Source organism: Loxodonta africana, chromosome 13, assembly GCF_030014295.1.
Source record: "Loxodonta africana isolate mLoxAfr1 chromosome 13, mLoxAfr1.hap2, whole genome shotgun sequence".
Lineage (NCBI taxonomy): Eukaryota > Metazoa > Chordata > Mammalia > Proboscidea > Elephantidae > Loxodonta > Loxodonta africana.
The window spans coordinates 52,033,722-52,245,528 of record NC_087354.1 but is presented as its reverse complement, the minus strand read 5'-3'; the positions used below and the strand labels follow the sequence as shown (position 1 = coordinate 52,245,528).

General features: G+C 40.1%; 2 protein-coding genes across 14 annotated transcripts; one reads left to right on the top strand and one right to left on the bottom strand.

Annotated features, from left to right (window-relative positions):
* The first annotated feature begins 1,844 nt into the window (after nucleotides 1–1,844).
* Nucleotides 1,845–8,008, top strand: FBXL22 (F-box and leucine rich repeat protein 22). The gene is made up of 2 exons (XM_003418408.3): nucleotides 1,845–4,933; nucleotides 7,451–8,008. The coding sequence occupies exons 1-2, from the start codon at nucleotides 4,599–4,601 to the stop codon at nucleotides 7,794–7,796; spliced, it is 681 nt and encodes a 226-aa protein (XP_003418456.1). The 5' UTR covers nucleotides 1,845–4,598; the 3' UTR covers nucleotides 7,797–8,008.
* Nucleotides 8,009–14,522: 6,514 nt separating this feature from the next.
* On the bottom strand, nucleotides 14,523–211,547 carry HERC1 (HECT and RLD domain containing E3 ubiquitin protein ligase family member 1). Of its 13 annotated transcripts, XM_064267423.1 has the most exons (79): nucleotides 211,435–211,465; nucleotides 189,410–189,504; nucleotides 163,576–164,531; nucleotides 156,553–156,648; nucleotides 151,097–151,291; nucleotides 149,986–150,297; nucleotides 147,941–148,037; nucleotides 147,198–147,341; nucleotides 145,518–145,645; nucleotides 141,771–141,915; nucleotides 141,495–141,666; nucleotides 140,145–140,279; nucleotides 139,658–139,823; nucleotides 123,098–123,223; nucleotides 121,889–122,110; nucleotides 118,409–118,561; nucleotides 117,952–118,084; nucleotides 115,069–115,260; nucleotides 112,596–112,817; nucleotides 110,556–110,729; nucleotides 107,200–107,314; nucleotides 106,991–107,111; nucleotides 104,395–104,566; nucleotides 101,599–101,935; nucleotides 101,007–101,127; nucleotides 95,906–95,957; nucleotides 88,283–88,548; nucleotides 86,291–86,506; nucleotides 85,360–85,480; nucleotides 84,894–85,131; nucleotides 84,545–84,738; nucleotides 81,577–81,732; nucleotides 79,877–79,983; nucleotides 79,243–79,353; nucleotides 73,583–73,759; nucleotides 72,357–72,596; nucleotides 71,911–71,994; nucleotides 70,569–71,089; nucleotides 67,985–68,760; nucleotides 66,225–66,423; nucleotides 64,296–64,456; nucleotides 61,813–61,929; nucleotides 61,379–61,607; nucleotides 60,188–60,312; nucleotides 58,962–59,182; nucleotides 57,438–57,706; nucleotides 56,611–56,663; nucleotides 55,725–55,925; nucleotides 54,586–54,760; nucleotides 50,240–50,510; nucleotides 49,886–50,099; nucleotides 48,879–49,135; nucleotides 47,767–47,894; nucleotides 46,937–47,064; nucleotides 45,939–46,139; nucleotides 43,883–44,013; nucleotides 42,990–43,189; nucleotides 42,479–42,584; nucleotides 40,800–40,946; nucleotides 40,346–40,447; nucleotides 38,973–39,146; nucleotides 37,313–37,606; nucleotides 36,088–36,153; nucleotides 35,810–35,935; nucleotides 34,805–34,943; nucleotides 33,440–33,621; nucleotides 32,614–32,769; nucleotides 31,162–31,284; nucleotides 29,980–30,082; nucleotides 28,467–28,636; nucleotides 26,074–26,212; nucleotides 23,996–24,165; nucleotides 22,609–22,778; nucleotides 22,188–22,353; nucleotides 20,938–21,014; nucleotides 19,626–19,878; nucleotides 18,979–19,131; nucleotides 17,448–17,753; nucleotides 14,523–15,160 (listed from the first exon to the last, which is right to left on the bottom strand). In XM_064267423.1, the coding sequence occupies exons 3-79, from the start codon at nucleotides 164,503–164,505 to the stop codon at nucleotides 14,975–14,977; spliced, it is 14,655 nt and encodes a 4,884-aa protein (XP_064123493.1). In that variant the 5' UTR covers nucleotides 164,506–164,531; nucleotides 189,410–189,504; nucleotides 211,435–211,465; the 3' UTR covers nucleotides 14,523–14,974. The 13 variants fall into 13 exon arrangements, 11 of the variants coding, with proteins under 11 accessions (XP_064123493.1, XP_064123492.1, XP_064123499.1 ...); XM_064267422.1 differs by lacking the exon at nucleotides 189,410–189,504 and having other exon boundaries at nucleotides 211,435–211,547; XM_064267429.1 differs by lacking the exon at nucleotides 189,410–189,504 and having other exon boundaries at nucleotides 48,879–49,084; nucleotides 211,435–211,547.
* Nucleotides 211,548–211,807: the final 260 nt, after the last annotated feature.

The window sequence follows — 211,807 nt, the reverse complement described above, 5'->3', positions numbered from 1 at the left end:
TGCTAGATGAACGGTTAAGGTACCAAGGAGAAAATTGCAATTCAGCCTAAAACTGCACCGTCCCACACAGTAGCCGCTAGCCACGTGTGACTACTTCAACTAAAAAATTCCCGTTCCTCAGTCACAATAGCCGTATCCCAGGTGTTTAGTGGCACACGGGGCACTGAACAGTGTAGGTCGGGAATGTTCCCTTCATCACAGAGTGCTCCTGGACAGCACTTGTCTACACTGTCACTAGAGTTTCGGTCTAACAACTTGGAAACAAAGGGTCCTCGGAGATAATTAAGAGAGAAACATGTATTTAAAATAGTTGCTAAATATGAAATTATGATATTTGACTTTTTTACCTGCAAAAATGGCAGTTTGGCATGATATGATCTACCATATCAGTATATTAATACCATGTCTAAGTGAACCTGCAACATGAGTCTCCTCTGACCTTGCTAAATATCTCCTGTGACTCTGGGCTCATTTGTTTAGGAGGTGGACAGCTGTATCTCTCACTAATCTCTCCGGGTGGGCAGCTCTTAGGATGATAAGTACTTGGGCAGTGTTCATTCTGGTGAAGAAAATCTCTTTTTATACCAAGTGGAACTTGGCAACAGGCTGGGCTGCTCTGTTGGGAAAGGAGTCTGCCAGGCAGCACCACTGGCCTAAGAGATGAACACGTCTCCTCTTTGAATTTGTGTAGATTTTGATTGCTTGACTTGACTTCAGCAAAAATGTCTGGATGCTATAATGAAGGCTCTTTGGAAAAGTGACTGGATCCATTTGAGTTGTGCAATTGAACACCAGTGATGTAAACGTGCCTATTTGTATTTTAGAAATTTGACTGTGTAGCCTTACCACACCTACGTTAAAAGCAGATCTTTTTGTTCTCTTCAGGGATTTCCCCTGGTGCCATGTTGTCTCTAGCATGGATGTGGCTTCTCACTCAGAGAGCCGCTGTTGAGGCAGGGCCTCACGCCGAGTCACGTGGCTCCTTGGAACAAGAAAACTTTCTTAGAATTCCTCCCACACGGGTGGGTGATAGAAACAGTTTGTGGCAACACAAATCTCTCTCCATGGTGGAGAAACCTTCGCGTATCCACTGTATTCTGCTCAGTGCATAGTGATGATAAATGTAATAGAATTAAACCAGGGAAGTGTACTGGCCCCGGGGAAGTGTTCACTGGGTATCCCACCTGTGGAACCTACTCAGCAGCCTGGTTTCTGGGGCTCGGGGAGTATTTATTTCTTAAAGCCAAGCCTCTCCTTTCATTGGTTTAGTGTACATAGTCTCTTTAGGTATACTTACCCCACCCCAGCCTCCACCATGCCCTACATCCTCTCACGTGCCCCTGTTGCTGACGTGGCCCCAGAAAGGCTCAGGCGTGAAGTCCGTGCCAGCAGCCTGTCACGTACCCTGGTGACTGGGGTGCAGCCACGGAACACCTGCAGCACCGGCAGGAGAAGTGGGTGCGTGGCGGTGTCCTGCTGTGGTCCCAGGTTGTTGCATCTCGTCACTGGGCATGGCACCCTTCCCGAGTCTGAGCATGATGGGTTCCAGACTGCCCTCCAGGAGCGCTGGTGCGCTGTCATCATTTGCCATTAAAACCTAGTGTGTATGATGCTGAGGGGACTAATCGTGCAAGTGACCGATTTCATTTTAAGTTGTAATCACATCCTTTTTATGCTTCACCGACTTGAACTGTTTATGGAAAGTATCATTAAAGGTCTGGTCTCCTTTGACTGTTATTTCTCAACACCTTTCAGTGGATGGAGCCAAGTAAGTGATGCTGAACTTGCTCAAGCTGTGGCCTTAGAGTCCACCGCTGGGTAGCAGTTCTCACGGAGTCCCCACAATTTGGGGCTGCTGTGCCACCTGGGCCGGGACGGAGCAGCCAGGATGGGCAGGGTGACGGCTGGGAGGAGATCCTTGGGTGGCTGAGTCAGGAGCCGAATGAAATCATCCTGTCTCTCCTGTGACTATGGAGCTTATACAAAGGAGGTCCCCTTGCTTCAGAGCTGAATTCTGTCCTGAGGGACCAGTTTTGGGGCTCAGATCAAAGGATACTAGTTGGCTTTTAAAGTAAGACAGATAAGTAAATGCTATTGTTAGAAATAAACAGATAAGCTTTAAGGGAAAAAGCTCCAATATATCACCTCTCACTGGCATGACTCCCCTACAAAAAGAAACAGGACAGTGTCATTTCCACATCCCTTGTATCTCTCATTTGCCTATTCCTGTCTTCCAAAATCAAAGACAAAGGTGCCTGCAGCTCCAGTCATCCCCGTCCAGGTCCCCTGAGATGGCTGCGCTCATCAGCGGCTGTGGCTGCGGGCCAGACCCCACAGCTCAGATGGAACTGAAAAGGTCTGTGGGAACCGTTCACCTGGCTCCCCTCTCCGCCAGCATGCACTTCGCCTGGGGCCGCCCTCGTCCTCTGGGTTGCTTCCTACAGCCCACCTGGAGAAGCCAAGGGTCACGGAGGTCTCGGGGTTGGGGAGCCACGATGAAGCAATGACTCCTCAGCGGGGGGCCATGATGAACGACTGTCCTGGGGAGGGCATGGTTACACTGCTCTGCCTTTTAAGGAGCTGAACAGAGCCGCCTGTTCCCGGGGTCAGGCCTCTGTTGAAAGCCACGGCTTGGAAAGGACTTGGGAGGGAAGGTGGTGAGAATAAGGCTCTTGGCTAAGCCCACCTGTGGTGCCGCAGCTTCCCTTCTGGGTGAACTACAACCAGCCAGAGCCCAAGAGGGGCTTCAGATGGCAGCTGGGAATTTGAACAATTAAAATGATTAGCTTGCAGTATTACCAGTAGCTGGTTACCCTTTCTTTGAAAAATTCTTCCTTTTAGTTTCTTGTTTTTTTTTTGTAAAAAGGCTGCCGCTTCTGTCACACTGGTGGAGAGGGCTTCCTAGGGGCACAGGTGCGTCAGTGAGACCGGCTTCTCAGGAGGGAGCTCTGAGTAGGGCCCTCTCCTTAGCTGCATGGCACCTTTAAAGGCAGAGCTGCCCAGGCCTGGTCACGCAGGTGGTGTTCTGGAAGAGGGTGCAGTGTAGCCACTTCACGTGCACTCTCCCACACGACGGGAAACGCCATTACTGCTCCTTTCGGTTCCAATCAAGCGGGAGAACACACAGGTGCCCGCTGAGGTGGTGTCGGCAGGGCTGGCAGAGGAGATGCCGTCCTCATCTCATGATTGCGCTGGGGGTGCAGCCTTTGCTGTCAGAGACTCCCCACAACACCCCCTCCCCAGACCAACAATAAACAACGCTAGGAGTTCACAGTATTTAAGGGCAGAGGCATAGGATCGGGGGTGATGCAGTATTAGAAACTGGACCCACCATCTTGTGAGACCTCTGACACTTCAGAAAGGGAAAACCTGACGGGCCGCATCTCCAGGCAACTTGCCTGGAGGTAAGTCTGGGAGGGGGCACAGAGACCCACCAGTTTCTCTAAAAGGAACTGAAGGCAATCACAAAGAAAATAAAAAAACCAGACCCACTGCCTACGAGTCGATTTCAACTCATGGTGACCATGTGTGTGCAGAGTGCTCCATACAGCATTTGTGGCTGTGACCTTTCGGAAGCAGATTGCCAGGCCTTTCTTCCAACGTGCCTCCAGGTAAGTCAACCACCAACCTTTCCGTTAGCAGCCAAGCACTTAACCGTGAGTGCCACCCAAAGTCACAAAGAAGGAATGCTAAAGTGGCTGCTGCAAAGGGCAAGGATAGGTTAAAATAATTTCCAAGCAATTTGTATTAAGAAAAAGCTACCTCATCCATTCCTGTCATTTTGGGAAATACAGGCTGGAGACAGCAGAACAACGTAACTGGGAACATGTAAAGCCAAGTAAGCAAGTTTAAAATACACACATGCATGTACACACATGCACAGGACCTTAAAGATAAGCTACTTAAGCCAAATCTTTTATGAAACAAGATAACAACAGCAGGTTAGGAGGTCAAGGAAACCCCTTTGTCAAGTGCAGGGCGACAGGACTGGAAGGTGCTCGGCTCGCCTGGAAATCATCACTGGACTGAGCAAAGGTGTCACGAGAAAAGAGGTATTGCCCGTGGCTTCAACTGACAGCTCTGATGGCGGAACTGTCACTCTTGGCCCTTTGCAGACAACAGGCCTTTTCCTAGGAAGGGTGGAGTGATGTCCTAGGAAATGAAAACAGCTCGTGTTTACCATGAGAGGCCCTCCCAGTGAGCAGACTGCAAGCCTAGACAGAGTAGGTCTGGCCAGCCACCTTGAATGAAAATGCCCCAGGAAAAGCCAAGAGTTCTCTGCTAAACTCCATTGCCACTGTCAGTTAAAAGGGAAAGAAATCCCTTTTAAGGACATTCTGTAACTTCAATAGGCTGCTTGTCTGCCAGGATTTCAATCCCTCTGAACATAAGCTGAACCACAGACGGCTGCACGTCTGTCTGCAGGCTGGCTTGCTGTCTTCCCGCTCCTCAGAGCTTCAGCACCAGTTGTTAGCCAAAAATAAACACCATTCCTCAACCATATATGTCCACCAGCCCCGAGCTGGGAGGAGGAGCGCAAGGAGGCCAGGTCCCACGGGCCCAGCCCAGCACTTGTGGGCCGCCCCGCACGGCTCACCATGCACATAACCCAGCTCAACCACGAGTGCCTGCTGCACCTCTTCTCCTTCCTGGACAAGGACAGCAGGAAGAGCCTCGCCAGGACCTGCTCGCAGCTCCAAGAGGTGTTTGAGGACCCAGCGCTCTGGCCCCTGCTGCACTTCCGCTCCCTCACAGAACTCCAGAAGGACAACTTCCTGCTGGGCCCAGCACTCAGGAGCCTCTCCATCTGCTGGCACTCCAGCCGGGTGCAGGTGTGCAGCATCGAGGACTGGCTCAAGAGCGCCTTCCAAAGGAGCATCTGCAGCCGCCACGAGAGCCTGGTGAATGACTTCCTCCTCCAGGTGTGCGACAGGTAGGCTGCCTGCCTGCAGCTGGGCAGGCTCTTTGGCTTCCAGAGCTCTGGGAGACTCCTGAGGGCCAGGGAAGCGCAACCGAGCAGACCAAGATGGCTCCACCTGGGCACCTCAGATTAGGCCCAAGTCAGATGCCCCAGGCCCCATCCAGGGTGTAGTCCCCAGGAGGGGATAAGATCACAGGGAAACCATTGCTAATCCTCCAGCCTTGCAGGTCCTGGACCTGCTTCTGCTGCAGAAAGAACAGGCTTCAGCTCTTCCTGTCCTTGGACAGATGTCCTCCCTGGCAGCCACCTGGTGCAGGGCGGGTACAGCTGGACCTGGGTTCTCAAGGTCACGGCCTAGGAAGGCCAGACGCAGCAGTCACCCCTCCACTCTCCCCCTGGGAAGCTGACCTCAGGCCAGCAAAATCCTGCTGCCGAAGGGGAGCAAGGCTTACCAATCTTCACAGTAGTTCTAGGGGAGGGTGTCAGAGCCTAAATTTGAAATCTTAGCCTAATTTTCAAGTGAGCAGACAGAGGCTCCGAGAAGTGGTGCAGTTTGCCCCCAGTCTCAGGTTACCTGATGGTTTGCTACAGTAGGTGAAGGCCCTTCCCTCCCTGCCACCTCTCGGTAATACCTAGCACTCCCTACTCTGACTTCTGGGCCTTGCTGTCTTTAGCTGCCAAGGAGTCAGCCCTCAATTCCAGGCGACTGCAGAATGAAACGCTGCCCGGCCCTGCACCACTCCCATGACCGGTTGTAGATCAGACCGTTGTGATCCATAGGGTTTTCATTGGCTGATATTCAGAAGATCACCAGGCCTTTCTTCCTAGTCTTAGTCTGGAAGCTCCGCTGAAACCTGTCCATCATCATAGCAATACCAAGCCTTCACTGACAGACAGGTGGTGGCTGCACCTGAGGTATGCTGGCTGGGAATTCAGGTCTCCCATATGGAAGGCAAGAGTTCTGCTATCAAAATGGCTTGGTCGATTGCTCCCACTTTACAGAGAGGAAGTGGCCCAGCAAGGTCCAGACATTTGTTATGAGTCAGAGAGCCAAGATGTCACCACTGGCCCCATGCCATGGTCCTTGGTGGGCAAGGGTTTCTGATGACAAGCTGAGGGGACAGGAGAGCTAAGCGACAGCTGCACAGGCAAGTCATTTGCGCTCTCTGGACCAGCCTCCTCGTTTACAAAACTGGAGGTGCAGGGGGCTGATGTGACAGCAGAGGGGAAGGCAGGTGAACCTGGGGGTATGGAATGGAGCAGATGTGGGGAGTAGCTGCTGTGGCTGGAGCAGACACGCTGGAGAGCTTTCTGGGCAAGCCACCTGTGTGTCTGACACACACTTCAGGGCCTGGTCCTCGCTGCCTCTGGTTCCTTTTTCCAGGCTGGCATCCATGTGGGGGTGCAGTAACTGCCCCTGGTTAACTGAGCTGAAACCAGGGCTCTAGAACCCAGAGCCGCTACTCAGAGGCATGTCCTGCATCTCAAGGGTAAGGATGGGTCTGCCACTAAGCACCCACCCACCCCCACCCCAGGCCAAGGAAATCCCTTATCCCACCCAAGTCCTGCCAGGGATATTCAGGGATCTCAGCTTGAGGCTAGATTGGGGCAGTCACCACAAATGCCACCCTCCCCTAACCCCCAAAGGCAACAAGTCCAGAGAACCAAAGAAACAACAGTGGTCACTCCAGGAAACAGCATCCCCTCGGTCCACAGCAGCCTCTGGGCCTCTCTGGGTGGCCTCTCACTGGGGACTCTTGGGCCTAAGGGCCAAGAACCACACAAGGTCAGTCTCTGTGCTTGATGCAGATTAAGCTGTGGTGGGTGGCAGACGGCAGGGAAAACAGGCTAGAAAGCCCTGGTTCAAATCCTGGCTGCATCATTGCCAGCAAGTGCCTTAAACTTGCTCAGCCTGTTTGTGCAGGTATAAACGGGTCCAAGGCTGTTAGGTGGGTTTAATGCAGGGCTTGGAACTGGTTCTTTCCAGCAGCCATGGCCAAAGAAGCAGCACTGAAACAGACCCAGATTTTTAGAATTGGGGTGAACCTAAAGCATAATTGCAGTGGGAAAAACGACGGGTGGAAGCCCTGCTAGAAACTTAATCTCCCTCTTAGAAAACAAGGGCAGCGTATGCGCTGCATAGCAACCAAATCTCTTGCCCGTGGGACTGCCAGCGGAGCCCGAACTGTGGCGCCCACTTAAAGGTGGCAGTCCATCCTGCAGCACTGAACGTGTGTCGCTCTCTGCGGTCCTGCCAGTGTCACGCCTCAGGCTCCTGAAAGGGCTCGCCACGCCTCTTCCAAGTCTCCCATTCCAGGGCTTTGACCTGTAATTTTTTCCATCCCGCATCACTCGAATTATAAAAATTGGAGTCTGTTGTGGTTTCGCTTCGTCGACCATGACCGAACTGGTTCAAAGTCTGGTTTAATGAGCCGCTGAGTCCCAGGAAGGGGCCAGGAGCGGCGGGCCTTGGCGGAGCAGAGGACGCCCTCCTCGGCCTCTGCCCCGGTCACCTCGCTCTCCCCACAGGTGCCCCAACCTGGCGTCCGTCACGCTGTCGGGCTGCGGCCACGTCACCGACGACTGCCTGGCGCGCCTGCTGTGCTGCTGCCCGCGCCTGCGCGCGCTGCGCCTGGAGAACTGCGCGCGCGTCACCAACCGCACGCTGGCGGCCGTGGCGGCGCACGGGCGCGCGCTGCAGACTCTGCACGTGGACTTCTGCCGCAACGTGAGCGCGGCCGGCCTGCGCCGTCTCCGCGCCGCGTGCCCGCGCCTGGTGCTGCGCGCCGAGCACAGCGCCGCCATGATCCCGGACCAGCCCCCGCGCGGCGCGCTCGCGCCGGGCACGGCCTTCCGCAAGCTGCTGCCGCGCTAGGTCGCGGGGAGCACGGCCGCCGAGGCGCGGGCGGAGGGAGCCGTCAGGTCGTCCCGGCTTCGAGCCTCAGCCCCTCCACTTCACAGAGGAGTCGCTGCATCTTCGCAGCCTCAGTTTCCCCGGCTGCAAAATGGGGAAAATAATGTCTACCTCACATTAGGGTTTTATACATGGGATGTGTATGGGAGATTAAATGAACGGATGCACGGGAAGCAGTCTGTGGTTCTCCCTAAACGCCAGCTCCTTTCCGTCTGCCCGCCGGGGCCTCTCTCCCGCCGCACCACGGCAGCAGCAGGAGGCGCCTACACCGTCCTGGCGGATTCCGGCTGCCGTTGGAGGCTAAACTGAACCCGGGCGTGACTACTCGCTGGTCGCATGCGGCGCGGGACTTACTTACCCGGGGCGGGGTTGGGGGCTTCGGGACCCCGGCGGGGCTGCCGGGGCGCGGAGAGCCAGGCCCAGCCGCTCCCTGAGCTCCCCGGCTGCCCTCGCTGCCATGTGAACAGAGAGAGCCTTGGTTAAGTCCTTTGATTATGGGACCATTGTAGGCTGAGGCAGAGCTAGATTTTCATCTGCTGAACGTGGGCACGCGCGGACTTTAGCCACTGGTAACCCACATCTAGCCACCAAAGTCGAGGCTCCTAGTCAGTGCCGGGGCCACCCATTACAGCGGTCCTGGTCCGGGGAACCTGGGGCAAACCTCGGGTAAGTCAAGTCAGGGAAGCAGGAAGCGGTGGGCGAAGCTCACACCCTCAGCCCCAGCCATTGTCAGCTGCTGAGTCCCTTCCCTGTGGAAGGGGGATCTTGATCCCTACTCACGGCCTCCTTCGTTCGTCAGACAAATATTTGGGATACAACAGAAGAAATACAAGTTCTCTTCTCATGGAGCCTACGTTCTAGTGGGGAAGAGACGATAAAGAATTGGAATATAAGGTTATAAGTATGGGGGGCGTGCAGGGTAAGAAGGGATGGAGGGTTGGGGAAGGGGTTAACCGACGTAAGCCTCACTGAGAAGGTAAGGCTTGAGCAAAGGCTAGAAGAAACAGGGAGCCAAGAGCCATCTGGGAGGCGAATGCTCCAGTCTGGCAGGACAGCCTGGGCAAAGGCCCTGGAGTGGAAACATGGCTGGTGTGTTAGGGGTCAGTGTGGCTGGACCAGAGCAGGTGAGGGGAGACAGTAGGAAAGATCAGAGATGTAAGGGGTGAGGGTGGCCTTTGTGTGAATGAAAGCACCCCAGAGGTCCCCCACCCCAGCCCCAGCAGGTGCCAGGCCCCAAGCAGAGATGATAGCCGGGTGAAGTCTCAGGTGCTGAGAAGACCTGGGCAGGCAAGCAGCACCTGACCCCTCTGGGGACTGCTGAAGGGCTCAGTTGCTGCCCCATGGCCCCTGGCTGGGCCAGCATTTACCCAATAACAGGGTAGTGGCACTGAGCCCCAGCATAACCCCTGTGCAGGGGCCAGCATCCCTCCCACCACCAGCTGCAAAGGAGCAGGACACCCCACTCCTGGCCTGTGAGGCCCAGGCTTCCTCCCGGTGATTTTCCAGTTTACCCACCATCACTCTGGACTCTGGAGAGATGTCCCACAGGGACTTTATTTTTCTCCCACTGGTGCTAACAATGCTGAAAGAAAGCCCAGGCGTTCAGGGGGTTAAATGTTGAAAACAGAACCACTTAAACCCCAGGGCTTTGCTTTCATCATCTCCCACGAGCCCCAGCGCACAGCAGGCCCTGCTTGCCCAAGTGGGAGATTTAGCCTGGGGAACAAGAGGATCCTGGGCTTCCAGCCCTAATGCATCCCGGCTTCCATTCCCTTCCCCTCACCTTCTAGCCCCATGAGGTCAGGTCATTGCTCTCCAAACCTCAGCTTTACCTGCGTTGGGGATAGCGAGAAAACTTGACTTGCAGTGTTCTTGTGAAAATTATGAGATTGTAAAGCAGGGTCACTGTGGGTTCAGCTCCAGTGGGATGACCTGTATTCCCGACGGCCCCCTTTTCCACAGAAGCTCTTTTATAAATGAGGGTTAAGTTCTCTCAGATGCCTAGTAACCCCTCACATGCCAGAACTAGCAACTGCGGAATGAAAGCTGGGCTGAGGCTTCATCTAACGTTGTTTCTGGGGAAAATACATTCTGAGCTCTAATTCGGCTGTGGATGCATCTGGCCAGCCCCCTGCCCCATCCTGAGCTTTGTGTCCCTGAGCCAAGGGCCAGGGGAGGTGCTCCCAGGAGGCAGGCACTGTGCTGAGCACGCCACAGAACAAACCAGCCCTGACTCATGGCGACCCCGCATGTTATTAACTGAGCTCCATGTGGTTTTTTTGGCTGGAATCTTTACTGAAGCAGACTGCCAGGACTTTATTCCTAGGCACTGCTGGGTGGGTTAGCAGCTGAGCATAAACAGTGCCACCTAGGGACCTACTTGACAGAATACAGTGCCCTATTTGATCTTATAAACAACTTTCAAAGTCTTCTTCGAAAGTTTTGCATAAATCAGAGGGTACTGAGTGCTTGATTAATCCACTGACTTGTTCAGCATAGACATTTACTGGGTGTTGGCCATAGGCTGGGCCAGACCCTGCCTCAAGGGACCCCCACTCTAGTTCTAGAGAAGACACGCCACCGGGGTTGAGAGGTGTCCTTGACTTATCTCCCAGCTCTGCCATCCACAGCTTCTGACAAGTTCTGACCTCTGAGCCTGATTATCTGTCAAGTGTGACACCGTGGTGAGGAGATTATGTTCACATGTGCAGGGCTGGGAAGGTAGGGGCAGGGGAAGATAGCCTCAGCTCGATGGGGGGCCAGAAAAGCCAAGTGCCTGGCGGAGCCCACAAGGCTCAGGCATTGGGAAGCGACAATCTGGTCTGTCGTGTGTAATCCAGGATGACATGGATGACAGCTGTCAAGCTGAGCCTAGAAGACCGAACCAAGCTCCCCGAGGTATGGAGGGCATTCCTATCCAGGTAAGGTTCCAGCAAAGGCAAGCGTCAGGCAAGCCCAAGACGCAAGCAGAGAAGGGCGAGCCGGGGGAGATGGGAGCCTGACTGGGGCCCAGAGCTTGGGGGTTAGCTATGCCATCGCAGCCTCTATTAGAATAGATTACAAACTTTTGCACCTTCTAGAATGCTGTTTTCAATTTCAGTTTTGACTAGGGTGGCCAAAGGTTGCAATAAAGAAAACGAGGGATAAGCTGCACACCCTCTGCCCTGGGGCAGGGCAGCGCCCCCTGGCAGAAGCTGGCCCCAGCCACCACACTGGGCTGGCTGGCTGCACAGGAGCCTCCATGCTCGCAGAAGGACTGTGGCCACATGCTCTCAGATCGGGGGCTCCAGATGGGGGAGCTGGTGCTCTGAGGCCTGCCTCGTGGGCACACACAAGCCCATGTTTGCCCAGGCTGAAGGTCTAGAGGTGAGCTGACAGGAAGCTGCAGCCTGGCTGCCTGTGATCCAGTGTGTCCCCCATCCTGGCCTCGGACTCCTGGTCTGTAAAGGGAGAGGCCATCTAAGCCCTCAGAGGCTGGCTTCCAGCTCTAGGATTCAATGCCCAGGGCTTACGTTTTGCTAAAAACCAAGCTCATCAAGTGGGCTCCATCTGGCCTGAGCAGCAGGGCTGGGCACAAGCCCCTTGAAGGACCTTTGGGGAAATCTCACCTTAAAGGCTGGGAATCAGAGTTGTCTCCAGACTGCTTATGGATCCTAAAAACTGCAATTACTTGTTAGCTGAGTCAGCCAGCAAACAGTGCCCAAGCCTCTGTTGTTGTTTGCCGTAGACCCCTGTAAGACAGAGGAAAACTGCCCCATAGGGGTTCCTAGGCTGTCATCTTTATGCGAGTGGATCACCAGGTCATTCTCTGCACAGCGACTGGTGGGTTCGAACTGCTGGCCTTTTAGTTAGCAGCGGAGCACTTAACCATTGTACCACCACGGTGCTTAGCCTTAACAGAGGCTGAAAAGTGAACCAAGGAAAGCAAACACCTGCACCAGGCCCATTTCAGCTCCTCAGATCAGGGGCTTAAGCCTCCTCCCCTCCCCCAGAGCTTCCAACAGTCCAGAAGATGAACAGACAGATTTCCAGTAAAGAACTGGCATCTGTTACAAAACCGAGGTGTCTGTGCAGCTTCTGTGCCCAGGGTCAGACCTCCTGAGAAGCCGTCCGTTAGGCTTGACCCTCAAGGCCTGGAGCCCTAAGGGAGGGTCTGCTGGGGCTGCTCCGGCCCCCTCAGTCCACACAATCTGACGGCAAAGGTCAGAAGCTCACCTTATTGTGAATGAAACTGAGCTGGGACTGCAGTGTATCCTTCAGCTCTGCAGACCCTCAGCCTGGCCCAGCAGGAGGGGAGTCACTTTTCACCAGGAACCACCCAGAAGGCCCCAAGAGGCTTCTCCTGGCCTTGTCCAGGTTCTCAGCAGCACACCCATGCCCTCTCTTCTCAGAGGAATTCCCTCCTGCCTTCCCACCACAGAGCGAGGGCTGCAAGCCCAGCGTCCTTCAATGACTGAGCTCTAAGGTCAGGTAGTTAAGACTCGCCTCTGCCCAGAACCTCCAGAGGCTCCCCAGAAGCTGTGTCACCCTCTGAGGTCTAAATGCAATTGAAGCCTCTTTTCAATAGAACTACAACATCATCATTCCAAATAGAATGAGGTATTCTCACTGGGAAGGGTCCATTCGTCATGTTATCTTAGCCAGCAAAACCACGCTTTTCTTCCAGTTTCTCTTTTAAAACACCCTCCTTATATTTTCCTTGTGGGAAACATCTGCCTGCAAGCTCTCTGCCTGGCACTTCGTGTGCAAAGACCTGTGAATGGTTAATTTTGTGTGTCAACTTGGCTAGGCTACAGTACCCAGTTATTTCATCAAATACTAATCTGGGTGTGGCCATAAAGGTATTCTGTAAATGCAGTGAACACCTACAATCAGCTGACTTTAAGGAGATTACCTTGATAATATGAGTGGGACTTATCCCAATCAGTTGAAAGACATAAAAGCAAAAACTGAGGCTTCCTGGAGAAGAAATTCTGCCTCAAGACTGTCAACTTCACTTGCTGGCCTGCCCTATGAAATTTGGACTTGCTAGCCTCCACAATCCAGTGAGCCCTTTGCTAAAATTAAATCTCTCTCTATATACAGTGTGTGTGTGTGTATATATATATATATGGAAACCCTGGTGGCGTAGTGGTTAAGAGCTGTGCTTGCTAACCAAAAGGTCAGCAGTTCAAATCCACCAGGCATTCCTTGGAAACTCTATGGGGCACTTACTCTGTCCTATAGCGTCACTATGAGTAGGAATTGACTCCACAGCAATGGGTTTAGTTTTTTTTTTTTCTGGTTTATATATGTGTATATGTATATGTATGTATATACATGTATGTATGTATGTATATATACGTATGTATGTAGGAGCTCCGGTGGTGCAGTGGTTAAAGCACTCAGCTGCTCATGGAAAGGTCAGCGGTTCGAATCCACCAGCTGCTCCTTGGAAACCCTATGGGACAGCAGCCCTACTCTGGCCTATAGGGTCGGACTCAATGGTAACAGGTACGGTGTAGGTATAGCAAAGGGGGCTTAACCCATTTTCCCATATAGCCAAAGCCATCCCACAGAGGACAGAGAACTGCCTCATGGCCAAGTGGAATGAGCACCCGTTGCCATCGAGCTGGTTCTGACTTACAGCAGCCCTATAGGACAGAGTAGAACTGCCCACAGACTTTCCAAGACTGTAAATCTTTATGGAAGTAGGCTGCCACATCTTTCTCCCACTGAATGGCTGGTGGGTTCAAACCTCCAACCTGCTGGTTAGCAGCTGAGCACTTCAACCACTGCGGCATCAGGGCACATAAAAGCCTAGTCATTGGAATTGGACAGACTTGGATGGATTATAATCTCAATCTCTCCACTTACTAAATGAGCCTCAGTTTACTCATCTGTAAAGTGGGGATAATACCAAATTAAAACAAAAACAGACTAGTTGCCACCAAGTCAACTCTGACTCACGGAGACGCCATGTGTGTCAGAGTAAACTGTGCTCCATGGGGTTTTCAATGGCTGATTTTTTAGAAGCACATCACCAGGCCTTTCTTCTGAGGCATCTCTTGGTGGACCTAAACCTCCAAGCTTTCTGTTAGCAGCCAAGCATGTTAGCTGCTTGCACCAGCCAGGGACTCCTGATACCAAACTAGCTTTGGCTAATTCTCTTCACTGGTGGATCCCGAGGTCTGCCAGGATTAAGTTCTCCCTGAATGAAATAAAAACCAAACTTTCAGTTAATTGGGTCTTCTAATTAACAAGAGGGACCTCCAAAGGCAGATGCTTCCTGCTTGCTTTGCACTCAGGCCTTTGGGAGGGAAGGAGGCAGACCACTCACTGGGGGACACAGGTGCCACAGAGCCCTCTGAGTTGTGCACACAGTGCCCTGCACTGAGCCTGTCTGAGGAGAAGGGTGTATGGGCAGAGGGGCCAAAGCAAGGTCCTGGGGTGAGGAAACAAAGCGAGAAGAGACCCAGGATGACAGAAGAACAAATGAAAACAAGGGCTTCCCACCCCAGAGGCTTCTACACCTGCAAGGTCCTCAGAAACGTGATGGACAGCACCCTCAGGGTGAAGGAAAGTTCTTGAATGGGTGGAAAGTCTGTCCTCAGAGAGAGGACAGACAAAGCCCTGTGCTGGGCTGATGTCTGGCCCAATGGCAACCCTGTCAGAAGTTTCCTGGGAAGTAACAAAAGCAGCCCAGGCTCAGATTCCTGAATCTGCTTTATTTCTCTGCATAAGGAACCCTGCACAGGCAATTCAAATGAAAACAAAATAAATATATGAATATTCAGGTAAAACTGTCCTTTCTAATGAACAATTATACACAATGTACAATTTCATGTTCACTGGATGGGTTTACAAAAATGTACCATTCTCAACTAAAAATGCACCAAAATGGTTCCATGCAAACTTATCAAAAGTGACCAAAAATATGGAGGGAAAACCTGACTGAGAGCACTTTGTCTTTTTTTGGTACAATCACAGAAAAATAAAAACATCTAATTTCTCTGTTATATTTAGAGTAACTAAATGTGGCCACTGTTTATAATGTCAGTTTATGTTCCTAAAACATCTATGTAGTTACCATAAAAGTACACCCACATTACATTGGAAGTGAGCACTATTGAGAAAAGGGGCAATGGCCCCCGCGGCGGTCAGTAGTCAGTGTCAGAGCCCTCGGCGTTGTCCACGTTGCGCGACAGCATGTAGTTGTCCATGTCGATGGAGCGGCAGTTGTTGATGGCGTAGCGCAGGCGCTCGGCCATGACTGGCTGGCTGGAGTAGGGCGGCAGCCTCAGCTGGAAGAAGCAGGTCTGTGAGGTAGGCAGGCTGTCGTAAGGCTGTGGAGAGAGAGACTGAGGCTGTGACTGCAGGCAGCTGTGCCCACCACCGCGGCCAGGCAGGAAAGCCCCTCTCCCACCACGAAAGATGGGGCTCCGTGGGCACAACTGTGTGGCCAACTTGAGTGGAGAGCAGAGGCTGGGCCGTGGAAGACAGGGTTTCATGCTTTTGGTGAGAGTAAGCCCTTACTTGAGGGGACACGCTTAGTACATCCTGGCACAAGTGGGGTGTTGCAAGAGTTCATTCACCTCCACCGAGAGCACTCAATCTTGGGGCCCACTACAGGGACCCCTGTGAGCAGGTGACCTGGAAGGGGAGCAGTGAGGGCAGAGAAAGCCTCCACCTGCCTCCGCCTTCCTCACTGACCTCCTGGTCCACACTGTGTCCTTCGCCCTCCCTGGCTGCCAGCACACAGTGCAGACGAGGAAGGGGGCAGTCCATCCAATTAAGTGACTGGGATGCAGACCCTTAAAATTCTAACAGCTCCCAGCAAAACTGAAAACTGCTCAGCATAGACCACTGGGTGAAAAGCAGAACGCAGAATTCCAACTACATCTTGCAAAAACGTGTGCACTTGCGGCAAAGGCTGGGAGGAGACACGTAAAAGCAAAAACCGCTTGTATATGTTCCCTGCCCTCCCTGCAAATGCGGCCATTTTCCCAACTATCTGTAATGTTAACAATGATGCTGTTCTATAAATTAAAAAAATGAGTCTTAAAGAAGAACCTGTCCTGCTCTTTCTTGCTCAGGAAAGCAGGCCTTCTTGCCTTGGAGCCCAGGCCAGGTGAGACGGAGGGCCTGCAGCCTAACCACCAACAGGTGGCTCTGACTACTTCAGTTTGGATACTGGCAAAGTGGCCTAAGAGCCACAAAGAAGAGGCCCACGCTGGTCAGCGTTCTGAGGCTGAAACCCCCCAGGCAGGGATTAGTAATGGATTAACTCTGGGTGGTGGGGGGAGCCAAGGCAGATAGAGGGCAGCGGTTCTCTCCAGAGCAGAATAAAAGTAAGCCATTTTTTCCTCCCCCACCTCTCTCTGAAGCAACAAAACAGATTTACAACTTATGGTTTCTGGCAAGTCATGTAGAAAATCTGTGGAAAAGCTCTTTTCGTAGGCCTTGCTGTGTGTGGCCTCTCCAGTGAGCCTAGCCCTGGAGCGCAGGCCTACAGCCTCAGGAGGCAGCAGCAGGAGGAACGGCTTTGGTGACAGCCATCTCCAGGAGTTGTTGCTGGAAAAATACCAGGAAGGCAGACACTGAGGACTGCTGAAACAGGCAGGAAGGGCTTTGTGGGACAGGCCCCACTTCCCTCATTGTTTCCTGAATAAACACCACAGGCCCTGCCTGGAGGGCTGTCCAGCTTAGGAGGGTGGGGACAGGAGGCACCCAGAGCTTTTAACTTAATGCAGAAGGGGTTCAGAGGGCGGAGAGAAGGAGGTCTGACCAAGTCTGCCTTCTGAAGTGGGACAGGAGCACAGAAAAGCATCCAGGAAGGCTTCCGGGAGATGACACTGGTGTTGGGTTTAAGGGATAAGGGCTTGCCAGGCACAGATGGAAAGGGACGTGCAGGACAGCTTAGCAAAGCAGAAGGAACAGCCTACACAAAGGCACACCAAAGTAAAAAAAAAAAAAAAACAACAAAAAATCATGGTCTGCTGGGGAGCAAGGCAAGCAGCCCATTATGGCCAGAGCATAATACGTGTCAAGAGGTGACATCTGACAGTGGAATGGAGGCCACGCTATGGAGGTGTTTAAGTCCTGGCTAAGGGGGATCGCATTTATCCTAGAATCAATGCAGGGGGCCCCTGAGAGATCCGAACGACTGGTCAGATTGGTGTCTGAGAAAGATGACTCCAGCCAGAGTGTGCATTTAGGCCTCTAGGCCCTTTTATCCCTAAGCCATCTGTCAAAACGTCAGCTGGGCTGGGGCTGCAGCGGGGCCTCTCATTGGGCACAAGTTAAACAGCAGAATGGCATAGAGAATGAGCAGCAGCAGGGACCACACAGTCATCCCTCTGCCCAAGTTCAGCTTAACACAGGAAGCTGCTGGAAGATTTAGGGAAGGTTGCTGGTTATAGTATGTGGTTTGCATCCATTTAGGACTTTTTTTCACTGAAATTAAGTATGTTTTCTGAACAAGTTTTACTGCTTGATTTTTTTTCTAAATTTGGAAATTCTAAGCATTAAGCCTGAATTGGAATGCCTACTTGAAGGCCACAGTCTTGGTTTTCCTGACATGCAAGCAACAAGGGTGGACATTACCAAGGAGGAAAAAAGTAACTCACTCACCCTATCAACCTTCATGATTTGAAATCTCTGAGAAATGTCCGCAGTGTTGGCTGGTAGTCGGGACCTTCCAGACACAAACCTCATGAAAAGCACCCGCTCTTCGTTGGAGAACTCTTCCAGAGTGTGCCAGAACCACTGCACCAGCTGGTGCTGCTCATCCACCTCCCGGTACCGCACCACTTTCTTCAGGACTTCTACCGAGATCTCGGGCATCCCGCAAACCATCTGCTCCAGCTGCTTCGCCGTGAGGAGGGACAGCAGCGGCACAGGGACGATCCAGGACATTCCCTCTCGGACTGCAGCCACCTGCTCCCAGGAGAGGTTTTCATTCAACATGTGTGCACATACTGGGCGCCACCGTGGGTGAGATGCATGGGTGCCTCCTGCCTGCTTGTCTGCTCCCCGGACCCTCTGCTTGCCCCTCAGGACTCCAGGCCTGCTCTCCTTGCCTCTGAACCCTGCTAGAGCTTCTGCTTGTGGGACAACGGTACCTCTTCTGGTCCCTGTTCAAGTCCAACTTAGGAGCCCACCTTCCCTCCCCAACAAAATCCAGCGTCACTGACAGGACCTTCTCTCAGTGACCAGGGACTAAGGAATGTAATTTTCTGACTGGATTTGGTCTAAAAGCAGAGTCAAAAAAGGAACCAGGAGTGCAGGGACTGGCGAGACTGTAGAATACGCACCCTTCCAATGACTAAACTTCCACAGCCTCAGAGCCCAGGTCCGGCTCTCAAGAAGACCCCAACATACCAGCAAGTAAAGTATTACTTTACTGAAATGACTATTAATGACTGTATAACCAAAGGAACCATTTTTGGACACAACATTCATTTTTGTGATCACTCATTCATACTCCCATAATTTATTAAATGCTTACTATTTGTTGCCACAGAACAAGGATAACTCAAAAGAAACAGAAAACACATTCTTCATCCAATGTCTTACAATCTAATTGAGGAAACAAGATCTAAAATCTGGGACCTAATTCTTAGGCCTCAACACAGAAGTATGTGATATCTTGAGAAATGTCAAAGTAAAGAAAAAGACCTCCACAGGTTAGGAACCCAGGGGACAGCTGGTCTATAGAGGCAATCATTCTCAGCTGGGGCCTGAAGGACTGTGGCAGGGAAAAGAAAGGGACACTCGCTGGAATTATAAAGACCTGTATTTGGGGGACTTGTCTACAGGGCCCCTGACTGACCCAGCTGGGGTGGGAATGCTGGGGTGGGAAGCGGTGACATGAGGATGAATGGGGCTGAGGAGGAGGGAGAGGGTAGGTGTCTCAATGCCTGGGTGAGAGTTTGGCCTCGATCCAACCAATGACCAATTCAGAACTGAACTAAAGCCTTGAGTAAGGAGATAGGAGACCCAGAGATATGGCCTGGAAATTCTCTGTACAGGGTCTGAAATATAGACACAAATGAGCCAACACAGTAAATACATAAGCCAACATTTGGTAGTACCTACTTGGCTCTTGTTCAGACACAAACCCAAGCATTCACATGCACCTTCCTGAGATGTTTCATCTCACCTGTCGGTCCATCTCATGAAGCCGATACTCAATGGCCCTCTCCACATACTCCTTTCTATTGGAAAATGTGAGTGGGATACTGTTTCCACCAGGGATTATGGGAACCATTTTGCCATCAGCGCTCTGGCCAACAAAAGAATCAAGAGGAATCATCTAAGAATTGAAGAAAAAAGAATATTACATGGTAGAAATGACAACAAAAAGTATGTCACACACAAATACAGCAAACGGTAAAAAAGTCAGGATGGTAAGGGTAAAAAGAAGGCCAAGAAAACAAGTAGGACTGATCAGGCTGCTTGCGGGAACATGCTGACTCATCTGGCTGTAGTCAGACAAGAGGCTAGATCTCTCTTCCCGAAACCAGGTTTGATGAACTCTGGCCACCCGAGGCCTCCCTGTCCACCTTGGTTCTCCACGCTAACGGCCAGAGGATAGATTAAAGGGGAAAGGACTGAAGTTGGGGGCTGGAGTTGAGTTTATCCATTAGCAGCTACTTTAACCCCTGGGGTTGAGCTGCTAAGGGTAGCAATGGATATGGCCTGGGTCAGCCAGACAACAAGAAGACCACGTCTGAATTTCACACAGAAAAATTCTAGTCAATGCCTAGGGAAGCCAGCAGCAGCAGAGACAGAATGGCCAGGACTTACCTCATGGAAACTCTCCTCGGTAATGCCACTGTCTTCAATGTGAAGAATGCTGTTGAGGGTCTGCACGTAGAGCAGATCCACCTCCTCCAAGTCCTCCAGGGTGAGTGGGACGCAGCACAGCTGCTTCCAGACCAGAGGGGCCAGGTGGAGGTCCAGAGGCTTCTTTGTGCGGATGGCAACCCCCATTAAAATTCCCAAGAACTTAAACTGCATTAAGTGTTCATCTAGGCAGGCAGAGGGGTTAAAAAGGAACCTGCAGAGTGAAAGGAAATGTTTCACACAAAAATGTCCTCGTTTCTATTAAAGCCAAGTTACATGAAAGTCATGGCATTAGTCTACACCTCTGCTGCCCACTACAGCAGCCACCAGGCACGTGCTGCCCGATACGGCAGCCACCAGGCACGTGCTGCCCGATACGGCAGCCACCAGCCATGTGCTGCCCGATACGGCAGCCACCAGCCATGTGCTGCCCACTGCAGCAGCCACCAGCCATGTATGGCTATTTCAATTTAAATTAATTAAATAAAATTTAAAATTCTACTCTTCAGTCATACTGGCCACATTTCAAATGCTCAATTGCCACATGCAGCCTGTGGCATGGGGACCATATTTTGGATTATTTTTAGGATAAACACCAAAGGGCAGGCAAATGGTCTATTACTCCCTGAGCTGTCTGCTCAGAATACTCCGTTTCCTAAAACCATTTCATTTATCACTTAGGAGTCCATGAAGCAGGATCCAAAATGAAAAAATTCACAAATCTTAAGGATAACATATAATTGCAAATACTAAGTGCTATGACTTGATAGCATAACTTTTAATTTTGATACAGAAAATCCCTTGAGGAGAGGCCATGCAGGGCTTCAGAAACACAAAAAAAGTCAGGTTTCATGATCACGTCTGCGTTTCCTCTGCTCCTCTTCATTACTACTGAGGTGGTGCCATGATAAATGCCACTTCATAATGGAAGTACCTCGATTTCCTCATCTGTAAAAAGGGGATGACAACAGTGCCTACCCCATGGAGTTATAATGAGGATCCAGTGGGATAATACATGTGAAACACTTAGAGCAGTGCCTGGTGTACAGTCAGTGCTCAATAAACGGGAAGTATTTTTTATTGCTATTGTTATTGTAGCTTTCAATAACACTTGGTGACTGCCTTACCTGTCCCTATTGTTACTGTAGCATTCAGTAACACTTGCTGACTGCCTTACCTGTCCCTATTGTTATTGTAGCATTCAATAACACCTGCTGCCTTACCTGTCCCTATTGTTATTGTAGCATTTGATAACACTTGCTGACTGCCTTACCTGTCCCTATTGTAACCCACTTCTGCGGTGGCATTGGGAGAGGGTATAAGAAGGTCAACTATACCAGTTTCAAGTTCCTGTAGAAGAAAGAAAAACATTGTTTTAACAAATGATCATCAAATGAATCAAGAAAACAAACCAATCTGATTAAGGTCATACTGAAAAGAGAACATTTTGAGGAATTTATAATGCTACATGATAGCTAGCTATTTCTGTACTTTAATTATTTTTGTGGTTTCAATTTAAAATAGAATTAGGAAATCTCCCACATGGAAAATAGCCTGCAATATGAAGAGCCAAGATGAGAATGTCAATCCAGTGCAGGAGATGGGGAATCCAAGAGCAGGGCGGAGTAATATTTCAAACAGACTCAACAAGTAACAGCCAATGTTGTTTAAGGGTTATTTCAGTCACAGAATTTATCAGAAAAATCCTGATACTAGGCAGATACTAGAGTTGCTTTGGAAGCAAAGTTGCCACTATGGGTCTTAAAATTTGAACTGGTCCGAGCCCTTAGGAGTAGTGTTTCCCACCCTCTAGAGACAAACGCTGGTGGTGTAGTGGTTAAGAGCTATGGCTGCTAACCAAAAGGTCAGCAGTTCGAATCCACCAGGCACTCCTTGGAAGCCCTACGGGGCAGTTCTACTCTGTCCTACAGGGTCATCATGAATTGGAATCAACTTGACAGCAATAGGTTTGGTTTTGGAAACCCTGTTGGCGTAGTGGTAGTGGTTAAGTGCTACAGCTGCTAACCAAAAAGTTGGCAGTGTGAATCCACCAGGTGCTCCTTGGAAATTCTATGGGGCAGTTCTACTCTGTCCTATAGGGTTGCTGTGAGTCAGAATCGACTCAATGGCAATGGGTTTGCTTTGGTTTGGTTAGAGACTGGTAGTTCTACTCTGTTCCAACAACAGCAGGATAAACTCAAGCACACGGGTGAGCCTGGGTTTGTCTGTCACATACGTGTTGATGTGTGTCATCGTTGCTTCCTCTGCCAGGATCATAGCACAACAGATGATAAGTCACTGGTCGATGGCCACACACTGACATTACTCAGTAAGTTACTCTCACAAGCATCTCCCAAGCCCTTCTTATAATTCACCTATCTGTGCACTAATGGCAGGACTCTGTGAGGCTCACAAACACATCCTTGTTACATTTATAAAAACAGCTGGACAAGTCATCACTGGGAACAGCAAAACAGCCACCACCAGAGCAGACAACTCGGCAGGTGACGCTACATGAAGTACCTGGCACATCTCTGTGATTGTGTCATCGAATACACCTCCAGCGTCATCAGCCCCTTCTCCGACCAGCTTGACCTTCCACGCTCGGGAGGGCAGACGGAGGTCTGATGCATTCAGCTTAACGACCTGCCTTGCTATTTGGACAAAGATGGGCTTACACTTCCGTCCTCTTTAAAAGAAAGGGAGAAGGGAATGAAATACAACTCTTATCAATTTCCCTAAATCACCACAAAGATCGTTTGATGGCATCTCCCCATCAGTGAATGAGCAGGCCAGGTTCACAACAGCCAAATGCTGCGCTAGCCTCACTGTAACCACTCTGGATACAGATGTAAATCCTGTCACTACTCCACGTTGGAAAGGAGGAGCCCAAGTGTTCAGAGATTAGTTAGTAATAACGTTCATCTAAAAAGTTCCAGCTCACCTGGTTGATATCCTCTTTACAGTAATCTGAGGCCCATAGTTTTTGCCCTGGACCATGGTTTTTCCTATGGAGCGCACCATCGGGAGGGTGTAGACTCTCGGGGCTAACAAAGGCCGCAGTTGGCCCTGTACAATGCCCCACGTTCCAGCATTATAATGAGATGTACTGTTCTGTAACAGAAAGTAAGGTTGTCAGAAATGATGCCATCTAAGGCTTAGAAGAAATGACACGTCTCACTTTCAGAATATAAATTCTTTTTTAAATAGACTCTAAAAGAGTTCAAAACCTGGATAGTACTAACAGTAATAAAATAACACTTTGAAAAAATACATATTTAATATATTTTAATAAAATAACATAATCTGAAAATTAAGACAATTTAAAATTTCACACTAAGTAAAATTTTTAAATAAAACAAAAATAATATAATTTTATTTATTATTTAAAATTTATATTAAATTTTATATTAAAATTATATTAAAATTTAAAATAATTTTAAATTAAAAATAAAAGATAATACGATCATTACAAAAATAACTTGGAAAATGACACACACAAACAGATAAAATCATTCACAATCCTAGTACATAGAGATGGCCCTATTAGCCCTTTGATCTATTTCCTTCCCGTTGTCTTCTCTGTGTATATACATTTTTTACCTTGTTGACATCATCTTGTTTATGCGATTTTCAGCTGCTCTTACCCCAACTTTACATCCTAAACATCTCTCCAACTAATTAAACAGTTGATGACCACTCTGCCTAGGGCCACCTGGTATTCTGTGCCGAGCTGGTTATCTGTTTCTAACAGGGTTTGTCAGATCTCTCGTATGTCCCATGATTAGTTCCCCAAGGAATTGTGGCAAACAGTTTTACAACTGATACACGTTTTGGCAGGTATGCCTACACATTAAACAAATAAAATTATCATCTTGCTTTCTTCCTGAATTATCAGACTGTTCCATAAAGACAATCAAATCGGCCAGCTTAATTTTCCCCCACAGGACTCAGGATGTTCATTTATAACAAGACTGCTAAATGTCTCAGATTCATTTATATAGTGACAACCTGGACTGTGGGGCTAACAAGCGAGTGGGCTGGACTTTTAGAATCATGCACTAGGCTTTGCAGAAAATACATGCTTAGTCACTCATACGTCCTTGAACTTTGGACAAACCAAGACAGAGAAGGTGCATGAAGACCACTTTGTGTCCAGAAGTTCGATCACCAATATCTGGACTGACCCTAAACCAGCAATAAAATGGAAGAGAATCATTTGGGTACTGGGTACTGAGGGTAAAGGAGGTATTAGGCACGGGAGAATTTCCAAGGCAGAGAGAGAGCCCTGTGACCTGACAAGTGCTTCGATGGGCACTGCTGGCTGTTACCTGGTTGTTGGGGCTGAGGTTCAGCAGCCTCCAGGACGAGTACATGAGGTCAGAGAAGTGGTAAAGCAGCCGGAGCCTGGCCCTCACGGTGTGAATGCTCACCTCCCTCAGGGCCCCATACTGGGGGGGAACTGCATCGGGCAGGCCCAGCTGCAAAGGCACTGACACACCTGGCCCAGAAAGCAAACAGGCATTTGTAAAGGAAAATGCATTGCTATCATTTATAGTATTTTGAGAAATTTCAAACACACAGAGAAACTGAGAGAACTGTTCAATGACCAACCATTCCCACCACCTAGATGCAACGATGAACACTTTGCTGCCTGTCCTTTATCACATATCTATTCCTCTGTCACATCAACGCATCTTATTACTACCATTATTTGATGCATTTGCATTGGTTTTTTAAAACTCCTTGATGTACCATTATGGAGACCTGCTCTTTTCCCCTTTAATTTAATTTCCCATTTCAGTATGAGATTTGAACAATTCCTCCAACCCCCACCAAAAAAAAAAAAAAAAGGGCAAAATTCTTCCTTTCATTTTTGATAACTGCAATAACACCAGGTGTGGACCAGGTAGCCAAGAAAATGGAAGTGGACCGCTCAGCAGAGTCACCTCCACACGCACTAGGGTGACAGAAAGTGGCTGTGGCAGAGGGACAGGTATGGGTACATGATTCGTGAAGGCTTTTTATTGCAAGAATAAGAGCTTGTAGAAGCAAAGACTACAAGAACTGCATACACGGCTACCTTTTACAAAAATACTCAAAGGAGTAAAAACAAGATCCCTGAGTTTCCTGTAAATAAAGATTGGTATAACTCAATTCCTAGAGGTAACTATTAATAAAAGCTAACATTTCTCGAGCACTTTATATGCACTTGGCACTATTCTAAGAGCTTTACACACATTGGTTAATTTACTCCTACAACTCTTGGTCAAAATAGGTGTTTTGACTGTCTTCATTTTACAGAAAAGGAATCTGAGTCTCAAGGTCACAAATGGGAGAGCCAGGATTCAACCTGGGCAATGTGGCTCAGAGTTTAACCACCAGGCTGTAGAGCCTCTGTTCTGTGGTGGAAGCTGAAGTACTTGAAACTGTCAGGTGTAGGCAGCACCGCCCATTCCAGACTCGGTAAACTAGAAATCATCTCAAGCTTGTTTGGAGTCAACTCAGCAGTCCTGCTTCACATTAGGGTATCTGAGGAAAAAGAAATCTCTATGGGAGGGGAGTCTTCCCCAAGGACCTGTGGCTAAGAAGTAGAGAGGCTAGCAAAAAGGGAAGAGGAGACTGAGCTGTCAGGCACGAGTGGCTTCACAGAAAATTCCAGGGCCTTAGACACTGGAGGGTGGTAGAAAGAAAAGGGCTTGAGGACCTGGATGAGAACTAGCACAAATACGAAGACATGCCTAAGGATAAAAAATGTCACATTTAGGGTAATGATTACCTTTGCGGGAATGGAAGATGGAGCCAGGCAGGGAGGGAACACACTTGGCATTAAGTACACAGATATGCATTATATTTTTCTGTTTATCTTTTTGTAGATCTATAAGGATTTTATAATAAATTAAAAGGAAAACAAATAACAAAAATCTAGAAATGGCCCACTGACCCTGCTACGCCCTAGAGTAAGGTGGCAGCAATTGTATTTCCGTGTCAGTGTGTAGGGAAGGCCATGTTTTCGTGTGGTTACTGGGGTGTGGAATCTGACAGTCTCAGAGCTTTTACTCTTTATGGCTAACTGTTGACCTCAGAAAGCTACTGTTCATCACTTCTTTTATATGTAAAAAATACTCATGGCTGCTCTAAAATTATAAATGTTTGCTTGCTAAAGTGATATGTTTTCTTCTCAGGCAGGGCAGGCAGAGGGAACTGCTTTGGGATGAAGTCAGCGGGAGAATCGCCTGCCAGGGAAGTGTTTACTGGGCTGGCTGCACAGAGAATGTTTTGGTTGTGTGGGGGAAGGCGTGATGGTGCCAGAACGATGCCTGGCTGCAGTTTGAAGCTGGCAAGCAGATCGTGCAGCTGGGGGACTGCTGAAACCAGGCTATGGGAGCACAGGTACGGCATCCCTTACCTGGTGCTCTTGGTGGGACAGGCGGTGCTGTCCAGGCGGCACTGTGGCAGCGGCCAGCTGAGATCTGACGGACGTTTTTCCCTTGCAGGACTGTCACCAGGGTTGGTTCTCGGACATGGTTGGTGTGGCCCAGGCCAAGCTGCGAATTGATTACAAACAAATACACAGAGATTCAATCAGAAAGAGGAAGAGAAGAAGCCAAGATGATGAAATCTGTCTTAGATGGCAGCAGATATAAATACGTTAATGATGCTTCTATCAAAGCAACATCATCAAAATAATGAAATAAAGTCTGATTTTCTCTACTGGAATGGCCTCTACAGCTCAGCTGTCTGTTTCCTAAAAACCAAGCTGCCACAAGGCCAAATCTAGCCAATGAGTCTTAATGACTGAATATATCCTTGGATTCCACTTCTGGAGAAGGAATACATTTTTAGAAAGTTAAAAAGTAACAATGATCTGTAGAGCTTTTACTTAAAACACACTGATTTCTTGATTTTTAACACGGATTAAATTAACGTGTGATGGTCAACAAATACATCTTTAAACACACACATCTCCAAATTCTCCTAACTTCATGCTGTCATCCCTGCTGACATCACTGGCATCACCAGAGACCTAACACTGCACCTCCAACCGTCACTTTCTTGACTTCATCTGGACTGACCTCCCTGAAGCACTGATACAGTATGTCATTTTTATTTCTTTTTTAAGTATGGTGAAAATACACACAACAAAACACTCACTAATTAAAAACTTTCTACACATATAATTCAGTGACATTGACCACGTCCTTCAAGCTGTGCAGCTGTTCTCACTCTCCTTTTCCAAATCATTCCACCAGCACTGATGCAAACTCAGCGCCCCCTAAGCAAAGACTCTCCCTTCCACCCCTGGTAAGCACTAATAATCTTCCACTTCTATGTATCTGCTTATTTCATATAAGTGCAATCATACAGTATCTGTTCTTTGCAACTGACTTATTTCGCTCAGCTTAATGTTTTCAAGGTTCATCCATGTTGTGGCAGCATTAGGACGTGTGTTTGTGGCTAACTAATATTTCATTGTATGTATATACCACATTTTGTTCACTAATTCATCCGTTGATGGACATTTTGGTTGTTTCCACCTTTTGGCTCTCGTGAAAAGCACTGCAGTGAACACTGGTGTACAGGTTTCTGTTTGCATTCTTGTGTTTCACTTCTTCTGAGTACACACCCAGGACTGGGATGGCCAGGTCATATGGTGGTTCTATGCTCAGCTTTTTGAGGAACCACCAAACTGTTTTCCACGGCGGCTGTACCATTTGACATTCCCACAGCAATGGATGAGGGTTCCAGTTTCTCCACAATCTCACCAACAACTGTTGTTTTCCATTTTTGATCACTGCCATTCTAACTGCGGTGATGTGGTATCTCACTGTGGTTTTGATTTGCATCTCCCTAATGGCTAATGAGGGAGCCCTTACTGGTGCCGTGGTTAAACATCTGGCTGCTAATCAAAGGGTTGGTGATTCGAACCCACCAGTGGCTCTGAGGGAGAAAGATGTGGCAGCCTGCTTCTGTAAAGATTACAGCCTTGGAAACCCCATGGGGCAGTTTTACTCTGTCCCATAGGGTCGCTATGAGTTGGAATTGACCCGAGGACAGTGAGTTTCTGGTTTGGGAATGGCTAATGATGTTGAGCATCTCTTCATATGCTTGGTGGCCATTTCATTCCTCGGATGACCACCTTTTACAGGTTAGAGTGTCCCTAGGCCTAAGTCCTGGACCCTCTTCTCTAGGCATGCTCTCTGTCTAGGTGACCTCATCTGGTCCACAGCTTTAAACACCATGTATTTTTTTTGTTTGGTGAGGACTCCACATGGATCTCTCTCCCCGCACTAAGCTTACTCCTGACCTTGAGGCTCATTAAAACCAACCTCTTGACAGCTCCACCTATGTTTCCAAATGGCCCCTCAAATACAATTTGCCAAAATCAAAACCCCTGATTTTAAGCCACCCTTCACCAAAAAATAATTAATTAAATAAAACCCCATCTAGTTACTCTCCCAGTCTACCCCCATCACTGTAAACTACACTATCAATCACCCAGTTGCTCAAGTCAGAAACCTAATAATTATTCTTGCTCGCTGGAGTAGAAAAATAATGCTGTAGTAATAATGATGACAATGATGATAGCAGCAAATATTTATACAGTGCTGCTTACTATGTGTCTGGTACTTACTGATGCAGTAGACACACACAGATACTCAGTTAACCCTCTCAATCATCCTGCTGTAGGGCACTGTGGTAGATTCTATGAATTCCCTAGCTTATCCCTTTCCCAAATGAGGAAAGTTGTCAGCTTTCTGGAATATGAGAGAGCAGCAAGCATGTGGGATCCATGTTTACCTGCCCCTCTGAATTGCTCCCCCAGGCATACACATCTCCAGTTGATGCCAAAGCAAGTGTGTGCTCGGCACCAACAGCCACGTCTTCGATGACCACTCCAGCCAGGACAGGGATCTGCTGTGGTCGATTGTGATTGCGGGCACGCCCCTCTGGTAGGCCTATCAAGCGATCTGACAAAACAGCAATAGGAAACATTACGGACGGCACACCACAGTCCTTTCATGTCTCCTAATGGACATTTAACTTTTTATGGTGGAAGGGCAGTAACATATATATAACTCATTGGGCCAAAAGCTGCTATAGTTCTGGTAGAGTATCATGGATTTTGAGTGACTAAAAAGTTCAAAACCTTTTCTGTGAAGTTTTACAGCCTCTTCACTCATAAAAACAAAATTAAATCTAAAATCAGTAGCTTATTTCAAACCAACAGGCTCCTCCAATGCCTTCCTATTTGAAAAGACTGGCACATAGATCACCAAGGCTCTCATATTTCTTGCATCCTAAAAAGAGACATCCTTCAACTTACCTCACCCTGAATACCAGCCCCAGAGACACTGCACTATGCTGGCTCACTGGCTACCTCTCTCACCACCCCTTTCAAAGCCATCTCTCCCCAGTCCTCTTCCTGTGCTCAGCTGCCCTTGGCTCACATTCCCCAGAGTTCTAGCTTCTTCTACACTCTCTCCCTGGGTTTCTCAGATCCTACCAATACAGTTTTAATTTCTACCATTATGCAGTTGATGCCCTAAACCTCCATCTCTATAGCCAATCTCTCTGGAATTCCAGATCCAAATTCCCAACAGCCTGCTGGACATGGCCATACACATACCTAGAGCAGATGCCCTCAATGCAACATGACTAAAACTAAAGTCCTTATCTCTTCCCCTCAGACCAGCTCCCCGTACTCAGTCAGTGACATCAATGTTCTCCCAAGACTGGAAACTTCAGTTATGGTTTACTTTTTCCTCTTCCTTACACCCGTCTCACACGTCTGTCAGTCACTATGACTTGATAAGAAGTTCCACTTAAGGGGGAGAATACACTGCCAGGGAGTTCCCCCGTGGATGACTGGGTTATGAACTGATTCAAGATTTGAACCTCAATGCCCATAAATTCCTCCAATTTCTAAGACCTGCGCCCCCAAATCGTGGAAGGGCCGGCGAGTGAGGCAGGACATAGAGGTGCTCCAGTGGTGTCCACAGATACAGCAGTAGGCAGTATCTGTGGAAGCAGCAGCAGGAAAAAGGAGGGGAGGGTCCTTGGAAGGCACTCTTCTGGCAAGAGTGAAGGCTCTGGCATGAGGGGCCATGAATGAGGGAGGAGCAAGTGTGTCCTTATAACAAAGTCCATGAAGGAGGAGAAGTAGTTAGTGAATGTGGGTCATAGTGGCCACTCACCATTCAGCACAAAATATGATGACTAATTTAGAGCACTTTCTATAAAACTGGGAGGCAAATGTTTCTATCATACATGTATGTACAAAACAAGCAAGGTAAGTTGGAAAATGCCTTACCTTGACCAAAGGTATATACATGACCATCCTTGGTCAATGCAACAGAAAACTGAGTTCCACAAGCAACCTTTTTTATTCCAATTCCACAAAGGACATCAACTTTCTGCAAAATAAAAGTGTATGACACATATTTAAAAAAAGGAAGGAAAAACAAAACTCCTGAATTTGCCTACCTAAGCTAAACTGGCACGTATAAACTCAAAGACGACTTTGTAATAAAAATACTAATAGTTACCTACCTGTTTTCCCACCAAATCTATATTCCTCAATGTTTTCCCCTACTGCTCTGCAAACTACCTGAATCTGGGGAGGGGCATGTGGGGATTGGGTAGTCTGACTAAACTTCCCAGAAGGCGTGTGAAGTGAAGGCATTCCTCGGGGCACCAGAGACCACAGATAATCCCCAGGCCTTTTGAAGAACACTCAGGACCATGGAAAGCCATGGGCTGCTCCCTGTTAGTTTGACACTTTCACTTTTCAGAGGTGACACTAACTGCTTTATATGTTCCCCAGAGAGGGCTGGCCCGGCTCTCTGTACCCGTAGCTGAATATTCACCAGTTTAACCTACAGGATGTCACAGACTACGTATGATGGTGAACCTGACGTTGAATAGAAATTGAATATTTGTAAATCACATTGCATGGTGAATGTTAGGAAAACATAAAAGGACTGCATAGGAAGCCTTTTGCTGAGCCAAGAAACCTTCTATAATGTGAATAATAGCTTTTTAATTGGTTTTATGCACTCAAATTTCCTTTACATTGTCTTTTTTTTTTAAAGAAAAGCATACCTGTATAATTCAGTGTACTAAGAAGCTGAAATGGCAGCTGAAAGCAGAGGTTTACACAGGGCTGCTCAGGGCTCCCTCCAGAAGACACTCTGGAGATGCTCCTAACGACTACTTCTCCATGCGGGAGGTAGCCCCCAGTGCTCAGCCTGGCCACAAAGAAAGCAGCTTATCTTTACTTCATTTTTATATCTGGTTTGGCCGTTAATGGCTCATTTAAAATCAAGATCTAGCATGTTGATTTTAGGAACGAGTAATTCAAGAACACGCAACAGAAGCTTGTAAACTTCATTATGAATTACCAGAAATGTTTAAGGTAAACTACTTCCAAAAAGAGGTATGAACACAGATGAAAGTGATTTATGTTGTCTGAAGACATAAAGAGAATACTGACCTGAGGTGAAGATTTTGCGGTGGAATTTCCTAAGCCCAGTTTTCCATAGTCCCCATCCCCAAAAGCCCATACCATGGAGCCATCTGATGACACCGCCAAAGTGTGGTTTAACCCACAGGCCACCTGGAGGGACAATGGGATTTCAGTGAGGCAAATCACAAGGCCTAAAACACATCCCCCTGTTCCTGGGGCTGTTTTTCTCTACTTCAGTGAAAAATTTGGCCGTATTTTCAAAGATTTTTATTGGCTTCAGAGCCACCTACACATTGATAGGCAAATGTGTCAACAAGAAATAATTCCTAACTTCTACAAATGAAAAGATAATTGCTTTCTTCAAAGTAAAATCCTTCAGATACCTGTGGTTAACTCAGAATTGGAAGGCACAAAAGATAGGGGGGAAAAAAAATACATATAACTCAAAAATACACATTCACACCAGCAAACAGTCTAAGGAACCATACAGAAAAAGACAAAACATATCCTTGCTAAGAGATACTCTCAGTGTGTGCAGGACTGGGACAAGCAATGCTACCACGGATGCTGCAATTCAGCCACTCAACTCAAGGCTACCAGAGAGGAGTGACAAAATCTGTATTGTTTAAAGCTTTTATATCAAGGTGAAGAGCCGTGGTGGTACGGTGGTTAAGTGCTCAGCTGCTAAGCAAAAGGTCAGCAGTCTGAATCCACCAGCTAGCCCATGGTAGAAAGATTTGCCAGTCTGCTTCTATAAAGATTTACAGCTTTGCAAAACTTATGAGGCAGTTCTACTGTCCTATAGGGTTTCAATGAATTAGAATCGACCCGATGGCAATGGGGTTGTCTCTTTTTTTAAATATCATGATGTACTGGCACTTCATGGAGACAGTTTTAAAAATATTCACATTCTGAATTAAGTTTATTTTTCTTGTTTGCTTGTTTATATGACAGCTACTTAAAATATAAATTTTCATAATGAGAAAAAATCTTGAAAATTGTATCAATTAGGTTACATAAAATGTATATGAAGTTACAGACAAGTGGTGATTCTAAGTGGTTAAGGGCTCGGCTGTTAACCAAAAGGCTGGCGGTTCCTTGGAAACCCTATGGGGCAGTTCTTCTCTGTCCGATAGGGTCGCTATGAGTCGGAATTGACTCAACAGCAATGTTGTTGTTTTTTTTCTTTTTAATTAAATATATCAAGATATATTGGCACTTCATGGAGGGAGTTTTTAAAATATTCACATTTTGAATTAAGGTTTTTTCTTATTTCCTTGTTTATACGACAGTTGACTTAGAATATAAATTTTTATACTGGGAAAAAATCTTGAAAATTTTATCAGTTAGGTCACATAAAATGTATATGGTGTTAAGGACAGTTCGTGATCCCAGTCTTCCTGAAAGGAGTGTCTAAGCACACACAGAAGAAACAAGAAACAAAGATCTGATAGGGCATATTATTGACTAATTCCGTGCCTGTCCAATCTGGTATCCCTCCAACGCAGTCACCCTCTCTGGAAGTTTTTTGTTAGAAGTGTTTCCAAGACCCAGACGACCGTAGTCACCATTCCCAAAGGTGAACAGTTTGCCATCTGAAGTTACCACTGCTGAGTGCTTGAAGCCACAAGACATCTACAGACAAAACAAGGGAGATTTTTTTTTTTTTTTTTTTTTAAGAAGGGGAACACTAAGAAAGAAAGACATCAGTCACTTTTGGTTGTTAATATACAAATAAACTTAAACTTCACTGATCACAACTCAGTGCCCAAGTGGTCCTCTCTTAGGAAGGCCCAGCTAAACAGCACACCTTGAAGAAGTGTTGAACTCTTCAGCTGTGTATAGATGACCTGACTACATGATATAATGGATGGGGAAATTCTTTATAAGTGCTAAGGTGCTGTGCAGTTTTACAATGCTATTTTAGATCACTAATTTTCCAGAAAATGCACACGAGCTCAACCTTTGTATATAATAATGATGGACTGAAAGCAAAGCCTTCCATTTATCCATGTATCAAGAACTGTGGGGTAGGAGCTAATCCCCATACTGTTTTTTTCCAGGGCCTGCAGCACCCCAGCCTGGACCAACCAGCTGGTTCAGGAAAAAAAGTCTATTCTAACACCAAAGCCCACCCAAACTTCCAATCAGCTCAAGTAGGAACCTGAACAAAAAAAAACAGTAGATCTTTCTTAATGGTTGTGTAGTATATTTTAACTATTATTTCCCAACTCCTAAATTCAAGAACCCTGTTCAACAACTAGAGTATTCATGTTCAAAGGCAAACACCCATGTCCTGCCCGACCTGCACCACTTCTTCGCCTTGTAAGGCCTCGATCTGCCTGGGTCGCCGCTGCCTGTCACTGTTCCCGTGGCCGAGTTTGCCATAGTCACCGTCTCCCCAGCTGAAGACCTCCCCACTCTCAGTCAGGGCCATCGAGTGCCCATCAGAACCACAGGAAGTCACCAGCTGGGTCACCACAAAGCCTGGAACAGAACAGAAACCCTAGAGGAGTTACAGGATATTAAAGCTCCCCTCTTCATTTAGGGCTGCATTAACACGCCCTCAGAATCCAGACACGAAAATGGTACTGCAAAAACAAAACTGTCCTTATTTGAAGTCAAATTTGTAGCCATAACGTAGCAAATTAGAAGTCACGTAAAATAGTGATGATGACAAGGAAGAGGAGGAGGATGACAGCAGAAGTTACAGTCATCAGGGAACACGTTCTGTTGTTGTTAGGTGCCATTGAGTTGGTTTCGATTCATAGTGACCTGATGTACAACAGAATGAAACACTGCCTGGTCCTGCACCACCCTCACGATCCTTGTTATGCTTGCGCCCATCATTGCAGCACTATGTTCTAGGCACTCCTATGAATGCTTTACACGGATCATCTCATTTTCTATTTGTACACAGAGCCCATGAGGCAGACACTGCTATCATCCTCACTTTTACAATTATGGACTGAGTCGCTAAAGGGTTTAGTAGCTTGTATAAGAACCTGGGTGTAGTGGGACCAGACAGCAAGCCAACCATGCACCTGTCCTCACTACTGTGCTCTTCACGCCTAGATCTCAACGAAGAGAATTTGCTCTGAATTCACTGTTACTTGGATCCTTAACTTTAAAAACCCTCTCCGCTCCTTTTGTAGACTTCCAGAGTCAGTAAGAATCCACATAAAGAACAACCTGAGGCTCTGGCAGTGCTTTCTCTATGGATCTTCTTTCTCTCGGTCACCTAGAACTCTAACTGAGATGCCCTGGGAAGTGTCTGCCATATTTGCGTATTTCTACATGGCTATTTTAATTTTAATGAAATATGTGCATGATTGCTCCTGCTATTAATAGCTAATTAACAAAACCCAGTGCCAGTACTGCAATTTAAGGAATTTGTTTACAATCTTCAGTGAGCCTCAAAAATAGTTATTTATATTGCCGAATCTAGCATTGCTATGATAAATACCTTTCAGAAGAACATACCTAAAAATACAGAAATTAAGGCTCTACACATGTCTAAACTACATCACGCCTAACAGAAAACCCAAATACAAGTGAAAAGCCTGCACGACTTCATCTAGCAACGGTCTGAGATCAGTTCCCACATAAGCAAACACTCCTATGGTTAGGCCACAGTTTCTGATGAGCTTGTAACTGAGGACAATGTTACCTTGTAAGGCTGAAATAACTGTCAGCACATGAAGGTCATCTGAATTTCCTTGTCCTAATCGGCCATAACTTCCTTCCCCACAAGCCAACACTGTACCATTGGCCTGGATGACAAAGGTACAATTCTGACCACATATGACCTAGTATAAAAACACACAATTACATATGACATATTATCCTTTATTATATAGCTTTAACTCCCAAGCATTTAAAATGACTCTAGATATGTTAAGATTACCTTTATCAATTCTTTTATCCTTTCACTAAATGAGAAGGGCTGATACACCTGTGGGGTTCTGACAAGGCCTTGATTATTATAAAACTGCTTACTTAACCAAGAGATGTGTAAGGCTCACCTGATTCTTTAAGCTAGTTAGAACCATACTAAATACAGGGATTTCAGTCAATTGTGCAGAGTTTAAACAGTAACATAAGCAACAAAATAGATGAAAGAAAAAAGAGGAAAGGTGATGAGGAAACAGTAAAGACTGGGCTAGAAGTCAGTAAGAAGCGGCACCTGGAGGGGATGTCCTCAGGGAAGAATAGCGTGTTCTGGTGCTTAATGAGGTTTAGAAGAAAGATAAGAGAAAGGAGGCCTCAAGAGGGGTTGGAAATATAGTACCATGATTAATATAAGTGTGTATGTGTTGGGGAGGGGGTTGGTGTCAGCGAGATTTGGCTACAGATTCTACAAAGTTTATGGCTCCAAAGAGAGAAGTGCTAAAGGAGTATCTTAACTTCTTTGAATATGCACTGGGCAGGTCTAACACACCAGGAAGCAAGATCAATTTAGAAACTTGTCGATGAAACTTCTTAAGTCCTATAAAAACTTTCTAACACTTGTATCTGGAAGCTATACACCATGAGTCTTCTTTTTTTTTCTTTTTAGTGATTCCTCACAACAGACTATGAAATGGACAAGCTTTATCTCACAGTAAGTTACTGACAGTGAGGGAACTTGAATTTTCAGTTTCCAAGTTTCTCCTCCCATTCTTTACTCAGTTACCTGCTGAGCCTGTGAGAACGAGGGAGCTGCTGCAGGTACCATTACGTTTCTTCCAGCTTCTGCCAGCTGTCCGTGCCTGCCAGCACCCCACAGGTAGACATCACATTTACCTCCCAGGTGCCAGTCCTGGAAAACCAATCATCTCTCCATTAGATTCGTCCACTCATCAAATGAGCAAGCACCGAGTACCAGTGTGTGCCAGCACACACACACGGACACTCAGAAGCAAAAGATATACTGAGGGCCACCACCGTGTAATTATCTTCATCTTTACTGACCTCAGGTCTAGAAGTTGCCCAAGACATAATTTGTTCATCCATACCATTAATCCATTTGCCGTTATCCTGCAAGAGAGCACACGTCTGGGTCAATAATGCAGTCGAGATTTATCTATTCTTAACTGATAACTAAGGCTTCTTCCCAGAAAAGATCGTGGTAATATTATAAGAAATTAAGAACAGTTTTACAGTTATGACAAACTTGATTTTATGCATTGTTAATATTTCCCTTCATTATAAAGACTTTCACTATTACTATCACAAGCGTTGCAGTGGTTAAAAGCTACAGCTGCTAACCAAAAGGTCAGCAGTTCAAATCCACCAGGTGCTCCTTAGAAACCCTATGGGGCAGTTCCACTCTGTCGAATAGGATCACTATGAGTCAGAATTGACTCAATGGCAAGGAGCCTGGGCTTGATCACTGTCGCACCGGTGATTCACATCAGATCATTTATGTTTTCTAGGCACCCACAGGTTCAAGGTCACATGTGGTGAGCCACGGCCCCTGTGAATTTGCTGTGTAGCCATGGGCAGGTCACTTCAGCTTTATGGACTTCAGTTTCCTCATCTACAAAATGACAGAGTTGGACCAAATGGGCTCATTGACATATTAAAATATTTTATATTTAGGCAACTTTCCTCAATATCTTTTTGTTTCATATTGCATTTATAGTTACATATTCAATGTATATATTTATATATTCAAATGCCAAGTAAAGGGGTTACAGATCAAGGGCTGGCAAGCATTTTGTCTACATTACAGTTTCTACAGCCAGATACTCTCAAAATCAATCAGGAAGAATGACAACTGGGATGTTCTTCCATATGTGTTCTTGTTTGATGCTGATAAATGACATGATTGAAGCACCAAATAATTTAGAATCCATATGTGGCATAAACCTCACAAAGTGACCAGGAAAAGGTGTTAAAATACAGAGGAAAAAGCACTAACGAGGCACCCCTGGACAAAAGAAAGAGGAAGATACAGGGCTACGCTATAGAGAACCAGAAGGTTTACGAAAGCTCCACGGTTCTCAGATGATCAATCCCTGCCATCACAGAGGCTGCCTGTCAGCTTGAAAGTGATTATCTGAAACTAAAAGTATTTTCTAGTTTGTCCAAAGGTATGCTTCTAATGATTCAAGTTAGCAAATACTTATAGGGGGTCTGTTCTATGCTGAATGCCCATGTCAATGCAAACAGGAGCGGCTCATATTACATTTACCATTAGGAATACCAGTTCATCTTCTGGAACAGGCTCTAGATCAGGAACGGTAAAAGATTCTGGAAACTGTGCTCCATTGGTCAGGGCTTCAGCGGCTTTTATGGTGGTTGAGAAACATTCTAACCAGGCCCACTCGTTGGGATTCCAGGAAGTGGGGTCAGGGAGGCAGCTCCGGTGGTGTGGTGGGACTGGGGGGTTACACAAGAGCTGATCCAGGTGAAGCCCGACAGCGAGGGACGCCAGACACTGCATGTAGGGGCTGTGAACAAGCTGGTCGCCACAAACCACGTGAGGCTAAGAGAAAGTGCAGGGACACAGTGTTAAAGGGTCTGTGCCAAATACGCTAAGTTAACCCCCTGTATTCTGAAAGCCCACAATAGTAGCTTTTAAGTTCACTTCCTAAAATCATTTTATTTTGAAATAATTTTTGATTTACAGAGTTGTGGAGCTAGTACAGAGATTTCCTGTATACCCTCCACCCTCCTTTCTCTAATGTTGACATGTTACATAACCATGGCACATTCATCAAAACTAAGAACTTAACATTAGTACTATAATATTAACTAAACTACAGCCTTTATTCAGACTTTCCCACTTTTCCCACTAATGTCACCTCTTTCTAGGACCCAATCAGGATATCACATGCATTTAGTGTATTTTCATTACAGGTTCTTTTTTTCCCCATTAACAAAAAAAAAAAAAAAAAGAAAAGAGACAAATAGCAACTAAACCACATTTTCAGATTTCCTCCTTTCCCAAAACGAAAATTCTTCCTTCTTCCATGGCGCTCCCTAGTGGTTGGAAAGCAACTCAGAGAGACTGATTCAGGAAAGAAAAGCTGGGCAAATGGGTCCGTGAAAATTAACTGCTGATTATATTCATGTGGCTTGGCAAAAACCCAAACCAAAGTGCTCTGCTCAGGGACAGCACACTGTGAATACTGAGGGCTGGAAGACAGGCTGCTTTAGGATGACTGCCTGGCCAACAGGTACTCAGATGAGGTCCAAATTCCATAACTCCTCATTCCAGATTGGCTGCTAACCTAAAGGTCTGTGGGGTTCAAACCCACCCAGTGGTGCCACAGAAGAAAGACCTGGCAATCTACTTCTGTAAAGAAAACCCTATGGAGCAGTCCTACTCTGTAACACACGGGGTTGTCAGGAGTCAGAATTGACTTGAGCGCAATGGTTGACGATGACTGACCGGTTCACCCTGAGCTCTTCTACTAAAGTTCCAGAAGGATTCACCTGGAGAGTGGAGAGGATATTCACTCTGCTATGTACATCCACCCCACTCTCAATCTTGGAATGGCAAAGCCACACAGAAATAGATACATGGGTCAGAAAAAGGAAGATGACATTTGAGGCACAAGAATTTTAAGAAGTTTTGGAGTGAATAAATAACTCAAAAAGAATGAAATAAACATTATACAAAGTTGGGATTTATTTCTTATTTTTACTTTCATTAAAATAAAGTAAGAGTATGCTTAGAATTACTGAACAACTGTTTTAGGTATGACTTGTCTTCCTTTGAGTCTGCCCAAACAGCCCCACTATTTTTCCTCAAACCTTAGGCTTTTAAGGGATAAATTCAAAGCTAGGATTCAGATCCCAAAGCACCAGGCACCCGTGGATCTCCAGGTGTGAGTGTAATGAGTTACCTTCTCATAGGCATACTGCTCCTGAAGCATCATGGGTAGCCGCTCCAGAAATGCTCTCATGCAGGGAGCCATGTTTAATCCCAGAATACCCTGCTGTTTCAGTGCTGTCCTGCAGGTTGCTAAGACATGATTGGCAGCAGCCCATTCTGCCGTACAATTCACGACCAACACATCCTGGTTAAAAATAAGTCATGCCACATGATATACTTATTAAAATAAAGAGATAAATAATTCTTATTGTCACACATATCTGAGAAACTCCTTCCAGTAACTGCATTAAACACTTCCGCTTTTTTGACATCCTGTTATATTTTTTAGGACCCCTGGTGGTACAGTGGTTAAGAGCTTGGCTGCTAACCAAAGGTCAGCAGTTCGGATCCACCAGGTGCTCCTTGGAAACTGTATGGGGTAGTTCTACTCCGTCCTATAGGGTCATTATGAGTTGGAATTGACTCGACAGCAATGGGTTTGATTTAGTTTTACGCTATATTTTTAATGTCTATGGAACTTAAAAACATACTAAATTTTGTCTCAGTAAAAATGAAAGAATAAGAAATTGCCATAAAATTTGTGAACTACCTGGGCTAGCTGATTCTTTTTAAAGAGACAATGTCAATTATTTACTATTTCATAAAGCTTGCAGGACAAGGTACTAGGATATTTCAAAAAATTGAGACGACCACAGGGATAGGAGAGGAAGAGCACTCTGTCTCCTGGGGACTCATCTGCAAATGAGACAGCGTTCCGTGGTTTACCCTACACAGGCCACGACTAGCTAAGACCTGATGCTATTTTTTACTCCCAGTAGGACTATTCATGCAGGTTTACAGCTCTATTTAATATCATTTAAAAAAAAAATTTTTTTTTTTTTATCCACATAAATATCATTAAGCTGCATAAAATGTAAACCAAAGTAGCACGTTGGCTCTGATCTTGCAGGGCACAAAAAATACTGCAGGGGATAATGCAGAAACAGGGAATCACCTCACAGCAGAGGACTCATTTTTTACCAGAATATTACATTTGGAAGTCAAAATATATCTTTTATACTAGGGCTAGATATCTTTGGGATGGTCCTTCTTTTCAGGAAAAATTCTTTTGAGACAGTTAAGCGCTATCTCAAAAATCATGGTGAAAAGTCAAAATCCACTTTGTAACTTTCAATGGAGATGAAATCACTCAACAATTATGCATTTTCACAAAAGTCTTGGGTATAGTAGAAAAAAGTACTAGATTATAAATTGTAAGACCTGTATTTTGGGTGAGTAATAATTCCTCTGGATCTGTTTTCTCCTCTGTAAAGTGAGGAGAAAGTGATTTCTAAGGTTTCTTACAAGCTTATACCCTGTGATTTGATACAACTGCAATATTACCTTTGATCTATTTGAGCAAGCAGCTACCCCAACTTCTGGAATCCATACTGTGGTCTGAATAGCTCCAGAGCCTATCACAACAGTTTGCAAGACAGAGCCATCCTAAAATGAGATGTATTTATCAGTGCTTGTTACTTAACCTTAGTCATCATTTGCATTTTAAATTTATACTTTAAAAAAAATCTAAAATCTACATTTTAGCTAAATTGAGCAATGTCCAATTGTGTGCCTTCTACTCAATTTCCTAGGGCCAAGACAACTTTAAAAATATTTATCACCAATAAGAAAACTTACAAAGGGCAGAGGATTCTGAAAGGAGCTTCTTCAGTATTCAAGATATTATTACATAAAATATTCCTGGGATTGGTTGGGGTAATATTTATCATATACATTTAAGTTAATGTAAAAAAAAAAAAAAAATCGCTTAGCATGAAAATAAAATCTACACTCTTACCCTTAAAGACCAAATGTTCATGAGCCCACCGAGCCCACCGGACACCAGGGCGAGCCCATCAGAACTAAAGGCCACGGTCCGCACGGGGGTGATGTGTCCACGCAGCTGGTAAACACACTTGGCTCCTACAGATTTCCTGTAGCCATCCTGCAATTCATTTTCATTTTAAAACATATATTGAAATTAAAGCAAAATTCATAAAATAGGCTGGAGAGTTATAATTCATTCTTGGGAATTTTGTATTTCATTCTTTTGCATCTTGAAATTCTTTCCTATTTCACTGTCTAAGGATCTCAATCTTCAGAACTTTGCATTTCATTGATGGTAACATTGGGGGGAAAGGACAACTTCCCTCAGAAGGGTTAGCTTGACTGAACAAATAATAAAATACCAGTCTTGTTCTCCTTTGCTCAAGTTGAGTTTTCTCTTTTTTGATACGCTCCTAAGCTAGCTTCCTACCTTCAAATTGGCAGAAATGACCACATTTCTAAGTTTCAGTTATCTCTCTGAAACAGGTAAATTCTGACTTTCACTTTTTAACCAGTGTTTTAATAAATTTTAGCTTTGTGTAATTTTTGTTCTTAGCTCCTAATATTTGTGAATTGCATATGCTGACTCTACAAATGGGTTCCTCTTTTTGTTGGCCGATGATTCTGTTTGTCACATGGTATCTAATCTACACGTTTGCAGGTTTTAGAGTGGGATAGGTAAGGCCTGTCCAGAGGGCTACTTCCACTCACAAGTAAGAAGGAAACCAGACTTATCTCAGTGCCCCACCTCCACTTCAATGAGTAGTCCTCTCATTAGCATGCTGTCTACCCCTCCCTCCTCCCTTTGCCCTGCTCTTTGTCTCCCTCTTCCTTCTAGTTACAACAGAGCACCATACCAGACCTACTCATTTACCCAAAGACAACTTAGAGTGTTTTTCTGCCAGGGGGATCTGTATCATGGACAAAAGGCAGAGCAGCCCAGGTTGCAAACTGGTAGCTCCGAGATGTCATCTGATTTGTCACTCAGTGTTTTAAAGAATTTTAAGTCAGTTGCCAATGTTTACTATTGAGAGATTTTACTTAAAATAGTGGATTTCTGGCTTTTATAAACAATTAGATAATCTGGTAACAAGAGGCTGTCATATCTAGAGGGTGACACCCAACTCTGTGGCAGCTGTGCCCTTTGTATGAAGCATGTATGCTTCTGTTTTTGTTGACCCTCCCCACACCTTCCAGCTCCTGGCTTCATGCATTTACTTGCCTTGATGGCCCTGAAAGCATCTGAATTTGCAACCCTTGTTTAAGATAAATGAATCATTCATCATAGGTAGAATTTCTGGTATCAGTAAGAGATACTTTGGACAAGGAATGTTCCCACAGTGTTCCTGTTTCACTGTACCAAAGATGGAACTTAGGACTGACTGGTCTATTGTGCTGATTATATCCATTACCATCATAATAATCATCAATCACTATTTACTGAATATTTCACATTAACAAGCAATTATAGTGTCTCTGACTTATAAACAAAATCAAGTTCATTCAGAGAGCTCTCAAGTATGACAAATATTCACATTTCCCTAATGGATCTTTCAGGACACAGGAGTGATTATCTTAGTAATCAAGGTAGAATTACCATAACACACGCTTATGTGGTTTCAGGTCTTTCAAAAACACTGGAATACTTACCTGGCAATTTGACTCCTGGTCCCACCATCCTTCTGAACTAGTCACACTAGTTTGTGTAATATCTTGTGGAATACGCCAAACACACACTAAGCCGCTCTGACAGCCACTTAAAAAGAAGAAAAAAATTAATCACGCAAAGCCAAAACATGTTAATATATCGAAGCAAGCAAAAATATTTTCAAATAGCAAACAATTAATACCTGAGAGTAGTATGAAATGATTTTTAGAATGTATATGCTGTAGATACGCTATACTCTTCTACAGGAAATACAGCTGAGACCACCACTGTAACAACATCCCTCCTGGATAAAGAGGCTACTATCAAGTTTCGCACCAGAAAGTTGCTCTTTTTTTCTCCGAGTTGGTCTTAAGGTATTACACATTATAAGAACAGGAAATGGCAATAAACTGTTTAAGACCTCTGAAGAGTCACATTTAATGCAAGTTTAACAATTTGTTCTAATAGAAAAATCAAGACACACCCACACATACACACAAATTGACAACATACGTAGCCATCAGTAACTGCAACTTGGATCCCTTCCCTGGAAGGCTGCACCAAGCGATGCCATTTACAATGGCCGGATGGCTGAGTGAATGCAGACAGCGCCAGCATCCTGAAATAGGCCCCCAGAGTTTCACATTTTCTTCTTTGGCACATGTCAGAAGAATATGACCCGTCGGGTCCCACTTCATACTAACAAGAGTATCCTTCAAATAGTAGGGGGGAGAAAAAAATCAGAATAATGCTTTCTTCACAGTGCCTTTAACAAATAAATGTGTTAAATTTAATCATTTATGACCCACACTTCTATCACTCAATTATTTTGAAACCGACATTTCGAGCAAATCACAGATACTGTCATATCGCTCCTCATCAGAGACCAACTTGCCCTTTAACACAGTCTGCACTATATGCTGCATTATATATACATTTGCTGCAGGCAAAGCTGAATAAATATTAGCTGAATGACTAAATTATGAACTTCTGATTCAGATAGGTTATATTTACCTTTCATTAGCATTTATGTATTTTATTAAGTGTTATTTTTATTGACTGGCAATTGTTACAAAATAAAGAAGAAACTAAAAACCAAGTAAGCTAAAGCACCCCTCACGCTAGAACAGCAAACAGTTCCGAGGCCCTAGGGCCTGTTCTGTGTTCAGACAGCTGTCATGACTGTGCTCAGACAGCTGTCATGGCTGTGCTCCTCCACCTTTCAACACCAGGCTTCCTGCATTTATGTGACCCGTCCAGACGGCCCTGTAACCATCTAAATTGGCAACCGCCGTTTACGGCAAAATTTTTAAAAGAAACCAGTATTAAGTAATACTAGTTTTTCACTAGTTGCTAACACGATAGTAAAAAGAAGGAAAAACCGCCCTCTGGCGAAGTCGCTCTACCTTATGTGCGTCAATGAGAACAATGCCTCCTTTCTCAAGTGGCTCCTTGGTTCCCAGCAACAATTTTCCATCAAAATATCCCACTGCAAATGGTCTGTCTTCACTGAACCAAGCAATGCAAGTTACAGAGACTAACATGATTCAAGAAAAAGAAGAGAGACTATTTGTCACTGTAGAAATTAAAAGACAGAGGCTTTGAAAGAAATACATGCTACTGCAACCACTGAAACCAAGTTTCCAAACATCTCTTTAACACATTTAGACAAAATGTAGGCTCACAGCAGGGATCTGTGCAATCTTTTTTTTTTTTAATTGTGGTAAAAATATACATATAACAAAACATCGCCTTTCAGTGTTTTTTACACATGCAATTCAGTGACATTAATTCATCGTGTTGTGCAGCCATCACTACTGTTTCTAAATTTTTCCACCACCCTTAACAGAAACTCAGTGCCCCTAAGCAATGACTCCCCCTTTTCCCTACCCCCCGCCCCTGATAAACCAAAAACACTCTGTAGCCATGGAGTTGATTCTGACTCATTTGGTTTCTACACACTTGCCTAGTCTAGATCTTTTGCGTAAGTGGGATCACATAATATTCGTCCTTTTGTGACTGACTTATTTCATTCAGCATAAGGTTTCCAAGGTTTGTCTATGCTGTAGCATGTATCAGAACTTCGTTTCTCTTTATGGCCAAATAACATTCCATTGTATGTATGTACCGCATATTGTTCATCTTTCATCTGCTGATGGACACCGAGGATGTCTCCTCCTTTTGACTATTATGAATAATGCTGCAACGAACACTGCACTCCTGCTTACAATTTTCTGAGTATATACCTAGGAGTGGAATTGCTGCTCCTAAGAAAGGTCTGGCAATCTACTTCTGAAAAATCAGCCACTGAAAGCCCTATGGAGCACAGTTCTACTCTGACACACATGGGGTCGCCATGAGTCAGAGTCAACTCTAAGGCAACTGGAGAAGGAGGAGGAGGAGGATGGGAATTATGTGGTTAACTTTTTGAGGCACTGCTGAACTCATGTGACCTACTTTTAAAGTGTTTTTCATTAGTGTGAAGGACTGTCTCATTTTTATCTTTCATTCTTTTTGGGTGGTGATTGAAAATGAGAGATGAGATCTAATTCTCTTACTGATTTTAAGTCATTGTACCAGGTTGCTTCTTTTTGGATAAGAATCTTCCATGAAACTGAGAACTGAAATAATCACAAAAAGAAAATCAGCTGTCCCTCCTGCTTGTTTAATAGTCTCTACTTTTTACTCAATGTGTTCCCATGTTCTATCAAAAATGTTCTATTCTAAAGATCTATATTCACGTTTGCTTCTTTTAGTACATACAACACTGGAAAGCTACAAGAGAAACAACAGTATTTATCGTGGGGGTAGAGTAGGGTGGGAACTGAGTGAATACAGATAGACTTTTCACTGTATATCTTTAAACTTTTTTATTTTTGAACCATATGAAAGTATTACCTATCAAAAAAAAACTAAAAAAAAAACAACCTGTTTTATTCTATTAATAGAGTAAGTACCACGTAAGTAGGGACCTTCAAATTACCCCACTCCCGCCAAAAAATAAAAACTATGTAAGATGTTTACCCATCCAAAGGGAACAGTGAGAAAATGAATGAATGTAGGCTTACGACTTGCTATCTCTTGCCAGACCAGATATTCCACCTCCTCCCTGCCACTTCCCCAATTTTACACATTTGTTAATAATCTCATCTCTACCAATAATTATCATCGTCCTTCTCTTCAGCACTCCTAACTTTCGAGGGAGACTTGGAGCCTACTATAAATGCTGAATCACTTACATAAAGATGAATGACCAATGTGTTATAACACTATTAGATCTCATTTTAGCAGTGATGAGTGGTGGGGCTTTGGAGAGAAATATCTTTCAACTTAATAAGTAATTAAAATGAAATAACAATGGACCATCTAGAAAACAAAGCCAAAAGTAATATTCACTCAGGATTTTAAAAATCAAGTGCCAGGTGGGAACTTTCTCAACTAGACATAAGTCCAGTCACTTACCATCCTTTCGATAGCAATGCTCCAATTCTCGACGGTGCATGGTGGACACGTCAACAACTTCAATCAGTCCTAGAGATCCATCCATTCGTCCCACCAGCAGTAATTCTGGGGACTCTCCTGACCAGGCTGCAGCTGGACCCTCTTCTGGCCACGCCAAGGCAGACACCCAATGAGGCTGAATATCTACTAATCCTTTTCCTCCTAAAGAGAGGGAAAAGCTTAACTAGTTTTTACTTAATTCTTAAAAACAATAATATGAACAAAAATAAATATTACTTAATTCCAATAGACACTCAAAGCCATTCCCAATTTCATAATAGCCTACTGATAAGACTGAGCACTCTGGATCCTTCATTTATATATGTGACTGCCAAATTAATAGGCTTTTCTGTAACTATCAAGGCAAAAATGACAGCTTTATAGAGAAGAGAATAAAGGAAAAAACTCAGTGTACAAATGCCTAACATTTAAGTCCTTTCCTAATAATTACCGAAAGCCAAATTAACATAAGAAATTCACCTACAGTTAAGGCTAGCTATTACTTAAATATGTAAAAATGAGCAAAAGTACTAATAAGCCCAAGATAACAACAATGATTTTTTGCTTTCCAGAAAAGTTAATAAAAATTGACAAGGGTTTATACTTGTGAAAGAAACAAAATAAACAGAAATATTAAAGTAATTCAGAAGATTACATAGCTTAAAATTCAGTGACCACTACTTCTCCTCAGACTCTAATCGGAACACTTAGTAGTAAGTGAAAATAATTTTTAGCTTACAACTATCAGGTTAGTTTAAATTCCTGGACAGAAAAATTAGGATATGAGCACTTCCTCTCTAACCTAAACCATACTGTGCTTGGATTTTCACATTTGCTGAATAGCTTATGAATTTCAAGGTGAGAGAAGTCATTGTTTGTATGCAGAAGGGCAAAAGAAAGGCCCAGTAAACAGCAGTTTTAAAAGTACCTTTGACAGTTTGAGAGTATTTGACTCTTACCATTAACTTGCCAGATATTCACCATCTTTTCCAAAGCCCCAGCTAGATATTTGCCACTGATACTCCAAGAAACAGGTGAGAAACTTGGATCACTGGGTGACCCCAGGCTTTCCTCAGCATCCCCTTCCCTAGAATATAAAAGATATGTATGAAATTCTAATCCCCATCATCCAAAAGTAAACTAACCTCAAACCTTAAAATAGGAGTTTCAGATGGACTTAGAGTACATAATAGCAGTCTCTCACTTCAAAAGCTTGGCTAGCAGTATTTGACAATCACATTTATCATAATGTAAAAAAATGTGACAATCTGACTGTTTATCATTTAATGTAATATATACCTCGTCAACAAAGGCATTCTGATTTCATACAGGTTACACATGGTTATGTCTCAAGCCTATTGACTCCTGTTCACTTAATCTCTAGGAAGTCCTCAGAAAATTATTACCTACAGCTGACTATAAGACTATAAAGGATGCTACATTATGACACAAAACAATATAATTACTTTAATTCCTAAACAGTCCTTCAAGACCGAAGGAAAATTAGCCTGTTGTGCTATATGACTGAACGTTTATTTGCTAGTAAACCTTGACTTAATTCCGAATAATACACACTGAATAATCATAATACAATATTCTAAATAATACAATATACTGAATAATCATATCCTAAAAAATACACACTGGAGATACAGTAAGTCTCTTCTAAAAGAAAAACTTTTTAAAAAATGTTAGTGACAATTCAATTACATTAACACAACAAAGAAGAGGCATATTTAGGATTCTCTGATTTTAGATGTTACATGAGACAGCTAATGTTAGCACTCACAATCTGTTGAACACACAGGTCTGTTGCAGGGAATATTGCTTCTTGGTGACATTCCACACCCGGATGGTGCCATCATTGCCGCTGGTAGCTAAGAGACCTTTTTTATTACACCAAACACATGTCATTACCTAGAAAAGTTGAAAAGATGTGTCTAGCAATATTTAAACAAGTTTTGATCCAAATAATTAAATCAGACCCCAAAATTCTATCAAATTGGAAAAGAAAAATCTACTATGGAACTGTAAAAGAAAAGCATCCATGTTGTTGTTGTTAGGTGCCATCAAGTCTGTTGAACCTAGGTACAACAGAAACAAACACTGTCTGGTCCTATGCCATCCTCACAATCATTGCCATGGTTGAGCCCATTGTTGTGGCCACTGTGTCAGTCCATCTCATTGAGGGTCCTGCAGTACGCATGGCCTCATTCTTTTCTAAATGGCTGATCAATATATATCTATTTGAAGTACTGCTTTAAAGTACTAGGGCCAAGCACTTTTTTTAACTGAGACCTGTTAGAATCTTAACAGGCTAAGGTAAATATGTTAAAATACTTTAATATATTTATTTGTTCTATAAAGTAAACAACAGAGACTAAGAAGTGATTTTAATATCATTTAAGTAATAAAGGTTAGTCTTCATGTCCTAAACTGCCCCCGTCGCTGCTTATGGGCCCAGATTAAAATAATGAGTCTAGTTTCTTTTGCTCTAGAGTGTATAAGCCTTCATCTTTTGTGAGGCTACTCCTGTGGTCTTCTTACCTTCCCTCTCACTTTCCCATTTGTATACTATTATGTAGGAAACCCTAGCGGCGTAGTGGTTAAGTGCTACGGGTGCTAACCAAAGGGTCGGCAGTTCGAATCTGCCAGGCGCTCCTTGGAAACTCTATGGGGCAGTTCTACTCTGTCCTATAGGGTCACTATGAGTCAGAGTTGACTCAACGGCACTGGATTTGGTTTGGTTTTGGTATACTATTTTGTTAAGCCAGCATACAGAGAAAGGAGAATTGGTTGTTGCCAGCAAATCTTGGTAACTTACAGACAGACAGAAAGACAGAAAGTCACCATTTTATCTCACACAAGGTAGTGAACATACATCGGGGTCAGAATACATACTCTGTTCTGATGAGCCTCCAGCTTGATAAAGGAGCATTTTCTGAGATCTCCTCCCATATCAGCAAGCGTTTGTGGAGTAGTTTGGTTGTCGCGGTCCTGTGCGGCAAGAGTGCGCACGAGCTGTTGAGCAGCCCATTGCCTGTGCTGTGAGGACAGCCTTGAGGACAGGCAGCAGGCTGCCAGGGCATTAGCCAGCTCCAGAGGGCCTACAGCACAAGGATCATAGGAAGGATGGGCATACAATTGGGCAATTAAACCTGCTTAAACAAAACAATGAAATGATGCCCGGGTGAGAGCTGGTGGTAGTGAACAAACAAAAATGGGTTAACCCATCTTTTAAGAATTAGCACTTTTACAAGCAGTCATTCACTAATGCATGCATACAAGGTATAAAGCATTCATCTCACAACAAATGCTATAATAGATTCTATAATAAATCTGATCAATTACAAATGTACATCTTATACACAGCAATCAAGTCCCCGCTCTAAGGTCACAGTAAATCGGGAATGCAGCAGAACTCATTGTGAGGCCCAGACAGAGGCAGCGCGCCCTTAAGAAATGCCCTTAAGTTTGGCTTTTGCTGCTCAAAGGTGATCTTGGAAGCCAGTCAAGGCTGATGGATCCAAAAGCCCACCTCCCCATGCCAAATGGTCCTGACAAAGAGGAAAGCTGGCAGTAGTGATGAAGCAGCCCCTTCAAAGTGTTATTATCTTAAGACAATGAGAAAAATGACACTTAGTTTATCTAAAAGTTATTAAGGAAATCTGCCAAGATTATTATCTACGGTGACTCAAACCATAATCCATAACAAGACTAACTTAGTACATTTTCTAGTATTTGTTTCCAGGCACAAAGAAAATGTATCCGTGCACTTCTTTCACAATCTAAACTTAAGAAGTTTACATGTCATGCAATTCATCACATATAATAATGCAAAAACATCATTTTTTAAGCATGAATCAAGTTGATTAGAAAGCTGTGTATTTAAATAATATGAAACCTACCTTTCTTTTCAACTTCTGACTTATCATAGTTAGGTCTCAGTTTGGCCCCTTTATCAGCTAGTAATGCCACAAGGGCCTGAGTTACAACAAAGTTTGGGGAGGTTACAAGCTTGTTCTCTTCGGCAATTCCCCGGAGAAAGCTGGGAAGAAACTTCCGTTGAATTGGATCATCAACCGTGGTTAGATTTACACCTGTTGCAGCAGAAATCAAGTTCTGAAGAGGCAATCGGAACAAACAGGTTTAATTTTTACATACAATTTTGGAACAAAAGAAGAACATTTCACTTCAAAAGGCTCTTCAAGAATCAGCCGGAAATCAGCAATGCCCCAGAAAAAGCACCAAAACGAGCTTACCTGTGTACACAACTGCACCAGCAGTTTTGCAGCACTAGGGGTGTTGGATGCTAGACATCCCACGGCTGTGCTCAGGTAGGCCAGGCAAGAGATGGGCTTGTTGGCCTTGCTGTGCCCGCCTCGGGAGCGCTCTGAGGTGCTAGCCATGGCAGAGGGACTGGTAGAGAGGCCAGCTCTCCCTGCTGCAGCCAGGCACATTAATCGAACCAGCGTTCGGATATCTGTTAGCCCCAGAGACTCAAGACCAGCAGCCAGGCTGCAACTGGAGCCACTGTCAGGAAAGGAAGACATTTTATATAGATAAAGAAAACAGATTTCTGAAGAGAACATCTGGATTCTCACATATCATCCATAGCAAAAGCAACCAGGATAAAAGGCAAGCCACACACTATCACTAGCCACATGTGTCCTATAAAAAATGCCAAAAAAATTATGCAAGCTGGAAGCTGTGATACCTAAGCCTCTTTTTGGATTTTAATAATGATCTATACTTAAAGTGTAACTGAATTATCAAAGTATCATATACAGAAATGTTCATCAATTGTCAATTTTCCCCAACTGAAGAAATCTGTGTGACCACCCCCAGATCAAGAAACAGAACATTACCAGCTCCTAGAAGCCTACCTTGGCCCCCTCTCAGTCACTATGCCCCAAAAGTAACCATTATCCTGATCTCTAGCCATAAATGAGTTTTGCCTATTTTTGAATTTTATATAAATGGAGTAACGAAGTATGTACTCTTTTGTTTCTGGCTTCTTTCAATCAAACATGCCTGTAAGATTCATCCATGTGTTTGTATCATGTTCTTGTTAGTTGCTGTCAAGGTGGCTCTTGACTCATGGTGACCCCACACACAACAGAATGAAAGGCTGCCCAGTCCTGTGCCATCCCCGTGATCGGCTGTGGATCAGACTGTTGTGATCTATACGGTTTTCACTGGCTCATTTTTGGAAGCAGATTGCCAGGCCTTTCTTCTAGTCTGTCCTAGTCTGGAAGCTCTGCTGAAACCTGTTCAGCGTCGTAACAACAAGCAATCCACCGCTGAGACAAGGGTAGTGGCTATGTAGGAGGCGCACTGGCTGGGAATTGAACTAAGGTCTCCCGCGTGGAACGCGAGAATCCTACTGCTAACCACCAATGCCTCACTGTTGAATTATATCGGTAATTTATTCATTTCCACTGACATATAAATGAAACCTACCACAATTGATTTATCCATTCTACAGATGACAATCCAGTGGTTTCCAGTTTGGGGTTATTACAAACAGTATAGCCATCAACACCCTTGCATGTGTCTTTTCGTGTACATACGCAAGCATTTCTGTTGGATACACGCCTGGAGCAGACCGCTGGGTTATAGTATGTTCACGGCCAGCTGTAGGCGGTACACCTACTCCTCACATATTGACTGGAAGTCACTCTCTTTTGAATGCTTTCCTTGTCCTTCTCAAGCATGGTTAGACATTACACTTTTACATCTCTGCTGTATCAATTATGTAACTTCTATTCATCTTTCACTACAATACACATACTCCTCACTTATCGACTATCTCATCTGGCACTTCCCATTTACGACAACAATAAAAAATCTACTATGTGACTCTTTTGCACATTAACAAGGTGGCAGGCATGGCGGCAACAGCTGCAGTGCGTCCTCTCCCTCAAGGAGGGTCTCTGGGTGGCCTCTGGGAAGCTGGGTTGTGCTGGCTGCACTCTCCGCTCCCTCCTGCAGGCAGGGGTGCCACGTTCAGCTGTTGCTGGGGCTTGCCTCCTCCATGGCCACAGCCTCCTGGCAGACCTGCAGTCAGCACCAAGCCAGTGGGCACCTGTTCTGGGTTCCTAGCTCCTATTCAGCCTGAGGCTCTGCAGCTAAAAGTTGCTGTGAGGTGGTGAGAAAGGAAGAAAGAAAAGAGGCATGGCAAGGGTGTTTGGAAGAAATGTGTGTGAGTTTAATGACATCCCAAAGTGAGCTAAACTGGGCCTGAAGCCTCAATGACTTAGTGGGGCCGGGTGCATGACCAGGCTCCCAGCATCCTCGAGGGAAGGCTTAGAGCCTCAGTGGCTCGCCAGACCTAGAGGGCAGAGGCGGCTCTGGAATCATGAACACAGGGCTTGCAGGGGTGGGAATGGAGCCCTGGAGATGGCTCCTTGAGGAAGCTCTGACCCAGCATAGGAAAAAGGTGAAGCGGTTAAGCTGAGGCAATATCCAGCTTAGTCTCCTCCAAGCCTCCTATTCCGCAGAGAAATAATCCATAACCGAACTTAGAGTGATGAGCACATCAGCAAATCTTAGCTGTTACATTTCTACAATCATATTTTCTAAATAGAAAAAAATCAGACAACTGGATGGTCTGAAAACAGAAAAAAAAATTTAAAAACCCTCCCTTTTCACATAATGCTGATTTTGGCATTAACGACCCAGTCTTTGGCACCTGACCATGTGGGTAAGTGAGGAGTGGGCGAACGACCAAAGGGTTTTCCAAGCAGCTGTACCATCTTCTCACCAGCACTGCTCCAGCTGTTCCACCTCCTCATGCTCTCTTCTTCTTTTTTTTGGTCCAATCTTTTTAACTTTAGCCATTCTGGTGGATGGACACTAGTTTCTCATTGTGGTTTTGATATCCACTTCTCTGAAGACTAATGAGAGTGACCGTCTTTTCACGTTTATTGGCCATTTGAGGACCCACTTTTGTGGAGCACTTCTTAATGTATCCTGCCCACTCTTCTTTTGGGTTGTCTGTCTTTTTCTTACAGATTTATACGAAATGTTTACATATTCTGTTGGTTATATGCATTGCTAATATCCTCGTCCACTCTGCAGCTTGCCTTTTTTACTTTCTTAATGGTGACTTTTGCTGAACAAAAGTTGTTTAAGGTAGTCCAGTCTATCAATCTTTTTCTTTATGGTGGATGTCTTTTGTGACTTAAAAAATCTCTGCCTATCCCAAGGTCAAGAACCCACTTGGAATTATTTGTTTCATATAGTGTGAAGGTGGGACCAAGATTCTTTTTTTTCCTCCTATACGGATAATGGAGAAAAGATTTAAGTTGTCAAGGACTTCATTTTACTTGGATCCACAATCAACAGCCATGGAAGCAGCAGTCAAGAAATCAAAAGACGCATTGCATTGGGTAAATCTGCTGCAAAGGACCTCTTCAAAGTGTTGAAGAGCAAAGGTGTCACCTTGAAGACTAAGGTGCACCTGACCCAAGCCACGGTATTTCCAATCGCATCATATGCAAGTGAAAGCTGGACAATGAATAAGGAAGACCGAAGAAAAGCTGACGCCTTTGAATTGTGGTATTGGCGAAGAATATTGAATATAGCATGGACTGCCAAAAGAAGGAACAAATCTGTCTTAGAAGTACAACCAGAAGTACAACCTTAGAGGCAAGGATGGAGAGACTGCATCTTACGTACTTAGGACATGTTGTCAGGAGGGATCAGTCCCTGGAAAAGGACATCATGCTTGGTAAACTAGAGGGTCAGCGAAAAAGAGGAAGACCCTCAATGAGTTGACACAGTTGCTGCAACAATGGGCTCAAGCGTAACAACGATTGTGTGCATGGCGCAGGACTAGGCAGCGTTTTGTTCTGTTGTACATAGGGTCACTATGAGTCGGAACCACGTTGACAGCATCTAACAACAACAACATATGGATAACCATCTGACCCAGCCCCCATTACTGAAAAGATCATCCCTTCCCCATTGCTCTGCGTGTAAACTGCTGTCATAAATCAAGTGTCTGTATATATGTGGGTCAGTTTCTGGATTATTTGGTCTATTTGTCTCTCCTTGAACCAATACCACACAATCTTACGTAACTTTCATTCTGATTCTCTCCCTCAGGGTCCTCCTGTCTTTGCTGATTGGCTGTTAAACACCACTGCTTAACCACTTCTTAAATGGATGTCTTTTGGTCTGTCCTGGCTCCCTTTCCATTTTTACATTACATGCCACAGTGTGAACACAGCAAGAATCCCTGTGTTAGGATTTTCAGCTTGATTCAGCCAAACAGCTAGTTAACTCTACAGAAAAATACATTTTACCCTTTATGTTTGCCCTACATCAAACGGGTCAACAGCCTTCGTTTTCCATTTCACATCACAAAATAAAACATGTGCAGTTTACTCTATTACTTTAATGGCATTACTTTCTACCTAAAAAGAGCTGAGTACTAACTGAATAAATGAATGATGAATGATAATGATGACTATGTCTGCCTTCTTTCATGCAATAGGACATACTCAAGTTTCTAAAACTTCCACTCTGTCCTCCTAAGCAATCCCAGACTCTCGTAGAAGACACGCTAGACACTAGCTCAGCACTGCTTGCCGAGACTCACCTGACTGAGAGAAGAGACAGTGCTCTCATGACCATGGTTCTGGCCAGAAGAACCTGAGCAGCAGCGGTCACTCTCCTTAAAGCCACCACCCGGTCGTGAGGGTTCGCTAGGGCAGCTGCCTGCTCACCTAACGTTATTCTCCCAGAGGAACTTTTCTCTACAGAGCCATGGCAACCTGCAAAACATAAGATTTTGCGTAGTTGTTAACAAGGTAAGAAAAAACAAATATCCAGACTATTGAAAATTTCTCCCATTCTACCTAGGCTCAATGCTACAAAGAAATACAATGTATTTTGCTCATCTGGGACAGAAAATTCCTTGGGAGAAAGTTATTGCTAAGTCAACAACAATCTAAGCCAGGTAGTCCTCGATTTACGATGAGATTCCGTTCCATTGACTCCATCATAGGTTCATTCTGATGTAAATTAAATCTCTTTTTCTTTTTTTTTTTTAGTTTTCATTACTATTGCCTTTTATTATCAGTATCTTTATAAATCCAATTTTTACTTATCTTTGGGTGTTGGAAACATTATATATAAACTTACAGATATACTTTAACATTGTATGTAGTACATATTACTAACAATAAAATGCACCAAAAAAAAAAAAGATGGTTGTAAGCACAGTTTGTCATAACTTAAATATGTTGCAAGTCAGGGACCACGTGTAGAGGAGAAATTTTTTTCTAAATAATTTCTTTTTTCTTTGTTTTGCTCATGCATCACTTCTACTAAGAAATACAGAACAGATATACCCCTGAAAACATGCTTTTGAAGATGAAGATGCTTTGGTGGTTAAGCAACCAAATACCGCCCCAATCCTTTATTGTGCATCCCCAGTAACTAAAGTTACCATATCCTCTCATCCAAATAAAAAAGTGCAAAACAGTTTTAGGTCCGTTCCAGAATTCTCTTGGCACAAAGTTAAAAAAAAAAGAAAAATTTTACACACTTTTATCACTTCAATATTTTATTTTAAAAAATCAAAACAATATTACATACGCCTTCAAAATGTTAAAACAACTGCCGAAAGAGGCTTGCTGGAACAATGCTGAAACCTTATTATTAGATGTTTACCTGTCTAAGAAACATATTGAGAGAGGATCTATAAAATCAATGCAAATCAGCATTTTGGTTTACCTATTTGCATCAGAGTCTCTTCCATACTGTTTGTGGCTGTGACCATTGCTACGGACGCTCCCAGTGGATCACTATCCGGGAACTGAACTGGTTCTGGTACAATGCGCCGGTCATTTAAACCCAGTGGCCCAGCAAGCAATTCAAATTCTTCTTCACCTGTTAGCTTTTCATCTTCATCAACATCTAACATGTCCCAGTCTTCTGGAATTTAAATAAATAAATGTATGGTACACGAATATAACACAACTCTGCTGGTAACAGTTTTTGTGAGGTATGTCTAAGATACATACGGACTGTAAGTCCGGTATCCACAAAATGAACTAGAGCACCATCTCATGGTGATGCAACCAAACTGCACTCCTGAGGCTCAGTGAGACTAAGGGAAAAGGGGGTCAGTGGAGTCAAATCCATTAAAAGCCAACAGCCAATGTTACAACTGGTTATGGAGGTTTCAACTCATAAGAAATACTGGCATGGAACCAACAAAAGTTCTTACCATGCCCATAATCATTAGGAAATGATTTGCCTCAAGTAAACAAATGCTCCAGATAAACTGATGCTTACTAAATGTTTTATTTTTTACTTTGCTCACTTAGGATGAAAGTTCAAAATGTACTACATACTTTCCCTACTTTGAAAAAAAATTATGTCAAATAGAAATTAACATTCTGTAGTAAAGCTAGTGTTTCAACCCAGGTCCTTTTCCTTTGACTTCAAACTAGGGGTGCTGCTATCAAGCTACCTTGAGTTTTGGGGAGAAAGTTTAAGTTAACATGTACATAAACACAAACACACATACACAACGGTAAACTTTAATACAGATGGTAAGGAGATGAACATATAAAAATACGTGTAAAATAAAGAAGCTCTCAGGACAAACAACTACCTTCATACACACTGTCCTGCTTGCCAAGTAGATCTGGAGCTTGTCCCTTGTACCTGCACCAAACATGAAGAACATCGTGTTTTTATATAAAACGGTTAGTACCCGAAAATGCAAATTAAGTCATTAGAACATTTTAAAAGGTCATTCATAAAGCAACACAAAATAAAACAGTGTGTTTCATGTTATAGGCTAACGTAATAAAAATGGCTGGTATGCAGGAACAAACATGCTTGCCAAATCAACGGCTGTTTTCCCAAAATACTGGGGAGGTTTCTGGGTTACCTACAACTCTTTAAATAAAAACCTATTCCAGAAAGCTTGAAGGCTGTAATAGTTGGCAAGAGCAAAACAACCTGCTCACTAGAAACTGCTATTGAAGGATGTGAGGAGATAATATTTTCATGAAAGCTCTTTTCATCAAAAACAAAAACCATCTACATTTTCACGAAGAAAAAGATTTTAATTATGACGCCAGTAATCTGGTGAAGAAGGACCATGAAGAAATTGACCATAAGCCTCCTAAAGGTTAAGGCAAGGGTCCCGACTACAACTTGCCAACAAGTCAAAGTACAATACAATCAAACTCTAGTACAGGACCTGCATCCCTGGACTCTCAGAGATTCTGCAGGCTTCCAGCTCTAGTGGGAGCATGAATTCCTCAACCCCTTCCATCTTTCCTGTCCCCAGTCTGGTGATCATAGGACTTCTGGGAAAGTCAACAGTAACTTCTCACATAAAGCAAGCTAGGGTATCCATGCCTTAAGATATAAGAGATAGTTTACACTCCTCATTCAGAGGGTCTGGAAATCCATACAATTCCAAGGTACCTTTCAGAACTTGTTGTCTTGGATTTGGTCTTCAGGGCTAAGTACTTCTCCCTGCAGCTGCCACATAACAGGTAGTATGGATTGCCGCTCCCACATTCACCGCCGAACCAGCCATCCACATAGGAGCCGTTGCTGCGATAGCCCTGGCGGTTGGCACTGCGCCCGCAGCCTGGGTGGCTTCTCTTCATGTGCTGATTGAAGCTGACGACGCTGCATTCACACAGTTCACACACCACGACTTCTTCCCTGTCTTCAGACTCACAAACATGCTGCACAAAACGATTTCATACCAAATTATTACAGTCAACTTAACATAAAATTAAGAAGCGGTAAACAGAGTGTTTGTGATAGCAACCATTTTGTTTACCTATGATGGGATATTTGCAAAGCGTTCATAATAAATTTCTTTCAAGTCAGAATTCAAATCACACAATCTGAGTATGTTCTTTGCCCTCCCTCATTCCAATAAATTATAATATATGTGACTGGGTATCCTACTAAGGAAAGTGTTAATAAAAATGACAATCTGCTTTACTTCAAAAAGATTTTTTTAGACAACTCATCAGACATGGAAGGGACTGGACAATGGGTTGGAGAGAGATGCTGATGAAGAGTGAGCTACTTGTATCAGGTGGACACTTGAGACTGTGTTGGTATCTCCTGTCTGGAGGGGAGATAGGAGGGTGGAGAGGGTTAGAAACTGGCAAAATTGTCACGAAAGGAGAGACTGGAAGGAGGGAGCGGGCTGACTCATTAGGGGGAGAGTAAGTAGAAGTATGGAGTAAGGTGTATATAAGCTTATACGTGACAGACTGACTTGATTTGTAAATGTTCACTTAAAGCTCAATAAAAATTATTAAAAAAAAAAAAAAAGATTTTTTTAAACCCTCTAGTGAAAGTAACTATTTTTCATCCGGTCTTAACATTTAGATCTACATTTTTTTAATTCCTTAGAAAAGTCACTAAGAGTCCTTTATCTTATTAATATGGTAGGTCCTCTTTCCCAGAGGAGTGACGCAGTGAACTTTTCATTCTCCATGCTACCTAAGTGTAATGTACACATGCAGACACACCATGTACCCTGTCCCTGGATGGAGGTACTGACAAGGTCTATGTGGCACGGTTCCTGGAACGAGGCACCCTAGTGAATAAATGGAACCTATGAAGGAGTAGAGGAGTAGAGCATGCATTCAGATAGCAGTGTGAGCACAGCAGCCACGTTACACGCCCAGCAGAGTCCACCGGGATCTGATGCCTGTTCTGTACTCTATCTTTGACATCAGAATCAAATGTTACTACAATACAGCTCTAGTCATCCAAGTCAGGGGAGAGAAGCAATACATTGCAAAGAGAAAGCAACAACAGAGACTTTTTCTTATTAGTTTGTAGGTCTCAAAGGAACCTCAAGCATTAAATCCCCAAACCTCAGGATGAGATGTAAGACTTTGGCAAGGCTATTAGTAAGCTGCGTGAAGAGGAGGCAGGAAAGGAAGTCAGAGCAGCCCCCGCTGCAGTCGCACACACCCAGGTAGGCCAGTCCAGTACCTCTGGGATCCACATTCCCAGAATATCATTGTCACTGGTCAGATCTTGTCCAAACATGGCTTCCATTGCTTCATCATCAAGATCGATTTCCAATTCTTCATCTAAATTAAAGTCATACAACGCCCCTGGGTCTTGCTGCAAAGATATTCCTTCTCTCCGACTTTGGTTCCTGTGGGCCTGCACAGAGCGGTATAACCCCGCTCCGGACAAAACAAAAAAGGCACTTTATTTGCACGCATAAAATAATTCTGAATGTTTTGCCAGTTCTTAACTGTCATACATTTAGGTGACAGCCTATCTTAGCTGACTTACTGGATCCTAGATCATAAACATCAGATTGCACCTATCACAAGTGTTTCTTTATCTTTCTTTAAAAAGATACGGGCGCTCGTACCTCACTGGGGTATTGACAGGTTTAAATAAGATAAACCATGTAAAATGCTTCACAATGTTTGGTATGTAGAAAAACACTCAATAAATATTACCTATTATTATTCTTTTGGGTTTATTTTTAAAAAATCAGTTCCCTTTCATTATATAGTAAGTATATACCCTATATTTTCCAGGACAGTCCGAATTTATCTCTCAGTGTAACTTGTTAAATCATTATCCATGTTCTAATATTTTAATGATCAAAGTATTTTGACGAATCACATATCCCAGTTTTTGGTTTGAAAACTATATTCCCCATGACATATACTTTATATATCCAAAACCTAATCCTAGAAGTATTTACGAATGTGACAAGGGAATTTCTTTTTGCTGATCTAGAGCTTTACTAGTAGTGAAGCCTAAGGTGCACAAGCCCGTCAGAAAAGCCAGCACCTACTTCCTTGGCCCAGTGCCTTTTCCAGTGCCTTCTCACCACTTAAACACGCATCATCGCTTCTTAAATCACAAGTTGCTTGAGGGGCAGCGAGAGCTGTTAGGAAATTTCTCAAGACCCACAAGTGACCAGGATAGCCTTCTGCACCCAGAGGGAACTTAAAAATAAATCTATGACTGTCTACTGTGATTTCAATTTGTAAAACTATGTAAATGTGCATAAAGTAATATACAAGCGGTTGTTCTGTTGATGTCATGGGACTGAGTACTTAAGATTGTGAACAACATCTTCTTTAACGCTGCTTTTATGTTCACTTTAAAATAAAAGCAAAATATACGATACTTTCACACACAAAAAAAGACGTGAAACATATAACTACCTGCTCTTGCTAGCAACGTGCGAGCAGCTAAGTCAAACTTATGCCTTCTCGTTACTGCTGAGCGACCCCGAGCTGGTGGCCCACTTCCAGAAGCCGCACTCTCTGTATGATCCAGATTTTCGGCGCTACAAAGGCAAGTTCAGAAGAAATACGGTTAAAAAAAAATCATGAAAAGAAAGCATAGGTGCAAGCTGGCTTATGGCATTACTTTTTCCTCTAAATGTCTCTGAGAATAAAGTACATTTATGATAAACTTTGAAATATTTTCTATCCCTTGTAAAACTTCTAAGTTATAAATATATCATATCTTGTGCCCTGAGCAATAATTTTATCTCACTTTGAACTATGCCAGCAATAAAAATCATGCTTAATGCACGTTCAAATTAAAATGAGATCAAATACGGCCTTAACTAAATCCTAAATGATTAAATACTTAGAACTTTGAAACAACTGGAAATCCTTGCTTAAGAGGAACAGATACTTCAAAATAAATTCTGAAAATTTTCATTGAGGTTGTTAGAAAAAGTGTACATTATTACATAAGACACAAGTCTGGGTGGTGACGTTACCTCATGGTTAGAATGAAAAACAAAAGATTTAAAGTCCTAAGGAATGCTGAAGGGGGAAAAAACTTTAAGGGGGATCTAGAATATTTTACTACATCTCATTTTAGGCTAGGCATTATCACAGAATTCTTTTTACAACTTAAAAAAGGAGCTTATTGTACTGGATATTAAAAACTACAGAAAAAATGAAAATATAAATTTAATTATATTAAGACAGAAAACATTTTAAACCCATTTCTATCCAATGTATTAATTAAATAAACTTCAAATATTAAAGTGAATATTCTATTTTATATAATTTATATATGATAAATTTTCTTTTTCAGCATTTATTTTGTTTTGGAATAAACTTGCTTTAATTTTAGTTCGTTTTTTTCAGCTTGATTTTACATAAAAATTGTGAATTCCCTTCTTTCCATGAAAACCACCATTCAAGTCAAAATCCATCATGCCATTTTTATCCTTCACAGAAAAATACATTTGTAACTAAAACACCCACATGTCCATATGCCTGTGGTTATCAACTTCACATACTACGAGAAGAATTTACAAGGGGAAATAAATGGGACTTCTGTGGTCACCATTTGTAACAAATGAAAAAGAAATACAGAAATTAGAATTCCACCTTTCACTAAAGCCTTCCTCTATTTCTGCAGCATCAGCTGATGGTATGTCTCCTGGTGACTGTAAGTAACAGGGATCACTTGACTTCCCACTGCCCAGCACTGCTGCTCCGTGCCTCGAGTCGGCTGTGCTGCCTGACCGGGGTTCTTCCTCATCCTCGTGTCCAGGGTGCTCTATCATCCACATGGCAAGGACAGTGATGTTCTGGGCATCAGCCTCTCCTCGAGCACCTGAACAGGAAAAAAAAAGTCTGATCCTGACTTCAGGCAAAGTTACTCATGCTATCAATTTAAGAGTGCTTGCTACGATGCCCTTACAATCAACCCTGGTATCAAAAATCTTACCAAGCTTTATGGCTTCTTAAAAAACAGATTACCTCTAATAAGACAGGACTTTGCATATATTCATATACTGATATACAAAAACTTATCCTACCTGTGGCTTCCATGGCTTTGGCAATCTGCCGGAGAGAGAAGCCCATTTCCAGCAAGGGCACTGCAATCGCTGGAGGAGGAGGGGAAGTTGACAGTCTACTGCTTGGGTCTGACAAGGCTGAGACAGAAGAAATAGAAGTAAGGGCCTAAATACCACCACACACCATGAGTAAAAAGTATACTTACAGGAACCCTAAGTCCCCAGCTTCCTAGTAGTGTCCAAATGTAACAAAATTTTATTCTACTAAGAATTCACTAAATGAAATGAAATTTGTTATAGCTTATAAGGTTTTTCATGCAGTTAAAACTGCTAATAACACAAATTAAGCCTGCTAATAAAAATTTCTTTTAAAAAGTTTTCTTCTTATTTTGAAACAATTTCCCACTTATAAAAAATTTTAAACTTACAAATATTTGCAAGAATAGCACAAAGAACTCTTTTCTCCCTGAACCGTTTGAAAGTAGCAGACATGATGTTCCATCTCCCCTGAGTATGTCAGCTTGTAACTCCTACAAATAAGGACATTCTCCTGTTGTAACCACAGTACAATCGTCAAAGTCAGGAAGTAACATCTAATCCAGATCCTGTTCTAGTCCACCAAAGGTTCCAATACTGTTCTTCACAGCAAAGGATCCAATCTAGCATCATCATTGCATTTGGCTGGCATCTCTTTTCTATCACTTTGATACTCTGAAGATTACAGGATAGCTATTTTCTAGAACGCCCCTAACTTTGGGATTGTCTGATGTTTCCTCGTGATTAGATTCAGGTTATGATTTTGGGCAGGAATACTACAGAGTGATGCTGCGTTCCCAGCATTCTATCAGATAGTACATACTTTCAGTTTGTCTCGTTACTGTTACGTTAACTCTGATTGCTTGAGTTAGGTAATTTCTACCAAGTTTTCACCACTTTAAAGTTACTTCTTTTTCCCCTTTATAATTAATTATTATCTGTAGGGAGGCACTTTGAGAATATGTAAATATCCCACTTCTTATCACAGTTTCACTCACTAGTTTTAGCATCCGTTTGTTTATTGGGTGAATTAATTATTACTATGATAGTTATCAAATGATCATTTTCTAATTCCATTGTTTATTTTAGATTCACCAGCTGGCATTCCACACTGAGGCAACTCTTTCTCCTCATCAGTACGGACTTCTAGATTCTCATTGCATTTGTGGGTTATCATCTGTTACTATGATTACGATTATTTATTTTGATGCCCCAGTGGAAGCTCCTGCAATCTGGCTTCTACATCCTTTCGGCATGTACCCATCAATTCTCTGAGTACTTCATTATTTTCTGGCATAAGATACTCCAGACTCATCTCGTACTCAGTCCTGGAATCAGCCATTTCTCCAAGGAGGTCCTGGTTGCTTTTAGTCAAGAATGGTATTTAGAAGAAAAGATCTGCTGCTGAAGTAGCACTGCTCCCAGGCCCTCTCAGCGGACAGTGAGAGTGAATGCCCTCCTCACCTGATCGGCTCTGACACCTGGTGTTGGGCCATGTGAACATTTTATCACCCCACTCAGACTCCAATACCCCAGAGCTAGGCCACTGCCACACACACTGCTCCCACTCAAGGAGCCTTTCTCACTCTAATCTGATTCCAAGTATTACCAGCGATAATGTGGGTCATTTCACAATGGTAAAGGGGTCAACTCATTAAGCAGACATAAGAACTGTAGAGATCTATGGGCCTAAAAATATAGCTTTAAAATACATGAAACAAACAACAAAAAATGAAAGGAGAAATACACAAATATACAATTACAGGCAGAAATTTCAACACTGTTCTCGCAATAATTGACAGAACAAGTAAACAGAAAATCACTAAGGCTATACAAGACTTGAACAATACTACCAACCAACTTGATCTGCCTCACATTTATACAACACACCATTCCACAATTACAGATTAAGTGCTAGTCCATGTTCAAGTGTACATGGAATATTTATCATAACAGACCATATTGTGGGGTCATAAAACAAGTCTCAATAAATTTAAAAGAATTCAAATTATATAAGATATGTTCTCTGATGAAAGTGAAATTAAATTAGAAATCAATAACAAAGATATCTGGAAAACACTCAAATATTTGGAAACTAATATCACACATCTAAATAACCTATACATCCAAGAAGAAATCAAAGGTAAATCAGAAAGTACTTAAAACTGAATGAAAATTAAAACACAACATTTTAAAATTTGTGGGATGCAGCTAAAGCAGTGCTTAGAGGGAAATTTATAGCACTAGATTGCCCATATTGGGAAAGAAGGAAGGTCTGATATGACTGATGTACAGTACATTATTTCTTTTCCAAATAGCCATAATTCAATATATGTTTGATGGAGGCAGTTCACTCTTCATGAAAATCACTGTTTTACCTTCAGTGAAGATGAAATACCCACATAACAATGTCCCACACAACTGGCCTGCTTAGAGGTCTGGGGGTCAGTGCATGACAGCACACACACCTGTGCGGTTGGCTGGCCTTGCTGACTGGGAATCTGGAGAAGTTAAGCTTTGCCTCCTTCCTACTTCATCAGAAGGAGAGGTTGGTAACGATGATATTGGAGGAGTCTGTGCACGGCGTGTGGGAAGTACAGTGGTAGTTGGGTAACTAGAGAACATTTGCCTTTAAGAAAACAAGAGTGGTTAGCATAAAAATCCTGTAAGTAAATGATTGATATATATATCACAACCTTCTGATAGAATAATATGCAGCTTAAGAAATTACAAAGGTTAGCTATAGTTTAATGAGGGGAAAAAGATTCCTTAGTTTAAAAAATCATTAGCTCAAGGGTGCTTTTACTATAAAAGTAATAAAATCTTTTAATTTATTCAACAAAATGCCAGCAACACAGCAAGCAGGGAAATGCAGCACTGAGTAAGACAGACAAAAATCTGCCTAAAATACCAAGATAATAGGCACATGTGTTTTGGTAGTCATATAACAGTTAGAGAATAAAGAAGACTTTTAAAACTAGGTAACTCACAATTACTTCAAATGTAAATTCACTAGCTAGCAATGAAATTTTTCACGTAAATTCCAAGTAAAAGGTGATAGGTAAGTTATGAAAAAAAAAAGATAGCTGCCTCGTCACCAAGCACAACTAAAAATAATATATGAATAACAATATGCCAGCTGTACAGGAGGAAAGACGCGGGAGAGACAGCCCCTCTCAAGCTAAGAAGGTAAACATAACTAGGGAATGAAGTCCAGGAAGATCCTCGTTGACTGTCCTTTAGATCTGTCCAACAGAAATAAGAACTTTTTAAACATCAAAAATGCACTGTCCAACCAGTGTCAAATACCTGTGACATGACAGTGTTCACACAGGGGGCAGTAGTTTTCTAACTGACTTTTCTCCTGTTAAATGACTTTCAGCCAGGCTGACAACAGAAGCTCTAACATACGCCCCAACTAACAGCAGGGAAATGAAGACTGAGAAGAAAGGAAGAGTCAAAAGGCCTGGTCAGAATCCTACAACTATACTAACCACAGCCTGAAAGGCAACAAGAAATAATAGCGCTATTGATCCTTTGAAAAGATGTCTTGAATTCTGCCACTGCTACAGGGGTTAAAAACCTTATTAAAATATCCTATCATTCCTCCCTTCCTTATATCTTGAACAGAAGCATCCCCTGGAACTGCATTACTCAAGTGAGAAAGCTGAGGCAGGAGACGTGGCCAATGGCCTGTGGAGACTGGCATGGCCCACTGGAGACTAGGCAATGGTAACTACTTAATCAGTGCTCCTTCTACCCAAGCCCACAGCAGGAATGCAGTGGTTCTCAAAGTATGAACCGAAGGCCACTGCATCAGAATCACTGGGCAACTTAATTAAAATGCAAACCACAGGCCCCAGCCAGACCTGCTGAATCATACTTGCTGGACGATATAGCCCCAGAGCTTTAAAAATCTCCCCAGGTGGCTCTTGTACACACCAAAAATTGAGAATAACTACTCTCCTCTTCCACCTGCTCAGGTCTCTGACAACACACTAGGAATAATAACCACTAAGGGAAGGGGAAAACAAATAAGAAAACGGGAGGGTAGCCGTTCTGCTTCCCTTTACTTCACTTAAGCCTAAGTTAAGAGAACTCACAAAATGGTCTCTCTAAAGGTCCTCTCTCAAAGATTTTCCTTTTGTGAATACATTTGGCAAACTGGAGCAAAAAGAAATTAAAAAACAAAAAGCCAAAGCCATTGCCGTTGAGTCAATTCTGACTCATAGCAACCCTACAGGACAGGGGAGGCCTGCCCCATAGGGTTTCCAAGGAGTGGCTGGTGGATTCACACTGCCGGTTTTTTGGTTAGCAGCCAAGCTCTTAAGCACTGTGCCATCAAGACTCCTCAAACAGGCATTAGTATGGCAGATATGAAAGATCGACTTCTCTACCTGAGAAGACTAAGTGGCATCACTCCTGGGGACTCAGATGCAGGCACCGTTTCGGTGTCAGTAACTGGAGTGGTGGCAGTTGTGGTGTCTTCCAGTGAGCTGCTCATAAAGGAAGTCGTGCTTGAGGCTGATGGGCTAGTGGTCACCGGTGTCTGTGCCTGCTGGGCTTGGTCACTTTCTTCGGCTTGTTGATCAACCTCTATATAAAAACAAAGTAAAGGTTAAGAGCAGTACAAATTTGTTTTTTTCAAGAGTCACAATGGGAAACTTCTAACTTTTAATTTGAAAATTTTATAAATATCTTTCAAAAGTATCTTTTATGAAAGATTTACAGAAAAATAAATGCTCTCACATATATACATTTTTGCATTCACCACTGTACTCATTACTCTAGACTCTGCAGACAACAGTAACAAGCCTTTGTCCTTACTCATTTCTTTTTTTAAAGAAGAGGGCTCTCTTAAAAACAAAAAAGTAGTCTCACTTTTGGTTGTAAGATTTGATAAGAGATTCTCCAGGGATATCTAATCATTAAAACTCTATTTCCTTAGCACTCTGCCTATCTTTAGTGTATAAATGGGCCAAGATGAAGATACATAAATACAAAAAGAAAAAAAAAATCCTCAACAGAAACCCCATGCTCTGAAACAAACAACGCCTCAAAAAATAAACTACTGCTAAGACTCAAAAGAAAAAAAAGTAATTAGTTAAAATGTCGAAAAGTTCACAAAATAGTTACAGATATATATTTTACTGTCTGGTAAAGGAGTCTAGAAAGAAACGATAGAAATTGGAGTTGCTGCAAAGATGGTTAATTCTATTAGGTTTGCTAAATGTGACGTCCCTTCATAATCATCATGACCCTAACACTCCTACTTATACGCACCATGCACCTCTCTGTGCCTGTTCAGTGTCTAAGCAAAGAAAGGAAGGAAGGCAGGGAAGAACGGGAAACAAAAGGAAGGAAAAAGAAAAAGAATGTAAGCTTCATGAAGGCAAGGGACCTTGTTTTGTTCACTGCTGACTCCCCAGAACCTAGAAAAATACCTAGCACATAGTAGGTACTCAATAAACATTTGCTGAATAAATTCCAATTTTATTTCAGAACTCATATCCAAAAGTGAGGAAAAAAGATAAAACAAGGTTTTTACACTCACTATAAAAACCCAAAAACCAAAGCCACTGCCATCCAGTCAATTCCGGCTCACAGCTACTCACAGGACAGAGTAGAACTGCCCCACAGCGTTTCCAAGGCTGTAAATCTTTATGGAAGCAGACTGCTACATCTTTCTCCTGTGGAACAGCTGGGGGGTTCAGACCACCGACCTTTTAGTTAGCTGCCAAATCCTTTAACCACCGCACCACCAGGACTCCTTACACTAGATATATAACCTATGAAATTAGTAGATTTTAAAATGTCTCTGAGAATAGAATAATTTCTGCTTTGAGCCAGATCAATAAATACTTGAGTACCTTTTATGGCTGGCATGAGTTAAATTTCAGTTTTATAAAATGTAGCAATAATGATCAAGTTCTAATGCTTGTGTAGGTTTAAAATAGAAAATCTTAAGGCAGACAGATGATTATTAATATAAAAAAACAAAAAAGAACTGTTTGCCTTCTAAAGAAAAAAATAAGGTGAAAGTTGCTTCCTCCCAACAAAAAACTTTTACAAATATAAAGTATGTCATTTATGATGATTATAAATATAAATAATTTCAATGGGTCGAAACAAACAAACAAAAAATTGGATAACATACCTTGCTTAATTCTGCCCCCAAACTGGTCTTCCAAAAGCCCGTGGACCACTAATTTGTAGATCACAGCTTGTGCTCGTTCCAGATCAGCTAACCCCAGCGCTCTCTTTATGGGTGACCGCATGACCGCGCGCTTTACCATGTGCCGCATCAAGAACTGCAGGGCCGCCCGCATCTCCACATCCTCGTGGACAACTGGCGAGCTCGCGCAGTCTGAGTTGTGGCCGTTTTCGGCCAGAACTTTTGGTATCAGCAACAGCTCAGCATATTTACTACAGCCGAGAAGAGCACTAAGTGATTTCATAGCACCGAGGTAGAGATAGGATAGCTGGACTGCTCTGATTTCTGACTGGGCAACGTCATGGTTTTTGGACACGTGTTCATGATTTTTTCTTTTTCCTTCTGTTATTTGATGTTGGGGTTCCACACCTGGCAGTGTTGGATCTAAAGAAAAGGAAGAGCCTTCATTTTCTGATTTGGAGCTCGTGGTACCCTGACTTTTGACATCATCAGATGTTAGGCCTGTTCGCGCATCTAAAGCAGAGTCACTCTCGGTTTTCTGCTCGACTTCCCCTTTCTCCTCAGACTCATGTCGGTGTTTCTTTTCATGTCGCTTGGTGCTCTGTTTCCCCATGTCTTCGTGAATGCCAGTCAGATACGTTAGGTCCAGTAGCACAGAAGCTGTCAGGCCTCGGAATCGCGCCACATCAAACGGCAGAGGTTCACAGGGCTCCAGATTGTACAACGGAGTATCACTAGGCGACCAAAAAGTTGGGAAGCTTTAATAAAGATCAGAATGACACAGGAAGAAGTGAGGGATAGACAAGAGGAAGGTACAGGAAATAATGCAGACACGATAAGATGCATCATGTACACAGTACAGAAAACAATTTACACAAACCAGAAGTCATTACAAACGGAGGGAAAAATGAGTCTGTAATGAGAAACGGGAGATGGGATGCTAAACGCAAATGCAACGAGATGTGCACGTGCTTTCAGAGGAGAATATTCACTGTCACATAACCTAAGCCAAGAGCTGGCAAACTAAGTGTAAAAGACCAGCTGGTACGTATTTGAGACCTTGCATGCCATACAGTCTCTGTGGTAACTACTCAGCTCTGCATTGTGGTATGAAAGCAGCCACTAACGTACCAAAACGGATGGGTGTGGCTGAGTAGGCTGGCCTGTGGATAGTAGTTGGCTGATCACTGATCTAAGCTATTTGTAAAGTCTGCGTAATAAATCCAGTTTATTATGTTGGTAATGGCCACTTATAACCTTACAGAGAAGACTGTTTCATTAAGAATTTAACTTTATAGTCTCCCATTAATGCTTCTAATTTATAGTTTAAATAAAAACATAATCACATATTTCCTGACGTGGCAAGAATTTCCTTAAGTTTTAAAAATAGTACACTTAAACAAAATGAAACAAAAAATTTAGCAAGTGTACAAAGTTTTGCGACACACATTTGTTTTACTAATAAAATCCTGGTTCCATTTTACCTTCCTAATCTTATTTTCCCTTTGCCTCATCTTTCTTACTTGTTTTAATTTTAACTTCATTAATTAATTTACCGTATTACATGTATCTTGGTAAGGCATCATAAATCCTTTCCGAAAGAAGACTAAGAATAGATACTTTCAAGTAACTTTGTAAAATTTTCATCGGTTTCTTAGCTTGGTAGGGGTGAGGGTAGGTAGGGTCCATGGACCCCTGAAATTGTATGTAAACTTTTCATATGTACATTTTTCAGCTGAGGGGGCCCATAGCTTTCATTAGATTCTAAAATTGTACTGTCCCCAAATAAACACTAACAACCGCGGTTTTAGATAATGTTCCATATCATATTAACACTATAAAGAAACTGCATTAGGCAGTTAATGAATTGTTCCTGAATATCAATAAATCCATTTTTCCAAATGGTACAATTACACAGAATCATTAGATAAGTGAATTCCCTTTGCAATGGAGAGACTTAAGATATTTCCTTTTAAATGTATGAAGTTTCTGTTTCATACAAATCCTATTTCAGTGCAAACATATCTAAATGCTTTTAAGCAAAGAGTTTATGTCAGATACATTGAATTTTCATATCTACCCAAAATGTTACACGTTGAGAAAAATGTGTGTTAAAAGACAAAGCAATACTTAAAACCACAGTAATCCAAAACAACTTTAGTGGCTTAAATGTTGCATTCAAAGCCCTCTTACCACAAAACATAATTGGCAGATCTGCATTGTCTGGCTGGTTTTTTTTAACCCCAGTGTGTAATGGAGATGATAAAAATGCAAAAAGTTGAAAGGAAAATCCTAGTCAAACCCAAATTAGTGAACTTACCATTTCTTCACAAAACAAAACAGCAAAGACTGTCAATATTTTACAAACTACTAGTATTCCAAGGGACATAGGTTTGGGACATGCTCCTTTATGAAATCACAGTACCAATATCCAACTGTATGAAAAAAAAATTACTACAGAAAGTCAACTGGCAGCTCACTTACATGATGACTCACTCTTTATAGGTAATGGCCCATTTCACCATTAAATATTCATTTGCTAAAAGTGTAACTCCACAGGTCATACCTGATGGTGATTTCTGCTTCATCCCATTGGACCTTGGCAGACGTGCTGCCTTCTTTGACCACTCCCAGTAGCGTGGCATGGCGCCCAGTCTGCCTGTGAACACATCGACCTCCAACTCTAAGACCAGCATCAACTCCTCCTATCACTGCCAGCACGGGCCACACCTCTGTGCAAAGGGTCCTCAGCTGTGGCTCTGAGAGGTCAGCGAGGCCGTGCCTACTGTGTTTGCCCTTCTCTTCCTCTTTGCTCTCCTTCTCCTCTTTCACTTCACTTTCCTCTCGGCTCTGAACTGAGCGGCTTTTCTTTAGCTTCTGCCCTGACTCTTTAATACATATCTTAATTTTGTGCAGCCTTTCCATCATTTTTTTGTTGATGCAGTAAGTCCAACGGTCTGTTCGGTGAAGGATACGGATAAGCTGAATAGTGGCCTCAGCTAGGACTGCAGCTACTGGACTACAAATGGGATCTCCTGGAAGTAAGTCTCGTGGTGTGCCACGCATCTGCATATCACAAATTTTCACCTGCGGGAAAGAAGGGGGCAAATGTGTGATATTAATAGTTCTCCTAAAATACTGTTGTTGTTGTTAGGTGCCGGCAAGTAGGTTCCGACTCATAACGACCCCATGTGAGAGTAGAACTGCCCCATAGGGTTTCTTAGGTCGAAATCTTTACAGAAGCAGATCACCAGGTCTTTCTCCTGCAGAGCTTCTGGGTGGGTTAGAACTGCCAATCATTCGGTTAGCAGATGAACACTAAACTGTTATGCTACCAGGGCTCCTGCCTAAATTATTAGTCACTATAAATTCTAGCACATGCTGAACTCCTGTTCATACTCCTACTATATGTGTGTTGTATCAAACGGCTGCCAACAAGGTGTGAGCAAATGTTACAGATGTACCAGAAGTTAGAAGCCATATGGTCCTCTGGAATAGACTTCCATGATTCGGCTAATGGTATATGAACATTTAAGATAATTTTTAGATTCCTCTCTCATGTGCATAAATGCTAATGAACCAGATTACCTCTAAACTACTTCCTACAATACCTATAATAACACCCATGTTTGAAAGTTGACTCTCTATATTTGAAATGCCAGAATATCAAATAATGCCTTACTAAAGAGCAAAGGTAACTTCTAAAAATATCTAACCTTCTTCTAGAAGAGTAAATTACTGGAATCAGGTACTTCTAATGGTAGAAACAGTTTGTGATATTTACAAGTTCTAACATGCTAACCCACCCAGTGTCCTCGAGTCGATTCCGACTCATAGTCTAACATGCTAGCCAATACTAATAAAAATAACAAATATCCTTTAAGTATACAGACTTGAGGTTTCATTACCTTTTCCCCTGGGTTGCTACTATAGAACATCACACAAGGGTACAACTCGGCTGCATCCACATCTTCAAAAGCTAGCTTGGGTTCCTACAGTGTGGCAGAAGTGACAAAAAGTAAAAAGAAACAAAAATTTTTAAAAACTGATAATATTCAACAACAGTAAAATTCAAAGCTCTCATGAGACAGAGTAAAAGTTACTAAGTCTCAATTAATCTTGCTAAACAAGAAAATTCCGAAAATAAGAAACGACCCTCATTTTTTCATCCAAGTCAACAATCTTGCTGAAATTTTACTATCTTTCCTTTCTGTGGTTTGTTTGGTGCTGATATAAGAACCAAAACATATTAGAGAAAAAGCAGAGGAGAGTGAGTAATCTATAAATAACCAGAACTTGATTAACTATAAATAAAAACAGAAAATATGAGGTGCTTGTGAATGGGTTTCAGTACCTCTCCATTTTTCCCAAAGGAAATGGTCCTGGCTTCCATGTCTAACACACAGGTAATGAAATCTCCTTGAGTAAAGCTGGACAATGTCAGAGTCTGTTCTCCATTATGGTAGAGGTTACCACTGTAGGCCCTATACAGCCACATGTCCGAGGTAGTGCGGTGGTTAAAGTCATGGACCGGCCAGCGAGAAACTCCAACACATGTGCCTTCATTACCTCTGTTTTCTTTCACAATGTAAAACTAAAATAAAAGTGGTAATGTTCATTAATCTTCAAAAACCCTGCTTACATACTATTAACTAATAATAACCAATACTGCAGAATGTGTTTGTAATTAATACTTATGCATTTACGGGAACATGGTAAGTTTATTCTTAGCCTGAGTGAAAATAAAATAATTTCATCAATTTGTAATGATTTTAAGACAAAGTTATTCTTTACCTTGTACAACATTTAAAAAAAAACCTTTGAATAACTGTAACATATTAAAATAAGCAATTTTAGTTCACAACTTATGAAGCCGAGGAAGGGTGTCTAGTCCAGAAGGCTACTAATAAAAAGCTTCCATTCTTTATGTACAGATTTTTCTATATGTATACTTCCGGTGAGAAAAAAGTTAACACAGCAGGTCTGAGACTGCTATTCTGTGAAAGGTATGTTTGTAACGTTGGCCCCTGGCTATTACCTGGGAATTTAACTGGTAAACGGTTCCCTACATTGCCATAAACTTTCCCTAACTGATCAGGGTGGCTCATTGTGCCTAGACTGTTTGTACAAACAGTGTGGTTTATGGTGAATACCTGCTTTGCTCCTGGAATCTAAAATTTTGGTACATGCTAGCCAGAGGGGACTAACGTGACCAGCCCCCACTCAAAACCGTGGGGACTGAGTCTCGAATGGACTTCCCTAGGGAAAAGCGAGCTGCTGCATTTTCATTGTTGAGGGAAGAGCGTGCTCTGTGTGACCCCTCATGTGAGGGACATAACGTGATTTTTCAGCTGTTCATTTTTTGGTAACTTTAGCCTTACAGAAGAGTTACACAAATAGTACAGAGTTCCTGTATACCCTTCACTCAGTTTCCATATATGTTAACATCATACGTGATGGTAGAACACTGCAAATAATATATGTATGTTTTTTAGTATTTCCACACTTTTTTTAAAATAAAACCTGGGGAAAAAAGACTAAAAGGCAAATACTCAAAAAAGTACTTGGAATTCTACTCACCTTCCACTGATAACACCCAGAAGTTACTCCAGTTGATGCCAATCCATATCCTTTTCCTCCACTGCCATGAGTTAAAATCTGCCCATTCTCCACGATGCAACACTGAGCTTTCTCTGGGTCAAATGATACTTCTTGTATAGGAAGATTCTCATCTTCTTCCTCCAACTCTCCCTGCTTCTGCCAGAAAGGAAGATGGGTCAGTATTCTGGAGATACCCAGCTCTCCAGTGATACATATGTTCTCCGACTCCTAGGTTTTATTCCACAAATATTTATTAAGTACCCACTATGTACAAGTGCTCCAAACGGTTAACATGCTTGGCTGCTAAACAAAAGGTTGGAAGTTTGAGTCTATCCAGAGGCACCTCAGAAGAAAGACCTGGTAATCTACTTCCAAAAAAATCAATCATTGAAAACCCTATGGAGCACAGTTCTACTCTAACACACAAGAGGTCGCCACGAGTTGGAGTCAATACAAAGGCAACTGGTTTTTGGTTTTATGTACTAGTTACTGTACAAGGCAATGGGAACACATTGATAAACAGAGCATGGACCCTGCCTGCACAGGGCTTATAGTCCAATTAAGGGACACAGAAATAAGTAAATAAATGATAACAGTACACACACTCCTCACTTACTGACATGGTCAGGTTCTAGAGACCAGGTCGTTTCATGAAAATAGGTGTTACGTGAAAACGGAGGATTTTTTTTTTTTCCTGTTTTCAGACCATTCTATTTGTCCAATTTTTTTTTTTATTTAGAAAATACTATCATAGAAATAGTAACGGTTAAGATTTACTGATGTGCTCGACACTGTGATGAGTCTGGCTATAGAGTATTCCTCTGCAGAAAACAAAGCTGGATAAAGCTGGGTTGTGTGACTGGAGGGCCCACAGCTTAACCATTTCACCTTCCTCCTGTGCTGGGTCAGACCTTCCCTCACAGAGCCACCTATAGGGCTCCACTCCCACCCCTGCAAGCCCTGAATTCACAATCCAGGAGCCTGCTCTGCCCTCCAGGTCTGGTGACTCACGCAGGCTCAGGGCTTCCTGCAATTGCGCTGAGAGCCTGGCTGCACACACCAGGCATCACCGAGGTGGAGGCTTCAGGCTCAGTTGGCTTACTTTGGGATGTCATTAAACTCGCACACATTTCTTCTAAACACCCTCTCCGATGCCTTTCTCTTTCCTCCCTTCCCACCCCACAGCAAATTTGAGCTGCAAAGCCTCAGGCTGCACAGGAGCTGGGAACCAAGAACAGGTGCCTGCTGGCTTGGTGCTGCCTGCACCGCTACCCAGAGGCCCTGGCCACGGAGGAAGTCAGCCCCGGCAGCAGCTGGACACCAAGCCCACCAGGAGGAGGGGGCAGAAGGCATGGGCACTTCTCAGAGGCTGCCTGGAGACCCTCCTCAAGGGAAGGGATGTTCCACAGCCATTGCTACCATGCCCACCTTCCAAAAGAGTTTAACAGAAGATTTTTTACTGTTGTCATAAATGTGAAATGTTGGAATAACGAAACAGTAGATAAGGGAGGAGTAGGTGTATTGTAGTAAAAGAATAACAGAAGTTACATAATAGGTATAGCAGAATTATAAAAGTGTAGTGTCTAACCACACTTGGGAAGGACAGGGAAAGCATGACAAAGAGGGTGACTTCTGAGCTGAGTCCTGAATGATGAGGAGGCATTAAGCAGCTGGTAGAGAAAGGCATCTGGGGCAGTGTGTACAGGTACCAAGGCAAGAAGACAGAACACAGTTCAGGGATCTAGAGTTACAGCAAGCCATGCGGAAGGTCTGGAGCATGAAACTGACTGAAGTGAGCCTGGAAGGTGAAGACAGCACAAAATCCTGGAAAGCCTTTGGTACCATATTATGAAGTCTGAACTTTAATCTCTAGACAATAGGGAGTGCCTACACAGAATGATTTATGTAGGGAATCTGTAATCAGATCTATGTTTTATAAACATCGTTTTGTCAGGGGTGTACAGGATGAAGGCAGAGAGACCAATCAGGAGACTACTGCAAGAGTTCAGGAAAGAAATGGTAAGGGCCTGAATTCATTCCTTCAGTCTTTCAATGAGCATTTATTAAGCATCTACTATGTTCCAGTTCCTATATATTTGGCAGCATACAAGATAGAGATAGAAAAAGTCCCTGCTTTTGTAGAGCTTTTATTTTAAAAGAGGAAGAAATAAAATAAACAAGAAAACCTAAGTGCTATGTTGAAATTAAAGCAGGTGATGTAATAATGAAGCCCTGGTGGTGCGGTGGTTAAGAACTCAGCTGCTAACCAAAGTGACAGCAGTTTGAATCCACCAGCTGCTCCCTGGAAACCTTATGGGGCAGTTTGACTCTGTCCTACAGGGTTGCTATGAGTAGGGTTTGACTCAACGGCAATGGGTTTGGTTGGGTTAGGACATAATAAAGAGTGTGTAGCAGCTACTCTAGACTGAGTAATCAGGAAAGGACTCTCTGAAGAGGTGATAATTCAGTTGATACCTGAAAAGAAGAAGTTAACTTCTGAGAAGCATATCTGAGGGAAGTACACCAGATAAAGGGAACAATCAGTGCAAAACCCTAAGGAAGCAACAAGCTTAGTGTGTTCAACTACAGGGAGAAGGCTACTTGCTGAAAGCGTAGTAAACAAAGGGGAGAGAACAAAGAGTACTAGACTTTATCCCAAGAATGATGAGAGATCTTTGGAGAGTTTTAAGTAAGCAGGGAACCAACGTTCTCTGATTTACAGTTTTAAAAGATCATTATGGATCCTGCGTAGAGAATAAGCTACAGGGGGTAAGAATGGAACCCAAGAGACCAGTTAGGAGGATATTTCATGGTCCAGGCCAGACATAACAGTGGCTTGGCATAGAGTCCTGGCAGAGGAGGTGAAGAGATGGGCAAATTCAAGTTATGTTTTAGAAAGGAGCCAACAGAAGATGGTACAGTAAAGAAAATGGGGGGCGATACAAAAAAAGACACAAGGTTGACTCCTAGGTTTTTCACTTGAGTAACTAACTAGCACTGGCAGCAGTACATAGACAGAGAGCTGCCAGAAATTCAAGCCAGATTCCAAAGAGGACGTGAAACCAGGGATATCACTGCTGATGTCAGATGGATCCTGGCTGAAAGTGGGAGTACCAGAAAGATGTTTACCTGTATTTTATTGACTACGTAAAGGTATTCAACTGCTTGGATCATAACAAATTATGGATAACACTGCAACGAATGGAAATTCCAAAACACTTAATTGTGCTCATGAGGAACCTATACATAGATTAAGAGGCAGTTGTTTGTACAGAACAAGTGGATACTGTATGACTTAAAGTCAGGAAAGGTGTACGTCAGGTTTGTATCCTTTGACCATACCTTTCAATCTGTATGCTGAGCAAATGATCTGAGAAGCTGGGCTACATGAAAAAGAATGGAGCATCAGCATTGGAGGAAGACTCATTAACAACCTGCATTATGCAGATGACACAACCTTGCTTGCTTTCACTTACTGATGAAAATCAAAGACCATAGCCTTCGGTATGGATTACGACTCAACATAAAGAAAACAAAAATCCTCACAATTGGACCAATAAGCAGCATTATGATAAACGGAGAAAAGATTGAAGTTGTCAAGGATTTCATTTTACTTGGATCCACAGTCAACGCCTATGGAGGTAGCAGTCAAGAAATCAAAAGATGTATTGCACTGGGCAAATCTGCTGCAAAAGACCTCTAAAGTGTTGAAAAGCAAAGATGTCACCTTGAAGACTAAGGTATGTCTGATCCAAGCCATGGTGTTTTCAATAGCCTCATATGCATGCAAAAGCTGAACGACGAAATAAGGGAGATCAAAGAAGAACTGATGCCTTCGAATTGTGGTGTTGGTGAAGAATACTGAACATACCATGGACTGCCAGAAGAATGGAAACACTGGTGGCATAGTGGTTAAGTGCTACAGCTGCTAACCAAAAGGTCGGCAGTTCAAATCCCCCTGGCGGTCGTTGGAAACTCTATGGGGCAGTTCCACTCTGTCCTACAGGGTCGCTATGAGTTGGAATCAACTCGACAGCAGTGGGTTTGGTTTTTTTTTTTTTTTTTGGTTTGGCCAGAAGAATGACCAAATCTGTCTTGGAAGACATACAACCAGAATACTCCTTAAAAGCAAGGATGGCAAGACTACCTCTAACATACTCTGGACATGTTAACAGGAGGGATCAGTCCCTCCCTGGACAAGGACATCATGCTTGGTAAAGAAAAGGGTCAGCAAAAAAGAGGAAGACCCTCAACCAGATGGACTAACACAGTGGCTGCAACAATGGACGCAAGCATAACAATTATGAGGATGGTGCAGGCCCGGACAGTGTTTTGTTCTGTTGTACACAGGGTCGCTATGAGTCGGAACCGGCTTGATGGCACCTAATAACAACATCAACTAACTAAAAAAACTAACTAACTAGGAGGGTGAAAAAAGTCTGAGGAAAGAACAGGATATGATGAAACCAGGGATGCTATTTTTGACATACTAAGCATGAGATGCCTAGTAGACTATAATTCAAGTGCTGAGATAAGCAGAAGATGGGTACATAAGACTAGAACTCAGGAAAAAGGTCAGAACTGGAATTACAAATTTGATAGTCATGACATACAGGTGTGAATAAGGCTTCCTTAGTTGCAGGAGAAGGAATGGGGTGAGGGTTCTTAGGGCACAGCCTTGGGATGCTCCCAGCACTTAAGAGATTAGATCGAAGAAGCACCAATGAAAGGGAATGAGAAGAAAAGGGCATGTTACTGAGGTAGAAGGAAAACTAGAAAAAGTGTGGAATCATGAAGGCCAAGAAAATAATTAAGGTAGACAGATGGAAGGATTCAAGAGATATTTAGGACATAAAATCAATGGGACCTAGGGACTACATAAATGGGGAAGTTAGGAGAGTTTAGAATTCCCAGGAATTCAAATTTAGAAAAACAGGTGCCACCAACTAAGAATGAGATGGGAAGAAAAGGAGAAAGGTTTAAGGGAGTGAAACCTGGGTTGGCATGTAAGTTTGGAAGGCACCCACACGTAGGTGAAAATGGTTATTGATATGGATGACACTGCTAGAAAAGCTTATGAGAGAACGCTGAGGAACACCAATGATTTGGGATGGAGGAATGGAGAAGGTAGCACCAAACAAGCATTTACTCCAGAGGAAATCAAGGCTTGGGAGAGGACACATACAGAAATGTAGGCAAAGGTAGTGTTTTGAAAACCACAGTAGGCTAGAGTTCCTAGCAGTCAAGTAAGATACAGACAAAAAAGTGTACACAATATTTAGCAATTAACACTTATCTTTGTCATTTAATTTTGGTGCCTTGATGGAAGATAAACTGTTGGATTGGAAAGAGAATGAGAAGTAAGGAAGTAGCTGAAATGTGTAGATTACTGTTTTGAGATGCTTAGTAGTAAAAGACAAGAGAGAAAATAGAGAAGGCTTCAGAGATAAAAAAGGGATTTGGGAGAGCGGCGGTGAAAAACAGCATGTTTCTAAGCCGAGAGAAGGACAGGCGGACAGTGCAGAAAGACCAGATGGAATAACTGACAGAGGAAGGTCCCTCAGAGAGGGGATCCAGAAACAGGTGACAGGATATTCACTTGTACTGTTTAAAATTACCTCTTTGGAAGAATCAATTACCTGTAATTTTATATCTTGCTCTTTTTCCTTTATCTGAATAGCATGTTTGGCCTGAGCAATGGGTGTCTCCCACATACAATCTGATAGAAGGGAAAATAAACGTTCCACAACCTGTTTTATTGAAAGGAAAAAGGATGATGCAATTTGAAAAGAGTAGTTTTAAGTACTTTTAGAAAAGATAAATCATAAAACTGTAATATTAGGTCACATGTTAAGTTTGATTATATAACTGTTAGTTGCCGTTTGTGGTTAAAGTTAAACATCTTTAGAAAGAACACTGACCCACTAGGAAGCAGTTCCATTGCCCTCATGTTGCCTTACTATATGGACCTGTGATCAGGCCACACAGCCTCACATATCCCTCTAGAGACACCCAAGCCTAGTAAGAAACCCCATAGATGTTCCTTTTCTTCTGACCTTGTAAGTATCCCCTATGCCTCCACCCCTCACACCCCATAACTTAATTTTTCTTTCCCCTTGCCTGGGGGCAGGATAATAAAGCAATCTCAGAAACAGAAGTTATGCTACTGAATATGTGGCACATTTTACAACCGAAGACTCTGTAAGTTTAGATTTGGGGTGAATCATGTGATAGGTGTGAGAAACAGCTCTGAACAACTTTAAAAACAGAAACCTGGGCCATCTGATCGTCTTCTACGCCAGACTCACAAGCTGGCAGCACAGCTTCGAGGACATGAAGTGCAAGGAGTCTTGTTCTTAAGTTACCAACTAGAGGAATACCTGAGGGAAAAAGACATTTCTTATTACCAATGTGATTAAATTCAAAGTTAAAATAAACCTCTCAAAAAAAATCCCTGAGGCTGCTGACCATTTGTGGGTGGAATGGGCTTCATTTCAACCTATTACCACAAAAATTCTGAAATAATCCTGTATCCATTATTGTTTAGGAATATTTGTGTTTATGCCTCAGTTTTTTGGTATGTATAATAAAAAAGGAAACCCTGGTGGCGTAGTGGTTAAGTGCTACAGCTGCTAACCAAAGGGTCAGCAGTTCGAATCCACCAGGCGCTCCTTGGAAACTATAGGGCAGTTCTACTCTGTCCTATAGGGTCACTATGAGTTGGAATCAACTCAGCGGCACTGGGTTTGGTTTTGGCTCTTTTTTTATAATAAAAAAAGTACTATAATAACTACCTGTGCTGGTGGTTAAAAGCTCGGCTACTAACCAAAAGGTTGGCAGTTCGCATCTACCAGCTGCTCCCTGGAAACCCTATGGAGCAGTTCTACTCTGTCCTATAGGGTGCCTATGACTCGGAATCGACTCAAGGGTGATGGATTTTTGGTGCCAAGTACTGTGCTATTAATTTTATACGTGTTAATTCCACAAATCCAGAATGGTATCCCCATTTTACTGAAAAAGAAACTGAGGCTCAGAGAAGTAAGGTGACCAAGGCCACATTGCTCAGCAGACCTTTAAATACGTCTGTCCGTCTCTAAAGCTCAAGCTTATCACACTTACTGCCTCCCCTGACTGTGTCCTGACTGACTCAGAGATCCTCAGGGCTAATGGCCAGTAAGCCATGTGTCCTTTTCTAAAGGCAACAAAGCCAGAGATTGGGTATTGATGCATAAATTGCTCTTCTTTTAAATACTCATTAATAGAATAAAACCAGTTGAAAATAAATGACATCTGATTTTTCTTTATGCTCTAAAAACATAACCAATGTTAAATAAGCCTCATCTTATTAAAGGGGAATTAAAGTTATTGCAAGTTATACTAATTTTAAAAAACTGAAGTAAACTGAGAAAGTATACACATAAAATAACATGTACCAGGGAAGACTGTTACATTTTAGCAGATTTGAACAGACTAGGAAAGGACTGACAGCAATCTACACAAGCAGGCTAAGAACCAGGATATAGAACTATCACATTCCATACATCACCCCAATCAGAAGCCACGATCACGGCAATAGAAGTCACATCAGGAGAGGAGAGAATGGACAAATTCAGTCTGCATCCCGATAATCAAGGAAGCAAAGTCAAAACCTGTGGTAAATTCTCACATTTAAACAGATCTTCTCCAATGCAGTAAGTGTGCTAAGCCTGCGCTTTAGACACGGACAGACGTATTTAAAGGTCTGCTGAGCTATGTGGCCTTGGTCACCTTACTTCTCTGAGCCTCAGTTTCTTTTATTGATTCCTATCAATTTTTACTCCTGAAATTAGAATTTTCTTTTGATCAAATAAGTACTCAGAAAAAAATCAAGTCTTGAAATTAAGGCCAAGTGTTCAATGGGGCTAACATCTGGCATTATAACTAAAACAAGTGATGTGCAAAACCACTCTAAAATAAAAGGTAAGGATGATTACCTGAAGAACACTTCTGAGATGCTATATTTAAAAGCACCTCTGTCCACTTTGGGGAAGCCATTTTTGACTGAATTGCTTTTGAAGACACAACTCTGCGAAGAAAAACTAAAAAATCCCCCAGATGTAGTTCTGCTGCGTGTTGTTTCCTGAGAGCAGCTGAAGAGTGAAGAGACAAGTTTACGTGACAATCAAAAGCCAGCAGCAAACAGTCGTATATCAGATAATTTGCATCTACATTGCAGTAAGCACAAGCCTGATTCAACATCTAGGTTGTCACTAAGTTACTGAGTTTTGAAAAAGAAGAGAATGGGGGAAGGTTGGAAAATAAAGCCAAATTTAAAACATCTTTTATTTCTGTATACAGAAATAGTGAACATGCTAGTATAATGTGTGTGTACACAGCAAAACACACACCAATTCGACAGTTTCTGCATGTACAATTCAGTGACATTGATTTCAAGTTGTGCAATCATTCTCACCCCGTTTTCTGGGTTGTTCATCCCCTATTAACATAAACACACTGCCCCCTAAGGTTCCTATCTAATCATTCAAGTTGCTTTTGTCACTTTGATCTCATATAGTTTTTAAAATAGCATAATGCTTAAGGCAGACTTTTTTTTACTAGTTAAGCTAAACTATTGTTTGGTTTTAAGAAGACTTCTATTTGGTTTTATCCATTTTTTTTTTTTCCTTTACTGCTTCTATAAAGATTACAGCCGAGAAAACCCTATGCAGCAGTTCTATTCTGTCACATGCGATCACTATGAGTCAGAATTGACCCAACAACACCTAAAAACAACAATATTTATCTTTATAGGAGGGTGCATTTAGACTGGAGGGCTTTGTTTGCTGAAAGAGGTAGGCAAGTCTGTGACAGAATTAAATTGGTAGGACAATTAGAGAAAAAGCTAAGAACTTCTCCCCCTTTCCTCCCCACAGGACTCCACCTCTTCTTTACTTAAATGCTATGCAAATACTTTTACAATCATAATCTGAAGAATATCAAATTTCAGCCAGCCCTGTGTACCCACGTATCTCACTCCAACCTTGTTCCTATACGTTCCTTCAAGATCCAGTTCAAAAGCTGCCTCTTCTATGAAACCTTCTATCTTGGCAGCGCTACCTGGGAAAATCCCTTTTATGAGGGCCTGCATCTTCCCCCCAACCTTCAGCAAATATTTCTGTAACAAGATACTAAATTAATTAAAGACTGGAGGCCTCAACTACAAAGTTGATAGATACAACTTGAAATAGTTTGTGTTTCTGTATCAATACTACCTTTAAAATTAAGGGTATAACTTCCTTTTAATTAAGTATTTTAGGAAGGTTGGGGAGTTATTAATACCTGGGAAGTCTGCCTCTGAATGCCTGGCCACTGCTGATAAGAGTCAGTATCAGTCTCAGCTATGCCCATAAATAGAGAGGGTTCAGTGGTCCTCTCTCCAGGATAACCTGAGGGGAACAGATGCGGACTTGGTCTGCTGTCTGTTGTTCCTGCTGAGATTCATTCACAAGACTGTTTCTCCCTTTACTGGAAAGGAAGGATCCAGTTTTCTTGGGGACCTACGGGCTGACAAGTAACTCTACGACCGCCTTCCTGCTGTCCATATGAGCAGTACCTGGCACAGCGCGGTGAGAAACTGTCACCTCAACAACCCTTTGTTCCCCCAATGGGCCTACAGGGAAAACGGGAGGCAGCATTAAATGCTCACTTTTATGGATCATATCTTCTGGGTCTGCTCATGTCTTTTGTATAAAGATCATACTCTGTATACAAACAGAGAAAATGAATTTGCTACTGTTTCAATCTCTGAAACTGAAAAGCTAGCCCTCACACATCTGCCAGATTGGGACTAAGGAGATCTAGATATTTCTTCTTAGATGACACTGTAGTTATCTGTTTACATGTCTGCCTCCTTCATTGCCCTAGAAGGTCCCTGAGTTCAGGGAAAAGGCTTTACCAACTTTGTATCAACCAGGTATTTCCTTTTTTTTTTTTTTTTTTTAATTCATCCACCCACCTATCAACAAAAATATTAATATTATTTTAATGTATTTATTACATTATTTTGATATTAATATGAACACTCACTGAGCCCTCACTATGAGCTTTACGTGTATTATTTAATCCTCACAACAACCTTAGAAGGTTGGTCCTGCTATTACCCTTATTTTATAGACGAAGGGACTGGAGCATAGAGAGCTCAAATAACTTGCTTTCTTCCTCCATCTACCATCTACCTTGAATCTCCAGAAGAGATTCAAGGGCTCCCAGGGTTTACTATGATAATGGGACACTGTAGAGTCACAATATATTTTGAATAGGTGATAATTTTAAGACCTTTATTTCTTTAATGATGTGACAGACATATGTAGTAGTTCTGCTGTTCAAGTATTAAGTTCTACTGAAATAACGCTCACTGTAATTTTTTAAGCTGTGAGCAGATGATCATATTACAACAACCAAAAGTTATGACCGCAAAATATAATGAAGAATTAATTAGTGACTAGGGAACACAGCAGCACAGGAGCAAGTCCAGCCCCTCTAATTAAAACCCAGTTCCCCAAAATCAAAACCTCTGGTCCTGGGGGAACACGTGGGCCAGGGCTGTGGTTAGAGATGGCTTGTCAGGGTCCTATGCTAAGAGAACACCTGACCTCCCCCTAGGCATTCAGGCAATAACCTGGGGAATCAGTCACCTGGACTCTAGGTCCTAGAGCCAGGATGCCAAGAAGCTGAACCTAGAGTGAGCAGGACAGCCACAGCATCAGGGCTGGCACACTCTTTCTAAGGTGAGGAGGCAGGGTCAGAAGCTCATCTAAATCATACATATTTGGAGAAAAAAGGGGTTTGCAAACCAACGGCAAATACAAATCCTTACAATGGAAAGAAGTCTACATTCTAGTGATACATACACAATGTGGGTTCTATAATGCTCGTAAATAATGATAAAGAGTTTAATGATACCTCTGAAATCTCTCTTCTCAGTTTCTCCACTAGAGTCAACTTTTCTTTCTTCTTCTTCTCCCTCTTCTCCTTCCACTTCTCCAAAGGAGGCCATAAGTAGTACACCAGCTTGGGACAACAAATTCTTCAACTGACTACACAGCAGATCCAACAAGGACTGAACTACCTTGGGGCTCAGTTTATCAGCATAGGTCCTACATGAAACAAAAGGGAAAAAATAAGTGGCGAGGTTGCACAGGATAAATGTTACTTGAAACGCAGGAAGTAGGTAATAAAGGGAGACAGATATTACTAAAATGTAGAGAGAACAGGCCCCATAGAGTTCTACCAAAACAGCTACAATGCTCACCCTGTAGTGATGGCAAGAATCTGGAGCAGTCTTGTACTGGCCACTTTCAAAGCTGTGCTAAGCTGGGAAACACCCGTTTTCGGCAACAACTGCAGAGGCTGTCCTAGCATGGTGTCTGTGCCACATAACTGCGACAGTACGTTTAGCAGACCAGTGGAAATTGCCAGAGAAACATCGACTGGTTGATAATGGACACTCAGGGCAAAAACAGTAACCAAAAGTAGACGCTGCTGGGCTTCTAGAAAAAAAGAGAGAGAGAGCCAGCTGAGAATCTTCTTTGATGTAAACAAAACATTTACAAAAATAAATAATTTTCCAAAATATAAACAGTAATACAAAATGCTATCACATTTTCAAATATTTATTTCATCTATTAACATTAACACGAGGTAGAGAATGCAACTACCTAGCATAACTTCTGACCAAAACACAACATTCATCTTGGATTGGCAAGGAAGTTACTCACCAATATGATGTTTGTTTGCTTGTAGGGCTCTCTCCAGGGTAGCAGACAACTGCTGATAAATCTTATGCACAGCCACCTGGATTTCAATCTGAATATTTCTCTTAGCTGCTCTGATCCCATCCTGGATTATACATAAAGATTCACTTTTTCTATGAGCAACGATAAAACCTCCTTGCTCAAAAGACAGAATATCATTTTATCCCTAGTTTATGCTAGAGCCCTATGCTGGTTTTTAATTATCTAGTGCATTTCACAGCTGTGAAAGTTTTAAACAAGCTTGTTTTCAAATGCTTGGTAACTCTTAATTCTATATAATCTTTCTCCTTCCCTACAAAGTAATGTTTCCTTTCTAAATATGGGAGACATCGGATGATGAAAAGACAATGCTTTTTAAAAAAAAATTATGAAAGGAATCAGAGAAACTAGGCAAAATGATCAAATATAAACCCTTGAAACTCATCCTCCCAAACTCCAACCCCTATTCTAACTTAGATCTGCCTGTATCACATTGGGCTAAGGGTTACTAAAACCGAGCTAGCACAGAATCTAAAAGTACAACAGTACCAGGGCTCACCTAATCCCAGTCGTACTAATTAGGAAACTAAACCAATGAGATGTCCTAAAAAGATAATTTAAAAGTCTTTACATATTTAAGAAAACCTTGGTGGCGTAGTAGTTAAGAGCTATGGCTGCTAACCAAAAGGTTAGCAGTTCAGACCCACCAGGGACTCCTTAGAAACCATATGGGACAGTTCTACTCTGTCCTATAGGGTTGCTCTGAGTCGGGATTTGGGTTTTGGTTGGTTTACATATTTAAACCTCAATCTTAAACATCAAACAGCTTAGCATTATACACTGGTTTTGCCAAGCGTCAGCTAAAATCTGAATATACTGGAAGATATCATCCGCATAAGACAGGTCTGTCACCTACCTGATAATGATGCAATCGACCACTTTCTCCTTTGGCTCCTGCATGTCCAACAGTGCCTAACCCAAAGCACCCTGCTAGAAACTGTAGCCTCACAGACGTGAGCAGTGTGGTTGACTGGAAGTCTGAGCTTGACCTGCTTCCTGCCAGAGAGACACTACCTTTTTCCTCCATTCCAGACAACAGAACAAGGATCTGGTGAAGTGCCTCTAAGCGAAGCTTGAGAAAAAGTAAAAGAAACATCTTTTAGAGTTCTTCATTGAACTTAGACACAAAGAAACTCTGTCACAGACAATGTACTACTATTTAACAAGCAGGAAATTCTGACATTTCCTAGGAATCTACTTGGTTTTAAGATAAGCATTCATTTTACTACTTTTTTTTTTTTTTTAATCAAAATTTATCTACAAACTCTATAAGCAAAATACTTCAGTATATAAAAGAGGCTACACAGTACAAAGGGAAAAGATGGAGATTTGGATGTAGGAGACATGGTTTCAAGACCAGACTCTTCCATCTCCTGTGTGGCCCTGGGAAAGTCATTTAACTTTCCGAGTCTTGATTACACCACGTGTAAAATGAGGCTAACAGTACTTTATCTAACCTACACAGAGTTACTACTGTGAAGCTCATGAGGAGATGAATGTGAAGGTTTCAAAACTATAAGGTAGCATTGTTATCACTTCCTTTATTTACAGTAAAGTTATACAGCATGAGTAATCAAGGATTAGAGGGAGTGCTTCTCTGTGGTTCTCTTGAGCTTCTAGCCCATCTTCCCCAAGAAGACACTGCCTACCACTGCAGTCTATCAGCCTATCCCTGTTTTTTTTTTTTTAACTTTTTATTTTGAAATAATTTTAGATTTACAGAAGAGTTGTAAAGATGGTACAGAGAGCTCCTGTATACCTTTCCCCTAATGTCAACATCTCATGAAACCACGGTGAATTTATCAAACCTAAGGAATTAACATTGGTACGCACTACTAACTAAACCACAGACTTTAACTGGACTTTACCAGTTTTCCTGTAATGTCCCTTTTCTGTTCCAGGATCCAACCCAGGATACCACAATGTCTTTATTGTCGTGTCTCCTTAGCCTCCTTTAGTCTGTGATAATTTCTCAGTCTTTCCTTGTTTTTCACGACCTTGATACTTCTGAAGAGCTGTTCATGTATTTTGTAGAATATTCCTTAATTTGGGTTTGACTCATGTTGTCCCACGATTGGACTGGAGTTATGTATTTTGGGGAAGAATATCACAGAGATGAGTGTCCTTCTTATCACACTCTATCAGAGGGTACCTGATATCAACATGACTTATCACTGGTGATATTAATCTTGATTCTTTGTTTAAAGTGATGCCTACCAGGTTCCTGTAATGTAAAGTTATAATTTTTCCCTGTTCATACTCTAATTGTTAGAAGTAAGTCATTAAATCCAGCCCACCCTCAAGGGGAGGGGAATTAAGCTCCACCTCCCGGAAGGAGGAGTATCAAAGGTTTTGTGGGTATGTTAAAACCACAATAATTAAAAAATATCTTGGGAAAGATACTTTGAGGCTGTGCAAACATCCTGTTTCTCCTTAAAGTTTTACCCACTAATTTCAGCATTCATCAGTGGGTCTTGCCTGTAATGATTATTACTGTGGTGCTCTAATCTAGTCCTTTTAAACTGAGACAAATGGGTCAAAAGTGGGGACTCTGAGAAGCAGACCCCTGTGACCATCCAGCCACTGTCGCCCTAGTTTCTAGGAGATAAAATAAGACTTGTGACTAGAGTATCGTATTCTGAGAGAGGCAATAAAGAAAAATGCACTTCCGTCCAATTCAAACAAAATACTATGCTGTTTTAATTAACAAATCAACATCAGAAAGCTCAGGTGAAAGAAAGAGGCAGGCAAGGGAAAAAGAAAAGGAGAAGGTTTTCCCAGAATTGTATTCAGTGGTTCCACTTAAGTCTCCAGAGTCCCTCACAAGGAGTAAATATAAAAGACTTACTTCTGCCCTTAGCTGTTGCTGTTCCATTGCAATGATGGAGGCCTGGGGGCTTGTAGACATACTTTCCTCTGGCTCTTTAAAACCTGGGGCATTCCCCACATCTCCACTCACGAAGCTTACAACATTTTCAATCAGTGTGTGAACTCCCAAAGACTTGGTAAGATCAAAATCAGACTCAAAGGAATAAGAGTTGTATAACCAGTCTCTGCTATGTTTCAGGCGAGCCCAAGAGTCACTCAGGGATTCCAACTGACTGTGCATAGGACCTATATACAAAAAGAACACACACACATCAATGGCAACCAAGCAGAGCAAACATTCTAAAACTAGGTGAGGCTGAGCACTGCACCATACCAACTGGTGAGAAATGGATACTCATGTCTGAATACATGCATGCATTAAGTGAATCTCAGCAAAACGCTTCGGTTTAAAAAAAAAAACAAAAAACCAACAACAAACAAAAGCTAGAGCAATGTAAGAAAATAAAGGAGAAGCCCTGTTTGATGTACCAGTGTCTCTGTAAGCGCTTTAGCAACACGCTGCCACAAGAAAAAGAAAGGCAGAAGCTGCTCTCAAAATGCTTAGCTTAAAATGCTCTGCAGTATTAAACCAGACCATCATTTATGAACAAAAAGAAGGGACTAGGCACTTCAGACACTGACGGTAAGACCTACTGGTAATAGAAGGATTTCATCTGATTTAACATTATCATTGCAAAGGGTAAGTTAAGACTGCATGTGTCTACATATCTGCAATGAAATATTACCAAAAAATGAACACAGAAGGCCAAGTAAACTCACACAAAAAAGAGAAATATATATCACTCTCTGGGTTTCACTGATAGAACCACCCTCACTGACTGTGTCATGTGTGTATTTATTATAGATTGTGAAACTCCTGTGTAGAGGAAGCAAAGTTTCACAGACAAGAATATGTAAGATTTACTACAGTAAAACCTGCTAAAGCCAGAACCTGTATAAAGTGGAAACCTGTCAGAGAATGGAAACTCAAATATTTCCCACTAACAGAGATCAACAGAAAAGTGTAAGACTGTACCCTGACAAAGGTGGATAACTCGAGACCCAGAAAAACAAGGCAGTCCCGTCGAGTTCCAGTCTCACAGGTTTCACTGTGTAAAATGATACCTATAGTTATAAAATTACCAAATGGTGTCACAACAGTTGTTGAATACCATTAGTTTTGCCAGTGGGCATTTTCTAGGCTAAAATCTTTACACTAAATAACAAAAATGTTAACACGTTTGAACACAGAAGCAATTGTCCAAGTCATTTGCCAATATTAGCTTTAATAAACATTTGCCAATATTAGCCTTAATAAATATTTGCCAATATTAGCTTTAATAAATATATACATGTTTGCCAATATTAGCATTGCCAATACTAGCTTTAATAAATATGTACATGCTCAATTCTTGCACAGCATGTCTTTTTTAGTTTAACTCATCTCAGGTGCCTGAACTCAACTAATCATAATCCTTGGTTCATGATACATGCTCCTCACTGGTGCACGTGTGGTTTGTTATTGTATAGACATATTTGTTTATCATATGCACTTATAAACACAGGAACTAGAAAACCGACAGTAACTTGTATCTACCTACTCCTCCTTCAACCCTCTCTCCTTGTGTCTTCCTAGCTAAGGTTATCGCTATCCTAAATCCTCGGTTTATCAATCCCGTGCTTGTGCTATTGTTAAATATAGCTTTATCTTATGTTTCCTAAAAGGAAAAATACTTAATTTTTGTTGTTTTTAAATGTCTAAAAAAGACTATTATTTTATGTAATCTCTTTTTGGACATACTCTTTTCACTCAATATGATATTGCTAACACTCGTCTACATCACTCCGCATAATCACGGTTCATTTGTTTTGACTGTTGAATAACATTCTATCGTGTGAACTCACCAAATTTCTCCATTAGGAATGTATTTTAAGGTACCCAATAAAATATATGCATAGCAAAAATTGTATTTGTTAAATAATTAGATGGAAAATATTTGGGAAGACAACTACTTGGACACCAATTAATGCCCACAGAGAAAACGAACTCACACAATTTTAAATGTGTAATCTGATTTTCTAATTACTACATCGGTGTCTGTGAAACCCCAGGACTTTAAAACCCGCCATAGAAATTTATAATAGGCAGCTATTATTATAAAGCTACTATGAAATAACTTGTGTGCACTCAAGTAAAATAATTTAGAATGGCAAAAAATATATGGCTTATTGCCTTGCATGTTTTAAAATAAATTCTTCAAATGAAAAATGCTGAATTTTCTGTTTTACTGAACATGAAAAATATCAATATGAAAATTTCCCTCAATTGTATAGCTGAGTATTTTCCATGTAAAATAGAAACAAGAGTAAAAATCCAAAGAATAATGTCACAGATGTATAATGGATTAAACTAAAAATGATATTTAAAGAAGAAAGCAGCTGTTCATGTAAAAAAAAAAAAAAAGAAATACTCTTTTTTCATTTCTTTAAGCACCTCAAATTTAGAATTTGGATTTATCCTTAATTTACAAATAACAGCTTTTGGTCCCTTGCATTGAGCTTGTTTTTTCAATAATAAAATTTCAGAATAAAAAGTTCCTCTGTTTTACTTCTCAAAATGAAAATAAATTATGTAACTACGTTAGCGCTAAAACCACAGAAATGAGAGACAGCTTAAAGAAGATCTAATCCAGTTTCCTCAAATGAGGAAATGAAAGCTCAAAGAAATTGACCTGCCAAAGTAATAACATGAATTCCCTAATTTTATGGGCAGCAGTCTTACATATTCCTGTTATTAATCAACTCGCAAATTATCAATCCATGGAAATCTCAATTGCCTGCCTATACAAAGATCCAGTCATGAAGAACTTACATACATGTAGTGAATTATCTTCATATACACCCAAATGTTCTATGGAATGGCTGACCAAACCCAAAACTAAACTCTCTCTGCAATTTTAAGCAAGGGTCAGCAAATTTCTTCTGTAAAGTGCCAGAGAGTAAATATTTGAGGCTTTGCAGGCCACATGGTCTCTACTGCCACTACTCAGCTCTGCCGTTGTAGCGTGAAAGCAGCCACAGACTATACATAAACAAACAAGCATGGCTGTGTTCCAATCAAATATTCTTTACACCAACAGGTGGCAGGCCCAGATATGGCCCACTGGTCCACTAAGTTTGCTGACCTCTAATTTAAAGGATGCAATTTATTAGGTGCATGACCCTGATAAAACTCCATGAATAAAATATAAGAACAGGAAAAACACTATATAAAAGCATTAGGATGAATAAGCAAAATAATTTAAACCCAAAAGTTCAGTCTAACATCAAAAATACTTTGGAACAGAAAAACTTACAGCATGGAAATGGGAGATGAATGGACTCAAATAATAATAATGATAATAAATATATAACTGCTTTGCTCTGTGTTGTTTTATCTGAATATAGGAAATACTATGTTTGAAAAGCATTATCAAAGTTTCTACAGAGTAATTGAGACCAAGCCCAATTCTCACTTAATGCTTAATTCAGTTTCACCTACTATATAAAGAAAACATGATACAATGTCCAACAATAATTTTTTTAGAGTGTTTACTTGTCCTTACAACTTTAGTTCTTAAATGGCACTTTCAAAATGAACATGGCAGAGCTGCAATACATACTTTGTAAACCATAAAATATGTAGGCAAGCTAAAAGGGGAAAAAAAATTAAACATGCCATCATGTACTTGCTTGAAGCTCTTCTTTTTTCTGGGGCTCAACTGGCCAAAAAGGAGTAAATACACTACCACACAGAATCAGAAGACAAAAGGAGAAATTTGATACAAGAGACAACAGTGACATTGGCTCTTCTTTGTTTATATACTCCAGTTTGAAATGCATAAATAAAACAGCGCTTCATGCATACATTTTATACCACGAGATACATGCTGCTAAATGTTTCCAGCATGATTTTAGCAATAAAACCCTAGTAGTATATCTGGAAACCTAGAGAAAAAAAAAAAAGAACCATATAGTATTTTAACTAATAAGATTCCCGAAGCTGCTTCTAAGTTTTTGCTTTGATATCACCACCATTTTTCACTCCATCAGCTTCAGCCTAAACACGAACATGGAAACCAAGTACCTGCAAAAGAATTTTATTTCTATGAAGAATCAGCTCAGTTCTATACAACTACACCAAATCTTTTACCAAAGTACCAAAATTTCAACATATTTTGACAGGTTTTGTCAAAAATTTCAATGGGCTGTTATCAGAATTTAATGAGTTAATATTTTTGGAATGCTTAGAACAATGTTTGGCACACAATAAACAGTTTAAAAAAAAAAGAAGCATTCAATAAATGCAAATTTCATATTAACTCCTAGGAGATATGCAGAAGAAATATCTGTTTCATCTGTCTATTTTAAAGCAAATTATGATGTATTTTTGCTTTTAGAATTTAGCTTTGCTGCATTTAAAACGCTGATCAAGGAGGCTGAGCTAATCTGTTTTTCGTATTGCTCTGCCCCTTTCCATCATTCCTTGTCTTGGACCAACAGCTTGAGTCCTGTGAAACAGTAACAGAAGTGAGGGGGGAAGGGCAATCAGGGTGGAACTGCATGAGTCCTGGTGCCCTCAATGTAAACAACGAGATTATAGGAGTCTCTGGAGGCATGAGAAGGGCAGCTAAAAATGTATATATAACCTTTAACCGACACTTATACACCCATTTAATTTCAATTAAAAGGATATAATTAAACATTATCTTTTTTCTACTGCTCTTGCCAGGCTTTTGGAAACTCGGAACCACCGAGACTAACAAATACATTTGGCTATGGGAAAGCTTCGTGAGAGGAAAAAAGCTTACAGTCCTCTTCAAAATATTACAAGGGGGTAAACAGACCCACAGAAGAATTCTTACTTGGCTGGACATTTGCTTGTCCTTCATGGCCTAAGTCAGATTCAGAACACCTGGTGGTATGAATGGTCGCAAACAGCTCTCAGATTTGGTAGGTTCATCTGCCCGATTGAAGATACGCATATTATTGTTTATGGGATATGGTCCATATTGACAATAAATAAGGAAAATACATAGTGGTTTATTTTACCATCTTTTAAGAGTAAAACAAAAATGCAAAACAAAACAAACGAGCCAAAAAAGAAAAAAACCCACTGTGGTCAAAGGGTAGTAACTTCACAACATTAAAAAAAAAAAAAAAATTCCTTTAAAATATAGTATCTTAAATATATTTTCATTGGTAATTTCCTTTTAAAGGAGGAAATTCATTACAATAAAATGAAGGAAAGTATAGATTTTCATTGCTGAATTCACAAACTCTAGGGTTTATGAGATTGAAAAGTAATTTTTCATTTTTCTATCCTTCCTGAAATAAAAACTCCTCTACTCTCTTGTCACCAGTCCCCAGGAGCAAAACCATTAGCAGAACTTTTCCCTGGGAACATTAAAATGGGATGATAAAAAGATAGCTAGAACAAATTGATATCACATTAAATGGTATCATGAAAATGTATAGAACTAGTTTGCTTCCCTGTAATAACTTCCTAAGTGGGTAGTTTTTAAAAAAGCTTTACCTATTAGGTACTGTATATAGTTTTCTGTTTTCAACAAAATAGAGTTAAATTATGACAAGTTAACAGGTTTTGGTACCACCTTGAGCTTTTGAAGAAAACGGTTTATCCAAAAATAAAATGTGGGTTAATGGCTCAATTCATTTGGATCTATTTAGATTTAAAACTATAGGAAATCCATAGTTACTTGTAGGATAATTGTTTTTAAATTCTTCTCACGTAATTTGAAAGTGTTATATTAATTCCTCCTAAATAATTCCACTCTAATTCTAGGTTAGGTTGTTGATAAGTCAAAGATAAAAATACCATTTTCTGTTTTATCCCAAAGATATCACCTTGCTATATGCTTGGTTAACATGGGTTGAATCCCAAATTTATATTTCTGTATGCACGATAAAGAGCTTGGAGAAAAGAATAATTTTAGCCAATGGACTATCACTTATAAATATAATTACATTTATATAATTAGTAATAACTATACTATGTATAGTTATTTTATTATATTTTATACTATTTATAGTACAAAGCTCTTATAGGTTGGATTTCTCATGCAACTCAGTAAGTTTGGAGCCATCTTCTCTCCAGCACCAAATGACATGCATTCATTAATATAACATTGAAATTTTAGCAACAACCTGAGCTAAACAAATATTTAATTCCTAAGTCAAGTGGTTAAGGAAAAGGATACTCTGGCTGATTATGACACATGAATTATCAGTTTTGAAATAATTGAAACATAAAAAAAAACACATATTTCACATTATGCTAAACATCACTTAATTTCTTTGATATCACACATACCTTGTAATTTTTTTTAGAAACACAGCAGCTTTGATATGTTACATTCTCAAAAGTCTTTTCAATAAAGCAAGCACCAGCTCTGGTCCTTATCATTCCTAATATTTCAGAAAAATCACTCTCTATTGTAACTAAAGAATAAAACACTACCAAACTTTATAGATACGCCAATATTTCTTCTTCTCAGTTATAAACACAAAAATGAATAAAGTCATGTGTATGTTTCTTTCCCTCATTCCTAAATTTTTTTTTTTTCCCTATAGGAGGAATCCTAGCTTCCTGCTAAGGAAGTCAGCACAAGAGAAGGGTTTCATTTTGTAATACAAAAGGTTTAATATCATGGAAATATCTCTCCCTCCCCCACCCCTCCCCCCCTCATAGGGGCATTTAGAAAACTGTCACTACTAGCAATTTTTAACATTTCACATTTTCATAACCACAGCACAAATGAATTTAGTAGAAGTTTCAGTTAACAGAGAATAATACTCTATGAGACTTTTTAGTTATCCTTGGATTTGTATTATCTAAAACTGCTGTTCTTTCCCTCTATTTATACATATAACCAAGAGTTAACTCTATGATTCATTAAGCTCCTAACAAAAGGCCTTAACTCTTGATGATGTTGGAAAATTACTCCTAAAGGAAAAGTCCAAAAGAAGTAATCATAAATTCATCTCTCACGTGCTTTATCTTAAGAGGCCAAGAAAGAAAAAACCCAGGAACTTCCAGTTTGAAAATGTGTGTATCTGTGTGTGGGGGCTACCATGATTCAGAATCACCTGGAAGGCAACTGTGTGTGTGTGTGTGTGTGTGTGTGGTATGCGTGTGTGTGTCTGTGTGTGTGTTTATAGGGGGATTAGATAGGGTAAAGAGAAGTCTCCCTTGTAATATCATTTAAACTATAGCAACTATATCAGTGAGCTAAAATTTATGGCAAATTATGAATAAAACCCCCTGTAATGGAATGCACTGTTTCTGGTATTCCATAGAACTTTTAAAAAGTCAAAAAATATGACAAGCAAGAAACAGAACTGATTATTAAATCCTAAACATTCCCAGATTATAAAAGTATGTATAAAGAAAACAGTCTTCCTTTCACATCTTCTGATAAAATATTTTTATATTAACTTATTTTTTTGCAATAACATTTCAATGACAATCAGATCTAAACATATTGAATAGAAAAACAGCTGCTTACTTTTACCAGATATTTAATACGTTCTCAAGACTTACCTCTCTTCCTATGAGATGATGCTAGATCCAAATCAACATTTCGTCTTCCACTCTATTAAAAGTAAAAAAATAAAAATTTAGTTGTGAAAAATATTTTCAGATTAAGATTTTATAGAGTGCTAGAATTAAAAATAATTATATAATTACAACGATATCCAGCAGTCAGACCAACAACAAAAATCTCTAAAAACCCATCACAAAACAGCTGTAAGGAAGGTCAAGCATGTAACTCTGAGATACTAATGCAAACGCAAAGTCAATGCGAATGTTAGTTAACACAGTAAAGTAGCAGAAGTTTGCCTTTGTTGTTATTTTCTTCTTTGGAATCTTCGTCTCTTATCTTCAGACACAGTATGGCCTTATTAATACCCTATAGATGCCTAAAGCCTCTACAGCAAAGTCCCATTCTCAGAAATTACTTTTCCTTCTTCTACCCTCACGTTCCATTCTTTTCAAAGCTCCCAGTAGCCTTGGCTAAGTGTTTAGAGGACAAGTATCTGATTAATCCATGCCAGTAGAAGAATAACATAGTTCTAGGCTGGTAGTATTTCAAAAGGTTTTTAAAATGTTTTGAGGGATCTGACTGTTAAAGAGATTTCAAAGTGGTGAAATATCAGACAGTTGAATAAAACACAGTGAAGACCTTCAGGCAGAATGGAAGTATATTTCTCTGTGTGTGTGAGAGTGTGTGTGTGTATTTTCTGGAGACACCACATAGGCAACTATCTACTTTATCCATATGGTCAACCATATATGACTTAAGTTTATGTGTAAAAAACCTGTTGCCGTTGAGTCGATTTTGACTCATAGCGACCCTACAGAACAGAGCAGAACTGCCCCATAGGGTATCCAAGGAGTGCCTGATGGATTTGAACTGCCAACTTTTTGATTAGCAGCCATAGGTCTTAACCACTATGCCACCAGGGCTTCCAAGTTTATGTATAAACTTGATATTATGATGTCTTAGAAATCTCAATTGTACTCTACCACAGTCAGAAAAGGTGGTAGCAAAGAAAGGATGCAGAAGTGACAAAATAGATCATTAGGAACATGTCAGTGCAGAAAAGCTTCACCTGGTCACACATATAGGCACATACACCTACACTGGAGATAAATGCATTTTATTTTATACGCAACCCCAGACATATACACATATACATACACACACGTACATCAACAGATAGAAGTATATTCTCAGGCCATTTGGGGCCAGACAAAACAGCCCCGGCCATCAAAACAGCTCCTGAAGGCTCCTTTGTGTTATAAAATAAAACATCTTTATCACATAGTACTTTTGCCATGAGGGCTTGTGGAAGAAATTTATCTCAGGCCTTAGAATCAGAAATATCTGTGTTTCTCTTAAACAACTGGCTTGTTTTTTCTATCTTTTGGATGCTGTGAATCATATGACCCATTATGCTTTTCCCGTCTGCTTTGGCTTTTAAAAAACTTAGCACCAAACACATGGGCCACCTCTAGCAATTATAGAGGACACCATAAGGTATACGCTGAAGTGTGCACTATTTTCCTCTCTCAGCTTCTCCCCTAATTCATTCATACAATTTATCCTCTTGTAGCTATCTATTTTTGTGAGCTAAATCAAACCCTCTGAGAAAAGAGGGGAGTAGGGAATAGATTAGCAGAGTGTTGTAAGAAATGTTGACTGGCAGTTGACAACTGTCGCTCTAACGTTTAAACTTAGGTTTGGTATTCGCTGTTTACTAAAACACAGGAGTAGAAGATACATCTCATAATACTGCTTAATGTCAGTCACTTTTCAAAGGCATTTCACTCACTAACAATTCAGGGTAAACGAGCCACTACCAGATATTGAGAAGATGAACAGTGATGTTAAATAGCCGCATACAGGATAGAAGGGTAACATATTTTAGAGTAACCAAACTAGCCCACTGCTTACTCCTCATCATCTGCCCAGGCTCTCTGAAGCTCAAAGCACAACCCAGGTTTCCCTTCATCTCCAACAGAATCTCTCTACATCTTGTCTTTTCCACCTAATCGTGACACTGCCCAAAATATCCCATAATGAAAGATGATCGAGTCAATCTTTCTTGGAAAACACATTTATTAATCTTTTTAAAATTCTGTAAAAACTAAATGAACCATCTGGGCAATCAATTACAGACTAAACCTTCCTCCATTGATCTACCTTCCCCACTGATAATTTTTTAAATGTTTTGAAATCATATTACCGAACTTGCTTGTCACAACAACCCAGCTGGGGCAAGTATAACAGGTAGCAAACATCCATTACAGAGACAGAGAAGCTGGGGCTCAGGAAGCTTACATGTCTTGCCCCAGGTCAAAATCCATAGTGAGTCTTAAAGCTATTCTGACTCTACGTCATATTTCATTGTTTGTTTCCAAAAAGTATGCTACTTCACACTCATCCTTATCTTTTCATTTCAGTTCAAATATGTCTAAAACAGTATGTGAAACAATAAGGGCGTTATCACAGGCATTAAAAAATGAACGAACTAGACCTAGGAGGTCTACTGAACGGAAATATTAATGACACATAAATATGTCCAATATGAGACAAATTGTGGTTTATTAGAGGTACTAACAAACTGCCATGGGAATAACAAGGAGATTTGCTATGAGTAAGCAATCTGGGAAAGCTTTCTGGAAAAGGTGACATTTTAACCAGTCACTGAAGGAGAGACAGCACTTCAGCAAGAAAACCAGGGAGAGGGACGTTTAAGACAAAGGGTGCATAAGCAAAGGCTGAAGAGGTGTGTTTGGGGTCTGGCAGATGGAATAATATGGCAAACATGCAGATTCCTGCAGAGGAAAACTCCAAAAGCAGGCAGGTGACATTTTCCAGAAACCTTGATTTCTGGGTAGGCAATAAGAGAGTCACTGAGTTTTTCGAGTATGAAGGTGGCATGACCAGTAGGTGTGTTGTTGCTGTTGTGTACATGCGTTTTAAGAGCTCTAACTTTGGGAGCAGTGTCTAAGGAGTGAGACTGGAAAAAGTAGGTAGACCAGTTTGAAAACGACCAGTCGGCAAAGGTAATGAGTGCCTGAACTAAAGAGTGGAAAGAAAGGAATAAAAATTTTACTAAAATAGATTAGACAGTCAGTCATCTATTCTTTCAAAAAAATATTTACTGACTGCCTACTATGTACCAGGCACTATTACAGGTCCTTGGGATACAGCAGTAAATAAAACAGAAAAAAAAATTCCTGCCCTCAAAGGGCTTATATTCTAGGCTGGTAGAAACTTACCAATAAATATAATAAATAAGTACACTATATATTAGATGATAGGTGCTATGGAAAAAGCAGAGTAAAGCAAGGCGGGCAGGGAGTGAGGATGTGGAGGGCAGGAACACTGCAATTTTAAATAGGGTGGTGAGGGGAGGCCTGCTTTAAAAAGTAAGACCAGAATGAGGACCTGAAGAAGGTGAGGGAATTAGCCAAGCAGACAAGCATGTTCCAGGCAGAAGAAAGAGGCAGGTATAGGTCCTGAGGCGAACCTGCCTGGTATGTTCATGGAACAGTCAAGAGGCCAGTGTGGCAGCAGAAGAGCAACAATAAGGAGAAAACAGCAGAAGAGAGAGAGAGAGAGTGGGCAGATCATGTAGGGCAATATAGGCCTCTGTAAGGACTTGGGGTCTTTGCTGAGAAATGAGAAAAACTGAAGTCATTGGAGGATTTCGAGCCAAGAAATGACATTATCTATGCTTTTATTTTATTTAGTCTTTACTAATTGAACATTTAATAAGTACATATCCACTACTGCCAGAAACCGTTATACATCATCATTAATACAAGTTTTGCAGATTAGCCATTTGTAACTTCATTGATCTGTTTTACAATTATCACCAGGTTAGGGGACTGATAATGAGATCAATCAGGTGGAAAAATAAATGCACTGAGAGAGAAATCTCAGTAGACTGCAAGACCGGGAGCATAGAGACTAATGGAGAATGCAGTCACGGAGGAGAAAAAGAGGAAAAACAAAAGCCTCAGGATACAGTGAAATCTGCTTGAAGACACTGTTCAACTTTCCTTAGATGAGCAATCTTTTATTCTTGAAGTTTCTTGTAAATAGCTTTGTATTTATATAGCACTTTATACTTTTCAAAAACATTTTCGTATCTACTAGCTCAATTCATATAATAGAGGAATTTCAGCACTAAAAATGGAGCTTATGGATCAACCAGTTCAAAAAAATCAGTTTCTGTTTTAGCTGTCACATGACATGACCAAGGTCTCACAAGCCCTTCAGAGGTAGATTCAGGGCCAGGAGCCAAGTCTGACACATCAGCATATATACAACAGGCACTACTATCCTCATATCACACAGTGGGACACCAAGGTCTAGAGAGGTCCAGTGGCACACACATGTAAGGCAGAGGAACAACTGAAACAAAATGCCAGTTATCAACTCCATGTCCAAAGCACCTTGATAGAGGCAATTCTCATAGAAGGTTTTCACTCTGTAATACATTCTCCCTGTCACACTATGGCATACATTACTTCCTACTTCTTCCATAAATTAGCACCTCACCAATTTGAGTATTCTTCTAGTGAAAGGTGGAAGCTGGGAACAAGACAGGACAACCAGTTTGGAGGCTTCTGTACTATTTCAGGCAAAAGAAAGTTTGAAACAGTAGCAGCTGAATAGATAGAGAGAAGGAACGTTATAAAACATGTAATGGTAGAACGTTCAGGACTTGGTGACTGACTGCATTGTGGAGGTGGGGGAACGCAGGGATCAGAGGACAATACAGAAAGAAGAGTTGAGGATGATCCCCAGGTCTCCAGTCTGGGCAGTTAACAGCATTACCTACCAAGATAGAGAATACGAAAGAGGCAGGCTTGGGAGAAAGATGAGTTCACTTCTGGAGAGGTTAAGACTGGGGTACCCTGATATACTCAGGTAGAATGTTCCATAAGGAATCAGATACATACATGAATATCTGTGCAATATAATCACCCCATTTCTCTCAAAGTTCTTTAAAAAGAGTTTTTATAGGTCTAAAATAAATGTATATTACTTATTCCAACCGAAGTCTATGTATCTATACCTTGCAAATAAAAACTCTTTTTTATCGACTCTAGGTATACCTACCAGTGCGTAACCCTCTTCATCTGATTCAGGCTGAGACAAATCGGATTCGCTCCTTGATTTGATCAGTCTGTAATTTGGACCTGCGTGGACTAGCCGGCTCTCTGCGGTAAGACTTTCACTCCTGTCTCACGTGCACAAAGAGAAGTTTTATAATTTGGGACCGTTAGTGAATGTAAAATTGAATGGAACTAGCAGCACAGAGACAGCACATACACGGCAAGGAGTAGTTACATCTGTGGATGGGAAATCCTGACTCTTGCCCATGCAAAAGGCCCTTCTCAATTACATCAAAATAAATTGCACGCCACTCAATTATAGATCATCTATAATTATTACAGAGAGTTGCAAATAACTTCATTTCTCAACTGCTGCTATTTATATGTATGAAAACTTGTGCCTTCTCATTTAATCAGAAATTTATATTCTAGGCTGAATCAGTATCCTTGTTGGCATTACTTTAAATTCAGCCTCATAAATCTGTATTTCCTCCCTCACATCCATGTCAATTTCAGAACCTTGTAACTTTGAGAAGAAACCACTTCAACCCATAAGGTAACAAAGGAGGGCCTCTTAAGCTCCTAGTCTTTCCCACCTGGTCATAAGTCCAGCCCCTTCAGAGGCACTTGCTGAAGGCTGCTGCAGCTGTCCTTCCTCCCTTCGCTTCTGCAGCTCATCGATCACAGGACTTACTCCCAGTATCAACAGGGCGCACCGATGGATGACAGAGTTGCAGGCGGCAGTGTACACATCCTGACCCTCTGGAAGGTCTGTGCTGACCCTTCGCTCTTGCTGAGACTGAGGAGGTGGATCATCTCGAACCCCAGACCCTGCCCCACTGTTCATTCTATCTCGATCTCGGCTACGAGCTACTTCACGGGCTGAGAGGAAACACTGAAAGATTTCTGTAACATGCAACACAAAAACAAGGTCTTAACACATGGGGAGAGAAGAGCAAAGAAAATAACAATAAAAAGAGTCAAAAAGTTTGGACCAAAAACTTACTGAAAGAGGGAAAAATTATTTTTTAGACATTTAATACAGCATAATAACTTAAAATTATATAAAAATGCACAAATGACATTAATTATATTACATATAAAAGTTATAGCAGAAAATACTCATATGCCTTTACAGAACTTAGATTTGGTGGGTTATTATTTCTACTGTCATTAATGAGTTAGTTCAGTGGTTTTCAAAGTGCAGTCCCAGACCAGCAGCATTGACATCATCTGGGAACTTGTTAGAAATGCAAATTCCCAGGTCCACCCCAGACCTACTGGGTCAGAAGTTCTGAGAGTGGGGCCCAGCCATCTGTGAGTTAATAAGCCTTCCAGGTGACTCTGAAGTCCACTGAAGTTTGAGAAACACTGAGGTAGAAAAAAATAACCACCTATTTCTGAAATGCTCGTGACCTTGGTATGAAAAAGTCAGGTTACAAAGGAAAGTCAAACGTAAAGTCCTTAGTCATAACGAAAAGCTCCTTTTCCCTTTACGAAGCTCACATAAGTCCTAATACCAAAGTGCCTATCATTTGCTGAATTTTGAACACGTTAAATGAGCACAACCACCAAATGTCTTTATGAAACATACACTATATGGCCAAGATTGCCGCCAGAGCCAGGTGACATCACCAGGAATGTCCATCCAATGTCAGCCCTTCCCCAACTCACAAGTGGAAAAAGTCAGTGGAGTTAACAGGGTTCTGGTACAGTGGCAGATACCTCACAACAGGAAAAGAATTTTCTGCTCAAATTTGGACTGAAGGTGGTGTTCTTACTGAGGAAGCCAGGCAAAAAAGCTGGTAAAATACTTAAATAGTCTGCTAATATGGAAGTACAAACTTTTAAAAATGGTTCTGTGTTGTTCAGAAAATTATCATGAGACTCTTTTCATTCTGCTGTGGGTTTGGGTTGAATGCCCCTTATCTCTATAAAAATCAAGGCATCAAATTCTGTCAGGGTTCAGAGCCAGAAATCAGTTAAGGAGTTCAGAGCACAGCACCAGAGTTTTGGGGGAGCCTGTGGTCTAACCCTAGCTGCCAGGTACTAACTGTGGCCCTATGCACATCATTTTGCCTCCTTAACTGCATCTTTAGGGTGCTCATATTCAGCATGGGGTAATGCCAGGACTCACCTTGTACGTCTGTTGTGAGGATGATGTAAGTTAGTTACGTGAAGCTCTTGACCCAGTGCCCAGCATATAATGATGCTCAAAAATAGTAGCTAGTTTTAAAAGAATTACTCTCTCTCGATGACTGTTAACGCTTCCTTTGGTTGTAATCAATTATTATATTTTGCTACTGAGGTTTCTCCTTTGGCCTCTGCTTCCAGGAATTCTAAACTAAGTTTTAAATTCAATTTAAAAGTTCCCTCAGCCTTTGTTTTAAATATGTATTTATTTTCCCTTTGATCCCCTTTTCTCCATTTGGACCTTATCTTTTTCCTCTTGCTCTAATGATTTTTGGTTTTGCTGTGAGCCACCTCAAAATAATATTTAGAAGTATGCAGAACACAAATCAATAATAAAGTACATGTTAAACCAACTGATCTATACAGACAATCCCAGCACTAAATGCATAGCTGGCTATAATGTTTCAGGCTACAAACTGAATACATACTTCTACTTCAAATAGTCAAATCATTCAAAAGCTACTAGTAATTATTTAAGAAGCTCTGATACTTCTCTTTAAACGTCTAAGTAACTACCTTTAAAAACTATCTATAGCCTTGGAATATGAACATTGTTATTCACCCAACCAGCAGTATTCTGAAGCAAACTCTTGCTTCCTGCTGAAAACAGTGGTGTAAATCAGTTGCTGGGTGAAATATTTTAAAAGTTCTACATATACAGAACAATTGGGCTCTCCCAGAAAGCATAAAAAGGGGCTCTCCCCCTCGCCACACAGAAGTCTGCCAGGTGGACAGACAACCTGGCATGCCCAAAGGCATGTATCCAGTGGCTCTTAGATGTCGTTCCGTTTGAGGCTCAGTGCAACAGGGACTGACGGGCCTGCTTCCGGAGCGTTTCGTCCCTGAACACAGCTTCAGGGGATACCTAGCTTCAGGGGATACCTACCCCTGAAACGTTTAGGCTTGGACAGGGCTAACAAATTATGAATATTAAGCTGAAGAAAGATGATGAGAAATAAATTCAGATTCATTAAAAAACGTGATTAAAGTGATCCTCAGGTTTCATTTAAAATCTTTGAGTACTTTATATGTTTTTATATTCAAAGCAGCCTACCAGCTAGCTAATGTAAACTCAGATCACCAGGAGATTATCAGATCCTTTTGGAAAAACTGTGGAGAAGCTTTTGCCTTTCTCTCCCGAGTACCCTCCCAGAAGGTCTGCCCTGACGTGCATCAATGCGGGAAGAAGGTGTACTCACTGCCAGCTGTCATCACTTCATGTTCCCGCTCTTCCTCCTCATCCTCTGGCTCCGGATGCCCCTCTTCTCGGTCTCGTTCGGCCTGCTCTTCCATTTCAGCTTCCTCATCAATGGTCCGGGTAAAGGAGTGCTCCTGAGGATCAACATCTGCAGAGTCTTGGTTTTCGGAGATCTTAAAAAAGTTACCAGAAACTACACTGAATATACTTTTTTCAAAACTTTGAAAAGCTTCATTAAATCCTTAAGATGTTTTATCAAGGAAAATACTGCTGATATCAATAACCACGCATTAATTTTAATACAAAAACCCAAAAGATACTGGGTAAATCTGAAAGAACAGAAATAATGTAGGCGTACGTACACAACGCATGTGCACAGACACACATACGCTCTCTCTTTTTGGTTATTTTGATTACAATGTCATGCTGTATATTGATTCATACTTATACTGCTGTTCAGCCGTAAATCCTTACAGAGCTGCAACTTAAAATGATTATGTCCAGCATGACACCAAGCATAAAAGGTCATTAAAGAACACTACTTTGATTCTATTTAGTCTCCCTCAACTCCAGCTTATGGCAGCCTTATGTATAAGAGAAGGAAACCCTGCCCAGTCCTGCGCCATCTCCATGATTATGTGTTGTTATTTCTCTGTATAAATGTTTCACAGTCCTAAATTAAAAACAGTACTAGTTGTTTGTTTTCCTTTCTTTGACCCTGAAGAAACAAAAAATTAGAAGTCTGTTAATGGCAATGTTAACTTCATTTCTCATGGTGATTACACTACCTAGCCATCATCCAGAAGAGAGTCCTTACAACAGGTGCTAAGAAAGCCACTGATACAATAACAGTATATAATCTCCCCCCAAAATTTCAGTATAAAGCATAAATAAAAAATTTAAATGACATCTTCAGATCTATAATAAAAGTTATTTTGTGGTCCACGATAATAAATAACTTTAAAATACCATACAGATGGGGTACGTACTGAGTGGTTAGACTCATGTAAGTGATTTATCCCCATACATCTAAGTTTCAAATTTGAGCCCATGGACTTTCAAGATCACTAATCGTCATACCTATAAACGTTAAATCGATGCATGCCCAAAGTCTAACCTATAAACCTGTTGCCGTTGAGTCAGTTCTGACTCACAGCGACCCTATAGGACAGAGTGGAATGGCCCCACAAGGTTTCCAAGGAGCGCCTGGTGGATTTGAACTGCCGACCTTTTGGTTAGCAGCTGTAGCACTTATCCACTACACCCAAAGTCTACTGTAATGTAAATGTAGAGACGAGTTAGTTTTTTTTTTAATCCAAGAACTAAATAACAGAGTGCAAAGCATCTAATGGGTGAAGTTTCAAAACAGGTGCTTCTGAAGGTGACATATTACCCAGGCTTGTATTTATAATGATAGGTTCATGTTATCAGGTTTAACAAGAACTTTAGAAACATCTCATTTTTTATTCCAAGAATTACTTTTGCCTCATCCTTAATAAATGGTTTCAATCTCCACTTCTAGTGGTACACATCTTTAACTATCAGAAGTTTTTAAAAAATACATGCAGGTAACAATGATTCTGCATTTAGTTGTTACCCTTTGGTTCTATACCTATGCCTTCTGGAACAAGAAACATATTGCTGTTCTCCTACCTACACAGTGGCTCTTTAAATATTTTAAGGCAACTATCGTGTTACCCTCTTGGTTTTCCCTTCTCTAGACTGAACATTTTTGATACTTTCCAGTTCTTACGTAAGATGACTTTTGGACTTCTCACCCATCTAAGCTAATCTGTTAATGTCCCTCGTAAATTAACCTGAAAAACCAAACTCATTGCTATGAGTCGATTCCGACTCATACTGACCCTACAGGACAGAGTAAAATTGTCCATAAGGTTTCCAAGGCTGAAATCTTCACGGAACCAGGCTACCACATCTTTCTCCCACAGAGTGACTAGTGGGTTCGAACTGCCAATCCTTTGGTTAGCAGTCAAGTGCTTAACCATTGTGCTACCAACGCTCCTTCTCATAGATTATGGCACTCTAAATTAAACAGGATAATTCAAATGTGGACTGATCAGCATAAGGAGTCCCTGGATGGTGCAACAGTTAGCCTCCCAGGTGCTAACCGAAAGGTTGGGGGTTTGAGTCTACCCAGAGATGCCTCATAAGAAAGGCCTGGTGATCTACTTCTGAAAAATCCGCTATTAAAAACCCTGTGGAGCACAGTTCCACTTTGACACACGTGGGGTTGCCATGATGCAGAAATGACTTGACAGCAACTGGTTCAATCAGCATAAGAGGGAAAAAAATATTTCCTATAATTTGGACAATTCAATTTGTTATGATAAACGTTATTTATGTGATCTAAGACTATCTTAAACTTTCTTTGTGGCCACATCACACTTGGTAAGTGTAAAGCTAATAAACTCCAAATCTTTCACTATTTCATTTTTTTTCACTAAAAAAAAAGAACTACTCAATATTTATTGCATATCTGTGATAATCAAGGCAAAATTTTTCTCACATAAAACAATGTGGAGCCATCTCTCACAGCTTTCAGGAAAACAGAAGAAAATACTGATCTCCAGCCTTACCCATCTGTCTCGTGATGATGACCTGGTCTGAATAAGTTCAAGATTCTTGCAAGCTAGTAAACGACTTCGAACTTTGTACACACAACGGTACACTTCTGATAAACTTTTACCAGGTTGGTACCTAAATAAAGAACCAAAATAGAGAAGTTACCTAATTTCTAACATCATGAGAGCAAATACTTGTCTGAGGATAGTTTTAAGTTACTTGCCGGCTTTCTCCACATGCTTGACTAAGTAAATTTGTGTGTTTCAGAAGGGCTGCAAGAACAAATCTAGATACAGTGTCCAAGAGTGACTCATTACTTAAAGTTGCACTGTCCCAATCTGAAAATAAAAATGATGCATTGATATTTAAAAGGGCTCAGAAAACAGTTCAGAGGTCATTTTAATAGCTTTGGTAATCCAAAACCTGAATTTTAGCATCTTTCTAAATCTTTATTTAACAAATGCACCTACTTGATCCCACACACTCTTCTTGGTGCTGGGGATATGGCAGTGAACAAAACTAAGACCCTCATCTCACAGTGCTCATATTCTAGCTGGTGAAGGGGAAGAGACAACTAACAAATGAAACTTATTAATATGACAGGTAAGTGCTATGGAGGAAAATAAAGCAGGGTAAGGAAGACAGGGGGTGCTGTACTGTGTGGGGCTACTATTTTATATAGGGTGGTCTGTGTGGGGCTCCTATTTTAAATAGAGTGGTCTGTATGGGGTTACTATTTTACATAGGGTGCCTGTGTGGGGTTACTATTTTACACAGGGTGGTCTGTGTGGAGCTATTAGGTTATACAAGATGGTCCGTGTGGGGCTACTATTTTATATAGGGTGGTCTGTGTGGGGCTACTATTTTGTATAAGGCCTCTCTGATAAGGTGACATTTGAGCAGAGATCAAAACAAAGCAGAGGAAGAGGCCACGTGGAAACAGTGTCACCCCAGCAAAAGCTAGTGCACAGGCCCTGATGTGGGCTCCAGGGGGCCAGTGAGGCTGCAGCAAAGTGAGCATGCGTGAGAGTGGTAGGTGATGAGAGAGCTGGCTGGGGCCCAGATCACACAGGGGCGTGTAGGGCCCAGATCACACAGTGCCGTGTAGGCCATTGCAGGTACTCTAAGTTTACTCTGAGGAAAATGGGATGCAGCTCTGGAAGGCTTAGAACAAGCTATGACCTGATTTTACTCACGTTTTAAAAGGTCCACTCTGACCGGAGAACTGACTATAGGGACAGCAACAGCTGAAGCAACTACTGTAATAATTCAGGGTAGAGACGATGGTAGTGTTGGTGGAGGTAATGAAATTCCACATGTATTCTGAAGGTAGCATTGAGAGGATTTGTGGATGGATCGGACGTGTGATGTAATAACATGAGAGGAGTCCAAGTTGACCATGAATGTATTTAGAGCGTGCTTGGCATTTACTTAGAGAGGAAGACCACAGGAAGAACAGTTTTGGCGGGCAGGAGTGGGAATCAGGAGTCTGGTTTTGAATACTATCTCTTGGGACTTCCTCCTAGTGGAGATATTGAGTAACTAGTCAAGTGTGTATGTATCTGGTATTTGAAGCCATGAAAGTAGATAAATACTGTGAATTCATGCGCATTTAGATGGGTAAGAAACAAAACATTTGGACTGAGATGTGTACGTGCAATTGAAAACCCAAATCAAAGCAGGTACTTTTTCTTCCCATTCTTGAATTTCATGTTAGTATACCAGTACCATACTTTAAAAATGCAGTAATATTCAATAGATTCCAAATGAGGGTGGGGGGCTTATTGTCCAGTCTGCTCCCAGAATGATTGTAGACGCTGTTCATTTGACAGATTTACTAAATGCCTCTGCTACTTAAAAAAGAAAAACAAAAAACACTCTTGGAAAATATTAAGGCCCAAGTTAATTTTAGTTCTTCTTAATCCCTTCTTAAAATTCCTATCTTAAGAGACAAAACATTACACCTTGGTTTTCCAGTCATTTTGTATGCCAGGGTCAAAAATTTAACTTCAGACTTACCTACTTTATGGGTGAAAAACTTGAAAATATGAACATGCCAGATTTTAAGAAAATCTTATAGCCTACAGAGAATCTTTGAATGATAGTCTATATTACATACAAAATTTTTCCACTGCAGGTTCCTGGGAAATAATTTATTTCAAAGGACTGCTTGCTACTGTGAGAATGCTATGACTTAAAACCAAACAGGACCCCATCTCAAGGAGATTAATATTTAATTTAAAAAACAAATGAAAATAACACTCTTTACTGTGTTTCGAATATAGTAGGGATTATCTTCCCACACTATTTTTAAAGTAATGGGTTCTTTTAAAACACTTTCATTACAGTTATTTCCATTTTACTCAAAGCACTACAGAATGTTTCCATTATTCAGGTATAAAGTCTATGCGACAATTTGCAAGCAATTCAGCAAATGGAGCCATACGATGAGTTTTTATTCACCTTATATTTACATCTAATTTTTCAAAGTTCTCATTACAATGTAACAAGCAATAAGGTGATATAAAAGAAAACCTAATTGTACATTCCAAGCAAATGATACAAATATGAGAATATTAGAAAATATATTTTAGAAAGTAAAGTTTTTTCTCTTCTATTTCCTTACTTTTCACCTCAGGCAGGAGTCAACACAATAGAATAAATGAATAAATGATAAAGAAACAAACAATCTGATTACAGTGAAACTCTCAAAGATATCATCACACTGGTGCTTTAAAAATCTGAATAATATTAACAATATTATTCTGAAATAATATTCTGCAAAATATTTCATTTTACAATTATACAAAATAGAAAACAATAAAAAGTAAAAATGTATTTAGTTTTATCATTTTTATCACAGAAGGGAGAAAATCTAAACAGATGGGGAAACTAAAGATAGGAAAAGGGAGAATAACATGGAGAAACTAGAAATACATGATTCTGGACAATCTAGATTACTGTCAAAGGGAAAACACTGTGGCTAAAAAGGAACGCGGTCAATCTATTGAAAACTGTATGCAAAATTAATTTTATTAATGAAATAACATTAGAAAACGAAAATATCACCACGTATTTGCATAACACTTTACTACCATACTTAATTGTATACCTTCTCACAAATCGATGTCTTCACCAGGATTCTGAAATGGGCAAGTGTTTTACAGGTGAAGAAACTGTGGCCAAGCCTAAAGCTCAAGTGCCTAAGCATGTATCCTTTCAGTTCTTATACCAGGGCTTGCACAGGGAAGATACTCGTTAAACAGAGTCTGACACCAGAGCCATTTACACAGCAAAGAATCCTTTAGTAAAAACAGACCGCCGATGAATTATATCTTTTATATAAATCTCAATTTTTACATAGTGAGTTTGCTTCAAGATACATGCATATAATAAAATACCTAAGGTCTCCACAAAGGGATAAAGCAATATTTTTAAGATGTTATTTGTAAAATACCTTTTTCTATAAAAAATAAAATGATCCGTGTGATTTTCTACCTGCATATATTAACTCATACACGTTAGTCAGCATGAACTAACTCTACAGATGTTTTACCCTCTTTATCCTCTTCATCTTACCTTTACTGACAGCATAATCCTGCATGCTGATCCAAAGGCTTCGTGCGGGCTCTTTTGAACAACCCAGTGCCAAGTCTACATAGACAGCAATTTCAGGCCTCAATTTATAATCAAAAGGCTTCTGTTCTTCATTTCCCGAAAGAGCCACTTCCAGTAGGCAACTCATACATTTATCTAAAAAAATTATTCACATTATCAATTTTAAACCTCACAAATTTTGATGCCTATAAATAAAATCTTGCCACATTTATTTAATGAACATGAAATGATATACTTCAAACCATTTTAAGTAAATGCTACAAGGAAGATCCCCTAAGGTTTCTTAGCTACAGATAGTATCACCCCTCCTACTCCCTCCAGAAGCATTTAGAAAAGTAACCAGGGATTTCTGGCATTTGGTGGCCATAGGCCAGGGATGCTAATTGTTGTAATGTTCAGCACAGTCTTGCATAACAAGGAATTGTTATATTCTAAATGGAATGGCATCCTCACTGAGAAACATGAGACCATTGCGAAAGACACTAGATAAGAACCTTGTCTTTTTTCTAGACTGAGGGGAAAATAATCAGGTAAGTATGATTCAAGAAAGTTACTATGAACAGTTTCTCACCCAACATTTACATTTCAACATGTGTTCCTAACTTTTCAACGGGACATTTGACACTCAGAATTTATATTCCATTTATAAAAACATGCCAGTACCAAAAGTCAGTTTAACCCATAACACAATTGAATTACCATATATTTACAATTTTCCAAAAGACAATGCCTTTTTTTCTAACATATACAAGTATTTAAACATAAAATATAAAATTTTAATAGTTTCATGATTTTACAATTTAAAAATAAAAAAATAACATTATAACAGAAATTGATTTTATTCATATTAAAGACCAGTTAACTGAGTAAAGTAAATATAACAATAAATATGAGGATGGTAGAGATATGGATACGTTTGTTCTCAGGAGGACATGTGGGACTGTCACAGGGTTAAAGACTGACCGCACTGGGGCCATCTTTATGATGTTAAAATATCCCTTGAAAACCCACGATTTTACTTTTCTTTGATACAAATGTATCAGAAGCAACAGCCTAGCATTCACCAGCCACAATGAATCATTTTCTGGCTCATAAATGATATGATAATGTACATACCTATTTGGAAAAGAAAAAAATCTTCAACTGCTCCCCCCATTTCCATGCTCTAGCCCCAAACCCCTAAAGCAAAATCTTTGTCTCGTTTTGTCTTGGTTTCATTTTTTTCCTCTCAGTCTCTCTTAGACTTCCTTTCTTGGACACTCTCTGCGTTTCTTTCTCTTAGGAGAAAAACAATGAATTTTACATCTAGTAAAACCATGTAAGGCATCTAATCTAGCCCATTATCAAAGAATCAAAATTAGAGCCCCAGGGAGATTAAAGGATCCATCCTAAATAAGACTATTAGATCATCTCTTAGGGTACTGGAGAAGCCCTCGTGTTCTGATGTCTGAAAGCTACCTTGCTAGTAGAGAACACAAATGGGAGATGGGGCAGGAAAGGGAAACCTCAAAAGCACTGTAAATGGAAGGAAAAACCGAGGAATCACACAACATAACATCAGCATGAAAGCCGGGCAGGCTGGGAGGAGAAGGCACTGTCACTCACATCTGAGTGGTGTTGGATAACTGAGCACTGGTCAGTCATGGTGAATGCCTTGTCATGCTTTACATTGTATCCAACAGTTTCACAACCCCTGAGCCTCAGAATGTAAGTAATCAAGCATTTTCCCATACTTAGGAATTAGATGACTTGCCTAAAATTAGTGATAGATAATAACAGAATGGGGCCAGAAGCTGCATGTTCAGGGCTCTTTTCTTACACTATACTGTAGGATTTAATTGTTTTCCTGAGGGCTCCAAGTTAGAGTCTCAGATCCCCTACATTGCTGATGCTGGGTTTGTTTTCCATCAGTCTCTCTGCAGTAATCCTGGAATAAGAGAAATCTCCAGTGGAGGTATAAGCACAAGCATGTATTTTAAATGTTTCAGACAAGCGTGTTACCTAACTGTGGGATGTCCATTTCTACACCATCACTGAAGAGTGGTGTTTTCATCCAGTATGCAGTATCCTGTTCCTCTGGAGACACAGGGGAGCCCTGAAGCATGCCACCAAGACATCGTCCAATAAGGAGAGCAATTGTTCTCTCCAGGTCTACAAGCCATACCCAGGACTGGGCTGGCTGAGGTAACGGTACTCCAGCAGGATCGATCAGTTCTGGACCTCCTGAAGATAAAACCATGAGTAACTGTGTCTTTATCTGGTACTTTTAACACCCAAAAGCCTTCTCATGGCCTCCTGTTCTACTGCAAAATACTTTTATAATGAAAACACAAATTATAATACTTTGTGTATATATTCTCTTACCTAGGTTAACTTAAAATATATTAAGAGAAGTTATGCTTTCAAATAAAAATTTTCTTTGCAAAGTTACTGATTTTAAGACAAACATTAAAACAGCATATGACAAAATTATTCCAAGGGATTCTATTCCCGCTTTTCATTATCCAGATCAAATTTCACCATTTTTAGTGAGTATTCGAGGCAGTTCATTCCTCCAAAATCAACACAAGATTTGATCCATTAAAATGACACTTGGCTATAAAGTATAGACACCAATGAGGCAGTTAAGAAAAACAGAGACCAACAAATCCAAAAATTATTTATCTGAAAAGACTAATAAAACAAACCCCCCAATAAAATTAATCAAGAAAAAACGGTATAAGTTTAGAAGTTAGGAGTTAAAAAAAGATGTAGCCACAGATACACTAGAGATTTCTTAAAATCATGAGTAAATACTATGAACAATTTCATGCCAATAAATTTGAAAACCAACAAAATGATATTTTCTGGGGGAGGGGAGGACAATTTCCAAAATGTATTTGAGAAAGGACAAAAAGCTGGAAGAAAACAAGAAGCACCGAAAACAGAGAATCGATAGCCAAAATTTATCTACAAAAAACCCCACCAGGCCCAGACAGTTTTATGGATACATTCTTCTAAATCTTCAAGAATTTTATTTATATAATTTATATAAACTACTTCAAAGAACAGAAAAAGAAGGGACGACCCCAAACTCATGCTGTGATATTAGTATAACTTTGGTAGTAAGTTTAGACAAGGACACATGAAAAAGGAAAGTTACAGAAAAATATCAGTTACTAACACAGCTGTAGAAATTCAAAATAAAACGACACCTAGCTCACATGATACAAAGCAGAGTGAATCTGAGAAAATCCCTCAACACTTTAGAAAAGCAATAAACCTGGAACAGCTCCCTACAAACCCTAATTAACATCCTGACACAGTCATAAACATGACACTTGACTTCATCCACATTCAGTGGTTACAGAACCAAAGTTAAAGCAAGACGAGCCTTCAAGGTCACCTTGTCCAACCCCACCAAGGCTCTAAGAAGTTATAAGTGACTTGCCCAAGATCATACAGCAAGTTATCAGCAGAGCCAAGACTAAAATCTAGATTCTTTACGCCTCCCCCCAGGATTCTTTGTAAGCTGCCTCACTTAAATGTGAAAGGTTTTTAAGTTTTCAGTGACAAAACTTCTTTGATAGTCTTAGAATGACTCCAGTGAAAAAACATATTGACTTTCTTCCACACATACTATTTTAAGCTATATTCAATTATCTAGAATCTTGATTTTTATAAATCAAGCATGAATTAAAAATGAATTCAGGTGCTATCCCTAAAATCAGAATGCTATTTTCTAAACCTAAAAGGAAAGACTGGTTCCCAGTTTGCATCTTTATATTCAATTATCTGTATATCCAACTAATCCCAAATATTTTACTGTCAAACAAAGATTTAAAACTAAAAATCATATTTAAAAAATACAACTTCTGCATCAAATCCAATTCATCAACAGTAAGCTGCATCGTTATTTTAAGTGCCTCTAAGAAGAAATGGTAAAGCAACGGTTAAGTACCTGGCTGCTAACCGGAAGGCTGGAGGCTTGAACCGCCAGCTGCTCTGCAGAAGAAAGGTGTGGCAGTCTGCTCCTGTAAAGATTAGGGCTTGGAAACCCTGTGGGGCAGATCTACTCTGTTCTATAAGGTCCCTATGAGTCAGAATTGACTAGATGGCAATGGGTTTGGCTTTGGTTAAGAAAAAATTCTGCCAATTAAACTACAACACAATGCTTTCTCATCACCCACTGTAAGACGCATCCCGATTTTAACCATGTTAAAAAAAACAAAACGTGTCTTAGAATCACAGAGATATTGTATTCGAATCTGATGACCATAAAGACCGTTTTTATGACACTCCCATACCTAGATGAACAATTTCCTTACGCTGTCCCATCTCAGTTGCCCACTTTAGACTGAAGCTCTTAGAAAACAGCAGCCTTATTTTTTTGATCACATAAAATCCCCAAGTATCAGATATGATTTACCTGATGAATACAAGAGGAATCACTTTTCTCAACAGCATGATTTGCTCTTTTACTATCTGTCCTTACCATGAAGAGGCCACTGTAACTCCTGGTCCTCTAAGAGAGCGGCAGCTGGCAGGAGTCTATTAAGGCAATCGAGAGGCGGCAACAGGTCTAGGAGGTAACTCAATAAAGGCCGAGCCACTGACACTGGGAGTAAGAGCAGGGAGTTCACAATCTGGCAGAGCATGCTGCCTGCAGCAGAGACGTATATCACATCTGTGAAGGGTAAGAAATGTAACATGGGTCGTCCATTTCAAACAAACTTAAAAAAGAAAGAACCTAAGACATAAGATTTTAGCCTAGAGCTAGAGTACACTAATTCAGGAACCTTTTGTTGAACACCTACCTGGAGGCTGGTGCGGTATTAGGTTTACTCACTTTCTGACAGTGCTACCAAGGGACACTTTGTGGGAATGCATACATATCTTCCATGCCAACAAACTCAAAGAATTACAGCTGCTTTCCTTAAAATACATTATGAATTTCTCGTTCACAAATGTATCCTAATTTTTAAATTTACTCAAGAAATATTTATTAAGTACTACAACACACCAGGCACTGATATAGGTGAAGGGGATACAGCCATAAACAAAGCAGACAAAAATTCTTGCCCTCATGGTGCTTACATTCTAGAGGGAGAAGCCCGTACTTTAAAAACAAATTTACTTTTTTATTAAGATCACCTTAAAACATCTGTCTTTATGTTATCTGTATTGGTTTTAAATCAATTTTTTAGAAAAACAAAAGCAAATTACCTAAAATTACCTTGACAGCATAGCAAAGCATAATAGATTCAAACTATTCATCCATATTTTTACAAAACACTACTGGACATCAACTATGTGCCAGACACTGTGTTAGCAACAGAGACACAAATGAAGGACCAGACCTGCTGATGCTCTCAAGATGACTGCAGTTCAGGGAGGGCAGACAGACAATTAAAATCAGGCGACTGTAATACTGTCCCAGATAGGAGGAAACACAGGGTGACACAGGGGAATATGACGCATGCAACCCAGTCTTTGGGACCAAAGTATCCCTCCCAGTAGGATGATAAAGTAATGACTAAGCTGAGAACTAAAGAACAAGCAGGACAATATCCTCATCTATCCTGAGACCAGAAGAGCTAGACGTTGCTCGACTACCACTACCAACCATTCTGACACAAGAGATGGTCCTCGATAAGATGGGAGAAAACTGTAGAACAAAACACAAACTCTTTAAAAAAAAAAAAAAAAAGGCCAGACTTACTGGACTTGTAGAGACTAGAGGAATTCCCAAGACTATCATCCCAAGATATTCTTTAAACCACTCCCCGGAGGTCACCTTTCAGCTAAATAACAGATCGGATCATAAAAAAAAATATCACTAGTGAGTACCGAGCTCTTTAAAAAAAAAATCTATAGGAGACCAAACAACCAACATTTACCCCTAAAACAAGGATGAGAAGGTAGGGTGGGCCGGGAAGCTAGAGTAATGGAAACGAAAACAACCAGAATGGAAATAAAGAGAATGTTGACACATCATGAAAAATGTAACAAATATCACTGAACAATATGTAAATTGTTAAATGTGAACCTAATTTACTGTGTCAACTTTCAGCAAAATACAATATTAAAAAAAAAGAACAAGTAGAAATCAGCCTCAAAGGTGCATGTGTATGTGTGTATCTCTGTGTGTGTCTCTGTGTGTGCATGTGTGAAACAGCACTGCAAAATATTCACGGACAAGAGCGAGCTTGTAGAACTCCTTCAAAAAACTGTAAGTAAGTAGTTCAATATGGCTGGACCTCATAATGCAAGTCTGCAGGGGGAGGGGGAATCCTAAGGGCAGGGTGGAAGGTCAGCACAGGAGTGGTAGAGAGGGATGAAAAGGAAATCAGGGGCCAGATCAGAAAGATGATGCCCACTTAAACACAGGTGGCACACTTAAACACAGGTGGGCACACTTAAACGCAGGTAGCAATGGTGGGCATAGAGAAAAGTTCAAGAATACAAAAGGCACTAAGGAAATGGAGCCAACAATGAGGTTTTTTTTTGGAAATTGCAGAAGAAAGGTTTGAGTTTTATTGTTTTTCTTTGTATTTTGGGGTGGGGAGGGCCCTTCAGAGACAAGCTCAGTTTGAATGTATTAAATTGCAATTGCCTGTGGACTAGCCAGATGGAGATACCTAGTAAGCAATGGTTTTCATTTTTTTTTTTTTTTTTTTTAGTAGGGGAACTTCTAACAGACATACTGGACAGACATGCTGAATTTTAGTCGCCTTTGGGACAACCAAGAAAAGACACCCAGTACAACTAGAGAAAGGCTCTGGTGCTAAGGAGAGGAGGTCTCAGCTAGACGTAGATTTGAGAGTCAACATCATATACATGGTGGTTAAAGATAATGGGATTAAATAAGATCATTCAGGAATAAAAGAGGGTTGAGGGCAAAATTCAGAGGATCCTCAACATTAAAGGGCATGTCCAAAGAGGAAAGACCTACAGAAACCCACCGAAAAAGAGATGTCAGAGAGACACGAGAAAAAAACAGGATTTTGACTAAACAGATGTCCAGAGAACAAAGCATTTCAAGAAGAGGGCTACAATAGCAAATGCTGAAGGAAGGTAAAGAAATAGCAAATAAAAATATCACTTTATGCCATTTAAAACTAATCTTTTTGAGTTTATATTCTCCAATGTCTTTAAATTAGGCCTCTGCCATGCCAGTTAGAATCTTTTAATATCAATCACATCAATCACTGCTGCCAGTGCCCCAAACCAAGATCAAAGGGATCTTCAACAGGATGGAGATTCATGAAGATCATTCTTATTCCACTCAGGTTTTATTCCCTCTTAAGGCTCTGGAAAACCTAAAGGCTCTTGCTTTTCAACCACTAAATTAAATTTGAAATCCAATACTACACACCTCTTAACTTTTCTCCAACGCTGCCATTCCAAGGACTTTCTTTGAGCAAATTTGCAGAACGTGAATAAATGTCTGTGGCATGAGGCAACAAGAGCTGAAGATGTTTATGAAGTAATGCCACACTGCTTGAATTCTGGGGAAAAAAAAGGAGTTTCCTAAATTACTACTGTGAAAGATTCAAAGTACACAAATACCATGGCATTCCCAAATATCTGCATTTCAAGGACCCAACTACTGAAAACAAAAACAAAAACAAAAAAAACCCTTGCCATCCAGTCGATCCTGACTCATGGCGACCCTATAGGGCAGAGTAGAACTGCCCCATAGGGTTTCCAAGGAGTGCCTGGTGGATTCAAACTGCCGACCTTTTGGTTAGCAGCTGTAGCTCTTAACCACTATGCCACCAGGGTTCCCATGGACCTTGAGGGACCACCATAAGAGGCAAAGAATCACATACCTCACTAATGTTATTGATGTGGCAAAATGCCAGCAGCTGTTTCTGTAGTGAACACAGCAGTTCATGAAGATGAGCAGGCTGACTGTTCTCCGACGATGACGTCCCAAGTAGAAATTTATCACTATTTTTTTCTAGCTCTCCAAATGCTTGATCCTAAAGTGATACATCAATGAAGGCTGTATTTGAAGTGTTTAAAAATGAAAGTAATATTCTGCTATAAATGATTCTGATTTAAGAAGTCACCGATTCCTTTCTCCCATTACCAATTTTTAAATCTTTGCTATAATCCTTATGTTATTAGCTATTAGATGGTAAAATCTATTAAGCAATTTCAGTTTTTTTTTTTTTTTCGTTAAAAAAAAAAAAGTAATACATGTTTTACTATAGAAACTTTGGAAATACAAAGAACAAGAAAAACGAAAACATACTCCTACCCAAAGACAATATATTTAACATTTTGAAGCTATTACTCTCTAGATCTCCTGTGTAAAGACTTCGATTTCACATGCCTGTGAATTTCTCAGAACCTCATTCTTAGAGATTAACTTTTTTTCTAATCATAAAAAAAAATAAACGTACTAAAGGGATATGACAACTGAATACCATATATGATCTTGGATTGGATCCTGGATTGAGGAAAAAACTGCTGTAAAGGACATTAACGGGATAACTGTAGAAATCTGAATATGCGCTGTACGTTAGATACATCGTTGCTGTTAGCTGCCCTAGATTCGGCCCTATGGAATGAAACACTGGCTGGTCCTGTGCCATCCCCATGATTGGCTGGGATCCAGGCTGTTGTTATCCAGGGAATTTTCATTAGTTGATTTTTTGCAAGTAGATTCCCAGGCCTTTCCTCTAGTCCATCTTAGTCTGCCAGCTCTACAGAAACCTGTTCAGCATCAGAGGAATATGTAAGTTTTCAGTAACAGACCAGTAGTGGCTGCACGTAGGTACCGGCCAAGAATCGAACCTGGGCTTCCCGTATGGAAGGTGAGAATTCTGCCACTGAGCCACCAATGTCTCATGTATTACTGTTAGGTAACAGTACTATATTAATGTTAAATTTCCTTTGATCATTGTTCTATTCTTATGTAGACGAATGTCCTATTCTTAGGAAATAAATGTTTAATACATGCTTAAGTCTTTATAGGTAGCTGGCATGACATCTGCACCTAACTCTCAGATTACTCAGAATAGGGATAGCTAGATTAGATAGATAGGCAGACAGGCAGACAGGCAGACAGACAGACAAAGCAAATCTAGTTGAAGGCTACAGAAGAAATCTTTGAATAATTTTTGTAATTCCTCTGTAAGTTTTCAATTACTTCAAGGTAAAAAGTTAAAAAAAAAAAAAAAAAAAAGAGACATTCAGTGTAAAAAATTTAGAAAATACCAAAATGGTATAAAAAAGAAAGTTAAAATCACCATTTAGCCAACCACCCAAAGAAAATCAGTATGAATATTTTTATGCATTTCTTTCCCGATTTATGCTTTTTTCCATAAGTCTGCATACTGTTTCTAGTCTGTTTCTAAACTGAATCATAAATCTTTTCTATGCTTTCATAAACTGTCTATGTAAAATTTAATATTCATATAAGATTCCACTGAACATGTATATCATAATTTACTTAGCTATTCTATTTTTAGACAGTTGTTTTTAATTTTTATTTCTTATAAATAATGACACGAACATTTTTATGCATAGCTTTGTCTGTGTTCATAATTTTGCCCTAAGAGGGTCAGAACATCTTCACAGGCCTTGTTACATAAGCATCACTATACTCTGCCAAAGAAGCACCATTACTTTAAAGTCTTAGAACATGACAAATTTGGCTTAAATCACATCAGAAGAAAACAGTAACTTATAATTTTTATTTAGTCCAAAAGCCGTATTTGCCGCATTTTCATTTCCATGCAATGTACTCATCCTCCTCAACACTAATGACGTGAGAAAGGTACTGCTTTAAAGCAGCATAAATGAAAAAAATTTCCATCATTAACAAATGGTTGTACCATAACTTTGCTGCCATCCCATATACATCCATTACCTCCTACTGCTATCAAACATCAGGTCATATTTACATTCTTAAATCTGAAAGAAAGTAACTCTACAGGAACTTCCTTCACTTTGACTTAGTCAACAAGCTTTTAATGTGGGCAGAGCAGAGCACTAAGCCTTGTGCAGAAGAAAAAGAATATACAGACCTGGTCCCAAAGAGACTTAGGGGACAATGTGAAATGATTCACAGACGATTTGAAGTTAAGTCACACCGTACGCTCTGATCCTAGAAGTGCTGAGGGGTACGGGGGTGTGCAGCTATAACCACATGGTTAAGCGGGTTAGTTGGGCAACGATTCCTGGAACAGTCAAGTCTTAAAGAAGTCACAGATTGGTAGAGGAAAGATAGTTGTGCCAAGCACAATTTGGGAAAGCGTGAGTTAAGCTGACAGTGGCGCGTGAGCCAGATGATGAAGGGTCTGAAGGGGTTTTAATACAATGAGGCTACTTAATACGATGAAATTGTTTCAGCAGCTGTAAGATGCTGAGAAGAGACCAGCAATCGTTATAACAGTTACGACACTGCTATTAGCATTAAGTCATGATGGCCTGGGTTAAAACCCATATAAACAGACAGAAGACAAGGAATGGATCTAAAAAGCATTATGGACTAAGAACTAGGTGGAACAAGCGGTTGGCACTTGGCTACTAACCTAAAGGCTGGCAGTTCGAACCCACCCAGCAGTGCCTGGCAATCTGCTTCAGTAAAAATTACAGCCAAGAAAACCCTATGGAGCAGTTCTACTCTATAACAGATGGAGTTGCCATGAGTCGGAATCAACTCAACAGCAGTAGGTCGTACAGGACAAGCTATGGGGTCCATTTTCTTCTCTCCTATTGACCAGCCTATTCTTATCACCAACCACATTGTTTAATTACTATAACATTATACCTGGTAGGAGCCCTGGTGGTGCAATGGTCAAGGGCTTGGCTGCTAACCAGAGGGTCAGCAGTTCAAATCTACCAGTGCTCCTTAGAAACCCAGTGGAGCAGTTCTGTTCTACCCTGTCCCATGGGTTGCTATGAGTTAGAATCAACTCAACAGCAACGGGTTAAGTTAGTTCTATCCGGTAAGACTAAACCTTTTCTCATTCTTCTTTTTTAAAATGTTGTTGACTATTAAGTTTATTCTTCCACATTAGCATCAGAAAAATTTGGTAAAATTCTAAAATAAATCTCTTTAGAATTCTCAAATAAAGGTCGTTCAGCCCACACAGTATTTCAGAAGATCTGGTAAGCCTTCCCCCTTTGTGTGGGGGGGAGGGGGGAGGGGAGGGGGAGGGGGAGGGAGGGCCGGGCAGAGCTTCACTTCTATCATAAGCATGTAAACGTAAAAATACCTTGACCTAAAGATAATCTCACTCCCTCCACAAAAACAGATTTACTCTTTTTCACTACAGTGAAAAATAACAACTTACTGTATAAAATCCCAAGTTTCTTAAGAGGGTCTTCATCAAAATTTCGGCCAGATGGGTGTCTGGATAGCAGCCCTGAGTGCCGTAAGGCTGATCTGACAGGCTTCCATAGCTAGCACACACAGAAGAGAGGTCAGCAGCATCAGAGGGCGAGCTATAGCCAAGTAAGGAGGCTACATGAGTATGATCTTGCAAACTTGTCAGAATGATATCCAGTTGCATTCTCTAAAAAAAAATATTTCCATTGATGAAACAGGAACAATTAAATAATTAGCTTAAAATGCACTAAAAGAAAAAAAAAAAGGAATCCCAGAAAAAAACTATACTAATTATACTAACTAATCCACTGACCATCCTGATAAACAATAATCTTCTAGGAAGTGAGTAATTATAAGAGAAACTACCCAATTTATATCATTCAGGAAAATGCAACTACTCTCAATCCTAACAACCCAAAGTTTTTGCTCCACTCTTCACTACAGCATCTAAAAGTCTAAGTGAAAGTGGCATGCTCTGCATATGGCTTTAGTACCGTAAGTAGGGAGGAATATGACATGTCAACAGATAAATTATAGCATACATTCTTCTACGGAATTACCAAAGGCAACTATTTATTCCAACATCTAAAATAAATCACTTGAAATCTGAACTAATGCAAAATACTCATTGGAAGGTGTCCGTGAATATTGCATTGCCAGTAATAAGTATCACTTTCCAAATCTATAGCTCCACAACTCATTTTTTTACTGAACTGAACAAAATGCACTTAAAATGTACATAAGATATTAAAAAGGGATAGAATAAGCATACTCATTGGATATTTTTTCATAAGTCTTTTTTTTTTTTTTAACTTTTTGTATAAGCAATTTCAGGTGAAGTTCTGGGCATAGAACCAACAGTAACACATGTCCTCGATTTCAACCCAGCACACTACAAATTAACCAAAGGGTCTCTGGTTTGACACTGTTAGCAACATTAGAAAAATTAATCAAAATTTTAATAATTAGCTGCAAATCATTTAATAAATGATCATCTGCTTCACCCAGAGCCATTAGATATCTAGGAACTCCCTCAGCATATAACATTAAATAACTAGGATTTAACAGATCCATCAAGTCAAGTATTATGCCGTGAACACATGGGAATCAATTAGCTTTATTTCCATTTTTTTGTGATATTACTGGTTTACTTAGATACCATTCAAGGACTTACCTGTCCTTTAGATAAGCTTTCCCATCTATCAGGTCCTTGGGGTAAAAGAGAATGAAGTAATTCCATCCGTTCTCGTAACGGAGGTAATAGCATGGTTGCTCCCACTGACAGAGTTTCAATTACCACCTAATATCAAAAGAGAACAGTGAATTTATTGGCCCGGTTATCTTGTTAATAAAGACACCTCAACAGCAAATCCACTGACTGTTAGGCTCAAAGAAGTCTAGAGAGGGTAAAAAAATGTGAAAAAAGACAGCATGCAAGTCCTTCTTTGGATGTCTTTAAGAAGACTAGGATAGATATTTTGTATTTGTCTCTAAATAGCTAATCACTACCCAACAAATATTTAGCATTGTGTCTACAGAGTTGAGGATGATAAGATTCTGTGCAAAGTGCTCTGGATACGGCAATGAAGACAGAGACTTTGCTTTCATGAAGCATACTCCGAACAAGTAATTATATGTGTGAAGGGAGTTTGCCCAAGCACACCCACAGAAGGGTAACTAATATGGCCTAAGGGCTGATGGTGGCACAACAGTCAAGTGTTTGGTTGTTAATCAAGAGGTTCAAACCCGGGGGGTGGAGCCAAGATGGCGGACTAGGCAGACGCTACCTCGGATCCCTCTTACAACAAAGACACGGAAAAACAAGTGAATCGATCACATACATAACAATCTACGAACCCTGAACAACAAACACAGATTTAGAGACGGAGAACGAAATAATACGGGGAAGCAGCGATTGTTTCCAGAGCCTGGAGCCAGCGTACCAGTCAGGTACAGCATAAGCACAGAGAGCTGCTCCACCCCCCTGAACTAACCCCGGGAGGGGGACCAGCCGGTTCCGCGGGCAGCGTGGGACGCAGCCGGTAGGAGAAGTCCCCGGGAGGCAGTGATTGGTCTTGGAACAGGGAGAGCAGCGTCCCAGCCGGGGAACCATCCCGCCGGGATTTGGACTGGACGCAGGTACGGCATAAACACGGAGAGCTGCTCCACCCCCCTGAACTAACCCCGGCAGGGGGCCCAGCTGGGTCACACGGGCGGCGTGGGACGCAGCCAGTAGGAGAAGTCCCTGGGAGGCAGCGACTGGTATTGGAGCAGGGAGAACAGCGTCCCAGCCGGGACACTCGGTCACGGCACAAGCACGGGGAGCTGCTCCACCCACCTGAACTAACCCCAGGAGGGGGCCCAACCGGTTCGCGGAGGCGGCACGGCAACGCGGCTGGAGGGACGAGAAGTCCCCGGGAAGCAGCGACTGATTTTGGAGTCGAGAGTGCACCGTCCCAGTAGGGGAGCCTTGACGCTGGGCGTGGGGCGGGAAACAGAGGATCTGACCTTGACTCCAGCGGGCCAGACCCCCCGGGGGCAATCTCCACACAGCCAGCACACATAGGCGACGCACCCCGCGGGAATCTCAGATATAATAGTCATTCCAAGCAAGACAAGCAACTCTGGCTATATTCTGAGGTGCAACTCTCCTATCTCTCTGTTCCCTCCCCCACCCTCCCCAGGCGGCTTCATTAACATCCGAATAGCCTGAGCCAGAGGGAGAACTCTGATAGGGATCTGACTGCATTTCTTTTTTGTAGCGGATTTTCTGGAAAAACTAGTTTCCCAGTGATGGCTCAGAGACAAAAATCCATATCAAACCACTAAAAGAAGCAGACCGTGACAGCTTCTCCAACCCCCCAAACAAAAGAATCAAAATCTTTCCCAAATGAAGATACAATCCTGGAATTATCAGATACAGAATATAAAAAACTAATTTACAGAATGCTTCAAGACATCACAAATGAAATAAGGCAAACTGCAGAAAAAGCCAAGGAACACACTGATAAAACTGTTGAAGAACTCAAAAAGATTATTCAAGAACATAGCGGAAAAATTAATAAGTTGCAAGAATCCATAGAGAGACAGCATGTAGAAATCCAAAAGATTAACAATAAAATTACAGAATTAGACAATGCAATAGGAAGTCAGAGGAGCAGACTCGAGCAATTAGAATGCAGACTGGGAAATCTGGAGGACCAGGGAATCAACACCAACATAGCTGAAAAAAAATCAGATAAAAGAATTTAAAAAAATGAAGAAACCCTAAGAATCATGTGGGACTCCATCAAGAAGGATAACCTGTGGGTGATTGGAGTCCCAGAACAGGGAGGGGGGACAGAAAACACAGAGAAAATAGTTGAAGAACTCCTGACACAAAACTTCCCTGACATCATGAAAGACGAAAGGATATCTATCCAAGATGCCCATCGAACCCCATTTAAGATTGATCCAAAAAGAAAAACACCAAGACATATTATCATCAAACTCACCAAAACCAAAGATAAACAGAAAATTTTAAAAGCAGCCAGGGAGAAAAGAAAGGTCTCCTTCAAGGGAGAATCAATAAGAATAAGTTCAGACTACTCGGCAGAAACCATGCAGGCAAGAAGGGAATGGGACGACATATACAGAACACTGAAGGAGAAAAACTGCCAGCCAAGGATCATATATCCAGCAAAACTCTCTCTGTAATATGAAGGCGAAATTAAGATATTTACAGATAAACACAAGTTTAGAGAATTTGCAAAAACCAAACCAAAGCTACAGGAAATACTAAAGGATATGGTTTGGTCAGAAAACCAATAATATCAGATACCAGCACAACACAAGGTCACAAAACAGAACGTCCTGATATCAACTCAAATAGGGAAATCACAAAAACAAACAAATTAAGATTAATTAAAAAAAAAAAATACACATAACAGGAAATCATGGAAGTCAATAGGTAAAAGATCACAATAATCAAAAAGAGAGACTAAATACAGGAGGCATTGAACTGCCATATGGAGAGTGATACAAGGCGATATAGAACAACACAAGTTAGGTTTTTACTTAGAAAAATAGGGGTAAATAATAAGGTAACCACAAAAAGGTACAACAACTCTATAACTCAAGATACAAGCCAAGAAAAACGTAACGACTCAATTAACATAAAGTCAAACACTATGAAAATGAGGATCTCACAATTTACTAAGAAAAACGCCTCAGCACAAAAAAGTATGGGGAAAAATGAAATTGTCAACAACACACATAAAAAGGCATCAAAATGACAGCACTAAAAACTTATTTATCTATAATTACCCTGAATGTAAATGGACTAAATGCACCAATAAGGAGACAGAGAGTCTTGGACTGGATAAAGAAACACGATCCGTCTATATGCTGCCTACAAGAGACACACCTTAGACTTAGAGACACAAACTAAAACTCGATGGAAAAAAATATATCAAGCAAACAATAAGCAAAAAAGAAGAGGAGTAGCAATATTAATTTCTGACAAAATAGACTTTAGACTTAAATCCACCACAAAGGATAAAGAAGGACACTATATAATGATAAAAGGGACAATTGATCAGGAAGACATAACCATATTAAATTTTATGCACCCAATGACAGGGCTGCAAGATACATAAATCAAATTTTAACAGAATTGAAAAGTGAGATAGATACCTCCACAATTATAGTAGGAGACTTCAACACACCACTTTTGGAGAAGGACAGGACATCCAGTAAGAAGCTCAACAGAGACACGGAACATCTAATTACAACAATCAACCAACTTGACCTCATTGACTTATACAGAACTCTCCACCCAACTGCTGCAAAATATACTTTTTTTTCTAGTGCACATGGAACATTCTCTAGAATAGACCACATATTAGGTCATAAAACAAACCTTTGCAGAGTCCAAAACATCGAAATATTACAAAGCATCTTCTCAGACCACAAGGCAATAAAACTAGAAATCAATAACAGAAAAACTAGGGAAAAGAAATCAAATACTTGGAAAATGAACAATACCCTCCTGAAAAAAGACTGGGTTATAGAAGACATCAAGGAGGGAATAAGGAAATTCTTAGAAAGCAACGAGAATGAAAATACTTCCTATCAAAACCTCTGGGACACAGCAAAAGCAGTGCTCAGAGGCCAATTTATATCGATAAATGCACACACACAAAAAGAAGAAAGAGCCAAAATCAGAGAACTGTCCCGACAACTTGAATAAATAGATACTGAGCAACAAAAGAATCCATCAGGCACCAGAAGAAAACAAATAATACAAATTAGAGCTGAACTAAATGAATTAGAGAACAGAAAAACAATTGAAAGAATTAACAAAGCCAAAAGCTGGTTCTTTGAAAAAATTAACAAAATTGATAAACCATTGGCTAGACTGACTAAAGAAATACAGGAAAGGAAACAAATAACCCGAATAAGAAACGAGAAGGACCACATCACAACAGAACCAAATGAAATTAAAAGAGTCATTTCAGATTATTATGAAAAATTGTACTCTAACAAATTTGCAAACCTAGAAGAAATGGATGAATTCCTGGAAAAACACTACCTACCTAAACTAACACATTCAGAAGTAGAACAACTAAATAGACCCATAACAAAAAAAGAGATTGAAACGGTAATCAAAAAACTCCCAACAAAAAAAAAGCCCTGGCCCGGACGGCTTCACTGCAGAGTTCTACCAAACTTTCAGAGAAGAGTTAACACCACTACTTCTGAAGGTATTCCAAAGCATAGAAAACGACGGAATACTACCCAACTCACTCTATGAAGCCACCATCTCTCTGATACCAAAACCAGGTAAAGACATTACAAAAAAAGAAAATTACAGACCTATATCCCTCATGAACATAGATGCAAAAATCCTCAACAAAATTCTAGCCAATAGAATTCAACAACACATCAAAAAAATAATTCACCATGATCAAGTGGGATTTATACCAGGTATGCAAGGCTGGTTTAATATCAGAAAAACCATTAATGTAATCCATCACATAAATAAAACAAAAGACAAAAACCACATGATCTTATCAATTGATGCAGAAAAGGCATTTGACAAAGTCCAACACCCATTTATGATAAAAACTCTTACCAAAATAGGAATTGAAGGAAAATTCCTCAACATAATAAAGGGCATCTATGCAAACCCAACAGCCAATATCACTCTAAATGGAGAGAACCTGAAAGTATTTCCCTTGAGAACGGGAACCAGACAAGGATGCCCTTTATCACCACTCTTATTCAACATCGTGCTGGAAGTCCTAGCCAGGGCAATTAGGCTAGACAAAGAAATAAAAGGTATCCGGATTGGCAAGGAAGAAGTAAAGTTATCACTATTTGCAGATGACATGATTACATACACAGAAAACCCTAAGGAATCCTCCAGAAAACTACTGAAACTAATAGAAGAGTTTGGCAGAGTCTCAGGTTATAAAATAAACATACAAAAATCACTTGGATTCCTCTACATCAACAAAAAGAACACCGAAGAGGAAATAACCAAAACAATACCATTCACAGTAGCCCCCAAGAAGATAAGATACTTAGGAATAAATCTTACCAAGGATGTAAAAGACCTATACAAAGAAAACTACAAAGCTCTACTACAAGAAATTCAAAAGGACATACTTAAGTGGAAAAACATATCTTGCTCATGGATAGGAAGACTTAACATAGTAAAAATGTCTATTCTACCAAAAGCCATCTATACATTTAACGCACTTCCGATCCAAATTCCAATGTCATATTTTAAGGGGATAGAGAAACAAATCACCAATTTCATATGGAAGGGAAAGAAGCCCCGGATAAGCAAAGCACTACTGAAAAAGAAGAAGAAAGTGGGAGGCCTCACTTTACCTGATTTCAGAACCTATTATACAGCCACAGTAGTCAAAACAGCCTGGTACTGGTACATCAACAGGCACATAGACCAATGGAACAGAATTGAGAACCCAGACATAGATCCATCCACGTATGAGCAGCTGATATTTGACAAAGGACCAGTGTCAATTAATTGGGGAAAAGAAAGCCTTTTTAACAAATGGTGCTGGCATAACTGGATATCCATTTGCAAAAAAATGAAACAGGACCCATACCTTACACCATGCACAAAAACTAACTCCAAGTGGATCAAAGACCTAAACATAAAGACTAAAACGATAAAGATCATGGAAGAAAAAATTGGGAGAACCCTAGGAGCCCTAATACAAGGCATAAACAGAATACAAAACATTACCAAAAATGATGAAGAGAAACCCGATAACTGGGAGCTCCTAAAAATCAAACACCTATGCTCATCTAAAGACTTCACCAAAAGAGTAAAAAGACCACCTACAGATTGGGAAAGAATTTTCAGCTATGACATCTCTGACCAGCGCCTGATCTCTAAAATCTACATGATTCTGTCAAAACTCAACCACAAAATGACAAACAACCCAATCAAGAAGTGGGCAAAGGATATGAACACACATTTCACTAAAGAAGATATTCAGGCAGCCAACAGATACATGAGAAAATGCTCTCGATCATTAGCCATTAGAGAAATGCAAATTAAAACTACGATGAGATTCCATCTCACACCAGCAAGGCTGGCATTAATCCAAAAAACACAAAATAATAAATGTTGGAGAGGCTGCGGAGAGATTGGAACTCTTATACACTGCTGGTGGGAATGTAAAACTGTACAACCACTTTGGAAATCTATCTGGCGTTATCTTAAACAGTTAGAAATAGAACTACCTACCATACAACCCAGAAATCCCACTCCTGGGAATATACCCTAGAGATACAAGAGCCTTCATACAAACAGATGTATGCACACCCATGTTTATTGCAGCTCTGTTTACAATAGCAAAAAGTTGGAAGCAACCAAGGTGTCCATCAACGGATGAATGGGTAAATAAATTGTGGTATATTCACACAATGGAATACTATGCATCAATAAAGAACAGTGACGAATCTCTGAAACATTTCATAACATGGAGGAACCTGGAAGGCATTATGCTGAGCGAAATTAGTCAGAGGCAAAAGGACAAATATTGTATAAGACCACTATTATAAGATCTTGAGAAATAATAAACCTGAGAAGAACACATACTTTTGTGGTTACGAGGGGGGGAGGGAGGGTGGGAGAGGGTTTTTTATTGATTAATCAGTAGATAAGAAATGCTTTAGGTGAAGGGAAAGACAACACTCAATACATGGAAGGTCAGCTCAATTGGACTGGACCAAAAGCAAAGAAGTTTCTGGGATAAAATGAACGCTTCAAAGGTCAGCGGAGCAAGGGCGGGGGTCTGGTGAACATGGTTTGCGGGGACTTCTAAGTCAATTGGCAAAATAATTCTATTATGAAATTGTTCTGCATCCCACTTTGAAATGTGGCGTCTGGGGTCTTAAATGCTAACAAGTGGCCATCTAAGATGCATCAATTGGTCTCAACCTACCTGGAGCAAAGGAAAATGAAGAACACCAAGGCCACACGACAACTAAGAGCCCAAGAGACAGAAAGGGCCACATGAACCAGAGACCTACATCATCCTGAGACCAGAAGAACTAGTTGGTGCCCGGCCACAATCGATGACTGCCCTGACAGGGAGCACAGCAGAGGACCCCTGAGGGAGCAGGAGATCAGTGGGATACAGACCCCAAATTCTCATAAAAAGACCAAACTTCATGGTCTGACTGAGACTAGAGGAAACCCGGCGGCCATGGTCCCCAGACCTTCTGTTGGCACAGGACAGGAACCATCCCCGAAGACAACTCATCAGACATGAAAGGGACTGGTTAGTGGGTGGGAGAGAGACGCTGATGAAGAGTGAGCTAATTATATCAGGTGGACACTTGAGATTGTGTTGGCAACTCTTGTCTGGAGGGGGGATGGGAGGATAGAGAGAGAGAGAAGCCGGCAAAATTGTCACGAAAGGAGAGACTGAAAGGGCTGACTCAAGAGGGGGAGAGCAAATGGGAGTAGGGAGTGAGATGTATGTAAACTTATATGTGACAGACTGATTGGATTTGTAAACGTTCACTTGAAGCTGAATAAAAGTTAATAAAAAAAAAAAATGAAACGAAAGAGGAGAAGCCCACCACAACAACAACAAAAAAAATTCTCTATTCATGAATTTCTCTTTGGGAAAAAGTTTGTGTAGAGATAAAATTTATGTTTGATAACATACTAAATATAAATAATTTAATAAAAAAAAAAAAGAGGTTCAAACCCACCAGTGGCTCCTCAGGAGAAAAGACCTGGCAATCTGCTACTGCAAAGATTTACAGCCTAGGAAGCTCTATGAAGCAGTTCTACTCTGTCGTACAGGGTCACTAAGAGTCTGAATCAACTCTGTGGCACACGACAACAAAAAGCGTTCATGGAAGGTGTCCCTGAAGATTCAGCATGTAAACTAAGCCTAAAAGAATGAGCAGGATTTAGTCAGACAGTAGGAACAGCATAAGGAGTAGCTGTATTATCTTAGGCCTTGTAACTTCACTGGATCATGGCTTCCCTATCGGTAAAATGAACGTGCTGAACTAGACAAACTCCATAGTGCTTTCTACTTCTAATATTCAATTTTTTTATGTCAGTGTTTCTAATTCTTTGAATTACTAAAATAACTGAAAAAAATTAAGTACATAATAAGAATTAATAACTCTTCTGTCTTAAATGCTAGCAAGTGGTCATCTAAGATGCATCAATTGGTCTCAACCCACCTGGAGCAAAGAAGAATGAAGAACACTAAAGACACAAGGTATTATGAGCCCAAGAGACAGAAAGGGCCACAAAAACCAGAGACTACATCAGTCTGAGACCGGAAGAACTCGATGGTGCCCAGCTACAACTGATGACTGCCCTGACGGGGAATACAACAGAGAACTCCCAAGATACCAGGAGAGCAGTAGGATCCAGACCTCGAATTCTCATAAAAAGACCAGACTTAATGGTCTGACTGGGACTAGAAGGACCCCAGAGGTCATGGTCCCCAGACCTTCTGTTAGCCCAAGACGGAACCATTCCCAAAGCCAACTCTTCAGACAAGGATTGGACTGGACTATAGGATAGAAAATGATACTGGTGAGGAGTGAGCTTCTTGGATCAAGTAGATTCTTGAGACTATGTGGGGAGATGAGAAGGCAGAGGAGGTCGGAGGCTGGCTGAATGGACACAAAAATAGAGGGTGGAGAGAAGGAGTGTGCTGTCTCATTAGGGGAAGAGCAACTAGAAGTATACAGAAAGGTATATATAAATTTTTGTATGAGAGACTGACTTGATTCGTAAACTTTCACTTAAAGCACAATATAAATAGGGTGGGTGGGTGGGTGGGTAGGTAGGTAGGTAGGTAGATAGATAGAACTAATAACCCCTCCTTCAAAAGTCATGTGGCCTCTAACACATTTAAGAATTGGGAGAACCTTAATGACTTCCTCAGGATTACTAAAATTAAACTAAATTTTAGCTGTGGAAATTTAATAAAAGTGACTAAGGAGTAAGGACCAAATGCACGTACTCCCTTTCCAAAAGCTCACCTAAAAGGATAGTGAAAGGGGCAAAGGGATAACAGAAAAGAAGACAAAAAGAGAGAGGAGAGGACCAAACAGATCAAACCAACAAATAAGGGGCATTAAAATAAAAAAGTTGCTGTCAAGTCAGTTCCAACCCATGGTGATGCCGTGTTTCAGAGTAGAAATGTGCTCCATCTCCAAAAGCTTCAGAAAAAAAACTTAATATCTTACAAAAGATAGGATAAGAAACCAGAAGAGGAGACTACTAAAAAGAAACATTGAAAGAACATAGGGTTTTCCGTGGCTGTGATCTTTTGGAAGTGGACTGCCAGGTCTTTCTCCAGAGATCCTTTGGGTGGGTTTGAACTGCCAACCTTTCTAGTTAGCAGCTGAGCACTTAACTGCTTGCATCCCCAAGGGATTCCAACTCATAGCAACTCTGTGTGACTGAGCAGAACTGCCCCATAGGGTTTTCTAGGCTGTAATCTTTACAGAGGCAGATTACCAGGTCTTTCTCCTTCGGGGCTGCTGGGCGGGTTTGAACTGTCAACCTTTTGGTTAACAGCTAAGCGCTTAACCGTTGCATCACCAGGGCTCCTTGGATAAGCGGCAACTGACTTTAAGAGGCCTGAAAAGACTATGTTCTGAGCCAGGGGTGAGAAAAGCCGAGAAGCAATTTGATTTATACTATAGAAATGCTAAATGCTCAGGTACCTCTCTGTAACAGAGAACGGCGGAGCTCCAAACAGGAGGATTGGCTGCAAACTAGTTGACAGGAGGAATATCAAACTCAAAACAGGGGAATTAAGAGAAAGTGTCCACTAGCAAGCAGCCATCTAAGATGCATTAATTGGTCTCAACCCACCTGGAGCAAAGGAGAATGAAGAACACCAAGGACATGTGGCAATTATGAGCCCAAGAGAGAAAGGGCCACATGAACCAGAGACTACATCATCCTGAGACCAGAAGAACTAGATGCTGCCCAGCTATAACCGATGACTGCCCTGATAGGGAACACAACAGAGAACCCCTGAGGGAGCAGGAGAGCAGTGGGATACAGACCCCAAATTCTCATAAAAAGACCAGACTTAATGGGCTGACTGAGACTAGAAGGACCCCGGTGGTCATGGCCACCAGACCCTCTGTTGGCCCTGGACAGGAACCATTCCTGAAGCCAACTCTTAGAGACATGGATTAGACTGGGCAATGGATTTGAGAGGGATGCCGGTGAGGAGTGAGCTTCTTGGATCAGGTGGACACTTGAGACTATGTTGGCATCTCCTGCCTGGAGGGGAGATGAGAGGGTGGAGGGGGTTAGAAGCTGGCGAAATGGACACGAAAAGAGAGAGTGGAGGGAGAGCAGCCTGCTCTCTCATTAGCTCTCTCATTAGAGGGAGAGTAATTGGGAGTATGTAGCAAGGTGTATGTAAGTTTTTGTGTGAGAGACTGGCTTGATTTGTAAACTTTCACTTAAAGCACAATAAAAATTATAAAAAATAAAATAAAAAAGAGAAAGTGTCCATTCTGAATGTTGAGACTCCCAAGCTTTTTTCCCCACCAGAAGATTGTCACCCTGATTTAATATCTTGTAGTCAGTACATTAGAAAAGCCTTCTTTTGGGGAATCTAACTAGTACAAAAGGAAAGAACTTAATAGGCAGATATCAAGGGCTCCCCAAATAAACAGTCCAGGCTGATCAACCTAAAGTAATAAACTTCACCCCTGTGCACAGGACTTTCGACCAGCCTTTTAGTGCCGCACTCTTAGACATAATCAGACATCCAAAGCTCATTAGAAATTTCAGGAAAGACTGTATTATGAAAGATGGAGGTTAAAAGTTACAAACAAAATCTAAATTGAAAAAAACAACTATGTAGGGAGAAAAAAACTTCAGAAAAAAATTTTTAATATCTTCAAAAAGAAACCAGAACACGAAACTACTAAAAAGAAACATTCCAAGGAGAAGAGTTCTTACCAATTAAAAATATGATCAAAGAAATAAAAGCCTCAACAGAAGAGTTGGAAGACAAAATTAAATTTCCCATAAAGTTAAAAAAGGAGGGGGGGGGGCGGAGTGGGGGGGGGGCAGGGATGAAAAACCAAGATGGGAAACAGGAAAGAAAATTAGGTAGACTGGTTCAGGAGGCCCAGTATGCAAACAATAAAGAGTTCCAGAAAATGAAAACAATGGAACGGAAATCAACAAAATAATTCCTTAAAACTGAAGGGTATAAGTTTTCAAATTAAAAGAGTTTACCCAAATATCCAGCACAATGTATAAAACTAGACCCGCATCACTTCATATCTTTGTGAAGTGTGAGAACATAAAAGACAAACTTGGTGCAAACATCCAGAGAGAGAAAAACAGATTTCCATACAAAGGGTCAAAAATGAGGATGGCACTGATTTTCTAAGAACAACACTGAAAGCTAGAAGACAACGAAGCAATGACTTCACAGTTCTTATGGGAAAATTATTTTCAATATAGAATTCTATGCCTACACTACTGGTGAGGGTATTTGATTCCCAAGCTATTCCAATGTGAGTATATTCTCACAGACTATGTTTTCTGTCTCCTTCCAGAAGTTTCTAAAGGACGTAGAAACCCAGCAGAAACCACCATGACCAAGTATTCAAGGTCAACATCACCAGTAATAAGACACCTAAATATCATGAATTCCGTGAGGTATTCTACCAAAAACACAACATCATTTCTGTGGTATTCTTGCCAAAAATACATAAACTCAGTTCAATCATGAGAAAATAAGACAGCTGGAGAGACGCTCAACAAAATAACTGTCCTGTATTCATCAAGAGTGTCAAGGTCATGAAAGAGAAGAAAGACTGAAGAACTGTTACAGACTGCGAAAGAGAAATTATTAAATGCAATGCGGGTCGTGGGTAGGATCCTGGGACAGAACAAAGACATTAGTGGAAAAACTGATAAAAAATTCAAATAAGGTACTTAGCTTATAGTATTAAACGAAGGTTAATTTCCTGGTTTTAATAATTATACTACGATTATGTAAGACATTAATATCGGGGAGGCTATGTGAGAGATACATGAAAACTATTATTTTTGAAACTTTTTCTTTAAGCCTAAAATTGGTTCAAAATCAAAAGTTTTTTTTTTTTTTTTTTTTTAAAGGAAAGAAATTCAATGAATATTCAAGGAAAATAGTGGAAAAGCACACAAGAAACAGATAAATTACTAGAACTCTCAGGGGGTAAGGAAAAAAGAATAGAAATAGCCTTAACCAAAAATAGCCCTATACACATCATGGAATAATCCACCCTCAGAGTCAGGATTCTCCTAAAACAGAGTGGCTACCAAGGAGATCCAAGGAATAAACAGACAATTCTAAAGATAATACTTTAAAGTTTACTTTTCCTTCCATTATTCAGGTACTTTTCAACCTATTTAAAATCTTGTACCACCCCATTTCTGATAAATGTTAAATTCTCACAGCTCCTACTCACCCTCAGGTTAATGGTCCTCCTACCCTCACCCCAAGGGATATATATGTCTCTCTGGCTGAAAATCACTGTATCATCTTTTTTTTTTAATTGATGTACAATTCACATGCCATAAAATCCACCTTTTGAAAGTATACAATTCAGTGGTTTTTATTATTTTTACAAAGTGGTACAACCATCACCACTACCTAGTTCCAGAACATTTTCATCACCTCAAAGAGAAACCTCCTATCCATTAGCAGTCACTTTCCATACTAACATGCTTTTTGTCTATATGGATTTGTCTATTCTGGACATTTCACATAAATGGAATCATACGATATGTGGCCTTTTGTGTCTGGTGTTTACGAGGTTCACCATTGTAGCATGTATCAGTACTTCATTTCTTTTTATGGCTGAACAGTATTACACTGTATAGATATACCATGTTTTGTTCATTCATTCATCAGTCGATGGGCAATGATTTGTTTCCATTTTTTAGCTATTATGAATAATGCTGCTATGAACATTCACGTATGAGTTTTTGTGCGGACATGTCTATTCACTGCTCTTGGGTACATACCTAGGAATAGAATTGCTGGGTTAAACTCTATGTTTAACTTTTTTAGGAACTGCCTAATTGCTTTTCAAAGGGCTACATACACCATCTTACATTCCCACCAGCAATGTGTGACGGCTGCAATTTCTCCACATCCTCGCCAAGCTTGTTATTGCCCATCTTTTTGAAAAGAGCCACTTAGTGGGTATGAAGTGGTATCTCTTTGTGATTTGGATTTCCAAAAGACTACTCTTTCCCTAGCAACTAATGTGTTGAAATTCTTTTCATGTGCTTATTGGCCTTTTTTTTTTTTTTTTTAATTTTCTTCAAAGAAAAGTTATTCAAGTCCTTTGCCAATTTTTTAATTGAGTTCCTTCTCTTTACAAATTCTGGAAACTAGACCCTTATCAGATATATGATTTGCCAATATTTTCTCATATTCTGTGAGCTATTTTTTACTTTCTTGATAGTGTCTTTTGAAGTACGTAAGTTTTTTTTTTTTTTAATTTGATGAAGTTTAATTTATCTGTTTTTTTTTTTCCTCTGGTTGCTATACTTTTGGTGTCTAAGGCAAGAATCCTTCAACCCCACTGAACTCATTTATTAGCCCTAATAGTTTGTGTTTGTGAGGGGGTGTGTGCGTGTGTGTGTGTTCCTTACGATTTTCTATATGCAAGATCATCTCATCTACAAATAGAGACAGCTTACTCATGCCTTCCAATCTAGATGCCTTCTATTTCTTTTTTCTTTTCTAACAGCCCCAACTAGAACTTACAGAGAAATGGTGAGAGTAGACAATGTACACTATTAAACAGAAATGGTGACAGGGAACAATCCTTGTCTTGTTCCTGATCTTAGGGGAAAACTGTCAGTCTTTCACCATTTGGTATGAAGTCAGCTGTGGGGTTTTGTAAATACTCTTTATCAGATAAGGAAGTTCCCTTCTACTTCTAGTTTGTTGAGTGTTTTTACCATGAAAGGGTGTTAAATTTTGTCAAATACTTTTTCTGTATCTCTTAAGATGATCATGTAGTTTTTGTCCTTTATTCTATTAATATGGTTGTTATGGACTAAATTGTGTTCCCCCAAAATGTGGTGTCCACTTGAGTAGGCCATGATTTCCAGTATTGTGTGACTGTCCACAATTTTTTCATCTGATGTGATTTTCCCTTGTGTTGTAAATCCTACCTCTATGATGCTAATGAGGCAGGATTAGAGACAGTTAAGTTAATGAGGAAGGACTCAATCTATAAGATTAGGTTGTATCTTGAGTCAATCTCTTTTGAGATATAAAAAAAGGAGAAGCAAACAGAGAGCACAGGGATACAGGGACCTCCTACCACCAAGAATGAAAAGGCAGGAGGGGAGAGCATCATTTGCATCCAGGGTCCCTGTGCTAAGAAGCTCCCAGAGCAGGGGAAGATTGATAACAAGGATCTTCCCCCAGAGCTGACAGAGAGAGAAAGCATTCCCCTGGAGCTGGCACCCTAAATTTGGACTTCTAGCCTCCTAGACTGTAAAAGAATAAATTTCTCTTTGTTACCATTCACTGGTGGTATTTCTGTCATAGTGGCACTAGATAACGAAGACAATGGTGTATTACATTGATTTGACTTTTACATGTTCAATCACCCTTGCATTCCTGGGATAAGTCCCACTTGGTCATGATATATAATCCTTTCCATATGTTGCTGGATTTAGTTTATTAGTATGTTGTTGAGGATTTTTTCATCTACATTCATAGAGGATATTGGTCAAAGGTTTTCTTATGATGTCTTTTCTGGTTTTGACATCAGGGTAAAACTAGCTTTAGAGAATAAGTTGGGAAGTATTCCCTCCTCGTCTATATTTTGGAAGAGTTTGTGAAAGACTGGTGCTTACTCTTTAAACATTTGGTAGAATTTGCAGAAGTCATTTGGTCCTGGGCTTTTCTTAGTGGGAATTTTTTTTTTAATTTCTAATTCAATCTCTTTACTTGTTACAGGTCTACTCAGATTTTCTATTTCTTTTTTAGTTTCAATAGCTTGTGTCTTTCTAGGAATTTCTCCACTTCATCTAGGAACTTCTGTAGGGTGATAATAATATTCCCCCCTTTCACTCCTGATTTGAGTAATTTATCTCTTTTTCTTCCTTGGTCAGTCTAGCTAAGGTTTGTCAATTTTGTTCATTTTTTTCAAAGAACATTTGGTTTCACTGATTTTCTCAATTGTTTTTCTAGTCTCTATCTCATTTATTTCTGCTATAATCTTTATTTCCTTCCTTCTGCTTGTTTTGGGTTTAGTTGTATCTCCTTTTTCTAGTTTAAGTTGGAAGGTTAGTTTAAGGGTTTTCTTCCTTTTTAACATAGGCATTACTGCTATAAATTTTCCTCTAGCACTGCTTTAGCTACATTCCATAAATTTTTGTATATTCTGTTTTTATTTTCATTTATCTTAAAGTATTTTTTAATTCCCTTTGTGATCTCTTCTTTGACCCACTGGTTATTTAGGAGTGTGTTGTTTAAAAATCACTATTATCATCTACCTTTACCCCTCAAAGAGAGTTTATTGTTTAATGTGTTGTAAATCTGTATAAAATAACACTAAATAATCATTGTTCTATCCTTGGGCTCTTATTCCTACCTGAAGTCAACCTTTCTCTCTTAGCTTTGGATGGGGTTCTAGCAAATGATACAGATAGCTTATTCAGCTATCAACACTGACCAAGCTACGCACTACACGTACAGGTTATAACAGTCAACACTGACCAAGCTACACACTACATGTAAAGGTTATAACAATCAACACTGACCAAGCTATGCACTACATGTAAAGGTGATAACAATCAACACTGACCAAGCTACGCACTACACGTAAAGGTTATAACAATAAGCAAAACTGGGTACTTGCCCACAGGTCCATCTTCTGGTGGAAAAGACAGACATGTTTATAAATAGCTTACTACAATATAGTGTGAGCTGTGAAAACATATTAGAGAGAAAGCTAACAGAATGGAAAAGCAGGTAAAGAAAGGTTTCTTAGAAGCGACACATGATCTTTGTCTTAAAGGATGAGTTAACCAAAAAAGTTAGTCCACCAAGAAAATAAGAGTAAGGGAAAGACCATCCAGTTGAAGTCGTCCGATGTGATGGTGAATTTATGAGCTACAACCTCAGGGAAAGATATAACTTGAGATACAGATTCACAAGTGCTATATTCTTACCTCCTGGATTTCATCTGGGACAGATGAGTCCATCAGTCTGAAGAGCAAATTTCTAAGTGGACCTGCCTGCCTCCCAAGAATGCTGGTAGCTACCCCTCCTGCAAGCGCAAGAGCAAGGTGATTTGAAAGCAGTTTCAGGCACAGCTTGAGGAAATTGTGGTGTTCCCTGAAACCAAATAAAATGCTGTAAATTTTTGGAACATAAAGGAGCATGTGCTACCCAGTTTGGGTAACATTTTCTCTTTAGAAATTTTGTTAAGTCATAACCAACAGTAATATTTAAAGCTTGATTTGTAAAATTATGGATAATTTATTCTAGGGGTTATTATTAATAAGTATCTAAGTTCAGCTCTTTTTCTAAATTAAAAGAAGTGTCATACAATTGGAAAAAAGTAAACAATAAAGACTAGTGTAGCAGTAAGTCAAAACTCAAAACAAGTAGCTAATACACATGCATGCACGTACACACAGTATGTATAAAGCATACCTTGATGAAGGGAAAGGGAGTGGGGGAATCTCACTGTTTATTTTATCACAGTATCTCTCAAGAAAAGAACGCAGGTGTGAGAAGGTACTCTCTTCAAGATCTACACAATAAGGTCGGTGCCATGCAACAACTTGTCTATAAGAAAGCATACGAAAATCGTGAAACAGTCTTAAAATGAAATTTTCACACAGGATTAAAACATTATTAATGCTGAAAGATTTCAACAGGATACACAAAAAACCTTCCTGATCATGAAGGTGATAAAACCCTTCGCTCTAGCTACTAAGGGAAACCAAGAATCCACTATCCTTAAAGTTCTTCAAGAAGAAAGCATATAACCACCTGTTTTGGAAAGTTTGAATAGTCACTCACCTAAAGGCAAAGGGCTGGGCTATATGATCTACTAAAGCTTTTTCTAGTTCTAACAGTCTAGAAAATGTATATCTCATATTAGGAAAAATACCCTGATTCTACAGACATAACTAAAATCTATTAAAAGAAAAACTTCTATAATCTCTTGCGTAGATTTTTAAGATTTTGGGAGCCAACTATCTACATATAAACTGAAAGGCTGTAGATGTAATACAAATAGCAAGTTATTCATATTCAACTTATTAACATTTTTGGCATTTGTTTTGGAAAGATAATTATCTATAAATATTTTTAATCGGTTAGAATGTCATAATTAACACCCCTAAAACAAAAGTATAAAATGCAGATATAACACATCTCTAAATTGTAAATTAGCCTATATACATCTAAAAATATCTGAACCCAAACATTCCTTAGAATTCTAACTCCTAATAGGCACTGGGTTTTTTTGTTTTTTGTTTTTAATAGTGACTAAAAAAATCACCTGCCTGATTATCTAAAAAGAAATGGTTGTCATTTTAGGAAAAAATGAAATTTCCACAAAGAGTGACTTCCATAATTTAAAAGTATGGTCACTGTTTGTTTTGTTTTCAAAAAACCAACCAGATAAAGGGCACTGAGACTAATCAACTGTTGTAAATAAATAAAGGTGAGTTCTGATTTTATTTCAATTTAAGCTCTTCTTTGATATGTAGACATCTTACTTTTTTTGGTCAGTATTTGAAAACAGGGAATTCGAAATGTTTAGAAGACACTTGAGAAAATGTCTTAAATATAAGGTATAATTTCCTGTTTATGAAACATGCCTACCCTCAACATTCAAATAAAAAAAAAATACAGATGTCATTTCTATAACAGGAAAAATCAATACTGGAAATGCTCCTATGGGCATTTTAGGAACAAAGTACGCTATTTGTTTTTATTGAGGTTTCTCTTCTTGTTAAAACATGAGACATTTTTTAAAGTGGGCTCTCTTACCTGTCCCTAGGAAGAGCAGTCCAAGCCAGACTATGTGATGTTCCAGCTGAGATCTGCTGAATTGCTATGCCATCTAAGCCACTCACTTTCTTTGGTTTAGTTATAGGACCTGTGGAATTTCCTTGGCCACATTGCCCCATTGAGTTATTGCCCCAGGCATAAACTTCATTATCTAAAAACAAAACACAGAGTAGAAAAGAAAAGCCAAATGTAAATGTAACATATTTATGGGAGATAATACTTAATATCATTTCTTTAAAATCAAATGACTTTTACCATGAGAAAGAGCCAAACAATGACTGTCTCCAATAGAAATATCAACTATTCTTGTGGCAGCCAGCTCTTCAATAAGCTTGGGTCTTAAGGCAGTAGCTTCTGAAGAGCCACAACCTAGACAAGCTCCACAGCCCCAAGCATAGACCTGAAACACAACCAGAAATACATCACATGATTTTCTGAGACTGTTGTGTTGATGACTTAAGTTACATAGGAATAAATATCACCTACCCAAACAAGAGCATGGTTTAATATTAAATAATAACTTTCTGATATTAAAACAATATTTATTGTTTTGGTCATTTTAAAGATTGCCATAGCGATTCATTTTGCATTTTTTAAATGTTGTCCCAAATATAGTTGATAGCACAGGCAGACAAACCACTGAGATAAAACAGAAAGAATTAAGTAGTCGTAGAAAAAAATGGAAATACTGTCTGAGAGATTCTGCCGAGGCTACTAATTGACTTGACTTTTATTATATTTGCCCTATCTCAGCAGTTTGGAAATATTCTTGCTATCTGAAAACTTCTCCTTTACAATGATTTGGAAAAGGATAGTGAGAATGGTTGAATAACCCGAAGAATGTAATCAATGTTACTAAACTGTACATGTAGAAATTGTTGACATGTCATGTGTTGTTATATATATATTCACCATATAACATATTTTCACCACATAACAAAACAAAACAAACCAACAAAAACTTCTCTTTTACATGTTTCCCACTCTGTAGGTACTTAACAAATAGTACTTGGCTTGTTAAGCCATGGCGTGATCACCTAAAATGGGTTAGTTAAAAGCTCCCTCACCTCATTGTTGTAACAATTTGAATTATCACTTATAAAGAGGGCATGTGAAGTAGTAAAGACAGCTTCCCCGAACATCTTCATTTTTGACTAAGTAATACCAAAGCAATCACTGACTGATTTAAGATGTCTGAGGAGAGGGTGAAGTGAAGAAAAGAGGAAGCCAAGTGGATGAAGGATTGTCTACTTGGCCACACAATATTCACACAATCAGCAAACTGGGTGATTTTTATTCTTTCTCAACGGGCTTTCGTAATATCATACAGTCTTATTTTAGGCCATCAAATTTGAGATAATTTTTTTTGGTCAACAATTACTTCAGGAAAGAATGTTGAGAGGTTAAACCTCTTCAACAGGAAATGAAGACAATATGTGTGTACCAGTTGCTAGAGAACTTATTTAAAACAAGTGTGACCGTTGGCTTCGAGTCGATTCCGACTCATAGCAAACTTACAGGACAGAGGGGAACTACTCCATAGGGTTTCCAAGGAGTGGCTGGTAGATTCAAACTGCTGACCTTCTGGTTAGCAGCCAAGCTCTTTACCCCTATGCTGCCAGTGTCAAACAAGTATAGACCCAACAAAAACTCTAGTACAGTAAAAGCACATTTTAGGAGGGGTTAGGAACTAAAGACAAGTAAGGTCAAAACATTTACACAGTTGAAATTAACAGTGAAGATCTCCTAAATTATCCATAAAGTATAACATGGTATTATCAGTAAGGCCCACATAGCTAGTTTCTCTTGTACTGTTTCTTCACCAGATGAAGAAATATTTGGCTTGTATTTAGGGACCATGTTGTATAAAAAATACCGTACTTTAAACATAAGAATCACACTTAGCATGGCAAGAAGTTATCTCTAAAGAGGCCTGAGATGGACTGAGGGAGAAGCAGAAGTTCATCTTCACTCATGCTCAGGAAGTATAATGGCAAACAGAACTACCCTTACGTTGGAAAGTATTTCCCTCTTTTACTTTATTTTTTCCTAATTATATATTTGATTTCACATAACTTAGTATACTCATGATATGACTGTTCAATGTAGCAAATAACTACAAATTCCCTTGGAATTCAATATGATGAATTAAATTTGTTATTGTTGGGAGGAAGGTCAGCCATGGCCCCTGTGTTTCCCACCCAGGCTGCCTAATCAGAAGCCTTAGGCCCAGAGCATTCCTTGATAATAGAGGCTGGAAACTGAGTTTCTCTCTCCCCGGTTCTTCTCTTCATCAGGGAGCCTCCCTCCCTACTCTGGGCTCACAGTAACTTTCTCTGTGCTGCTCATGTGGAGGGTGCTATATAGCACCTGACCAATTCCATTTCTATATTTGTTTCTGATGGGGAGGGAATGAACACAGGACACCAGCCCTGTGTGGACTGCAGAAAGCAACTCGCTGGTCATGAGGAACCAGTGTCTCCTACTGATGCTGCCCTTGCTCTGTCTCTTCTTTGTGAGTAAAGTGTTCCACTCACTGTCTATGTGTGATTTGTGTCTTTTGCTGGCAGTCACACCATGGCTTGACAATTACTACTAACAACTAACAGTCAAATAAACCAAAACCAAACTCACTGCCGTCGAGTCAATTCCGGCTCATAGTGGCCCTAGAGGACAGAGTAGAACTGCCCCATAGAATTTCCATGGCTGTAATCTCTATGGAAGCAGACTGCTACAACTTTCTTCCGTGGAGTGGCTAATGGGTTCGAACTGCTGATCTTTCAGTCAGCAGCCAAACGCTTTAACCACTGCGCTACCAGGGCTCCTTTAGTAGTCATATAGTACTTGATAATTTATAGAACGATTCAATTCAAATAATTATTTTCTACGACCATTTGTAGGCAAAGCAGAAATTATGACCCCTCCATACAGAAGAAGCACATGAGGCTCAAGGGAGGTATGCGATTTGTCTGTGGCCATACATCTAATAAATGAGCATCTTCTAACTTCAATCCGTGGATTATTTCTATAAACTCCAAAGTAAGAAGTACGTAAACGAGAATTTTTAAGTTTTAAGGTAGCAACCGGAGTTGTAACATGTGACTAATGTAACAAAATACAAGGTGATGAATAGTTTGAGTTAGATTTTTTAGGATACAAGCATTCTTTCAAAAAATAATCACACGCCAGTTTCTGCTTTACAATGCTTGCCTGCCTTGTGGATTAGTCAGGAAACATTTTTATATAAAACAAGTATAATAGCTAGTGCCTGGCACATAATGGGCTCCCATAAAGAGGGAGAGAAGGTGTGGTCAGCCACTTATCACCACCATCACTGGTAGATGCAAGGGGGAAATCATTGTCAGTCTGTCACCATACCTGTTCCCTCACCATTACCAGCTTATTGCCAATCTATTTCCCCATGTCCCTTAAAGGTTTCTAATCGTTTTTCTAACTACCATCTACAAAGAAACAAACACAGGATAAAACAAATGCGAGGGAAGTGAAAATATTTCATGTAAAAGTTCAAAAGCTAATACAGGGATTGCAAAATTCTGACTGTCCTAAGCCTGACTCTCTCAGAAACACCTAACCCTCTCAGATTATTTTCCATAAGGAAGTGTCCTCTTTATCCTCTCTTTGATCGTCTCCTATCTTCTTAGTTCATATTGCTGGTTCTAGCAAGATCTGTTTTTGCTTTTCCCCACTATCCATCATTTTTAGGAAAAGGTTTAAAGGGTGCTGAGTGCTAAAAGGTTTCCCAAAACCATTTCAATACAAAGAACAGGGGTATGAAAGAAGGTTTACCAGGGTCACACAGGCCAGGTCAGAAAGCTTGGTTCTCTCTCAGATATTCTACTTCTTTAAACATGAGTAAATATTTTATTTCAGGAGGCCAAAAATTATTTCTTTTAACTCTAAAATTTAAATATGATTATTACTTTTTCATCACCTAGTTCCTCTGAAATACTCTAAGTCTTTTCTGCTCGTCCCTAGTCCTACCTGCCCTGTTGACGTCAAAGCAAGTGAAGACTGGCTCCCAGCACAAACTTTGCGAATGAACATTCCTTGTAAAGCTTCAATAACTTTAGGTTTATACACTCTGTTGGTATCACCATGGCCAAGTTTCCCTATAAAAACAAACATATTCAAGTGAAACAATTTATTTGTTTTTAAAAAAATGTTGACTCTTTTCTAAGTACTGAAGATGATCAATGGCTATAATCTTGCTATCACTAACCTAACTAATGTGGAAAGCTATAAGCTTCTGGTAGTAGAAGATGTTAACAAATAAACATTTTTGTTACCAGAAGTAATAATGGACAACCAATGACCTCCTGTATCTTAATTTTAAGCACTTAAAACCACTTCAAAAGAGATATGGAAAATCATTGTTTCTATGTCTTTGTCTGCTTTAACGGTCATATTTCTAACATCAAATATACAGGTCTTAAACAAGAATATATATACATATCATTTTTAAAAACTTTTAAAAGATTGAATAGTTCATGAACAGAAAACCTGGCAAATCACTAAAGAAGAAAAACAAATGGTCAACAACACATAAAATTCAACCTCACTAGGAATCGAGGAAATAAAATCAAATACCATTTTTGCTTTTGAAATTGTAAAAAAAAAAAATCTTTAATTCCCAAGTGTTGTTGAAGGACACAGCGAAGTGGGCACTCTCACACTGCTCGTAGGAGTGGCTAAAGTGGAAAAAGATTTAGCTCTAAGATTATTCATTATGTTGTTAATACTAAAAAAAAATTAGAAACCATCTAGATATTCAACAATGAGAAACTGAGTTTATAAATTGTACTACAGTCACAAGAAAGAATGCTTTGCAGTCATTTAAAAGAATGAGATAGGACCATGTTTGTTGACATAGAAAAGGTACTCATAAAATAATATTAGATAAAACCAGCAGGTTATGAAATAGTTTCTAAGGTATATATTATTCCACTTTGATTTTTAAAAAGACATCTATGTAGAGATACATGTACATATTTGTATAAATGTACACGCTCACTTCCTCACTTATCACCATGGTTAGGGTTCAAAGACCAGGTCGTTATGTGAAAATCAGGCTTATGTGAAAACGGAGGATGACCAAATCAGATCACAAAATGGAGAATGACCACATCATTACATAATGGCCATGTGACATCATTACATAATTGCCAAACCGCTGAGAATCATGGCCCAGCCAAGTTGACACATAACCTTAACCACCACAGCCTCACACCTCAGCATTCATTACAGCCAGACGTACATCGTTAATGACAAAATACTCGGAGAGTAGATTTTTTACTATCATCCTAAACATGAAATATCGGATAACAAGACAGTTGATAAGTGAGGAGTTGTTGTTGTTGTTGTTGTTAGGTGCTGTCGAGTTGGTTCCGACTCATAGCGACCCTACGCACAACAGAACAAAACACTGCCCGGTCCTGCACCATCCTTACAATCATTGCTATAAGTGAGGAGTAGATGTATATATTTAGAAGTCTATCTGCCGAAATGTTAACAACAGTTATAACAATGTTTATAGGAACAGCTTATTTTTATTTTTTTCTTTCTGCTCATCTGTATTTGAGTGTTTCTACAATAAGCATGTATAACTGAAAAAAGAGAAAAAGAAAAAAAGGACAAAGCTACCAATAAATACTTTGTACCTACCATTGTCTCCTCCTCCAAAAGACCACACAGTTCTCCCGTCTTTAGATAAAGCAATAGTATGTGAACTGCCACAAGAGACCTCTCCTACATTGCTAATATCTTTTACTAATGTTGGAATATTACGGCTATTACTGTCACCGTGACCTTGGATAAAACACAAACAACAAAGAAACAATAGTGAATTACTAACTCTTTTTCTCTAGGTCATCACTTTACAGGTGGAACAAATATTACAAGTTAATAAGACTGGGTTTTTTTTTTTCTGTGTGTGTTTTAAGTGTAATTAAGTATGAAAAACCAATCATTTCCAGTACGTTCACAACCAATCTTCCAAGCTATACCAAAAAGAGGCACGCAGTCCCATCAATGAACCACTAGAACAATTTATTTAGGCTCTTCTTACAGCACTTACCTCACGCTGTCTTGTGTCATGCTCATGTGGGCTTGCTTTTCACTACCCACTAGATTATAAACTTTAGAATCATAATGGTATCTTTCTTATTCCTGAAACCCTACATCTCCTGGTCACAACAGGCACTCAGTAAATACTTGCTGGATTTAATTACACCTTAAATATCAGCACCAGAATCTAGATATTATCTGTATAAGATTATCTTCCTCTAAGCTTAAAACTAACAAAATTAATGACTGTCCTTGACTATTAAATCTACTATCACTGCTTCTCAGTAACTGTAATCATTTGTTTTTCTGTGAGAATAACTTCAATTTTTAAAAAATCTTACCTAATCTTCCAAAGTCTCCTTCACCCCATGTGTATAGTTCGCCATCCTCTGTGACGGCAGCACTATGTCTGTATCCAGCTGATACACAAACCACCACCTAAATTGCACACAAAGTGAATTTGATGAGTACACAGATGCTAAAACATATTAGTCCATATTTGATCCTAATCACAGAAACTTAGAGATACTCATATCTACAACTCCTCCGGGAACTGGCATGGATAGTTGTGGAGGTTGTACCCAAGACAAGGGCGCTAGCTAAGAGACAAAGTAGGGGCTGAAATACAGCCTGTGCTTTACTTGCCAAGTCATGAACCCTGGCACAGGACTGCATTCACCTGGAGGAGAGGACACTTCTCAATTCACACAAAGTCAGTGTAAGGGCTAGCAGCGGCCCTGACTCTATCAATCCAACCACTTGCAGGACTACGACACTGCCAATCAAGTCTTTACTCAAAGAGTTGGAAGGAGGTAAGCACCCATGGAACAAGGCCAGTTTTTAACATGTTAACATAAAACCTCCAGTCCTGGCTGATAAGGAAAATTCATTACTTAATAGAGATAATTCTCAAAAAAGACACTACAGAAATACCTAAGCAGTATATAAGTTTATATTAGTTAAACTCCTGACAATATCTTTTAAAACTGAAGTAGTTACCCAGTTGGCGAACACAATCAGGGGAATAAGGGTATACAGCAACAAAATTTCAGCACACCTTTTAACAATGACCAAAACCAATGGCTACTGAGAAAAGAGACACAGAAAAAATGTCTACACTAATAGCTCTACACCTTTTTAATCTCCAAAAATCAGGACTCACTTCAGGAAATGCAAAAGTTATATTCAATTAAAAATATTGAGCATCTAATACATGCTAGGTAGTATGTTAACAACTTCTGATATTTTTAACTACAGATTATTAATTTAAAATTTTGTACATTTTTCCTTCATGACATTTATACTGTTATATTTAACTGACCATATTTCCATTACCAAATAGAGTATAAAAAGAAATAAAGTAAAGGAAATTACAAAGAATATCAAGGAAGAAAGAAGGTACTAGAAAGACCAATAAAATACAACTTCAAATAATATTATCTAAAGTTTTTTAAGGCCCCATGTTCAACATCTTATAAAGTATCCCCTGATGTTTTCAAAGTGGACTATTCTAAGGCCCATTGCTTTGGGGTTGATATTTAAGTTAAAATTATTGAAAGTTGTAATAGAGTAAAATTAATTTGATAGCCAACCCTGTCAGACAATCTTCCGTGAAAGCAAAGCGTCCCACTGTAATTCTGGAATAAAAATAAAATTTAAACTTCACAAAGTTTTTATATAAGAAAACTTGCATAGGAAGAATGCAATCTTAAAATGGAAGACTCCATTTACAAGTTTAGGAAAATACCTTTACCTCTTTAAAGAATGGTAAAGTAGAAATAAAAAGAGGAGAAGTAAGCTCAGTTCTTAAGGGCACCAATTCTTAGTGTGTGACTTTGGGCAAGTTACTTAACCACTCTAAGCATCTCCTTCTTCATTCAGGTCTCTGTTAAAATGCCACCTCCTCTGAGAGGACCCTCTGACCTCATTCTCTAGTATCATACCATGCTTAGTCTTTACTAAATTTTTCAATTTTTTTCTCTACAACCATCTGAAATTATTTTATGTGTTTTCTTTCTTTATTTTTATCTCTCTCACACCAGAATAAAGCCCCATGAGAGCAAGGACCTTGTTTGCCTTGTTCACTGCTATTTGTCTAATGCCTAAAAGACTGCTTGGCATTGGAAGATGTTAAACAAGTATTTTTGAATGAATGATTACCAGTTTCTTTGTATGTAAAATGGGAATAATAACCACCTCATGAAGTTGTTACAGGATTAAAATTAAGTAATACATGTGGAAGTGTTTCATAAACTGTAGAGATATAGAAAAGATAAGCCAAGGGAGGGGGCACCTTCAGAAAGAATATATTAAAATCTGAACGATATCATCAATTATAGCACCACTGCATCTAATTATTTTTAAATTGAAAAAAGGAAGCACATACCTTTCCCTGCAGAGGGCCCTGAATAAGCTTGGGATATTTCTGTGTTGAACTATTTCCATGTCCCAGTTTCCCATAATCGCCATCTCCCCAACTGAAGACTTCTCCTTCTGTTGTAAAAGCTAAAGTGTGGCCATCAGATCCTTTAGAAGATGAAACCTTTCTGATCGACCTGTGAGGCTCAAATGTTAGCTTTTTTAAAGTAGACTGATTATTGGAATCTCCAAGGCCCAGTCTCCCGTAGCTGCCTTTACCGCAAGCTCTGACAGAGCCATCCGTAGAAATCACAAAAGTGCAATACTGTCCAGCTTCAATCTATAAACAAACAAGCAGAATCATAAATATAAAAGGCTTCTGTGAGAATTAAAGTTTAATTCTGAAGGCTAGTTTTATCAAGGAGGCTCAAAGGAAGTCTTTTAAAGCAGAACACAGCATTACTCTCCACAGAGAATTATGAATAAATAGAAAATAAAAGAAACAATGGCTTTTTCTTGTTAACTTTACTGTCAAGCTCAAATTCTTGTGTATTTTATCTCTCTTAAGGTTATCTATAGGTGATGGCTGAATGAAACAACAAAGTAAAATGTTTTGGCTTCCTCTTACAATTTGGAAGGACAAGAAATAAAAACTTTCCTATAAATTCCTTCAGGTCCATTATGGCAAGAACTACAGAAAACTATTCTAAACCTATAGGAAAATAGGCAGAAAGGTCTATCTTGGCTAAAAGATAGCAACAAATGTAAAAAAGTGATCATAATAAGAAAATTAAGTACAATTTAGCAAAGAGAAAATTCCAGTTTTTATTTAGTCTTATTCAATATTCATGCTGAATATAACGGTAAAATCTGTTGCCACTCACAATATTTTTTAAAAATCCAGCTCCCAATGTAATTTTTTGAAACTCGGGAAAACTGTGGGTTATGGGGAACTGAAAATATATTTTTCCATTAAAATGAAAAAACTGATGCAGTACAGTATAGAAACACTGTAGATAAGAAACAACCAACAAAGACTTTTCACTCATTTAAAAAACACTCTTCAACAGTATTTAAAGTATATATGCATGAATATATACTCTGTCATCGACCAGTTCGTAAGTATCTAGAGAACTCACAGTCTGAGCATCAGAGAAACTAGGAGCCAGCTTAGGTTGTAATATTTTCTCCTGTGTGCCTTCTACCAACTGATGGCTGCTGTTGCTCCCCCAGACATAAACCTCACAGGTTTCCGAGACCAGGGGAGCATCGCCAGTCTGAATGCTATCTGGGCTAGCACACGTTCTTGAGTAGTCAGAAGCCATTCTGCAAACCTATTAAAAGTAAAAACATGGAATAAAGAGTCAATATCCTCAGGGGGTATTTTTATAAATATGTTCTGAAATTACTGTTGACTTTTCTTCTTCCGTTAATACTCTCAGCTGCTCCAATAATCTAAGTACAGTACAACACATCTGATCTTGAACACAGACAGCTACAATACTTACTTCTGCAGAAGAAACCACTAAAACATACTAATAAAGGTGGCAAGAATGAGGAGGGGAAGACACACAATCAAGCCTTTTTTAACTAAAATTTTTATCACATACAACAGCATTATAGAAAAACAAAACTTGATAAAATTGAAAAAACCCACCACTGATAATTCTACCATCTTAATAGATATTATTTTTTCATATATGCCCTTCCAGAATTTTTCATATACATATTGTCAGAGTAATACATAAAAGTGACAAATGATATGAGTATCATGTAAAATTCTCCTTGTGTCTACCTAATCTTCATGACTAAACATATAATATTCCATCTAATGTAAAAATCACAATTTACTTAAGCACTTTCCTTAACGGGACATTTAGATTCTTTCCTCTTATTTGCTCTCACGAGACATTTTTAAGAATATAGTTCTAGCTGTATTTTTTATTACTTCCTTTAATAGAAAGCCTCAGAAATGGGACTACTACCTTCAAAAAATAATAATCTTATGATTCTTGAAACATGCTATATACAAAATTGCTTCCCCAAACGGTGATAGTTTTATTATGTCACCAGCAAGATGGAGGGCTGTCCTAAAAAGGATGAAGGCCCAGAATAATTGAACACACACACACACATAAAGTAAAATAACAGTCATAAAGTGAAAAGCCCCAGGTTTCCCCCTCAAAAGCACAGGACCCAGGACAGCCACCCCAGTTTCCCAACCCAAGGAATAGGTCTATATAAAAGTACCAGTCCTCACTGTATTCATACCAATAATGAGTATTATGTTTTTAATTCATTATTTTTGCTAACTTAAGTGTGGAAAAGGGGATCCCATTATTTTAACTTCACATTTTCTTATTATCAGCAGAGCTAACATTTTTTCATCTATTTTTTAGCATATTTTGTGAAGTGAACGAACATCTGCCCGTTTATTAAATTTAATGGGTTTTCTACTGGCTTGTATGAAATCAATAAAATGAAGATATTAACTCTGATTATTGCTGTTGTCAATTTGTTGTCTGCCTTTTAGTTTTTCTTTTGCTGAATCATATTAATCAAGCAAAACAATAAAGAATCTTCAAAAGTCAATATATTGGTTTGCCAACCCACTAAATAGGAGGCGATAGAGAAATTCTAGCAAGAATATTTACATACTATCCAAAACAAAAGAATATGTGTGTCAGACAAATATTCTCACCAAACATGAGGACAGTTGTGATGACATAAAAAATATGCTTAAGTGAAGGGTGCCAGTCCCTAAGAAGACAGCTAAAATTTTGCTGGAGACAAGTGGAGGACAGTAGGGCCAAGAGGGTTTTACAGTTTTTTACCTAAAGATCTATGGTTGTAATAGGGCTTACGAGAAATCACAGGAAAAAGAAAAAGAAAAGGGAGAGAGGGAAAAATCTAGTCACGGGGCTTTCAAATGCATTTCTTGAAAAAAAAAAAAAAAAAGGAGGGTGGGTAGGATTCTGAGAAGATGGCACCAACATAGTTTTCTAATCACTCTGAATCATCACACGGGCCAACTGGAAGGCAAAACTCCAAACCTATGTTTAACATTCACCACAAAACTAGGTGACAAAGTAGACCCAAGAGCCCCATAATATAAGCAAGTGGGTACAAACCACTACCAAACACAAAACCTGCACAGTATCAGCATCTGTGTAAGGGAGTGTCTGACAGACCTCAGAACAGGAGAAGCCCAAAACAGCCAGTCAGGAAAGTATAGTGACCAATCTGAGAACAGCAGCTGCAACTGGGAAGGGCTTTGCCCTGCCTGATAACAGGTGACAGCAAGAGGTCCATGACGAGAAGCTCTAAAGAAGCTAGAGTGATCTAGCTCTGTGAACTCTTGAAATTGGCCAGCCAGAGCTCCCTCATAAGACTGAGCTCCCACACTAAGCAGAAGTTCCTGAGAGCAGAATCAGAATTTAGCAGGACAGAGACAACAGAGAGGAAAGATAGAGATGGTCAAGAGAAGCTCTGGGGAGAGGAACAAGCTGAGAAATCACCATATTTTTTTTTTTAACATTACATAAAAACAATCGAGGAAGGGAAGACTATGGAGGTAGAAAAGCTATCTTGAATCCCACCCCATTCTAAAAGCTCAGGAAAACTAATTTCGTGTAAAAATAAGAAACAGAAATGTACCAAGGTCAAATCCCATAAAAAGTTATTGTAAGAAAGAGGATCAGGAACAGAATAACGAAAACAAGTTAAAAAAAAAAAAAAAGGAAATTGCCCAAAAAGCAGATCGAATTGTAACATATTTTAAAACAAGCTAAAAGGGATTAAGAAAATGAAATAAGACATGAAAAGAGAAACACAAATCTGCATTAGAAACACTCAGAAGAGGTGACAGAACTCAAGAAAGAATGAGAAATAAAAGATGATTTTTAGAAACTAAAGTAGAATAACATACTTAAGATACTCAAGAAAATAAAATATGAGCCAAAGATACTACAGTTTCAAAACTGACTTTCAAGTATAAAGGGCAAGGGATTATCAACACGCAAAAATGCAGGAAATCTTGTTCCTATGAGCCTTTCTTGAAGAATCTGCTAAAGAATGAGCTTCAAACAACCAAAACACATTACAGAGACATCAACACAGACACACTGGTGATTAGCACTAAATATGTAATTACCTGTAGAATTTAGGTTAAATGAGGGTTAAAAGGCAGAGAGTATGTAATAACTACATGCTGTATGTATATATAACACAACTATAAAAGATGGGAAAAGCATATGTAAAAAAAATTAATAGGTTCAGTAATCACACACTGGTAGTATTCACCCTGTTATTTTTAAGACTGCAGTTTATGTGTGTGTGTGTAATATGTGATTAAAACAAATGAGTAATTACGGGATATTCTAATTCTATCAACCCCTGTATCTTTGAGAACCACCGTTCTCATTTTGGAAAAAAGAAGATAAAGATGTGAGATAGAAAAGGTTAAATAAAAATGTTATAGTCCTGCATTTGAATTGTAAGTATCAGTATACCATTTTAGCTTTTAAATACACGCACGCACACATACACACACACACAGAGCTCTGTCCACTGTAAAAGCCTAGACACAATGACAAATTCAGTAGTGATGAGCATCTCAATGTTCGTAAATACCATTTCTCACTTAAAAAAAAAAACAAAAAACAGTACTTTTTAGAGAAATAGCTAGTTGATCCCAGGTCTGGGGCAAGAAATGTACAAAAATGAGCCTGCAACAATATGATATATCAGATACCAAGGAAGCTATCAAAGATTACTAGTATTATGCCAAAAAGAACTTGAGAGCTACCCTCAAGATACGCCCACTGGGCAAGGATGGAACAATAGAAGCTTCACTACAGATAATAATAGATTAAAACTCAAATTTGATTAATGAGTTCATAATAACATTTTTTAAACAAAATAAACTGGTCAAGTTTGGAAGATGATAGGGAGCCAATTTATTAATAGAACTAGTAAATTAAAAGGGGCGGGGGCTGCGGGGAGACTCAGGCATTTATCCAGCCTTTCCCACGTGAGCTATACAAGAGCAACCAACAGTCGAAGCGGGAAGCATCTCTTTACAAAAGCTTTCAACTAACAAATGAAAAAGAAGCAGCAGAACTAGAATATTACCATTTTGCAACCACCCATGAATTAACAGATCTAAGCATTAAGGGACTGCTAATACCATAAAAAGAGATAACCAGTCATTATGAGTTTCCTGATGAAAGAGCACAAACCATGCAGAGTCTTGCCAAAGGGAACAAGCATGAGACTGATCAAGTCTCTGGATCCAGCTGCCAATTTGCAGGAAATAGAGAGACAGAGAAACATAATTGCATCATGAGTAATCAATCAACAAAATCCAGGCTGAGGGAAATTCTACAGGCTAAAAAGCCCAAGTTCCTGATCAAATACACTGACGGAAAATAAAGGAATAGAATGGAAACCTATAAATTAAGAGATTTTTTAAAACATCAAAAGAAATGTTTAGATAGGCAAGACTGAGCTATAGTGTCTAAGGATGTACACCTGGGTGACACAAGGATAAAGAAACACAAGGAAGTGATTGCTCTGAAATCAGGATAGTAGTTACTTTGGGGAAGAGGGAAGAGATTATGATTAGGGCAAGAAAAGACTTCTGGAGTAGCTGGCAAAATTCTATTGCTTGACCTGGGTAGAGATTAAAAAAAAAAAAGAGAGAGATTAGAAGGGTATTTATTTTATAATAATTCATTAAACTATACATTTGTTGGTGTGGCTTTCTTTATCTGTGTTTTATTTCATTAAAAAAAAATTTTTTTAGAACTAGATGGTTCCCGGCTATAACCGATGACTGCCCTGACAGGGAACACAACAGAGAACCCCTGAGGGAGAAGGAGAGCAGTGGGATAAAAAAAAAAAAATTTTTTTTTTTTTCCTTAGGAGAATTTGGGGTCTGTTTTTTTTTAGTGGGATACAGACCCCAAATTCTCTTAAGACCAGACTTAATGGTCTGACTGAGACTAGAAGGACCCCGGTGGTCATGGCCCCCAGACCTTCTGTTGCCCCAGGACAGGAACCATTCCCGAAGCCAACTCTTCAGACAGGGATTAGACTGGACAATGGGTTGGAGTGAGCTTCTTGGATCAGGTGGACACTTGAGACTATGTTGGCATCTCCTGCCTGGAGGGGAGATGAGAGGGTGGAGGGGGTTAGAAGCTGGCGAAATGGACACGAAAACAGAGTGGAGGGAGACAGCGGGGTGTCTCATTAGGGGGAGAGTAATTGGGAGTGTGTAGCAAGGTGTAAATGGGTTTTTGTGTGAGAGACTGACTTGATTTGTAAACTTTCGCTTAAAGCACAATAAAAATTATTTAAAAAAAATTTTTTAATTAAAGCTTCTGCGCATGATACAAAATTAAAAAGCAATAAAATTTATGTATTAGAAGTATGACCCCGGACACCCCAGCTCCTCTCTCTAGAGGCAAACACTGATGCCATTTTCTTTTGTATCTTTCCAGAGGTTGAATGGATTATGTTTAGGGGATAAATACATACCATACCATTATAAGACAAAGTAATTTTTAATACAAAAGCCATGATTATTACATACCTCTTCAAAGAGACATAAAGCTGCTTCATAGAGCGAGCACAAGCCATCAGATGTTCTGGTTGGTTCCCTCCACTGACTCCGATCAGCAGATGAACCCTATAATTAAGACATTATGTGATACAGTGTGGAAAGGAGACACATGTATTAAAATCACTTAAATAGTCCACAAAAACAACATTTATTTCAGGAACTGTTTATATGATTATGCGCATTGAGACCAAATCCTAACACTGGGTCATGAAACCAACTCTGACATAGAAGTGCTGTAAAAGACCTAGCTGTAGTGAGAAACCACATATGATGTGCCAATCCCTTACTGATTACCTTACTAAATAGTGATGTATTCCAAGGGTCATAAGGCTCTAGAAATATTTGAGGCAGAATTTTGCCAGTTACACACTCTTTGGGTGACCAAGATTTAGGAAATGGGGACCCAGGATACACTCTACTCCCCTGCTCATTGCATTCAAGGAAACAGGCAAGCAGAACACAGCCAGCTTGCCTCATGACCTTGACCAAAGCAGCAGAAAGTCTGTCCTTCCCTTCCTAGTTTCAGCACAACCAAGGCCCAGGAAGTCAGTTCATGTAGCTACCTGACTGCAATATAGCATCTTTCTCTTAACACAGCTGAGGAATCATAGCACTCTTTGGGACTACAGGCCTACTCTCCACAGTAGGGCCCAATGGCTATGAAAGGAAATCCATTCTCTCATATTGAAAAACGATATATCAGAAACTATACTTGATCTCTAAAAAACGCCCCCTCAAATTTCCCTATCTTTAAAGCTTTAGGATATAAATATAAACATAAATAAGTTATCAATCCTATAATTGTGAAATTATCCTTGGTGGCCTAGATGATCAGCTGGCAGATATACCATTGAAAAGACATCTACTGTGGAGGGGAAGTTGGTCTAGATGCCCTGTGAGAACCCATTCAACTCTAAGATTGTAGGATTTTATCAATTCAAACTATATGAATTAACATGATTCCTAAGTAACAAAAGAAATGTGTTATTTTGGATGAAATGTAAATTTAAATTTAGTTTTTATTTTAACATGACTTTGAATTTTTTTAAGTTTTGCAGTTTTAAGTTGGTCTTACACAAAAGGATCCCTGGTGGTGCAATGATTAAGCGCTTGGCTGCTAACCAAAAGGGTGACAATTCGAACTCACCAATGGCTCCATGGGAGAAAGACGTGGCAGTCGGCTTCCGTAAAGATTACAGCCTTGGAAATCCTATGGAGCAGTTCTACTCTGTCCTACAGGGTCACTATGAGTCTGAATTCAACTCGATGAATGGGTCTGGTTTGGTTTGATCTTATACAATCAACTGTGCAATGGGTTTGGTTTGGTCTTATATAATGGACTTGTGCCATGATTATGAAGATGGTGCAGGAACCAGCAACATTTTGTTCTGTTATATACAAGGTCACCGTAAGTGAGAGCCAACTTGACTGTAACTAACTATCCACAATATATTTACCTGCCCTCTTTCTATTCCACCAAGTAAATAAAATATGGTGAAATTTGCATCAACCTACATCTACTGGTGATCTACTTCCAAAGAATCAGCGATTGAAAACCCTATGGAACACAGTTCTACCATGATACACATGGGGTCGCCATGAGTCTGAATCGACAACTGGCATGGGTACATCTAATGGGAAGACACAATAAATAATAACTTTTAAATAAAAACAGTAAAACCTCAGCTACCCCCAAATTACTAAAACATGAATCGCTTTGGAGAGTTTTCCAAATAGTTGAGTGTTATGTGGCATAAATTTTAATTGTCATCTGATAATCTCCCCTCTGTCTTCAAAAGCTCCTACAAGGAAGTACAGGTGAATTCTTGGCCTAGCAAAGCTGCAGAGAAATTCAACCCTCTATCTCTTCACAGATGGCTCTCTTTCCCAATGATCTCTAGGGTCTTTATCAATTGAAAATGTAAGTCTTTCTGTTGTCATCATGGCTGCCATTTACCCTCTCCCCCATCACTAATTGTTATTTTAATTGTTCTCTTCTCTTTTTGCTTACTGTCACTCATCCTCTACTTCTCAGATCACTTTCTCTAAACATCAAAGCTAATCAGAGTCCTCCAATCACGGCACATAGCTCATCACGTTTAGATCTTTGACTCTTTAACTAGCTCATTTATTGCTGGGTCATCAGACACTGACCTTCTGCTGCCAAGTCGGCTGCTGTCTGAGGCTCACATTTTGAGTAGAAAGGCTTTAGGGAGCCACTTTTGGGTGTAGACATACAAGGTGTTGTCATATCTGCAAATACTTTGACACAACCTTTCCAAATTCCATAATTAGTTTTGTAGCACTTCTGGAAACAAACACAGCTGTAATCTGTGGCTCCATTACTTAAAGGCCACCCCTAGTGGTCACCAAACCAAAACCAAATGGGGAGCAGCCTGCTGTACGTTCTAGAAGCTGGCACCACCATCATTATCCCTCTTTGATGCCTTTCTGCAGTATGGAGGAAAATGCTGAAAACAACATGAGGTTTTCAGCAACCGACAGACCTGGATTTAAATCCAGGCTCCATCACTTACTGGCTGTGTGACTGAAGGGAAGTTTCCCCATCTTTAGGGCAGGAATAATGCCCACATCTTTTAGAGTTTTTAGGAATATTAACTGAAATCATGTATAAAACACACTTGGCAAAGTTCCTAATACATAGTTACTGTTGTTATTTTGAATCATGTCCACTGAAGAAAAAAAAGAGACCCTTTAATAAATTCTTGCTAACTTTAAAAGTACCAAAACTAATCAAATCTACTGCAAACCCTGTCTACAGTGACTGTCGCCGATTTCTTTTTCTTCCCAAAAAATCAACAGTTAAGGGTGAGACTATTCCAGTTCCAGTAAGTTAGAATTAAAATCAAAACCAAACCCATTGCCATCGAGTCAATTCTGACTCATAGTGACTCTACAGGACAGAGTAGAACTGCCCCATAGAGTTTCCAAGGAGTGCCTGGTGGATTCGAACTGCTGACCTTTTGATTAGCAGCCGTAGTTCTTAACCACTACGCCACCAGGGTTTCCAGTTAGGATTAAAGACATCTCTAAAACCCACTATACACAGAATTCTTAGTTCACTTTGTAAACATACTACATAATTAAGAAATAGGCCTAACGCTAAGAATTTTAAAGAAATTAAATTTTAGAATACATACACATTAAATGTACAACTTCATACATTGTTAATATAGCACAGAAAGTTCAATGGTCCGAATATAAAGTGGAAATTAAAACATAATTTGGAGTTTCACAGGTCTTCCTTTTAATTGCCTTCCTCTTAAATACCTACCATCCAAAATAATTTACACCTTATGTTTTTTTTTCATGTTTGTCCATTTCAGATATTCAGATAAGGACAAAGACTGGACGGTGTACATTTTCTTATATTTTTGCTATATAGCTTTAGTCTACTTAAAATTGCTTCAATAACTCCCCAGTGCCTATGGGATATAAGGCCCTGCCTGTACAATATCCCATTCTCCAGGGGCCTGCCCTCCCACACTTTGGTTGCTTTGTGAATTCTGGTCCTCTCATATGAAAACTTCTCCAGTGCTCCTCACTCACACATCATATGTTTGCAAGCAAACTCCTCCTACTTCTCAACTAAACTCAGGGGTTCCGCCTCCATAAGACATTATTTGCCCCTTCCCCTCCAGGCCTCTTCCTGTGACCCATTGCCTCTTCCCTGGGCAGATTACCATACAGCCCATTATTGGGGTGAAATTCTGCATCCCTCGTTGATTGAACTGTGAGCTGCCTGAGGTTATGGACGCTACAAGACTTATTTATCTTTTTAACACAGTGCCTAACAGTACCTGGCACGTAGTACACAGTAAACCCTACTGGCATCAAAGGCCAATGGGGCTTTTGCTATTTTTTATAACTTGAAGATGTACAGTGACATTATTTCCCTGTTGTTGTCAGCTGCTGTCGAGTCAGCCCATGTATAACCCAGAAAAAAAAACTGTAGGGTCCTGTCTCTCCTTCGCGGTCGTTGGTGTGTTTGAGTCCACTGTTGTGGCTATTGTGTCAATTCATCTCATTAACGGTTCCCCTCGTTTTTGCTGACCCTCTACTTTACCAAACATGACCTTTTCCAGCAATTGGTCTTTCTTGATAACGTGTCCACATTTACATATAAGTTAGTGAGTTAACTTGTATACTCCCACTCAAACACAATTAATGATATATGTGTGGGTGGCAGAGGTTAAGAATCACACAATACAACTCACAGATTGAACTTATTTTTTTGTTAGGCCTTATGCCAGATACTCAGTTAATGGTTATGTGTTTCTCCCTCTGACTTCTAGGTTCAAGATAAGTTCTGTTACAGTTGTGCACGGGTACAGAGACCTAAGACAGGGAGGAACAGGTCAGCTTGGGGCCCAGTAGGCCAAGAGAGGCTCGAGATATTTTCTGAATTCTCAGAGAACACAGTAAAGTTTAAGAAACATGGCTTCGGGAGATCAAGAGCATCAGACTCTATTACTTACTGTACAAGGAAGAATAGCAAATAACAAATTCAATAAATAACCAAAAAAAAAAAAACCCAGTGCAGTTGAGTCGATTCCGACTCACAGCAACCCTATAGGACAGAGTAGAACTGCCCCATAGAGTTTGCAAGGAGCACCTGGCGGATTCAAACTGCCAACCCTTTGGTTAGTAGCTATAGCACTTACCCACTACACCACCAGGGTTTCCAAATAATCTAACAGATTCAATAAGTAACCTAATAGATAATCTAAATAATCTAATTCAATAAACAAACCAAAATCCAATCTGAGAGTTAATTAAATTCAATTTAATGCAGGCCTGGGGTGCTCTGAAAGAGCCGAACAAAATCAAACACACAAGACTCATCCCAAGAGCAGCTCCAGAATTCTGAGGGAAGCAATCTAATTTTCTGGCGTGCCCTCATCCCAGTAAGGAGCTATATTGTAGGATAAAGCCTCGGAGTTTAAGGAGGAAGGTGCCTTCTGACTAGGTATATTTGGCATTCTATCCAGAAGGAAAGAGGCCAAGTGGAAAGGAAACTGGGAGAAATCCACCAATAAAATAAGTTTATCATATTTTATATCTACTTTAAGGCAGCACTTCATGGGGAAAAACTAGTTTATTATTTATTATGTGATCAAACTGCATATCGTGGTCAGAAAAAACATGGCTTTAGAGACAGATTTGAGATTGCAAGAATTACATAGAGCACTTAACCCAGTGCTGCCTGGCCTCCAAGCACTTAATTAGTGGTGCACATTATACCTGTAACAAACACAGTGCAAAATAAATAGCCATGAAATGAGGAATTAAGTGACTTCTCAGAAATATTCACATGCAAGCGTGAATCGGTGCATTATTTTAGGTCATTAAATGACATAACATATTTGAAAGCAGTGTAAATAAAAAGAATTATCAGAAAGTATCTGGAATCAGAAAATAAAATTAGTAAAACAGACATGCAAGTGAGAGGATTTAAATATTATACAAGAAAAATACACACAAAGGGGCCTAACTGCCTTTCACAGCTGTTCCCTCAAGCCCTTCTGACTTACATCGTAGGATCCCTGGCTCTTGGTTTCCACCCAGATGAAAATCAGAGAGCCCATTTCAACATTTCATATCCCAAACAAAGCACTGCATGCTTTTCTTATTTTTATTTAATATCAAAAAATTCAAATTTTCACAGACCTTGTGATCCAAAATCTCCAAGTACTTATCTATTACAAAATTGTTTGTCAAAAATAGCCCAATACTCATCATTCACAAATGCAAAACATAAAACAGGTGAAAATTTAAATGTCATTGATTTGAAAATAAATTCAACGTAATCATTTTTTATGAAACATTCCTGTCCAAGAGCTTTCTGTTGGGCGGGGGGGGGGGGAAGAAAACCTGAAATAGACATACGTAACTTGCAAGTCACATTTTTATGGTTATTTTAAATACATTTGTTAATAGTTGGTAATAAAATATATCAGAAAGACTGAGCAATGTGACCTAATTGAAACTGAGTCATTTTGTAAACATTTCAGTCTTAATATTCTAAATTTGTATTCTTATGTTCCAAACTTTTATTTTTGGTTTTCACAAAGGTATTATCATTTTCAACTTACAAAGTCTTGAAATTGATCGGGCTGATCATATTTTGGTTATGTGTGATCACATCAGGTATTTGAAAATATTGGATCATATTGTATTACTCATTCCAATATTAGTTTATTATAGTCAAGCAACTCTCTAACTACAACACATTTTTTCACAGATTTTTGCTTAGTTCCATCTTCCCTTCACTCAGCTCTTTGTTCAAATGCAACAACCCAGGGGGGTGCTTCCCTGGCCTTATTTAGTAAAACAGTAGCCTTTCCCCCTTCCCATTCTCCTCCCTGAGGCTGTCACTCTCTATTCCCTTTCTCTCCCTTATTTTTCATCTTGGGACTTGCCCATTCTCTGAGATTATATGTTGCAGGCAATAAACTCCCGCTAGGCTACAAACAAGCTCCACTAGGGCAGAAACTGTATTTTCGTCTGCTATATTTAAAAATTTTTTCTTTTTTTTTTTTTTATATTCTCAGTGTCTAGAATGATACCTGGCATATAATAAATGCTTAATAAAAATTGAGGATGAAATTGGATTTTTTCCAAAGATTTCCACACTTACTAGCCAAGGCCCCTCATTTTACATATAAGTTTACCAAAACACAAAGAAGTTGGACGAAGTTACTAAGTTCCTTATGCCACACAACTACGACCCTGACTCCTGATCCAGTAGTCTTAACACAGTACCAATTGGCCAGTCCTTGAATTATACATTTAGATCAATATGCATCAAAGTGTCTTTACTCAATGTATATAAAATATTAACTAACCTCACAATCACCAGAAGAACCCTCAAATCATTCACTATTGCCACCACCAATCCATTAAAAGTAGGGTTGACTTTTCCCAAAATTGACAGATAAGAATTTTAAAGTTGAGATTTAAAATACGTACCAAAGAACACCTCATCTGCATTAATATAGTCATAAAGCAGTCGAAGCTGATCATTCCTTCCTGGCTTGATAGTAGTTTGCTTTTCTCCATGGTATTTACAACCGCTGAAGCCCCCAAAGCCATTTCTATCCATTCAAGAAGATACCGCAAAGAACCTCGCTGAGCTGCTAAACCAAGCAGCAACTCGGAAGCTAATCTACGACCTAAAGTGTCTGCCCCGGAATTGGGAATAGTTACGCCTTTAAGAAATGTTGTTACTTGTGATAAGCAGTCCAAGCCCATAGGAGGAATCTTGCTTTCATTTGCTAAAGATAATGGTGGCAAAGAACTCACAACTTCAATTGCAGTATGAATAACATCGTTGCAAAGACTCAGACCAGGTCCTGCCACGGGCATCATCCAACTTTGTCTTAGAAGTGCAAATAATAAACTTAGACCAGTTCGAACACCCATTTCTATTAGTGCATCAGTGCTTGACCGTGGACGTTCGCTAACAGAATGCACATCTGCTGAACCAGAGTTGCTCTCCGGAGAATGCTGCTGCTGTTTCACTTTGCCTTTGTCATGGTATTTATTAGAAAGTGCATAAAAGACACGCTGGAGTACAAGCAGTCGTTTTCGAAGTGCCCCAGCAAATGGGGAATCAGAACATACCATCTTTGCCAGAGCTAGCTGGCTGCTAAGAAGGGCATCCAAGTAGTGGTCCTGCTCATCACTTGAAAGAGACTCACGTTCAAAGTCTGGCAACTGTGGCCCTTTCAGGCACAAAACTTGTTGGGGCAAAGGTACTACTTCCTTATTGCTGACCAGCTTAGAATACAGAACAGCAACGCCCTCTCTGGTAGCGATAGATTCACTGTCTTCTGTAATCCAGGAGCTGTTCAGGTGTTCAAGCCATTTCAGCTTCACTGGTGGAACCATAGCTGCCATGTCGATTTACTCTTCAGCCATTAGTTCTGAAAAGAGAGAAAACAGTCAAAAACTTATAAGAATGATTCATAAAGTTTTCCTAAACTTCTCTTTTACATTAAAATTAGTGACTTCAAATTGGTGAAATCCAAATAAAATCTCTGGAGTTTAGTTAATAGTAACGTACCAATGTTAGTTTTAATAAGTGTACCACGGTTAGATAAGATGTTAACATTAGGGGAAACTGAGTGAAGGATATGTGATAACTAGAATAACTAGAAAGGATAGATAAAATACATAGATGGAAATACACAGGCAAGACAAGGAGTCAAGATTCCAGGGATGAGGAAAATGCAAAGAAGTGAGCTAACGTTCTGAAGATGTTTTCCCCCGAGGATGTTTGCCAGCTCTGAGCGTACAGCAGGAGGCTGAGAAGCACAGTCCACCTAGGCAGAAGTTTGCTGCCTGAGTACAGAGAAACCAGCAGAGTTTCTGGATGTGCTAAGAGCTGTTTTTGTTGTTGTTCGTTGCTATCAAGTCAGCTCCGACTCATGGGGATCTTATGTATAACACAATGAAATGTTGCCCGGTCCTATGCCATCTTCAGGATCCTGCAGGATCCTGGGTATGTTTAAATCCATTGTTGTAGCTATTGTATCAATTCATCTCATCGAGGGTGTTTTTCATTTACGCTGATCCTCCCTCTACTCTACCAAACTTGAAAACCCAAGGTGTGAATAAGAGGTAGAGAACTGTTCCCTTAAGACATCTGCTGCATTATAAAGCTGCATATAACAGAAAGCCACGAAACTAAGCAGAAAGTCTTCAGAAAGCAGAGCAGAGTTTCTAGCAACCTGGCATGTTAAGGAGCTATGAATTCAAGTTCAGGATCTGCCAGAGAAGGGGCCCAATGAACATGGAAGCACTGAAGGCCTACAGCCTAGAAGCCAGGCAAACCAGAATAGTTTGAGCCTAACCAAAACTATAACCCAGCTTTGACTTAACTTAACCCCCCTTCTAAGTGCGTGGCAGAGGAAGGAGAGCCTCTATAACTTTTACATACGATGTCCATCATTTAGGTAATCAAAAATGACTAGGCATGCCTCGAGACTAATACCATACTAAAACCCAAGAAAATAAACAAAAAGGGTAGCTCCAAAGGTAAACCAAATATTGGAGTTATCAGATGACAACTTTAAAATAACTATAATGAGCATGTTCCAAAAAGGGATGGTGGAAAAATCAGATAAAAAGATGGAAAATTTCACAAGAGAATTGGAAAAATTAAAGGAAAGCTGAATGAAAATTCTAAGACTAAAAAACATAATAATTGAAATTAATATGTATATCAGATCATGCCTTTCCCTCTGTCTAAAAACTCTCAAACGCTTCTACTCTCACTCAGATTAAAAGGTGCAACCCTTAAAATTCTTACAATGAGTGACAAAAGGTCACTACACGACCTGGCCCATCTACTAATTCTCTGAACTCATCTCCTACTTCTTTGCTGTTTACTTGGCTCCAGACACACTGATTTTCCTTCAACATGTAGAACACTTGCCATTTTCTCAGGCTAGAAATCTCTTTCCCCAAGATATCAACACTGCTTACTCCCTCAACTCCGTCAGTCTGTACTCAAATGAGACTTTTAATGACATCCTACTAAAAATTACAACCCCAAACACACTCAGCCATTCTTTCTCTCTTACCTGGCTTAAGTTTTCTCTACAGCATTAATCACCATTTGACATACTGTGTATATTGCACTTATTATTATTTTTTGTCTGACTACAACCACTAGCATGGTAGACTCCAGAAAGGCAGAGGTTGTTTAAATACATTTTGTTTACTACTAAATTCCTAGCACACAGTAAGTGCTCAGTCAGTACTTGCTGAAAAAAGATACTTAAAAGCTCTCTATAGGGTCACTATGAGTTGGAATCGACTCAGTGGCACTGGGTTTGGTTTGGTTTTTGGTTTCTGGGAGAAAATACTCACAAAACATTTATCTCACAAAGGACTGGCTTCCAGAATATACAAAGAACACCTATAACTCAATAATAAAGGGACGACCTAATTTTTAAAATGGGCAAAAGATGCAAACAAAACTTCACAGAAGGTATATGAACGGCCAATAAACACACAAACAGTCCTCAACATCATTATTCATCAGGAAAGTGCAAATTAAAATCACAAAGCAAAACCATTACACACCCACAAGGATGGCTAAGATTATTAAGACTGACAATACCAAATGTTAACGAGAGATGTGGAGCTGCCCAACTCTCATACATTGTTTGTGGGAGTGTAAAATGGAAAAGCTACTTTGGAAAGAAGTTTGGCAGTTTCTTATAAAACTGAACATATACCCATCCTATGACCCAATAATTTCTCTCCCAGAGATTTATCCAAAAGAAAAAATATGTCCATAAAAAGACGTACGAAAGAATGTTTACAGAAGCTTTATTACATGTATTAGAAACTGCCCAGGTATTCATCAACAGGTAAATGGATAAACTGTTTACATTTATAAATGAACACCATCCAACAAAAAAAGGAATAAGCTACTGATTCACACAATAACATGCATGAATCTTAAAAACGTTATGCTGAAAGAAGTCTTACATAAAAAATAGTACATACTGTATGATTTCATTTATGAAGTTTTAGAATTGTCAAAATTAATCTATAGTGGAAAAAGTCAAAACAGTGGTAGCCTCTAGAGGGTGGGGGCATGTATTAACTGGGAGGGGGCATGAAGGAATTTCCTGCAGTGATGGGGAGCTTCTATACCTTGATCGTGGTTTGGATCACACAGGTGTATGCATTTGTGAAAACTCGATGAATGTACACTTAAAGATTTCTATTTCCTTACAAGTAAATTTTACCTCAACAAATGCTGAACTCTAGTAAATAATAAGTATTTAGGGGGAAGAGTACTGACATCTGTAATTTATCTTGAAATGCATCAAAAATAAGATGCAGTGATATGTGTGTGGGTGGGTATAGGTTGTGATAAAACAAACAAGTACAGTAAAATATGAATGGTAGGATCTAGGTAGTGGGTATACATTCATTTTTAAACCCTTCAACTTTGCTTCACGTTTGAAAATGTTCATAATGAAATACTGCAGTGTAGGTGGGGACTAAATTCTGTCTCTTAAGCAAAACCTCAACCCTGGAGGAATAGCTGCAGTGACAGAAATTTCAGACTAGTTGAAAGAGGTTTCCTATTTCTCAATACGCCCTGTTAAGTTCTAAATATAACATCTGATGACACTTGCCTTCTAAGCTTATGATTACCATGCTTAATTTATTTTCACTAGATATTTGGAAAGCATACACTTGAAAGGAAAAAAACAAAACAGGGCCCAGGATTCCCCATACTTCACTCAGTATTTATTAAACATCAGCATTGTGCAGAGAATATAAAAGCACCTTATTTACCTCCATCCCTGCAAGCTGTGGGTGCTCTTTTTAATTTTGCTAGTTTCGTAACTATAAAGGGATATGTCGTTGCTCTAACTTGCGTTTCCCTGACTTCTAATAAATTTGAGTGTTTTATGTTTCTTGGCCATTTGGACATGTTCTTCTGGGAAATGTTTATTCATGTCTTTCTATTCAGGCATTTTTCTATTGGGTTATCTTTCTTGCCAATTTTTTAAGAGCATTTTTGTATTTTATGCTACTCTGCCTTCAACGTTGCAAATATTTCTTCTAAATCTACCTTTTACATAGACATTCTTTTTATACCTTCTGTTTTCCAATCCTGATTAAAAGGCCTACCCCCTCCCATGCCTAGTTTATACATGAATTCCATATTATACAGGTATTTGCCTAGATTTTCTTGAGGGATTTTTTTTTTTTTTTTTACCTCTTTACACTTGGGTCTTTATTCCATCAGAATTTAAATAAATTCTACATTCATCTGCAATTTAAATACATTCTATATGGCATAAAATTAAGAGTCCAATTTTATTTGTTTCCAGGTGGATAGCCAGTTACGCACCACCTGAGGACTTCAGCGTACCTGAAGACTAAGAAATGATGCAACTACGATATGGGAGGAGGACGAAGAGGGACAAAAGAAAACTCAAAAAAGCTCATTATTATTCAGGCAATTGGTTGGCATTAAAGGATACTGACTGGAAAAAAATTGATAAACCACATAGTTAAGAAGTTAAATAGAGTAAGAAAATAGGGAACTAAAGACAGCAGAAAAAGATACAAGTACTAAGTACTAGAACAAAAATATAAACCTTCCTAAATATCAGTGTGTATGTGTGTGTAAAAAGCAAAGAACATGTATCTAGTAAAGAAAGAAAAAATAGCAAATATAATAAAATACACATAACATTAAAATATTATGGGAGAGTTGAGACCAAATTTATAAGTCATATTGATAAATACGAATGGGCTTAACTCATCTATTAAAAGAAAAAAATTTAAATCTGACTCACAAAACAAGGCCTAACTACATACTGTGATGAAAGTTGCTCTTGAATGTAGAGTAGCTAAAGCAAAAGGAAGAAATGATGAAGTAACAGAGCTGAACAGAAGACTTCAAAGGGCAGCTTAAGAAGACAAAGTATTATAATGAAATATGCAAAAACCTGGAGATAGAAAAACAAAAGGAAAGAACACACTCAGTTTATCTCAAGCTGAAAGAACTAAAGAAAAAAATTCAAGCCTCGAGTTGCAATATCGAAGAATTCTACGGGGAACATATTAAACAATGCAGGAAGCATCAAAAGAAGATGGAAGGAATACACAGAGTCGCTGTACCAAAAAGAAATGGTCAACATTCACCCATTTCAGGAGGTAGCATATGATCAAGAACTGATGGTTCTGAAGGAAGAAGTCCAAGCTGCACTGAAGGCAATGGCAAAAAACAAGGCTCCAGGAATGGATGGAATATCAATTGAGATGTTTCAACAAATGGATGCAGCTCTGGAAGCACTCACTCACCTATACCAAGAAATCTGGAAGACAGCTACCTGGCCAACCAACTAGAAGAGATCTATATTTGTACCCATTCCAAAGAAAGGAGATCTGGCAGAACGCAGAAATTATCAAACAATATCATTAATACCACATGAAAGAAATCATTCAAAAGCAGCTGCAGCAGTACCTTGACAAGGAACGACCAGAAATTCAAGCTGGATTTAGAAGAGGACGTGGAACCAGCGATATCATTGCTGATGTCAGACAGATCATGGCTGAAAGCAGGGAACACCAGAATGATGTCTACCTGTGTTTTATTGACTATGCAAAGGCATTCGACTGTGTGGATCATAACAAATTATGGATAACACTGCAAAGAATGAGAATTCCAAAACACTTAATTGTGCTCATCAGGAATCTGGACTTAGACCAAGAGGCAGTAGTTCTAATAGAACAAGGGTATGCTGCATGGTTTAAAGGTAAGGTGCATGTCAGGGTTATATCCTTTCACCATAGTTATTCATCTGTATGCTGAGCAAACAATTCAAGAAGCTGGACTATATGGAGAAGAACAGGGCATCGGGATTGGAAGAAGACTCATTAACAGCCTTCATTTTGCAGATGACACAACTTTGCTTGATGAAATTGAAGAGAACTTGAAGCACTTATCGATAAAGATCAAAGGCCATAGCCTTCAGTATGGATTACGCCTCAACATAAAGAAAACGATAATCCTCACAACTGGACCAATAACCAATGTCATGAAATACAGAGAAAAGATCAAAGTTGTTAAGGCCTTCATTTTGTCTGGATCCACAATCAATGCCCATGGAAACATCAGTCAAGAAATCAGATGAAGTACTACATTGGGCAAATCTGCCACAAGAGACCTCTTCAAAGTGTTAAAAAGCAAAGATGTCACTTTAAGCACTAAGGTATATCTGACCCAAGCCATGATATTTTCTATCACCTCACAGACACATGGAAGCTGAACAATGAATAAGGGAGACCGAAGAACCGACACCTTTGAATTACGGTGTTGGTGAAGAATACTGAATACACCATGGACTGCCAGAAGAACGAACAAATCTGTCTTGGACGAAATACAGCCAGGATGCTCCTTAGAAGCAAGGATGGAGAGACTTTGTCTCACATACTTTGGACATGTTATCTGGGGGGAGCAACCCCTGGAGAGGGACATCATGCTTGGTAAAGTAGAGGGTCTGCAAAAAAGAGGAAGACCCTCAACCGAATGGACAGACACAGTGGTTGCAACAATGGGTTCAAGCATACCAACAATCATGAGAATGGCGCAGGACCAGGCAGTGTTTCATTCTGTTGTACACAGGGTCGCTACCAGTTGGAACTGACTTGATGTCACCTAACAACAACAAGTGCAAAAGCACTTTAAATATAAAAATAAAGATTTTTTTCATGCTAAGTCACAATGAAGCTGCACCATTTAAGAATATTTATGTACCAAGTAGCACAGCAATAGTTTTTATGAAGCCAAAACTATGGAGATGTAAGGAAACATAAAAACACACTAATACACTTATAATAGGAGACATTAACAATCCATTTTTAGTACAGATAGATCAAGGAGACAGAAATAAAGAAGGAAATAGAAGAGCTAAACAACAAAATAATCCATTCTTTCCACTAATGGGACCTATTTCTGGACTCTCTGTTCTGGTCCACTTGTCCATTCCTATGCCAATAGTGACTTGACAACAGTGTCTTTATAAACATTCTGATGGCTGGTAAAGTGAGTCCCTAACCTTTAAGATTATTTAATTCAATTCCATACCACCCTCTCCAAACATCCTACTGAGTTCTCAGTTAAACTGCCTTAAATTTATGTATTAATTTTCAGGAAACAGACTTAAAAAAAAAAATTATTTGGCCCACCCAGGAATGTAGCCCATTGCCGTCAACACCAACGCAGTGGTTAGTATGCCTTTTTGTTTGTTTCAATCTTATTTTAGATTTTCTTCATTTAAGTCCAGTGCCTTTCTTATTACATTGATTCTTAATTTTTTGTTTGCTTGTTTTTGTGGCTATTATGAGTGGAATTTGCCCTCTTTCTCTCCTAGGTAATTAGTGCTATCCAACCACCTGGATACATGCATATATTTTTCAAATTACTCACAGATACAACAGCAGATAAGTCAAAGAAATAGAGGCCATATAGCAAAGCAGAAAATAAAAAATTTAAAAAAGGGGGTAAAGAAGTATTAGAAAGATAAAACAGATAAAAGATGGGCTATAGGACCTAGCACATCTACTACACCAGTATCTGTACTTCACCTATTGAAGCCAAAAGACAAAGACTTAAGAAAAAAAATTATATGCCATCTGAACAAAACATATGCACAAGTACATAAGACCCAGAGTTTATAAACTCAGCTATAAATTAAATATACAAAATAATAGGATCTAATAAGTAAATTTTATTATTTAAAATAAACATGCTACCTACAAGAAACAGATCTAAAACAGCGTGACTCAGGAAGGTTGAAGATAAAATGTACCCAAAATATATAAACAACTCTTTAAACTCAACAATAAGGAAACCACCTAATGAATTACAAAAGGAGCAAAAGATCTGAACAGAAGACTCACCAAAGAAGATATACAGATGGCAAATAAGCACACAAAAAGATGCTCAACATCACATGTTAATAAGGAATTGCAAATGAAAGCAGTAAGATGCCACTACACACCTATCAGAATGGCTAAAATCCCAAACACTGACAACCTGGTGAGGATGTGGAGCAAGAGGAATCCTCATTTATTGTTGGTGGGAATGCGAAATGTTACAGCCACTTCGGAAGACAATCTGGCAGTTTCTTACAAAGCTAAACATAGGCTCACCATGCAGCTATCACGCTCCTAGATATTTACCTAAATGAGCTAAAAATGTATGTCCACATAAAAACCTGCACACAAAATATTTATAACAGTTTTATTCATAACTGCCAAAAACTAGAAACAACCAAGATGTTTTTCAAGAGGTGAAAGAATAAACAAATTGTAGTAAATCCATACAATGGAGTATTACTTAGCAATAAAAAGAAATGAGCTATCAAGTAATGAAAAGACATGGAGAAACCTTAGATGAATATAGCTAAGTGAAAGAAGCCAGTCTGAAAAAGCCACATATATTATCATTCCATCTATATAACATCTGAAAAGCTAAAACTACAGGGAGAGTAAAAAGACCAGTGGTTGCCAGAAGTTCCGGGGGAGTGGGAGAGGGAGCACACGCATTTTTAGGGCCAACTACTCTGTGTGATGCTGTAATGGTGGACACATGACCTTATGCATTTGTTAACACTCACAGGACACAAAAAGCAAACCCTAATGTAAACTATGGACTTTAGTTAATAACGATGTATCAACATTGGTTCATTAATTGTAACAAATGTAGCACAGGAATACAAGATGTTAATAGGAGAAACAGTGTGGGGGGGGAAGGGTATACATGGGAACTCTGTACTTTCTGCACAATTTCTCTGTAAACCTAAAACTGTTCTAAAAAATAGTCTATGAAGAAAACCTCTATTGCTACATTTTTAAGTGTGAGAAGTTATGAGGGCGTCATTTAAATTTTCAAGCAGGAAAAAAGATGATTATTCCTTTGCTTTTTTCCTCCAATTGCCGGGGGGGTGGGGGCTGTTGGGGAAGGTTAGCTGCTCCAAGATAAAAGTGTGGCACCTTCTACCACAGTCCCAGTTTTAGTAGATGTTAGGTAATTTGAAACATTATTTTACATTAAAACTATACCATATATTACGAAGAAGAATGGCAAATAGTAGGGATTTAATTTCTTGCTTAAAAGTACCACTTAGTTTGGAATATCCCAAACTACTCCGAGAAGTACACATTCATTCTACTCTGTTGACAGGGCTGTATCCAGAAAGAACTTTGAGAAATCAGCAATAGCTTCTGCGCTCAGTGAAGTTATTTATGTCCTTTTTGTATTCTTCCCAGAAGTGGGTACAATGGAGTGAGGTCCAATTTTGGCTTTATTTTAAAGACTGAACGGCTCACAGTACGTTAAAACTACAAGGGTCCTTGGTGATTATTTTACTCTAATTCTTTATTTTATAGATGAGGCCTGGGAAGGGTAAGTGAGTTTGTCCACGGTCACTTCTTGGGAATTAGAACATTAATTTCCTGATTCCATTCTAGTATTTATTGAATCATGCTGGCCCTCTTGTAGCTAAGGTAGGAGGTTGATAATCTGGCTTAAAACATTAAGGTTTGGGAACATTGCTTGACTAAATGTAAAACTAAGGAGCCCTGGTAGTGAGTGGTTAAGCACTTGGTTGCTAACTGGAAGTTGGAGGTTTCCAACCCACCAGCCACTCCGCAGGAGAAAGATGTCGCAGTCTGCTTCCGTAAAGATTACAGCCTTAGAAACCCTATGGGACAGTTCTATCCTGTCCTATGGGGTTGCTGAGAATTGACTTGAATGCAATGAGTTTGGTTTAACTGTAAAGCTATGTTGTTGCTGTTGTTAGCTACCGTTGAGTTGATTCTGACTCGTGGTAACCCTATGTGTTATAGAGCCGAATTGCTCCATAGGCTTTTCTGGGCTATAATCTTTACGGAAGCAGACTGCCAAGCCTATTCTTCTGCAGAGCCATTGGGTGGGTTAGAACCTTTAGGTCAGCAGCCAATCATAAACTGCTTGCTCCATCCAGGCTCCTGTGAACATAAAGCTATAAACTTCGTGAACCTACTATATACCTTCTTGGAGTTTTAGAGAAAACGAAAAAAAAAAAAAAGAATCAATTATCAATGACTGTTTGTACCTAGCCCCAATCTGACAGTTGTTGTTAACAAGAACTACACTGGTAAGTAGTTGATTCAATCAATGATTTTGCTTTGGTTTTGAACAACTGTGGGACATTAATACTCAGGATAATACTGCCAGCAGATATTTGTTTAACTCTGAAACGGGTGGTCTGAAAATTAATTTTTATAAAATATTTGATGAACTATTAACAACTATAGACTTTATTTTTTAGTGAGGAAGAAAATGTACCTATTCTTACTTTTCAGCAGGGAGGGAATGCTGGTCATAGCTGATGTGAGCAGGGCTTACAGCTTGAAAATATTAGACATTCCACTTGATGTATCACAAGTGTTTTAACACTGAAGAAACCAGGATTTTTAATTTGGACACCCTTGATGAACTGGGTTTTGTTGATTTTTTTATTCTTCCTTTGCCCATGACATAATGTGTTAAGTACTTATCCAGTAACTCACAATTTTATCATTTCATGCAGTATTTTAATCTTTGAACGTCCTCTGCTAATCATAATTATTTTGAAAAGCATCAGCCCCTTATATTTGATGCACTGAGGATTCATCTGTTTCACAGAACGCATCATCAGAATATACCTCGAGGTTGTGTTTCAGACATTTATCTATAATACACATGCAAAATGACAAGTTGTATGTAAAACTATCTCAGAGTGTCTAAGGCAGAAGGCTGATGGATATATCATCTCTAGGGTATTTGTTCCATAACTCTGGAGATTTCGGTGTACCTAAAGAATGGACAAACACCATTAAACCAATGTTATTTAATTTTTCTTTTCTAAACCTTCTATGTTATAGTTAGAAGACAGCTTAAAATCAATCCTTTTAAAGAAGAAACCTTCAGGGATTTTTTTTCTTTTCTTTTTGGTTAAAATAACCCACTGCCACTGCCATTGAGTCAATTCTGACTCTAGAGACCCTACAGGACAGAACAAAACTTCCTATAGGGTTTCCAAGGCTGTAAATCTTTACAAAAGCTGACTGCCACATCTTACTCCAGGGGAGCGGCTGGTGGGTTCAAACCACTGACCTTTTGGTTAGCAGCCAAGCACTTTAACCACTGTGCCACCAGGGCTCCTTATGGTTAAGATACTGTTTATAAAAACAAGCCAATGAGACCTACTCCTCACTTACCAACTATCTTGTTATCCAACATTTCACATTTACTACAATAGTAAAAAATCTACTATTCAACTATTCCGTGCATTAACAACCTACATTTGGCAGTAATGAACTCTGAGGTATATGCTAGCTGTGATGGTTAAGGTTATGTGTCAACTTGACTGGGCCACAATTCTCAGTGGTTTGATAGTTATGCAATGACGCAATCTGGCAGTTTTGTAATGATGGAGCCATTCCCCATTTTGTGATCTGATGTGGTCATTCTCCACTTTCATGTAATAGCTGAATTTGCATAATAACCTGGTTAGGAAGCTAACCATCTTGGTAAGTGAGGAGTGGGAGTATAAAGATATCTCTTCATTTTTATATAGCCTAAATTAAGACACTAATGGAACAAGGATAGTAACTTTCGATTATATTGTAATTGGAAACAATATGGTCACATAAATTTTTGTTTTTTCTTTTCTTGAGAAAATTTTAAAACTAAAAAGAATCAGAGAGAATTAAAAAAAAAAAACACTTCCTGTGTTTCTTCCACCATCATTTAACAAGTGTTAAAATTTTATCCTACTTATATAACCATTTTAAAAATAAAAGAATGGAAACAACAAATAAAGTTGCTGTTCTCTTTTACACCACCCCCACATCAACCACCGGCAATCACCATGATGCGTTTAGTCATCTACTCTTGTAGTCTAGTCTTTAATAATTTTATATACATCTCCAGATATATACACAACCAATTTACAGTAGAGCTAGTGATAATAAAATAATAATGATAATAATATTAACTTACTTTTACTGAGTGTGTGCTATGTTTCAGGCAATTATTCTGAGCACTTTATACGTGTTATCTCATTGAACCCTCAGAATAACCACAGAGATTCTCTTATTATCCTCATTTTACACACAAAGAATTGAGCCATAGAAAGTTAAGGACCTTGGCCGGTCAGTAGCTGGAAAGTGCTGTTCTGAACATTTAAAAAATTATATTGCGTTAACTTCTTTATAATATAAAGTTTATGCTTTGGCATCATATGAATAGAGCACATTGTAGTTACCTCTTCACTATGGATGGATATTTAGGCTGTTTTCCTGTTGTAAGTGAGCACAGTTAACATCCTTGTGCACACTGGGATGCAGAGTACGTGCACGCATTTGGAACAGCATCTTTATCACATGCTACGTTCACCACATACTAACTTCCTATGTGTAGCTGGATCTCCTGGACTCTCAGTTCTTTCCTATTGATACTGTCTGATGTAATCTGTCTATTCTTATGCCAGAACCATGGTTTTTTAATTACCATAATTTTTAATATTTGGTAAGTCAGGACATTATTCAGTCTCTAATTTTTTAATAGATTTTTTTTGCAATTCCTGTTTATTTTCCAGATAATCTGAAGATATATTTTATTGAGTTTTAGAACTATCCAAGGTGACTTCCGTTGACACTGATTTTATATATTAACTGAAGAACTGACTGCCTAAAATGTGGATTCTTCCTATCGAGGGCATTGGTTATCTCTCCATTTATTAAAAGCTTCTCCTTTTTAAATTTCTCTACATTTCTTCTTCAGTTCATTCCTAGGTATTTTATGTTCTTTGTTCCAACTCCAAAGGGATTTTTTTTTCTCATTATATATATTCCTGGTCATTGTAGCTAAGATGCTTCTCAGTTTTTGATTTTTGCTTATTCTGTAATCAGCCACCTCATGGTACTCTTGTTTTGATTATTTAGTCAGATTTTTTCTAAGGGATTTCTAAGTGCTCAATAAAATCATTCACAAAAACAACAATCTCTAGAATATATCAGCCAACCAACCAGTTGCCATCAAGTCAACCGTGACTCATGGTGACCTCATGTCAGAATAGAACTGTGTTCCATGGGGCTTTAGATGGCCAACTTTTTTAGAAACAGATTATGAGGCCTTTCCTTTGAGGCACCTCTGGATGAACTCGCTCTAGAATATATAATATTTATTTTATTTTATTGTTCAATTCCATTATTGATAATAGTGGTGAAAGTGGGTATTTCTGTCTTGCACCTGATTTTTACAGCCAATGCCATTAGTATTTTCCTTTTGTTTTGTGATATGTAATTTTTAATCATTAAAAAAAGAAAACTCTATTCCTGCCTTCTTAATAGGTATCTAGTAGAGATGGATGCTGAATTTCATCAAATGCCTTTTTAGTATATCTCAATATAACATGAATTTTCTTAATGTTAACAGATTTGTCTGGGTTAAGCCATTCTTATATTCCTGGAATCAATCCCACTCACACCTGGTATGTTAACTTTAGGTGCTGTTTCATTTTGCTTGCTATTATTTATTTTTAATAGACACTGTAACTTAACAGAGACAAACTCTTCTACCTACCTCTCAGTACTGAAACATAGTAAGTCCTCAATAAATGATAACTATCATCATTATTATTACCCCCTGACCACAGATACGGTTACCAGTCACATAACATCTACACATGGTCCCAATCTCCCCTCCCAAGAACACTTTGAAAATTAAAATAAATTAAGAATCCCCAGATGCAAAGGTCAGAAGAATCCAGATGTATCTGAATTTTAATATCATTCCTTGCTACAAGTATCCAAAGGAGGGAATGATCCAGAAAACCCCTAGAAGAATGATGGGATCACCAAGGATAGTGATGAAGGTCAGAGTTACTGAGGAACCAGGGGTTCTGAAAACAAACAAAAAAAATAACAGAATTTGAGGGAAGACAGGTGATGAGAGGTGACGGAACAATAAAATACTAGGGAAAAACGGTAAGCACCTAAATTAACAAGAATAGTTGCAAACAAGGTTAAGAGTGCAGAGAGGTAAGAAGAGATCAGAGAGTTCGTGAGGTTTCGGAAGTCAGGCTCAAGATGCTGTAAAACCAAGGCACAGACCTGTCTGCTTCATAGTAATTAAGAGAACAAAGCAATGCTCAGCCTTACCTGGGGCTGTGTGGATCATAACAAATTACAGATAATATTACAAAGAGCTGGAATTCCAGGGCACTTAATTGTGTTCATACAGAACCTGTACACGGATCAAGAGGCAGCTGTTCCAACAGAACAAGGGGATACGCATGGTTTAAAACTGGAAAAGGAATGTCGCAGGGCTGTATGCTTTCACCTTACTTATGCAATCTGTCTGCTGAGCAAATAATCCATGAAGCTGGACGACATAAAGAAGAATGCAGCAAAAGGACTGGAGGAAGACTCACTAGCAACTGCAATATACAGATGACACAGCCTTGCTTGCCAAAACAAAGATGACTTGAAGCATTTACCGACGAAGGTCAAAGATACCTGAATATGAAGAAAATGAAAATCCTCACGACTCAACCAATAAATAACAAAATAAATGGAGAAAAAACTGAAGTTGTCAATGATTTCATGCTACTTGGATCAACAACTAATATCTATGGAAGCAGCAGTCAAGAAATCAAAGGCATATTTTATTAGGCAAACCAGCTGCAAAAGACTTTCTTTCACCCAGTTAATGCCTATTCACGAGATCACAATTAAACAGCCCAGTACCTGGAACATATCAGATGCTCAATAATTAGCTGAATTAAAACAGTTCCTCAGAGAAGCTGTACCTGATGACACCTGTGAGATCCAGTATCTCTATCAAAATGCTCACACAGAACCCAGTACTTTACCTTCATAGAACCTTGCACAGTTCACAATTATGTAATATTTGTGTAATTATTTACCTAATGTCCTTCTTTCACACTAGCCTATAAGGTCCATGAAGTTAAGACAGTGTCAATTTTGTTTATCGTTATATCCCCAGTGCTTAACAAAGGTAAGGCACATAGAGGGACCACAATAAATATTTGCTGAATTGAACTGAGCAAGCTGAATTGATGTAGCTCATTATTTATATTGAATATAATTTAAACCCGGATTTTATCTTACTCTGAAATGATAAAATAGGAGTACTTTAAAAGAACAGATCCCAATGTCGTGGTACCACAGTGGACAGACCCTGTGCATTCTGTCTTCAGGCCATTTCTGATTTCTTCTCAGAGTACATACATCTTTGGAGGAATCCCAACCACTCTCAAGGCCTTCACCTACCTCTCACATGCTAATGACTCCAATCCTAATTTCTCTCTCCTGAGCTCCAAACTTGAATATCCACTGCTAACATGATATTCCTACTTGAATGTTCCAAACCCAAACCAAATTAGTTGCTGTTGAGTCGATTCCAACTCAGAGCAACCCTATAGGACAGAGTAGAACGGCCTCATAGGGTTTCCAATGAGCGGCTTGTGGATTCAAACTGCCAATCTTTTGGTTAGCAGCCAAGCTCTTAACCACTGTACCACCAGGACGCCAAATGTTCCAAAGGAATCTCAAATTCCCCATATTTAAAACTGAACTTGTCATTCCCTCCCCCCACATACACAGTACTCAGAGATTCATAAAAGGAAGGAGTCAATCAGGACACTTAACAACGGTATTTCTGGGAGTGCAGAAAGGACAGCCCTATTTGCAAAGTTCTGCAACTGAAACTTAGGTGTACGCAGGGACCCATCTGTCCCTCCCCTGCCCCACGTACCTCCTTTTTTAGAGGGTTTCATTAGGCTGAATGATTGATTTTAGCACTCTACCCATGAAACCACACAAACTATCATGTCTAGCTGCACAAAATCAAACAGATAATAAAATAAAAAGGAAAAGCCTTTTTGTTACTATTGCTATTTGGAAAGTAAGTACAGTTAGAAAAGGAAAAGACTTGCTGAGCTTGCTGGCAAATTGTTTTGCTACATCAATAATTAGAACTAGTCAAACAAAACCAGGAAGCAGACGTGCTTAGTCAGCAAGTAAAGAACTATAGACAAAATCAAATCAAACTAATGGATTTTCACTTGTATTCCAGAAGAACTACCAATTCACAATCCTGATGAACCAGCTAAATACTGGCAAAGGAAAGAAAAATTGCTGCTGTTTTTGTTTTAATTCACAGTGATGATTTATACCACTAAAGGCCAACTGTTCTTTTTCCCCCTCCTGGTCCAAAGCACAAATTCAAATTTAATTAAATATATAAATTGCCAAATTCATCAATGAAAAGTAGAGTTAGAAAAGCTACCAAGGGATGGTACCCGGCTACCACCATTCACTGCCCAGACAGGGAATACAACAAAGAATCCGTGATGGAGCAGGAGAACAATGGGATGCAGATTTTAAATTCTCCTATAAAAACCAGGCTTAAAGATCTGACTGAGACCAGAGGGACCCTAATGGTCATGGTCCCCGGACCCCTTTGATAGCTCAAGATTGGAACCATTCCCAAAACCAACTCTACAGACAGGGATTGGCCTGGACTATAAGATGGACAATAATGCTGATGAGTGAACTTCGTGGCTCAAGTAGACACATGAGACTATGCTGGCAACTCCTGTCTGGTGGAGAGATGAAAAGGAACAGGGGGACAGGAGCTAGGTGAATGGACGTGGGGAATACAGGGTGGAGGAGTGTGCTATCACATTAAGGGGAGAGCAGCTGGGAGTGCACGGCGGGGTGTGTATGGCTTTTTGTATGAGAGACTGACTCAATCTGTAAACTTTACCTAAAGCACAAGAAATACATTTAAAAAAAAAAACTACCAAGGGACTGGAAAATAAATCAATTAACACAACCACCATCTTTCTAAAAATGAAATGAATGAGGAAGGCTGAAAGATTTGAAGAAAGGAACAGATTTAATAGTTCCTACAAGTTAGCACATCAAATTCTGAAGCCTTCCAGCACTTTCTAGACAAACAAAGCAATAAAAGCAGATAACATTCATTTACCTTCAGGTACTAATTCAGAGCTACTTTTTTTAATTTAATTAAACCTGCTCTAATAACCTTAACTCACAATTATCTTTTTCATTTTGGAATTTCTATGTCTCTTATATAGGAGCACTTTGAAAACTGTAAAACTAGATGTTAGTTAAGTGTTGCCCTGAATGATTTCTAATTGTTAACCACATATTCCCCAAAGGGAAGTAACATCAGCTATTTTAAGTTTCTTCTTTACTAGAGTCCTTCACTGAACTTAGCATAACATTAGAAAAACGTTAACTTTCTTTTTTCACATTAACTTTTGTTGACAAACAGTAATAAACAAAAAAATGCCACCACAATTTTCTAGTACAAAAAGTTTATCATTATGAGCTATAAGCAAATTTATTATGTTTTTCAAGATTTAGTTTTCAATTTAATGATTCCAATCAATGGCTACTATCAAACTTTACGTTTTCTGGAACATCGATACACTTTTTAATGAAATAATCCTTGGAAACTAGATGGTGCCCAGCTACCACTACCGATCATACAGACCAGGGACTCAACAGATGGCTCCGGATAGAATGAGAGAAAAATGTAGAAAACTCAAATTCCTAAAAAAAATGGCAGACTTACTAGGCAGAGACTACATGAATCCTCGAGACTATTGCCCTGCAATACTCTTTAAACTTGAAACTCAAAACACTCCCAGAAGTCACCTTTCAATCAAATAACAGATTGACCCACAAAATAAATATCACCTGCAAGTACTGTGCTCTTCAAAACAATCATCTAGATGAAATCAAATGTTTAACATTTACCTTAGACCAAAGATGAGAAGGTGGGGGTACAGGGAAGCTAGATGAATGGAAACAGAACAACCAAAATGGAAATAACAAGAATGCTGATATTTTGTGAAGAATGTAACCAGTCACTGAACAATATATATAGAAATTGTTAAATGAGAACCTAATTTTTGTATAAACTTTCACCAAAAAGCACAGTAAAATATTAAAAAAAAATTACCAATTTGGCAACTTCAAACACCTGTTATGCTAAGAGATGCAATTAGTCCAGAATTTCAAAAGGAAATGTCAGGACACACAGATTCCTTAATTTGCAGCTCACCCATGGCCATGAACCAGACAATACTTCAACAAAAGTAGATTTTCCAAAGGGGTAATGACGTCAGTGGTCCTCATCAAACAGTACGTAGAGAAACCCTCCTTCTTCTTCAGAACTGTCAGCCTTCTGGTATTTACAGAGGACAGCCTAAACCACTGCAATCGTAACATTTTTAGTAAATTTATCCTCACTGAACTCCCACTGATATATCCAATTTACACTTCAAATGGCTCCCTAAAAGAAAGAATGGACAAATAGCATAAATATCATCTTCCTAAAAAGGAAGTAGGTACTATGGGTAGCTCCTCAAACACATAACTTTGTGTATAAATATGCTTTCGGTAAGAAATAAAATCCAAAAATTATCTGAAAGAGCCACTGGTATCAAAAGAAACAGTGGGGGGGTGGGGGTAGATATGATACTAATCACTAACTGGTTTTAAAGTCACCTTTTTGTCTCTTTATCAAATATATATATATTTGTTGTTGTTAGGTGCCATTGAGTCAGTTCCGACTCATAGCGACCCTATGTATAACAAAATGAAACACTGCTGCCTAGTCCTGCGCCATCCTCAGAATCGTTGTTATGCTTGAGCCCATTATTGCAGCCACTGTATCAATCCATTTCGTTGAGGGTCTTTCTCTTTTTTGGTGACCCTCTACTTTACCAAGCATGATGTCCTTCTCCAGGGACTGGTCCCTCCTGATAACATGTTCTAAGTATATGAGACAAAGCCTCGCCATCCTTGGTTCTAAAGAGCATTCTGGTTGTACTTCTTCCAAGACAAATTTGTTAATTCTTTTGGCAGTCCAGGGTATATTCAACATTCTTCACCAACACCACAATTCAAAGGGGTCAATTCTTCGGTCTTCCTTATTCTTTGTCCAGGCGACTGAAAACACCATGGCTTGGGTCAGGTGCACTTTAGTCTTCAAGGTGACATCTTGGCTTTTTAACACTTTGAAGAGGTCTTTTGCAGCAGATCTGCCCAATGCAATGCGTCTCTTGATTTCTTGACTGCTGCTTCCATAGATGTTGATTGTGGATTCAAACAAAATGAAATCCTTGACAACTTCAATCTTTTCTCCATTTGCCATGATATTGCTTACTGGTCCAGTTGTAAGGTCTTCTGTTTTCTTTATGTTGAGGTATAAGCCCTACTGGAGGCTGTGGTCTTTGGTCTTCACGAGTGCTTCAAGGCCTCTTCACTTCCAGCAAGCAAGGTTGTATCATCTGCATATTGTAAATTGTTAATAAGTCTTCCTCCAATCCTGATGCTCCACTTTTCTTCATATAGTCCAGCTTCTTGAATTATCTGCTTAGCATACAGACTGAATAAGTATGGTGAAAGGATACAACCCTGATGCACTCCCTTCCTGGCTTTAAACCACACAATATCCCCTTGTTCTGTTCAAACAACTGCCTCTTGATCCATGTAGAGGTTCCTTATGAGCACAACTAATTATTCTGGAATTCCCATTCTTCACAATGTTATCCATAATTTGTTAAGATCCACACAGTCAAATGCCTTTACACAGTCAAGAAACAAAGATAAACATCTTTCTGGTATTCTTTGGATAAACCCCTAGCACATTCACTAATTAAGGCTGGTCCTTTTTGTGTATTAAAAAAAATCTTCTATATGTTAGTTTTAACAAAGGTATTCCAACTTATTACTACAAGGAACTTGACAAAAATATGCAAAATGTATCCCTAAGTAGGCCTACTAAACCCCAAGCACAGTGCTCTTAAAGGACTCAGAGCCCCAAACAGAATAAGGATACGTAAGCAATTACAATATTATAAGGTTTCCTAATAGTAACCCCCACACCCTCAGGAGCTATGGATAACACTAAAGCAATGAAGAGAAGAACAGGTCAGGACACAAGAGGTCAATGGCAGGCCACTGCAGAAGTTGAGATGAGGGTCTAAAATAAAAGAGCAACAACAGGGCTTGTGAAGAGATGAATTTTAAGAGTATTGAGAAGGTATGCTCAATGGAAGTAGGCTCAATCAACATTGTCACACTGCACTTTTAATCAAGGAATTAAGTCATCACTTAAACTAAGAAATTTCCTATTCATTGCAGCCTTGTTTAGAAGAGAAGAAAGGTGGGGGGGGGGGGGGACCATCAAAAGTCCATCAACAAGAAACTGGTTAAATAAATTATAAAATATACTGTAATTCAAAGCAATCATTAAACTGAATGATCTGAGTTGATCTGGAATGTACTGAATGGAATGATAACTGTGATATATTAAGTTAAAAACACATAAAATGTAGAATAACCTGCAATATGCCACCATCTGTACAAGGAGGAAAAAAAGCATACAAATACATGACCATACACCAACGCACGACTGGAGAGGTTTAGAATCCCTGAAAGGATACGTAAGAACTGGTAAGAGTTAATTATGGAAAAAATCAAAGAAACTAGGATAGGGAATAAAAGGGAGACATACATTTTATTCTAACATACTTTGTACTGTTTGGGTTTCTTACTATGTGTATATATTACCTAAAAAATATTTTATTAAAAAAAAGATCTGTACATCAGTGTTCATTGCAGCACTATGCACAATAGTCAAAAGGTGGAAACAACCTAAACATCCATCAACAGATGAATGGGTAAGTGTGTGTGTGTGTGTGTGTGTGTGTGTGTGTGTAAAACCACATATATAAATAAAATGAAATATTTACTCAGTCATAAAGAAAAACAAGTCCTGATACGTGTATGACATGGATGAACCCTGAAAACATTATGCTGAGAGAAATAAGTCAGACACAAGTCGACAAATATTTTGTAATCCCACTTATATGAGACAGGCAAAGGTAGAGACCCCAAAGCTTATTAGTAGTTACCAGAGGTGAGAGGGGAAAGCAGGAATCAATGCTCAAAGGGCACTCAGTTTCAGTTCATGGTGGTGGAATAATCTGGAAAAGGGTAGTGGTAATGGTGGCAAAACACAATGAATATAATCAACGTCACTGAATTGTGTGTGTAAAAAGTGTTGAATTGGCAAATGTTTTAGTATATATATTTCTACTACAATTAAAAAAAAAAAAAGAATTATTCAGGCAAGGGTCATTTTCCCAAGAATGCTAAAACCACTGGGAAAAAATGGAGGGAGACAGCAATTTTGTACCATCCGCTGGGTTACTCATTAACTACAGAGGGAAAAATGTTATTTACAGTCCAGGGACCTGGTGGTGGTCACCACCTTAAGCAAGTGATCAAATTTCGCATCACTTATAACGGAAGAAGGTAACATTAAGCGCCTCCTGAGCTAATGCAAGAAGTACACAACATCATGTACATAGTGTTCATGCAATAAAGGTTTACTCTGCGTATAGGACCAAAGGAAACAATCAGCAAATTCAGATTTGTAGGACAGTCTACAAGACAACTGGCCTAGACTCCATTAAATTACTGTTATTTAAATTTAAAAAAAAAAAAGGCAGTAGGATTGTTCTGGGTTAAAAGAGACCGAAAAACCAAAAACAATATGTGAATGTGATTGGACCTTGGGGAAGAGGGAGGGAACAGCTATAAAAGACATGCGTGCAACAACTAGGAAAATTTAAATACAGACAATCCACGAGATGTTGAACTAATGTTATTTTCCTTAGGTGTGATAAAGGTACTATGGTTACGTTGAAAATGTTCTTATTTTCATGTGATAATGGGACTGTGGTCACATTGAAGACGGTCTTTAAGAGATGCACAGTACAGTACTGTGGGGAGAGGAGTATCAGTGACGACTACAACTTGCTCTCACTTAAAGCAAAATGTGTGTGTTTAACAACAACAACAACAAAACCATTGCCATCGAGTTGCTTCCGACTTGACTGCTAACCAAAAGTTGGCAGCTCGAATTCACCAGGTGCTCCTTGGAAATCCTATTGGGCAGTTCTGCTCTGTCCTATAGGGTCACTATGAGTCGTATGTGTTTAGAGGAAAAGAAAAAAGCAATTACAGCAATATGTTACAATATGTGGATCTAGTGAAAATTATATGGGTCTTCATATTCTTTATAGATTTGAGAAATTTTCAAAATAAAGAATTGGAGAGGAAGGTAGAAATGGCTGAATTGGGCACAGTTGAGCCCTGATGATTCAAACATGAAAGGAGAAAAAAAAAAAAAAAGATTATCTTTTACAATAATAGTATACACTGGAAGTAAACAGTGTTTTGTTTTGTTTTTTTCCCATTAGTAACCATATCTTTCCTGATGCAGCCTGTGTAATAAACTCATTAATTCACAAGAGTACTTGTACCAAGCAAATATCACTTTTCATTTCCTCGTGACATAATCATTTTTAAGTAATACAGTGATACCACCTCTATAAACTCAGAGTAAGATTTATAACTCTTGCTCAGAAACAAAGCTGAAAGAAAAATACTTCTCCCATAAACATATATATTAAGTTGCCTGCAAGGAAGATAAAAGCCAGAGAGCAAGATGACAAGTTTGCTTAAGCTTGTGCTTGTACAAAGTACACAGAAGGAAGCTGAAGGGCAGGGAATGGCTGGACTCAACAAAAATGACGGGAAGGCAGAACTTTCCATCTCTTAAGTCGTCAACCCACATCTTCGTTGTTTTAAAATATTATGAATTTCTATATCAGAAAACGTCTGGGCAAATCTCTACTGTAACATGATGGAATAAGTTATAGCAGAAAAAATCTGAAGGGTAAAACTGATTTGGAAATGTGTCTGTGTTCAACTTTCTTTGAATATGTCTATTGTCTTGACAACACACTTTTAAAGAAAATAATAAAGCCACCCTATGAAAATCTGACTTGGGAGAAATGGGAAGCTTTCCTTGTTTCGTCTTCTTGAACCCTACCAAACTCCCTCCTGAAAAATCTCTCAGGTTGACAAAAAAATAGTAGACTTTAAAAATAGGCCCAACCCTGTAGAACTCATCAAGCTGTACAGTTACTATATGTTCATATCTATAAATGTATATTATACTTCGATAAAAAGTTTTTTTAAATATGTATTTGATGAAATACCAGGCACAAATCTAACAAAACATGTACAGGATTTATATGCTGAAAATTATAAAATGCTGATGCAAGAAATCAAAGAAAATCTAAATAAATGAAGAAACATACCATGTTCTTCGATTGGAAGACTCAATATTGTAAAAATGTTAATTCTCCCCAAATTAATCGATGGGTTTAACGCAATACCTATCAAGATCCAAGTAACATTTATTGTGGCTATAGGCAAGCTTATTTTAAAAATTTATTTGGGGAGAAAAAGGAACCAGAAGAGCTAAAAAATAGAAGCCTTACCATCAACTTAAAATCAACAACGAAATACAGAGAGGTGTAAGTAAAATATAATCCAATCTTAAAAAAGAAAAAAATCTGACTAAGACTATTCTGAAAACCTGTTCGGGCAGAGAGAGAATGATTACCAAGCACTGGTGAAAATATACACAACAAAACATGCAGCAATTCAACAATCTCTACATGAACAATTCCACTGCATAAATTACATCACCAAAAAAAAAAAAATCTATAGGTTGTTCTTTGAGAATTGACTTCGGTACAAAAGCGAGTATCCGATGTGCTTTTATGATTTAACACAACAGGCTCCTTTCCCTTCCCACCACACCAATTGTACTGACAATCAGAGATGGTTATTCACACACACATTAAGAGTCCACATACAGACTACCCCAAGAGAACTACATTTTTTCTTTTCTCAATGTTTGCTTAAGGAGGTCTGAGTCACTTATCTTTTAATCTAGCACAGTGCAAAAGGAAGTCTTTTCTATCAAATTACACCATAATCAATAATCTCAAGTTCTATAGAAAAGCTATTCATTCCCTCCCTAAATTAACCTATTTTCAAACACATGTTTTACCTATTCACCCAGCCTTTACTAACAGGTCAGCTATTAGTGTGTGTTTTGGGGGCTTGGGGAGGAGTGGACTACATGTATCTCAATCTGCCCAGGACATCACCATTTTATGCCTGTTTTCCCTGTATGTGCCTTTTTGCAGTAATAGAGGCAAGAAAGCAAATCCCGATCAATGTCCTCTTTCAAGAATGCAAGATTTCAGATAATAAAATGATATGTACAGGCTTTTTAAAAAATCTCTTTATATACAGATAAAACCCAACCAGTAGATATAGAAAAAATCTGGAGAACTAAACATCAGAATTTAACAGCGGTTATTTTGGATAGTGGGATTACAGATGGCTTTTGCTTTTTTTATACCTTCTTATACTGTCTTAAAAAATTATTTTTTACAACAAGCATACATTTCTTTTTACATTTGGGAGGGAGTTATTTCCATTTGTTAAAAGCAGCTTTTCTTTTCTGACCCAAATCCTTATCTCATTTTAACACACGTTAATCATCAAGAACTGAGGAAATGTAATGTACTATACAAAAGATTAGCTTTTTTTTTTTTTTTTTTTGAGAGAACACAGTTTATTAAAGAAGTTTATTCCTCTTATGGTTTTTTTTGTGTGTGTGTGGTGAAAATACATACAACAAAACATACCGTACAGCAATTCAATAATTTCTACATGTACAATTCCATGACACTGATTACACTGAGCAACCATTTTCACTCTTTCCAAATTCCCACCACCATTACCATATAACCAATGTACCCTAGGCAAAAACCATCTCTTTCCCCCTCCCTCCCTGCCGCTGGTAACACTAATAACTTTTGGTTTCTAAATGTTTGCTTATTTCGTATAAGTGAGATCACACTGTCTTTTGTGACTGACTTATTTCACTAAGCAAAATGTTTTCTAAGAAAACATCAGTCTTTAAGATGCAGAAAGCCTAGATTCTAGAACCACCTGTGCTGTGGAAAATATAGAATCTACCTAATGACCTGTCAGGGATGTTAAGATCAAATGAGAATCCATAAGAAAATTTTAACCCAATGTATAAATGTGATGAGCTATTATTACTACAAGTCCATGAACAAACTGTGTAACCTCAGGTCTCATGTATGAAATGAGGGAGTCTTAGTAAGTGACTGCTAATTCACTTCTAAGTCTAGTATTAACAGTGTCTTCTTAACTCAGCCTTCTACCTGCATCTAATCTACCTCTTCTTCAGGTATACCTTTTTTACGGATAATGGCTCCCTGATCTTCATGTTTTCTGTCTTCACTAGGATACAGCCAGCTCTCCACATTCTTCTCTTATGGGCCTGATTGCCTGGAAGTTAAAAAATATATATATATCTCTTCCCTCTAAACAGATTTTAAGCCCTCTTTTTATCTATTTATATTTCATGCTCTCAACCTGCCATACCTTATAATGTACAACAGTGACTGTATTATGAACATGTACTCTGGACCCGGGCTGCCTAGATTCCGATCCTGGCTCTGTATGTCACCAGCTCTGCACAATTTAAGCTCTCTGTGTCTCAGTTTCTTCATTTGTAAAATAGGGATAACAACAGTACACCTACTGCAAGGTTGTTGTGAAGATTAATGAGTTACAAATTTTACGTAAAGTTGGAGCTCTGTGGCACAGTGATTAAGAGCTTGGCTGCTAACCGAAAGGTTGGCAGTTTGAATCCACCAGCTGCTCCTTGGAAACCCTATGGGGCAGTTAGTTCTACACTGCCCTATAGGGTTGCTGTGAGTCGAATCAACTTCACAGCAATGGATTTTCGTTCAAATCCTCTAATTCAAAAATTGTTCCTTGGATCACTAGTTCCTCAAAATGTTATAAGGACAGAAAAAGGTTCAGTGATCAGATCAATTTGAAAAATGCTAAATTAATGTTAAACAGGTTTCTTTACTATAGGTCTTTTACATGTTAGTATGTACTATGACATTTCAAAAGAGGATAAAGTATACATTGTTTCCCAAGTTTATTAGACCCCAGGACCCTTTTGTCAAGCAGCACATTGGGAAATGCTGCTATTCAAGTCCTTTGACACCTTTTAACACAAAATATGCTGTTATGTAAACTCAATATTTTGTTAATCTGATTCACACACAGAAGGCCTATTCTCAAGTTCTTGTGAGAAATCTGGCTCAGGAAAATAACTGCTGCCCTGCACAAATTATTTTTGCAGTTTCTGAATATGAACACTGACCTCTTAACAGAATAAACACCAATTACCAACTACACACTCTAGGTCACGGGCTATTTATCTCATGATGGGGTGTTAACCTATTTATGGCCCAAATGTCCTCGGAACAAAGTCTATTTATTCAACATCCCCAAGTTTTCTCTGAATTTTCAATACTAAGAACTTGTACTTTTCCCTAAAGGAATTCCACCACAGAACCTTACTAAGTTATCCCAGTATCAGTGCTGCTATACAGTAGCCTAAACAACTTAGTGTTGAAGACCAAGCCAAAAGAATGCCACCTAATAAAATGAAGAAGGAATAATAGAATTTCACTACTTTGCAACCCTTGCTGAATTAAAAAACCTAAGTAATGATCTCGAGCTGATAGCATCACAATAAGAGATAACAAGACCTTATGCACCTCCTGATGGCAACACAAAACACTCGTATGAAGTACTCTTGTGAAAAAAAGGAAAAAAAATCAAAACTGAATCTGAATAATTTATCAATTTACAAGCAATTCAGAAGACAAAAGAACATGTTAAAAGTCAATGCAGGTACACAATCAGAAAAATCAGACTATGGCAAACTTTTCAAACAAAACAACCTGGTTTCTTTTAATAAAAATTGATAACGGGGAAAAAAGAGATGGAGGGAGAGCCCACAGATCAAATGTTATTTAATAAACACACCAAACAATTGTAAAGCATGGCCCTTATTTGGCTCCCACTTCAAGCAAACCATATACGTGTGTGTGAATATATACACACAAAATGAAAGAGAAATATGTAACCAGATTACATATTTGATATTAAGAACTTGCTATAAAAATTGTAGGTGTGATCACTGCATTATGGTTATGTTTTTAAGACACACACACACACAGAGACACCCTAACCTTTAGAGAAGCATACTGAAATATCTGAATTTTTAATTCAAAACAATCCAGGGAGTAGGGAGTGGGGAATGGTAGATGGAAACACAGATGAAACAAGACTATGAGTTGATAATTCCTGAAGCTCAGTGGTGGATAAACGGGAGTTCTTCATATTATTCTCTTTATTTTTATTAATGTATGTTTAAGATATTCTGTAATAAAAAGATAAGAAAAAACTCCACTGTCTAGAAATTAGCTTACCTGCCTAGGACTGCAAATTACCTCTACATGTTCCATAATCCACCACTCATCTGTCATTGTGTCGTACTATGGTGGCTTGCATGTTGTTGTAATGCTGGAAGCTATGCCACCAGTATTTCAAATATCGGTAGGGTCACCCATAGCAGACAGGTTTCAGCAGGGCTTCCAGACTAAGACAGACCAGGAAGAAGGACCTGGAGATCTACTTCTTAAAAATTTGGCCAGTGAAAACCTTATGAATAGCAGCAGAACATTGTCTGATATGCTGCCAGAAGATGAGCCACTCAGGTTGGAAGGCATTCAAAACAGGACTGGGGAAGAACTGCCTCCTCAAAGTAGAGTCAATCTTAATGATGTGGATGCAGTCAAGCTCCCAGGACCTTCATTTGCTGAAGTGGCATGACTCAAAATGAGAAGAGCTGCAAACATTCATTAATAGTTGGAACATGGAATGTATAAAGTATGAATCCAGGAACACTGGAAGTTGTCAAAAATGAAATGGAACGTTTTAAGATCACTATCCTAGGCATTAGTGAGCTGAAATAGACTGATACTAGCAATCCTGAATCAGATAATCATAAGGTCTATTATTCCAGGAATAACAAGTTGAAGAGGAACAGTGTCCCCTTCATCATCAAAAAGAATATTTCAAGATCTATTCTGAAGTATGACGCTGTCAGTGATAGGATAATATCCTCATGCCTACAAGGAAGACCAGTTAATACGACTATTATTCAAATATATGCACCAACCACTAAGGCCAAAGATGAAAAAATTGAAGATTTTTACCAACTTTTGTGGTCTGAAATTGATCAAACATGCAACCAAGATGCACTGATAATTGCTGTTGGCTGGAAAGTAAAACTTGGAAACAAAGAAGGATCAGTGGTTGGAAAATACAGCCTTGGTAACAGACACAACGCTGGAGATTGCATGATAGAATTTTGCAAGATCAACGACTTATTCATTGTAAAATGCCTTTTTTCAACAACCGAAACAGTGACTATACACAGGGAGCTTGCCAGATGGAATATACAGATATCAAATTAACAACACTGGTGGAAAGAGATGATGGAGAAGCTCAAAATCATCAGTCAGGACAAGGCCAAGGGCCAACTGCAGACCAGACCATCAATTGCTCATATGCAAGCTCAAGTTGAAACTGAAGGAAATTAAAATAAGTCCATGAGAGCCAAAGCATGACCATGAGTATACCTCACCTGAATTTAGAGACCATCTCAAGAACAGGTTTGATACACTGAACACTAATGACCAAAGACCAGACAAGTTGTGGGATGACATCAACGACATCATATATGAAGAAAGCAAAAGGTCACTAAAAAGACAGGAAAGAAAGACCAAAATTGATGTCAGAAGAGGCTCTGGAACTTGCTCTGGAACACAGGTTAGCTAAAGCAAACAGAAGATATAATGATGTAAAAGAGCTGAAGAGAAGATTTCAAAGGTCAGCTCGAGAAGACAAAGTATTATAATGAAATGTGCAAGGACCTGGAGATAGAAAACCAAAAGGGAAGAACACACTCAGCATTTCTCAAACTGCAAGAACTGAATTAAAAATTCAAGCCTCGAGTTACAATATTGAAGAACTCTATAGGCAACATATTAAATGACACAAGAAGCATCAAGGGAAGATGGAAGGAATGCACAGAATCACTGTACCAAAAAGAATTCGTCGACATTCTACCATTTCCGGAGGTAGCACATGATCAAGAACTGATAATACTGACGGAAGAAGTCAAAGCTGCACTGAAGGCATTGGCAAAAAAACAAGGTTCCAGGAATTAAAAGAGTAACTATTGAGATGTTTCAACAAATGGATACAATGCTAAGAAGCACTCATTGATCTATGCTAAGACATCTAGAAGACAGCTACTAGGCCAAACAACTGGAAGAGATCCATATTTGTGACTATTCCATAGAAAGGTGATCCAAAAGAATGTAGAAATTATCAAGCTACATCATTAATATCATTTTGCAAGTAAAGTTTTGCAGAAGATAATTCAAAAAGGGTTTCAGCAGTACATCTACAGTGAACTGCCAGAAATTCAAGCCAGATTCAGAAAAGAACACAGAACAAGGGATATCTCTGCTGATGTCAGATGGATCTTAGCTGAAAGCAGAGAATACCAAGAAGATGTTTACCTGTGTTTTATTGATTATGCAAAGGCATTTGACTGTGTGGATCATAACAAATTATGGATAACATTGCAAAGAATGGAATTCCAGAACACTTAATTGCGCTCCTGCAGAACCTGTACATAGGCCAAGACACAGTTGTTTGAACAGAACAAGGGGATACTATGTGGCTTAAAATCATGAAAGGTGTGTCTCAGGGTTGTATCATTTCACCACACTTATTCAATCCGCAGGCTGAGCAAATAATTTGAGAAGCTGGACTATGTAAGGAAGAATGGGGTATCAGGATTGGAGGAAGACTCATTAACGACCTGCGATATGCAGATGGCACAACCTTGCTTGCTGAAAGTGAAGAGGCCTTGAACCACTTACTGATGAAGATCAAAGACTACAGCCTTCCATATGGATTAACCTCATAAAGAAAACAAAAATCCTCACAATTGGACCAATAAGCAACATCATGATAAACAGAAAATACTGAAGTTGTCTAGGGTTTCATTTTACTTTGATTCAAAATCAACACCTATGGAAGCAGCACTCAACAAATCAAACAACATACTGCAAATCTTCTGAAGTAAATCCGCTTCAAAAGGCCTCTTTAAAGTGTTTACTAGCACAGATGTCACTCTGAGGACTGAAGCGCACCTGACCCGAGCCATGGAATTTTCAATCGCCTCATATGCATCCAAAAGCTGGACAATGAATAAGGAAAACTGAAGACGAATTGATGCCTTTCAATACGTATTGGCAAAAAATACTGAATATACCATGGACTGCCAGAAGAACCAACAAATCTGTCTTGGAAGAAGACAGATTTGCTCCTTAGAAGCAAGAATGGCCAGACTTCGTCTCATGTACTTTGGACATGTTAACAGCAGGAACCAGTCCCTGGAGAACAACATCACACTTGCTAAGGTAGAGGATCAGTTAAAAAGAGGAAGGCCCTCAACGAGATGGACTGACACACTGGCTCCAACAATAGGCTCAAACACAGCAACAATTCTGAGGATGGCACAGGACCGGGCAGTGTTTTGTTCTGTTGTAGATAGGATCGCTATGAGTTGGAATCATAGCGACGATACCTAACAACAACATTCCCATAATACATTAATCCACAGCCGACCGTAAGTGAATATAAATTGACTATGATTAAATTATATTCATAAGAAATCATTCGACATGAATTTCACTAGCAATCAACCTGCTACACTCTCCCATGTAATTTTTTTAATGAAGAAATCAGTTGACATGAATTTCACTATCAACCCACAACTTCCCCCGGTAATAACTCTTATTTACAAGTCTGTTAACAATATCTAACCAATGTATAGCTTTCCATGAAGAAAACAGTGATTAAGGATGATTTATTTTTTCATTTTACTTACTGAATAAAGCAAGAGTCACAGAAAAAAATGTGCAGACATTATTGCAGAGTCATCGTTCTCTCTAGTCCCTTTGGGCCTATGGTGCTTCTAGAATTTATCATCAGCAGACTTACTGCATAAGCACTCCAGTTCACTGAGCTCCCAAACAGGACTAGTTTTATCTTGTGTACAAAAACCCTTTCCTGCCTTCCTGCTCTGAAATAAGGAGCCAAACCAACAGATGGCAGGCCAAGAGGGAGGAGGTGGTGATAAGGAGGCAGTACACAACATGTTAAAAAAAAAAAAAAAAAACACAACACCGAAAGACATCTTGAAAGGATTTAAGAATAAAAAATATTCAGCAATTCCTTAGATTTTTTCAAAACAGTCACATTGTCAATCACCGATTTACTTTAAAGTGAAATGATTCTGTGAATTAGCATCTGACTTAATGCATTTGTACAGTAGACCTTTAAGAGTTTTGAAAAGTCCCTCTTTATATCTCAGACCAGATAAAGTTAGCCAAACCAATTCAAACCACTTTCAAAATTAAACAAGGGGAACTGAGGACAGACTAAACTTTTATCAGCTTTCACTATAGCTATGCCTTTCTGAAGCTATCGAAATTTCTTTTTTCTACTTCAAACAAGTGAAGCACCCACCTCTACTTTAATCTACAGTCCAATCAGAACAACATCAATATGGCCACATCCTAACTGGGTAAACCCAAAACCCAAAACCGGGGTAGAAGGTTTTAATCAAGATCCTGGTTTAAAGAGTAGTACAACAGCATTGCTACTAGAATTCAAGTTTTAATTTCAATTACATTTCTTAAAATGTATGCCTAGGCTTTCAGTATAACAAACATGGCTTAAAAAAAAAACCCACTTTTAGAACATGCCAATTACAACAAGCCATCTTGGCCCATTCATTATGCCAAGTACCTTCTGCTTCCAAATTAAGCAAGAGATCAAGCATGTAACACCATTCAACGCAGCAGCCCATCAGTGACGCTCAGGCAGTTTTGCACAGGAAAAGCAACTTCTGGGCTCTGGCTGCCGAACCTTCACAAACGAGGCTCTGTCAACTCGAGGTTATTCAGGGGCTCATTCCTCAGGTATACCCCTCTTCTCCTCTGTGGAAACTTATCAAATGGGAGAATAATATTTGCCCTGCCAATCTCACAAAGCTGTTAGATTGAGAAAATGTTTACAAAAGTACTATGTAAACTAAAAAGCTTTATACAAATTTATTACTTCATTGCTTGCTTGTGCCCTAGACAGTTTGATCTTTCTCCTTAATATCATTCAGTTTCAAGATGTGCCAAGTAAAACTTCAGGTTTCAGAGTATAAAAACTCACTAACAGTCCCTTTTCTGAAGCAATTCTATAGCAATTACCATTCTCTTGTAACATCTATCCCCCCTCTTGGCAGAAAAGAACTAGAAATCGGCTTTAAGAAATCAAAGCAATATGCAGCTCCTAAAATCATGTCTCATTGTCACCATAAGTTCCTTCACACTCATGTACAAGCGTCCTGCCCACACAACATAAACTGGATGGGATTTTAGGTGAACTAAGACCATCACGGAAACGCTGGCAGTGTAGTGGTTAAGTGCTACGGCTGCCAACCAAAGGTTCAGCAGTTCGAATCCAATCCACCAGGCGCTCCTTGGAAACTCTATGGGGGCAGTTCTACTCTGCCCTATAGGGTCGCTATGAGTTAGAATCGACTCGATGGCACTGGGTTTGGTTTTTTTTTTTTGGAAGACCATCACACTGAGGCTGGCTATTTCCATGTTCTGTCCCTGTTGGTCTCTGGCAATACCCCCCACCTGACTTCACTTCTGAATTCTAATCAGTGCTCTGTCACTTACTAGCTGTGTGATCTTGGGCAAGTTACTTAACGTCTTTGTGCTTCCATTCCCTTACCTGCAAAATAGGATTTTACCTCATGGTTTAAACATAGTTTAAATGATAGATGAAATTGCTTAGAACAGTGCCTGGTGTGCAGTAAATGATCCATAAGCATTAGCCAGTGTCATTCCTTTGTATGTTGCAGTATAATGGACTGCTTTTATCTGGCCTTTCTTGCCATGGTCATCTAACTCCCACCCAGGTGATTGAGGGGGGACTGCGTGATAGAGTAATTGTCTCCCACCAAAGGGACTGGTCAGTTTTACCATCCCACTGGGCTTGGAATAAGCCACCCCAGTGGCCCGAAGGAAACCCTGGTGACGTAGTGGTTAACAACTATGGCTGCTAACCAAAAGGTCGGCAGTTTGAATCCACCATGCACTCCTTGGAAATTCTATGGGACAGTTCTACTCTGTTCCATAGGGTCGCTATGAGTCGAAATCGACTCAACAGCAATGAGCTTGCTTTTTTAATTTAGTGGCAGGAAGGAGAAGAGCCCACCCACGAAGCAAGGAGAGACTGCCAGGAGAGACCAGCAGAAGAGACCAGCAGGAGACGGCACAGTGGGCTTCTCAGCCCATGCAGTGAGAAAGCTGAAGGCCCGGGAGAGGTGTACCTGCAAGCACAGGTGGGAAGCTGCTGTCCTGAAGAAAAAACCATATCCTTGAGTATTCCTGAGCCTGAATTACAACCTGTTACTTCCCTAATAAACCCCATAATCATAAGTATTGTCTGTGAGTTCTGTGTGGCCATTGCAATGAATTACCGAACCCAGCAGAGAAGTGGAGAATGCCATGGAAGGGATGGTTGGTGCCAGAGTTGATAAAGACGGCAGAGAGAGGAGGGACGTCCGACCTCTGCCTCGTGGGAATCAGCCTTGGGCTGCTGATCTTTTTTATTTTTAATGCTGGCATCAGCATACTTTTTTTTTTTTTTTCTGTACTTTAGATGAAGGTTTACAGAACAAACTAATTTCTCCTCAAATAGTTAGTACACACATTTTTCCATGACATTGGGTAACAACCCCATAACATGTCAACACTCTCCCTTCTCAACCCTGGGTACCGTATTACCAGCTTTCCTGTTCCCTCCTACCTTCCAGTCCCTGCCCCAGGGCTGGTGCACCCTTTAGTTTTGTTGTGTTCCATGAGCCTGTTCAATCTTTGGCTGAAGGGTGAACCTCAGGAGTGACCTCATTACTGAGCTGAAAGGGTGTCGGGGGTCATACTCTTAGGGTTTCTCCAGTCTCTGTCAGGCCAGCAAGTCTGGTCTTTCTTTTTGAGGAAGAATTTTGTTCTACAATTTTTTCCAGCTCTGTCCGGGACCCTCTATTGTGATCCCTGTCAGAGCAGTCAGCGGTAGTAGCCAGGCACCATCTTGTCGATCTGGATTCTCCTTTTCTCTTGTGAAGTTAGAGGTCAGATGCTGCCCCCACACCATTTTTACATATGTGCATCTGTCTGCTTTCCCACCACAACCACCATCACTAAATTATATAAATCTATCATTCTCCTTGATTCTTTTCCAAAAGATAAGCAATTTTGAGAAAGCAGAACTATGGCCATTTTACTGACAAATTTCATTATGTATGACTGGATTTTTGGTTGTATAAGAAAGTTCGATGGTATCTTATATAAGATACTCAATTTTCCCCCGACCCATGCTTTTAAACTATATTGACACATAGATAATACATCTACTCCTCACTTATCAACTATCTCATTATCTGACATTTTGTATTTACGACAATAGTAAAAAAAAAAATCTACTCTGCAACTATTTTGTGCCTTAACAATGCACGCGATGTACATCTGGCAGTAACAAACACTGAGGTACACAGTGAGAATAATGCTGGCTGTGATGGTTAAGGTTATGTATCAACTTGGCTGGGCCATGATTCTCAGTGGTTTGGCAGTTATGTAATTAAGTAATTGTCAGTTAGGTACTGATGTAATTTAGCAGTTATGTAGTGACGTAGTCATCCTCCACTTTGTGATCTGATGTGGTCATCCCCCATCTTTGCATAATGTCGATTTTTGCATAACTACCTGGTCTTTGGAACCTAACCATGTCAGTAAGTGAGGAGTGGGTACCAGTTCTAAATTAAGGAGCCCTGGTGTGTTTGTTTGGTGTTGTAGGGGTTAAGCACTCAGGTACTATCCGAAAAGTCAGCAGTTGGAATTCACCAGCCACTCCACAGGAAAAAGGTATGGCGGTCTCCTTCCGTAAAGACTCACAGCATTGGAAACCCTGTGGGGCAGTTCTACTCTGTCCCATAGGGTCACCAGAAGTCAGAATCAACTCAATGGCAACAAGTTTGGTTTTCTGGTTCTAGTTCTAGATTAAGTTGTTTATTTCCAGTACTCTGGTACTAGAAACACTGCTTACTTAAATTTTATCACATAAAACTTCCAACGGCCAAAGAGTTTAATAGTATAGTGATTAACAGGAAAGATCTTAAAAGATGCCAAAAATTTTTAAAGGGCTTCTATAAATATGGTGCCCTGGTGGCACAGTGGTTAAGAGCTCAGTTGCTAACCAAAAGGTCAGCAGTTCAAACCCAAGAGGAGCTACTACTACTACTACATTAACATCACTACAATTATAATTAGGGGACAACCAAAAAGTATGTTAAACACTGCAACAAACAAAAGAACTGACAATCCAAGTTTATTTGTTACCTATTACTTACCTATTACCTATTATTATTATTATTACCTATTACTCCATCCTATAGGGTCGCCACGAGTTGGAATCGACTCGACGGCAATGGGTTCAATGGGTTTGTTACTTACTTGGAACGGGAATTCCAGAACCCTTAATTGTGCTCATGAGGAACCTTTACATAGATCAAAAGGCAGTTGTTCCGACAGAACAAGGGGATACTGATTGGTTTAAAGTCAGGAAAGGTGTGCATCAGGGGTGAATTCTTTCACCATACCTATTTAATCTGTATGCTGAACAAATAATACGAGAAACTGGACTACATGAACAAGCACAGGGCATCAGGATTGGAGGAAGACTCATTAACAACCTGCGTTATGCAGATGACACAACCTTGCTTGCTGAAAGTGAAGAGGACTTTAAACACTTACTCATGAAGATCAAAGACCACAGCCTTCGGTATGGATTACACCTCGATATAAAGAAAACAAAAATCCCCACAACTGGACCAGTGAGCAACATCATGATAAACGGAGAAAAGATTGAAGTTGTCAAGGATTTCATTTTACTTGGATCCACGATCAACAGCCATGGAAGCAGCAGTCAAGAAATCAAAAGACGCATTGCATTGGGTAAATCTGCTGCGAAGGAACTCTTCAAAGTGTTGAAGAGCAAAGATGTCACCCTGAAGACTAAGGTGCACCTGACCCAAGCCATGGTATTTTCAATCACATCATATGCATGTGAAAGCTGGACAATGAATAAGGAAGACCGAAGAAGAGTTGACGTCTTTGAATTGTGGTGCTGGGGAAGAATATTGAATATACCATGGACTGCCAAAAGAATGAACAAATCTGTCTTAGAAAAAGTACAACCAGAATGCGCCTTAGAAGCAAGGATGGCGAGACTGCATCTTACAGACTTTGGACATGTTGTCAGGAGGGATCAGTCCCTGGAGAAGGACATCATGCTTGGCAGAGTACAGGGTCAGCGGAAAAGAGGAAGACCCTCAATGAGGTGGATTGACACAGTGGCTGCAACAATGAGCTCAAGCATAACAACAATTGTAAGGATGGCGCAGGGCCGGGCAGTGTTTCATTCTGTTGTGCATAGGGTCGCTATGAGTCAGAACCAACTCAATGGCACCTAACGACAACAACAACATTACTTAGCACACCCTATGCACAACTACATGCTCTCAATAATGTTATACATTGTAAATCCAATCATTTCATGTGTAAGTAACAATGCCAAAATTCACAAAACTGTTTAACTGACTTAACAGTTCTCCTTTAGCTTAGAACCCAGAAAGAGTGGAGCCACTTAATTTAATTTGGAGACTCTTTGACTCCACAGACAACTTCTTAGAGCTGTGCCCCTGGCTTACTATATGCCAAGGACTTTTCTAGCACAAAACAAACAAGACATCTAAGGTTCTTGTTCTCATGGAGTTTACATTCTAGTGAAGACGACAAATAATAAGCAGGTAGACAAATAAGTAATTAAATCTCAGGAAGCGTAAGTGTAAAAAAAAAAAGAAAAAGACACAAGAGGAGTAAGGGGGAGGGTCACTATTTTCTATAATGTGATCACTGAAGATCTCTCTAGGAGATGGACTCTGAGGACCTGTCTTTAAGCAGACCTCTAAGTGATTTGCGGGAGCAAGCACTGCAGAGACCCGGGGGAAGACCACTCCAAGCAGGGGAAAGAGCGTGCATTAGCCCTAGGGATGCACCTGGAGTGTTCAAGAAACACAGGGAAGTCCAGTGTAGCAGAAGTGTAGCCAACAGGGTGAGGCAGGCTGGGATTAGATCATGTAGGACCTTGTAGACCCTGGCTAGGAATTTGGCTGTTATTTTAACTGAAAAAGGAAGTCATTGTAAAGTGCTAAGCAGAGAAGTGACCTGATCTGACTGACATTTTTTAAAAGATCACTCTAGCTATGACGTGGAGAACACACTGCATGAGTCAAGGGAGAAAGCAGGGAAACCAGTTAAGAGGCTGTTGCAATTATCCAAGGAGGAGATGATGGTGGTTTAGACTAGGGTTATACGGTGGAAATGAAGAATGTGATCAAATTAGAAATATATTCAGAAGACAGAGCCAAGAGGGTTTACTGATGGACTCGTTACAGAGTACAAAGAAGGAAAAGAATCCTGGATGACAACTGGGTTTTTGGCCTGAGCACCCATTAAACAGTCGTGCTATTTATTAAGAGTAATTTCAGAGGAAAAGATGAACATAGGAATCACATCTGTGTTGTAAGTTTTGTTCGAGTTACCCATTACAGCCAAATGATGTGGAATAAGCAGATGAACTATGAATCCGGACCTTAAGGAGGAGGTCTAGACTGAAGATAGAAACGTGGGAGTCAATCAGCATATAGATAGTACGGGAAAAACTGTAAAAGCTGGAACCTGTCAGAGAAGGAAAACTCAAATATTTTCCACTAAAACAAGCAATAGAAAAGTGGTAGGATTTCATCCTGTCAAAGGTGGAAAACTTGCAAGACCTGGAAAAATAAGGCAGTCCCTTTGAGTTGCAGCTTTCACAGGTTTCACCGTTTTTAAAGCCACAGAACTGGATGAGTGTAAACGGGAAAGACTTTTTTATTGAATCCTTCCAACAACCCTATGATGCAGCAAATATTATTATCCCCAATTTTTAGATCAAGAAACTGAGGCTAAGAGATTAACACTTGCCCAACATCATTCTGTTAATAAGTGGTAGAGTGAGAAAGAAAAAAAGTACCACAATGCCCATGGCGTTTCTCAACTGGGGTTCAACGTCTGAAGTACAGAACACAGAAAATAGTCTGAGTGAATATTTTCTCAATTCTCCAAAGGATAGTAAATAACCAGTATCATTCTTGATGTAATGGAGTGAAGTTTATTCTTTACATGTAACAAATGTTTTACAGCATTTAGGTTTAATTCTCCTACGGAATCCCAGTTAGGAAAGACTGCACTACAATTATTACTATTTCCTATTATTACTACTAATGGAGCCCCGGTGATGCAGTGGTTAAGAGCTCAGCTGCTAACCAAAAATTTGGCAGCTCGAATCCACCAGCCGCTCCTTGGAAACCCTAAGGAGCAGTTTTACTTTGTCCTATAGGGCTGCTATGAGTTGGAATCGACTCAACGTCAATGGGGTTTGGTTTGGTTTAGTACTGTAGCACTACTAAAACGGCAGAGAACGAGACTGGGAACAATCTAAGTTACCATCCTATGACCCTTCATGGCCTTCTCTTTGTAACCAGTATATCAAATGTTATCTGGGGGTTATAAAGCACCCAGTGTGATCTGACTTAAGGCGGTATCAGAGCTCTACTCATTCCACTCACAACCAGCACTCTGCATCTGTTTTCCAGTGAACATTAGTTCATCAGAAAACCACTAGAATATAAGCTCCTCACATGTAAGAATCTTTGTTTTGTTTTTATTAATGTGTTCCGAGCACCTGGAACAGTGTCAGGCATAGAGCAGGTGTTTTGTAAGTCTTTGTGGAATGAAAATATCTAAAAATTACACAGACAGACAGGCGCACATACACACCCCTCTACTGCAATTGACTTTGATCAAGTCTGCAATTTTCAGAGTCTACCCTGAAACATCATTAATATCACACACAAGTAAAATTTTGCTGAAGATCATCTGAAAGCAGTTGCAGCAATACATCAACAGGAAACTGCCAGAAATTCAAGCTGAATCAATCCAGAAGGAACAAGAGGATATCATTGCTGAGGTCAGATGGATCACGGCTGAAAGCAGAGAATACCAGAAAGATGGTTACCTGTGTTCTATTGACTATGCAAAGGCATCTATCTGACTGTGTGGATTACAGCAAATTATGGATAGCATTACAAAGAAGGGGAACTCCAAAACACTTAATTGTGCTCATGAGAAACCTGTACATAGACCAAGAGGGAGTCGTTTGAACAGAACAAGGGGATACCTCATGGTTTAAAGTCAAGACGGGCGTCCGTCAGGGTTGTATCCTTTTACCACACTTACTCAATCTGTAGGCTGAGCAAATAATTCGAGAAGCTGGACTATATGCAGAAGAACACTGCACCAGGATTGGAGGAAGGCTCAATAACAATTTGTGATATGCAGATGACACAACCTTGCTTGCTTGAAGGGGACTTGAAGCACTTACTGACGAAGATCAAAGACCACAGCCTTCAGGACGGATTACACCTCAACATAAAGAAAACAAAAATCCTCACAACTGGACCAATAAGCGACATCATGATAAATGGAGAAAATACTGAAGTTGTCAAGGATTTCACTTTACTTGGATCCCACAACCAACGCCCATGGAAGCAGCAGTCAAGAAATCAAAAGATGCGTTGCATTGGGTAAATCTGCTTTATAAGACCTCTTTAAAGTGTTAAAAAGCAAAGATGTCATTTTAAGGATTAAGGTGCACCTGACCCAAGCCATGGTGCTTTCAATTATCTCCTATGCATGAGAAAGCTGGACAATGAATAAGGAAGACCAAAAAAGAACTGATGCCTTTGAATTACGGTGTTGACGAAGAATACTGAATGTACCATGGACTGCCAAAAAAATGAACAAATCTGTCTTGAAAGAAATACAGCCAGAATGCTTCTTAGAAGCAAGGATGGCAAGACTTCATCTTACATACTTTGGACATGTTATCAGAAGGGACCAGTCCCTGGAGAAGGACATCATGTTTGGTAAAGTAGATGGATTGACACAGTGGCTGAAACAGCGGGCTCAAGCATAACAATCACTGTGAGGATGGCGCAGGACTAGGCAGTGTTTCGTTCTGTTGTACATAGGGTCGCTATGAGTCAGAACTGACTTGACAGCATCTAATGACGATACCACCCTGTGCCCAGCTACCACAATCTTTCCAAAACAGTCTTTTCAGAGGGTGCTGGGTTCTGGTTCTGACCCTTCCCTTAGCTGTACTGCCATCAATAAGTCCCTTCACTTATGTGTACCTTTCTGGTTAGAATGATTTCTGGAGTACCACCCTAGAAGTGCCTGATTCCCTTGCAGAAGTCAGATAATCTCTTGATTATCTGATCCTAGTATTTACCTTAAAACAGTAAAGAAATACTGCTTCCACATAATAGGATTAACTCAAAAACATTTAGTAAGGCATGCCTTCTGTGTGTGATGTCCTATGTTCCCCTCTGAAAGAGACAGCTGAATCCACCGGGATCAAGTGACTTGCCCAAGGAAATGCATCTTGGTAGTTCCTGGGTTCTCTTGGGCCTCTTGCCCTTTCTGGGAAAGAACCTAAATCTCCAGTCTTGCTGGACGGAACTCTTGCAACCACGTAAAATGGGGATGTTTTTAATGTAGTCTTAGTATCTTGGCACCGCTATAATCTGATAGGATTATCCTAATCCAGAACTTTAAACTCTTGCTTTCGTCTTCATTAAGACTGACCTTCTTCCTTATGGAAATACGACAGGTTACAAGCACTGCCATTAATGCTCAAAATAACTACCATATGGGGGAGGAGAACCATACTATGGGTGTAAATATACACTGTAAGTAATGTTCAAAATAATTAGCATACAGTGTGAACCAATAATTACTCTACCATATATAAGCTAGAGGAAAAAAGATTCTTACAATTTCAATCACCCTTTGTTAAAGTCCTCAAGTATTTCAGAGCACGGCTATTATGAACCAATGCAGCACTTCCACTAAATGAAAAAATTTTCAAATGAGCAATCTTGGCTAGGCCAGAAATTGCAATCCAGTCAATTTCACCTGCATGTGACAGTGTGCCTGTATCAGGGCAATATTAGTAGACAATGTGAGTCATTTTCTAGCTATAAGAACCTATCAACAGCAGGCATTAGGTGCCCTTCCACACTGGGCTCAGGTCACTGCAATGACTACAGAGCATTTTCTTTTTTAATCAGTCATCTCTGGCAAAACAAGTTAAAAAGCATGACAACACATTCTGTTGGAACAGGCACTCTCATACATTATTGAAGGGCATGCAACCTGCCATACTTTTGGCGGGAAATCTGGCAATACCTAACAAAGCACGTATGTACTAACTTCTGACTTGGAAATCCTACTCATAGGAAACCACCCTGAAAAAACACCTAGAACAATTTTTTTAAAATGTGCACAAGTTCATTTACCACAACATTGTTTATAACTGCAAAATACTGGAAATAACTTAAATGTTCATACGTGGAAGGGTGGCTGAATAAATTAAGATACATACATACATTAGAGTACTATCCAGCTGTAAAAAAAAAAAAGAATGAGTAATAACTCTGTGAACTGATTTGGAGTGATTTTCAGGATACAATGTTAAGTGTAAAAAGGATATAGTATGCCACTCCTCATGTAAGAAAAAAGGGAATGGGAAAATAGTTTGGCAGTTCCTCAACACGTGAAACACAAAGTTACCATATGACCCAGTACATAGATACCTAAGCAAAATGAAAATATATACATACACACAAAACTTGTAGATGAATGTTCATAGCAGCATTATTTGTAACAGCCAAATGTGAATTCAAATGCCCATCAACTGATGAAGGGTCAAAGAAAATGTGGTATATACATACAATGGATATAATTCAGCCATAAAAAAAAGAAATAAGCATAGATGCTATAACATGGATAAACCTTGACAAAATTGTACTAAATGAAACAAGCCAGAAACAAAAGGACAAAAAGCATATGATTCTACTTATATGAAATATCCCCCAGTAAACCAGTGCTGTTGAGTTGATTCTGACTCATAGCGACCCTATAGGACAGAGTAGAACTGCCCCATAGAGTTTCCAAGGAGCACCTGGCAGATTTGAACTGCTAACTCTTTGGTTAGCAGCTATAGCACTTCACCACTACGCCGCCAGGGTTTCCATGAAATATCCAGAATAGGCAATTTCATAGACAGGTATGATATGTGAATTATATCTCAATTTTTAAAAATCATATCAGAAAAAAAGGGAATAAACCTACTCCTCACTTATTGACACAGTTAGGTTCCAAAGACCAGGCCATTATGCAAAAATTGGCATTATGCAAAAATGAAGGATGACTACATCAGATCACAAAATGGAGGATGACTACATCATTACACAACTGCCAACCTACACCATTACAAAACGCCAAACCACTGCAAATGATGGTCCAGCCAAGTTGACACATAACCTTAACCATCACATCCAGCATTACTCTTGTCTCACACCTCGATGTTCACTACTACCAGCAGTAAATCATTAATGTGCAAAACAGTCAGATAGTAGATTTTTTGCTATTGTTGTAAATCCAAAATGTCAGACAATGAAATAGCTCATAAGTAAGGAGTGAGTGTATAAAAAAAAAAAAATGTATAATTTGTATAAAGAAATTTAAAAAGGATAAACCAGAAACTAAAGATATCAGGAAATGGGAAAGAGGTAGAAAAGGTGTGTGTGGGGGCGGGAGGAGATTGTAGGAAGGAGGAGAGAGTGACACTTAAACTATGATGTTTAGTTATAGTTAAATAAATAAAATCAACCAAGATTAGGGGAACTCAAATAGAATACAAACAGTAACAAATGTACCTTACTATCTTACAGATGAATAACATAACCACACTAAAGGGGGTGGAGAAGAAAAGACCTAACCTAAGTAATTTTTTTAATTTTGGAAAACAGTATTTGGACTAGATACTACAAGGCTAAAGACAAAAAACAACTGTACACAAATACCTCACTGTTGTTTCTCACAATGGTATGGGTTAGCGATTCTGTACCTACCTGGTGTATAAACTGAAACAAGCCAGCTGCTGCAGAGTTGATTCTGACTCATGGTGACCTCATGCATGTTAGAGCAGTGCTGTGATCCATAAGGTTTTTGATGGCTAATTTTTACGGAAGAAGCTTTCTAGGCCTTTCTTCCAAAGTGCATCTGGGTGGACTTGAGCTTCCAAAAATTTGGTTAGCAGCCAAGTGCCTTAACCATTTTCACCACCCAAGAACTCCCTGATTTATAAATTAGGAGTGAACACTTAAATGAATATATTATAGATAATGAGAACCAGGTTTCTCACTATCAGACAAAGAAGTTACAAAAGAGAAAAACAGAAAGGTTAGAATGAACCTGTGATGTTGAATTGGAATAGGAAGTATCAATATGAATTCATGATTTTTGATAGATGGGTAGACCACATTGATACAAATAATTCAGCAAACAAATGAAGAGACATTTCCTCCTTACAGAAGAATCCAAATCAGTAAATATAAACAGAATGAGGAAAATACAAAATCGGCATTAGGCAAATATCATAGTAATAACTGTTGAAGAGAAGACCCACTAACGAACCCTAAAATCAGTGGGAGACAGTCTGAGGAGAAACAGTATATCTGTATAGTCTCTTCCAGGATATGTATCCATTACAAAAGGAAGAATAGTAACTTTACAGTGCAGAATTCAGCAGAGACCACCTTACAAAGTTATCAAGGTTAACATCACTGGTAATAAAATATATCAACATCATATGCCCCCTATAATTTAACAATGCATAACATCACTTCTGAATTTTCTTGCCCAAAATGCATAACCTCAATCAAATCATAAGAAAAACATCAGACAAACCCAAATTGAGATGTTCTACAAAATAACTGACCAGTCTTCAGTAAAAGCATCAAGGTCATGAAAGACAAGGAAAGACTGAGGTCTGTCACAGATCAGAGACTAAGGAGACAAAAAGGAGTCCTGGTGGCACAAGGGTTCAGCGCTTGGCAACTAACCAAAAGATCAGTGGTTCAAACCCACCAGTGGCTCCGCAGGAGAAAGACCTGGTTGATCTGCTCCCACAAAGATTACAGCCCAGAAAACCATATGGGGCAGTTCTACTGTCATGCAGGGTCACTATGAGTTGGAATTGACTAGATGGCACCCAACAACAAGGAGACGAAACAACTAAATGCAATGTGGGATCCTGGATTATATCCTAGAACAGAAAATGGGCATTAGGAGAAAGCGTGGTGAAATGCAAAAAGTCTGTGGTTTTGTCAATACTGTCGTATCTATGCTAATTTCATGGCTGTGATCACTGTACTGTGTGTATGGTTACGTAAATTTTTAAGATTAGGAGATGCTGGGTGAAAGGTGTGTAGGAACTCTCTGACCTATCTTTGCAACTTTTCCGTAAATCTAACATTAATTCTAAATAAACAGTTAAAAATAAAATCAATCATCTGATGTGACTGTCATATTTCCTTGCTCAGGGATCTCACCTGGAATTTAATATTTCCATTAATTTAGAGTGGTAGCAGAACAAGCTAAAATTATAAAAATCAGATCTGGCATCTAAAAAGTAAATTACCTATTTTACACTCCAGTACTATACTTTTTTTTTTTTCATTAGAAAAGGCTGAGATAGTTTAAAAAAAAAAATCGCTAGTTGGTGTGACTTTGCTGGCTTTGCAGACTTTTAAAATAACCTGACCAAGGTTTGACACATTTTCAACATCATGATAATCTATAGTTATGTGCCTGTAATAACACATTTCATTTGTTTGCTAAACCAAAGTTTTATTTCTAATAAAAAGTTCTCAATAAATTACAGTTTGTTACCTATCATTATATAGTTATCCCTGCATGAAATTCAAGTTTTGTTTCACAAGTCAATAGCTATCTACAGTTATGTTTTAATCCTAACACTAACTGCTCCCCTCTGCCCAAGCCATGTCATCGACATTGTCGTCCTAAGTTCTGTTCAGTGTATCTAGGTTTTTGTTTTTTTTTTTTTTTAATTTCAAGTATTAAAGAAGAGTGATTTAGTCATACTTTTCGGGGAATATTTGCTTGGGACATTTGAATGGTATTTATTATTGGCATCCTCTACTAACCAAACCGACCCAATTAGCAATACCTCCAACATTCCTTGAACTCAAATGGAATTTTCAGAAGATATTTTTATATTAATAAGCGGATTAACTGCTGCATTTACATTTGTTTTCTCTTCCATGCACCACTGTCACGGTGCCTGCCCTGGGAGTGGAATATACGACCAGCAAATAAATGGATGTGTCACACGCCAAGAGCATGACTGGAAATTTAAGAAGCAAAGTGATAAGAATCTTAAGGAAAGCAAAATTCATAAAAGTTTAGAATTACAAGAGACCTTAATAGGCCATTTAATACATTCCAATGACAACAACCCCAGAGATGACAATCTATCCTACTTTTAAAAGCCTCCAGATTTCCAGCCTCCCTAGATGTCTCATTCTGCTATACAATCCTGTCATGTGACTTGGGGGAAATATTACAAGACTATTCTTTGCCTACATAATGCTGTCTTTTCTCAGATACTGTAACAACACATTTTAACTCACAAGGAATACAAATGTACATAGTACATACATGTGTATGTATACGTATGTGCATATCATCCATACAGCCGCTCAGGAGACTCAATTTTGTGTATAAACACACACTATGGAAATATACACACATAATCAAAGGTACATATCCATCCCACCCCAATCACAAAAAGCACTATGAAACAAACAATGCCATGCAACAATTTGGGCCTAAAAATAACCAATGGAAATGAATGTTGTAAAACCTTGAGGTATACAGGTTTCTTCCCACCATGAATAATCATAGTTTCTTTGCTTTCCACAAATTTTGCCCCTTTTCAGCACCCACCACTAGCAGAATTGTAGAAACACATATGTACGAGATCCAAACAGAAAATCTTCTCTTTAACGTTTGGTGTTTAAAACCATGTAGCCGACAATCATTTTGGAAGAGGGCCTGAAGAAAGCCAGAGTGACAGAAGACAGCCAGTGATAATAAACAAGTAACCAGTTCTAACCGAGCAGGTCAGTGAAGTGACTCGAATAAAACAACTCATTTTCTGGAACATGTATAGAGAATGAGGAAGTTCCCCGCAAGTGCTCTTTGAAAAAAAATGTGTCTGTTAGGAAATACACCAAAATGTGAAGGTGAAAAGCTATCTGTGGAGCTGGAATTACAAGGATGGCTGAGTCTGTTCAGATTTGTTATTCCTATCATTCTGACCACCCAAATTTTCTACAGTGAGTATTATTCCTCACAGACATTATTTTAAAGTGAAGGCAAACACTGTCCCCGAGTCCCACAGCTCCTCAGGATGGACAGCAAGTCTTTACATAACCTCCTGGGAGGGCTGGTGCCGGCTCCTGCCCTCCCGCGCCCCCCAGGCACCTGCCACCATCGCCACGTTCCCGGGGACAGCTCCTGTCATCCTCACCCTCATCTCACCCAGGAACCTAACAAGGCGTCCCTTCTTCCCTGCGGGCAGCAGACGGTTTATAAATTGTTACATTGTCAGGGAGTGAGGGGACAGACTTGGAGAAAGGTTTACCCCCACCCAAAGGCAGAGGAGAGGAGACACGTCGTCCCCACCTCCGGCTCTCTAGAGGCGCCGGCGACGGGGCACACCGGGGTGGCGGCTGTCCCCGGGTTCCACAGAGTGGGGCCCCGGCCGGGGGGAGGAGCGCTCGTTAGCGGATAATGGGGCGGCGGAGAGGGTCCGAGACGCGACCCCGAGCGCCGAGGCGCAGGGACAGCGAGCCCGCGGAGGGGCGGGTCCCTCTGCCCCCTGCGGGCGGCCGGCTCTGCTTCGAACGCGGCTCCGGAGGCGCCGGGCGGCCTCGGGGGCCGGGGAGCGCACAGCGCCGGGAGGGCTCCCTCAGGCCTCCGCCCGCTGCCCACCCGCGACCCCGGCGGCCCCGCTCGGCGGCGGCCCCGGAACGGCCCGGCCGGCCTCGCCCAGCCCGCCGGGCGCACGCAGAGGCAGGCATGAGGGCAGGGGAGGAGGCGTTACCGTGCGCGGCTCCGGAGCTGGCGGGGTGGGGCGCGGCTCCGGCGACCCGAGCCCGGCTCGGCAGCGGCTGCGGCGGCCGCGTCCTTTATTTTTGCTGCAGCGGCGGCGACTTGTCAAAGGGAAAGACGTAAGAGGCGGCAGCAGCGGCGGCAGGCGAGTCTCGCGGGATTTGGGCGGAACTCTCGCGCGGCCTGCCGGCCTCGCCCCGCCCCCCAGCCCCAGAGCGGGAGGCGAGAAGGGCGGGGAGAGGATCGCTCGCTCGCCGGAGCGGGGCTGCGGGCTGAGGGGAAGGGGGAAGGGGATTTAATGGGGGGAAGCCGAGATTTGGGGGACACCCCGCCACCGCGCTGCCCTCACCTTTCAGCCCTTGCGG

Coding starts and splice junctions, on each gene's coding strand:
- FBXL22 (XM_003418408.3), top strand. CDS start 4,599: ATGCACATAACCCAGCTCAACCACGAGTGCCTGCTGCACCTCTTCTCC. Junction 4,934..7,450: donor CTCCTCCAGGTGTGCGACAG/GTAGGCTGCCTG, acceptor CTCTCCCCACAG/GTGCCCCAACCTGGCGTCCG.
- HERC1 (XM_064267422.1), bottom strand. CDS start 164,505: ATGGCAGCTATGGTTCCACCAGTGAAGCTGAAATGGCTTGAACACCTG. Junction 79,354..79,876: donor AAGACGATCAGATGGCCCAG/GTTTCTGTTTTT, acceptor TCAATAAAACAG/GTTGTGGAACGTTTATTTTC. Junction 42,585..42,989: donor TTGCAGTTACTGATGGCTAC/GTATGTTGTCAA, acceptor CTTCTTTTTAAG/TGGCTGTCAGAGCGGCTTAG.